Source organism: Aphelocoma coerulescens, chromosome 4A (genome assembly GCF_041296385.1).
Source record: "Aphelocoma coerulescens isolate FSJ_1873_10779 chromosome 4A, UR_Acoe_1.0, whole genome shotgun sequence".
NCBI lineage: Eukaryota > Metazoa > Chordata > Aves > Passeriformes > Corvidae > Aphelocoma > Aphelocoma coerulescens.
Genome location: NC_091018.1, coordinates 6,787,220 through 7,073,310, shown reverse-complemented (window position 1 = coordinate 7,073,310; position 286,091 = coordinate 6,787,220). Strand labels below are relative to the sequence as shown.

Genomic DNA, 286,091 nt, shown 5'->3' with positions numbered 1-286,091 from the left:
CTTTATCATTTAATGAGAAATGTTTGCAAGTTGGTTTTTGGTTTTAATTTACGTTTTTATTTTCCAAGGAAGAGCACAGAACAATTTCTGATTTCACACTAGTGTTAAAGGATTTATTCTGTAGTTATGGGAATGGCTAAAGGTGCAGTGAAACTGTTAACCCTGACATCTTTTTTCTCCTGGAAAGGGGGAATCATGGAAATTTACTGTATGTAATTTTATTATCTATTTTATCTACAGTTTTTCTATACAGACCTTTCAGGGTTACTGGTGCACTACAGGCCCATTCTGGAGCTAACCCTCTCCAGAGGGCTTAAACAGAGGTATTTAAAATGAAAATACATGAAAGAGAGCCAGGTGAGTCTGAGCACTCACAGCTCCCATTAGCTGTCTTTGGAACAAACTCTGCATGTCCCAGGATAACCCTGAGACCTCAGAGGAGCGTTCCCACAGCTGTTTTCCCCAGCATCACCTGAGAACTGTAGGAGACAGGAATCCTGACATTTCAAGTGTATATGTATAGTTGAGAAAATAAATCTACGCTTTTTTTTTTTTTTTTCATTTTCTCAGGTCTAAGTAACATTGCCTTAAATTTATGGATGTGAAACAATAATTATTTTGGCAGTTTATCCCCAAGAAAATGCTTTCTTTTTCCTTCGGAACAAAATGTGTAAGTGTTGCCATAGGACTTCCCTAGAAGCAGGGTAATGCTCTGTTTATATTTGGATAAATTTGGGGCATCTTCCTTGCACCTGTAAATGGCATCCCGCTGTTAACAAGCTGTTGGATTAGCGCTGGCCTTTGTTTCCTACTATGCAGGAATTCCATAAAGTGAGTGTGCATTTTATATGATGTCTGTAACTTATCTTTGTGTGTTTAAAAAAAAAAAAAAACAAAAAAAGGAGAAAAAAAAAGTAGGAACCTGTTGATTTTAGGTTTACTGCATCACTTCTACATCCTGTTTTTCGTTTGTTCTGCCTTTTCGAAGAGGTATGATAAATAACTGCCTCTTGTTTTTTCCTGTATAGCCTGACTATGAATTCAATTTACAGAGTTGGTGCAGCTGGAGGTGCAGGACAGTTCTGCTGCCCTGGGGCTCCCTCCCAGGCATTCCCAGCTGAGGTGCAAATTTGCTTCGAGGTGGCCTCAAGGTGATGTTTTCCCATGGCTGTGGTAGCATTCCTCTTTCTCTGACCCTTTGACTTCAGTAATTTGTTCACTCACTGTGAACTTGCCAACGCATTACCCATAAGTCTCAACTTTTCACACCAATAACAGTTCAGTTAGTACATCAAAGGAAAAAAAAGTTAACCAATGATGATTTTATGGGTTACCTTATGATCCATATATAATATAATCAGGATGTTTTGAATAGCCTTAATCAATGAATGAAATTCAAGAGTGATTTCATAAATGAATGGGATTCATCCTCAGCTGATTGTTTTCTTTGCTGGGCTGCAGCAGAGCACACAGGAATGCCTGGTGTGTGGAGACAGAGCCCTGATGCTTTGTGCTGCAGATGGAGCTAAGGGTACCTTGGAGAATCAGGCTGAGACGTTTTGCCAAATAGATAAGACAGCCCTGAGAAGGCAGTTTACAGCCCCCACAAAGATTTAGAGAAGGTGCCCTTCTTCTGCAAATTGAATTTTCATGGTTTTTGCACATGAAAAAGCATTGTAGGTAAAGTTATGATTTGTACTGGTACTGTCAATTTGTGTGGTAATGGCATTAACCCTGTAGCTATGATGTTTGTGCAGCTGATCTGTGATAGCTGATGATCACTATTGGACCTTCTGTTTACACTGACTAAATCCTTTACTGTTGCATTGTACTGTGAAAGAAGGATTATGGGCCTATAAAAGATTATTTTTTTTTTTTGGAATTGTGTGTACTGTTTCATTAATTCACACAGAAATAAATCTGTAGCAAAGTGACAACGTGCCACTTGACCTTCTGAGACCGGTTTGTTCATGGCCATGGCAGCAAGGACTGGCAGGCAGCTGGGCTGGGGCGCACACTCTGCCTTCACCCCAGCTCCTGGGACACACCTTCCTTGCAGGAACAGGTGCTGGGGAGCAGAGCCATGCTGGTTTCCAAAAGCTCCTCCAGGAGCAGCAAATCCAGCTGGGATAGCGCTGCTTACTCCCAGCCCTGGAGCAGTGAGTGGACCTGCATAGAGGCATCGCCATGGGGTGTTTGCAAAATCAGGGTTCCTGAGCTTTCCCAGGCTTTTATATCCCCTGTGTCTGTTGAATTTGCATTTGGGCTCCTGGCTGGTGATTCTGCCCACTGACTCCTGTACCATTTCTTTTGATGCCCTGTGCTGAAAAGGCAAGATATTCAAATGCTTTACAATCCTTCAGTATGGAGGGCACCTCAGAAACTTTTCAGGAATCTCTTTCTGAGGGCTTTGGTTTGCAAAGGACAACTTTAATCCCTTGAATGGTGTGAAACCACGTTTTTACAGCTCTGCCTCACTGCAGGAAGGTAGCCCTGACACCTATTTAAACACACTTATCTCCCACCCATAGCAGCAGGCAGCCAAGGGGCTGTCTGTGCTGTTTTCCAAAGGGACTGTGGTCTTTGTGTGGGGTGGTGAATCCTGAGCTGTCCTGCTGGACTGTCCTAAAATTGAGATCGCAGCTCACAAAGTGAGTGAGAGGGACTTGCCCAGCATCACACTGGTAGTGGGTGGCCTGTGCTACTGGAAGTTACAGCAGTGGGACAGGAGACAAAGGTGTTATATTATTTTCTTGCTATGAAATGATGCTAACATTGTACACTCACACCTCAAAATCCTGACAGTCGGAATAAACACCACTAATCCCACTGGATACGTGCCATCCAGCCCAGCTTGGGTTGGACTCGGGCATGTAACTAAAACAAACAAGGACATCATTTAGCAATTGAACAAATGCCTTTTGGCAGCTCTTCACCTTCCCAAACCCTCAGAAGTGTAGCAGACCCTTTCAAAAGGATTGTTTCCTTGAAACAAGGTATGATTCAGGCCCCACACCATTGGTGAGGGGTATCCCCAGCACCCAAAATATATCTGGAACCCTCTGGTGTGTATCCACCCTCCACGGCACAGGCAGCTGCAGGTGGGCACCCACTGGGATGGGCTCACTGTGCCAGAAGCTGGCATGTTGTATCAGCCATGCAAACATATTTTGGATAGGTGCTGTTCAGAGGCACAGCAAGCAGGGACAAGGCAGTTCCCTGCATGGTCTGGGGAAGGGGGGGCTTTCCCTGCAGGCAGGTGCACAGAGCTGCCATTTGCTGGTTAGTACCTGTTTTATTAGCTCTGTTCAGTTTGGGCTGATGAGGGGCAGTTTTCAGTCAGTACCATCTGTCTACCTTCATGTGGAGATCAGAAAAGCGCTGGGAAAGGGGCCAACACTGGGTATCTACAGCCTCAAAAAAATCACAGGGCTGCTCAGACCGTTCCGCACACTTGGCTCTGCATCTCCACATCATGCTGGGGTAGCATTTATATGAGGTAAAATTTTTAAAAAAGCAAGGCTTTGATTCTTCTTCCTTATCTCATCATGGCCTGCAAGGAGCTCTGGTCCTCGCTGGGTCCTCTAGATGGCAATATTGGAAAGGACAGTAATTGTCCACCACCACGGTGTCCCTTCAGGTGCAGGCCATGCAGAGCCCACTGGCCCACCCCAGCTCCAGAGACCCTCCCCATCCCCTGCCATGTTCACCATACCTCATGCACCATCCAGCTGAGTCTTTATAGCACAAAGGAAAGGAGACCCTGTTGCAATACCCACTGCTCTGACACCCTGAGCCCCTTCACAGGAGCCACCACCTTCCAAACACCTGGGAGTCTGGAGGTGCTCACAGACATCTCCCCTGCACCTTGTTTTCCCCTTTAAGCCCAGCTGCTTGTTGGCCAATTTTTTCCCTATTTAGCTTTCAGAATGAGAAGTTTAAGGTCAGTGGCCACAAGCTCATTGAAGGATGAGTTTTGGTCAGAGATGAGCTGCAGTCCTTGCTGAACTGCTGATGCATCTCAGAGCTGGTCCAACCGCGCCCCAGCACTGAGCCTGCAAGGGCACCTTCCCCCACGTGCTCCCATGCCTCACAGGTGCTTGTCTCACATCACCTGGGCACTGGGCCACTCCTAGGACTAGGCTTTGCTGACATCTGCAGTCAGTTTGTGGTCATCATGTCTGTTTGCACTGTTGCAAGAGGACTTTCTCTTGTCACAACTCCAAAACAGTGCTTCTCACCAGATGTGCTTCTCACACATCTGGTGTGACCAGGGGGATTTGCAGAGGAAACTTCTTGGTGAGGTGAAGAGAGGAGGTGGGGGTGGAAGTGCCTCTCAGATGCCAGATGGCCCAAATATAATCTCATGATAGTATATCGCAAAAAACTCTTTTGGCCACGTGTCTGTGATGGGAGAATAATTGGAAGACAAGGCAAGTAATATGGAAACAGAGAAATGGTGTCCTTGCTGACAACCCTAACAAAATCTGCCAGGCTGTTGAAGGAACCCAGGAACTGGGAATGTTTGTGTACTCTGTGTCCAGTGCAGGCGTAGCAACACTGCCAGGCACAAACACTGTGTATACCCCCTACTTTCCACCTCCCTCCTCAGCTGGGAGCCATGTGTGTGTCATTTATCCCAAAGGCATTTGCAACACACCTGGTGTCTTCAGCCACATTAACATCAGAGGCTGCTTTGCACCTTGCTGGCAGGGGCAGTGCTGGGGACAGTCTGGCTCCTGGTACCCTACTCCCTGCCATGGCTAAGTGGGGACTGGCACAGCAGCACAGTGGCTCTGATGTCCCTGAAAGCTCCTGAACCTCAGGTAAGAAGTAAAGCAAGGTCTCAGTGTGTTGGCTGCTGCAGAGGTGAGGTGCCAGGGTGAGGCTGTGACTGGAGAGATCAAAGCCAGGGAAAGCAGAATTCCAGCCGATCACCGCTCAGTGCTGCTGGAGGTCTGCTCTCAGAGCAGCGACTCTGGAGCGCGTTCCTTTGGGACCTGCAGTCCTTACACAGCCCCTCTTGGTGCTTTTCCTTTCTCCAGCCCTCATAGTCCCTGCACTTAGAACCTGGGTCAGAGGCTGCACTCTTAATGAGTGCAGGAGTCCTGTAAGGTTCAGGACTCTGGGGTAGAAAAGCCTTGAATCTGTTGTCCAATATTTAGACATGTGTATATACAAAAGGATTTGGTCTTTATTAATTGTCCTTTCATAGGAAATTCCACCAGCTCTCCTCCTCCCAGGGGTGCCAAGGATGCTCCAGCCCCAAGGAGCCCATATATGGTTGCAATCTCCTAACCCTGCATGTTCCACAATAGTGTGGTTGTGACTACTTTTAAGGATATGTGTGAACATTGCTCCCTTTCCTGTGTGCATAAGCTCCCAGGAATGTGGAAAAAGATTACAAATGTGCATAAATTAAGGCTGTCAGCTCTGTACAGTGTGTCAGCCCTTCTACCTGCAGCAGCAGGGTAGTTATGCCAACCTACCCACACAGGTGCTGTGCTGGGCAGGGCAGGCACTGCAGGGCAAAGGATGCTTTGAGAATAGGAAAACACCAACTGACTGAGTGTGGAAACACTTGGCAATGTAAACATGCCTGGGCTGAGACAGCAGCAAAGATTTTCTCTTGCCCTTCCTCCACCTAGTGCTGGTCTGAACCAAAATGCACCTTTTCTGGGTAGTAGCTCCAAGGGTATGACCTTAAAGACAGCTAAGGACAGCAGGTCTCCACATCCTCACAGCATCCTCATTCCCTGCAGTGCCTTGAAGTATCTCCTCTGCACCCTTTGATGATGGATGGCTCAATCTGGTCTTCTGTAATACAGCTCACTCTTAGAATTCACAGAGGTACAAGAGGAAGGAGAACAAGAGATGCAGCATTACTTACTCTTCCCTTTTCTCAGGTAGTTAATATTAATCAATGGTGCTTTGGATATGTTATGTGAATTCTCCCAGGTTCTGAAGCTTTTGAGATCTGCAAAAAGAGAGAAGTGGAAATGTCTGTGTATCTCCGTGACAGATGGGCCAGGTTTAATACAAATTTCTTCCCTTCTCCATGTACTCTGCCGTTATTTTTTAGCTTTGAAATATCCCTGAACATCCTACAGCTGTTTATCTAAATGATGTCTGAGTGGTCTGAGGTCACTATTTGCATTGGTGTACATTTCTCAAAGTGCAAAATCAAGGATTCTTCTGACAAGGCAGGTCAAGTGACACAGTTCTGCAGCTGTACCAGGTATGCCTGGATTATATTTTCCACCCAGACCAGTGTCTGCTGCTCACACAAAAATGTCCAAATTCTTACAAAAGGCAAACAAGTTTCCCTTGTGATTGGTTTCTGCTCTGCACGGGCTGTGGCTTTGTTGCTGAGATATTTGCTGTTGATAAAATACCTCAGCTCTGGTCAGATGCCTTAGAGGGCTCAGAGCTATTGTCCTGCTAGAGAGAAGCCAGGCCAGTGGCACTGTGACATTCCTAAGCTCAGCTCCATCAGAGACTTGTTGCTTCAGCTGCAACCTGTGCTCCGATGACAGAGCTGATAATAGACCTATGGTGCTCGTGACAAGGGTGAAGGGGTTGAGTGAAAAACCTCCCTGGAAAAAATGGATCATCCTGGCTTTACAGATATTTAGTTTGAGATTCCATAACTAGCATTTGGCCTCGGCAATGCTGGCAAGACTGAATTCCTTTGCTCTAGGGAGAAGAGCCCAGCTGGGGGCCAGGCAGTCCTGCCCAGATGGCACTGGAGCAGTTCTGTTTGCAGCAGCACGAGCTGGCTGGGCTGTCCTGGGAGCAGGGGCAAAACTTCTGCTGTGGATACACCACCATCAGAGAAGGATGCACTGGCTCCTCAGGCTGGGAAAAGGAGCATCCACTGGCCTCCCCAGGAGTGGATCTGACTCAGGACACTGAGTGGAGATTATGGTCCAGCTGAAAGTCCCGGAGCATGACAAGCAGGACAGTTAATACCTGGACTCTCTGGCCGGCCATGCCCCTAATGCAGTGGAACGAGTAAAGCTGAGGCACAGCATGTAAATATTTATAGCCAGTTACCAGGTTTCACATTTGGCCAATCCCCTGTCCCTCCTGGCTCCTACCACTTGATGTTTGTGGCTCTGAGTTGCCAAGGACACTGGCAGGGGCAGGATCCTCTCTGCAGGGAGCCAGGGGCAATGCTGTGGCACTTCTCCAAGGCAGCAGAGCTGTCCAGAAGCACCCAGGGCTCTGATTGACCCTTCCTGAAGCCAGAGCTGGTTCTGGCTGCACTGCCACACCACAGCAGCACCCACTGCACCCACCAGCACCTGAGTCCCAGCCAGCAGCTTTGGGAAGGGGGACACGAGGCACTGACCAGCCCCCCCCAGTTGATCTGGCAGCATTTTTCACTGACTGGCTCAGGTTTGCCTGAGGGAAGTGGGGAAGGGAATGTGCAGAGCCCTTTTTGTCTTGGGACATGCCTCTGTCACCCCTCATGGTAGGGAGCTGCTCTCCTGAGTGGCTGCTTCATCAAAATCTAAGCAGTCTGTGCAGAATCTGTGCTTCCTCATATCCAGAATATCTAATGCCAAATATTTTTCCCTGCTGTTGGTTCAGTTTCTTCTTCTATTCCCAACCCTCACTTGAGCTGTTGAGGGAAAAAAAATCCCAATCTGCTTTTACTGAAGAGATTTATTTCAGTTTGGAAGTGGCAGGAAGACAGCTTCTCTGTAGCTGTGCATATGTCTGAGATCTTTCTCTTGGGTCTCTCAGTTTGACTTAAATCATCTTTAAATCACTTTTCTTCAGAAGAACTCAGCAAAGAAGTGAGTTCTGTTATTTTTACTTAAGACATGATTCCCAGAAAATTTGGTTTAAACCAAAGGCAACACACCCATGCTCCCTTCGTGCCAGCTAAACTAAGCCAGCTGAAAATCCCATCTGACTGGAAGGAGAACAAAAGTCCAGAACAGACAAATCTCCTTCACAGATGGGTATCAAGTCTAAAATCTTTTGTTTGAGAAAGCTGCTTGACAGCTATTTACTGCAGCTCCTTCAGCGCACTGAGCTCAGGAAATTGCATTCATAATTTCCTTAGTGCCAAATGGTTTGTAATTTTCCCATGACTATTTCTTTTTTTGTTTGTGAAACAAAGCCTCTGGAAATCTTACACAAATTTACTTTTTGCCCAAGTATGAAGCTAACATGAAGTATACAATTTAATGGGATACCATTCACTTGATTTTTTTGGCATAGAGAATAAAAACCCCAACCTTGTTTGTGACTAAGTTTTCCATCAACAATCTTGTAATTTTAATGCAGTTTTTTTTAACGAAAAGAAAATTGATCTGATACAGAAATTCAAAATGCTCATCTAGCCAGTGCTGTTGGACACAAGGCGAAAGCAGAAATGGTGGAAAATGTGACTTGGCTTTTCCACATCACCATGAATGCAGGTCTAAGCAGTAAGTATGATTCCCCATGCCTTCATGTAAAAGCCTTTGATTTATGCAGAGACACTTGGGTGTGGTAAGCCGGGCTGGTGTTCAGTTCCAGCCCCTGGGACAGATCTCACCCATAGCCTTGGACAAGTGGCTGCTTTCTCCACTTTGCTGCTGGTATAACCCTGGGCACCATATGGGTTGTTGAGGTTGGTACCTTGGAGCACACCAAATTTAAGCCTCTGCACAGATACAGATGCCATTAACTATCTCACTAAATATGACTTTCACTGGCATTAATTGTGAGTCACACAAAATCACTATGTTGGAGCCAGCAGAGCACTTAAGACTCCCAAGCTCAAGACTTTGCATCCAGAGAAACAAGGATGTGCTGGTGGCAGGTGCTGGAGGGGACTGGGGTGCGACTCTGCATCCCATCCCATGGACTGGAAGATACTGTGGCAGCAGAGGTTTGTGTGAGTCTATTGCAGTGGTTCCAAGTCTCCAACTCTGCTCTGGAGCTGGAATCTTCTCCATGGTGTGCTTTTGAGTCTGAAAGCTTGTCCTCTTACTACCTGTCTGTTGTTTCTCCAACTCTGCTCTGGAGCTGGAATCTTCTCCATGGTGTGCTTTTGAGTCTGAAAGCTTGTCCTCTTACTACCTGTCTGTTGTTTCAAAGCCTGCATTTTAAACCTTCACGTATCTTTGCCTCCCTAGGATGGAAGCAAAAAATACTATTATGTCTTTGTGTGCATGCAGGAACCTGAGGCACGCTGAGCAAATCCCTCCATTGTGGTCATACTGACAGGTGAAAGTGGCCACAAACAAGGCACTGCAGGCACTGAGCACCACTGCTCCTTTCTGGAGTGTGCCCACATCGTTCCCAGCAGCCCTGGAGCCAGGCAGGTATCACCTGAGGGGTTGATGTTATGACTCAGCCCAAGTCAAGCAAGAAGTTTGTACCATGATGAGGAATTTAATTTTGGTCCCCTGAACTGTAGCGAACACTGTGAGCCCCAGCCCATTCTGTGCCTGTTGTTTCTCATGTTCATGGAATGATCTAATCCAGTTGTATGTGTTTCTTCCTCAGCTTTCTAATTGGTTTGGTTTTAGCTTCAGACTCAAGCAAAATGAAATTTGTCATGCTTTGAGAATCTCCTCTGCTATTAAAACATGTCTTTTACTTATGTTAGCCTGTGGGTACCTTAAATGAATTTTTTCCTAGACTAAAATCTAAGCTAAAATTAATAAAGAAGCTTAATTTTGGTCTGATGCCTGGAAGCCATCTTTTCAAATCTGGAACATGAAACTCCTGGTGAGCCTCGCACCAAGGAAAAAAACCAACTTTAGGATAATTACGTATAGTAAGATAAAGATATACATGTGTCTATAATATGTACCATCACAAATCCCTTTGCTCTGCTTGAAGGAAAACCTGATACTATACTGCTACTTCTTTACCTCATTGCTATTAGAAACCTTTGTTAAGCCTCTCTCAATAGGTATCCACCCAGGAATAGATAACTGATAAGGACCAAGAACCAAATCTTTTCTCAAATTTTATCTGTTTGGATTATGCAAATACTCAAATATTTGATGGATTCCTGTTATTGTTTAATGTCTGGCCAAGATGTTTGCTGGAAGGGCCAAAGTCTGGAAACACTTAAGCAAACTGTGCCCCAGCAGTTGTTGAAGTCAATGGAAATTTACTTGACTTCAGCAAAGGGTGGCTCAAAAGTTCTAGTGATAGCAGTAGTTGTGAAGGAGAAAAGCTGTTTTTTGCGCCATTCCCCACACTTCAGTTTGTGGGCTCTGCTCAGGGTTAGACAGGGTTTGCACAGACCATGAGGTCAGTGTGTGGGGATGCAGGGGCAGAGGTCTGCACTCACAGGGCTATGCTGTCCCAGGGATCTGGGCCCAGGTGAGTTGTTGCCTGTGGCCACAAGCTGCCTGCTACTCCCACATCCCTGGATTGTGATCCAGCAGGAAAAAAACACCAGGACCCAGTACATGAATGTGGATGGAAATGCTGAAGTTCAAATGACCATAAAGCAGAAAACCTCAAGCCCTACCCTTGGCAGAAAACCTGGTGTGGTTGAATAGCCCCTTGCAGGCCGCAGATAAATAGCTGTGACTGTTGCCAACATTCCTTGAAAACTTAAATTGTTGCTGGAAAGACTGCTGGAAACCTTAGTTTCTCTTGCCTTTTCCAAAGGTAGCCTTGCTATAGTCAACAGATGGGTCCATTCCTGCCAGGCTCTGGTGCATCATCTTTTATAAATGGGAGTCACCTTTGTAATTTTCCATGCACAGAAGGAGCAACTTGTACTGGGAGAAGCATTTTGGACTCTGCTAAAGGACACCAAGAGGGCTGACACGGCTGCTTCTCTTAATCTGATAGCTGAGCCATCCCTGCAGCTGCTTTTTAAAGGTGGGAACAATCTTTAGCTAGATCCCTTCTCCATGTGCAAATTCTGGTGTCACTCAGGAACATCTGAGTAGCAGTGATGTCACAAATAACACAGCCACTGTAATTACTCATGGGCTTATTCACTAGCAGGTTCTCAGCAGGTAATTGCCCAGCTTTTGGAAATTACCTTGATGCGCTGATCCAGGTTTGGTGATGGTATCTTAGGGCTATGCTACAGAAATACTTTGACACTAAATTGGGGGAAGCTGAGTAGTCTTGTGGATGTCACCTAATACAATCATAATCCATTTTCTGTGGCTTGCTGTTTTGCCCACTAAAGTGAAAGAATCATTGAACCATAAAGACTGGAAAAAGCTTCTAAGATTGAGTACCACCATTAACCCAGTACTGCCAATCCCAGCTCTAAACCATGTCTCTGAGCACCACCATGTTTTTTGAACTCTCCCAGGGACAGCGGTTCCACCACCTTCCTGGGCAGCCTGTTCCAATGTTTGACCACCCTTTGAGTGGAGAAATATTTCTTAATATCCAATCTAAACCCCCCGTGGTTCAACTTGAGGCCAGGACAACTTGGTCCTTTTCTGGTTTGCTCAACCTGTGATGAAGCGCAACCCACCAATGTCCCTCAGCAATTTCACCCTCGCTGCCTTGCATATGCATGATTTCCAAACCACACTGATAGGAAGAATTGCAGAAGAAGCACAGAGAGCTGAGAAATGTCTGGTTTTTGGCAGCCTGGCTGCTCCCGCTGAGGATCACAGCCCACAGTATGTGGCCGACAGGTTGCAATGCTCTTCTTTGCATCAACTTGAACAGCTGCAAGTTATGTATTTAAACTCCATGGAAAAGGCTTTGCATCACTGATGTTTTAACCACACCATTCCAAACCTTCCATAACCCCTCCCTTACTTACTCCCAGAGAGGAATGACTCTGAAGTTTTTCCATTACTTTGCCCGTCTGGAGACCATGTGCTGATGGCTGTGAGGTAATTAGCTGGTGACAGGTGAGTTCCAGCTGCCTGCAGGGCTGGGGCTCCATCTGGCCACCAGTATCCCCCAGGGTAGCAGAATGGTGAGATGGTTGAGGGTGTGGAGACTGTTGGATCTCTTTCCCTATTTCTTGTCCTCTTTCCTCTCTCTCTCTCTCCTTCTCCTCTTGAAAAGACTCACTGCAGGACAACCTGTCTTCTCCTGTGCCCCTTGGGCTGAAAACAGACTTTGGAAAAGTCAGAGGACAGATCGAGGACAGAGCCATCACTGGGGCCTCAAGGGATCAGCTTTCCAACATGATAGTTCTCCTTTCAGCTGGGAGGCCCTGTGTGGGCCATGCGTGCTTTATATTCCAGTGGGGAACCCATCCAAAACAGGGCACGACTGACTTCTACGCAGTTAGGGACATAGATGTCACAGGAGCATCCAGCCTGTGTGGCCACCTCTGCTGGGAAAGCTTCCTGCTCTCAGAGGCTGGTGAAAGCAGGTGGCTGTGTGGTGAAAGGAGGATGGAGCCTGTCAATTAGGGAATTAACAGGGCGGTGACCCTGAGGAGTCAGCGTGGATAGGGAGTCAAGAGGGTTTGTGATGGTACCTTAAGCCCAAAATAGCTGCATCCCTCAGACTGCAACTTGGAAGGGGGAAGGAACCCTTCCCAGCTGTTTTGGACAAAAGGGTGAGAGGGGATAACGAGTGGTAATTAATGAGGGGATTGGTAATTATTTTCACCTGCAGCTGAAGGAAGGGTTGAGGTGTTCATTGGGAGAGGAGGGCTCTGAAGGGTTTGTGTGTGGAAATTATCTCTGCTGCCGTGGCTCTGTGTGGCCATGGTGTCTCACAGAGAGCAGGTGAGTGGGGCAGCCCCATCTCACACAGGGTGATTGTCACCACTGTCAGCCCTGACTAGGGGACACCATGGATAGGATATGTCACACCCAGCCCCAGTTTGGCATGTGGGAACCAGGACAGCCAAACCAACCCATGGGGTATGTGAATGGCATTCTGCTTGGGTTCACCCCAAGATGCAGTGGCTTCCTTCCACTGGCAAAACCAGGCCTCGTGGTGTGAAAGACTTTCCCCCTCTGTGGCTAGAGGAGGATGTAATGGAATCAGAATGGAGACCCAAAAAGGATGAATCAAAGCACATCTTTCTCTACCAGTGCAGATGATTGCTGCTCTGGGGTGAGCCCTTGACTTTGGGGGTGTCCTGCCCTTGGGGTTTCTTGGAGAGCACTTGGCTGTAGATTAGCCTCCCCACACCCTCTGCAAGCTCTACCATTTCCAAATAAAGTTTCTTAGCAGATAGATTTGAGTGAGTAATTAAACCAACTCAGTTTTAAGTGCTTCTGCTTATAGTTCATTTTGTTTGGATAACTAGTCAAGGATATATTGGATCACTGGAGTCCTTCTTTTTTAGATTTACTTACTTTGTTTGCCAAAAATCAATTTGCAGGGTAACTGATTATCTTCCTCAAGCAAGCACTGGTGGTAGTAGGGGATTGACTCAGAGTTGACTCAGTCCTTTGCAATGAGTTGTGTCATTCTTGCACTTTATTCTTGTTTAATCCAATGCTTTGGCAGAGATTTTTATAGTGCTCTACCGTATCTGTAATATGGCAGCGCCCCAGTGCCTGTTCCTTGACTCTGGTTGTGTGCTGTCCTTGCTCTCTAAATCATCCACTGCTCTTTTCCAAACAGAATAAAACTGCTGCTGTGTTTAGTGCAAGTCCTGGAGTGCTTAAATTCTTCTCTGTCAGGTATACTGGTCATTTAGGTCTGATTTAAGGTCTGATCCTGCACACACTCACTTTCTGGCAGAAGTAGCAATACTGAAGATTGGGTAAAGCACTTGCTCTGTGCCATGTGCCTTCACAGACCTTTATTTTGCTTTTTTTTTCTGGATGTGGCATTGTGCACATGGGACTGGATGGTGAATCCAACAGGGATATAAAGGATGCAGCAACTGCAGGATGAGGCCTTGATCTGCAATCCAGTGAGAGCAATGAATTACTCAAATAGAAACCTGCTCTGCTGTAATCAGTGAGAGCCACGTTATATAGATGAATTAATTATTTAGCTGCTACTCTGTTAAGCTGACAGACATGCTGCCTGGGAGTTGCTTTGATGGTAGCTGAGGTTTAGGATTTGGCCATGAAACCCCTAGTTTGTGTTGTATGTGGAAGGCATCTAATACCTTAAATAAAAGGCAGAGGATCCTGATAGCAGCCTGATGACATTTGCTGCAGAAATGGGATGCTTGTTATGCTGCAAGATGTCAGGCACTTATTAGAGCACTTGTGCTTCTCCAGGATGCATCATCTGGTTGGGATCTTCCAAGATGCAACTGCAGAGGTGCAGGATTAGTCCCAGGTATTCCTATGGGGCAGGGGCAGTGACTGGTCTCCGGTAAAGGGACTCCATTGGTACAGATGCTCCTGGAGCAGTGCCCTTCCTATTCCTCTCTCCTCCTCTTTCTGTTTATGGCCAGAGGCAGGAAGGCTCCTTCCTTTGAAAGAAGAAATCCCACAGGAGCTGCCTGCAGGGTAACTTTTCCCTGGTGCCATTCTCCTACAACTGTGCAACACCTGGTTTGTCTTTGTATCCTCACATTCTACAACCCTGGTTTCTCCTGGAGACCTTGGCTTGATTTATCTACCTGGGAATGTTCTGTCTGAATGTCCCATCCTTGAAGGGTCTCATCTCTGCAATTTCTTATGAATCTTGGAGCTCTGCAGCTGCAAACATGTAACACACATCACACCTTAGGGGCAGGGGGGTTTTGCTAGTGGTCTTGTAGGTCTGATGGTTGGTTACAGCCATTAGAGAAAAGCTCTCACTAATGGTGACTAAGTTTTATGCTTGCTGGGAGAGCTGTTGAAAAAATGAGCTGGAAACGAGTATTTGGATTCCTTTGAAAATCAAATGTAAACTTCAGTCCATAATGATAAATGATGTTGGTGTTTCACATCTGTGTTTCACATATTCCTGGAGTTGTTCTTGGCAAGTTGTGGCCGTCTGAGCCTTGAATCTCAGGGCAGCCCAGTGTTCTTGTCCCTGCTAGAGATGTTAATGTGGATGATGCAGTGTTGGAGGAATCTATGGGACTTACCTGTTGAATGAACAGACGCACAGAACAACATGAATGTATCTGTAAAGAGAGAGTGTTTGCTCTTACACAATGTTTTTTGTTTTACTAACAAAGAAAAATTCCTTGCCCCAAGTATAGTGATCTGCTTTCCAGGGATACTGGTGCTGTGTCCAGCACACCTACCAGCATCTCCTGCCATTAGTCAAGAGCTCTGTGGTGGCTCTCCAAGGCATCACAAAAGCCTGTTTGTAGAGAAAGAGCTCCAACACAAGCACCTCTTGTTAAAAAACAAACTTAGCTACTTGCTGGACCATGTGTTCAATAGCAACAAGAATGGAAGAAAGTGGCATAAACTCAGAAGAATATAAAAAGTATAAGGGATGGAGAAAGGGAGAAAAGAAAACAATGTGAATGTTGCGAGATTTTTCTGGTGTGATGCAGCACAGGCAGGCAGATTTATTTAAAACAGGAATGAATTGCTACCTGACAGTACTTTTTTTCATGCCTGCTTTGAAGAAAAGGCTCCTCTTTTGGCATAATGTTTTCTGTGCTCTCTTCAGTTGGGTCCTCTCCCTCCCTGCAGACTTCTCACCTGAAATACATCCCTGCTGTTTGTTTTGTGTCCTGCAAACTCTGTCTATGAACCTGAATGTGATGTGTAACTGACCTTCCAGGAAAGGCTTTAGCATTGAGAGAGGGTTATTTGAACATGACAGGAACCTGGCAACGCATTCTCCTGCAAAGATTCTGTGCCTCATTTTCCTTGTCTGGGAGTGCAGCTGCTGGCATTTTGGGGGTAGCAGGGCTTTTCCCAGCCTGCTGCGTCCCAGGGTTCCCATGACAGCCTGGTGCTGTTGTGGGGAGGCACGGAACAGCTCTGCCGGCAAAGTGCCATCGTTGGTTGGGGTTCCCCCCCACCATGGATGGTGCAGTGACCCTGGGAGGAGCATGCCTCCCCGGGCAGGATCGCTGCTATGGGCTGGACATTTTTTTTTTTTTTTTTTGCCATTCACTTCCCTGCTATAAGTGTGGAAGCCGCGTCTCTCCAGCTGGACACCCCAGCCCAGCCCTGGACCAGAGCGCTCCCGTGTCCGTCCCGCAGCCGCTCGCAGTGTTCGGTCCATCCCTTCCCTCCTCCCGGCAGCAGCCGCCTCGCAGCATTCCCGGGCTCTCCGGCAGCCAGTAAGCACATGCCTCCCTCTCTCCCTCTCGAGCATCGTCTCGCTGAGCAGGGCAGGGAGCATTTCAGCATCCCACGCTTCGCAGGTCTTCGGATTTCGGGGCTGGTGCTGGTCTTTTCTCTGCATTGTGACTGCTCTGCCTGAGAAGGGTTTGTGAGAGTAGGGATGGGGAGTGGGAAGCCTGTGGGTGTGTAATGTACTTCTGAAACACTCTCTAGCAAGCAATTTCTCCGTGGTTCACTGAGTTAGCCTCAGAAACTGCCTGTTTTATGGGTTGTTTTGGAAATGGGATTTATCTACATTCTTGCTTCTGATTTCTCTTGCATCCTCTTTCTGATATACATATTCCCTCCTGGAAGGTGGTTGCTTTTAAAGTGCAGGCAGACCCTGGGGTATAAATACAACTTGTCCCTTTGCTTCCAAGCTGAGCTGCTGCTTAGGGAGAATTTGCTGTGGTACTGAGTTGTGTAAGAGCTGTCAGCTCTGTGTTTTCCTGGGCAGGTGATCAGATGTGCCTCTTTGAGGCTTTTATAATGAGAGCTGGGGAGGAAATAGCTAAAGCAGAGGCTGTTTTGTGGGGTCTCAGGTGATGTGAGGAGCAATCCTGGGAGCAGGCTGGCAGTAACAGAATTGGGGAATATGGAAATGCAAGCTTTTACCTAATAATTATCATACTTTCCTCTTTCCTTCTGTATTACGGAATATCAGGCAGTTGCAGAGTTCCTGCAGCTGTACTCATGTGAATGCAAACACCTTTAGTTTTGCACAAATGCTGCACCCCTGTATCAATATAGATTTGGGAAGTCACTTGCATGAGTGAAGTTGTATTCATCATGTGTTTGCAAGACGGGTGTTTCTGTCATTAATCTTTTTTTTTAGTAATTGGTCAAAAGATAAGTTAATGCATGTGACTCTGGTCCCGTTTGTGTTGTGTAAGCAGGAGCCAGTCTGTGGTTGAGAAAGGGATGTGACTATTTTTTAAACCACTGAAATCTAGCACATGGAATGGGGAAAATTAATAAAACAATCCACCTACCAATTAGTCTTTTACCCTGTTTTGAGAGGAAGAGTGTTCTTTTTAAAAATAACAAAAGAAAACTTCCGAAAGGAAACTGATTAAATTCTTAAGCCATGATGTACAAAGCAAATAGCTGATCAAGCAACCAAATATGGCTTTGAAACTTCAGCTTTCTTTTGTAATGATAAAAGCACCCACATACTTCAGTGACAACACCTTTTTTTTTTTTTTTCCAAATACAGCATTCTTGAATATAAACCAGTTCCTAATTTTTCCTTAAGGAGCTCAGTATATAAAAATTCCTTCTTGACTAATACCTGAGAGAAAAATGTGGATAGGTGTTTCAGAGCTGGAACCACAAGTGCAAAAAACCCCCAGCCCCTCCAGATCTCAGTGCAGCAGAAAGCCAGTTTCTCAGATTTTGGACTGTGGCTCTGAGGAACAAGTTCAGGGCTGGGACTTTACAGCTGGCTTCTGATATGCACTGCTCTTTGGGAATTTTGGCTGGGGAAGGTATTTAGGATTGGGCTCTTGAACTGTTTCTAACAGAAGTTATTCCCTGCTGTGAGTGATGGCTTGTCTCCCTGTATGCTGGTATAATTCTCTGCTTGAACATAAACAATGGCAGCTGTTCAAAAGGAGGCAACATTTAGGGTACTCAAACACTTGAGAATAAACACTCTCCAGCCTATCTTGGCTGGCCTTTATTTCAGAAGCAGCTTTTCCATCGAACTGTACCATGAATGGAAAATCCAGACATATGGTACTAAGCAGCTGGTGGGAGCCTGGTCAGGTCCCTGTTCATGTCCATGGATAGGGGAGTGATGCTGTAGGATGCACTTCTTCTGTAATCTAAATCCTTATCACATGAATATGACTTGCAGCCCACACCCATTGCACTAGGATGTAACAAAAAGTTTAAGGAACTGACCTCCTTGCCCCCAAGAAGTAACTTACTTCCTTAAGTATCACAGAATAGTTTGGTTGGAAGGGACCTTTAGAGGTCATTTAGTCCACAGGGACATCTTCAACTAGACCAGCTTGCTCAGAGCCCTGTCGAACCTGACTGTGAACACTTCCAGGGATGGGGCATCTACCACCTCTCTGGGCAACCTGTGCCAGTGTTTTACTGGTTTTGTCAGTGTAAAAATCTCCTTCCTTGTATATAGTCTAAATCTAATGTGTTTCAGTTTAAAACCTTTGCCCCTTGTCCTGTTGCAGCAGGCCCTGATAAAAAGTTTGTTCCCATCTTTCTTGTGAGCCCCCCTGAAGTATTGAAATACAATATTGGTGTAAGGTCTTCCTGGAGCCTTCTTTTCCTCAGGCTGAACAATTCCAGCCCTCTCAGCCTGTCTCCATAGGAGAGATACTCCATCCCTCAGAGCACATCATCATTGTCTCCTCTGGACTCGCTCCAACAGCTCCACCGTGTCCTTCCTGTGCTGGGACCCCAGGGCTGGATGCAGCTCTGCAGGTGAGGTCTCACAAAGTGGAGCAGAGAGGCAGATGTGAGCCAGGAATGATACTGTCCCCTCAGCAGTAGCCTGTGTGAATTATGTTTACTCAGCATCCAGTGGATGCATTGGGGGATTTAGGTGGAAAATTCCTCTGATCTTTGCTGGTGAGACAAGGATCACACAAGCCTGTGTTTACCACTTCCCTTTTTGTGGTTCGCTTGGCCCTGAAGTCCCAGGGGCATTAAATTCAAGAAGATAAGCCACACCAACAGTGATGTGCAAAGTTTGCTCATGCTTTTGACTGGTTTTGATTGTTCCTAAATCAGAACAGCTCCCTGTAGAGCTATGGGCAGGCTCTGGTGCCAGGCTTCCGCAAGGGTCACACAGAGATGCAGATGTGTGGAGGGCTGAGCCAAGCAGTCAATGCCTGCCTGTCACCCTCATGGTCCCCAGCCACTGTCACCTTGCGCCCTGCTGGTAGGAGAGCAAAGGTAGAAAAGCTGAGATTTCAGGTTCAATTCTATACCTTGAGCAGGGTGGACTCACTTTTGCTTGAAATGGTAGTGGAAATCATGTCTATGCAATAAACCTTTCCAGAACTGACCTGCGATTTCATAAAAATCAAAATGCATTGTAAGTCAAAATACTACAGCTTGATTCGTTGGGATCTCCTTTTATTTCATTTCTCTGTTATAGAAATGCAGACAGGGAAAGTAACAAGAAATGTCTGAGATCAGTCGTTTCATGTCTGATTTTGGCAGAGGGAGTGTGGGAGGAAGAAAGAAAACTCATATTTCATTTAGATACTCTGGAGAGGAGTTTTAAGCAGATGGCTCTTGAGACACTGGGACTAAAGAATTAAATGCCATTTAGATAAATCCATGCTTCCACTTCTGCAGTGTGGTTTTGGAAGGACTGTGCCATATATTCTTCAGTTCTTTTATTCTTCAGTCCAGTAAAAACCCTGTTTGCAGCCACTTGGCTGGGTGTAGGACCAAAGGACTGGGGCTTCCCTGGGGTTCAGAGACAGGATATAGCCCAGCATGTTCCTCTCCCTGATGGGCTTTAACTGGGACTTTCTGTAAATGAGCAGCCCAGAGCCAGCTCTGGGAATATCACCCCAGGTGGCTTCTGTAGGAATGAATTGGAGCCAAGAGGCCGAGGCTGGTGTGTGATGAGCTTTTCTCTCCCCAGGCCTGTAGGCAAAACTCTCCTACCAGAAATGGTTCATCTTGCTGCTCAGAGTATTTCCTGCAAAGGCTTTGCTCTGCTCCAAGATGCTGTTGGAAAGCCACAGAAAAACCCTTGACAGGCCAGTGCTCACCCCTCCCTGCAACACACCCTGAGGCAGGAGCTGGTCCTTGATACCTCCAGAGTGATTCAGGCACTTGTAGTGCCAAGAATGCTGCCAGAGCAGCTTCCTACTCTCACAGCAAGAGAGCATGGCATTTTCTGTGGAACAAAGGGATGGATGGATGGATGGATACTCTTCTGCTTCTCCAGCTTTTTCATCTCCATCAGAATAGATGGGAAATGGGGTTTGTGTCCTATGGCAAGACAGGGCTAAAATTACGTTTAAGGCTTTGGAGAAAATCAAAGTAGGGCAAGGATTGCATTATAGCTATGCTGTAATGGGATAGACAGGGTTGGAAGCACTTTTTTCAAAATAGGCTGGACTAGAGTTCCCTGGAAGAAGTTGGAGAGCTAGGGCAGGGTTCCCAGCAGTGATGGAGCTGCAGTCCAGGGTGGAAGGGCAGCTATTTTGCTGTGTGCCTGACTGGAAACTGTAGGAACCCAGAGTGCCAAGAATATTTCCCTGCCTGTTTTTAAGGGCTCTTACCCCCCTGAACAACACTGTTTTAACCTCCAACCTTGGAAAAAATTACCAACGATCAGACAAGAACTAGAAAATATAGTGGTGTGAATTAGGTGATAGACTACTATGTAAGATTGTCACAGGGTGAAAAATTTAGAGGTTTTGGACTTCTCTTTGTAGTAAATAGATAAGAGTAAAAAATATCAAAATGGAGGATGGTTGTTGTTCTCTAAACCTTCTTCTCCTTCTTCTACTACTCCATGTTCTGCAGTAAAAGTAATTTGGGATTATTGGATAGAGAATTCCGCAGTTCCTGCCCGTGTTACTGAATAATTGGTAGGAAAGTGAAAATAATGTACGTTGGTTAAATTATCTTTAAAAGGCTGTGTAAATCTTGATAATTAGAGACTTCACTCCTGCTTTCTGTGCTCTATGCTGTACCTGGGTCACGCTAGTGGCTCTGTTCCTCTGATAAGACTTAATAAACAACTATCCGGCAGCACTGAAACTCCAGGAAAAGTCTCGGTTTATCTTTGAAACTCCTTGCAAGGACTTTTAGAAAATTCTGTCCCATCAGGAGGGATTTGATTTATGGCATGGTTCAGTGTCAGAAACTTTCAGGCAGAGTTACAATTTTGGTTTGGATGCTGTTACAGAGTTGCATTATTTTTGTAAATAAGAAATTCAAAGCTTCTTGATTTTGGACTGATGTTTTCAGAAGACCCACTTGTTCCACACATGTACCTCATCTTTTTTCTGTTTCTTGAGGTGACCCCAGTGATTGGTGTCATTTGGGATGCATCCCTCCTCCTGCTGCTCAGCAGAGCTGTCTGTGGTGTGAGCTGGCAGCCAACAGTCATGGACTGTGAGGGATTGAAAGTGGTGGGATATGGCTGCATTTGTGATCTGCTTTGACATATGAGGGAGCTTCAAATCAAATATTGGCTGGCCCCCGTGGTGTCTGTCTGCTGAAATGACGTGTTTAAGAGACCCCTGTTCACAAGAAATCACGTGTGCTCCATATGCCAAGGGACTCCTGCAGGGAGGCACAGTTGGTACAGGGATCTATAATCCACCTATTTTGCTTCAAGATCCCTTTAGCACTGCAGCAGCTGTCCCAGAGTGTGAGGATTCTTGTGTTACACCAGCTCCCAGCTGCAGAGGAGTTCAGAGCTTCTGGCAGAGCAAGAATTGCTCTTGCTGTTTTGCTTGGACAGAGCAAAAAATCCCCTCAATCCTCCAAAACTCTCTCATATGAACCAGAGTGCTGGGCGTGCCTTTCTTGTGCTAAGAAAAATAGAAATGGTTCATCACACTAAAGCCATGGCTGGTCCAGCCCACACTGCTTGTTAGTTGACTTTCCTGCACGGAGTTGGCTCCCAGCTCTTCCTCAGAGCCTTCATTTGGGAATATTCAGTTTTCATGTGCTTCCAGTGGTCTCTGACCAAAGATCCCCTTAACTATGACACTACCCTAAATACAGCCCCCCCCCCCCCAACCCTGGGAGGATGTTGGGTGGGAGAAAATAGTACCCTTTCTTTTAAAGAAATGCCCCAAGATGTGAGAACCATCTGGACTTGGCAGGCTGCTCCCAAGGCATTTGCTGTTTGTTTACCTTGGGACTGACTGCCCCTGGCAGTTGTTACCATCAGCCTTTCTTATCTGTTCTTTTCTATAATAAACACTGGAGCAAAGGTTTGGAATTAGCCACTTCTGAGGCACTGCCTGCCTCCCTTTCCAGCTTCTGTCTTATGGTCTGGTTTTAGGACTCTTGAGCCTTTTCCACTTCATTCTGTGCTTCTTGGCACAGAATTGCCATTTTGTGCCTCTTCTCATTGCACTGAGACAGCAAAGAGCTCTTTAAAATTCCTGGTAGGTGTGTCATCCACAGGGCTGCAGCATCCCAGGAAACTGGTGCCTTGGGACAGCTGTGTGCACTCACAATGCTCTTGCTGTGTGCTAGAGAGATTTTTCTAGTTTGACTTACCTCATCCAGTGGATGTTTGATGAGTTTCTGACTGATACCTATTCAGTTGAAGAGCCCATGGAGGCAGTGTCAGGATCCTGAGAGCATTCCAGGTGCCTGGTGCAGCATTAACCACAGGGCAGTCAGTGGTTTGAGGGAATGCAGACACAGACAGCACCTCCAGAACACAGGTCCTCATCTGGATTGGGTAATTGGAGAGAGTAATCTGGAGATTGAGTGGCTTTGCTTCCACTTAGAAATTCCCTGGTGATCTCTAAGCATTGTCCTGATGTGATCTTGCTCCTGACAGTACTGTGGAGAGGCAGTAATAAACAGCCCAGGGTGCAAGGATTTGTCTCTCTCTCTCTCTGGTCTCATCTCACTTTAAAAATACACAGAGCTGTGTTTTTCACTCAACACATGCAAATACAGTTTCCTGTCTACCTTTGCTCTGCCCATTGAAAGCCAGTCATGCTTCCCCATGGGACAGCCTGCCAGGTGAATGCCACTTGATGTATAACATATTTCAGTGCTGCGTCTGGAAATGGCCAGGATGACAGTATAGTATCAGGGTTGGAGAGCAGCCCACGTTCACTTCACAGCAGCACAAGGGCACCCGGTGGGGATGCAAATCTGTTAAATTCTGTCTGGATTTGCTTTGGTGGATGCTAGAACACGTCATCCACCCCTTGCTATAATATTCCCCTCTCTCCTATGCCATTATCTCCATAATGATTGATAGTCAAAGGTGGAAACTTCAACTGTGGTTCTGTTCCTGTGGTGGGATGGGTTTCTTGCAGTGGGTGGGGGACACACCATTCCTGTTTGGGGAAAGATTTGCAGATTTTTGGCTGGAGAGGACTGCAAACAGCATTTCTGGGGTTACTCTGATGTGCTGGACAGGATGTAACACTTGTTTGGGGTGGCAGGGGGCTGCCATAAAGGATCACCTGTGGTGTGTGTGAGTGAAAGCCATGCCTCACACCTCCTTTCCTCAGTCCCATGTCGCTGGGGTGAGCCCTAAGGCAGCTTTCCCTTCGCCCTGCAGTGCTAACACTGCCCATCTCCGGAGCACTGCTGTGAGCACCTCCAGCTCTTCCTCCAGCCTGTGGTGGTGCTGTAATGCGGGGAAGTCTCTGTGTGCTCCACTAGACACTGAACCAAACAGCCAGTAAATCTCTTATAAACCAAGGAGTATCTTGTTTTGGTTACCAGGGAGATTGCCAAGTGCAAATTCAACCTGAAATAGCGATGAGCTCATCCTTGGAGCAGCATCGGTGCCTGAGCTGGAGCAGCCGGATGAAAAGCGAGCCAGCGCCAGGAATCCTGTCTGCTCCACCGACATTTGGATGCTGTGTGAGCTGTTTTGCCAAACAGCTTTTGCCTTGTAAATGAGATTGTGCAGGGGATGTTGGGTGAAGCTGGCTGCTGAGACAGGGCTTTTACAATTCCTGGAAGTGTGGCAATGACATTCCTCGTGAGACTGTGGGCTTGAGAGCCCAGGGGGTGGTTAAGATGCTGCAAAGGCGGCCTTCTCTGCCATCTCCCCTATCCTGGAAACTTCTCCCTGTGAAAGGATTGTAGGGAAAACTGAGATGCTTGACTTGTAAATAAGGGTTGGTTCTAAGCACCTGATTAGACAGGAGTACTGAGAGGCAGAGCCTCTCCCTGCTGCTGCTCCAGGTGCTGGAGCAGGAGCTTGGAAAAACCTCACCCTCCTCTGCAACATACCCGGCTGGAGCAGGAGCTTGAAAATTTGGACTCTGGCGTTATTTTACCCTGAAGTGTCCCCAGTTTAAGTAGGTCAAGACTGGACTTTTGGAGTCACCTCCTGCCAGGGCACAGTGGGCACTGTGGGAGCAGCTGCTGCAAGCTATCTTTTCTAGGTTGATGGAGTTGGGGTTGGAGTGGGCTCTTGTGGGGTGCCAGCTGTGCCTGAGAAAGGCAGGATAAGGAGGCTGTGATGCACTCAGTCTCTTGGCAGCCTAGGCAGGGCTCCTGTAGCACCCTGCACCTTTCTCTGCTAAGACATAGATGTTTCCAGATACACTTCATTCAATGAACTTGCATTTTCTGAATTACAACTTTTAGCTGAAAAGGTCTGTCTGTAGGAGGAAGTACTGCCTGAACCTCTGCACCACAGTACTGCAGGGGAGAGGCTGACAAAGTTGTGGCAGTGATGTCTACTTGGGTTTTGCTCCCCATTGCTGAATTACCAAATTCATGAAGTTATGTAGAAATACAAGAGAACATCACCTGGCAGCTGTCTCGATGAAGCAATGCATGAGCCCCTTACCAGAGGCCCACTGATGGATTTCAGCATATCTTTTAAGACATAGTTGCTAGTGAGTGAAAACAGGGAACAGTTATCAACAGCACAAATGCAAACAAAAGCTGAGCCCTGAAAAGTGATCTGTGAACCTACTCACGTGATGCAAACACACAATCCTTTTTTTGGATTAACTTCATAGCTTTTTGAAGCAAGGGATGAAGGTTGTGTCTATAAAAAGAGATTGGTTTCAGCAGGGGTATTTTGGAAGTCTTTTATTATAATTTTACAATCATGGAGAGATCTGTAAAATTGTGTGTTCTTGCAAGTCCCTTCCAGGACTGTGGGTGGATTTTTTCCAGCTCCTTTCTGGAGCCATGTGGGAAATGCTTTGGTGACATAACCACGTCCCTCAGAATCACGGGCAGCTCTCGGTGCCACCTGTGCATTCAGCCATCAGCTTCAGGAAAAGGCTTCAGGAAAGCCTTTCTGGTTCTTGGAGCAGTTGGCATTTGAAAGAAGGTGATTTTCATGTGAGGACATACAGCTGAGTGAGATCTGGGTGAGGCAGATGTGAGTTCACCTTTTATAGCGGCAAGGTGGGCAGTGCTCTGGTGCGCCTGGGCTGTTCCAGCGGCTGGGGTTGAGTCCATGTGATCCTGCTGCGTAGCACAGCCCTGTGCCCCAGCCACTGTGACCCCATACTGCCCGTAACTGAGCTGGGCAGGGTGCTAAAAAGCTTTAAAACCTACAAATGACATTAAAGCATTTTACCTTCTGTTTTCAGCAGCTCTTTGGAGATGAGACACTGCTGGTCTAATGTGAATTGTTTACACGTGGTGTCTGATGTTCCTTTGTGTCATCTCTTTCCTGTGGGGTGCAGCACTGGGTGTTAATGTTTGGGAGCAGGACAGGCATCCCTGCAGGTCTTTCCTGTGTCGTCCCCCAGTGTTTCACGTTCTTGGTATCAAGGTGTGTTTCCCTTAAAGCTGTCTCTGGGTGACTAAACCCACTGCTGTGCTTTGTAGATCCAGGACCAAGCCTAACCTTGCTCAGCACTGGCACAAAGCAGGCAAGGCTTCCTACCAGGGTTCTTTCTAGCACGGTTGAGAATTTGTCTCAAGGGGTATAACTTTAGCAAAGGGACAGCAGAGTCCTTGCAGGTGCAGGAAAAGCCCTCAATGACTACTTAGAAACCTCACCCTTTCCCCATTGTCCTGCAGTATTCCCAGAGGGACACGGTGCTTGTGGGCTCTCATGCAATGTGGTTGCACAACCTGGTTTTAAAAGAAAGAAAATTGCTGTTTCACATCTGGTTTAGCTTTTTGACAGCTTTCTCTAGCATTTGTGTGCAATTAGCACTGCTTTTCTGTCTCATGGAGCCCATCCTCTAATAGCTGGATGTGGGCAGTAGTTGCAGAGCTTGCAGTGATTGTATTGAGAAGATATTGTATTGCAAAGAGATTGTATCTCTTTGCAGACTGTGTTGCTCGTTGTCCCTGAATTTATTGTCTCTCTGCTGCTTGAAAAAGAAAACAAAATAATTTTCTGGGCCTGAATCCAGCCCCAGAGCAGGGGATGGCTTAATCAAACACTCAAGTGCTTCTACCAACTCCAGTTGGCTTATTTCTGTGTTTAAAATCAAACACTCTTCTAAGTATCTCACTTTTCTTATTCTCAAGTTTGTGTTTAATGAATGTATCCACACACAGAACTTGCCATTGCTCCAAGAGTCAGCACTGATAGAAATGCTGTAACATGCAGAGCTGCTCTGAGACCCTTGGAGGAGCATGGGAGAGATCTTCCTTTGGCTCAGAATGCCCTGGCCTTGTGGAGGAGGGGGATGAAATTTAGCAGTGTCAGTAACCTCACCTCCCCGCCCTCTTTTGGCCTGAACTGTCTCTTGCCAAATATTAGTCTACTGATCTTAACATTTCCAAGACACTAAGGGAACTCAAATTTTGCTAGGTTACCAAAAAACTAGAGCGGGAGTATGTTGGGGGTGAAGAATTCCCCGGCTTCCCTCTCCAAAACAGCCTCTGTCCTGTGGATGACACTCAGCTGGGATACCACAAACCAGGGCAGGGCTCTGAAAACCATTCTGGGCTGGGACTCTCTGGTTTTGGCTGAAATTGAAAACTAACCCTGATGAAAGATTTAAAGATATTTGTTCCTTTTTTTAACATTTGAAGCTGTTTTCTACCCAACCCCACTGGGAATGTTTTCCTGTGTAGTCCTTGCCCAGCTCTGATCTGACATATTTCCACAGAGACTCAGGATCCTTATCACTTTATGAAAAATGAGATTTACATTCCTGAATCACACAGGCACTTTGAAAATATTATCCCTGACTCCAGAGAAATGGCTCATACATTTTAATGCAGTTATTAGAAATTGAATTGACAACACTTATCCTCAGTGGAAATTGCTCTGCAGCTCGGGGGAAAATGTACAGAGAGCACTGTTGGAGACTTTGGAGAGCTCTTGTCATCTTGAGATGTGTGTGCTTCTGGTGCAGTGTGTCTGCTGAATGAGAAGAGCAAGGTTTGATATGCACCAGAGAAAGGAGAAAGAAAAATTCTGTAGGCCAACAGCATGGGCTGAGACAGCAGAGGGGCTTAAAGTGTATGAAAGAGCTTCTGGGATGAAAGGGAGAGCAAAGTGGTGGGGAAACATGGGCTGCTCTGGCTTGGGTGTCCCAGGGTGTTGTGGAGGTTTTGCACGTGGGTTCTTTATTTGCTGTCTTAGTAAGTGTAGAGAAAGTGAACTGGATGAGTGCTGGCTTAAACTGGCATGTGAGTGAAGTGTTGCTGAGGTGCTCATGTTGGTGAAAGATGTCCTTTGGAGGAGAAGAAGCAAGGAACTGCAACAAGAAAATCCACTCAAAACAGGTTGCTTTTAGAATAAAATTTTTTCAGTGGTAAATAAACTTGCAAGAACTGGCTGATCTCTGTTCCTCTCTAAGGATGTGGCCTTCAAGGAGCACTTCACACAGGGCTGCAGGACATCAAGGCTCTGGAGCCTCTGAGCTGGGAGCTCTTGCTCCCAAGAGTGGAGGGAGGAAGAGGGAGACAACTGGCAAAATACTCTATGTGGTGGCAAAGAAGCACTTGTGAATCTGAAGCCACTCCAAGGTGAAGAGTTTCCACTTCTCTTGCCCTTGTTGGTGCAATGCGGCCCAGCCTGGCCCAGCCTTCATGGTGAGTGTTGGGGTGCAAGGAAGTTGACCTCTTCTTCCATTTTTAAACTGCACTTATCTGAAGCTGGAAGTTAAATCAAACCTTCCTAAAGCAGAGGTTTATGAAAATAACTTTTGTGACTAATCCAACCCCTTAGGCCTCACTGGAGGAGACTTTGCATCTTTGTTTTTCCTTGTAAAGAATGCTCAGCATATGTCCTGACAATTAGTCAGAGTGCCCAAAAATACCCATTAGCCCTGCAAGCTGATACCCTTCAGCTCTTGGAGCTGAGACTGACACAGGGTTATGCACTGTGGGGCTCTGGGAAAAGTTATTTTTAAAATGGCCACATAACAAGGGTGATTTGGTCTTTTCAGCCACCAGCTCTGGCTGACAACTGAGGATGCAGACAGCCAAATGTTAATCTTGCTCGAGGCGACTCGTCCTGCCCAGGGTATTGGGCTGCTTCTCCTGCTAAAATCGTGTGCCAGGGCTGGCTCTGTGAGCTCTAAATCAGTTCTGAGGGCATGGCCTTGTGGCCTGTGCCAAGTTCGGGAAGTACTTTGATGGTGTACTGGATGCCAGGGAGTCTTCCCAACCGGCATGCCAATGCTTGGAAAGGCACGTCCTCATCAAAGAGGTGGCCTGTCTTCACCCTTAGCCAGGCAGCCCTTTCTGAGAGGTTTTGCTTTGCCCTTCTCTGACCACCTGAGCTGAAGTTTTCTATCCTCAGTGTCTCTCACATGCTGAATTTCTGGAGATATGTTGCCAGGATCACAGTCCATCCACAAACAGCCATTTCTTCTCCTCCCCTGAAAATCAAGATCTCTACGGGGAAACACCAATGCTCCTTGATGCCACAGAGCACTGCTGGTGTGAAGATTTGGCTTGCCTGCTGCCCTGTGTGGGAAGAGGATGGAAGTCTGCACAACCATCTGCCCAGCAGCTTCCTGGGAACATGGTATTTTGCTAGAAAACATCACATGGAAAGCATTCCCAGCCTCTGGAGGAAGAGCTTGGGCAGAGCGTGCAGCACCCACCTTGTGAGTCTTCCTTGTTGCCAGGTCCTGTTAATGAACACAGGAGGGTGTCAGGAGATGCTGGAGAGAGTGTGTGTTGTAGCTGATGTCTGGGTAATTGCTAATTTCTCACTCCTAGTGGGTAGATTTCCAAGGAATGACCCAGCTTTTGAGCAGTAGAGCAAACTAGTAGCTGAACTTCCTTCCCTGTGCTCCACAGTGAGCTGTTTAACGTCACTGGGGCAGAGCATTGCCCAGCCAGCTGCTGTGCCCACAAGAAGGAATTGGGAGCTATTAGAAGTGCAGAGAGCCTGATGGACACCGTGAAATATTATTTCAGTGGTGGCTCACTCACTGCTTGGTAAAGCCCTGACATGAGCATTTATTGTGTGGGTATGGCAGGATTAGATTGCTGTGCCTGTTCCTCACACCTCATCTGTGCTGGGAAAGACTGCCATGCTGCCTGGCTGGATGACTGTGGTATTTATTTGACATGGACTTGAGTTACTTTTCTCAGCTCTGAAGCCAGGGCTAAGCCATGAGGGGAAAGCTGTGACTGGCAAATATTTGCCTCTCATCTGGCTCCACTGGTCATTCCTCCTGCACATGAGTGCAACTAAACTTGAACAAAGAAAGATCTGAAGTTGACCAAGATGGCCCTAAGGAGCCCCACTGTCCTAAGTGTGAGGCTTTGGGGTAATAAACTAGGGAATAACTGAGTTGTGGTGCAGCTGGTTGGCCCCATGTCTCCTCCCAAGCTTCCCCATGGCTTCGACATCACCTGGTGGAAGTGACTGAGAGGCACCATAGCAATGCTAAGTGGTTCTGTGTGTTACCCAGTTATAGGGCTGCTGGGGAGGAAGAGGTAAATGCAGTAACTGAAGATTTTTAGCTGAGTTATGGGCTTGGTGCTCTTATGAGGCATCTGAATCAATCTTGGCAGCACAAGTGGATCTTTCCCCCAAGAGGAGCAGAGGAAGTCTTTGTCTCCTCTTAGGGTTATCTGATATTCATTAGTATGTTCAGACCTGTGGTTTTTATCTTGCAGTTCATGAAGGGAGCTGTGGGCAGCCTGCTGAGCCTCCCAGTCCACTGCCTGCACACTCACAGTGGAAGGACATGGGAGACAGAGGTGGGAAGAGAAACACGGCTCATATTTAAACAAGTGCATTTAAGGACTTTGCAAGAGATTTTTAAAAAATCTTCAGTCTTTTGGGGCTGTCCTTTTTTGAGATTGCATTGAAGGTCTCACTCTAACTGCTGGGACTACAGCAGGCACTCAACATCCTTGCTGCTGGGACATACAGTCTTGGCATCTTATTTGTAATGCATGAATGAGAAGCAGGGATAGGAGGAAATGGACTTTCTTGTGAAGTTGATTCAAAGCCAGCATCACCTAGCACCTGCTGCAGCCTCTCCTCTCCCCTGTCCTCTCTGGATCCTGGGGCTGCTGCCATGGGGCTGTTTGTTGCCTGCATCCCACCACACCACCATAGCCAGGACAGGGAACAGGAGCTGAAGAAAGCTTTGGGACTACAAAGCAGCTCCTGATTTATGTGCAGACGCTCCCCCCAGGCCTCAGTGTCATTTGGCTCTCAGCAGCAGCGAGAGGTCTGCCATGTCAGCAACAGGTGATGGGAAGAAGTGCCAGTAGGGAGCGTGTGTGGAGGGGAGCCACAGAGCAGATGGCAGCAGGGCAATAAATTTGGAGCTGCCATGGGAATAATCCTGGAAACAGTCCAGCCTGTGGATGGAGGCAGATGGGGAAAAACTTGGTTTATATCTCTTCCTGGTTTTGCTTTTTTTCAGGTGCCTTTATTTCCAGCTCTGTTATCTCTTGACCATTCCTTCCTGTCTATTACTACAGCCTTATCCCTTAATTTTGTCTCTTTTTATCCTGCCTTCTTTTCCGCCTTTTGTTTCTACTCACACTGTATCTGAGCTCCTGAAGGTTGCCTGCCCTGCATCTGCTTCCTCATAAATCTATTCCCAGTTCCTCTACCCTTACCTCCACAGCTGATCCAGAAAGCTTCCCTTGGCACTGAAAGGCTCAGCATACCACTCTGACCCAGCTGCGAGCTGGAGTTCAGCATGGAGGAATTGTGCCTTTGCCACGTCTTGCTGCTTTCCTTCTCTACTGTCCCCTCTGAGCTGGTTCCCTGAGAACAGCAGGGGCTCCCCTGGTGCCCAATGTGTTCATTCCCCTGTCACTGCAGTGATGTCCTTGCTGGTTTTGCTCTGGAGGTGGGTACATCCTGGCTGCCTCTGCCTTGTGTTCCTGTGAGTGTCTGTGGGATGCTTCAGGAGTGCAGAGGCACATCCTTGTACACGAAGCTGGATTTGAGACTTCTGGGGCATTTTTGGGATACTGCAAAGAGAAACTGTCCAGCTTTGAAAGGACTTAGGTGGAAAATCCCCGTTCTGGTTCAGGTGTGATCATGTTATGCAGGGTCTTTGGCTGGGGGGACTAGGGGCCATCATCCCCTGGCAGTCCTCTCAAGATAACCTGCAAGCACTGCTCTGCAGTGCCTTCTGCCAGTGCTGGGAGCAGGAAGCATGTTGGATAGTGAGTGCTTGGAGTGCTGGATTAGCCCCCAGTGTCAGTCCTGGTGCCAGACCTGCCAGCATTTCTGTGGCATTGGGGACTGCTGCCTCTTATGTCTCCCTGACAGATCTGCCACAGCTGCAAAGAGCTTTTCCTTCAAGAGAGCTGTATCTGTGTCCTCTCTCCTCTCAAACCCAAAGCTCTTATTGGTTGTCTTCCTGCAAACTTTGTCTTTATATTAAAACAAAGAAGCATTTAAAAAAAAATGTTTTGTTTCTGCCTAGGAAGAGCCAAGGAAGTTTGTAACTGAGATCTGTTGGGCAGGAGTGCTCTGCTGTGGGAGGACGCATGCAACCTGAGACATTTAAAATAATTTTTTTTTTTAAATGGATCTGCCCTCAGGAAGGGTAGGGAGAAATGTGGGATTGTCATTTTATGGGGAGCCTGGTGAATGGCAGTGTGCTCTTCTGTGCAGGTGCACTGTGCATTGCCAACAGCATGTATGGAAGCAGGAGGCACAGCATTACTTTAAGAGGTGCACAGGTGCTCTGCTGCTGGTATTTACTGCTGCTTTCTTTGATGATGGTGACTAATAGTTCATCAATGCCTGGGTTAGAACAGGTCTCTTTAGGAGTTTCTGCCTGTTGAGTGACAGCAGGATGTGCGAGCAAGCTGAGAGACCCGGACCTTTTCTGGCAGGATTCTTAGGGCAAGAAAATACTCTGGAAATCACAACGTGAATCATTTATTTATCCGAGTGGATGACACTATGCCCCAGCCATGCTGCTCTGCAGTCAGGCCTGTTGGGTGGGATCAGTGTGTCCAGGGCAGCTCCCTGGAAAACCTACAGGATAGGTTTAATGTTAAAAATATGACATCCCAAGCCTGCTATGCCCTGCTGTGCACTCACTGGTGTATTTGTAGCACTGTTCCCTCTGGGGCCTGTGGGTGCGTGGTGCACAGACAAGGGTTCAGGCAGGGCTGGCACAGCTCCATTCTGGGGCACCCTCTCTTTCCTGGAGGTGTCTGCTCCCTGACACATTTCACAGGGCGTTGATGTCCCTCCTTGTCACTTGTGCTACACCTGCACCACTGCTGTGTTTAATCATCTGGGCTTTTATGGATGAAGAGGGGCTTGGGAAGGAAATGGGAATTGGCCAAAGTCATCCGGCTAAAACCAGGCAAGAAACCAAGAGCAGCAGCAAGGCTGTTCCCCAGCCCATTTCTGCTGGGGACCAGGAGGCCACAAATTTTTTAAAAATGGCCTTTTTATTAAAGTCTACTGTGGGGGATCAGCAGGGGCTTTGCAGAGTGAGTTGTGCCAGGGAACTCCATAGGCATCTGCAGGTCTGGGTCTTCCTCCTGTTTCTTGGGCAAGGTTTCTCCCTCTCCTCTCTCCTCCAGCCTGAGTCTGTTGTGGTGCTGTGAACACACGTGTACTTGTGCACATGAAATGTTGTGACATCCAAGTGTCCATCCCTGCTCTCCACACCCCTCTGCAGCTGCCAAACCACTGCTGATTGCAGCCACCTCCGGTCGGGACGTGGCAGCCACTAGCACCGTGCAGAGACACCGCTCAGGATGGGAGCAAAGGCTTCTAATGGAAATACCAGGGCATTTTGGGGGAAGTAGGAAATGACTGCCAGGTGGGAGGGTGCCAGAGCTTTGTATAGGGAACTAGGAAGGAATGAAAATGGTTAATGGTGCAAACTCTATGTGCATTGCCAAAAATGAACTCATGTCTGTAAATATTACACTGCATGCAGCAAGATTAGCACAGGAAAATACCAGTTGTTAGGGTTTCTGTTGCCATCTGAATTATGCAAACAATTTGCTAGAGTTTATAGATGAGCTGGGGCAGAATAACATTGGGTTTTTCCTTGCCAAAGTGTTTCAGTGCATTAGTACTTCAGCACGTTTCCCAGCCTCAATCTGCTACACCAGTGGATCCATGCTGTGCTCTTTTGGAATGGCATGCTGTCAAGAGTGGCCTTTTCCAGGCCATGTTGGAAACCTGGAGATGTCGGGATGCTGGTGAGATGCTGAGCTTGTGCATGTGCTGCCTGGGGGACTAAGATGGGTGTGAAGGCTCAGGGGTTCACCAAGCCCAGTACAGAGGCTGGAGACTGTGCATGTGTTTGTGGCTGAGGAGCTCTTGGGACCTCTGCAAGCAGGAAGCAGATATGTTCCTGGCTGTAGCAGGGTTGCTCTTCATAGGCCAGACACCACCACAACGGGCTCCCAGGAAGGAATGATAAACATTGGCTCTTCCCAGTGGCTGTCAGGGAGGTTCAGTGACTTTCCCACGGCCGTGCAGTGCGTCAGTGGGGAGGCAGAATTAGCAGCTGGGCGTCCCTGGCCCCTGGCCCTGAGCGTTGCCGGCAGAGGTTGCATAACCCAGAGTGAGTATGGGGCTGCAGAGCTGCTGCAGCCTGGGGTCCCCACAGGAGTGAATCCTGAGCCAGAGCTCCCTCCCCTCCTGCTGTGGCTTGGGTGGAAACAGGTTGGCTGGAGCCATGGAGCTGGGATCTTCCTGAGAGCTTTGTGGACACCTGAATAAAGAGGACAGAGGCATGAGCCAGTACCCTCTAAAGCCACACTAGATGCTAGAGAAGCCCCATATCATGACACCCATCTTTCTAAGTGCTGCTCTTCAGGGACTAGGACCCTTTGAACAGTTAATGCTGTGAGCTCCCTTAGGGGAAAAAGCTGGGGAAGGACCAGGAATGGCAGTTTTACTGGAAGTAAAACTTCAGCATGATCTCCATGTTGAGAGCAAATCCAACCCACCCATGAATGTATGTGCTGGTACTTCTGTGGGCTGTCAACTGAGTCCCCAGGGGTACAGCCACATCCTTCCCAGGCCCTACAACCAGAAGACAGCCCCTTGCTGTCTCCTGGGACTGCAGCCCCTCCAGTTCCACAGGGCTGTGACCCACCTCTTCCCTTCAGCCATGGGGGAGCAGAATTAATGTTGGGTCTGTAGTTTAGCTCAGGACTGTTACGAGACACAATCTCACTCTAACGCCAAGGCCAAATAGTACCAGCATGGGGTCAAGTTCATGAGTTCATTCTGCCTTTGGGACTAATTTGGGTGCTGAGTAGCTGGGCAGGTATTTGACTGTTGCCTGCAGAGACCTAGAGGTCTCAGGATCCTATTCTTCTCCCTCAGATCACCTAAAATGGTAAGAATTTCCAAGGGGGATTAAGGTTGTGATCTCTAGGGAGGGGAGTGGACATCTGGTAGGAGTCCTGTCCATATTAATAGCCTCCGTTTAAATGTATGTTATCAAATGGGGCAGCTCCTTATCAGCCTAGAGACTGTGAACTCCATTACCTGAGGGGCAGCTGGTGACGTTGGGCTGCTGACCATGGCTTTCCACAGGCACACAGGTAAAGTGGATGTGCTGCCAGGTTTTGTGGGAGTACACCTGGTAAATGGGGAGGCAGGTTTTGCTAACAGGCTCCTGTGCCAGAGAAATAACTTAATGCAGTCTTAAACCTCAGCAATCTGCAGCTCAAACTCCTGATGGCAAATGGGCTGATAACCAGTGTGGGAGACTGGTGCTGGAGCAGAGTGGTGGTGGTGGTGTCGTTTATTTTGTAAAATGCATTGGATGGTAAATGTTTTTGTATCTGCTGCTGTGGGAAGGCTAGGGCTCAGCTGTTATTTGAGGAAGAATTGGTGAAAATGGGGAGCAATGCTCCTCCTTGCTGCAAGTTTATTGCAGTGAGCAGAGAAACCCACAGCAGAGGGGAGACCAGTGTGTAAACCCGGATGGTTTACAGATGGCTCTGCTCTGGTGGGAAGTTTGTGGTTACTCACTCTTCTCTGCTTGTCTTTTAGTTCAGATGGGCTGACCCTCACCAGTGACAGGAAAATGTTAATGTTTCCATTAACACTGACAGGAATCTTGAGATCATATTTTACATGTCTCCATGGCATGCAGCTCTGTTGTGTCTTCCTATCCTGCCTAATTCCTCTAGCCCTGCAGCTGAAGAAAATCAGAAAATCTTTGGGATTTTTGGAAGCCTATCTGACTCTTAGAAGCTGTTTTTGCCCAGGGTGTATTCACAGCCCTACACCACAGTACAGTGGCAGTGGCATTGCATCTCTTGGTGAGACACAGCCCTGAGGGTGGATGTGCCTGGGGAGAGGGTGTTGGTTTGGGTCACAGCTCCTATGGGCATCAAACTGAGCTGCTGCACACCAGGAGCCAGGGGTGCTCATGAGACTTGGGAACATAGACCCTCCTCAAAACTGGGGAGAAAAGGCACAGTTTGCTGCTCAGCTTCCTGCTCAGCTTCCCAGGATAAGGCACACACATAAGGCTGCTTGCACAGCACGTAACTGCTCAGGATTCTCTTGTACACGGGATGCACATAGATGTTATGCAGGGCACCGTTGTGAGTAAAATCTGACTTTTGTGGTATCATTTGATGTAAGAAGATGTTTAACTTCAGCCCACAAGACTGACTGATGCTGTAGCATCCTTCCATTATATTCCCAGCTATATCTTTTTTTTCTTTCTCTTCTTCAGGGGATGTCCCCTGGGGCAAGAACTCCCAGACTTGACGCTATGCTGTATTATAAAATGCTGCAGAGTGTTCTGAGCAGACGCTGAGGTTGGAGTGCTGCCACCAAAAAGTCACAGCACAGTGTCCAATCCGGCAGACCACTGGGAATCCCAGGGTAGCTGTGGGGGTACCATGGGGCTGAATCCTCCAGTGCAGGAGGAAATCTCATTTTGGCACCTGGGAGGACCTGGGTGTGAGAAGGGCATCCAGCTGCTGAGGCAGGGCAGACCATGGCATACCTGGGAACATAATAGGGGAGTGTCAAAGGACAAAACTTAATGCAGCCACAGAGTTAGTTACTGAACAGGATTTGTTTAGTTTTGAAAGGTTTGGGCTTTGTTGCTTAAACTCTGCCTAAAGTGTTCAGCCTTACTCGAGGCAGTGGTGCCTTGTTAGCCTTCACTGAGCTCTGCATTGAGTGCCAAAGTAATCCCTGGAGGAAGTATTTGCAGGGCTAGGCCAGTGTTTTTAATAAATAGCATGTCCCTACATCCCTGGGGAACTGTGAAGATTTAGTTAATGACTGAGATGTGCTTAGACATAGTGGCAAAAGGACCATAGGGAATGTTTTTGGCAACCGCCTGAGGAACTTGGAGCTGTTCTTGCTCTAAATAAAGAAGCTTTCATTTTATCAACAGACTAATTTTTGAATTATAGAGTACGAGACTCGCACGTGCCCCAGCCTGGCAATGGGGGAGCACAGCTCTGGTACTTTCAGCCCTCCCAGAAAAAACGACCTACAAGAGATTTCTCTTTTCTCTCTTCTCCTCTCTCCTCCCCTCCTCTCTCCTCCCCTCCCCTCCCCTCCCCTCTCTCCTCCCCTCCTCTCTCCTCCCCTCCCCTCCCCTCCCCTCCCCTCCCCTCTCCTCTCCTCTCCTCTCCTCTCCTCTCCTCTCCTCTCCTCTCCTCTTCTCTTCCCCTCCCCTCCCCTCCCCTCCCCTCCCCTCCCCTCCCCTCCCCTCCCCTCCCCTCCCCTCCCCTCCCCTCCCCTCCCCTCCCCTCCCCTCCCCTCCCTCCCTTCCTCCCTTCCTCCCTTCCTCCCTTCCTTCCTTCCTTCCTTCCTTCCTTCCGAATTCCTTCCTTCCTTCCTTCCTTCCTTCCTTCCTTCCTTCCTTCCTTCCGAATTCCTTCCTTCCTTCCTTCCTTCCTTCCTTCCTTCCTTCCTTCCTTCCTTCCTTCCTTCCTTCCTTCCTTCCTTCCTTCCTTCCTTCCTTCCTTCCTTCCTTCCTTCCTTCCTTCCTTCCTTCCTTCCTTCCTTCCTTCCTTCCTTCCTTCCTTCCTTCCTTCCTTCCTTCCTTCCTTCCTTCCTTCCTTCCTTCCTTCCTTCCTTCCTTCCTTCCTTCCTTCCTTCCTTCCTTCCTTCCTTCCTTCCTTCCTTCCTTCCTTCCTTCCTTCCTTCCTTCCTTCCTTCCTTCCTTCCTTCCTTCCTTCCTTCCTTCCTTCCTTCCTTCCTTCCTTCCCTCCCTCCCTCCCTCCCTCCCTCCCTCCCTCCCTCCCTCCCTTTCGTTCTTTCCTTGGGCTTTGCAAATGTTTGTTGCCCAGGGCACTGTGCCAGTGCAGTCCTGAGTGTCACCTTGCATTTGGGATTAACAGGACCCTTCTTTTAAGGGTTTCTCTGGTATTTATAGCAAACCATGCAACATTGCATAGAGGAATGCTGAGAACAGTAACTCAGGTGACAGACCAGGGCTGCCAGAACTGAGCTGAAACAGGCAGGTGTAGCCAGTGCCTGGCAGTGTGAGGCTGTGTGCTCAGTCTGCTGAGAAAAATAAAACTAATGGAGAGTCAAAAAGCAATTGCTCTTTTTCGTCCATATGCAACTGTGTGCAGGGCAGAGGGTTAACAAATCCAACCTCATCTTCTTTCTTAAATAGCAGAATAATCTGTAAAGTATAAGTACAGTTTCTCTGGTTGTGTTTAGAGACCACACTTCAAGTTCTTCCTTGGTGGTTTATCACATGTAAACATATTCCCCAGAGACATTAACACATATCCTGTGCTAAGTGCATTGCTTATCAGCTGTGCTTCAGCTCCCTTTGCTGAATGCTTTGGTTCCACTTGTTGTGCAAACCACCGTGATGCTGCTTTGGGTGTACGGCTGAACTGAGATGAACCAGCCGGGGGTGATGGCAGGAACCCAGGGGGAGGCAGGGGTTGTGTGGATGCAGTAGCTTTGGTGGGGCACTCTTCTTAGGTCTGTACCCTTCCTCTCCCAAAGCTGGCCATGCTGCAGGGTGCAGATGTGGCCCTGACCCTCAGTCAGCCCTGTGACTGCTTGGTGTTGGTACCACTTGAGGTGCATGGAGGCTCCTGGGCCCAGTGTCTGAGATTTCTGAAGGATGGAAGGTGTGGTTGTCCAAGGGCTGAGGTGCTGTTTCTGAAAAGTAGAAGATGCTTTCAGGGGACAAGTGGCGAACCAGCACCTCTGTGGTCAGGTAAATGTTAGGGTTGTATTCCAGTGGGTCTTTGTGCCAAATGCCCTGATACCCGAGAAGGCCACTGGCCTGGCCTTGCACCCTCCAGCTGTAGTCAGATCCTTCAGGGAGCTGCATTTAGAGAACACCCTGCCAGGGCTGGTGGGACAGGGACACCTTGCTTAGAGGGGGATTAGTTTCTGGATGTATAGCTGTATTTTTCTTCATCTCTTATTGAGGATCCTCTAGGCTATTTAAGGATGGGCACATTCTGCATTTACCCCTCACCCTAGCTGCCTGTGCTCTCTGTTTTCACCTGCTTCTCTCCAGCAGAACAATCCTCTGCACATGCCTGGGCAGGAGAATAGGTCCAGCCTGTCCATACTTTTCCTTTGCTTTCTAAATCCCATTCTGTGGCCTCAGTATCAAGCTGACACGGGGTTTGGATCCGTGCATGTCCTCAGGGCACGTGATTCTCCTGGGGCTAAACAAGAGACACTTGACCAGGCTGTCACCTCAGAGATGCCAGTCTGGTGTAAAGGTACAGCCACAGAAACTTGTGTTAAGCAACTTCCAAGCTAAAACATCTGCATGTACCACTCTCATTCTAAGCACAGCACTGTGAAAAGAAGACAGAGGTTCAGTGCTCTAGGTTTTAGTGGTATTTTGGTGAGTGCTTACCCTGGTTTTGGGTTGCTGTAGCACTGCTGTACCCCTGGTGTGAGTCCCTGTGCTCGGCAGCTGCTGCACCACACATTTGGGAAGTGATAAAGAGCGCAGTAAATAAAGACCCCGAGGAAGTAATGATTTTTCCATACACCCACTGTGCCTTTAGTTTCATAACTTGCCTACTTTTCAGAGAGTAAAGACAGGCCAGGGTTAATATACCTGGCAGCTCTAGAAAGTTAAGCTGTGGGGACCTGGTGCAGCTGGAGGGAGAACGGGAGATAAACAACTCCAAACCCACAACCTGGTGCCAAGCAGGCTTTATAAATACATTTATTTTTATACAGAGCACAAGAAATACCTGCTGTTTACCTTCCATGAGAGGGGACAGGACTGCTGAGGGGAGCAGCTGTAGGATACTAAATGAAGCTGAGCTCTGAAGTGCCCACAGATGTTTGCTCCATTTGATGAAAATAATCTGGTGGTCCCAACACAGCAGCTACTGGCCTGGGGCTCCACTATGCCACACACTGGTGGCTTTCAGGGCTCTTGTGCACCATACCCTGGGTGGGCTGTTCCTGTGGGAGGGTCGTGGGAGATGGTCTGGCTGATGTGGGCTCTTGACATGGCACAGGTGAGCAGCGCCCATGAGCAGCCAGCACATTTGCAGGGGCAATGCAACCACTGCACCTTCACTACAGGAAAGGGGACAGAGGTGCCTTTCCTGGCTCTAGATCAGGAATGATAGTACTGGGGGCAGAAAGCTTCTGGAAAAGCTGGAAGCAAATTCATGCCCCTACCTGTGTATGAGAGTGGCTTTCTGGTGTGTGAGATGGCACAAGGCAGGCAGAAGCTGCATGCACAGCCCAGTCTGGGGGCTGCCAGGGCCCAGTGTTAATTTGCCTGTGGAGCTCCAGAGCTGTTGTGATAAATGCGTCTCACATTAGCGCGTGATGTGCTACATGGGAACACGGGATTATGTTGCTCCCTGAGCCATACTTTCAAGATTATGTATTCAGGTTGAAAACAACTCTAAACCTGAGGTCAGGAAGGTTTCAATACCATTTGCCCTGGACTCTGCAATTGCATTTCTTCCAAATAAAACCCACCTGCTTGCTAGAGTTCAGCAGAGCTGGCGGTGGCTCACACAGTTTCCATGTTTCCCAGCTGTTTATCTGTTTCATTTGCTTGAACAGGTACCTCATAGCCGTTGGTGTAGTTGTCAGCAGGACGTGACCTCTCCTGGCCCTGCCAAGGGAGCATTTCCAGACCTTGGTTCCCCCATAGAGTACAATTCCTACCAGCTTGGCCTCCAGCCTGATTTTGTCAGTTTTAGGGGAAGGATTAGGGTGTGAACACAGCCACCAACTCTGTTGCAGCCTCCCCATGTGATACTTTTCTTTAGGACTCTCTGTCCTGCTTTCTGAAATATAAATCCTTCAACTTGTTCTGGCCCTATATTACTGAGAGGGTGACAAAGAGGAGACAGTGTGATGACTCTTGGATTTTAAAACCTGCAAGGTGAGTGAGGTAAGTGTGAGTCCCACTCTTCCTGGGCCCAGATGAGGCAGGTGCTCTGCTATGATGGCAAAATGTTCATGTACAGGCTCCTCTGGCTTTGTACCCAGCTATGCTGGTCTGTTCCTGGTGTGCTGCAATGGTCTGGTGAGGTTAGGCCCTGTAGCTGATGGTAAGTCTGGAATTACTGGGGTGGGCAACGGTTCATAAAAATCTGTGTGAATAGGCCATAACAATAGGGCAGACCAAGAGTATCCTGCAGCCAAGGGCTAGCCCAGCAGGGTCCCACTGACCCTCCTTTGTTGAGGGCACAGCCAGGAGTGACACACTGTCTCTGTGCCCCAAAACCCCTACTGGTTTGGTTTACAAAGGCACATTGTATTGGGCTTGGAGCAGCATGTCTGGAATGTACAACACTGTTGTACACTGAGCTCGGTGAGGAACAGGGTCCAAGGTAGCCCCCAGGGCTGGGTGGAGTGATGCAAGCTGAGGCCAGTGATGGAGGCAGCAGCAATTTGTATGGCCTGACGATGTCTTCTCCCTTCCTTGCTCTGTGCTGACGCTGCTGCTCTATCAGGAAGACAGGACATTTCCTCTTGGCAGTCCCTGTTGCCAGACCTCGGCCACGTCTCCCATCCGGTTGGTGATGATGCAGAAAGTTCAAGGCTGTGTCCTGGGGTGTCGGCTGTGCAGGCAAACAGAGCTCTGCAGCTCTGGGGCTGTGAGGCTCGAGCGGCAGGGGCAGGGATGGAGCCGCCTCTGTGGGACTCCACAGGCTTCTGTAACTCCTATGCCCCCTCCCTGGAAGTGTGCCAAGCTAGGCTGGATGGGACTTTGAGCAACCTGATCTAGTGGCTGGCACCCCTGTTCATAGCAGGGGGGTTGGAACAAGATGATCTTTAAAGTTCCTTCAAACCCAAACCATTCCAGGATTCTCTGAATCCTGACAGAGCCCTCACAGGCCCCTCGCAGGAGTGTTGGTGGCTTCTGCTGAGGAAGGGTGCATGGAATGGAGGGAGCCCTTATCAGGAGACTGGGAGTGCAGGAACAGATGGGTGTATAGGGAGAAAGTGTGAGCCAAAGTAGAAAACCCTCCAATCAAGATCCCCCACACCCACTGACAGCTCCCTGGCCATGGTGGAACATCAGACCTTGGCAGAGATTTGCTGGCATGAACTAAAGAAGTACCTCTCCATGGAGGCAGATTTTTTCTTGGTTTTGTTTTTGGTTTTGTTTTTTTTTCCCCTTATGATTTTATATGTGAAAGCCTGGTGAAAAGAGGCGGCTGGAAGCTGCACAACTATCCAGCATAAAAGGCCTTGGAGGGCTGCAGCTCGCTGCGAGTTCAGACTGGAAACATGGAAACAATTCCACTCTGCTCATGTTTGTTGATGATTTCTGCACACAGGACCTCACTGAGGCCTGCAGTAATGAACTAAGGGACTCTCAGGGAGTGATTAGGTGTCATTACCCTTGCTTGATTCTCAGTATGCAAATAAAGCAATCTAGCATCCTTCCACTTAACCAGGGGATGGGGAAAGGCTGGTTTAGGACTCTGCTGTCCTCAACTGGAGCTGCTTTCTCTACCAAGGAGCCCTCGAGGAGTGTGATAACACCACCACATGCTCATTCCTGAGCCATCTTCCTCCTACTGATCTGCACAGTCCCAAGAAGCTGAAGCCCTGGAGTTTTCAGGGCCTCAATGCTGTCTCCTCACCCACTGTGCTCTTGCAGGAGGGCCTGGCAGCTACACCGTGGGCACGATGTCGGAGCGCTTCGACTGCCACTACTGCCGTGACCCCCTGCAGGGCAAGAAGTACGTGCAGAAGGAGGGGCGGCACTGCTGCGTCAAGTGCTTCGAGAAGTTCTGCGCCAACACCTGCATGGAGTGCAAGAAACCCATCGGGGCCGACTCCAAGGTCAGTGCCGAGCACCTCAGTGGGTGATGAGGAGAGGCAGATGCTGATCGCCCTCCTCTGGTCTGGCACTGAGCTACTGTGAAAGAGCAAGTTCTTTGCGAGTCTTCTGGCTGCCAGCAGTGTGCTCCTTGGGCAAAGGGCGGTGCTGGGGTGTGCACAGAGAATGCTCATGGTCGGCTGCTTCGGCAGAGGGCCTCATTTCAAGGTCTAGATTCAGCCACATGAACTGCTGCAAATGCTGAATTGCCCTGGAGAGAGAACTGCAGGGAGCCAGCCTGCACAGGGCCTGCAAAACTCATCTTTGGGCAAATCACTGAGATCTGATTTTTGTCAGTTTGTCAGATAGCTTATTGCTTCATGATGGAAATCAAGAGTTCTTTCAATATATATATCTATTGAGAGCACTTGGACCGCAAGATGGTTCTGTTGGGTTTTTTTCCCTCAAAATAATTTATAATACTATCTCTGGTGTTCAGATGCCATAACACCAGGCAGGACATGAAGAAACACAAACTGCAGGACCTGAAAATATCTGCAAGTGTGCCGGTTGAAACCGTGTTGATCTCCATGAAAATTGGAAATTGGTTTGTTGCTTCAGTATAGAAATATGATATTACTGAAGTCATTAGCATGTACCTTCAGGGTCAGATAAATGTTTATAGCAATAATAACATACATCTGAACTAGATGAACCCAAGAATGGATTTGCAGAACTGCAAATCTCCAAGCTGTTGGTTTGATGCATCTTCTGCCCCACTCAAAATGTATGTGATTGTGTTCAATGAGTTTGGTTAAATGTCCTTCCCTTAACTAATTGCAGAGGAGCTGTAGCTCTATGCACTGAATCAGACACACTTAGGAACAACAGATCTATCCTTTACTGCCCAGGCTGATGAGACAGGAGCTTGGCTTTTGGGCTGCTCAGGGGGAGAGAAAAGCTTCTCACTCCCCCGCTCCCTTTCTGTTCATTCCAGGAGCTGCATTTCAAGAACCGTTACTGGCACGACAACTGCTTCCGCTGCTTCAAGTGCTACACATCCCTGGTCAATGAGCCCTTCATGCTGCGGGAGAACAACAAGGTTTGGTGCAGCAATTGCACTGCTGCTGAGGATGCACCCAGGTGTAAGGGCTGCTTCAAGCCCATTATTGCAGGTACTGGTACCAGTGACAGGTGTCCAAGGGCCACATTCTGCTCTAGGCCATAACCAGGGTGGTTTATCAGGCTGTAGAGGCTGCAGTTAGGGGTTTGGGCATCACAGTGGAAGGCTGGAGGACCTCAGAATAGTAACTTTTGACTGTTGCTGTCACCTGTCCATTTTATTCAAGTGTTGAAAGGCTGCTTTGCAGTTGACCCTCATGTGGATAATTAACCCTAATGTCAGTCTTAAACCCTTTCTCCCAAAAGCTTTGCTCTGTAAATCAAGGTCCTCAAAGGCTCAGGCATCTGGTCTGATAACTATTTTAAGAAAATCTAGCAGGCCCTGGCTAAAACCAGATACAGAAATTACCAGCTCATTCCTTGTCTGCATTCCAGTGGAATCTTGGGCATAGCAAAGGACAGGTCTTGCCCACAGATATTACACTGCACAGGAGGAGGGGTTTGCCACAGGCCTGAAATCCTATATGACAAGTTATTTTTGTCTGTCGTAGGAGACCAAAATGTTGAGTACAAGAAGATGGTCTGGCACAAGGACTGCTTCACCTGCAGCCAGTGCAAGCAAGTGATTGGATCTGGGAGCTTCTTCCCCAAGGGTGATGAATTCTACTGTGTCTCCTGCCATGAGCACAAGTTTGCCAAGACTTGTGCTAAGTGCAAGAATGTAAGTCCTTCCCCTCTGCAGAGGCAACTGCCAGAATCAGCCCTCGTGTGCCTTTTGGGAGCTGGGAGAGTGAACCAGCAGGCAGACCATGCTGAAGCTGTACCAATGCTGATGTTCCTTCCTTGAGATATTGGTGCCAGCAGCTGGTGCAATGATGGGAGACCTGACGGTCCCTGTGCTCTACAGGATCTGGGCAGGGGTTGTTGGGTTAGCTAATGGCAACACTGCAGAAACCAAGTGATACCAGTCTTGCACTTGCCTTGAGGACAGTTTAAGCTCTGTAGCGGTACTGAATATTCAAGCAGTGAAACAGTAGCTGTTTTACAACTTCTGCAACTGATTAGTGTGGAATTTCAGTTACTGCAGGTAAAAGAAAGTATTATGAAAGTGCCAGGTATGTGGGATTTCAGATTAGAGGGACTCAAATGCACTGCATAACTAAGTTTTCTTGTAAACTTTGGAAAGATCCTCTCCATGACAAAGCTTTCCCTACACTCCAAGCCTGTGTCACCTCTCTTCTCCCCTGCTGATTCTAAACCACACCTCTGCTCTTTCTCTTGCAGCCCATCACTTCTGGAGGCCTCACTTACCAGGAACAGCCTTGGCATTCCGAGTGTTTCATTTGCTCCAACTGCAAGAAGCAACTGGGTGGGAAGCGCTTCACAGCTGTGGAGGATCAGTTTTACTGTGTTGAATGCTACAAGGAATGTGTTGCCAAGAAGTGTGCTGGCTGCAAGAATCCTATTACAGGTATGTTGGGTTAAATGCAGCTTGAGGGCAGTGGGTGCTGAAGGTCAGGACAGTGATCCCCAAAGACAGGGAGCCCAGGGATGAGTAACATCAGAAGCAGGTCTGGTAACCCAAGCCCAATCCCAGCACTTTACATGTGATCTGACTCTCAGCCACGTGCTTGTGCTGGATGGAGGATGAGTTAGTAACTGAGCTCTTCAGCCTTTGCATGTCTCAAATTTACCTCCTTCAAAACTCCCCTAACCAGAACAGTTTCCACCCATATCTTAGTTTGGGACCCTTAAGTCTAAAACAAGCGGTGTTTTATTGTCCCAAAGGGACATTTGTACCCCTTCTGATGTAGTTTACTTAAAACTCACTGGATTACAGAGCTCAGCCCTGAAATGTGGGCACTGCCCTGCCAGTCCCATGAGGCTCACATTCCATCCTGCAGGGATCTGAGCCCAGAAGTGTTTAGCCCAACCTGTCCTTGCTCCATGTCCCTCCCTGACTGTTTGCTGGAGAAAGGAGCCAAGGGGAAAAGCTTATTGCAGAGACATGCAAGCCTTATGCTAAGATACTTCTTTCTCCAAGAAACATCAGAAGATGCAACAAAACCATGCCTCAGTTGTCACTTTGGTATTTCAGGCACCCCCTGTGGCCCACAAGCGTAGGGAAGCACTGGGGCAGCAGGAACCCTGCTTGGTGGGATAACCCAGCCAAGGCAAAGCTACTATCGCCGTCCTATAATTGTGTTCTCTCCTAGCAGGATTTGGAAGAGGAACCAGTGTGGTTAACTACGAAGATGAATCCTGGCATGATTACTGTTTCAAATGCACAAAGTGTGCCCGTGGTCTGGCCAACAAGCGCTTTGTTTGCCATAATGGAAAAATTTATTGTGCTGAGTGTCCCAAACGACTGTAATGAGCAGATGTAAGATGGATTTTAAAGCCCTGCTTTCCCAAACAGTCCTGGTAAAGGAGCAGGTTTTTGCATGTTGAGAATTTTAACTATTTCCATTTTAGTGTAAGAACTAAATTAACCTCAATATACTGGGTTTGACTTTTGAAGCTCCTGCAATACAAAAGCATCTAGCCTTGCAAAAATCTAACCTCATCTCCAAGTAACTCCTAGTATAAAGGCTTGAAATGCTGTTAGATTTAGAGATCCACACACCGCATCATCTGTGTGTGGCTTAAACAAAAACAAATCTAGTTTTAAACTTATCTGGTATATGATTAAGCCTGGCACTTAACTGAAGCGGGTTTGACAAGGCATGCACCTCGGACACAGAGATGCAAAGATTGCACCTGGATCAGAGGGATCCATTATTATGCTTTTACAAGTACATACACAACATACACCACACCATTAATAAGTAATAAAAACCTTAGCTTACTCTACCATACCACATTGCAGCACATGTACGGAATGGCTTCATCTTACAGATAACAATGTTTTGGCAGTGATACTTAGCTTAGTTAAGTTTCCATAAACTTGTTTTAGTCTTGATTTACGCATGGTTTGCCTGCAAGTTTTCCTTATCAGTTTTTTTTATATCATTGTTTAAACAAGGCTGTCTGTGTACAATTATTAATCTACTAACAAGTAGTAAATCATTCACCTATAACATGCACATGCATTTACAAGTGCCTTAAAAATAGCTCAGACAACACTAGCTCTCCTATCATGTCAGTGTATGTTCAGTGACTGAATAAAAGTGAGACTAGTGCCTGCTTGGAATCTACAGTCTGGAAATTTTTTATTTTTTCATTCTGCCATCTTACATGACTGATGTGTCTTAGGGCTGAGCTACTGAAACCAAGTCTACTACACTGATATTGGCAAAGTAGGAGTCAGCTGTGCTGTCATTGCACCCTTAAATATCTGAGGACTCAAGCAACCATTTCCATAAACTAATTAATTTTTAAAATATATAACTGACACTGGACCATCTGCCAGAAACGGCCTGTGTGAAAAAGCGCCTTGGAGAGCATATGTACAGCCACTGTTCATGCACAGATCTACCACCCTTCAGCAACCTGAATGCTGATTTAAGGAGGCTTTTTCTTCCACAGTAGTGAAATACTTTATCAACTGGATCTCCTACAGCCATTCCCTTTCAACTACTGACAAAGAACCCTAGCAAGAAAATGAAAAGGCAGCATCTTGCTGGTCACTGCTCCACTGCTGGACTCACCCTCACAACACAGAGATGCTGCTGCTGCAGGGGAAAGGTAAAGGCTGGCAGGGAAAAGCAGGTTAAAGAATTCCTCAGTTCAGAACACGCTATCAGCAAGAGCTGAAGGTGTTAGTGCAAATCCCCTCCCAATCACACAGATGCAACTGCCAGAGGCTGCTAGTTTGGGAATATGCAGCTGGAGCAGTTAGAACAGCACCAGAATGCATCCCAAGGCAGGTCAGCATGGCAAGGGGTGGAGAGGCCTAGGTAAGGTCATATTTAACATTACAGAAATAAAGCATTGTTCAACTGCAAAGTTTATTTAACAGTGCGCATGTATTTACACAGGGCTGGATCAGACCATCCAACAAATCTCAGCACAGAAAATATATCGGCAGCTTTGTTAGAATGATTGTCTCTGCCAGAACAAAACAGCTATCATACAAAAATACAGTTTTCCTTTTACCTAAGGCACTGCTCTAAAGTCTAAAACAGTTCTACAGTATTTCTGAACAGCAAGAGGGAGAAGGCTGAGGGCTCCTGTTGCAACTGAGGTGTCAAGGAAAGAACAGGTGTAGTTCCAACAAACCCACTGCAAACACAGCTGCTTCCTGGATGCATCACTGGAATTGAGGGATCAGCCAATGGGTTGTAGCAGGATTTGAGACAGCTACCCTTTAAAGTAATCACCTATCCAGTCTATCTGTTACAGGAGACATCAGAAGAAGGCTGCATTATTACTTTAAGTAGCAATTTTCAGAAGATGCTTCGTTAATCTCTTCATGCTGAAAAAAGCAGGCAAGTTCAGGTTAAATAGATTATTTAATGCAGGCTTTAGGAGAAGGGAAATATATATGCAGCTTGCAGCCACTGTTATAAAGCTGGAACTGAAACACTTAGAATAATTAACATGAACAAAACGACTTCAATGGTCTAATACTGTTATGTACACAATAAAATAATACTTCCATAAGTGTAGATAAATAAGCAATTCAAAAAGATAACATTTTTTAAAAGCATGACACCTTAAACTGCACTGACAGACAAATCTAGGGACTCAACATTTTTGTAATATATTAGAGCACATGCTGTAAAATGTTTTGATGTTTGCCAATAGATTAAAACATATCAGTGATGGTACAGCACAGCATTTTGAAACTGCCAATATTTTCACATTAGATAATAAGGAATTTTTCTTCTCCATTCAAAATTGAAGATACTCAATTTTGCATTTTTAAATAGCACATGAACCAACAAGCAACAACATTTTTCTAGACATAAAAAGGGAGTTCAGCTTTAACATACACTGAGTGAGTCTTTTATTTCACCAAGGTCATTTTAGAAATATGCAAAGTCTGCAGCTAAGTGGGGAGCCTCCAGTGACATGTTGTTCTACATGATACTGATATGAAAAAAAAAAAAAGACTCAACCAGGTTACTGCAAAGTCTGTAAAGGGAAAACAAGGAATAATTGAACTAGGAAACCTTATCTAACAATTAGCTAAATGAATGGAAAAAAAACATTAGCACAACAGTTTCCCTGAAATGTTTCAAGGTGCAAATTAGAAGTTTGTCATCCCTCCCCTGGTGTTTTTGCAAACTTGAAGATGGATAAAGGTAAACAAGCAGCTTTTCAAAACAAGGCCTTCGGTACTTGAGAAAACACTGGATTACTGAAGTGCAATCAGATTATTTCCAGGTCTCTAGTGTTCACAGTTCTGTCCAAAGAGCAAAGAGAAGAAAAAATTTAACCATCGTAACTGTGTGTATGCCACATGCACCCATCATCACTGTCAGTCTACATCCAGGAGTGAGCACAGAACCACTTGGTCACTTACAGTCCAAAAGCAGCACAGTACGTTTTCTTTTACAGGAATATTGGTTTTCAAAGTTATGTACAGAATTCTTAAACTGTACTATGTCTAAACATTTTCAAGTCCAAAATTAAAAGACCACACTTCCTTCACTAAAAAGTTAGTGATTCTGATCACAACAGAATGTGATCAGCAGAACCACAATAAATCTGTCTATTCCCGTGGCCCAGTTCGTCATGGCCTCAAGGGAAGCCTCCATCAGGGTGTGCCCATGGGACTAAAATTCACAAGACGCGGAGTGACAGAGGAGACTCGGGGAACAGTTCAGTCTGGAAAAGTGCTACACTTTAATCAAAGAAAGTGCTACACATCACTGGAAGGAAATGTGGATAGCAAGGCTTGTTTTTCCACTAGCATTCACTTCAACTGATCACACAGTCATTTATCCCATGAAAAGAGATCTCCTGTGAAAACAGCCCTTTGGGGTTTGGCTCCAACACCAGAGAAGTCCAGTCTTACATAAACTGGCTTCCTGAAGCTTCTCTGACACACTATGCTGTACTGCATCAGGGCTTGGCTTCTCAAGTACATGTGGCTTGAGATACAGCCCTGACTCTTTCAGAAAATTCAGAATATTTTGTGTGTGTACAGCTTTATTACTCCTCCCAAAATGTAACACAACCATCTGTGGAACCTCAGGTCAGTGTTACCTGCCTCAGTGAAGTGAAAGACTATTCTACACTAAGTAGAGAGGACTGCTCTAGTACTCTGAGAGTCTAGAGACTCTTAGCAGCTCTAATACACTGCTAAGAGTCTGAAGAGACCTTGTAAGACCACACAGGTCTGCATCAAAAAGTTACAGAACATGCCTAGGAGTGGAAAGCTCTGGTGTGTAGAGTTACATCAGACACCTACTAAACTGTTAGTATCTTCAAAAGTAACGTGCCATTTAACATATCTTAGAAAAACTTTAAAGTACAACAGATGAGCTTCAATGCTACTTGGAACTTCACAAGGGCTCAGCTGTGTCTTTGGAAGAGCCTTAATGCTGGGCCTCAGCAAGTCCCTAAAAAGGCATCAGTTGGTGACTCCTTTTGACAGAATTCAAGTTAAAAACACTAAAGAGCCTTCCCTCCAGTCTACACATGGGAAAAAGTGCCTTGAAGATAAGAAGCTGTAGTTAAGGCAAGGAGAGCAAAACGCAAGGAGGTGAATTGCCTAGCCAGGGGAAGAGACAGACAGGGAAGTCAGCTTGGATTACCTGATGAAGCATCTATTGGTTTGGTCAATGAATTCACTGCACCATCTTCCTCAAAAGCCAATTTGGGACTAGAAGGTATTGTAGCAGCATCATTCAAGTTTTGATTACAGTTACCAGCAGAGATGCTGTCTGAGCTCAGTTTGGTTGACTTGGAATGTACTCCAATGTCAATGAACTCCTCAAAAGTCCACGAACCAGATTTTCCATTAAGATTCTGAATAAGTCCAATTGTATGATCAGTTTCATGAACACCCAACTTCCCCGAGTCATCGATAACCATTTCTTTTGCAGGACAGCTAGAAAAAAAAGAGAATGGGTACTTGTATTGCAGTTTCCACATGTTTAACCTTTACATTGATTCCAGGCCACACAATTAACAGTCTGCATACTCTGCAAAGTGCTGAATATCCCAAAGGGCATTCCCAGATATGCTCCACACAGGATCTCCCCTCCAAGAGCCAACGGGGAAGAACAACTCAGCAATATATATCCACTTTTTACTATACTAACAGCTCTCAGGTAAGGTCTGGCTCTAGAAATTTGATATAAGAATGCAACAAGTTTTAAGCCTTGATCATTAAGTCTTGATTTTTGTAGTGTGCATTTTTCCTTTTTTTTCTCCAGCTAAGACCTTTTGAACACAAAACTAAGTCTCAGAAGACCAACAATATTTAAAACAGATTCAAAATCTAAACCCAAATTACTGATCAATTTTCATTCATTCTTAGGACAACCAGGAAAACATCTTTATATTCCATCATTGGAGGAATGACATTCATTTATCATCACTTTAAGAAAGTGTTCACAATGTCATTTCTAAATCATTAGCATTTAGATGAGCAAATGGAACAGGCATCAGAGGACAGATTTTCCAGTAGCGGATGAAAATGCTTTACGCTCAAAAAATAAAATCTGAAATACTAAAAACACCAAATTCCTCACTAAGGGAGGCTTCTGCATTGTATCTGCTGTTTCAGCACAACTGAAAGTGTTCTAGAGCTTTCTGTAGGTTATTCTTCCTTTTCAGTGTCATGCTCCTCCCTCTTGTTTAATGTTTTGTTAATGAGAAGAACTGCAAGGCATTTCAATGGAAAAGCCAAAGTCAGTTTTTATAATCAACACTGCCATGTTTTTGGCTGTGTGTCTCACTTCTCAACAAAGGCAGCTCTGTTAACATGGTGCCATCTAAACAAACAATTATCCTGAGCTAACTGCTCTGTGTGAGGCTGTGAGCTGACAGCACACACCACATGCCTGGAGAAAGGCACACAGACACCACAAAGCCAGCAAGGTGCTGCAGACAGCACTGCATTTCATTTAAACATAGAGAGAGATTTCTTGTGTGAGAGCTAAGTGCTCCCACAGTACAGGAGACTCACCTGGAATCCTTCAGTTCAATAACAGACAGAGACTCCTCGTCACTTTTCAAGTCACTTCCATTCATGAGCACTTCACTGGCCTTCAACTCTGACTCATCTTGTTCCTCAGATTCTGCAGAGATCATGCTTTGTGCAGTCTCTAAACAATCCTCTGCCTCCTCCTTGACTTTCTGGAGCAAGTCAACACCATTTAGCTTTCCTGAACGTTGGGGGGGTAGAAAAAATGAAATACAAGGGAAAAAAGAACTTGAGTGGCAGAATTGCTATTCTAAATGAATAAAACACAAGTGCCAAAATAACCTTTCCTAGCCAAAACCTGAGGCACTTGGCTTCAACAGATTCATTCATCTATAGACAAGCTGCCTATACCAACAGGAAATTTGTTTTTCATTTTTAAAAATCCACTTGTAAAATGAAAGCATGCTGCCTGCATTTCACTCTCAAATAATTTTGTCTGATTCTCCATTCAAGAAGGGAGTCCCTCTGGCATCTCTGGGACTGGTGTCTCAGACCATCCCAGTGCTGTTAGGAGTGACCTTTTCAACAGAACTCAAACATCACGGAGACACTCACTGCCACCCAGGCCTGACTCATCCAGCTTCCTTACCTGGTTGATCTGTCTTCTCAAGACCCAACTCTTCCTCCTCTTCAATATCCTCTCCCTCCATCACCTCCGAGGCAGACTTCCCTTCATTCTGCAACTGAATTGCCAGAGTGTTACTTGGAACTCCCTATCCTCTAAGGTTTCACAAATGCAGTCACAGCTCCCACACAAGACCATTCTGTGCCCAGAAGTGAGGCCACATGAGTTGAAAAGCTCACAGACAACCAGATCACCCAGCAACACATGCTCTGCTGAGCCAGAGCCTGTGGGATCCACTTCCACCTCCTGGCTATTATTCCTGAGTTCCTTTTCCCCTCATTTCTCCAAGGTGTGTGCTAAATTTTTATTGATTTTCAGCTATTTGAAGACTTGAATGTTTGAGAACATTTATTTGAATGTTCAAAGAAGAACAATTATTCCTCAATATGCACAATTTTCCACAAAACTTAGGTCACTGCATTAACAAAAATACACCCAGTTACTGTAGCACTAGCAATCCAAAGAGAATCCAAGACTTGCTTTAAGCAAACAGATGATGCCAGGAATCTAAGTTTTTTGGGGAAAAACAGTCCTGGAGGAATACACACAGTTAAAAAAAAAATCAATTACTAACCAGTGTTTGTTTAAAACCAATCTGGAAGTGATAACACCAGATAACATTGTGTCTACAGGCCTTGAACAAAAATATAACAAAGACTCCTCACCAGAGCAAGCAAAGCAGAAGAATGTGTGCAATGGGAAGCTACTGGGAATTATTCTGGTGCACCAGAACTTTGCACTTCCCGTGGAAGTCATTTTGTGTAAGGATAACAGAGGAAGACAGGATACAAGGCAAAAAGTCCTATTCTGTCATTATACAAATTGTCATTATACAGATCCAAAAAAAAAGTACCTTGAATTCGTTTTGATCTGATTTTCGTGTTCTTTTCATTATTTCTTCGATTCTCTGTTGAAACATGGAAAACATTTGCAATGATACAGAGTTTTATATTTCAGCATTCTGGTTAAATGCTCATCAGTCATAACATATTTTTGTATTTCATGAGTTTGTATTTCACTGTTTTAAAGTTCACAAACAGAGTTGGCAGTCTTTAAAAAACACACTTCTATTTAATTGCATCTGAGACCATTTGCCTGTTCATTTTAGGCTGAGAATTCAAAACAGGCTACCTTTTTTCTTTCAAGCCTTTCCTGCATATTTTGCTGTATAATTCGCTCCCTTTCTAGTCGCTGTCTTTCAGCCTCTTCTTGAGCTTTTGCTTCAGCTTCTTCTCTCTGAAAATAAAACAAAAAGAAGAAAGCACCCAGTGCATAACTCATTCCCAACAGTCAAAAGCAAAGCAGTTACAGATTCTGGTTCAACACAGACAGGAACATCAGACAATCACTATTTAATATGACCACACATTACAACTAAATGTCAATTGCCCTGCTATTGACATGAAATATATATTACTGTGACATTCAGAAACTGAAACTCAACTATACTGAGATAATGCAAATGTTCTGAATGTTGCTGAGCTACTGAATGCTGTTGTTCAAACTATGCTTCGGGATGAACATTTGGCTAAGGAGGACAATCTATATAAAGTAACAAGACAGCAATTAAATTCTGAATGTGTCCAGGTTAACTTAAAAATCTTGGCAGTCAGGTATTGCTACAAAGACACTTGGTACTGAACATCTTCTGTTCCTTCTATACTGGAAAATCTTTTCCAGCATGACTGGAAAGAAGATAGAAACATAGTTAACACTCCGATTAATTGTTGTAAACAAACGTTTAAAGAAATATCCAGACACATGGCAAAGCCATTCATAAAATACAGGTCTTTGAACACCAATAATTTCAATGTAAAATTGCTTTAGTTTTCAGAATTAATCTAATTTAAGAAAAGTCCACTTTCTGCAGAACAGCTCCCTTCAGTTCAAAGGATGCCTTTGTAAAGGTACATGGATACTTGCTGTGGAAGACTACTCAGCAACAGGAAAAGCAGACTTGGAAACACTACCAATCTTTCTTTGCGAGGAATCAAGAGTAAACGAGATTACTTTCCAGACAGACCATCTCCTTGTAAATCATAGCAGTCCACTGGTAAAGTGGGCTCAGTACAAGTATTTTACATATGCAAAGAGCATCCCTGATGGCTAAAAAACATATTCCAAAATAGCTGCTTCCATCCACACTTGAATTTATTAAATGATAGAAAAAAATATATAAATCACAGAGACCAGGGCAAGGAAAGGACCTACGGACATTCTCAAATCCATCTCAGACAGGATGAACTCAGCTTTGCATCATGCCTGACAGAGATTTGTCAAAACCATTCTGTAAAAGAAAAATCAAAGACAACCCTCTTGAAACCACAGCAGCAACTTCTTCCAGGAACGCAGCTGGAGCCACAGACCTGCTGTTGAAGCTCTGCGAGTTTTTCCTGCTCCTCCTGTTCCCGGCGGATCCTCTCCTCCTCAGCTTGTCTTTGCTGTTCTTCATAAGTCAGTCTCTTCTCCTCCTCCTGCTTCCGGAGCTCCTCCTCCCGTCTTGCTTTTTCCTCAGTTGCTCTCCTGGTCATTTCTTCTTCTCTGATTCTAAAGTTTCCAAGGTACAGATTACTGGGTATTTATTTCTTTAAAAGTGTGCATGCACAAGAGACAGAGTGGGAAAGCAAGAAAGTTCTATGCATTCCAGTCAAAAAATAACTGCATAAAGACACTTTCTGGTATGGATTTACAAATGCCACCATCCAGACTTGTCAAAGGTAAAATGAGAATAACTTGGAAGAAATTATCTGTGAGTACATGCTCTTTGCTGATTAAGTCAAGGCAGGTTGTTCCAATAATGGAATGTTTGACTGAGAGCTGGATTAAGCAACGACCATTTAATAAAAACCATCTGCAACCATGACATGAATGAAGCTTTTAATCACCGTCAAACATAAATTTAGTGGGATTTCCTAAAAGACTGTTTCTTCTACAGCCTGAATTCAGAGGTACACTAAAGTTGTATACTGCCAGCTCTTGCAGACATACAGAGCAGATCTGATGACGTATTTCTGATAAAACACCTAGAGCAGATTATATGCAAGTTTCTGACGGCTTCATATCCACAGCTGGGTAACAGACAAAATCTGATGTTCCACCATGTTCCCAGAAGCAGAGAGGTGACCCCTGATCTGGACTAAAGTTAGTCAGCACTAACTTAGCAATTTATTTCTAACAACTTCTATGCAGTGAACCAAATGCACACTGATTTAACACATTGAATTACTTGCCTGCAACATTCCTGACTGCTATTTCATATCACTAAAGTGAGATTTAAGGTACCATCAAACCACAGCCTAAGCTGATCAAAGGAAAGTTTAATACAGAGAGGTCAACTCTTTCAAACCAAATACAAACAAACCAAACACAAGTGGTGCAAAAAGCACATTCTAGTTTTGAAACAAAAGCCCCACTGGTGACTGGAAGGAAAAAGAAGCAGTGATTTCACAGGGACTGTGCATTACATATATACTGATATACAAACTGATGTTACACACAGCAACCTGTCCCAGATTGTTGCCAGTGCCTCTCAGCTTCAGTAACTGGATTAATATTTGCAGGGACTTAAATTAAAACTTAGAAAACATACATGGCTGGAGTGCCCCTTCCAATAACACCCCACCACTGAAAGCATCCCTTCCTTCCCCACAATTGTTACCTTTCTTCTTCCTGTCTCTGAATTCTTTCTTGGTCTTCACGTTCTCTTTGCTCCCGTGCCAGACGTCGCTTCTCTGTCAAGATTTTAGCAGCTTCTTCAGCTGTGGTGGTCCCTGCTACTGTTTTGCTACCTGATTCTGCAGAAGTTAAAATAATCTGCTGTTAGAAAGCTCTGGTAACTTAAAATTAAGGAAGATGTTTATCGCTGTGAGATTAGATCTTATGGCCAACTGATTCAGTATCTTTTCAATCACTGCTCATCACACAGCGAGTGCACTGTTATCTAAAGGCCTGCAAGAGCCAAAGGGGAGCCCTGAAGATGCAGAGCCATGATATTGCACTGACACTGATATAGTAACAGCTGACTTCAACAATGTTCCAGCCATATTCCATATGATGCACTTAAAGATATTCTCCAATTATCACAGCACTTAAAAACATGTCTCTGACAAGACACCCTTATTTCTGTAACACTTGAACACTGAAAAGAAAACTGAAAAAATACTGCTTTAGGAAATATCTTTAACTTCCTTCTAATAAAACTGAATGCACATGACCCTAAAGAAGAAATTCTCATTCTTTTATTTTTCTTGTTTCATAACACTAACATTCATGCCTTTATATTTATAGAGTATCTTAGGGTGTAAATAATCATCATTTTATCTGGCCCCGAAGGCACATACTAATGACTTCAGTAATACCGTATTTCTATACATTAGCAACAAATCAATTTCCCATTTACATGGAGATCAAAACAGCTTCAACCACCTGGCGAGTAGATCTTTGCAGGTCCTGCTGTTTATGTTTCTTCATTACCTGATTGGTGTTATGGTGTCTGAACATCAGAGACACTATTATAAATTAACATTAGGAAAAAAGACCGAACCATCTTGCCATCCAGCTGCTCTCTATATATATATTGAAAGAACTCTGATTTGTATCAGTTATTCCCATTCACTAGAAATATTTCTGTTTGAATGTGATTTAAGAACTCATCATCTGAATATTCAGAAAATTAGCTCTTGATGTCAGTAGAGCAGCAGCATCGTAATGCTGGTGAGGACCTGCCATTCTCCTGAACATTTCAAAAATCAGCACATACATGGTTGCTTAACATTCATAAAGCCTTCAAGTCAAGGTAATTTTAATGAACTATGACATCAGGGTTTGACCTCTTGTTTCGCTTCTGACCTGAAGACAAATCATTCAAAACACAATGTCATCAATAGGAACTTTAACACCTGAAAAGCTGCTTAGGCCCCCATGGACACGTAATCACTACCTGCAGCTGCAGGGTATAATTACATAGAGCAAACTCTCAGCAGCTGAATCATGGCTGTCTTTTGTGCATAAAAATTGCTCTTGCAGTCCTAGGAAAAGCATTTCAGCACTGACGGAGTGCAGGCACAGAGAGTGTTCTAACATTTAGATTTATCCAAAGCTGAGAAAACACCACCTCCCCAGACAACACATTGCTTCTGATTTGGGAAAAAGTTGCAGTCATGTTCATACTAACAAAAACCAGCCACGACTGTTCCAAATTTGAACTCAGTCAAAAGGGGTCCTCCTCCTCCTCCTGAGCAAGCAAGACCATTTTTCATTTGTAAAAACCATTAGCAGATCTGCCTATTCAAGAAAGGCAGATGCTTTTCTTCCTATATTCTGTTTCATTTACTGTTGTCAGTGTACAGCCATGAAGAAGTCAAAATGTCTCTCTCTTCCTCTGCCATATGAGTGTACTTTCTGTTCAGATTACTCAATTTTTACAGCAGAGGCCATTTTTTGTTGCACATTTGCAATCTCTCCCAGTTGTATCAAATCTGGTTAACATTTAATGTCAGGTTTAACCTATTTCTCCTCCTCAAAACTGAACCTAAATAAGACAACCTAATGCTCAGCAAGAAGCCTAAAGGTTGTAGACTTTTAAGTTGTAGGTTTACAACGTGATAATGACAGCTTAAATACGATTATCTGGTATTGACAGAAGAAAATTAGTCACAACAGTTCAGAACACTGCAGATATGGAAAGAACAGAGGGGGAAAAAAAAACAAAAGAAAAGGTTGGGGTTCCCGCTGCATTTTCACTTCTGCTGTTTTATTGATGCTTTCCATATGGATACTTCAATATTGTTTTCATCTCCATGTACCCCTGTAGAGCCTGTTTCCATAGGGCAGGACATGAGACTTCCCAATATGATTGCTTGCACACCCTAAGAAAATTCTGACAGTCTTTTACACTCAGCTTCCTTTTCCTTGTACTCCTAGTCATTACTGGTAAGAACAGCCTTTTTATCAAAGGACCTTTTTGGAAGGGAAGGGGAAAGAGAGAAACAGGCAAGAGAAACAATCTCTGAACACTTGCAAAATGTAGTACTAGCTGGATGGAGGGAAGATTCCAACAGATTTCAAGGTAAATAATTAACTCACAATTAATTTGGGAATCATATTTCAAAGTCTTCAATACTCAGATACAAAATGTGAGGCTCCATGATAGTTTATTACCTATCATCATGCATAAGGTGAGAGCTCATGAAGGAGCACTTCCTATGCCTTAAGTTGAACAAGCCTTTTAATTCTCAGAGAAGCTGCGAGAGACTGCTGCCAGAAATGACAACTGCTCCAAGTCACTGAAAAATAAAAAGTGTTTTACTGCAGAACAGTATATTGCAGTAGGAAGACACAAAAAACAGGACAAAAACTTGATTGCTGTCAGCAACAGGCAAACAAGTTCAGTTTGAAGGAGAAGAGATGGGATGAAGATACAAGTGCACAAAGCTCAAATTAGGCTAAACCTACAAGACTTAGAGACTGATTTGCCACATGCCATTCACTGGTGCGCTCTGACTTCAGAAGCTGTCTGGGATAGGGAATTGCACCAACCTACAGGGTGAACTGCTGACACAGATGTGTAAAATAAAAATTGCCTTGAAAACTGAAAGAAACTTTTTAAGAAAAAAAAATTTGCCTCACATAGCAATATTGCAGTGTACCAAAAATTCAAAGAGAGACATTAAATAATCTCTTATGTTGAAGAACATGCCCACTATTTCCTTCTGTTCTGTGTCAAAGAAAAAGAGCTTTGCCCAGCCTCAGTAGGAATCACTACAAAGATGAGTATCTTGAGATTAGAAATAAATGAAAAGGGAAACAGATAAACTGGGTTAATACAGTTTCAGAAGTCAGTGTAGAGAGGAGACAGATCAGGCATCCAAGGAACAAGGACAGACATTCTTGTCCCAAAGTAACTGGAAGATACAGGACTAGGACACATTGTTATGGAGAATTACTGATGACAACCAACTGATGACACTGATCAGAAGTAATGATGCTCTGAGGCACACAAGACATTTATCAACAGTATGGCAGCACATCAAGGGATGGACGTTCTGACCGCGAAGACAAAGGACGTGACACCAAAGACGGATGTGTGACTTTGTACAAACATCCACCTCTGACAGCCAGGCTTCCTTCCACAGGAACACATGCCCAGAGAGCTGTACCATGAGTTCTTCAGCTGAATGACACTTCTTCACATCCAACATGAGCAGTGTCAGGAGGAGCCTCAGAAGTGGCAGCAGAGAACAGCAGCAGCCGAGGAATGCACACAGGAACTGCACATGCATTAACGTGCAGCAAGCACATAATCCCACTTACCTCGTGTCTGGGGGATTCACTCCCAGTATTGCCCACTGGCTGTAACTTACATTCTAAAGATCCCTCCTTTTCCTGCCAAGGGTTCCCATAGTCCTTCTCCACAGTGAACTGCCTGCCAGATCTCACCAGAAGGCTCTCCCAGATTCTGTTGGAGATGGCAGCTGGTATTTTTCCCAGCGAGGGACAGAGGCTGGGCTCATGTGACACAATGAAGAGGACTAGGACACTAATTGCTTATGTGGTATATGGCTCTCCTTAATCTACCAGGGTAACTTCTCCGTGTGACTTGTGAACTGATCACTCTTCTTAAGGCAGTAGTGATTACACATTCACTGGAACTTAGGCCGAGGCAGCCTTCGAGCATTGTGAAAACTCTCTCTCAGCCTGTGATGAACAGGAGCTGATTTTGTCCTCCAAGCAGGTCTCTACAGGAGCATTTTAAGAACTACCAACTGAACTGAAAGACCTTTGTGTAGTTTAACTACTGACTTTATAAACCTAAGCTAGTAGATCCCTCAGCTAGAGCAGCTAAAGCCCAAAAGGCAAAGAGGATTTCTCCTTTTCTTAAAATTACAGTACAAGTAGTAATATTGAAAGCCCCTGACTTACATCTCCAAGTAAAATAAACCAGCTACTGCATTAAAATTCACATCCCAAAGTCATACCATGTAGAATTATTATATAATCAGCAATGAACAGCTTCTGCCTTAAAGCATCCTACCCTCCAGTGCTGTGCTTCACAAGCCAGTTGTTTCCCCTGTCCTAGCACACACTGGAGAGGCCTTGAGCAGGAGTGAGTCAGACACTGAGAAAACACCCACCTTCTTTGGTCTTTGTGCTAGCTGCTCCTGCATCTCTCTCCAAGCCTGGGGAAGCACCTTGTTCTTGTCCTGTTCCTTCTGTGCTCTTATCCTTTGGTTTGCTCTCTGCTTCAGTTTTCTTTTTGGTAATGTTTGTAACACCTGGTGTGAGAGATGGACGCTGGATGGGTGCTGATTTAGAGACTGGAGTAGGAGATGGTGGTCTTTGTTTCGACATGCCAGGTGAAGGTGGGCGAGTCTTCTGTCTGTTGAAATAAAGATTATTTTTCAGAGCTAACAATGAAAACCTCAACCACGCATCTGAGGACAGCAGTCTCCTTTGTTTAGTTTAGATTACATACCTCACTTTTAAAAATAAATCCACCCCCAAACTATTGGTGCCTTCCCCATAAAATTGAAGCCAGGATTCCGAAACACCCAAGTTACCGAGACTTGCTACTAGTGGGCTAACATCAAAACAGGACTGCTAGCCCAGATAGCCATTTACTCCACATCTAGGATAAACCTCATGATTCCAATCCAAGAAACTTCCTACACTAATACAGGTGGATCAGTTTATTCAAAAGCTTGCAGGCTTCCTGTTGGTTTTAGAGCACAGACTGCACAGAAAATCAGGGTGTGTTTTGTCTGCACAACAAAGATTGAAGTAAAAGCTGCATCCTTACTGTGGGAAAGGAAAATTGGACCCCAAATGAAGTCTTTTCTGTACAAACAAGGTATAGCACAGGTCATCCAAACTAACAGCTCAGTTGTCTTGAGACAGGGAGCAGCCTTCATTTTGTGCTGAATAAAAGGTGTTTGCACATACCTGACTGCAGAAGGGGTTTAATTGGGACACATACCTGACTGCAGAAGGGGACGGAGGACGCTTCACCAAATTAGCAGGAGAGGGGGATCTTCTACGGGCAGACACAGATGGTGAGGGAGGGCGCCTCAAACCAGAACCTGGGGATGGTTTTTCTGTCTCTGATTTCTAGAAGATACACAAAACCAAAATACTGCTGACTCTCTAGAATACATTGCAGACAGAGGAGCTGTGATTCCAACAAACAAACAAGTTCTCAACAAGATGCACTTTGAATTTCCTTTGTGTTCCAAAATACAAACCTGGTCAGTGTTTAATTTTTACATAAATTAAACTTTGGGAACCACAAGCAGCAAACAGTATGCCTTCAAGATACAAGAGAGATCAAGTACCATAAAATTCCAATTTGATTTTAATACTGTATATTTTTTAGGCAAATGATATTGTACATTTCATTAATGCTTATTGAAAGCAGCAGCAAAGAGGTAAAACAGGATCCCATCCTGAGCTGTCCCAACCCCCCAGATTAATAGAAACTTAATTCCTGTGGGTTTTCAACAAACCTGGGTTGAATCAGGTGAACTTGCATCAGATGAAGATACAGAGGACTTCAACCTGTCGATGCTACGGCTGCGCACCGGCACTTTAGGAGCTGGGACTGGGGAATTGATGGAATTGGCTGAAGCTGAACGAGGACAGAGGTGAGATTCTATAAAAGTTAGGAATTTGACAAGACAAAACGAGAACCAAGCGCACAGCATAAGAACAGGAGAGAAGGAAGAGGGAGAAAAAGAGAAAGAGAGATTGTGTGTGTTAGAAACCATACAGGGAAACACCGCAGGCAGTGCACAGTGCAGTGGGTCACAGACAGACACCACCACCACACAATTAGTACTTGGGAAGCAACAGCACCAAGAATAAAATCACTCTGAAAGCAGCAGTCCGGAGTAGATAAAAATAAAATGCTTTTCCAAAAATGGACCAAATTTGCAGTACACCAGCATTACTTTTATTTTAGTCAAGTTGCATTTGATCACAAATGCTTCAGTTTTAATGGCTTAGCATATTTCCTGACAATTTCTTCATGACAGGTTCAGATTTTAAGCATGTTTCCTCTATACTCAAGGAGGAAACCTTCCTTCTTCTCAAAGATGGTGTAAAAGAAATCTATCAAGAGGAAAAGGTCAACTATTTAACTACGATACCTTTCCTACCTGAAGTGTCAATCTCTTCACATATAAGATATTGAAATTAATTTTATCTTATTACTTTTTTCACTAACATGATCATAGACAGATAAGCACACATAATGCAAAAATATTCTAAAACTAGATATTGGATTCTTCTATTATTCAAATAAATTGTGACAAATGCCAGCACTTAGTTTTGTAACTTTATGGAAAATACATTTTATTTTTGTATTTGCAGCATTTGTGCAAGGAGACCTGCATTATGTTTGTGCACAGGTTGTGCTAAAGCACAGGTACTTTTCTACTGAAATGAAAAAAGTACCTCTAAATAAACTTATAAAAATGTATCTTTAATTCAGCAATAGTGAGTGCCACATGCTAACAATAACAGAACAAAAGATGGTATTTCCCCAAATGACATGAACTGAAGTATTCATGGTAAAATAAAAGCAGCACATACAGAGGTGTGTAAAAGTATGACTATTGACTACAAACCAAAAAATAAAAACTGATTATTAGACAAGGGGAACAGTGTGGAAATGTCACCATCACCGACAAGGACCAAGTGAAGTGGTATAAGATAAAAAATAAAGATGGGGTAACATACTTAAGAGGAAACAAGCAAAACTGGGAGCTCAAGTTGTAAGGTAAAAGAGGAGAAAGGACTCCACATTGGTTCCAGAGATGCATTTACTGGGACATTATTAATTAACCAGTAGCAATTCCGGGACATGTGGGATGCAACTAGGGGGGCTTGCCCACAAGGCAAATGCCTGCTCTAGTACCAAACTGAGTCCCAGTGTGGACGCATCAGCTCAGTCTGGACCAATACAAAACTGCTTGAGTAAGCCAGGATATCTCTCTTCTCCTATTATACCTTGAATTCTACTATCAATTGAACAAAGCCAGCTCAGGGTTTCCTGTACTTAAGATATTTGTCATTGACTATTGTCACGTTCCTGCAAGAGTTTCTTCCCCTATAGAAATTTAGGTTTTGCACTTTGAAATTATAGGTTTGGGGCTTTTTTTCCTTCTATTACCTAGTACTGCTCTAACCAGAATGTCTCATATTGATTTGAGGGTACAAACGCAGATCTCTGTCAGTTAAAAAATCCACACAAAAATGCCCCAGAACGAATACCAGCATCTGGTTCTCTGCAGAGCAAGTAAACCAGCATTGGAGTTTAAAAGCCATTATTATTCTATGTTTTTGTAAAGTAAACATGCAGCACAGCATATGAATTGGTATTAATGACCACAGAAAATACTAGGTAAGTAATATTACACAGAACCATCTATTAACTGTCTGATTCAGACCAAAGTGCAGCATAGTTAGCAGCTATCATCTAAGTTCTTGCTTGAGGAGCAACTGCATAAGACTTTGAGGCTTTGCTGCCCTCCTGTTACCTGAGGGGTCCTGTCCATCAGCCGACAAGGTAGCAGCACTTTTACTCCTAGCTAGGAAGGCCTGTGTGGGGGCGAGGAGGCGGCTGATTACGCTACTGTCCAGGGGACTGAGCTGGGAGCGACGAGCTGGATGACAGGAACAAATGAAAAAGGATCCAACATGAAATCATATCATGGAAAAGACAAGCAGTACAAAGCAAAGGAAGACTGAGCATTGTTGCAAATCATTACAGTTTTGGAAGAACAATACTGAAGTCAGGGAGAGGGAAATCCAAACTAAAAGCACAGAAGGATTAAACACTGCAATCTCTTATGTTGCACTTCATGTTCTTGCCTTGCTTAGTACAAGTCATTTTAATGTGCAGAGACTGGCACGTGTACAACAGAGGTGAATGCTGAATCCAGTCAAAGTATGAGATTTTTTGACTGAGCTCTTCAGAGCTACATTCTCTAGATTGCAGGAAAGGCTGTTATGACAAAATAAACGCAAGACTTTCCAGTCAAAGTGAGCAGTTATGGTCAAGCATTGCCTGCACACTCAGATTCACATGGACAGCACCCATCATTCTCTCATACAGGAAAGATTCTGAAGCAGAAATAATTTCAACTGTTGGCAACAGCTGCTAAAAAGGAAAGTTTCAGAACTGTTAACTCAGAGGGATAAAACATGTTAGAGAAGGTACTATTCTTCAGGTTTAGGAGGAGTTCCTAGGAAAGAGGTTATTTGTAACCTAGGGGGGAATACAGAGACCAAAAGAGACTGAAATAAGAACAGGTTTCTTCCTTCTGCATGCACATGGTTTACACCAGCAGCAGGAACAGAGAAGTTGCTTTTAAACTGAATAATGAAAGGGAACTTAAAAAAGCAAAGGTAAGATTTAACTTTACGAAGCGAGCAACGCAGTGACATTTTTACCATTTCTGACACGTAAACCTACCAGCTCTCACATACATTGCTCTCTTACACAGAGAGACATGCTGCTATCTGCTTGCAGTGTAATTTAACAAAGGCCTTCTTAAAGGATTTCTTTTTTTGTCCAAAAGTAAAAAAATTAACTTTTACCATTTTATCTTTTACACTGGGTAACTAAAAAGCCATTAAAAAGTCCTAGAAATTTAAGAACCTAGGAAACTAGTGAAATTAAGCCTATTCAAACTTTAAAGGCTTTTAAAAAAATCAGTTTTATGAAGCAACCACCTGGTTTTTCTTCCTTTTTCACTTTTTCTAGCTCTGGAGAGGATTGGAGTTTACTACTCATTCTACTCAAAGATGTGCTCCTCTTCTTTTCTGTTCCTCCTAGAGACCAAGCGTAAGGAAGATTATTTTTAACAAGTTATTCTTATGTATGATTTTCTAAATTGCCATCCCATGCTTTGCTTTTCCTAATCAGCTAAAACCATCAATGCATCATTATGAAGCACTGTTTTCTCATGAGTTAAATGGTTTGGCTACTATTTGTCTGCTTTCCCCCCACCCTTCCACTTTTCAGAGGAATAAGGCTGGTTTAGAGACAGTTACCCAATATCTGGCACTGTAATGTGCATAATGGTATTTATGCCACAGTGCACAGACTGCATGAATGCCTGAGTGAAAACATTTATAATGTAACTGGGACATGGTTTCAAGTCATCTTCAAATATCCCATTTACTGCCTCCCAATTCTCAAAACAAACAGGTTTCTAGCACCTTTCTGTTCCACCTGCGAACCTTTGGGTGCTGACTGCTGGGAATGTGGAGGAACTGTGTTATTCAGTCTGTTTAATGAGGCACTTCTCTTTGTGGTACCTGGAAGTCAAAGTGCACGGATTAATTATGCTGAAAAGCCCAGAGGTCCCCTCCAACACCTGCCCCACTTCCCTAAGAGAGAGAAGAATGATTAAGTCACTTTATAATATTGAATTCTTCAGAAGCAGAAAAACTGGATCAGGGAAGAATTGCTTTATATAAAGCATTATTTCTTATACTTCTGCATGTTTCTGATCACAGCAGCAGGATGTCAGTCACAAGAGATTCTTGTTTGACCTACTGAGGCCATATTTGTACACCTTTTAAAATACACGAGAATTTTAAAAGGCTATTGCTCACAATCTCTATGAGTATGAGTGAGCCTAGAATTAACACAGAACACAGTGTTAAGTGGAGATACTCCACTGATCCAGGGTAAGCATCATCTTCTCATTTCCACATTCTGCTCCTCCACCCTCCCAGGCAAACATGCATGACAGAAACAATCTGGTTCATTCTGTGACTGTATTTAGTGTCCTCTGAATTTACCCATCTTTTTACCAGACATTTCTCCCCGAGTGTCAGATGGAGAGCACAGGATCACTCTAAGTCAACCGTGACATCCTGACCACGTAGATCACTTGGAGTCCCGTCCAAATTTGTTTTATTTCAGGCCACCTAAGAGTATTTTCTCCAAAGCAACTACAGATTCACAAAGGATTTCAAGGTATGACAGTAAGTTTGAAAGCAATCCCAATTAGTTCATAATTAGTGACTTCCTTTGTAAGCTGTTTAATTTGTACTTTACAGCCCTGCTTCTGACTCACCCAGAGCTGAACCCTGCAGACACATAATATATAAATATAATTTAAAATCACAAGCAGCCTCCAGTGACTCAGAGCCCCTGCCAGTACAGATACAGTCACTGATTTCCCCACCAAGCATACAGTGTATGAGCACAAATTTTTCTGCTGCATCACCTTCCGAAAAAAACCAGCAAAACCACCTTTAGCTGTGTCTGTGTCAGGGATTCCTCTAGCAGAGTTTGCTTGATCAGAGGCTGCGGACTGGCAGAACACTGCAGCACAGACCTAGCTGAATCTGCTTTGTATTAAACAGCTTTTAGCTTATTCATCATTTTAGAAAAAACAAAAAGAACCACTGAGAGCAAAAACCTCCCTAGCTGCCATACAGGCAGGTTCCTATGAAACTCTGGGAAGATTCTGCATAACAAAATCTCACGCTAAAACAAGCCAAAATATGTGCACTGACAAATAGCTCTTATTTATCTTAACAAGTAGATTAGGACAACTCCTTGTCAAAATTAAGGTTATTTTTTCCCTTCCCACTGGCAATCAAATGACTGAGGCTGTCTAACAGAACAAGGCAAACTTTATTTTTGTACTATTTCTATTTTGCTGAAATTTTAGGGTGTGAATTAAGGCATGCAAATCCATAGAGATGATGGGAAATTATCTGTGGATCATTCACCAAGATTTGACTTTAGTAACAGAATTACAGAAATAAAAAACAAAAAACCAGCATTTTTACCGTTGCTCTTCTCCTCTAACAGAGATCACATCAACTGGGTCAAAACCCTGAACAGTCAAGCTGGATTAACAAATTACATGAAATGCATCTGAGATCAAAATATGAAGTGAGTCACACAGCAGGGGAGGAGGGAGGAGTTTCATTCCACCTCCTGTCTCCTCCCCAGCCCCAGTTCAGCAGTGCCCTGCTCCCAGCAGCCACAAACCCACACTTACTTCGATCTGAGGCGTTTAAAAGTGCTGCAGATGATGAGAGGCGTTTGCTCACGGCAGCCTCTGCCTGTTTGAGGTTGGCTGTGGAGGGCGAGCGTTTGCTGGCTGTGGAGAGAAGTGATAACTTTAGAACTCGCCTTCATACTGAGCCTTTCACATCTTGCTGAGAGCTCACTCTCCAAGCATTATTACATCCTGAAAGCTATTTCCACTTTTGTTCAATGAGAAACACAAATGATTTTGTTTTCCTTCGAACAGGCTTGATACCATTAGCACCAGCTGGGACAGGCACAGAAAAGGTAGAGTTTAGTGGAGTCATGTTAGGATTTATGCATATGTGTGCAAACAAGGGATTTTTAAACCCTGTGCCCCTAACATGTAAAGACAAAAGCTACCGAGGTTGTGTGTTGCTATCAGACTGGCAAGACAGAGAAAATAACAACAAAATCTGGAAAATTTCTTTCTTCATTCCTGTCACATAGGTATATCAAAACAGTTTTTTAATCACTAGTTAATAAATTCAAACCAAAACAAATTCTCTTGGAGAGATAAAACCAAGTCCTGAGGAAAGACAAGAAAGCATTCCTATTTCTGATTGCTTTGCAAAGGTTGCTGTACTTCAGAAATTGCCTATTTTTCTCTAAAAGCTACTCTTAAGTTAATGTTTCCTATGAAATCTGCAATTCTTCCAGGAAAAAAAAAACTGCCACAAGAGGCATTAATTTTTTTTTTTTGGTATGTGTATACAGACATATATACACACATAAAAATCACATCTCGTGTGGCAGAATTGCAAGTTTCTTAAAAGGCCCATAAATACCTGCATTTTAATTTCAAATAATGTACTTTCAGGATGAACACTACTCCAGAGTGTGAAAGCCTTGGAAAAGCATGTACCTGTTGCTATAGAAACTCAGTAGGCAGAAAACACTAATGTACACAGAGTGGTGCGGACCAGCATAACAAACACACGAAATTCTATACATCTAACACAAGTAATCGATTTTACTGACATACTGGACAGCAAAGATGATTAATCTGAACTCATTAGTGAATAAGTACCAAAGGACACAGCAGCACTACTCACCACAGAGGCAGCATGCTACAACAACCCCTTAAAGCCAGAGCCAGGGCATCAGGATTCCTATGGACAGCCCCATGGGAAGCTCTTGTGACACTGAACAACAGCAAAGTCACCATGGGGTAAGAGGGAGATCTACTGAATCTAGTTAAGAAATGAAGAACTGAGCTTAGCGGATGCTTTCCCAACATCAAAAAGAAGGGAAAAAAAAGGGGGCATTTTATGAATGGAGCCTGAGAACTGGGATAACTAAACAGCCTTAAGAGGTTTTATATACAAAAATCAGGAAACTCATAATTCATGTATTTGGATGCTTTTGGAAGGGGAAGGCTACCCTCTAGTGTCTGCTCTTAAAAGGAAATCCTGGCTCCTGCTTGAACTCAACTGAGTCCAAGGCCTCCAAACATCACAGAGACAATTCACACAAATTTCTCTTGGTTCAATTTAGCACTTCAGCACCTGCATGAAACCTGAGATCTGGTCTATCACCTACTGGGACCCTGGTAAAGGGGTCAATGCTTTTTTGATCAATACATTTGCATGATCAGATGGCCTCAACTTTTTTCCCTACCTCATTTACAGTACAGTTTCTGCAAATTTTAAAGCTCTTTCCACTAGAAAAAAATGCTTTAGAAGAGAGACAGGATATTCCTGAGCCAGTCAGTCTTGTTATGTAGCTATTTTCAAAACATCATTTGAAAAAGTACCTCAAATATCTTTTTTGGGGGAAAGCTAGAAAACCTTCATCGAGGGGGTTTGAAATGGAAGAAGCACACAGCCCATGTGACACCAACTTCTCTATTTTTCTAACGGAAGGGGGAAAGGAAACTGCAGCAGCAGAGCTAAAGAAAGCATGTCTGCCATGCAGCAGGGCTTGGAACTGGGCAAGGAGCTGGGAAACATGGGATCTTAAGAAAATCACTCAGAATGAGAAGCTTTCAATCCTCACAGGGTTTCACTGCGAGAGGGTGCTGCAGCACTGCCTGAGGCTGGATAACATTAGGCTACATAAAATAAGATTAGCTATCTTTCACTTTCTTCCAAATTTCTACTAGGACACGGAAGCTCTTTATTTAGCAAGGAGAGACTCTGGCAGCCCCATTTCTATTCTAATAGCACATCTCCAGTCCTGTTGCACCTGAATCTCTAGTTCTACTCAGCAGGCACCACTAAAACACCCCCTTTACCAGGGCTGTCATCAAGGATGCTTTATTGCACAGCCTGGCCATTTCTCTTGGGAGACCCACACCCTGCCTGTTTCATCTTAGCACTGACAGCAATGCCATTAATGTAACACTTGACTCTGAGGCTTTCATCAATTTTTACATTTCACCATCAGCGGGATCCCTGGTGTGGTTTCATGAATCACACTCAACATCCCACAGAACTGCTGATGGTCAGGGAAATGTTCCATTACATGGGCTTCACTTTCCAGAGCACACCAGCACCCAAAACTGCTCTGTCGCTCAATGCTCCTAAATATTACTGTTAACAGACCCAGTTCATGGGAGCCATACCTGATTCTGCATTTTGCACAGCCATACAATAGACAAGAATGCCTTCTGTCATAAAATAATTAAAGAATATTTGAAATCAGTTCCCCAAATAGTTCTCATTTTAAGAAATGGGGCTTTAATCCCAAATCTGCCACAGAATTTGATGGTGGAAATATAATATTGCATTGAAATTTGCTCTAGATGTGCAGGTAGAAAAGGTGCACTATTCAGCCACAATGATGTAATGGAGCAGAGCTCATCTGGTGTCATTTTTAAGTGGAAAAAGAAAAAAAGGTAGTTGCTGTCTTTCCAGAAATTATGCAAATATAGGACAAAATGGACCATATAAGTATTTTTTAGAAAGCCAGCTGGACTTAAGTATCCCACATGGCTTGGGTAGATTTTTAATAATAATTAAGTAATGAGCTCTCAAAGTTAAAAAGAATTACCCTGAAATAGGAATAAATACAAGAAATGTAAAACCAGTCATGGTTCCACATGATCCACCTCACACATCATAGCTTCCTGTTTGAAACATTAGCATAAAATCAAACACAATTTTAAAACAATGTGGGTGCACAAGGGTTTAACTAGGACATTGCATTATCTGTTTATCACCATAGCAATTTTCTTCCAGATTGCTGCCAAGTTATCCAAATTGATCTACTGTTGTTGAACTATCTGCATAGCTGCTTTATGATGCATAAGTCACAGTTTAAGCACCTATTATTATATCAGGAGCATTGGTGTTGGAAAATACTTTATCTTAAATAGGCTTCAGCAGCACTGAAGATCTTCCTCCACAACAAAAAGGACAGACAACGCTCATTTCCTCATATAAATCAGAAGAGTGCAAAGAACATTACTTTGTGTTTGTCAGTAGAATAAAACCCAGCACTTCCTTAAACACGTAAGTCAAACGTGATTTTCCACTTTCAAGGTTAAACGATATTTGGTAGTGTGAGATACAGTAAATGGATTTATATATGTATCCAAGGAACACATGTAAAGCAAGTAAACCAACCCAGCCAAACTGGCTGATTTTGGAGAAAATTAGGGGCTCATGATGTCCAGGGGAAGGGAAGAGAAAAGTTAACTAAAATACATATGCTTCTGCTGTGTTGCCAGAGTAGTCATAGTCAGACCTTCACTGCATTTTCAAGTCTCACTTGTCTGTGTCACAGACAGCTGCACTGCATTAGTAATGCTGTGGGCATGCACAGACTGTCAGGATTCAGATTCAGCTGGGTCTCAGCTGAGAGTTTTCATCTCAAACTAGCTGCAAGAAATAATTTCGCTTATTAAACAGATGTATCAGTGATCCAAAGCATTTCTATGAATGGCTCAGTCTGTGCACTGGAAAGTGCCAGAAATCTAATGAAAACACACTTAATCTTTGGAATTATCTTTAGATAATTGGGACAGCCCTGATTTTGCAAAACCCTTCATGGAAAAAGTAACAAACTGCACAAGAGACCCATTCCCTTTCACAAAGTTTCAGCAATATATAATTTGATTTTGCAAATGTTACTTCAACTGCTGGTAAAACAAAGCAAGAAGGAAACAAACCAAGCCCTACCATATACTTTTAGCAAATTAGGAAGCAATGAAAGGGTCTGAAATTACCCTTAAAACCCCCAAATCTTAGACTACTGAACTAATTTATATTCAAATACTTGCCACTAAGAATTTCTCTTCTCCCTGTGCTGTATCCAGACATCTTTAAAAACCCAAATGCACATAGCCTTTCCCTGAAAATTCCCTCAGGATGCCATGACTTATGCTGTAGTTGAATTAGCTGGGAGGGATAGCCAAAATGAGGGGAGCTGCTTTCTACTTAGGGATCACATTTGTTGCACAGCTGTCCAAGATCCAGGAAAAGACCTATAAGAAGATGGTTTTCCTTAGTTTGAAGAACTCAAGTTTAAAAGGTTAGTAGTGAGTGCAAAACAACAGAAAAATAAAATTTTAGAAATCAATACCACCAGTTCCACCTTCATCTGTGTTCCGTTGCTCTGTAGAAGAAGAAGGTTTGTAAGCTAAGTCACGAGGTCAAATAGCAAAAAATGCAAGTTAACCAAAAAATGGGAATGCTGCGTATCATGACAACTTAAATCCCAGCACTTTCAAACATGTTACAAACACACACTCAATCTGACAGAAAATGACAGTACTAAAACACACTTAATACAATTCCACCAATACAGAAGACAGGCTGAATTGAAGCATTTTTGAATAATTTTATTCCTGGCCAATAACTTATGTTATTTCTTGGTAGTTAGGCAGTGCATGAAAAGATCCCTTCCACTGCAATCCTTATTTGTTGGTCTGATTTCAGAATGTTTACAAACAGAAACAGGTCACTGTTAAACATGAAATGATCTCAGCTCAAATTAAAGAATGTTAAAATGCATCACCTAATCCAGAATGGAACCCATGCTCCAAGAAGCTTGGACTGTCCACTGCATCTCCTTACCCCTTACTGGGCATTCAAATAATCAGTCAGCATTCCATAACTCCAAGGGTGTGTTTAAAACATTTTAGATGTGATATCAGAGTACAACTGGGTATTTTTGTTTTTATCACCAGTCTTAGCACTCCATTACATGAACTGCATTTGGAGGACTCTGAATTATCTTAACATTACACATTGCAGTTCTCCCTATCTGATGTTTGTGGGCTGGCAGCGCTGTCACGTGTTGTCCCGTGTCCCATGGAGCTTCTCTCCAGCTCTTCCCAAGGTTGAAAATAGCTCTAACTCTGAGCAGCATTTCACGGCAATACAGATATGACACTTTCCCCATGAGCTACCCACAGATCCTGCTTTAAGATCTAAGATAGGAAAGGATGCCCAGGTCTCTATGAGTGGGGCTGCATCTGCCAGTGTTCACACATAGCATTCTGTGATTTTAGTCCTGCTACAAAACGGTTCTGCTTACCTGTTTTGCCTTCTGAGTCTGGAGTTATGGATCCCCCCCATGACCATCTCTTCTGTCGTGTTTCCAGCCGCTGATTCCGCTCCAAGGTACGATGTAGAACTGCTTCATAGCGCTCCTACCAAACAACATCTCCATGAAGCTTGTAACTGTTAAACACAGCCACACCAGAAAACAAAATACAGACCTCCAGTATGATTTATAATCTGTTTTACCAGGCTTTTGTTACAAAAATTATCATGCAAAGGTTGTTGAAGGCAATTAATGGCTTCAAAACACTGCAAACATGATTAGATTGAGCTAAAGCACAGATAATCTATTCTACTCTTTACTTAAAATAGCCACCAAACAGATTCCCTATTCAGTAGACAGCACTACTAATTTTCTAAATAGGGATGAACTCCAAACTGAGCAAAAGTAATCGATTACCCATGAAACTATTTGTATGATGAAGTTATTTCTAGAAGGTGACAAAAATTCTCCATTATAAAATACTAAGTATAAGGTTACTTCTATTTTCAAAGAGCTATAAAAACAATGACGCAGGTCTTAGCAGACACTGACATTAAGACAGATGTGATGAAACCAGAAACAACAAGACATAAAGGCAAAACTGCAAAAGAACACCAATCAACTCCAGGCCTCAGCAACCACTGCTGACAGGACAAAGGGGGCTGAAAGAAGCTTTTGCTGCTGTCTCCAGAACTAGTAACTGCTAACAGGGGAGCTTTAGCTCTTGTGCATAAAGATGAACTGTAACCATGCTACACTCTTTCTTTCCAGCCAGGTTTCCACACGTGTCAACAACACATTTCTCTCCTGGAATAGTTATATCCCAAGTGATCTTTTGAAGCAGTATTTGCTCCTGATACACTGCAGTTAAGATGTCAAGGGAACTCATTATACAGCCATTTCTCCCACTTGAGGACACAAAACTTTCACCTTCTTTCAACACCATTTCACAACACAAACTAAAAAAAGTTGCCGTGAAAAATACACAATGTAAATTTGGAAATGAGGATTCTGCTCATTGACAAAAGATAAAACTAAAAGTTTTTGTTTGAAATATAAACCTTACCTTCCCCTCTGTTAGAGAAACCTGAACTAGAGTTTACCTAAGGTGCCAAAGTACCCAGACATTATGTAATCTGTAGATTCTATTTCCATGGGGGTATCTGCAGTGCAGTAACTCTTCAGTCAGAGTTAAAGACACAGGCTTCACTTTACAAATGGCAGACATGAGCTCAAGGCCTCAATACAGTGAGCTGCAGATGCACAGAATAACTGAGGAGCTGTGGAGAGACAGGTATCTGAATCCTCACCATGGACAGTGGTCTTCAAGGTTCTTAAAATCACTTCCTTTTCCACAGTATTTGCTATTGTGCTTCTTTTACCTTATTAGATGATTAACTAAATGAGACTTAGCTGAATAAGTTAATAACGTTGGGATCTATGTGTTTTGATGCACTTCTATCTACCAAATTTACAACTATAGATAGTATCTTGCTGGTATCTTTTTCTCCTGTCAGAGTACCAAAGTCAAGATCTGTTTCAACTTTCTAATTGAAGGCAAGGTTTTACAGGTAAAATTCATACTGTCTTCCCATCTTCCAGATTCTGCATGTATAACTCTCTATGTAGAAGGTCATGCCCAGGGACTGAGTAAAAGACAAGATTAACACCTCATTGTTAGTCCTTGTCTTCCTTGATTATTCACTCTGGAGGTCACTTAAAACATATCTACCATCCTCAAAACTACATGAATAAATGTAATAAATGTAAATGTAACACCTTTTTGAAGCATAAGGGATGCTTTTCGCATAAAGTAGTTGCTTAAAGAAATGACACTGCACTGGACTGCAGTCAGAGCCCACCTAAATATTTCTGTTCTCCAACAATGTTAACTATTCCATGAAGTTCAAATGAAATATCAATCCGATCACACCCAGGAGCTGATTGAAGAAAACCAAATACCAGTGTAGAATACTGCCAGTCAAAAATGGTAGAAAAGATGAATTGCTAAAACAGTGTAGCAGTGCTGGACTCCAAAGGAGCAGCCAGCCAGGCTTACAGGCTCTTCACCAATGACCCACAACAAGTTCTTACAACCAGCACAGATGTGTGATGCTTCCACTGCTGACACCCTGGAAATGAACTCTTTCAGAACTTGCACATTTAATATGCACTAACAGAGCCACTTGTCAAAAGGATGGAATAACTTCATGTATTTATTTCTGCTATCAGCTTCTATTCATTTGCAGTGAATCCCAAACTCAAACACTGCTCTGCCTGCCCATGTGCAGTCAGAGCAAAGGCCAGTGGGAAGTCACTACACAGTTCAAAGCAGCAAATGACAAATACGCAGGTAACATCACCACCTTTCATCATACGGGAATGAATTCTGATTTAGAAGATCTAAGAGAATGTGAGTCTCAGGCCACAGCAGGGCTAAAAGGAAGCAAGACACAGAAATAAGAGAAGTAAGTCTAAGACCTGTCATCCATGCTGATTTACAGACAGACTCTACAAAGTGCTCTGAAGGCATCTGGAAATCTAGGAATATGGAGTGGGGTTTTTGCTCATGTGAAAAATAGCCAGCACTCAAACAGCCACAGCTCCTGAAGTCCCGAGTGCCTCAGCTATAGCTAAAGCTCTGGGGGGAAGGTGGACATGTGTCTACACAGCCCATTGTAGATGTGGAAAATACTTTTATGCTCTAATACATTCATCATTTCCGTAAGTTTCTCATTCACACCACTTTCAGAGCATGGTAATGTAGGAAAACAATGTAGTTCTTTTAAACCATTGAACTTTGATGTGTGTTACCTTTTCCTCCTCTATTTTTTGTTTCCTCTTTTCTTCTACTGCTGCCCTCCGTTGCTCCTCTTTCTGCTTCATTTCTTTTAGCTTTCTCTGCCTTTCTTCTAACTGCTTTTCATACTGGAGTTTTGCTTTTCTCTCCTTTTCAAGAATTTGTGTCTCTTTGGCAGCTGTGAGAATATTTTTAAGAAAAAATTAAAATCAAACTTAGCCATTCATTGATATTGGAACGCAACTTACAAGTAAGAGACTATCCAAGCAGAATTAGTACAACTTGAAGTGAAAATGTACAGGAAGATGAGCTTGCAGAGGTGGATGACATCACACATGACAACAGGTTCATCTTTAATTCTATCCCCAGGTTGGAAGTGGAATAAGAACCTTGCCTGCCACTAGGCTTTACTGTCTAGACAGGAATATCAGGATATGTATATTCGCTATGTTAAGCATACATTTTTCTTATAATAGTGATGTCTCTTTAAGGAAGCAAAGTAAAGTAAATTAAGTAAATTAAGAATCAAAAAGCAGAATTTTCTATGTCATGTTTTTCTTTTTATTTTTAAGACCAAAATATAATAAAAATATTTAAGGCACTGAGTGACAAGATGAGAAGACCCTACAGTTCCTGCACTGGAGTTCAAAACAGTTATATCACTGTTCTCTGCAGCCTCCACCAAGGAACAGCTCTGTGCAGTTCAACAGGAAACCTCAGGTCCTGTGGCACAAAGCTAGTGGGTAAATGCACAGGGTATGTTCCATGGCCAGACAGATGAAATGAACCAAGAGACCAGACAATTACACCAACAGTGCACAGGCAGCATCTACACCTAGGGCCCCAAAATATTTGTGAATTTTATATGCATTATAATACTACCCTGTTCCCATATTAGGGTAACACAATTCCTGTTGTTGTGGGTCTTTGCTTTTATGTTAAGAAACAAACATACAGCTCAGAGAGACAACTCTCCTCACAAACTGGCAGCCCAAGACCCAGGACTGCAGGGCACACTGTGACCCTTTCATCTCCTGCTACACACACATGCACTGATTCACATCACAAACAGCATAAAGCTGGGCAAGAGTTTTCTGCTGTTCTCTAGTCTCAGATTCCAGGCTAAGATAAAGTGTCTACTGCTGACACTTCAATGCAGGAGTCATTTCAGTATGCTGGGAAACAAGGGAAGCAGTGTTCAAGGCAAACAAGCCATTCAAGTAGCTAAATCTTTTTTGGTTTCCTCTGAATCAGCATTCTCCAAACCTCAGTCTTCAGAGCTATAGGAAGCAGTTCTAAGCTGTAAGTTTTATTTTCCAAAGTGTTTTTGTTAAGGCTTTCAGTAAGGAATTGGCTAAATTCGCTGGGTGGTCACTAAGAAATGGAAGGTCAGAAGTGACACAGCTTCAACAAGCTAAAACTCTCTACAGTTGTTTTCCTCTGAAACCAAAAACTTCTTCATTCAGGTTGACAGATGGACACTGATGCAAGACCAAGAACAGACCTTGTCTCTTGTCCCCAGCACGGTGACAAAAAGTGACAAAAAGAACATGGGTAGGGGGGATCGTAATTCCTTTAACACAAACATTTTAGAATATTGTATTTCAAGTGAAACATGAAAATACCATGCTGCTTTTCCCGCTCTTCTCTACGCTCCCTGGCCAGTCTTTGCCTTTCTTCTGTTCTTAGCATGGAACCATCTATCACTGTCAAAACAAAAATTTAAGACACATAACTGTCAATGATTTTCAACATTCAAATTTAAATAAAAAGTCAAGTCTTTACTATCAAAAGGAGAATGAAACTTCGTGAGAGATGCACACACCACCAAATCACTGCACACTCTATACAGAGATTAAAGATACCATCTGAAAAATTCATAGAAAGCTGAACATCCTCCTTTTCCCCCCTTTCCATTCCCTCACAACACTATTTTTAATAGGTGCAAGAGAAAGCAGACACCATATTAAAGGCTCAATAGGTACAGTCAAAAGAAAGCCTAAGAAGTCAGACATGTGAGAACATACCCTATTCCAAATTCAGCTCTGATCCTCAGTTTTGTACATATTAAGTCCCATGAACAAGAATGACAGGAATTTAGGAAAATGTCATCTGGGAACAGATAGTTCACCTGTCATGCAAATTCAGAGCACTGCAGGACAGCTCATTTGCAGACTAAGCAGAACCAAGACTTAAGCAGTCTTTGCAGGTATAAAAACTTAAATTTCAGCAAGAAGTGAGCTGGTAACTTGCCCAGCGCACAAATCATTTATCTTTGCTATCATGCCTTGCTTACAAGACAGGCAACTTCAACTGAATTCTGAGCCAGTCAAAAGCAGAAATCTGTCATCAAAATCAGACCTACAAACCATCTACCAGGTGGCTCTGTGCTCTGATGCCCCCTGAAGAAAGAGCACCAAACTTCTCTTTAGATATGTTCTTTTCAATCCCTACTAACTCTCCCTTGTGAATCCAGCACTTCATTAAGAGCAATGACCTCTAATTATACCTGGTTTAGTTGCTGTCTTTATTGAGGTCTGGACTGCAAGAGGGCTAATGCCACTTTGGCTTCTTCTTTCTTCTGCTATGGCTTGGGCTGCAGCAACTGTGAGAAAGAATCATTCCACATTAAGAAAATCTCTGTAGAGCTGAATTCAAGAAATAAAGATCTGAAATAAATACATAAAATTCTATTTGAGGCTGCTGACGCTTTTATTAAATAAGTAGCTGGGGGCTGCTCAACTTGTAGGGAAAAATTTGTCAAATAAGAGTTGAGACCTAGCATAGCTTTTTGTTGTAAAAACAACATTTACCAAACCTTATGTTTTAAGACTATTGAGTTTCCAGGATCAAACTTATTTAATAACTCTTCTAAGACAAACCCCATTATTTTGCAAAGTTATTTGTCTGACTTACCCCTAATAATAAAAACTCCTTGCTACCACATGAGCATTTGTGGGCTGGACACATGTATGTAATAGTCCATTAGCACTGGTAGAATCATATTTTGATGAGACCCAAGCAGGGAGAGGTTTATGAGGTTCATTACTTCATGAAATGAAACAGAAAAGGGATTAGCTGCATAAAGTAAACCATTAAGGGATGCTTACAACATACTTCTGAAACTGGATCTTCAAAAATAAATTTTAATTATAAATTAGACTCCAAACCAGTAATTTGAGCATTTGTGCAGAGACCCATTCACCTTATCTGAGCTTCACCAAGGTGACTTCAGCAAAATGCAGGGTTATGACTCACAGATAATCACACAGAAAATAAATGCCTACCAATAGTAATTTCAGTAAATAACAAAACCCATTAACAAGTCAGGGAGACTAATTTACTGTATTATTTTCCCCAGATTTTCTTTGTTTTGGTATCAACTTTCTCTAATCACCTTGCAGGGCATGAAGGTAAAGTGTTACAGGGAAAGCAGGCAGGGCAACCTTTAAGACAGCATTACCCCAGTGCCCTGCACAGCTCAAACAGAAGCATCCTCACACGCTGCCATCTTGTTCTCTCCTTGGCTGGCAGACTCTGGGAGCTCAACTGGGTTCCTTGGAAAAGCCCAGCTTCAGGGGAAGCAAGGGAACACACCACACAACCACCCAAACATGAGAAAGCTGAGGACAGTTTTACACAGAAAAGGCAAATCCACAAAAGGAACATGTAACGTGCTGTGATCTCAACCAGAACATGAAAGACCAATAGTACAATTTGCTGTTATATTTTAAAAAAGAAGACTGCAACTTTGCCAACGTTCTGACTTCCCTTTAAAAAGAGTAGTGCAGAATGCAAAAGGGGAAGGAAGAGTCTCCTCTTCTCCATGCATTGCCATGACAACTAGCTGTGTCATGGTAATAACCCTCCCTAAGGCTGTGCCCAAGAAGAATCACCTCAAAGTGTTTAATCCCATGTGATGTCAGTGATAAATGCTGATTACAATACTTATTCAGCAACTCTAAATTGTCACCCGCAGCTGCTGACAAGTCTTGAATTAATTTTTCACTGCAGCAGCAAACAAAAGTCTTCCTCAACCCCATCCCATACATCTCTGAGACTCTTCAAACAAGTCAGAGACCAGATACCAGACATGATGAGATTATCAACTGGCAAAAAAAACAGCTTAAAAAGGGTTCACTGTAATTTCACTACCTAGATCAAAAGTCAGACAAAAATCTGATTTTTGTACACTGTTCCATGTCACATGGATGGGAATCCAGCCCAAAAAAACACCAAGTGGAGAACAACAGAATTATCTATTCTAACACAAGTAGAAGTGGAAATAGCCAGAGGAAAAGCAGCCCACAGCAGGTGTTCTGAGAGCAGAAATGTACAGCCAGGGCATTCATATCCAATGACACCTTCATACATCACAAAGGCTGAAGGAACATAAGCTTCTTCAAATACCACTTACATTTCAGACAAATACAGAAATCCAGGTACATCTTTTCTCAAGGGAGGAGACAGAGGTGCCCAGGCAGCCTGAGCCAACTCAATCCAGGCAGGAAATAATCCCACCAGAACAAATTCACTCTGCACCTATACCAGCTTCAGTTAAGACCAACACTGGAATTTTGCCTCAACTCTCAAAGTTTAAATATCCAAATTTCTGTATCTAAGTTATAGTAAGAAACAACCTGCAACTAAACAGGTAGAACATTAATTTTATTTTACTTGCATTAGTATTTTACTATTAAAAATCTTGCTGAACAAACCAGCCATAATGGATTTGGAGGACTATGTATTTATTTACTCAATCAAAAATAAACATACAGTTGGAATAATATTCATGATTAGAAGGCACTGATTTAAAAATGTGTCACATCTGCAAAGCAATTAGTCAGTTTATCTTAATTAATTAAGGTTGAAAAAGATTACTTGAGGTTCTTTAAGACAGGAAAGTGGGTTACAGAAACAGTCCAGCTTGCAGAGGACACAGAGGTGAAAAAAGTCTAGAAATACCCAGTCAGAGGACTTTGCACATCAAGGTTTTTTGTATGTCAGATAAAATACTTTATATTCACTCCTTCAATGCTTCATTATTTGCATAGAAACAATGTGCTTACAAATTTGAAAGTTGCAGATTTGAAGCACAAGGCATGCGTCTTTGTGTCACATGGATGTGATCCATTTAACCAACAGAAAGCCAGAATTAAAGGTGAACTGGGGATCTTAAGAGAAGATTAATAAAAGGGGAACAGATATCACATTAGATACACCTCTGAGATACATGAGCTCAATTTCACCAAGTCCCTGGTCAACAGACAGGTTTTATAGCCCTTGGACAATTTCATGGTAAATTTACAATACAAAACTGTGATTTTCAAAGTCCACACTTTACTACAGTAAAAGAAAATGCATTGCATATTGTTGCACTATGCAATCTTTAAAAAATATGTATCTTATTTTGCTTTAATATGATAAAAAAAACTTAATACATTTAAATGGTTTTTTTGGCACATATACCTACAATTTCTTTGCCTAGTTTTCCATAATGAATGTAGCAGTCTGCTATGCAGCGAAGCTTCATTGAAAAGAATTTTCCACAAAATACAACTCTGTAGAATAAGCCTAATACCTCTGCAATGAATCAGGATACCCCAGAACACGAAACCAGTTAACAACCATTTCACTAGAACCCGTGTCACAAGTTGCATTACTGGGGACGTGCCTTCATGGACATATTCAGCAAACTCCCTGGAGAAGAAAAGTTCTCTTAGAGTCAAATTAAATCTCATTTCTATTCTGAGCTGGCCCTCCCACAGTAGTCTTTCACAACAATACTTTGTGATCAGCATAAAGTGTGTGTTTATTTTACAGTAGTCTACCTTTAAATGCTCTGGGTAAAATTAATAGAAGCATAAGCCATGCATGAGGCAAATAATAATATCTGCATACATGCATAATAAAATAGAGCTATTTAAAACATAACATGATCAGGTAATTTGGGAAGCAGTTTCCCTTCTGTGCCCTCATCACCGTTTAGCACCACAGGTCTGGCCAAGCAAATCAGAGAGAAACCAAACCCACAGAAACACCAAGAGGTGACGTTCCAGAAAAATCCAACTCTCCCAATTTCATCTCCAGCTCACGATCCACTAACAGTGCAGGTGCTGAAGTGCCTCCCTCACACTGAGCATGACGGTACTTCCCTTCCCTGATCAGATTTCCAATATGCCCTGAAGAGACCAGTGCTAAAAATAAACCTTGATTTCTATTTCAACCCCTGCACACAGCTAATACCCTTGGCCCCTGCCAAGACTGGCAAAGGACCTGCTGCTGTTCTTAGTAAACCTCATTAGGGACTGAAGTGGCTCCATCCCTTTACCCAGCGAGGTTCAGGGCTCCATCCCACCCCCTCTCCCAGTGTCCATGTGATGACTGGACACTGCCCCATTTGTTCTTCTCTTCCCTTACAGAACTACAAAGGAGAGCAGAATGTGCAATCCTTCTGCTTCTTATGATTTAATGACTCGCTATGCAAAGCAAACAAAAAAATCCCAGACTAAGCCTCTGAAATAGGGGGTGTTAGAAGGTCTCCTGAATGTTAAGCATATTTATGAATCTAAGTGTTTCCATAAAAGTTTAAAGCAGGTAACAAGAAGCCAATAAGCAATCCATGAACCAGAAGTGAGCTTTCCAGCAAAGTATCTCTGATTTTATAGCAAACTGTGCCAAATCTGCAAGACTGCCTTTTTCTCTTGCTCCACTACAGGGAGCTACTGTTTGTCAGTAAGTGTTCAGATCCTTTTCATAATTTTTGAACATCCTCTCAGGAAAGATGAGGAAAGTCAGCATTCAAGTTTGAGATTTCCGTACACTGCCTTTTAAGCTGATTTCCACTTGTTAATTAACACAGTTTAAGACAAATCAATGCAAGATCATATGTTTGAAGCTTTAAGAAAAATTAGGTATTGGTTTTTACACCATGACTCCTTGTTCAGATGACACCAGAGGAAGGATGCACCTTCACATAAAAAAGTGGACAACACAGAAAATTTCTAACAATGAAGAGAAAGCCCTCTCTGTGTGCCTTTCTCTTCTTCCTGTTCTCCCCTTTTCTGTCTGTCCCTGTTGATCCTCACATTGTGCCTTTCTCTTCTTCCTGTTCTCCCCTTTTCTGTCTGTCCCTGTTGATCCTCACATTGTGCCTTTCTCTTCTTCCTGTTCTCCCCTTTTCTGTCTGTCCCTGTTGATCCTCACATCCCATCTCTGGGCTGCAAGGACTGACAGGGTCCACAAACAAACACGTGAGCTTCCCAGTAGGCTCCTCCCTGATGGACCAGCTGGAAGGCAGATGGTTCTCCTGTTTTGTCTGGGCAGCCACCAGATGGGAAGCACACAGGTATCCAGAAAGCAGTGCACGCTCTTGGCTTCAGCAGGCTAGAAGAGCTTCCTGTTGTCTTATCCCTATCCCAGACTCTAATTTGCAAACTTTGTCCTATATCTATTCCCTACATGGTCTACCTATTTTACTCCCTTTAAGTGCTTTCCTCCCTTTAAGACCATTTCTGCAGCTAATTCTGTACAACAATCTGGTTTTGCTCCCAAAGTTCACGGCAGTTCAGGGTGATTTCTTCAGCTCATCACAAGTTTTGATCCCACTGGAAAACCCAACACAAACATTCCTCTGCAGTACATGAATTAGCAGCTCCACAAGTAGTTGAGACATATTTGCAAGAATTTGTATTTTTACTCATCTTTAAACATCCACATTCAGATTAAGAGCTAGAAATATATTTTTTTAAAAATCACGTAATTAACAAAATTACTTATTTCTTACAAGGAAACCTGCAAAGATATATCTGAAGCAATCTCAAAGACACATTATGATACTCATTCAGCCTAGGGCATGAGGAGAAAGGCACTAGGAAGACTGCTAGTTAATTTTTGCATTGATCCCTATATACTTTGCCCCAGCAGAAGCACATAATCTAAACCAAACTTGAATGTCGTACAAGCACAGACCAAGGCATTGAAATCTGTCCTTAACAGAATCGGCAGCCATCTCCAGAAACTTTCTACAGTCAGAGATGCTACACCACTGCCCAACAGCCACATCAGACGAGTACCATTCTTACTACCTTCAGTAGTCCAAACAGTACTGAAACGTATCTGTGGAGTCTCACTGACTCCCACTGACACTGTATTCTCTTATTTTAACCCCGCTTACATTGATCAGCCACGAGTTATGCTTCTTGCTACTTAATGGGAAAAGCAACTGCCAGCACAATGCCCAGAAAGAACAAAGACGTCACCAACGCTTGCAGAAGCCATCATAAGGTAAGAAGCACAGTCCACACAGGGTTCACAAGCTAAATCTACCCCCTTCTCTGGAAAAGACACCTGGCTTCCACAATTTGGGGTTCTTTATTAGGCATATTATTATTCATCTCTTGAAAGAAATTAAACGGAATGACAGCAGAAACTCTACTCTCACAAAGACCCTTGTGAACCTTCTCAAGTTCAGCAGAAATATTTACCTGTTTCTGCATACTGGAAGTTCCAAAGTATCCTAATACACAGGACTAAAATGAAAGCAGTCTATGCAATGAATATGCATTTGCATAATTTCAAGTGGATTCATTGTGAAATTTACTAGTTATGTGACATAAATGCTTATGTATAGGTGTATACAGATTTAACACTCCCAACCGGACAAAATCAGACACAGGTTTAACAGCTACAGAAGGAACCCACAAGGTAAAATGGTGGAGTTTTAAACACAGAGTGGAAGATTATCAGTAACCAGTCTGCTGTACAGATAATCTTCTCTCTTTAATATGACTGTCCAGTGCCTCAGGAGTACATATGTTGTCCTTCAGTGCTGGACTGCCTTCACAGATGCCAGAGCAGTTCCACTTTAACCTCCTCTGAGCAGTTCAGTTCCCACTGTAATTCTAGCTCGAGCATTGGCAAAAGCTACAGACAGAAATCAGCTCTCTGCTTTACTCCTCCAACTCTGGAGGCTGCCTAACACTGACTCCTCTTCACACTCCTGCACAGCCATGGAAAAAGTAACTTCAAAACAAACTCTTGTTCTCTTCTCTTATTTCACATCTGTTTTTTTCATTGTATTGTTTCTTTCTCTTACACTGCACTACCTATAACACTGGCAATAGCTAACTTCTCTCCATTTCCCTCTTTCCTGAACTGTTTTCACTTGCTAGAAGCGTGGCCTTGAAAACGCCTTTGTTCTCTTGTTTGCAGGCTGTGGCTATTGTTTAATTCAGCAGCCCAAACAATGCCAACCCAGAACACAGCCTAGTACTTTGAGTCACAATGGACTTAAGACAAAACCCTGTGAAAACACTATTTTGAGCTTCTTTAGATGGAAGGATAGCAGCTCCTTTGCAAGACAGCAGTGAAAACTACAGCTTTTGCCTTTTACACTTAATGAATTTCTTATGGAAAATTTGAACCTCGTTCAAACGCTGTCTGTGATTCAGAAGAAGAGAGACTGGTGTTGGCATTTACCCCCAACAGACCAGTCTCAAATCGAATCACTCCATAGAGGAAAGTGCTGCAGGACACTGACTGGTCCACAGTGTGTTTAATGTAGCAAACTCTCTGCCTAAAGCAGAACAGGGGGGTGCAAAATGTAAAAGGAAATAAATTGCAATTTTTCTTAAAGCTGTACAGTTCACCCAGCTAATTAAAAAACGAAGGCTCTGAGACATTCCACTACATGCAATCTAAGACCCCAGCAAACTAACCATGAATCAGCCCCTGCCCCAAAGAGCTTGAAGGATAAGTGAAAAGTGGCAAATGGGTGTAAAAAAAGCAAGTAGGAAAACAGAGCTAAAGAGACCAATAAAGAGACTATATTTTTTTCTTAATTCATTACCCAGCGGCAGAAAGTCTGTTAAAGAAATCTGAAAGTGAGTAAGGTGACACTCACTGATCTGGTCATTGGAGACGACTGTCCTTGGTTTTAACATCCAGAACACAACTTACGTATTACTGATCAACACTGTGCTGCAAAAATGTTCCTCTAAGAAATTCTCTTGGCAAAATTAAGCAGAGGATAAGCTTTGAAATTAAAAAATGTGTTCTATTAAATGATGTTTTTTAAGTACAAAGATCCCTACAGTATTTCTATATTCTTGTAGCCAAGCCTTCTTGGACTTGGGTGAGGAATTTTAACACTTGGAAGCTTTGAAACACTTGCCCAGAGAACGAGCCACTACAATATCTATGCTCACTCCCAAGATTCAGGTCAGTGCATTTAAACAACAGAGAGTGTCTGTAAATTAAGTCAGTTAAGCACTCATAAAAGAGTATTTTAGAAGTTCCCTGTGAATTATGAAGGCAAAAAATACCATGAGAAAAGAGAGAGGTATTCTGAGCATGGCCAGTGGTAATTGTTTTCTTCAAAGGCAACATTAGCTGCGGATCCTTCACCTAGAAAGCAGAAGTTCTAAACTCACTGGAACATAAAAATAATTTAGATGAAAACACATGTCAAGCAACTAGGTCAGCCTTCCTTAAAAGCAAACACTTGTGTCCCTTTATGCACAGGCATAATGCAGCACAGCAGTGGTTTCTGTCTCTTTTGAACAAAACCAATTCTGAGCAACATTTTTTTCTTCCATGAACCCCACACTCCAAAACCTTAATCACCAGCATCTAGAAAGGTTTTAATTATTGGACAGGCATATGCAAACACACTGAAAGCATATCATCAGTTGAGATTAACCTGGTTGTAAGCTGCATAATTGGAAGCTAAATGGCACTAATTTATTTGTGGCAGACAAGAAATTTGCAGTCCCAGTTTGATTTTAGAATATCACAAGTAATCTGATTAAGTCACATTCTCAGAAGTCAATAAAATTGCATGCTCAGAATTTTATTTTTCAGGGTGTCCTCCCACAAGAGGACTGCAAGCATCTCCAATTACTTAATCAAATTTAAAGACAATCAGCAGCTTTTGATACCCCTATTATTATGACTAACCTAGATTATTTCTTCCATTTATCTTATAGTAAACCATACTAACCCTTCTTTACTCTCTTATCACCTTTAAAAACTGACAATAACAGTGTATCAGTACGTTAAATATTCCTCTGTTTCCTTTTTGAAAAACCCAAGTGTATGAAGAAGCAGCAGTCTTTAAGAGTATGCACAGTTAGGGACAGTGTAAGCCACAGCATTTCTGGGCTCTCACCATTGGAGTTATGACCCTTGCAAGTCATTATTTGCTAAATAGTTTCATCTGAATTGAAGCATGGAAGCCAAATTTATATTTTGCAATTTTAATGCATGAAGAAATATGTAGACAACGGGATGCTCTACATAAGAAACTGAAAAAAATATGCTGTATATGCACATGGTTTGGGTGGGTTTTTTGTTTGTTTGCTTTTTTCTCCTTAGAGCAAGGAAGATATCTCTCCTGAATGCATTTGGAGAAATCTTAAGAATTTAAGGTTTTAAATTTGAATAAAACCTTCTACAAACCACTTACAACTGGAAGTAATCTTCAGAATGCTAAGCACCTAAATACATACCATTCATCTTTATGAATCAGCATGAAATTATCCCTACCCTGTATGATTCTATTTCCATGAACAAGAAGAAAATTAAATTAAGGCTCATAGCCATCACAATTACATTAAGTTCTCAGCCTGATTTGGGAATGTTCTCTCACCACTGAGATCTACATGAAATCCAATTTCTGTGCAGTTCTTTGCATTTATCGTCTTGGCACTCTGCAAAGCAGTGTTACCACTTTCATGCAGGGAAAAAAGATGAAGCACAGAAAACCCTTAAAACTTTCTCCAAGGTTCTGAGGAATTTGACAAAACAAGAAATTGAAGCCAGCCGCAGCGATCATCAGCTGAATGCTCCAGTCATGGGCTGCCTTTGCTCCACAGATAGAGTTTGTGCCAAGCCACTCATTCAAACGTCCCCTGAATGCTCAAGATGCTTTTAATGTAGCACTCCCACGTTGTGAGAGACCTGGCAAGGAACGGTTTCCTTGTCTTGCAGCTTCCCAGGCAAGATCTGAAGCTCACCTCTAGTGACACCCACACTGCAAATCCCAAAGGCTTTCAAGGATCCAAATTCAGCAGTAAAATCTTTCTCTCTTCCAGCAAGCAGCTCTGATGCACAGGTCAATTCATCGTCTGACCGACAGATGCATCTGGATTCCAAATAATTTCCTCTAGACAGCACTCACTATCTTCTGTTGTGGGACCAAGACTATACCCAAGAGTTCTCTATACTCCTACAGGTGTTGGTACAGGCTTGTGTTCTTAAGTTATAAAACGTGTTACCTAGAGACCAGACAAATCTGTGCACAATCCTGACTACTTGCTCGAGCAATGAAGTTGCACTATTAGTTATCCATCCATCCTTCTTTTCATGACATTCTATGTACGTGCACTTGTTAAAGCTGTTGCTAAGAACTGTGGTCTGGGCAAGATGGACAAAGCCAGACAGTGTCACTTACACAGGGAGAAAAAACTGATTACATGAAATGAAGCTATTGTTTTATTAGAAAACTTCCAACCAAACTGGAACCTGCAGGTCATGAAATTTATGCCTGCAGTTCGATTTGTTGAAAAAGGCACTTTATTTTTTTCTGAAACCTGAGACAGGTTTCTCAAAAGATCATGCAGATCTTGGAAAGGAAAATATATGAAAAGCATTTAAATATACTGTTCTGAACAACCTTCACAACAGAAATTCAATACATGAGTGGAAATCCTGGCACAGGATTACCAAGCTCTGGTAAAAAAAAATCCAACATTCTCTATCACCCATACTACAAAAGACAGGGATTTTCAGTATTCCAGTGAAAATGAAGACAACAAATGTAGACTACAGCAGCTTAAATTATAGGTATTTTTCCTCTGATTACCCATGCCACTCAAGGAAAACCTCATTTACTGGATAAACCACAAGTACCTGACTATTCCCCTCTTCTCACATCTTAACAAGCTCAGCAGTACTTATGGTATTAGAATAGGATCAAAAATTCCTCTTCATCCCTGAGGGATGACTGCAGCAAGCATGGATAACAAAAATGGGGTAAGCAACTGCCATCTACGCACTGCTGGTTCAGTGTACACCTACAATTTATCCCTAATGTTAAGTGATGTTTAGAAACCTTAACTGTCTTCTAGTTGTACCTTAACTGCCTTCTAGTCGTAGTAGCAAATTCCACTTTTTGTCATCCACATAAAGGAAATAAGATAGGACAAGTGTGTCAGGGCAGAAAATGATTACAAAGGAACTGTAGAACTGGCACTGCAGGCATGAGTTGGTCTGCAGAATTTTAATCATAGTTGATACTCAAAGAAGGAGAAACACCTTTTCCTTACCTCAATACTAGATGAATTTAAGAGAATATTTTTCTTGCCAAATGTAACAAATTGGTATGGGAGTTAGTTACAAGTGGCACCATGGGATTCTACACTTGCAAGGCCTAAAATAATTAACAAGAACCAATCACCCACAAATAAAACCAGTATCAAGAGGCTGGTCAGAGACAGCAGAAGTGAACAGAACAAGAACCCAGAAGCATCTTTTAATAAGGATCCACAAAGGAACCTATGCAGAAGGTGACTATACAAACAGTATGTATACACACTTCTTAGCCAGGCTGCCAGAAAGAGCTGTGGTTTCTCAGCAAGATGCTCTTTCTTTTTATTTATTGTCTTTAAATGTGAGATTCCCAGACAGAAGTTCACTGAAAAATTACTGAAGGCACACAACACTATTTATTTTACAAAGATATTTGTTCCCCAGCTTGATTAAGACAGCAAAGTACACAACTGCCCACAGAGCAGCAGAAACTGGGTCCAAGCACTCTAGTTAGCAGGTATTTTGGAACTGAGGAGTCCCCCCACGCAGCCAACTGAGCTTAGAAAAGCAGGAAGTTATATTCCTCCCCAAACATGCCAAAGGCAGCGTGGGACTGAATGTCAAGGTTCCTTTGGGTGTCTTTTTTTTTCTACATCTTCTCCAAACAGCTGCAATATCAGACTTGGTTGCAGCTCACAACTTCTCTAAAGAGCAGCAAATACTGTGGCAAATTATCTTGCAAATTCCACTGTCAACCACAGGACTGCAAGGATGATTTCTAAACATCATTTGCTCTCTCCAGGGAGTGCTACTGACAAGAAGTCAGGAGCAGAGCTGCAGCGGCCTGTGAGCTCACAGACAGCATTGATTCACTGCACATTAGCACTGAGTTTATCTTTGAGCACATAACTGCTACAAATGCATTCTATGTACACTGAAGTTTAGATTCTGGTTCAGTGACTTCTACCCCCTCAGGGAAAAAAATTCAAGGTGTAGCCTTTACAGGATCTAGTGAGGGGAGTTGTTTTTTTAACATGATGTGTGTAATACAGCATGTGCATATCTGAAGATAGAGCTACCTGGTCCAAGGAGCATTTCCTCTCTGATCTTGGGACTAATTCTAGGTCATGACAGCTGTCAGTAAATATGGGTGCCCATGTTTATAAAAACTTAGGAGCCACCATGTAAGTGCATCCAATATGCAAAATAAAATTCAGCTGTTCTAGCAGGAAGACTAAGGTCCAAAGAGACACAGCCTGTGTAGGTGAGATCTGTTGGCAGATCTTTATCCTTCTGCAGCACTAAACTGTCTTAATTTTGAAAAAGAAACAAAAAGTAATTAAATAATATTTCTGACACCCAGCACACTGAAGAAGAATGCCAGATGGGAGTTGTGCATTCAGGACCCTTTGCCAGCACTCTTCTTTGTGTAATTACACAGATACATGAAAAACAATCAGGCAAGAGGCTTTCAGAGTAGTTTCTGTACCTAGTCCTCGTTAGTTAGCTTAGATCAAACCACAACTCTATTTTTTTTTTGGTGACTGGGATAAGAAAATGTTTATCTTTTCTAATGGCTCATCCACAAAGCTTTTGCGTGGAGATGTACTACGAAATTATGCTGGAAACACACACTGTGCACGCACAATACTCCTTCCAGAGTATACTATTAAGGACCTTAAGTATAAATAGGCACATAAACACAGCCAAAGACAAAACCAAAGCAGAGCTTCTTTAGCCCTCTTATAACACCAGTAAAAAAAAAAAAAAGTAAAAAATAAAGTCTTTGATTAGAAATCAATGCTAGGGGCTGCCTCTGCCTTCGGCACTCGGGATCGGACACATCGCTGGGCAAACCCTCTGAAGGCAAGAGCAACCGCAGACACCGACAAGTTCGAGAACCGGTGAAGAACGAGCGGTAACGCAGCCTCCCCGCAGCCGCCTCTCCTGCTGCCCACGAGCTGCGGTAGGTCCCGAGCCAGCAATCACCGCCCGGAGCTACGGGAAAGGACAGACCGCGCGGCCGGGGAGCGGGGCTGGGGCCGGGCAGCCCCGGCGGCCTCCACTCGCCGTGCCCCCTCCCCGCCCCGGGACGGGGCCGGACGTCCAGCGGGGCGGCCGGGGGGGGGGGGGAGGACAGCCGGCGCCAGCCGCGCCCTTGGGCCGCTGGACCCCCCCAAACACACCCCTCGTGCTACCCCTCCCTTCCCGCTCTCACCCATCTGCTCCCGCAGCCCCTTCAAGGAGGAGGAGGAGGAGGAAGCGCAAGACGGGGGCGCCGCACCGCCCTCCGCCATCTTCAGCGCCGGACCGCGGGAGTGCCGGGCGGGCCGCGGGGCGCGGGGCGCAGTGCGCAGGCTCCGCCCGCTCCCGCCCTGCCCGGCACCGGGAGCGCTCCCGCGTCCATCCGGGGCGGCCGCGGGGAGCGCCGGGCGCTGCCCTGGGTCTGCGCTTCCACAGGGATGGGGGATGCTGGAGCGTGTCCGCCCGAGGGCGGCGAGCCTACTGCAAGGGCTGGGGAACGAGTCTGATGAGCAGCGGCTGAGGGAGCCGGGGGGTCTCCGGGAGACTCAGGGGGTCCTCATCACTCCCTGGCAGAAGGGTGTAGTGAGGTGGGGCCGGTCTCTTCTGCCGTGTCTGTAGGGAGAGGACCAGAGGAAACGTCCTTAAACGGCGACAGCAAGAGATTCAGATTAGGTATTAGATAGAAGAAATTCACTGTTCAGGTGATCAGGTATTGGAACAGGTTGCCCAGGGAGGTGGTGGAGTCACCGTCCCTGGAGGTGTTTAAGAGGTGTTTGGATCTGGTGCTGAGTGGTGTGGTTTAGAATCATGGAATTGTCAAGGTTGGAAGAGACCTTTAAGATCATCAAGTCCAGCCTTCCACTCAGCACTGCCACTGGAACCACTAACCTATATCAGCCAGTGCTAGATCCATAAACCTCTTAAATATGCCTTTGGTTTAGTGGTTATGGGGTTGAATATTTTGAATATTCTATGAACATCTGCCAAAGGGGCCGACAGAATTGGCCGCCCCACGGGAGCCATGATGGCTCCCCGTGGGCCAGTGCTCAGGGGAGCTCAGCACCACTGGCCAGCTCCAAGCCGGATGGGCATGGGACAGCTCCCCAGATACCTCACAGGCCAGAGGTAAGTTGTGTCCCCACAACAACTGCAAATGTCATCCCGTCACTGCATGGGGGTTGGAACTGAATGGTCTTTAAGGTCCTTTCCAACCTAAAGCAATGTGTTATTAACAATGATGAGTTGCCTTCTGATAGAGAGCTCGCAAGAAGAGATGCTGCTCTAGTTGGTTATCCATAAATTCAGGAATAATCTCATTTTGCCTCTGAGTTTACGCTCTGAGAACAGCGAGGGTAAAGCAGCGTCCATGGCCATACTAAAGGGCAGGCTCTTTGGGCCTTGCGCAGGAAACTCCTTTTGCAATCATGAACAGAAAGTTTGCCTGCCAGTGGGCCAAAAAATTATCCCATAAATGTGATGAATGCAGAAAAAGAAGCAGTAAGATGAGGTAGTATTTCAAGAGAACAAAAAAGGAACCTTCTAAATATTCCAAGCAGGGCTCCATTTTAACTTGACTCTTCAGACCACAGACTTGCCCTGTTCTTTGTTTCTTTTTTTCTTTTGTTACATTGGCTATATGTGTGTGTAGGGAATCCTTTGTCTGTTGTTTCCTCTCAGTGTTAATAGAACGTCAATTATTAGTAGTACTATTTAAAACAAAAGGGCAGCTAAAGGGGAAAAAACCCCTACACATTTAATGCCAAATTTCCTAGGTTTATGTTTATAATGTATGGTAATAGCACCTTGCCACTTAGCAAGCTCCATGTCCTTTATACACATGCTGAAATTAAATTTCAGCATTCCACTGAGAGACATTCAGATGTTATCCTCATTTTACAGATGAGAAAACTGAGTCATTGAAATCAAAGTCTCTGGTTATGTCATGAACAAAGCAGCACGGCAAAAAAGCCCAGCCCACGTTTCTTGATTCCTTGTTCTGTATCCATGTATTTTTCCATCTTCCTTTAATCACCAACTATCAGAAAATGTCACCAAAATGGTTTGTATTGATTCTCAACAGCATGAAGTATAATAGATGTGGTGTGAAAAAATGGTCAAACTACCTGAAAGAATGTAATTTTCATGTTTTGCAAGCCCCAAAAGTAATGTGTAGTTATGGGGCTGTACTTTCCATATCTGTAATAATAAAATATTCATTAACGTTTTGAGGTGCCTCTGAATTTTTATTAGGTTACAGTTATTTTCCTTAACTTTCCCATTTCTTTAACACACTGTGCAATAAAAGAGGTCAGAGTCTATTTTTACATTTTTGTTCCTCTGAGAAAGATGAGACAACTGGCATGGGAGCAATCACACTGGAGGGGATGCTTGCAAAGAGAATGGGCAACTAAAATTCATTTTCAGATGAGATGGCATTTTCTTTTCTTTCCATCTCAACAGACACATATGTGAGTAGTCTCACTGCTTGCAATTTGACATGCCTGATATTCTGCATGTGCAAAGCTTCAGAGTAGAAGGTATGAATTGCAGGAAGGGAAAGAAACCAAGTGTTGCACACTCAGGATGTTTGTGGTGGTGCAGTGGAGGCTGTAAAGTTAAAATAAAAAGGCCAAGCCCATAAAAATACATGAGAGATAAAAGGACTCTTGAGGTAGAAGTGGGGCATTGTCTCTCCCTGCTTTCCATGTATCTACATACTGCTTGATAAGCATATCTTTTATCTTTAGGCACACAGGAACTGAGCTAAGAAAATCTGCCCCAATGTGGAAAATGTGTTATCTTTTTCTCTGATGAGCAGTTTGGGAATGTTTGAGGTAATGTTGCAGCATTTGCAAATGTAACATCCATCTTATTTCCTTTTAAACCTCATTTCTCAGATTTTCAGTTCAGTCATGTAATTACTGCTTATGCATTTTTGGTGGAACTTCATTAAAATTTTGACCTCGCATGGCTTCTGCAGCACTTGCAATAGCCTTTCAATTTTTTGGCATTTGCAGATTTGATTGCAGTAGCTGATTTATCCTAATCCTTTAGCGACTGTCCTTTATTCCATGTCCCTGTGGAAAAATGAATAATTTAATTTTACAGTCATTTCTTCTGTCCTTTTAGTTTTCATGTGATAGTTTCTGACAAATCTTTCAAAGCTGTTTCAGGCCGAATCACTGATGGGTGCACATTAGCATTGTGAGATCAGAATCGATAGAGCCCTGGCACTGCACGTAGTGTGAGATTCCAGGGGATTATACTATCCATTTCAGTTTAAGGAATAGTGAAAGTAGTTGGAATAATAGCTGAAATAGTAGCTGAAATTAGTCAGGTAGAAGCTTGCACTTGTGATGACCCAGATACAAAAAGAAATGCTCAGAAAATACCTAAGCCACTGATAGATCTGGGGAGGGTGTCAGAGGAAGAAGCACCCACCTATTAATTTATTCCTTACTCTGTTTCCCAAAGTATTCCATGTTACTCAGTATTAGATGTTGTGCTTGTCTGGACTCAGTCTGAAATCTGGTGTAATGGTTTTTATATTCTAGTTCAAGAAAACTGCCCCCAGATTTTCTGTGAGATTACAGGTCCTAATTCTTTTGGTCACTGAAGTATCTAACAGTAAAATGTTTGTGTGTATTCAACTTTATTTATGTCAGAGTCTTGCTGAGTAAGAGCTAAAACAAGAAACCAGGGAAATTAAATGTATTTGTATATTTATATCCCTGTGTAGGATTTTGAAAAATTATGAACAAGTATTTCCAAATGTTTTAAGTCCAAAAGTCTGTATTGTGACAGATTATAGTGGGTTTCCTGTGGTGAATGTAACTTCTGTGGCTGATGGAAAGAAAAACAGTGGCATGAAAATTACTGTAGCTGCCCAGTCTTCTTTCCAAAGGGGCTTTAACTGCACATTCTTGTTTATTACTCTCTTGATGGGAGAAATACCTGCAAACCTTGGTGTTACTAATACACCCTAAGGACTTCATTTCTCAACTTTGGCTCAAGTTCACTTGTATTTATCTGGGTGAATAACTCCTTAGATATGAAGTTATTAGACAATATTGCCTAATAGAAAAGATACAGAATCCATCCTTTAGTTTGTCCTTGGCCCAGGATGTTTATTAGTTACCTGGATGACGGAATGGGAAGCATTCCTTTATCATTTGTATGCACTGCTGATATGGTAGAGTACAAGCATAGAATTCAAAATGATCCTGAAAGTTAGAGATATAATCCAGGAGAAGATGAGGGTAAATAGGGACTGATGCAAGATAAAACATTTAGACAAGAACAATTCAGTGCAGAAAGGCATGACAGAGGACAGCTTGCTAAATAGCAGCTAGAGCAGAAAATAATCTGGGATGTCACAAGCTGGGCATGAGTCAACAGTTGCTTGGTGGTGTGAAAAGGGAAGTGCTCAAGAGCAGGGACAAAGGGTGGGCTCTGGCACACACAGCCCCCCTCTGCTCATCAGCAGTGCTGGAGATCAGCAGGATAACTCTCGTGGTGCTGCCTGAGAAGATACAAGCCAGATGGGGAACATCTAGAGGAAGTCAGAAGAAATAATGAGAGGATGAAGGAAGAAAGTTAAGGAATTGGAATTATTTTTTTCAGTCTAAAGAAGAGGTAACTGAAGGGTGATAATCTGTTTGAAGCAGAGAGAATTAAAGATGATTGACATGATTTTAATTAGGGAAGATTATTTGATTTTAAGGAAAACATTATCAGGTAGGGGTAGGGAAGTAATAGTGGGATAGATTGTTGGGGAAGCAGTAAAGCTCCAGCATTGGGGATCTGTGTCTGGGTGAGCGTCAGCCCAGAAAGACAGGTCTGATCAGAGGGACCCCATGACCTCATGTCTCAGCTGTCCGTGTTTCTGTGATTCTGGCACTCCTACTTGTGCATTTTGGGACTATTGGCCAGAACAAGTGTTATTCACTGCAAGGGTTGCAGAACTGCCTTCTAAAATTAGACAAAGTGTTCTAAGCAGTGACAAAAGATAAATGAGTTCAAGGGAAGACATGGTGGTCATGTGGCTGCTTGGTTGGCTGGCAGAAAGGGTTTGGTGCTTCAGTGCGTGACCCCAATTCTGTATCCAAGATCATCCTTTCTGTATAATAGTTTAGTAAGGGCAGGAGACCAACTTATACAGAAAGGAATTAAGTGAGAAAGAACATGCACATGTAACGTATGGAAACAGATCCACTCCTTTCCTATCTGTCATTCTGTGCCTGCCCACCAGTTCTCACTTCATAAAATTACACCTATGTGTTGTCTTAGAAAACATATTCCCATACAAATTTTAGTTCTTGCAGGGGTCAAAATAGGGTTAAGTAAGTCTGTTCTCACCATCTCTTGTCTTTTCAGTGTTTATGTATCTACTTATTTATTCTATTATTAAAGCTGATGGCTTTCCATCAAGCATAATCTCTCTCTGAGGTTGGCAGTTGCTGTACAGTGTATGTGTATGGGTGTGTCTGGTAAGTTGAGCACACTGAAGACAGTAAACAATAGTAAATTATAAAAGTTAAGCTCTTACGCCAATTCTTGTGAAAGTGGCTGCCTAACAGTGTGTGTCAAAGCTGCATCTGTTCAACCAAACTGAGATGCTCTGTGCTCAAGTTGTCACTGCATGTGTCATCACTGGCTATTTATTTGTGTTGCCACATGGCCTATGAGCCTGCAGGAATAATGGCTAAATACAGACCACAGTAGGCTGCACCCTACCCCAAAGAGCCCAAACCTGGTCCTGGATTTGCTACAGGAGCTGTAGAGCAGCTGAATAATTTTAAAAATAATTTCCATACTTGTTTGCCTTCTGTCCTGATCCGATTTGGAGCAGTACATTCCCCAAAGGAAAGATTAAGGGGAGTCAGCTCAGTCAATTTTCTTAAGGTACAAATCCCATCACACTGAGTCATTGTACAAATTCGGCACTGGCTGTGCAGATTCCAGCATCTCCCTTTGCCTACAGCACAGTCTGGTAATTATTACTGAATCATTTGAAATTATCCAGAATTTTGATGTGATTACTGTCAATGGCACTAGGTAGTATGATTTCAACGAGCTAAATATTGATATGGTAATCCTTATCCTTACTTCTAACACCAAACAATTTAAGGTTATCACCATGTGCTGATGAGATAATATATTCCAGTAGTGGCTTTTTATGAATATTTTATTGTTCCAAGTGGTGTTCAGATAAAACACCAATGTGAGTTACAGTATTTCGTTAGCAGTGCTGTGCATCTGACTGAGAGGACATTTTTTGAAGACTCTTAAATCACTTCTCAAATCTATGTAATGATCTAAAAATCCATCTGATTGATCCCTGCCTAGAAGTGAGCACTTATGGGAAATATGAGAATACAGAATAATTTTTCAGTTGTTTGAGTGTGAAAATATTTCTAAGTAACTTAGTGCTGCTTAGATGTTTTTCTTTGTAACAGCTCGAAGGTCACTGCTTTTGAAAGATCAGTTGTCCAGGAAGTCTCCTTGGACAAAAAAGAAGAACAGTCAGTCATGCAAATTTTATTTTGTGCAGAGCTCCTTGGCAGAGAACAAGAGAGTCCCTGGTAACTGCCTCACTGCCTTTGGAAAAAGCAAGAATAAAGAGCAGGTTGTAGTGATGATAGGGAAGGTTCTTAGCAAGGACAGAAACTTGGTCTGAAGTGTTTGCTTCCCATAGTTATTCCAAGATGTTTCCTTGGGGTTTGAAGAGTGGCTCTGCCTGCAGTAAGAATGAGATTTGTCAGGAATAGTTCCCATTTCCCAAACTCTGTGTAGATCTTTTGCTTCAGACTGCAACCTGCTCTCCCTACATTTCCTGGCAGGCCTGGATTTAATAGCCTTGTTACATTGTCTAGATTCCCTGCAGAGGTTTGATACAGGCAATGTGCTGCCTTTGGCCAGCCATTCCCATTCCAAAGGAAAGTGAACTCGAGCCAAAGAGAACCCTGGAAGTGATGGTTACACTGTCCCGTGCACAAAAGAGGAGAGGAAAAAGAAATGGCTTTGCAGCAGTGGCAGCAAAATCCACAAAAAATCTAAAATTGATTTTATGAACACACTTGATAGCTGGAGCTAATTTAATCCAAATTTTAACTTTCTGCAGTATTTTGGTATTTACTGACCTGAAAATCCCTCCTTTATCCCAAGGAGAGTGGGCCCTAACAAGTTGTGTTTTAGGATGACTTCCTCCAGTTTGCTTTCTCCTCTCCTCTCCTCTCCTCTCCTCTCCTCTCCTCTCCTCTCCTCTCCTCTCCTCTCCTCTCCTCTCCTCTCCTCTCCTCTCCTCTCCTCTCCTCTCCTCTCCTCTCCTCTCCTCTCCTCTCCTCTCCTCTCCTCTCCTCTCCTCTCCTCTCCTCTCCTCTCCTCTCCTCTCCTCTCCTCTCCTCTCCTCTCCTCTCCTCTCCTCTCCTCTCCTCTCCTCTCCTCTCCTCTCCTCTCCTCTCCTCTCCTCTCCTCTCCTCTCCTCTCCTCTCCTCTCCTCTCCTCTCCTCTCCTCTCCTCTCCTCTCCTCTCCTCTCCTCTCCTCTCCTCTCCTCTCCTCTCCTCTCCTCTCCTCTCCGTCAAAGATGCTCGTGGTGTGGGATGGATGCTGTTGGAGCTGCGCCATAAAGGCCCATATGTGAGCCTGGCACAGGAAAGTGCTGGCTGCACTCACTGTGCTGAGAAGCTGTGAGTAACCTGGGACTAACAATTTGTTAATTCTGCTGCTGAATTTGCCTCTCTCCCATTCAATTATTCAAATCTTACCTAGTTCATTATGGGGTAAAGTCTATGGGTCCTATTCAGCAGCATCAAGAAAAATTTTCAGCTGTTGGATTACTTAATCAGTTTTAAAACCCCAATTTCATACTGAAATAATGTTTAGGCAAACAGCGAAGTTTCTATCTGTAAAAAAATTTATTTGGAGAAGAGCTTTAGCAGTGTGGTTGTTACTGAACTCTACGGTGTTCCTTCCTTTTTTGGCTTGGAGATTGCTGCCTTGGCAATTCCCACTGGCTCCTTACATGGCTTGGAAAGACCCTGGTCTCACAGGCTGCTTTACCATAGACCCTACCTTGTCCTCCCATGAAATGGGCCCTCTGCTCCTGACCAGCTGAATGAGCTGAAGTGGGATTCTGCAGGGACAAGCAGGAGGCCCCTGCCACGGTTTGGGACTGTAACACTGTGAAGCTCCTGTATTCCAGCACAGAAAGAGGGCAAGGAGATAAATGACTCCAGTGTTTGTTTGTTTTGCCTAAAGAAGGTTCTTTGTAAGCGTATTCCACATGAGGATTCTTCTATCCACGTAAATAGATCCCTTGTGTCTGAATTTAAGTCTCTGTATATTGTTCCTTGTGCAATGGCTTAGAAATACTTTGGAGGCATTATCTGAGAGCTTCTGTGGCTTCTCTCACATATTTCCTCTGCCTCCCTGCTCCTACACATCTATGCACACACAGTGAGAGATGCAGGGTCAGATTCTGATCAGACTTCTGCTCATTTTACACTTACAAAACTCTCTTTTTGCGCTTTTTTATTTTCTGAGTTTCACCCATAAATCACTTTTGGACCCACTAGGTAGTTCTTTGTAAACACTAGCCCAACAAGAGCTGTGCTACTGAGAACCTCAGACTCCAGAAGGAGTGATAACTGGCCAAATTTGGAGCTGAGAGCCTTAAAACACAAGCACCAGCCCATCTGTGGCCAGTTTCCCTGCCTGGTGGGGTTGTTTTGTGAAGTTGTTACAACAGAATCAAAGCAGTGCCATTTACTCTTGACACTGTGGATTGCATTGCAGGGACTGCCTCACAAATCACTTGCATCTGTCATAAGCAGGTTTCCCATTTGGGTTACTTTCCATTTAAAGCTTTGACTGGTGGCATGGAGCAGGAAGAGAGAAGCCAGATGTTTCTCCTTGACCATTTTCTGATTGTCTCTCCCTCAAAAGTTAACTATTCCATGGTTCCTTTGGCTTCAGATTTTTATCTAATGTTAGTGTTGGGAAGTCTTCAAGACTAAAATCTAAGAAAGCATTTTCTAGCTTTCCTAGCAGAACACATTTCAAAATGTGGCTGTGAGCTGCAACAGAATTAGGCTTTACACCAGAGAAAAAGGACACATGCTCCACTTATGAAAAAGAAAATTAATTAATCAAAATTACTATTATAAAATGATCCATTTTTTTTAACAGGCAGGTAACAAGAGGTCCCTGCATGGACTGTGTGAAGGTGATTGATGTGAGGCAGTCTATCTGTGTGAGTCCTTTCTGTGGTATCTGGGGTTTTCAGTCAGAGACACAAATCATGCAGATGTTAAAAGTCTGGCAGTGCCACTCTGCCTGCAGAGCCAATCAGTTATCCAGCCCCTCCAAAGCAATCAGGGATGTGCTCTGCAATTAGGCCCCTGGTATAGCTGTCAGTAATGAGCACTGGCTTGGTTCTTGAAGAACTGTGAGTGTAAAATAATAGGTCAATTCCTCATGATGAGTAAATTGATGCTGTGGGCAGCAACATGAAGGATTGTTGCCCCTCATGAAATCCACTCCATCCAGTCTGTTGCCTTCTAGATCTACATTTATTTGCATCTTTGTCAAGGACACAGATTTCTTCCTTCTAGAAATTTAAGGGCCAAACTAGGAAGACATTTAAATATTTCTGAAATAAATGAAATGTAGTATATCATGTAGGAATCCTTTAGATACATTTTGTAGCAATGCTGGGTGATAAATTATATTATGTCCAGAAGAACCCTCCAGAGGGTAATTCTCTTCCGTACCCCTGCACAGTGAACCAGGCACAGCAACCACCAACCACCTGAACATCCAGCAAAACAGCTTCAGTCAAGCACTGAGCACATGCTCTATGATCTTTTCAAGGCAAACCCTTCAGTTTTGGTACTCTCCAAACCACGTTCAGCTAACAGAAACCTCTAGGGCTCTTGTTTTCTGGGAGTTAATGGCTTTCAGTATGACTGCTATTAGCACAGGTCACAGCATTGCTAATAGAGTTTCCACTTGTTTCCTTGCCACGACTTCAGCTTCCACATGTGAAGGTTTCTGTCTCAAGTCAGCAGTGGTGAGCCCTGAGTGGTTTGAAATCCTGTGGTGAGTGGTCTGGTATGAATGGCTGTGAGCACAGTGTGATAATACCCATGTGTGCATAAACTGGGCTGCAAACGTGTTATTGGTGTTGAATGGTTTGTTCAGTGAAGAAGAAAAAAGGGGAGAAGTTTGAAGAGCCCTGGAGAGTCTCCCTTGCCTTACTGTGGTGATGCAGCACCTGCTTTGTTATCTGAGATTCCCACCTCCAAGGTGTTTTAGCCCTGGATCAAAGCCAGCGGCTGTCGCAGGAGCCCTTTGAAGCTTGTCCTGCTACAGGAAATGAAAAAAGAAAGGAGCTGCCAGTGCCTCAGCAGGGCTGAGCATGAGGTGCTGGCTTTCCACCAGCAACACTGGTTATTCTTCTTAGTATGACAACAGCCTGCTTGGCCTACCAGGGCTGGAGACTTACCTTTTCTCAGGTGATTCCCAGGGGCAGAATTTTCAGCCAACCTGCACCCCACTGCTCCAAGGGCGTATAGAGGCTGTGTAACTTGTGTGAAAAGAAGTTGTGACAAGTCCTGTCATGGCAGAACTTCAGCTGTACAAATTCGGCTGGTGAGTGGGTGGGGGAGTGGATGGGGGTGGGGGGGTTTCCATTTGAAGTTTCATTTAAATACTGACATTTGCCAGTTATTACTGTACAGTGGCATCTGAGCAAATTCGAATACTTTGCCATTCCACACCTGAAAAAATAACTACAGTAGTTCAGACCTCAGTGTTGGCTGCTACCTACTTTTCAGTGGTAGTTCCTTATCTGCTTAAAGGCAGTACCATGAACCTCAATTAGTTAGTGCTTATACAGTGCTTTGAAAGTATAAAACACTATCTACCTTTTAAGTATTATAATGTTTCTTTAACATATTCTAACAAGTACATGCTTCAGTACACAGCTGCACACTCAGCGGTAGGCCAGAAATGCTTCCTAAGGGAAATAATCTGGGAGTTTCTGCCCCCATGGCACAAGGAAATAAAGAAAAATCTTCATCAGTTTTAAGTTTATAGCATGTGTACCTTCAGAGCATGGATAGCCCAGCTAAGAAAAACAGAGTACAAATAGCTGCCAAATAAAACAATATTTGGTGTAGTGCAAAACCTCTGCACAATCTGATCACAGTGTGAGCAGGGCTGGAGGCGCATGGAGAAGGCATAGCATCATTGATTTCCAATTATTTCCTCCAATGTCCAGCCCAGGAGCTCCTAGTTGCTGAGAGCGTGCTGTGCAGTGCTATAGATGTCCTTTTATTTTGATGCATTGGAGACAAGGATGAATCTGACTTCCTCATTTTGCTCTTCAGCCAATGCTGCCAGCGGTGAATTAAATGCCTTGCTAAATTAACAAGTCATAACGTTTTTGCACTCGGGCCAGGGAGCTGTCGCTCTGTGCTTTGCATGCAAGCATGGCAGATATGTTATCCTGAGGATAGAGTGACAGCTCCAAAGGCTGCAGTGAAACACAATCTGGATCGGACACAGGGCAGCCAGCTGGGCCATCTGCGGGAAGGAGCACCCAAAAAGGTAACTGGCTCAGGTGGGTAATCCCCAGCAGCCTCAAAAACTCAAAGCACCCAGCCTGGTTGGATATGGGAGCTTACATCTGGCAAATCTGAGAGTTGTGACTGTGGCCCTGACGTTTTACAGTGATGGCAAGTGGTTAGGAATATGGATATTTAGTTTCTGTGGTTTGTCCACTTTAGTCCTGGCTCTTTCCCTGGCTCATCAGATCAGCGTGGGGTGTGGATTAGCCAGAGCTATCATGGAACAGGGCTCTCTGGCGTGCTTCTTGCACGTGGCTCTGCAGACCTCACTGCTCAAAGGGTGCCCTGGCTGTGCAGAACCACCCCTTTGGTGTCTCTCTGTCTTTGAAATCAGCAGAAAAATGACCCTGTGAGAGGGATCTGAGGGCACAGCAGCAGCTCAGACAAGTCGGGAGGATAGGACATGGGTAGGACTGCAGGGCTGGGATAGGGGTCTAGTTAGTGACACCCCTGCCAAGCTCTTGGCTTGCTTCAGCTGTAATCCCACACTCACTCGTGCCACTGGCTCCTGCCCAGTCTTCACCCTGTCTAGGGTTATCCATGCCTCACACCTCGGCTCCCACTGCCATCCCAGAGACAACAAGGATTGATGGGTGAACCACTTACCAGCTGGCCCTGGGGGATGGATGGGTGAACCACTGACCAGCTGGCCCCAGAACATGGGCTCACAGAGCTGCAGAGAGGCCATGTGCAGCCACAGAAGGTCTGCAGAGCAGCAGACCATCTTTTAGGAGTTTATAATAGCTTTAAAAGAACAAATAAGTCTCAGAACTAAATGCTTGGTGCCACCTGCAGAAATAAAAGGAGAACTACTTATGTCTGTTTGCTGTTTTTCTGACAAACAGCTCAGTTCCAGAGAGAAGTGGTACAAGCACAAAGCTGTCCTCTACATTCAGATTTCATCCTGCTTTCATGGGACTATTCTCCTTAAATCCTCTGATGCAGTCCAGCCCTTCAGAAATCATCCACTTGAACACACTGCAGAGTTGAACACGGGAAATGAAATAAGATGCAAGCCTGTGTGTAGTGACAAAATGTAGGATACAGCACAGAAGGATGCTATGTAATATCTGATCTGGAATTTGGCTCCAGTGGGCTGTGGCAGATGGAATAAATCAGGAATTATGAATACTTCATGTGAGGTGGAGTGTGTGCCGACTGCAGACTTGGTTAAAGCTGGTGGTTTACTTACCACTGGGATCTTGGAAACTGAATAAATAGACCAATTACCACCTATTTCTGTAATGAGAGGTGAGGGTGGATGTTTCTCCTTGGTTTCCCAGCCAAAACAATGGGCTGCGTGTCAAAGCTTGTACTTGCAAAGGCAGAGGGTAGAGGATTTGGGTGGTTTGTGTGTCAGTGAGAAAAGGAGTCATCTAAGGGACTCCTGAAATAACAGGAGGAGAGACTTGGGTTTAATGACACTGGTTTGGAAATAGTGAATAGGGCTTGGTGCTCTTCTGTGTTCAAGGAAACTAGGTTCTGTATCGTTGACTTTTTTCCAGCCTCTCTTCCCAATGGGAACAATCTAGTGAGGCCCTGGTTAATACCTGCTGTAAATCAGCTGAACATACACATTTCTGACTTGAGCAGTGTCCCCTCCCCTTCAATTATCACTCCTTCTCATGTGCAAACATTAAAGCAAAACTCAATTAGAAGTGAGCTAGAAGAGTACAATTAAAAGCTTGCTTCAGGTCCCAAATGCCCTGAGCAGAGCAGACAGGACATTCTGAGGGGCTGCAAAGGTACATCCTTTCAGCAGGAGCCAGATCCAGGTTTGGATTTAAGCATCTCCTGGGCCCCAAGAATTCCAGACACACTTTTGGTCAAGGCTTGTTCCTGCCCAGAGCAGTGACAGGCTGGATGGGGTGCTCCTGGCAGAGAGGCTTCCTTGACCATTCCTGGGGATGAGTTAGACCCAGGACTCACACAAGGGGGGATTCTGGCAGTGTGGATGGTGATGGCATAAATGCCACTGGCTGTCAGGCGTGGCTTGTCTTCTTTCAGAAAGGACATTTTATGGGATGTGTTGGGAAGTCTCATATTGAAGCCTTATTCTCCATAGTCTGAGCAAAGTCCTTGCCCTGAAATGGGACAGGGACACTTTGTCCTCAAAGCAATGCTACTGCAGCTGGTAAATCCCAAACTCTTCCTTTACCTAAAACCACGGCGCTTTTTTTTTCCTTTCCTGAAGTGATCTTGGTTGGCACAGCACATCTTGTTCCACTGAGTTACAAGGTTTGGGCTTTCACATACTGGAATTTTGGTATCTCTTTACAGCAAAAAATAAACTCATATTAGGACAGTTCTAGGTGATAGTTAATGTAAACTAGTGTGGAAGAATGTATTGAAAACCAGTATATACTATATCTATATATATGTGTATAGATTTTGGATTGGATATTAGGAAAATTTTTTTCACTGAAAGGGTGGTCAGACACCGGAATGGGCTGCCCAGGGCAGTGGTGGAATCACCATCCCTGGAGTTCTTTAAAAAATGTGTGAATGTGGCACTTGGAGACATGGATTAGTGATGAACTTGGCAGTGCAGGGCTAACAGTTGGACTCATCTTAGAGGTCTTTTAACAATTCGAACCTCTATGATTCTCTGATACCCTCCAGGCATCTGGTGAGAATGAAAAGGTAGCAAAAAGCTTTCATCCCTTAAGCCTGCTTTTCCTATTCTGACAAGATTGTCTATGTCAATATTATTTCAAATAATATTTGAATATTTTTGAATAATATTTCAAAACAGAAATCTGAATTATATTGAAGAAGTTTATATCTTCATTAAGATTTTTTTTTTTCCTTAGGACCACTAAAATGCAACCTTTCTCTTGCCTCAAAATTTAACAGTAATTATATAACTGAAAATGGAAATTATTCTGAGAAAGGGCATAAAGAGATCTCTGTGGTGGTAGTATTAATTTTACAAATACACAGTGAAATCCTCTTGCTATTTTTAACAGCCTGCCTCAGCTAAAAAAGGAAAAATATCAGAAGATGTAGAAAATGTGAAGAGGAAGTACTGCAGAGTGAACCCAGAGGATTGCTCAGAGAGGAAATGACTCAGGCAGTTGCTAAGTAAAGGCAGCTGCCTATTTACAGAGGAATTAAAAGAGTTAAAGGAGAAATTCCCAAACAAAATATCCTCAGCAGAGTGTGGATGGCATGAGGATGCACTTAGAATAAATGTGTCTGAATGGAACCACAGAATTGCCTGAGGTTTGCCCTGTGCTGGCAGGGATAGAACAGCCACAGCCATGGGCAGGAATCAGAAGCCATAGGAAAAACCCTTCCAGCCTCAGCAGACACTGGCCATGTGGGCACTGCTGTGCCATGGTCTGGGTGAAGGAATCCCTCTGGCAGCCAGGATATGAGCCCTGCCCATGACCACCCCGGGGCCCTTTTACCCCAGCATGAAGGTGAGGGTGGGTTGAGACATAGTTGAAGAACATCCAACCACTCTGGCCTTCATCCTTCCACCCTTCAATAGGATGTCATCTTCCTTTTTCTCCCTTTGAAGGCCACTTGCAAGCCCAGTATGGAGGAATTTCTGGTGGGAAGGCATGGCTCCTTTTTTCAGCTTGTGAAATGGGGAGTCACTGGGATCTGCTGGCAGAGTTTGTGTGTGTGCTGCACACTGTCTGCATGAGAGGTGCACCATCATCCCCAGCCATCTTCAAGGCAGGCCACAAGGCAGCGTTTCAATCTCCCGGGATCTACCTCTGCATGACTGTTTTTCCTTCTCACCAGATATGTGTGGTTAACTAGCTGGAACAGAGAGAAAACAAAAGCCCTTCCTCCCATTCACATCTAGTACCTGTAATTAATGAGCAAAATGCACTTCCCTCTTAGCAAGACATCAAGTAAAAGGAGTCCCGGCATTGCTTGTTAATAAAATAAAACCTTGTAATAAATCATAGCCCATAAGACATGTTACAGAGGGAGTATCTTAGCAGCTGTTTGGGGGAAGCAAAGCTGGTGTGACAGTTCACTGTCCTGTTGGTGGTGACAGTCCCCGTGGTTTGGGTCCCTGACTGCACAACCAGGTCTAGTGAGAGGAAGCAATATACATCCACTTACGGGAGCTAGGAGTCTTACCCTATCACGTGTAACTGCAAAGCTTGTACCCGGTTTTCGTTCATATCTAGTGAAAATATTATCACTTTAAGAAGTTCTCCAGCCACAGGGAATTAGAAAAGCAGTGATGATGTGACACACTGAATTCAGTATGTGGAAAAAATCTCTGCTATGGCACTTCTTTGTTCGAGTTTCTGTGTGTTGGGGGTTAGCTTTTTTCAGGGAATTTCTTCGCATTTGTTGTCAGGGAGATAGAAAATAGACAGCTATCAAGAGACAAAAAGAGGAAGCCGAGTGCCTCGACATATCCTTGAAATGGTTCTGGGGATGGGGAACGGGGCTGTTTTGGCAGTTTCTTAACTGGGGGTGGTCAGTCTTTGCCCGGCTTCGGAGGGGAGACAGTTGTGGGTTTTGGGTGCTGGATTTCTGCTGCTCAGGAAGAAAGCGGTGCTGCCGCGCTGCTCCCGGGCCCCGCGCAGGGGTGCGGCGGGGCAGGCGGGCGGCAGCGGCAGCCACAGACAGCGCCAACGCAGCGCTCCGAGCCGCTGTACCGGGTGTTTCCCTCCGGGCGGCAGCACTGGGGCTAAAAAGAGCAAAAAGTGCAAAGAGTGCAGAAACTGCAGAAAACCCCGGCCCGCGCACGGGCCCGCTCAGCTCGCTGCGACCGCCACACCCACAGCCCTCGGCCGCAGCGCCGCTTGGGCCCGCACGCGGCACCCGCGGGCGCTCGAGTCACCACGCACGCGCACTCCGCGGGCGCAGCGCCGCCGCTGCCCGCACCCCCGAGTCGCCAAAGAGCGCCCCTCCTCCCGGCGGCGGCTGCAGTACCGCCCGCTGTCACCAGGTGGCAGCAGCGACTCGGGGCCCAGCCGAGAGCTCGGACCGTCCCCGTGACACAAAACCTCTGAGCACACGGAGCGGTTTCTGTTGCCTTCATAGCGATCATATTTCTCCCCTTTTCAAGCCCTTTCTTGTTTCATTTATATAATTTATATGTACAAAATTTATATTTGTATTTCCAAGCCCCTATATATCTGTATTTGTACAAGCAAAACACACAATGGGACCCAGAGACATAAAAAATCTAAGAACTATGAGTACAGGACCAGAGATGCCATCAGGCCCCACAGCTGGGGCCCATCATGCGATTGTCTTTGCGCATCACCTCCTGCCCAGTGCAAAGGGAGGGCAAGGGTGGCCGATAAGGGTTTATTCTGCCGTGCGTGTGACAAGTTCCTTCAGTAAGTCTGCTCTGTCACCTGGGGGCCCTGACGCTGCCCCTGCCCACGGGACACCTCAGTGGCTGTTTCCGGAGCAGTCTGGAGGGGAACTGACAGTTGGTCAGCTCCTGGAGCCATGGGCTGCCGGACAGAGGCGAAGTTCACCAAAAACGAGCATCAGGGCCCATGATGAGGGAAGAGGAAGGAGGAAGGAGGAAGGAGGAAGGAGGAAGGAGGAAGGAGGAAGGAGGAAGGAGGAAGGAGGAAGGAGGAAGGAGGAAGGAGGAAGGAGGAAGGAGGAAGGAGAAGCCAGCTTGGTGGTGGGGGTGTTCAGGGAAAGCACAAGGCTGGGAATGGGACAGAGAAAAACAGAAAAGACAGGGACAAGAAAAAGGAGAGGAACAGCAAGAGAGGGGGGGAAAAAGGGAGCAGGACAGAGATAAAAAACCATAGAATCATTTAGGTTGGAAAAGGGTTTTGAGATCATCAAAGTCCAGCCATTAACCCAGCACTACTAAGTCCACCACTAAACCACTTCACTTGAATAGAGTGAAGAGGGGAAGTTAAGAGTGAAGTAAAGAGTAGTGAAGTAAAGCCTGAAGAGCACAATAGAAATTTTTAAGTAGTGGTTTTAAGGGTGGAACAAGCTTTGGTGCTTTGTGTTTTTTTCCTTGAAATATATTAGATGATTTTCAATGCTAGACTTTAATATTAGATTTAGGAAGATCCAAGGTTTGAGGCTCATTTTACTGCAGGACCCTGCTAAACCCAGGAAAATATGATGGAAGCTGATGTTAGTTATAGGGAATATTTCAGGGTTAGTTCTTAGGAAGATATGAATGTGAATTACCTTTTTCACTACTCTTACAAGTAATGTTACAGCTGAGATTAGGATTAAGGAACTGAAAAAAGCAGCAGGATGAACAGAAATTAGGGCAGGTTATTTCAAAGTCTGAACAATTCATATTGCTAAACAAAATGAACAGATATCAAAATTATTTCTTTTGTCTTGGATTAGTTATGGTACAATGGAAGATTGCGGTACTTCTTTGATTTTGTGGTTTATGTGTGTTTGAAGAGAGTATCTACGTAAAAAAAAAAGCCTCTTATATTTAATCACTCACAGGTTCCAGGCTCTGTGAGGTCTGGGTAGACATTCTTCTCTGAATCCAGCTATGCCAATGGATTATGCTGTTTCTCAGAACTGTTCTCATTACTATGCAGTTGGTTACCTCCTTTGCTATACAGCATCTGTGAGCTTTCCTGACAGACTTGGATTACGGGGTGCTCCCATAAGATCCTCAGTCTTCAGTTTGATGAGAGAAGCAACTTCTAGCAAGCACTGGTAGATATAATGTCCCAACGGTAAAGCAGGACTCCTGAGAAAGCAGCTATCCTGTACCTTAATTTGGAGAAGGAATTGTGTTTCTTGCCGCTTTCAAATTTAACTTTAGAAGACAAAACTGAGAAGTTTGGCTAGGCTAAAATCTGTCATGCTATCTCCTTTTCTGTTCTATTTTCTAAAGCTTATTAAAAGAGATCTTTCTTTCTCCATATTTATTTCCATCAAGTTTCTACAAAGGTACAATAGAATTGTGGCTAAGTGTATCCTGTAAAATCAGCTGAGTTTTACCATCTGGGCTACGGCTGCTTCTTAGTAGCATAAGCAAGTAACAGATGTGAAAATACTCTGCAAGAAGAAAGCATGACATGAAACAAGCATTTATTAAAAAGGACTGTACAGACAAATTAAACAGATCTCACACTGTTACTCCTACAAGGCACAGGAGTAAAATACTTAAAACACAGAAGCCAGTGAAAACACCAGATATTGCTAGAATATCTAAATACTAAAATGAAAACATATGCTGGAGGCATTAGAAAACTGTACAATAAAGGAATAAAGCACTTTTATTTATTTAAAGTGCTAGTGAAGTCTTAATTTCTTGAATAGTATGCTATTTAAAGTAACACTGTCTATTGTAACACTGACTAAAGTAACAATGTCTATTCTTTCAAATTTAGATTATGTAAATTGAAGCCACTGTCGGGTTCAGTCAGGGTCCTGTTTAGAAAGCTACAGTCGAATTCAGGAAGTGCAAGTATTTAAATTTGCCTTACATTTTCTCTGTAATTAATGGTGTCCTTGGCACTAAAGTTTGGACAACTGATCCACCCCAGCTTGGGTATGAAAATTTCTATAGCAAAGCATTTAGATACAGTACAGTGTTTGCATCCTTTTATGGTGAGCTTAAGGTCAGTGGCAGGGTGAAAGGCTTGGGATTTTATTTGGGTTTTTTTTCTGTTTGGTTGCAGAACAACAGGACTATTCTTCAAGGCAAATGATGAATCAGGAAAAGACCCTGGAAGCCATCCATACCAAGAGAATCCAGTTATTTTGTTGTCACTTGGATACCCTTTTAAAAATCAAATGACAAAGACAGGGTTAAACCAGACTTCAGTAATATAAAAGTCTTCTAAGCTTTGAGGAGGGTCTCATTGTGGCTATAAGAATAAGAATAAATTTAGAAAGAAGAATAAATTTAAACTAAGTGAAGAAGTATCCCCAAAGACTTTAATACAAAGGAAGAAGCCATTGTTGCTCCATGAAACAAAAATGCAGTAGACTTGTGGTAAGAACTGTACTTCAGACAGCTTCCTCTTCTGTCTGAAAACCAAGAAATCAGTATTTTGTAATTATTCCTCCAGTCTCTTGAGAAAGTTGCCTGGGAGAAAAGAGCCTGGGGCTGTCACAAGAAGAGTTCTTCAGTTAAACTTCTGTCATTATTCCGTGAGAGAAAAGAATACTCTTTCCCTATGAAAGATACTGCTTCCCTCCCTGCCCCCACCCCATGGTCCCCTAATACATCATACATATTTTATCTCCTTGAAAGAGCTAGAATCATAGAATATCTCAAGTATGAAGGGACCCATAAGGATCATCAAGTTCAACTCCCTGCTCCTCACAGGGCTACCTAGCATCAAACTGTATGATGAAGAGTGTCACTCACGTGCTCCTCAAACCCTGACAGGCTTGGTGCCTTGGCCACTTCCCTGGGTCACTGCACCAGTGACTGACCACTCTCTCAAAGAATAACCTTTTCCTGGTGTCCAATCTGAACTTCCCTCAATGCAGCTCTGTTCTATTTCCTCGTATCCTGTTGCTGGTCATCAGAGGGTGATCAGCACCTCCTCCTCTGCTTCCCCCCTGAGAAAGTTGTAGGCTGTGATGAGGACATTCCTCAGCCCTCTCTTCTCCAGACTGAACATGCCAAGTGTCCTCAGGCACTCCTCAGAGGTCTTGTCCTTGAGACCTTTTGTAATCTTGGTCACACACCTGTAGAACACTGTAACAGTGTGGTGTCCTTCTTGCATTGAGGCATCCCAAACTGTACCCAGTACTCAAAGCCTCACCAGTGCAATGTAGAGTGAGACAATCAGCTGGCAATGCTGTGTTTAATGCACCCCAGGTCATGGTTGGCCCTTTTGGCAGCCATGGCACCCTGCTGACTTATCTTCAGTTACACTCACTCTCAGCACTGCATGCTTTTCATATGGCAGAACTTCATAAAGGATGTGAAAATTTGCAAATACTAGTACAATTGATGCAAATACAGTATTTAATATTCACTTAAAAAAAAAAAAAACCCTCACCTTGTAAAACGACAAGAGCACATGAGACTAGTTTAAAAAAGTAAAAATACAAAACTGTTGTACTAAATTAGTAAATGGTGCATCCTTAAGTATACTTCAGTTCAGAGATCTCCCAAGAAAGAAAGAACCTGGCAAAGTAACAGTGAAGTGAGAACAACTATGACTAACCCTACCTATTTCAGAACTGTAAGCTGAAGTTTCTACAAATTAATCCTTCTATTCACACTACTTCATTGCAGACCATTCACCCACTCCATTGTCACTACTTCTTAAATTTATGTACAACTACCATCAAAGTATGCTCCTCTCATGTATGCACCTTGGGAAACCCACATACTGTCTTTTAACTCTGTGCATTTTACCTTCAACTCCATAGGAATTGCTCTGAACAGGGCACACAGCATGTGGACACTCTGACATTTAAAATAGTAGAATCCAGTATTTGTGCTACAAAACATGAATAACACACTATTGCCATCTGGAGCATGGAGTCAGACTATCTTCCATTATTGCTATCTGAGACCAAATCCCTGTAATTCAGCTAGCAGAATCTGCTCTTCAGCTAATTTCAGGGGCAGGTGGTCCACATTCTGTCTGCTGTTGACAGATGTTTATTTGACTATGTAACATTAAAATGGGGGAGTATCTCCTGAACCTGGCTTAAGTTTTAGGACTATATTCAGTAAATCACTCGTGTACTTTGTGGCAGACTTAGGAAATTAATGGTGACGTATGTGATTTGGCCAGCAAAAATTGCATCATGTGGATTTTTTACAGTTGTCAGTGTTTGGCAAAGTTCTGAGCAGAGACTTGGGGCTTCCCTGTTTTTCCTATCTAACAAGCCAAATTCTCAATATAACCACTCTAACATAATAGTAGAGAGAAACCTGGGCTAAAGAGAGAAGAATGTGAACAAGCAGTTCCTGCATTCCAAAGTTAGTGAAAAGAATATTTAATACTTTAGATCAATTTAGGCAACAAAGGTGGTCACAAAACTTGGATTAGAGATGAGTAAATTTTAAGTGCCAGTTCTGTAAGTGGGGCACTGCCATCCTCCCCATTGGAAGAACTGTTGTTACACTGCATGAGACAAAGGGAAGACAGACAGGGAGTGATCTACTCCAGATGCTTTAGTCAGGGCTCTTTTGGCTCACAGGGAACAAGAAAACAAACTGGCCTGAAGTAAAGCTTATTTGAAAATGACCTATTAAAAGACAAAAAAATAGAAAGTTTTGTTTGAGGGAGGACAGTGACACCAAAGCTTGTTGTCTCTGGTGAAATACACAATTTTTAGCTGACACTGTTCCTCATGCATGTTCCCGAACTTTCCTATGTGCCAGTGGAGGATATGTCTGCCAGATTTTGGCTGTAGAAACCAGGAACACAAGACCTGCAGAGTAGCTGATGTGCAGTCTGTGCACATAGAGATCTGAGATATGTCATGCCTGTTTCCTAGAGAACCACAGTGTGCTGGTTGGCCATAGAGCCAGGGAGGACCACTGATACAGTTCATTTCAGCCTTGTTCTTAAGTCAATCAGTCTTTTGACTGCTGAAAATAATAACCTGTTAAGATGTTAAAGCATTACAAATTACATCATTTTTAGAAATTTATACACAGCCAGCACCTTTCCAAGTTTTAAGTCAAGTTTGAGGGAACGGTACAATCGAACTTCAGTAAATCAAAACCCATGCGTGTTATTAATGCATTGATTTTCTGTATAACAAATCTCGTTTTCCCTGAACATTTCCTGTTTAAAAAGAGTTCCATTGCATACCCAAACCTACCCAGTCTTATGAGATTGGAAAACAAATTGTTCTTCAGTGAAACAAACAGACAGTCTGCTATTTCAGCACTTCAAATAGTCTCCTGTTGTCAGGAGAAAACAGAATAATCTTTTACTAACATCTGTTTTTTAAGAAGAGAACAAAAAAGCATTTGTAGTAATCACACTTGGTCAATAGAAATAGCCTGACATTTAGGATACTTGCACAAAGAATTCCAGTTTGTTTAGGAGTACAAAAGATGGAACTATTGAAATGTTAAACTGTAGCACCAGTAATATTTACTCTCCTAAAACCAAATCCTAAAGACTGGAAGGAACTTAGAGCAGGAACATTGTGCTTACATTGCATTTAAATAGAAAACAATGAGATGGTCATACTTGAGCCTGCAATTCAGTAAAGTTTGGGCAAATTTGCAGTTCTACTGGAAGAGTACTGGGACAGGTCACACAGCTTTTCAATCTTCTGGATTTCATTCATCCTGTTTCCTCTTGGGCTTTTTGGGATTCCGAGATCGGCTCTTTGCTTTGCAGAGTGGACATATGGGCGCATTCCGATGGATTTGTTGATGACATGATAAACACGCCTGAAATGCAATTGCAGCCTCTTGTTACAAACATCAAAGTAGTGTTGTTACACAGATTATTGAGTATCATACTCTAAGTTACAGTACAGAAAAAAATAAGGCTTTTTGCCTTCAAAGGCAAACTGGTGCTACATTCTATACAATCTAGGTATGTGGATTGTACAGTAATTTCAGGCCAACTGAAAAACAGGAGTATCTCATTGAATTTAAACTACATTTCCACAGACACGTGGTTCATACATGTACGAATAACTCTGAATTCTATTTTGTGTTAAATGTTACAGTGATGTTTTAAAGGTGTTTACCTGCCTAATAGCTCACTGAGTCAGAGAAGTTACAGTTATGGCCAACAGCAATGTCACAGAACTTAAGGCAGGAGCAGGTGATTAGATGAATTCCACATATTTAACACAAGGTATAGAACTCTGCCCTTTTGCTCCATACTAAGTCCTTTAATTCACATTCGACTGAAGCCTATTACTTGCAGAAAGGCTTTTCAACTGCCTAACTACAAATAGTAAGTATATTACTTTGGAGTGTACCTACATCAGTTTGCCTTCTTAGTGACTCTTTGGAACATGGGTGGGATGAATGCCCCTGTGTAACTACTTCGCTCTTCTCACTACAGAAGGAGCTGAGTAGAACTGTCACTTAAGTGCCCGTGGTTATGTTACATTAACCTACATGTTACTCTTGAGGATCCCAAGTGCAGAATCAATCACCTTTCCTGGTAATTTATACCACTGGTAATTTCCCTCATAAAATACGCACATTGCTTTTAATATGACTCCATATGGCATTAACTAAGAGCTACTACTTTTCCTTTTGCCAAGGTTTTTTTCTTTCTTATGTGCCTTGCTCCCATGTGGAACACAAGAGGAAGAGAACTGCCTACACCTCTGCTGAGGGTGACTCTTAAGTCCTAAAAGATTCTTGTCCTAAAAGATTCTTATCCTTAACCCTTGATGACTGGTGCTACTACTTTAAGTCTACCGCTTGTTTTGAACCACTGCAAGGAAAATCGGAATCAGGACACATAATTTTTCCTTTTTGCAAATACTGGTCACTTTACAAACATAATGCATTCCAATGACAAAAGAGAAAACCCAGCACGTTCCATCTCCTGACCTTCATTGGAGGTGGCTGCTGTCTGAAAGTTGCTGTCTGTCTGGTATCTTGCTTCCTAGCTACTTGCAGCTGTTGGGCAGCTGCTGCAGCTGCAGCCAGAGACTCTGGGATGGGAGGCTCCTGCGGTTCTGTCTGCCATTCTGCTTTCTGCTTTTCAAAGTAGCTAGACAAAAGAATAACAAACAAAAAATGTAACCACCTTCTGGAGTATTTCATTAGTCTGTAAAGAATATTTTGTGTTAAAATACAGTGGATCACATTTCCCTATCATGTTCCTACACTAGAGTCAACTGCCAAATTGCCTACACATAGACTAGTTCATAAATAGAATATAGTGGTATTTTCTTCTGCATTTTTACACTTCAGCCAGATTCCAGACCATAAGCTTCTAAGGCATCTTGATGTACAACTGGATATAAATCTAGTAAGATGAAAAATAGACAACATGTATAGAAGAAAAATAGACAACAGCTTCAGATGCACCTCCGTCAAACAGTTTTTCTATCTTACTCTGTTAAAATTAATAACTTTTGTACACAATACATTATTACATTCTTTGTAGTGTCAAGGTGTTTGGAATATAAAACAACATTTCTACAGAAATACAAAGGAAATCTTGAAAACTCTGTGCCTGTGAGAACTATGTTAATTGTGCTGGGCATTAAGAGAAATATATGCCTATCAAAACATCCCTTGTGTTTAAAACTGATCTGTTAAACAAAGGACACTGTCTCTCTGAATAGTAGCTAATTCTGTCACTCTCCCCTGCCTAGGTTATACGTAAAAATGAGACTGTGATTTATTATCCAAATCTATTCCACCTGTCACGGAAACTTACTTGTTGACAGTCACAGGTACTTGGCTAAATGCCACTGCCATGTGCAGGCAGCAAAAAGTAAAATTCTGACTAGCAGCAGCACAAACCGACTGAAGAATACTTGGTTTGTATCCCTCTCTTGTATTGCCTCCTACTATTGCTTGCTAGACAAGTAATTTTCAGGGAAAAGGAAAAGGACAGATAAAGCAACATATAGAATAAAACCTAGAAGGCCGACCACTCTTGAATGTTTGCATGTGGTATGTAGAGTTTGCAGTTTGGAGTAATTTAAATTTAACTTGGAACAAATTCAGATTGAATGTTATCAAATACATGCCCTCCACATCCCTTTCCTGCTAACTTTTGTTTTTCAAGCTTACCTCTTGGGTTCTTTTTTTTCCACCTACCAACGAAAGTAAAATGAGAAAATGACCAGTAGAATTGAGAGAAAGCATAAAGCCAGATAATGTTTGCTTTGGAGACTTACTCAAGGGACAGTTTCTCCTCCTCTTCACATAGGTCTGGCAGCCTCTGCAATCCCAGAGTCATTCGCAAGGCATCTACGTGCTCCTTTAGGGGCTTGTACTCCTCATGCAGCCGGCGAGTAGATTCCAAGAGCTTGTTAAGATCGTTCTCAGACTGCTTGATAGTGTTCTCCATCTGAAACAGGAGGTTGGGCATGTTTTTAAAGAACTGTTCCTCTCTGACTGAGCCAGAGACTGCATCAGAAAGATTTTTCTCACTCAAATTGGAAGAGATTTGAGACAATGCAATAGTAAAGCAAAGACTTAAAGTATTGGGAGGATGAAAAATGGGCAAAGGAGAAGCAACAGAAAGTGACATATGAGATGCATTTTCATTTTAAAAAGCTGCACTCAACCTATACGACCTTCTGAGCAACAGAAAAAGCAGAGACAGGCTACAAATAAAGTCAGCAAGTGAGGAGCTACTGAAAAATCTTAAGAGATATTAAAAAAGAGCTTAAAGTAGTATAAACTAATTTTCTGTGTTTCTAAGACACCTGAACACTGACTTGTAGAAGTTACCAAACAAGCTAAGGAAAGGTTTCTGCTTCTCTTACTGCAGTAAGTGGGAAAAGCATCAGAGAAAAAGACAATCTGACTGGAAAAAGAGGGGAGGATGAAACAGGGGCTGAGATTATGCAGCTGGACAGGGGAACAGACATTTGAAGTCATAAATAAATGCAGTCTGCACATCCAGTTCATAGCTTGTACTTTTTTACTTGTTGGAGCTTTTTTCTTCTGGTGCAACACAGAGATACCTTCAGGCTAAAAACCCCATATAGGAGCCCTAACATGACATTAAAAAAATGTACTTAAAAATATATTCCCCATTTAGCCCCTCTAATTGCTAATCTTCCCTGTTTATAAATTGCTTTTTCTCTTATTTGAATTAATTCCCTTCAGGCTGGTGCTTCTTGATGTTTGGTGATTCCACTTAGTGATGAAGGTCAGCTCGTACCACGAACTTAACAAATACTTTGTATTTTCTCAAAATCTCTTAGTCCCACCTACCTGCCAAAGTTTCTGTTTCTGGGTGCTAAATGAGAAAAGACCAACAGGAAGAACTGTTTTCTACAGGACAGTTGGAGTGATATTATTGTGGTTACTGGTAAAGTCACAGCCATAGTAGGCTTGGTTATCTATGCTCTCAGCTTATTATGCTAACATTATAAAATATCCTGCCCTACAAAGGAAAAAACAATTATCCTGAGGTAACTGTACTTTGCACTTTTTGTAGGATCCTAGGATGGTGTTGTAAAGTCCTTATGATTGAACCAGTGACAGTTCACTTGTGCAATTTGTGGAATGATTCATATCCAGCTGTGTCTTAGACTGTCTGCAGCTGGGCTGTTGCATACCACATTAATGTCAGCATGGATCAGTCGCAGCTCCTCCACGTGGGCCATCTTCTCTTGCAGCAGCAGGTCCATTTCCTGTTTATATTCTTTCAGGTGCCTCTCCTCAGACTCCAGGGCTTCAAATTCTGCTTTCAGTCGTGCCTTGATTTTTTCCATCTGCAAAGTCTTATTCCTGAATCCCAGTGACAGTTAAAAAGATAGAGAGGCAACAGTAAGTCACTGAAACATATTTTTGTGAAGTGTCATTTTATATGGGATTAGATAGATGAAAGAAGGCAATAGCAGCAATAGACAAGAGTGAGACAAAATGTGTCTGAGAGAAGGTGAGGTACAAGGAGAATACTGAATTCTAATCCCAGCTCTTTTGCTGAGCTTTTCAGTGGTAGGAGAATTCTTGTACTGAATTATGAAATTAATAGAGTGTTGTCAGGTTTTAACAGATCATTGCAGAAAGAAGAGTCTGTCACTTGGACAATTAATTATGGCTACATATTCCAAGCGTCATAGCTAGTAATATGACCTGGGTTCCTCCCTCTCTCACTTCAGGAGTTTATCCCTGCAAGGGAAAAAACAGTATCATAAATAACTTCTACAATATGTATTCAGAAGCAGGCAGTCTGGGCAGGGATAATATGAATGAAGGAAATTAAAAACAAAACAATTTTAAAAGTCCTGTTTCCTCTCTTGTATTTATGACGTGTCTGCATCTCTCATCAGTAAATTAACCTTCATCCTCTTTTATCTCCTCTCAGTCAAAACACTGAGTCTTTAGGTATTTACTTAGTTTTATGACTGGGTTATTTCTGTGGAAGTATTTAATGCATATAAATAAGCATGTGCATATATGTTTGGATTGTGGACATACAATTATTTACTGAAAACAGTATTCCCTTGACTACAGATTTTATGTATCTATCTATAGATACAGACATGGATATAGATATCAGATTCCAGATTCAAAATCAGATTCCTACATCCCTTCAAAACCCAGCTGCCTTTAATACTAGATAGAGATCAACTACACAAATGGGCAAGTACTTTGTTTTTGATCATGAAGATTTCTTTCCCCTCTGTCTATAGAATACATGGAATGCAGATTAAAATAAAGTTGCTAAATCTATCAAAGATAAATCTGTAAACATAAGAAATTCTCATGTTTATTTTGAAGGAAACTCTTCACAGAATGCAAGCTCCTTTAAAAAGGTTTGGGAGTCAATAAATAGGTTTAATTGATCAGATTTTGTTAAAGGTGACTCAAAATAGACATCAATGTTGCAAGTAGGACTGGTTTCTTGACATTGAAATTTAAAATACATTCAAGCAACTTTTTTGATACTTCATCATAAAGCTAGTAACATCACCTTTGCACTACCTTATGCTAAAAAATAATAGGAAAAATCTGTTAAGTGCAGTTTATATGCGACCTTTGAATATGTGATCAGAAAACTGAATGCACTGTAAATTTCCAAATACCACTCTCACTGAAAAAAATAATTTAAATAAGTGTTACAATAATTGCACCACAAATTGTAGTAGGCTATACTTAGATCTGTATTTTAAAACAGAGCCTGTCTACCAGTTGAGTAGAAAATCATTGTTCTTACACTGTCACACCTCTTTCTACAAGTAGTTTGGGGACATTAGACAGACAAATATTTTTGCTTGATCTTTGTTCACCTTTGTGGTATTGTGTGAAGAAGGCTGAGGCCATACTCTGCTGCCCAATTCACTTCTTCCATGGATAAAGTGTGCTTCTTAGAGATGCTGTAACCAGTCAGAAGTCCCTGCGGTCACCTGCACACACTGCTGAAGGGAACGCTTTCACTGCCAGCCCCCTCTCCTCTCTCTCTGATAGCCCCTCTCTGGCTGTCATGTCCCAAAACACTTCTCATCACTCCAGGGTTACCCAGTCAGCATGCCTTCCACCTCCCAGCTACATTCAAAATCACTGTCCTCTCTAATGTATTTTGGCTTTTGGATGCACCACTTCCTACTAAATAGACAGCTCAGGCCCAATCCTGAAAATCGGTGCCCTAAGCCAAAGAGTGCAAATGGCCTAAAGTTAGGAAGAATTTCCCCGATGCGGGCACGTGCCGTACCGTGCCTGGCTTTTTTATGAGCCACCTCTTCCACAGCATCCTGCAACTCACCCTATGAAGGACGCTATATACAAATTCCTGGTGTTTTGCCTTGCATGAACTGCAGCCCGAGGCAGCTCCGGCCTTGTGGCAGGAGGGAACGGCAGAAAAAGCCCCGGTCCGGTGTGTCCCCATGCCCAGGCGCCCCGGGCGGCGGCCAGAAGCAGCAGGTAGGGAGGTCTCCACGGGGTGCTCTCGGTCGCCTCCCCGCCTTCGGCCGAAGGGAAGGGCAGGGCAGAGAAGCCGCTAAGGCTCTGCTGCTCACCCGCACGGAGATCCACCGCTCCCCGGCGGGCCCTAATGCCGCCCTCCGCGGGGGATGGATGGATGGATGGACGGACGGATGGATGGATGGATGGATGGATGGATGGATGGATGGATGGATGGATGGATGGATGGATGGATGGCTGTCCTGCACTCCGGTGGGGCTCCGCCGGTGCCAGCAGCGCTGCATCCCTGTCCTGCCCGAGGACACGTCCGCCCTCGGCTTTGGGTGTCAGACTCTGCTTTCCTTGCCATCCCCCTTTTTTCTCAGCCCGGGAGTGGGGCAAAATAACAGATTCAAGACACAGAGCCTCATGAATATGAAATACTAATTCAAACGACTCGCAAGCAAGCAAGCAAGCAAACAAACAAACCCCCACGACACCCGCGGCCCGACACCACTCCCCCCAGCTGCGCTGGGGCTGCTCAGTCCTTCCCACCCGCGCACTCCGCCTTCTCGTGTTATCACTCAGGGCTAGTGCTCTGGAAATACACGACCATTACCGCCCTTCACTACGCATTCCAGCGGCGATTCCCAGCAGCGGATGCTCCCTCCCTGCTTAGAAAAATGCATTTTCTGCTCTCATCGTAAACTCGGCGGTAGTTTTCTTTCCCTCAGTAGCACAATAGCTACTTTCAGATCGATGTAACTCCTCCGCTCCCCCGAGGAAAAAGCTGCTTCATGTAACCGATAGGGCACAAAGCAAACATACCTGATCTCCTTGATGCTCTCGAGTTTGCACATTATTTCTTGCTCATCTGCCATGCTTTTTACTCCCGCTTTACACCTCCCGTGATATATGCAAAATGCCAGAGGAAAAAAAAAACCGAAACCAAACCAAACCAAAAAAACATACAATAGACACAATGTAGTCACCCCCGCCTCGCATATGGGCTCTGAGCCTGTGCGGTAGACTCTAGTGGGAGCTATGGGACTTAGAGTCCAGGTTCCTATTGCTGCCCAGGCAGAGAGGCTGCAGAAAGACTACAACACCCACAAGGCAGAGCAAAGCTTGCCTGCCCTTCTTCCTGCAACTACATTTTAAATCAATTTGTCACACCTCATTATGTCAAAGGTTGTTAGGAGTGCAAAAAGGGCAGACGGCTTCCTTCTGAGATCTGTGCAACGTGTAGCATTTCGTTAAAATATGCCCTAAAAGACTGTTGATGGGTTCATGATTTTGATTAAAAGCTTTGATAAAAAGGCATGCTGTAGTCATTACTACTACAATGCTGTTTTCTCCTGGATGCTCTGAGTTTTCTACTCAATGCTCTGACTGTTCACGAAATCCAAATTTTGCAATTTTCTAGAACAGATAATGAATAAGCAGCAGTTGTGAATAGCAGATGTTTTGTGAATAGAAGATGTTTTAGTTATTTTCTCTATTATTTAAGGACTTTTCCCTATATTGCTGTGTTCTTCAAATAAAGAAAAAGGTAATGAAGGAAAACAGAAATGAAAAGGTAATGAAGGAAACAGAAAAAAAATCAGCACCTTCTTCATCACGCTACAGCTTTTATAAAGAAATTAGAATATAAAAGGTCTGATCCTCATGTAATTTGAGCCAATTGCAAACTCTTGCTGCCTTAAAAATTGAAGATTGTAGGATTGAGCCCTAAGTGAGCTGTGTGCTCAAAGGGGGCAGGCTTCTTTGATGCATGATTTAAATAGATGAACTAATTGGTTTGAGGGGGTAGAAGACAAGTTAGCTACAGTCAGCCAGTGAATCTTGTTGCTAAGACAGTGAGGGAGTGAGAGCAGGCAGGGTGAGGATAAGAGGGAGAGAAGGAAAATGCTCTCGAACAGAAGTGATGAGAATCCCAGCCTACTTTTGCACTGTTTATCCAATTTTTTAATTTCTGGTTTTACAGGCTAAGCTAAAAGGTTGAGGGTAGAAAAGGAAAATGCAAGTTCAACTTGTTACTTTACTCTGCTTTGAATGACATTAAGAAAACCACTTCACAAAGTGTTATAAATTAGTTGGAAGTTCTAAGGAAGTAAACCTACTCGCAAGCATTAGCAATTATTTTTCTCTCCATGTTTAAAAAAAGGAGAGAAAACATTACATCTCCACATTTCAAAGCACTTCAAAGTGGTCACAAAGTTTGATACTTGCAGTCCCAGCACATATAAATTGGTAGCATTCGACTTGTGCATCATGGCTTTGGTCAAGTGTTTAAATGTCTGTGTTTCAATTTTTCTCCTAGACAAAGTGGGTTAGACAGTTTTTATATGATCTGAAATCATCGCACTGATACGTATTATCTATTCTGGTGCTGTTTACAAACTTTGATATGTGGGATCCAAATAACAATCAGTTTTTCCCAGCATGCAGATTAGATTTCCCAAAGACAGCTAAGGGACTTAAGCACTAAACTGACACTGAAAAAATATTTCAGCTGATCTTGAAAAATTCAACCTTGTTTCTATTTGATCCTTTTTAAACCAAAAACTAACAGGCAGATAGATTTCAAAGCAAGTTGCAGTATTATGCAGAATGAAACCAAGGCTAAAATACTCCCCTACTTCAATGAGACAGAATTGAATTTTTGTGCAAAAAAAAAGCTGCTTCCATTTAACAGTCTAACATCAGTCCACACACATTAGCATTATGACAACAAATCTAGTTCAGAACAATTCCAACTGGAAGAATGGTTTTTTTTTCTCCCTACATAATCATCCCAGCTACAGCAATTAATTCTACAAGTCCAGATGTAGTGATGCAATGTAGGGCCCTTATAACTGGACTATTAAATATTAATATTCTAACTGCATTTTTTAAAAAGTGCAACATGTTTTATGAAATACATAGCATTTCAAGAAATATTAGAGATTAAAGACTAGTGGAGAAGAGCCCCCAGTAAAACACAACAGAACTGAACTTGGGTTAATACACTGCTGGATTAGGCACCACCATAAGCAGAATGTGTAGCAGTGTTGTAAAACCTAAATATCAGAAAATAGATGATTCAAAGTGGTGCATCCCAAGTACTGAAATTTGCTTTAAATTACTGAGTTTCTTAAATGGAAATATATTCTTTCTGTATCCCATTGGGGTATTGAGCTTTCAAAATATATTCTTTCCATTTGCAAGATTTTTTCCTATGAGTGGGTCACCCCAGAATCACTGGTATTTATTATTTTAAGGGAAAGCTGGTATTGGTTTCAGAATGCTTTGGAAAGCTGAAGACAGTCATCAGCAACACTGAAACTGATAGGAAGCAACAATATGCTAGCCCTCAGATCTTCTAGTCTTTAAATATCAGTGTTTTAAGCAAAACCTGAAGTATTTGCAAATTTTTCTTTATCCTGCGCCAGAGCATCCTACCTAGCTAAAGGTTTAAGTACCTGCCTATATTAATCTTGGCCCATCCCAAAGGTATGACTAAATATACCTGCATTTGGTCATGTCCTTTATTTCATCCTCCAACCCCGTGACCTGCAAAACTGGGAAAACACAGTATTTTTATAAACTCCTTGGCACCCATCTGCCCTCCCTAAGCCTCCTCCTCCTGTTTCAGCAAGGGGATCGGATGCCCCTAGGGGACAATGCCAAGGGAAATTGTCTCCCTTTTCCCATTCTCTTCCGGAGCCCGACCACACAGCCACCTCGCGGCTTGCTCCCGTGATTCGGTCCTCCCCAGCGGTGAGCCGGTGGTGGCCGCGCCCCGCGCTCGTGCCCGTGCCCCGTCCCCGCCTGCAGCGCCCCCTGGCGTCGGGAGGGGGAGGGAAGGCCGGGGCGCGCCGCCGCGTGCCGGCTGCGCGTGCGCTGCCCTCGGGAGCACGCGGGGCGCCGCGCGGAGCTGCGCGCCTGCGGCAGCGGGGGCGCGCGCGTTGCCGGGCGACGGCGGCCGGGCGGCGGCGCGGGCCCGGTGCGGCGCGGGCGGCGATGAGGCGGCGGCAGCGGCCCCCGCGCTCCCGTCGGCGCTGAACTCCGCGCCCGCACTTCCCCCATCCCTCCCCATCCCGTCTCGTCCTGGCTCTGCTCCTCCACGCCCCCTCGTCTCCCCTTGCTCCGGCCAGCCCTTCCCCCTCCATGCGGCGGGAGCGGCCGGAGTGGGGCCCGTGCCGCGGCCGCGCCGAGCCCCGCCGTCCCTCACCTCTTCGCCGCCAGATCCCGCAGGGAGCCGCGGAGGGTGTCTGTAGCGACAACAGCGGGTGAGGCCCCAGCCGGGGGCGGGGGTGCCGAGGGCGGCTCGGAGCGGGGGAGCGGCGGAGCCCGGCGGAGCACTCCCCTCCCCCGGGGTCCGCGCGGCGGGGGGAGCGGGGCTGTGGGGCGCCCCCTGCTGTTCGTCGGGCGCGGTCCGGGCCCGGCGGCAGCCGCGGCGCGGCCTTGGGCCGCCGTCCGACTGCGCTCCGCTACGGGGAACAGCGCGGGGCGCGCCGCTGGCACGGGGATGCTCCCGCTCCCGCCCCTACCCGGGGGTGCCCCTGCCGCCCTTCGCGCACCGGGAGCGGCGGTGCTTGGTCTGGCGCGTCCCTCCCCGCTACGGGGCTGGTGCCTTTGGTTGCTGCCGCCTGCCCCGCAGTAGCCGCATGCTGGGCGAGGGGACACGAGGCCTTCGCGGGGACCCATTGCCAGCTCCTCGCACAGCCTGCGGGAGCTTGCTCAGAGCCCGCGGGCTGTTGTGGCAGGGCAGGTGAAACGGCCTGGACAGTTGGGTAGGGAGACGGGAAATTCTCCTGGTGTCATTTAGTAATTTAAAGCGACAAGGAGAGATTGCAAAGGCTGCGTTAGCACGCTGTTTAAGAAGGTGTTCAATGTCTGAACAAAAGAACAATGCAAGAAACTTGCATTAACGAACAAAGGTAGAGAAATAAGGAAATTACTTTTGTAGAGGATACCTGATGATTGCAACTTGCATCCTTCCATTTTGCTTTATAATGCAACTGTGAATAAGGAACTGCTCAATCATGCAGTATTCTTGAGATTTCAGATACTTTTAAAATCAGTTCATTTGAAAATGTTATTTTTTATTGCTGTCTGCTTTTCTAATTGTGATTAAATAATTTGAAAATTATATTTTACGAGAGGCATGTACTTCACAAGCTAGTGAAACAGTAAAATTGAAGAAAGAGCTATATTGTGTCTTCTGATAGATGTGAATCTGAATTAATTTGAGTTTACTGAGATACGTCTGGTATTGTTTTGCTTTATTTTTTAATCTTGCAATGTGTTGCAGTGTTTAGCATGTGTTGCCATAAATGGGAAGTAAGAATAGGAGGCATATTAAAATGCTGGTCATTTATGAATTTCCATTATGCATATCAATAGTTCTGAGTGCTTGGGAATATGCAGCATTCCAGGTCCGATTTCTTATGCTTGCTATGTTTGTTTATTGAAATGGAAGAGCCTGTCAAGTAGGGTTTTTTTTGTATACGAGGTATCCTTTGTTGATGAGATATATCTTGCTTGACAGATGTTATAACTGAACTGTGGTATGTAGGACTGGAAGGTATATTTCACAAGTTTGGCTGGTGCCACTGATGAAATTATTTTTGCTTCTTAATGGAAAAATGGGTTAGTGGGAATTTCAAGGTCATCTTCAAATATAGAGTAATTTAACTGCCTTTGGAATATGTCTTTTCTTCTTCAATGTCACACCTTTTCCATATATCAATCCTGTCACTGTTGACATTTTCTGGATCTGTTTGCCTTCTAAAATAATCTAATGTTTAGCAAGTTTTTATAGAAGCAATCTGTAAAGCTTCCTAAGTCAATTTCATTTGAATGATCACAATGAGAAGTATTAAAAAAAAAGAAAATCTAGCTAAATCTAAACCAAACCCAAATTCACTGTTTGGAAAGAATGACTAGAAACAGGGTTAAGATGGATGAATGAATACCAATTACACTTTATATGCTGATGAACTAGTAAGAAAGTAAATTCTTACTGTAAATTCAACAGCTGTGACTTAGGTAAGTTCTGGCTTTCTGCTCTTTGATCTTTCTGGAAGCCTTTTCCAATTCATTTTTCCATTGTTGACATCTGCTGGTTTTGACTTTTCTAGCCACTTTACTGTTTGCAACTGAAATGTCATTTTGGACACTTATAATTCTACTATAAATCTGTGAATAATAGAAGTAAAACAACTTGCTTCTATCACTTACCGTTTTTTTACTGTTTGACTCAAGAGCAGAAGCACTGGGGCTTTTGGGAATAAGGCAGGCAGTATCTAAGTTCAGTTATGAAAGTAGGGCTTGGAAACATGAAGAAAAGCAATTTATAAACTTGGAAGAATGTTACAGTGGGGAGACCCCAACAGAAGAAGTTCCCAGGTGTTGCCACACTGAAAATTAGTTTGATATATTGATTTGTCCATCTCACAATGCGAAAAATAAATTTAAAAAACCCAAGTGGCTGTAATGCTACATATCCCTGAGAATGCTGTCCTCATTTGCATAATGGAATCTGCTAGACATAAAGGGCTTTGAAGAGCCATATTTTCATGGCTGGACAAATATATACTTTTAAATATATAAACTTTTTTTTGATAATTTTATTGTAAAAGGCTATTTTTTCCTAGACATTATAAATTAAAAGCTTGTTTGAGCAATAATACTGGTAGTTTTAAAATGCTTTGCCATCTGTTAATGTGGGGTGTTTTAGTTTCCTGTGAACTGTCCCTTTTTGTTGATAAGCTATATTTTATATGATATTTTCATGGTATCACAGATAATTCATCTGGAAATAAGAATACTATGACCACCTTTACAGATCTAGGCTGTCTGTTGCCATGATATGTAGTATTGTGTTAGATATATTTCCGAGTTAGGAAACGTATTTGGAAGTGCAGAGCTAAGCAGTATAACATCTCCTAAGATGTAGTTTCATTCTTCTGAGGTGACCAATTTATTCATGAGACTGGCCATAATAAGCAAAACTCTTCATTAGCTGGCAATTTTGATTCAAATATATATTGTATATTTATATTGTATATATATATAGTATATTTAAATAAGTACTTCAGCTAAGTGTCTTTGAGTTGTAAAGGTAGCTATTGTATTTAATTTTCTTACATGGGGTATTTTTGACATGGCTGGCTAGAAAGCAGATTGATTTACGATGTCAAAATAAAACCTAGGCTTTACATCATTTGTTATAGGCCTCTTCTAGAATTCCATTAGGATGTCATTGTACACTACAAATAAAGTGCTTTACAAATCCCAGCATAGGTCAAGTTGCTTGTTTGTTACATAGTCGGAATTTAAGAACCCCTTTCTGCATTCATTCCATCTGGAGAGAGACCCCGCATCAAGATTAATATCTGTTCTTATTAGCTGAGTCAATTTCTATTTTAATTGAATGCTGTAACAGGGGCAGAGTATTGACCTTAGGTTAAAGCCAAAGGTTTAGACTCTTATGTTTAGTGAGGACATCTACAAGAAGTATGCACTCCTTTAATGAGCCCGCAGACACCTCAGCCAAATCACATGAAGTCAAAACTAAGTCTGACAATTGCAAGCTAAAACCGCATGCTATTGCCCCCTCTGATGCTATACTTTTTCTTTTGTTTTAAGATCAAATACTAGTTTCCATCTCTTTGCCAAGTCTCTCCCTTTTCAGATTTCTAGGTTGTCCTGATTTAAAAAACAAACAAAAACCCCCACCCCTAAAACAAAATAATCCATCACACCAAAAAACCTTCCTCCCTCAGGTCTTGCCCATAGGTAGATTTCCCTTTAGAAAGGAAGTGATGAAGTTGCTGGAGCATAGGGATTTTCCGTTTTCATTTTCAAAAGCAAAGTGGTGGGCTTTTTCTCTTGTCTTCTTGATGATGACTTTCCAGCTTCTTCACCTTGGAAATGAGCAGTGTTGCCATTATATGAATAAAGGAATCTTAGCATAAAAGATTTAGTTTGCATTGGACCTCCTTCAGGAGATCACGTAGTCCAACACCATGCTTAAGGCAGACTTAATTCGCCATGGACTGACTTAGTTTTTGCAAAAGCAAGGTAACTGGAGTGAAAATACAGTCACAAGATGCCTGAAAGCTCCTCTTGCAGCTTTCCACAAAGGTACAGTTTGATGCTTACTGAGTGAGGTGTCTTTCTCTGCTTCAGACTTTTTTTTTAATAGTTTCTAAAGCGGTGGTTTCAGTTTATCAGAAAGCTTCTGTCCTAACAGGTGAGTACATCCTGCCTGTTGTTGGATGGCATAGCATGTGACGGTCCATCCAGTATATTGAAGCCTTTAGAAACAGAATACCCTTTGTTTTTCAGGTCTCTCAAAGATTGCTTCTGGAGGAGAATTTTGGTTAAAGGAACATTTGGTTTGGTCTGTCAAAGTAGTGTTCTAAATATTCAATTACAAATAGAATTAGTGTAAGTTAAGATGGTAAGATGCATCACACCCTTGATGTGTCTTTTACTTAGCTGCAATCACAACTTTTTTTTCTCTTTGCAGAGCATTAATGAGTCATTTATATCTGCAGAGTAGGTAGTACCAAATGGCCTCCTATCAGAATGTGATTAGGAGAACTAGTGTATTCCTTTGGTCACAGATCCAAATAAATCATCTCAGTTTATAAGGAACTGCCCACAAATAAGCTTTAAGGAGTTATGTGTCTGCTCTTACTTTATGTAATGTTGTCAACTGAAGTGTAAATGTTGCCTTAGTAGGGACAACAGACCTTTCGAGTAGCAATAGCTGTAGCTTCTTATGATTATTAAAAAGAGAAGATTGGGGAAAAAGGGTACTATATATTATTGTTAGAACACCTGTTTTAAATGTGTGTTTACTGTATAATTCTTTCCTTTTTTTTTTCTGTTTTAGGAAATATGATTAAATACCTAATGCAATAGAAATATTCCGTTTCCTTCCCTTCAGACTTTATACTTGTCTTGTGCTCCGCAGTACCTGTTCTTTCTAGGTTGGGTTAACTCCAAACAGGAATCATGTATCTTAAGAAAGAGCTAAAATGCTGCTTCCTCTATTTATAATTCCAACTATGTCCATCCTATTCCTTTGAATTCATATTTAGGAGTGTGACAAAATTAGTGAAGTTTGAGGCAAGGTGCATAAATTTTGTACTACTTTTGCATTTCTCTTCAGTTCACACTTGGTTTGTAGTTCATAGAATTATAGAATATCCTGAGTTGGAAGGGATCTACAAGGGTCATCAAAATTCAGCTCTTGTCCCTTCACCCCAAGAATCCCACCATGTGCCTGAGAGTGCTGCCCAAAGGCTCCTTAAGCTCTGAGGCTTGGTACCATGACCACTGCACTGGGAAGTCTGTTCCAGTGCCTGACCACCCTTGGGGAAGAACCTTTTCCTAATATCCAACCTAAACTTCCCCTGTTGACTCCTTCACAAGCTACTTCAAGTTCTCTATGTGACATGCTTGACACAACTTGCTTTTATGTATAATCAAATACACATATCAGTGATCACTTAAAATATTTGCTGAAGTAAATTTGAAGTACCTCAAACATTGAGGTGTTACTGTAGTTTTTTAGAACAATTTTTCAGCTTAACAAAGCTCCACAATATGCTAAGAGTGCCGTAAAAATGGATACTTTCCTACCAAGTTTTCTATTCTACGGTATTGTTTCTGTCATATGGTTTGAGTTAAATCCTGTAGTCATCATCAAAGCAAAATGACTTCTTGGCAAGTTTAGATTTGGTAAAAGCTGTAGATCTGGGCCAAGGGATTAATCTCATATTTGCGCAGCAAAGGAAACATTGTTTTATTTAATGTTCCAAATCTACTGTGACCCTAGTATTTCATAGGTTTTATTTTGGGTTTTCAGAAACAGCCATGATTTCTCCGACTTACAGGTAATTAAAATGCTGGTTCTTATTTCCCTGGTGTCTGTTGATAGGTTCATGTTTTTCTGTTCCTGGCCTTTTCTAAAATGGTCTCTAGGTTAATTTCTGAATCCTTTATAAAAGGTTAACCACAGAAAAGTGCCACAGATGTTCAGTCATACTCTTGTCAATCCTGCAGGGCAAGCACCTAGTATTTGTGATGTACAAATGTACAGTTTGAGCAGAGTTAGGAAAATGAAATTCTGAGCACCTTCTTTGAAGTCTTATTTCTGATGCAGCAAAGTATTCTGCTTTTCTATTTAGTTTCTCTTGCTTGTTATCGGGAGGTTGTGCGTAGTAACACAGTAACTCAGTACAATTTCTGCTAAGATGAATGGGGAAGTTTTCATCGAGGTCAGTCCAAAAAAAAAAAAAAAATCTAAATTTGAAACCTGTGGCAATTCAGTTGCAAATATGGGATATTCTTCTTAAGGTTGTTGAGTTGGGTTTTTTTTAGGTCGTGATCACTAGAAATTTAGTATTTAATCTAATTTTCCTGAAATAAAAAGACCATTAAAAGGCAGAGTTGTGCTCATTACTTTTCACAGCCTGGGAAGTGAGGAGTGGCTCTTGAATTTAATTCAGCTGAATGTCTTGTCATTGCTGAAGGATACTGTCACTCTCTTATGTCCTGTTCAGTCATCCAGCCAAACACCAATAACTTGCATTCAGCAATGTTGAAAAGGAAAGTGAGAAACTTAGGTCCTTAGGGTGGTAGTTGCACAATTATTTTCTTGCATGACAATGCTTATATATTTTTGTCTACCATGATGGTTCTTTCTTGCCTTTGTGTTGCAGGAGCAATTATTTTTTTGAGGTGCACTGTAAACTTGACCTATGTTTAAGAAACAAACTAATTCCTCCCTCAAAAACATCCCACCCAATCTCCTTTTCAGCTGTCATGATGAGCCCATCAGCTTCTTCACATTCTAGGGAGTCATGAACAAGTGTAGGTTCCTAGTTAATTAGGTGTTTTGGTGAAGAGTCTATGGCATGATTTCATGAATTTTGTCTTTCATACCCACTCAGTGATATTCTCTTGATGTTTGAAAATTACTTGATCTGCTTACTCATTGGCAGTTCCCTGCATTTCCATAGTTCTCAAACAGCATTCATAACTTTCTTAAACTGAGCCAACTGTGGTAAAGGGATTTCAGGAACAGTGGGCTAGAGCTTGGTGAGGAAGGAGAACAACCAAACTTCTAAGTGTTTGCAGCATTTGGGAAAGAAGAGCTCTATTTCACTTTTCTGAACTGATCTGTGAAATGTATCAAGTCATACACTGACAGATCAGAACTTACATGTGTCTGTATATATGGGCATATCTGTCTATCTGTATTTATTTGTGTCTGCATATGATTGTTTTTTTCCATCACTGTTCAGTGTAGACAAGACACATGTAGGCCAAATAAGATCAGAAAGGTAAAGCCTAGTGGTATTTCTAAAGTAATTTCTAATTCTATATATTCTGGTGTATGAATTTGTTAAATTCAGCCCTCTCTGCACAACAGAACTTTTCCTGCTGTTACAAGTGTTCCATCAGCATTTGTCAAGAAAGAACATCCCCTTCAGGGTTGGGTGGTGGTAACAATTACATTTATCTTAACTGGTGAGTCAACACTGAAAATCTTCCTTTGTCCTTTGCCTCTGTAATAGAAGAGTGCTAAGTCACATTCCTTATTGTTCTTTTCCAAGGATGGTTAAGGGAGGGAGAGAGACAGATGGAGAAGCAGAAATGGCAAATTGTTTTTCTTTTAAAATACTTTATCTGAATTGACTCAGAAAAGAGGAAGCTTCTAAATAAAATTTATTACTAACCATAGCTAGCAGGCTATTTTTCAATTGCTGTTTCAATATTAATTTTAAGGACAAGGTGTTCACTGCTGGTGTAAACTGCTGGTACTTTAGATTTATTATATATCAGTGTTTTATTTCAGAAAAGTCATAATGAGTAAAAAAAGTGAAATATTTTTCTTGATATTGTACTGAGTTCCACTTGATAAAAGACTGTACAATATTAGGCTTTTGTGTAAATTTAAGGTTTCTCTGTTCATCAGAATGACAGTGTTGGGACTCCCCAGGAATGTGTTGAGACTGACATTGCATAGTAAGATAGGGAAAAAAATCCATTAAACTGAATCAAAATGCTGTCATTTATATGGCTCTAATTATCAAGAGATTGAAAAGTCTGATCTGCCATTTTAACAGGTCTGTTAAAAATGCTATTTGACTTAGTGCATATTCTGTGAACACTGTTATACATGTCTCTAAATGTATAAGTGAGCTGCAGATCTGTCCTCAGATCTTACTTTAAACCATATCTAATTTTTTAGATTAAAAAGTACAAGAACTCTTTGAGCATGTGTTCATTTTAAGCATCTTAAAATTGAAGTATTCATTTTAATTAGGATTCCTCACTGCTCAGCAAGCAAAATATTGTAAGCACTGTTAATGCCAAATATTTCCATCAAAAAGCAGCTGCTTTTAAAGCCTGATATATTTGTTTTCCTTTACTTATATGTATTTTGGACTTTTTAAGGAAGCTATATCCGAATATATATGCAATACATCTGTCACTGATTTGATGCTTATATGAGTGTTGTTTGCTAAGTATGAAAGCTCTTAGGACAGTCTTAATAAAGCTGTGTAAAATACAGTTTTAAACTGTGACTGCAAGTGGTGAATATTGTAGTTTTCTAAAAGCATCAGATTTTAGAGTCACTTTAATTTCCAAATGGCCAACTTAAATAGGAACATTTTCTAAAAAGCCTGTATGTCCTATTTTCCTACAGTCATGCAACATTTGACACAGTAAATGAAAATTAAATATGCTAAGCTACCACATTTGTTAGGTAGTGAAAATAATTCATTCTGAGGTTCAAAAAATAAGTTTGTGACAGTGATTAATTCCTGTTGAACTGCAACATATTTATTATTATGATATGCATTATTATCATATGCATATGTAAACTGTAATGTATTCCTGTTACTTCTGCTTTAAATAATGATAAGTATGAAAATCTAGTAGTTCAAGGTGTACATACACACTGGCAAAATGCTATTAATCTCCAGCTCTTTGCCTTTTTATTAAGGACAAGAGATAATTGCCTATAATGTCATGCAGCACAACTCTTTCCAGTTTTTTAATCCATTCTGAAATACCCAAATGTTAATTTTAGAATATTTCTCTGCTTTTCTTCAGTTGTGAATCTGTCCCAGCAGATGCGTACCACCTAAGTGTGTAATTAAAATGAGAAAAAGCTACCGGTTTTATTTGTGACTCATATACTTTGTCAGATTTGAGCACTTTCTTAGTAGATAAAATAGTCCACTACCTTAGAAAATATTCAAAGCAGCAGGCAGCAATGTGTAATATCTGTGCTGCTCCTCAGATAAGAATACAAGATGGTTGTGTCTTCAGTGCCATGAAAACACTGTGTTGAGCTGTGTTACTTTCTTCATAAGCACTGTAGAAATGTGATTTTCAAAATCGAGGGCTAGTCCAAAATCCAGGGCCATCTATGCATCTTGAGCTGCTTCTGGTCTATGTCCTCTGACAATAACTGCTGACTAACAGATGCTGTTCTGTCACATTCCTGAAGACGTGTGCCATGCATTTTGGTACTGGTTGGTTTGTTGGGATTCTGTGTGTGCGTGCACTACAGGCTTGAAAAATGGCAATTAGTCATGTTGGGGAAGTTCTGAAAGCTCAGAAAAAGGTACTTGGGAAGTGCTTTAGAGTTATTGAGAATAACCGCTGGTCTGTGATGTAGCACAGTACAATGCTGGAGGTCTTGTTGATTGTAGTGTCCCTGAACACTACTTAAAATAATATTTTAAAAGACTTCTCTTTCTCTTTGTACATATATTGTTTCCATGGGTTTAGACTCTTTAGACAATAGTTGGTATGTGTGTAACCAGGAAGTTGTCAGCTTTTCTGTTAGTAGGCTTATACACTGGGTACACTGTAATCATGAGGCATAGCTGTAGATACATAGTGTTCCAGCCCGATCCATTTTTTAGCTGTGGAGGTGATAGATTGGGTTTCATTCATTCATGTGTTGTAGAACAAGTAACCTGGGATCATGATAAGTTCACCCAATTGCTGTTGAGGTCTGTATTGCTCTTAGCTACTGTCAGAACTAGCTACATGAAAATTAGTTTGGATAGATGTCTTTGTATACTTTGGTCAGCTTCTGATCATGTAGAAACAGCCACAGTAATCAAAGGTTTGGCTGTTGTTTAGAACAGCATTCTTCCAGAAAGATACCTCTTCCTTCTACACATAGGTGCTTGCTAATGATAAGTTAGTGAAATGAAGAGTACAGAGAGACACTAAGACATTAAAATTCATGCTGAAGCCATGGAGGGAATAACTTAATTTTCTTAATAAAAGCCAGGCCCTTTAAAAAAATTATCAAGTTGTTTCTTTGGTTTAGTTTGGTTTATACAGATAGTTTAAGAAATACAAAAGGACATGCTGTGTACGTGGAACTCCCCTAGATGTTACCATTTCACATGTCATTTTTCAGTTAGATTTTTAAAGGGGGGTAGTTATTTAAAAAGAAAAATCACTGATTAGCTACATGTATTTTAAAAGTACATAAGGGAAAACAAACAAACCTATCCCTCCTTAAAATAAATACTATAGAATCATTATTAAGTATTTCTTATCCTAGTGAGAGATTTGAAAAAATACATGAGTTGGGTTTCTTTGTTTTGTTTTGCATTTTAGTATCTGCAATGACAGAAAAGAAGTAAAAATGCTTAAAAGTTGGTGAAAGGAGTTAATAAAATGTTTCATTTAAAGGTTGTTCTTCAAAGTAGATGTGTGTATCATATAATTGTGCCTTTGGAGGGCATGGCTCAGAGCACACTGAGATGATGGAAAAGTAGTGCCATAAGGGACCAAAAGAAGCTGTTCAATCCATTCTTTTACCTTCGTTTCTGTTGGTCCTGCTGAAATGAACAGGCTTTGAATAGAGTATTTCTAGTACCAGCTCTTTAATTCTCATTGTCATTTGAATAGTAATTGTTGAATAACTTGCAAGTGATTTCATTTATACTACAGTACTTCATTACTGTGCAGATACTTTCTTTCTGTTTTAATACCATCAAAGTTGAAGAGATGCTTTCAGTTTGGCCCCTTATGAACAAAATATACATGATTTTGTCTGACTCTTTTTTCTGAATCACATTATCAGTTCTACTAGTTGCTCGTGACTGTGCTGAAAGAGGTGTTTAGGAAGAAAACTTGGGTGGTTGCTTAGCAGCGAGCATCACGAGAATTAAAATTTTAAAGCTGCAGTGTCTGTATTTCTGAGTTGTAATAGCTTTAAATTAGAAATTCATAATAGCTTTCTTTTGTTTCCTTAAGTGTGTGTTCATATTTGGCTGTCTTTGGGGGGAATGTAACTCATAATAAACAAATGCTGAAATTTCAGTGGTAAAATGTTGCTGTTCATGATCTGCAAGATGAGGATTGATTCTATCTTTGAAAAAATTTTCTGACTTGTTTCTCAATTTTGTACTTATCAGCAAAATCAAGCATTACTCAAATTATTTATGGTTTTTAATTTTTGTTCTGAGTTTGATTGTAAGAGAATTAAAAAAAAAATAACCCACTGTGATAACTCCTTAGTGCATCTATACTAACCTTAAAAAGTATTGAGTATAAGCAGTAAGAAAACAAAAAAGTGGAAAATTATTCACAATGATAGTTCTATTAACTGATAATTAGTGGGTTTTCCCCCCATAAACTCCCTTAGTGTGCCCACAAAGTACTACATTCTAAAGGTGTCTGGACAAGCAATACCAAACTGTTCCATGTGGTTTTTCTGATATTCCAGCCTGTCATCATAATTCTAGATTGTATATTTATTGTGCAAGGGACTTTGTGGTTAGAATAGGCTAGGAACTGATAGAGATCCCTAGGTACAGCTGTACTACCACTACTAAATAATATAGATCAGAAAGGAAAGAACTTCTCTGTTATTGTCAGTACTCTGCAAGATGACATTTGAATTTCTGAGAAGTACAGTGTGGAAAAACACATAAACAAACAAACGATACTGTTGTTGTTTGTGGGATTTTTTTTTTAGTCTAAATGCCAGTGAGTTAATTGCATAAATATGTTCCTGCTGACTGGAAGTACTCTTGAAGCTGTGGCTATAATTGTGGTAGTTGTTTTTACATGTATCAAAGAAATTATGGAATTTGTCACTTAAAGTGGGAAACAGGAGGAATACTAATAGCCAGGAGTTGTTTTCGTTTGGATGTGAGAAATACAAACTACCAAATAGTCTTTTATTAAAAAAATAAACATTTTATATTTTTCTTTCAGACTGTATGTATACAAATTATATATATCGTATGCAGACTATCACTTCTCTTTTTTGGTAGTAAAATATAGTGGTGATTTGGCGAATTTAAAAAGTCAAGCCATTGAGTCATTGTTAGAAAAGAAATTGAATACATATAGCTTTAGCCGAAGTTGGAAGATTTAAAGGCACTTCGTGAAATGTGTGCTCTGTACAGTTACTAGTAACAAAGATAGGCTTTAAACTCAGTAACAAGGGTGCATTATTTCAGATGTTGAGTTCTTTACATTGAAGTTTTGCATTTTGCACTTTATTAAATATTTTTTCAAATAAAGCTAAAATTACAGTGTTTGGGCACAATATGATATTTTAGAAATATGTGTAATGTTCAATTAATATTTATATTTAAGAACTGCAATATAATTTTTTGTGTGCATCAAGCTTTTGCTGTTTGAACCTTTTCTAATATTTCATTTATTATAATACTAGGATATAATTTGATTGTCTTCTCAGTCACAGTTCATTCAGCTGTATGGAAAACACTATAAAGAAATACTTGTAACAAATTACCTTAAGAAGTTCAATTAGTGAAAACGTAGGTATTTGTCTACACATAGTAGGTATTTATCTTCACATAGTAATAAAAATGCATCTTGCCTGAAATGTTTGTAATAAACTGTTACAGAGTGTGATAAAAACTCATCTTCAAAACCACAAAGGAGCTTGGGATTACAATGGTCAGCACGAGAACTGCAGTAACACAGAAGTGGTGGCCCAGCACAGCCTTCTCTGGGGGCTGTCACAGGAGAGCCGCCAGCGCTCTGCTGTGGGAGTGACACCCATGGCCATGAGTCTGGGGTCGAGGCTGGCTAGGCCATCTCACAGATGGAGGGAGGATGGGATGCACTTGGGGCATGCAAGGAAAAAGTGTTTTGTGATTGCATATGACTTGGACAGTCTGGGGAGGCATCAAAGGCATTGTAAGGGTCAGGGAAGAGAATGGAGGTTTCAAGATGATAAATTTAACAAAAGCCAAAAACATGCTTGTGAGATTGTACTTAGAGAGATGACAACTGGGAAAGAATAATAGAGTTCTTTAAATCTGGATGAATAGAATCATGCTGTTCTTTGTCCAGTGCCAAAGCAGTACAGTCTCAATAATTTGAAAAAAATTAGTTTCCCCACATGTATTGTAAAGCATTTCTTCATTGCAATATTTTGTAAGCTATCAGTGCAGTGTGCTGTTAACCTGTTTTTTTAACCTTCTTTTATAATCATTTTTATATATACTTTTTTTTTTTTGGTTTTGGCAAGGTACAAGGTTATACATGAGACCTAATTAAAATCCATTCCAGGTTAAGCTATTAATACATCTATGTTGGCAAGTACATGGATTGTAAATATACTGCTATTAGTGCTATGTGAGAGAAAAATCACTTGGAATAAAAATAGAGAGTACTGTAGAAATAATACCTAAGTATTTAGAGGGATACTCTTTGAATAAATAACGTGAAAGAACAGCAGTTTTTAAAGTCTAATTTAAACCTTACTAGTGAAGATTGGAATTTCCATTCACAAGCAGGGAAACTGTGTTTTTATTTCATATGGTATAAAGGACTTAGACTATCACAGAATCATTTAGGTTGGAGAAGACCTCCAGGATCATTGAGTCCAACCTTTGACCAGTCCCCACCTTGTCAAATAGACCAGAGTACTGAGTGCTTCATCTGGTTGTTTCTTGAACATCTCCATGCATGGTGACTCCACTGCCTCCCTGGACAGTCAAATCCAATGTTTGACAACCCTTTCTGTGAAGAAATTCTTCCTGGTGTCCAACCTAAACCTCCTGCAGTGCAGCTTGAGGCCATTTCCTCTTGTCCTGTTGCTGGTTGCCTAGGAGAAAAGGCTGACCTCCACCTGGCTACAACCTCCTTTCAGGCAGTTGTAGAGTCTCCCCTGACCCTCCTTTTCTTCAGGCTGACAAAATATAAATATGATACAAATATATGAAAATATGAAAAAGTATGGTTCTTCTTTATTAAAAAATAGTGTTGATTGGCTCAAAACGTGACCTTTTAGGGGCTTTTTTTAGGTAGGAGTGATTAGCATTTTCCTAGGGAAATTAGGCTTTTGAGCAGCTGTCTCTCCATGTGTGTACATTTTTGTTTGCATAAATTGGAGTGCAGTCTGGTAGAATGTTACTGTTTTGCCTGTTTATGGTAATTATACATTACTGTGTAAAGGTTTTGCAGGTTAATAACCTTTGTTTCACTTTGAGACAATTTTAGGGAGTTTGGTTGTTGTTAGGCCAATATGGATCTGTCTCAGAGATCCTTTGACATTTTTATGGTTTTGCTTATCAAATTTTATCACTCTTCTAGACCTGTTGTTCTCTGAAATACTCGTGCAGGCAACAGAAACCCATCATTTAATGTAGAGAAATAGTCAAGAAAGAAACCTTCTAAGACTTATTAGCAGAGCTTTGAACTAGATTCATCAGGGGAAGGGATGTGCTTCTGAGTGTCAGAGAGGAACCAGGAAACATTAGCACTCTAGGAAGCAGCAGGGAAACACCTGTAAATTGTCCCAAAGGGATTCGGGATGGCCTTTCGCAAATGTTGAAGAGGCCATTCTATCATTCTGTGAGTGGTATATTAGGTGCTGTGATTTTCAGCATCTTATTACCTAAAACCAAAAGGATATGAAAATTTAGAATTAATAAGCTTTGACTTATATGCACACTGGTGATGCTTTTAATTTTCTTTTGTGGCTTTTAATATTTTGTTAAATGTCTGTATTGTTTTCCAGAAGATACTTTTGATAAGGTAAACTTGTTGGTCCTGATAGTAAATCCTTACTGAAAGAGGCTGAAATGGTTTGTATTAAATTTTATGCATACTGGAACACTGCACAGTTGTTCCTAATGTAGACAGGCTGTTCTTGCAGTAGAAGACAGGTTTCTAGTGGAAATGGTGGCTGACCCTTTTCTGTTTTATTATCCTTAAGTGTTACTCAGATAATCCATTCGTTCCAGCTCTACATTTATTTTGTTGGAATTGTCCTTTTTTTTGTAGGTAGAGTAACTGGGGGAGGGAAGGAGAGTTTTATTTGTGATTACAGAGAAAATGTAATTATATGCTTTATTATAATCAGCTTACAAAGAAATGTGGATGACTGGGGACATCTACTGACTTGTAAACAAAATCACTGTAGTTGATTATTTTGCAGAATTGATCAAAACCTAATTTTTTTTTTCTTTTTTTTAAGGAACTTCATGTTGGTGCTGCTTATGCCAGGATATAGTAAGCAAGGCAAATTAGCTCCAGCCTTGTGTAAACTTTTAATTGGCTAACATGATGCAATTGAGCATGAATTCCAGGTGGCTTTGGAAATGAAAGAGAACTGAGTGCTCTGGCTGGAAGTTGAACGTGATGACGGCCTGGTCTATGGTAGGGAAGCTGAAAATGGAGAAGAGGCACTCCAGAGAAGACAGAAATGTGGAACAAGACGTGGGGGAATGCAGTGCTGAATCTGAGGAATGGACGAGCTCAGAAAGTGAGCCTGAGCAACCATACTTCAGAAGCAGTACTCAGTGGAGAGAAAAGGAGGTTTCCACCAAACCACATCGGCCACTCTGCCGATCCCCGTGTTTGGATCGCCCAAGTTTTTCACAGAGCAGTATCACACAAGACTTGAAGCTAGATGAATGCAAAACAAATTTGGACAAGGAATACCAAGCTAAAATGGATTTTGCTTTAAAGCTTGGGTATGCAGGAGATCAGATCCAGGCTGTACTGAATAAGTTGGGAGCAGATGCGCTCATCAATGATGTTCTAGCAGAGCTTGTGAGACTTGGCAACAAAAGTGAATCAGAGGGACAAAGCACTGCCAGCAGTACCAGTAGTACTCTGGTGCCAAGAGGCCCTTGCCCAAAGGAAATAGCAAGCCCTGAATTGTCCCTGGAAGATGAAGTTGTGGATAACAGTGATAACTTAAGGCCAATTGTCATTGATGGAAGCAATGTCGCTATGAGGTGGGTTTCCCTGTCATAATATTTGAAAATAATAGATCACTAAAATATTTAAGAGAAAAATCAATATTGATGGTAAAGTCATTTTAAGTCATGCAGACTATTACATTGATAATACATATATTTTATGGACTCTTTAGTCTAGGCTTTTTAATTATGCTGTTATTCCTTTATACCTAATCCATATTCCGGTTCCCCTGCCCTCCTTTTAAACCCAAGTTCTCACCTCAAAACTTTAGTTCAAGAAATATGCTTGTAGTGTGCTTTTGTGTGGATGGGTTTAATATTCTGAAGTCCTTCATCAATACTGAAAATTGCTTCTGGACATTAAAGGAAAGTAACCAAGTAGGGTAGGAAAACTTGGTTATTTCTAAAGTGACATGCAGTGTGTGCTAATGAAATGCAGTGAGTTCATGGTATTTGAGTTCCTGATGATTGAGCCTACTCAGGATTCAAAGCAATTTAGCTGTGTCAGAACAGGGGTAATGCATGAGCTAAACCTGCTGACCTGCACGGCTATGCTGCTTGCCCCACCTTGAGTACTGTGTGCAAGTACTTTTGGGCATCCAAAGGAGGGCCATGAGGATGGGGAGAGGTCTGGAGGAGCACTGAGATCACTTGATTTGTTCAGCCTGGAGAAGAGGAGACTGAGGTCAGACTTCATTGTGCTCTTCAACATCTTCATGAGGGGAAGTGGAGGGGCAGGTACCAATCTCTTCACTCTCATGACCAGTGACTCAAGGAAATGGCATGAAGCTGAGTCAGGGGAGGTTTAGGTTGGATATTAAAAAAAGCTTTTTCACCCAGAGGGTGGTTGAGCACAGGAACAGGCTCAATAGGGCAGTGGTCACAGCACTAAGCCTGTCTGAGTTCAAGAAACATTTGCACAACGCTCTCAGGCACGTGGTGGGATTCTTGGGGTATCCTGCGTGGGGCCAGGAGTTGGATTTCGATGGTCCTTGTGGGTCCCTTCTGACTCAGGATATTCCATGTACACTTGGCTGCTTAGGTCAACACTAACCCAAAGAGATACCTGTCCCATGCCACTTTTGAACATGTCTGTAGAGTACAGAGTTCAGCTAGCCAGTGATTTGTTTATCGAGTAAGTATGATTTTTTTATGAGGGAGCTATTAAAAGTCTGTTTAGTGATCAGTGATACCAAGATTTATTCAGGTAGTGTTCACACAATAGACTTCTTTTAGTATCAGTCTTCTGCTCTAGAAGAACTTGGGATATTAATTATTATTTTTTCAATGTATTAAGAAAATTCAGATTTTTATAGGTGTATTGAGTATGCTGACTTTTCAAATACATAAACCCTTCAAATCCTGTAACAGTATTTTATATACAGGATTTTCCAGTGTCAAGTTGTGGTTACATCAACCCATAAGATGTTTCTGTAAACCAACATTGCCAAAACTGGATTTAACTTTTTTTTCCTTTTTTTTTCTGTGCCTGTTGAATTTGTAATCTCTACTGCTTGAGTTACTTCTGAGAATAATGTGGCGGGCAGCAACTGGAGAAAAAAGGGTGTGTACTCCGACTATTTCATAGCTCATATCTGATGCTTTATTTGTAAGACCATAAGACTATCTCAAGTTATAAGGGACCCATAAGGATCATCAAGTCCAACTCATAACAAAATGCATGTGCATCTGAATGTTTTAAAGGATATTAAATTCTGTAAAATCTGAAATGTATAAAAATTTAAGGAAAATGCTTTTAGCAACATTGTGGCTTCTGTATTCATTATTTAAGTTGTGAGGATTTAGACTATGCTGGTTATCCATAATCAAACAGAAGATATTAGATCTATCTGCATTGGGTCTTTTTTGGTGTTACTTCCTGGAATGTTTTGAGCCCATGAAAACATAGTCCAGTAATCTGTGATGTCATTCTACAATAGTAACAATAACAACAGCAACTTTGAGGTGAAATTTTGAATGATAATCTGTAGAATTTCACGGATTTTAAAGACAATTTTAGTATGATGGAAGACTTCTAATTATGCAAATTCTGTTCTGCAGACTGAGAATATCTGAAAAGCATAAGGCTTATGCACCTCTCCTGCTTAAAAATATTTCAATTATAGATGATGCAGATAGAGATTGAATAAGATTAAAAATTAAGATTCTCCTTGGTTTCTATCAAACCTCTTAAAAATTTCTCCTTTCCCTTGCAGAAACTTAGGCCTTTTTAAAATTAAACTCTTTCATTTGAACTGTGTGCTGTTTTAGAGACTCCTGTGTGTTTCAGAAAACAAATTTTTGATGGGCATAGTACTTAAACAACTTTGACACAATTATTTCTTTCCTATAAAAAATTCTAATGAAAAACACAGAACATTTAGTATCAGAGGAAAAGATTTTATTAATATAGATGTTTAAGAGCAGTTGTCACCCATGACAATCAGCACTGTTCATTCCTCTTTTTGTGATAGCATTTTATGGTGCTACTTAAGGTAAGCTCAATTTGTTGGGAAAAGTGATACTTTTCATTAGGTCAGCTAATAAAATGAAAAAAACTGAAAAACTTCATGTTTACTTGCTTTTGCTCTGGGGATAGTGAAATTTCACTGTTTATAGACTTTTTAAGTAACAAGGTTGCTGTAATCTGATGGCTGAATAGCTCTGTACAGTTGTCCTTTTCCAATTATGTAAGAAGGCCTAATAAAACTTTACAGACTTTGTTTCCTTATGTCCTTTGGCCATGGCAGCTTTAGAGGGAAAAAACCAACCAAACCACCGCAACAAAAACCAAAACCAAATGTAACTTTTGTCCTTGCTGTTTCTAAAACTTGCATGTTCTTCAGCCATGGGAACAAAGAAGGATTTTCCTGCCGGGGAATTCAACTAGCTGTTGATTGGTTTCTGGAAAAAGGACATAAAGATATCACTGTGTTTGTACCTGCATGGAGAAAAGAACAGTCTCGACCTGATGCACCAATTACAGGTAACATCAAGATTTTTCTTCGACCCCTTGGTTAAAAAGAAAAAAAATTATTGTCATGTTTCTGATGGGTCCCAGTACTGGACTGTGGATGTGGTGATGATAATGTTGCCCTCAACTGTTCGTTTGAAAACACAACGGTTTCATTGGTGAGGAAACAAGCATTTAAGTATCTGCATGTGTAAACAATGATGTGGGTTTTGTAACGTCATTGGATGGTTTCAACACTTTTGAGAAGCAGTAGTTGAAATTTTCCCATTAGCAAACGTTGTTGAGCATACAGGAACTGAGTCTTATTTGCTGGGTGAACATAAAGTAAGTAGTAATAGGCCAGGGACTCAGTTAATAGAGTTGTCTTGAACACTGAAGAGGCAGCATGTGTTTTGACCCATAGAAAGTCCTTACATTTTACTCTAGGCTAACAAGAAAGCTATTGTAATACAGTAACACCTGAGTTCCTGCTGTACCTAAAGGTACATGGCTACAGAGGGATTATGAAGTTCAAATATTGAATATTTACTCAGTGCTGTGAAACCTCAGAAATAAAATCCACATCTAGGTGTTTTTTACTGATGATGAGGACTGTGTATGAATATAATTGCAAGATACTTTGTCAGAAAAGAGGGGAAGAATTTTCATAATACAATGGTTGCATTTCTTTCTTTTAAAACTTTTTTAAAAGCTGCTCAACTAAAATTATTTTACAGATCAAGAAATCTTACGTAAATTGGAGAAAGAAAAAATTCTTGTTTTCACCCCATCTCGAAGAGTTCAGGGAAGAAGAGTAGTTTGCTATGATGATCGATTCATAGTAAAACTTGCTTTCGACTCAGATGGCATCATTGTGTCAAATGATAACTATCGGGATCTTCAAAATGAAAAACCAGAATGGAAGAAGTTCATAGAGGAGCGGCTACTAATGTATTCTTTTGTGAATGACAAGTATGGGTTTTTTCTTCAAAAGTAAGTAAATTTGCTAATTCAGCATTCTCAGGAAAAACTGATCATGTTTCATTTCTTTTCCCTTAGATTTATGCCTCCAGATGATCCTTTAGGACGCCATGGTCCAAGCCTTGAAAATTTCTTAAGAAAAAGGCCAGTTATTCCTGAACATAAGAAACAACCGTGTCCTTATGGTAAGTGCCCAAGTCAGATCGATTTGTTGCATTTAAAGGTAGGTGAAGCAAGCAATTAATTAACATCTTGTCATTACTGGAACAAGAAAATGTACCATTTTCATGTTGCCATCCAAGCACAATGTCCGCTTTTATACTCTTCATATGTATATTTATAAAAACAGTGTAGCAGAAAATTGAGGATTACCAGATATACCTTGTGGATAATACAGATTTTTGCTATTTTATTCTGGTTTGTATTAAAGGAAGGAGATTTGTAATTAATAAAACTGTGTTAAAGCCAATTTGTTTTATATAGCACTGTGTGTATGTTGTCATTATTGAAATCATGAGCCAGTAGGAAGAAAAATGGTATGTCTTGCCTTTGATGCAGATATACATGAATACAGGCAGCAGAGTCTGTGGCTGTCTGTATATATCAAATACATGATTATTCCTTAGGGGTTTAAAATAGAAATACTACTATTGAAAAGTGGTGAAACATATAAAGAAAAAAATATAGCAACTGGTGGTATTAATAAGTTTTTGAATTATTTAACGTAAAACCCCTTTTCTTCCAGGTAAAAAGTGCACATATGGGCACAAATGTAAATATTACCACCCAGAACGTGCAAACCAGCCTCAAAGGTCAGTAGCGGATGAGCTTCGAATAAGTGCCAAATTATCTGCTGTGAAAACTATGAGTGAGGGAGCCTTGGCCAAATGTGGCACAGGGCCATCCAGCTCCAAAGGAGAAATCAGTTCTGAAGTGAAACGCATTGCCCCAAAACGTCAGTCAGATCCAAGCATTAGGTCAGTAGCTGTGGAGCCTGAGGAAAAGTTATCAGCAGCCCGGAAGTCCGAGGCCAGCTCTGTCCCGTCTCTGGTTTCTGCATTAAGTGTACCAACGCTCCCTCCACCAAAAAGCCATGCAGCTGGTGCATTAAATACTCGTTCTGCAAGCAGTCCGGTGCCAGGTTCCTCACAGTTCGTACATCAGAAATCCTCACTGGAACATATGTCCAGTGTGCAATATCCTCCTATACTAGTCACCAATAGCCATGGCACCTCAGTTAGCTATATTGACCAGTATCCCAAATATGAATCACTGGGGGACCATGGCTATTACTCCTTACTCAGTGATTTCTCCAACTTAAGCATAAATAGTATCCGTAACTCAGATTATTACGGGGCTGATATGGACCAGGGGATGTATTCTAGAAACTCAAGCCCCTGTCCTGACAATTGCTTAAGCCATACAAGTAATGATTCTTATTCCTCTTACAATGACTTGTATCTGGGTGTAGCAGATGCCAGTCCAGAAGACAATGTGAAGAGCCACAGACTGCCATCGAAAAATCGTCTTCAGCCTTTCCCTCATGGTTACCATGAAGCCTTAAATAGAGGTCAGAGTTACGGATCTGAAGAGCCTAAGCAATCCCTTCGCAAACAGTCAGTTTCCCACTTAGGCCTACATGCCCAGCATCCAGTTGTTGGAGCACGGTCCAGTTGTCCAGGAGAATACCCTGTGCCTCAAAATGTTCATCCATCAACTGCACAACCAAGCCGTGCCTTGGTGATGACAAGAATGGACAGTATTTCTGACTCACGGCTTTATGAAAGTAACCCGACAAGGCAGAGGCGACCACCTCTCTGTCGAGAGCAGCATGCCAGCTGGGATCCATTACCATGTGCATCAGACTCTTACACTTACCACTCATATCCACTGAGTAACAACCTCATGCAGCCATGTTATGAACCTGTAATGGTAAGAAGCATGCCTGAGAAGATGGAGCAACTCTGGAGAAATCCCTGGATTGGGATATGTGGTGAGCCACGGGAACCTCATATCATCCCAGAACATCAGTATCAAACATACAAGAACCTCTGCAATATTTTCCCTCCAAGCATTGTCCTTTCTGTGATGGAAAAGAATCCCCATATGACAGATGCACAACAGCTGGCAGCTATGATTGTTGCCAAATTAAGAACAGGGCGTTAGAGGAGTACAGCCTCTTTTGGATAAATGAAACTGTACAGCACATAGGAGCCAGAGGAAAACTTACATGAAAGAAGAGGCCAATCTATTGTAAATATTTTCTACTAAGATAGTATAAAATTCTGTACACAGTAGCAATCATATATATGCTGAGGCACTATATAAAAGTTGATTGTATTGCAAATTTTAAGATTTTAAATATAGGGATTTTTAATAGTATTTTATAGGAAATGCATACCTTGGTGCATGGATAGCTCACTAAGAACTGTAAGGTCACAATCAGTGTCTCAAAGCTGTAACTACAAAATTAGTGTTAGCAATTATATTGCATGTATTAGTGTACACTTAAAATTTGCATATAAATACCTAATCGGCCTCTAAAAGTATGCTCTGTACACACCCAGATGACTTTTAGGGTTTCAGCTTTGTCATTTGACACAGCCTACTGGCATCTTAAGTATTGAAGAAAAAGTAAATTTGATAAAAATTAAAATTGTTTATAAAAGGAAAAACTGATCTCAGTTTTTCAATGTCAACATGGTTGTTGGTACTTAAATTTCAGAACTGTTCCTCAAGAGTTTGAACAACTATTACATTGTTCAATATGTTGGCTCAACCCAACAGAAGCCAAATACTTTATTAAATTAGGACCAAAACATTAAGGAATGTAAAGGCATGAGTACCATTCAGTAAACTGAAAAGTTTAACTGTAGCTTCTCTCCAGAATCTCCTCTCAAACGTGCAGTAAGCAGCTGCTGGCCCAAATGACTAGACAAGCTGAAAATAAATTGTCAGTATTATGTAAACTGGATTACTCAGCTTGAAGCAGCAAAAACTGGATGTTAACATGGAAGTTCATCACTAACTACAGCCCTTCCTCTGGGAGCAAGGATGGTGTTTGAGTGAGCCTGACATTCAAGATGGCTGTACAAGATCAACTTCAGAAATGGTGGAGGGGGAAGGCTGCTTCTTGAAAAGAGATGCTCCAGTTTGGGTTTGTGGCAAAGCTGTCCTGGTTTTTGCTCTACAGATCCACGCAAAGGTGTGCATTTGCCTCGTGAAGGCTTTTAGAGTTCCTGTTTCAACAGGTGAGATAATTTTGTGTGGCATTGTTTGCGCAACTGGTATCTTGCTCAGGGTGGGAACCTTTGTAGCTAAATGTCTCCAAAAGAGGCGTTTATTGGTTTTTTTAAGCTGCACTGACTGTACGCCCTTTTTTGAATCCACTGTATATTTCAACATTTTGAACCATGACTAACTCGACATGTCTCGAGCTAGGACTTGTTGACTTCTACTGTAGTTTTTTTCATGAAAGTTGAGAAGGCCTGGTTTATGGCCTTTTGTTTCTTCATGAGAAGGTGTGACACTGCCTAAATGTTTCTTACTGTGAAACACACAGAACGTGAGGCTGCAGTCAGGGTTGTTTCTGGTGTTTTGATAATGGCTTGCATGCTGCTTTCTAGTTATCTGTTTGTCTGAGAAACAAAGTTTATCATTTCCTCCACTTGTGTTACTGTAGTGGTTGGTTTGATTCAAAATATCTTGTGGGCTCTTTATCATGTGCAAAATAGGTTCCTGTTATATTAAAAAACCCACCAAATGAACCAACAAGAAACCACAATTATGGGTGCAACTACAGTTAATTTACTGACATTTGATAACTGTATCATTTCACACAGGATAAATATTCTTGTGTTGGTACAGGTGACATATATAATGACTGTGTCATTATGTATTTGAAATGAAGTAACTTGAAGGTGATTCTGTACTTACACTTGGTGTTTAAAAATAACTTAAGTTTTAATTAGTTGGTTATTCTCTCTGTTAGTGGGGAAAAAAAATCCAGACACTTATAACAGTTGGGGGAAAACAGATTTAACTCTTGACCAGTTTTCAAAAACATTTCATATTTTTAATTTGCAATTAATTATTATTCTCTTCTCTTGCATGGTATAAGCAGCTGAGAGCAATGCCTCAAATAACCAGAAATGACCTTTTGTTTGTTGATACAAATTGTATCTCTTTTTCTTGATTGTATAAAAACTGTGTATAAAAAAAAAATAATCTCTAGATTAACTTCAGTATTACATTTTCACCACAATGTTTGTGACACCATGTGTCACAGGGAAGTAGCCCATGAGTAATTATGGATCTTTTTTTATTTAAAATGGGCACTTGTAGTTTATAGACAAACAGGGACAACTTTTCAGAACCAGGTTATTATGTGCACAAATACTGTGTGTACACCTCAAAGCATTACATAGGTATCTTCAGTCTATTTATTAAGCAGATACATTATTGCACTAAACTTTATGTAAAAATGTTGCTGTTAACTCATCTGCATGTGTTTAAAATGTAACAGTAATTGCTATAGACCCTATTTTATTCTAACCAATTAATTTATAAATTATTTAGGTATGAGATGAAGTTTATTGTGCACTCATGTTTTCCATCCTGCACGGAATTAAATATTTGTATGCAGAAGAATGTTTGTTCTGTTTTTCTCCATTTATAAAGATAAGCTATTTTAAGAGAGGTTTAGTAGGTGATTTTGATGTTTTCTAATGTGGGAAACTCGAACAGAGATTTCTGTATGAAGTGCTGGGTGGCGTACAGAGATATCCATTTTTGTTGGATTTGTCCAGTCATTTTAATTTCCACTAACCTTTGTTTTACTGATGGAAGAATTCCTTTTTAAACAGTGGGAGTGCTGTGCAAATACAAACCCAGCATACTATTTCCCTAAGGCACTTCAAAGGCAAATTGTCTTATTCTAAGAAGCTATTGGCATCTATCATGCAGTTACAGAATTGGATGTGTAGCCTTTTGGAAATAACCTGCAAATTTTGTGCTTGTTAGTCCTCCTTACAGGTAATGAAACTTTTCTATGTGATTTAGTCTTTCCTGATCAACTACTTTAAGTGATAATTTGGTCATCCACACCTGTTTTCAGATATGTTTACAAGAAGTTCAAAACACTGACACATTCATTAATCTTTAGCGCATAAGTTTAGATTTCTTCTTACATGGAAGAGTTGATCTTATTAACACCTGATCATTACTGTCTATATTGTAAATATAAGACTTTGTATAAATGCTCTTTTTTAGAGCATGATATTTAAATGTTTTTAAAACTGTAAAAGAACAGTTCTAGAAACTATATTTTAATAAAATCCATGAAAAAACAATTCTAGATGAGGGGGGAAAAAAGTGTGAAGGTAAAATCACAGACTACTGCAGTTGACAAGATTTAAGCAGTAGATTTTAGTGCTTTACTGGAGCCAGAGCATTCTCTGGGAGTTCTGATTTACTTATCTTTCATCTTCAGCTGTATTACTTTCACATAATGTGTCACTTAAAAGTGTGTAACTTTAAATTCATAAATCAAAAACCAAATGCTTTATGGGATGTCAGTCTAAATTATTTAATGTTTTTTGTAAGAATTACTTGTTAGTAATAGAGTAAGTTGTACATGATTTCACTGCTGTTAGTCCTGTTGTCATATTGAGCTGCAGTAGTTGGCTTTATTCATTTGTAGAATTAAACATTACTGTTTAATTGTTGTAAAATTTTATAAATCTCTTTGGGTTTTTTTGGTTGACCCAAATATAATGTAAGTCTTAATGACAAAATGAGTGAAAATGGATGTTAAACCAGTATGTGGTATTCTTAAATCTCTGTGGTGGTAAGTGGGCACTGCTCTAGTTGCTGCAGCATGTAATTTATTTACTAGCATGAGTCTGTTTAGCTTTTGTAAAAATGCTTTAGCTGTAAACTTAAAAATAGGTGTGGAGTGTGGTTGCTTAGAACAAATAGAAGGAGATTCATTGAAAAAATCAAAACCAAAACTATCTAAGTAGGTGAGTTTCCCCCTATAGACTCCTAATGCCAGTTTGTCTGAAATTGTCCATTTTGGCATTTTGTTCAAATAATAAAGTTAAAAATATTTGGTGACATGTATGCATACTTGATCTGTATCAAGTATGCATACATACTTGATGCAGGAACATTTGATTATTGTAATTTTTAAAACTCCACACTAAGGGGGACGAACATGGCTCATTTCTGTGAAACTTTGTTCCGCAGTTGAAATATTACTTGACCTCGACTTGCCAAAAATTTACCTGAAGCATTAGTACTCCAGGACTTGTAACAGTCAGATCTTTAGATCTGTCACAGTTATTGCAATGGTGAGGGTTCAGGTTTCATACTCCTCTTATGTACCTATCACTTGTTTGTGTGACAGAGCCCTCACCAAGTGTATTTCCTGCAATATTTCAACTGGAAAAATAGAATTGCACCACCACGTAAATTATTCTTATGCCAGTGTTTGGTTAGCCTTTGAAGAGTCATTATACAATCTTGCTGATTTTGGTCTGTATTTAAAGTTTGTAAATGTATTAAAAGAATTGCAAGAATCTAAAAGAAGTATAGGCTATCACCTATTCCCCTCTGCTCTATGTAAATGTTTTGCACAATTATTTAATAATATGAAATGTTATAGTTTATATATATAAAAAATTTTGCTTATTTAATAAAACTGAAAGCCATTGGATTATTTGTTTCTAGCTTTTTATTTTTCAACCCTCTTTAGACAAGACCCCCAAAAAAGCTTTTTTGCCCGAAACAACTGTTGCAGTATGTCCAAGTCATTTATTGGTAATTTTTTTAGCTGATTGCCTGAAAAAATCCCAGATTCTGTATGTGGGGTAATGGCAGATACACAGGGCAGTAACTACAGCTGATCAAGGTCCTGTAGTAGTAGTAGCAGCACCTGATCTTACCAAGTGCACTTCTTCCAAGGGGGAAAAAAAGCTACAGATGGTACAGTATTTGCCAGGACCACACATTCCTATTCGAACTGTTATGCTTGTTTGCAATACAAAATACAGTAACTGAAGTAATTTCATACTCAGCTAAATAAAAGTAATAAAAGAACAAATCCCTTTCACTCAGAATTTTCTAAATAAGCTTAATTAACTTCTGGGTAAAAGAAGTATTTCTAAAAATACTTGGAAGGGGAAGGGCTTCCATGAAAAATCCCTCATAACAGAAAGTTTATTTCCTTTTGCATTGGCACTGCTTGCTTTTAGAGAAGGAAATGTACAATGCATCTTCCATTTTTGGATGTGTGGTAACAAGCAATTGCAGTGTAGAGCAGGATAACAAAAAATCTAGAGAAGAAGGAATAAAGAAATAATACATTCTGGACATCTAACTAAGCCTTTACTTGGGAACCTGTCCAAAGCATCCACGAAGCTGCTGTTCTAAACATTTCAACCCTATGCAATGTACTGCTAAAGTTGTATGTCCCTTTTTGTATCCCTTCCTACTGCCACATTATTCTTTCTGTTTAGTTTGTAAAACCTGCAAATTATTAGACAGACTCAGAGAAAGCCTCTGTTTTACCCTCTAGCAGATGCACTCTTAACAAATTCTTACTGAGGAGTCCTGCAATAAATGTACACTTAAACTCCTGAGTTTTTTTGACAGGTTACTGCAGAAGCCTCTTAAGTTCCAAGAACCTGTAATACAGGTAAAGAAAACTGAATAGGAAAAGCTATCTGGAAGCCATTTTTCTCAACAACTTTCCACAAGGTACTTTTTCAGTCCATTTTTGCAGTCATCATACCAGCTCTCAGCAAACACCATAGTATTGGTTATGAATATCAGCAAAATCATGAACAAAAGTAACATGAAGCAAAACACTTCAATCAAAAAAGAGACAGTAGTAGCTTCAAGACTATCACTTGAAAAAACATTGTGACAAAAACATTTCAAAGGTATTTATGTACCACAGTGCATTCAGCCATGCTCTAGCTAGGATTGATCCCTGAAGCTTCATTGAAATCCTAGAAAGATGAAAACTGGCAAAATCACTCCTCCAGGACAGCATCACTGAAATAAGAAAGGCTCAATAGTCTTGCTATCGAGGGCCAGAGGACACTTTCCAGAGTGAAAACTGAGAAACGGCATCCAGGAGCAAGGTTTGCCTTCAGTTAGTTGTATTTATTAACTGTATTTGGCAAACTTCAACTGGTTAAGCAAGACAACGGTTACTGTACATGCAACTTAAAACACAACACCTTTATAAAACAATGATTTTACATGGTAAAAATCAATAAATCACAGCAACAACTTCTCCTGACTATTTCCCCACCACCATTACTAGATCTCCCACACCACTTGTGCAGTACTAAAAGTCACAGAGCGCTCTGCTGCTGTCTCAGAAAAGTTGAAGGCCACTTTTTATTTTATGGAAGTCATTCTGGGTCCACAACAATCCTCCTGTCATGGGAATATTCAATTCTGCAGAGCTGTGAGGAAAAGAATAAAGCACATAATCACTAGGCTGATTTAGAAGCTTACATCACTAAAGTAATTTTGATAGCACTTTATTTCCAAAACATTCTCATTTTTAGCTCTGAAACATTTATCTGCTGAAATGTCCTTAGTTTTTTAATCAGTTTATTCAAGAGAGGCAATAGTCCTGAAACATGAAAGGTACAAGGCACAAACCAAAAGAAAGGTGACCAGATACCAGCAATTGTGAGGGAGAAATGACTGCAGAAATAACCAGAGAACAATTTTCATCTGAACCTTCATCTGTCCTTTGCAGCTAGGAATACAAGCTCATCAGGTGAAATGCTAACACAGCAAGCAATTGACACGAGAACAGTCTGTCACAAATCTTAAAATGCTTATCCTGTACACTGATACTACCCATTTCTATGGCTTTAGAAAAAAGTCATGGGACTTAGACATGCAACCCCTAAAGCAACAGCAAGTCAGCAACTCCACCCTCAGAAAACTCTCCAAGTGGTCATTATTGCCAAATTTGTTCCAGCTGTCAGGTAAAACTGATGCTGGGAGCTAATAAAAAGTACATATGCTTATCACAAAACCCAAAACATCTGCCTGAGGGGTGATAGCAGCTATTCAAAGCTTCAGATTGCCTCAGCAACACTAAACGTGAACATTGACAATACACATGCACAGCATACACCAGAAAATCCAACAATGAACACAATCTTTTGGGAGGAAGGAATTGCAGAAGGACAAAGAAGGGCATTGCTTTTAGAAAGGGTGTGTCCCATTGCCAATGCTGCAGATGCTATTCCAAGCACCTTATGGATCTTTTCAAAGTAAAATGCCAAGTTTTCACAATCTCTCATACCATCTTTCAGTACCTGCCTTCAAGAGCCTGGCAGAACAGCTCTCTGCAGACAGAGAACTTGGAGGGCAGTACCAAAATTAAATAGCAAACACCCGTTTTGGAACAGGCCATACAAAAACCTTTGATGGGGAAGAAAATACCCGCACAGCTACAAGCCAGAGGACAAGGTTTCTGCACAGAAGAAAATGTAAGCAGTCAAGAAAATCTGCTTCTTTCTGCCTTGGGGAAGTCAGACCACCTTTCCAAAACCACATGTCCTTTGGCAAATGGAGAAGCTGCTATGCAAGGGAAGTAAGAATAATGAACAAGCTGCCATTGTAGCACTCCTGATGAAACCTGGATTATTTCCAGGCTCTGCTTCAGGAATAAATCAGCTTCTGCTCCTTTCTATTTGTGGTAACAACAGGTTTTCCTCATGTTTCTTTCTAAGATTTTTTTCTTGGAATCCTGCCAGGCTGTAATCTGAGTGGAACAAACTGTCTGCCCCTTTCCCCACACAAAGAGATGCAGAAACACATGTTACTTTTGGCCTGCTATATGCTTTCTTATTTTCTGCATGAGTATTTTCTAGTAATACGAGCTGCATGACACATTACACTGTTCAGAAAACAGCCTGAAATGTACGTATCTGGCCTGTAGCTTTTTAGCCTGCAATTAATATACTATCAGTCCTCACTATGACTAAATCATATTTCAAAATGCAGTCTAGGCATCTTCCTCCAAAGGAACATAATGTGACTGATAAGGGAAGGTCAATTAATTTGATCCCATGGAGGATGGCCAACAGGATGGAGAAGAATGCAAGCCTTACTTTTTGGAAGATTTGAAACTGGAAGTTTGGAACCTGAACACAACTCTGAATATGTGAAAATATGAACACCTGCAAGATTTCTTCTCAGTGAAATACCCCAGGCTGCATGATTCTCAGTTCTTCACACTGCTACTAGATTGGGCCCACCAACCACAGAAAAGAATCATGGATTAGAAAGTTGTCCAATCAAGTGTTAAGGAAAATAACTGCAATTTGTTTCTATTCTGAAGCATTCCTTGGATTCAAATAATAGGAGACAGGTTTATATGTATGTGATGAAATTGATTTGACAGCTTACACCATTCAAGTTCCTATGACTTAAAAGTGTGAAATACTGACCCTATTAAAACATCTACAATGGGATGGATAACTGGATAAGCTTCACTTAGTAACAAAAGTGATCTGACCAAAGCTTTATAGAATGCTCCCGTTATTTCCAGGACAAGCTGTGTTTCTTTACTGAGGTCAGATCTGCAGCTCTAAATTACTAGCTACAGCTCTAAAAGGTCACTGGGCACTGCCAGCCTACTGAGGATCAGAGCCCCAGCTAATAAAAACACAAGTTGTCAAGCCTGCTGGGGCTGTGCTGATACCTGCTAAACAGCAGTATTTCATAATCCTTGCAATGTTTTTTTTTTTTAAATGAGCAGGAGGAGTGAAGATAGAAATATTGTAAGATGGCGTCCTCAAAGGATACCATTAGGGTTAGGTTAATAAGTATTAGAGACAATAGCAGATATTCGGGTCAAACCATTTAAATAGAAGTAAAAAGGAAATCTCAGCCTTAATTTTTCACATGGTATAGTAAAAGACACAGGGAGAGAAATGCATTTCATGGTTCAGGGGCAAAGTACCGCCCACACCATTACTTACTTTGTATTGAGAGACTTCCACTCATCCCTCACTGGCTGATCAAGCAGGGACATCATAGAATAATTATCCAACATGAGACCATCAGGGTCATCTGTCTGACCTGGGAGTTTCCCAAGAGGAAAGTCTTTCCATCGTACTTCATCTAGATAAAAACAGTACAAAACCAGGAAGTCTGAGTTTCCCAAAGAGATTGTCAAAACACAAGATGACCCTCCCCAAGTCCACAAATACTGCCTCATGCAACTCAGCCATTCAGCAAATGATCTGAACCAATGTCACAAAAGCAGAGGACAGTTTTACTTCTGTCCTCAAAACATCCAGTTCTAACAAGCTGTTCACATCAGCATAACTAAGATCTCTTCTCCTTTTTTTTTTTACTTCAGAAAATTTCCCAGTGGATGGAGTACAAGAGTTCAGTCTTCTAGTGGCTGTTTTTCCTTTAAATGCCATTTTGACTTCAACTCTTCTCCGCCAACTTCCTCCTCCTGTGTTTGAGTCCCTCCATGACTCATCCAAAATTCTTAGCTACAGAGACCTCCAACCCCCATGAGAAAGTATAGCTACTGTAACAAAGCTAACAAAACACTTGATATACTGTTTATTCCTTCTAAAAACTTGTCTTGCTCCTTTCTGTTGTTTGCCACCATGTCATAACAACCACTTTCCCAGAGCATAGAACTTAGGTTCATAGACAAACTGTGCTTTCAAATACCCCCAAGTCTGACAAAGAGAAATCCAAGAAACATCCATATTTTCTTCACCATTCACAGCTGGCATATATGCTGCCCCATCAGTTGAATACACTGAAATTTCAAAGTTTGGAAAAGCCTAATAAAATAATGAGACAGTAATAGCACGCTCCTGGAAAACACACTCGCACTATTTTAAGAGCTTAAGAGAAATGATTCCTGCATGTAAACAAAAGACTGGAAACTTCACATTTTTCAGTAATCTGGCATTTAGATTACTTTGAAGCACAATTTAATTATGGCCAGACCCAAAGGGCTGAGATGTCTTTGCATTTCAATTAACCTTTGTCAGTGATAGAGTCACTTTTTACCTGTGGTGATCTGCCAGGCAGACCCTTGCAGTGCTGCCCTTTTCTCAGCAATAGCCACCATGTCACCAGAATGAGCAAGTCCTTCCAAAGGATTTGTTTCAGTTACCATCTCCTCTTCCTCCTCTTCCACTTCTTCTACACCATCATCTCTCTCTAGCACATCTTCTTGTTTCTCTACAGTCTGCCCTTGATTTTTAACCTGATTTTCTTGCCTGGCTCTCCACTGCAAGCTCTCTATAGTATAAATTGGCTGTTCACTGCCATCTGAAGAGAGGCCTGGACTGGACAAAGGGGCACCTCCTTCTGTGTAAATGGAAGCAAGATAGAGAAGGTTCTTCCGAGAAGAACGTGGCAAGCGAGGTCTCATGATTGTGAGGATCCTAGAAAGGAAAAAGGGCAATGGAAAAGTCTTAAAAGGGTTGATAAATCTTCATCTAGAGTCTTTTTTGCTTGTAAGTGTTTGTTTTCTCCAGGACAGCTAGCTCACATAGTTCATCTAACAGGCAAAATTTGATTATCCCCTGGTCAGTGGATGCTGAAATACTCCATCTTTGTGATTAAAATTAAAGACTTGGGATACTTCTAACTGAATTACTGCTTTGCTGTTTTCATGTATAAAAGTTAGGAGCTGTGGTAAATTCCTATCACCTGAATAAGCAGTCACATCTCTACCAAGTCACTTTGTTTCTGAACAGGTTGCTTTAAAAGCCTCCCCAGATAACCTCTGCTTTCATTTTGAAGGTGCAATCGTTTAGAATTCTTTTCCTTCTTCTTTTTGTGCACAATCAATGGGGAGATGAATAGCAGCAAGCATGGCTTTATATGCACCTGCTACAATTTCTGCCAGATCCAAAGAGAGGCAAGGGAATGCAGCTATAGCTCAGCGTATCACTAGGAAACCAAAGCTGTTAACAGAGCACTGTTTGCAGTTCCCTTTCCAGGTCACAGGATCAAACTTACAGCTGAAGAAGATGTGGGGTTGCCCAGCAGGGAGCTTCCAAGCAACTGTCAGTCAATCTTATCCACTGCAAAGGGACTTTATGCAGGAACAGCTCCTTCACAGACACCTGTTTGTTACAGTGTTGCCTTTTCTTCCCTTCAGAGAAGATAATGAAAACAACAGGGTGCTCAAAACTCATCAAAAACATACCCTTCATCCCTCTGCATTTTTACTGGAACACATCCTCAAATAAGCTGGCATTTTAACTCAAGTCCATGACCGGATGTATCGACCAAATACATCAAGGTTGTTACAAAGGACTTGGCAATGCATGGGCAGCTCAGATAGCTCCACAAGACCTGACCACAGTGCAGTGCAGACATTCCCAAGCTGGCCCTGAGCACGTCACTCCAGACAGGAAAGCCACAAGATGTGTTTGAACAGTTTTATCCCAAATAAATGCAGTATACTGTATCTGGGACCCAGTATCATTCCAGATAGCTCTGCAAAGAGTAGATTGAACAGCTGGGAACTAGCACCACTCAGGGATCTTGGTATATCATAGATATGTTCAGCACTGAGTGAAAGCACCAAATAATAACCTGTGACTGCCTGAGATACTGGCAAAATCTTTGTGCAGCCTGAGCCAGACCAGGAGAGGACAGAAGAGACACCAAAATTAAGGGATGGAAGCCTATGCAAGGATGCACTGTGTCACAGTATTAAAACCCTGTTAGCAGAATACCTGTGACACTGTGTAATTAAGGCCCTTCAGTGCTCATCTCTGTAATGAAACATACAGTTTGCCAATTTTAAAAGTTCTAAGTCAGGAACTGAAAACAAAATATTACTTATTACTTTTGTTTAAGTTTAGAAGGCATAAAAATCCTGTGATAGGATCAATAAAGGACAGCAACACTATTTAGTATCCTATAAAGTCAGGCTTCTGCTAAGGGAGGAAAGAATTGGGAACAGGGATCTCAGACTGCATATAACAGTGGCAGATAGCATATAAGGATGTTATTTCCTACAAGTATTGATATCTGGAAAAATTAGCACTTAAGGGCCTGATCCTTCCTGCGAGAGACTGGCTTTTCCTATCCTGAGGAGGCTGCAGCAAACTTACCAATAACAATTTCAATTTTTTGCTAAGAAATACATAACATGCACAAGCTGCACGTTGAAAAGTCTAAGAAATGCAACAATAAAAGCTTATGTTCACGTGACAAAATATACTAATTAGGCAACTGCACTTTATGTATAAAGGTCCCACCACTTTATTAGTGTAGGTTTACACTAGTACAGAAGAAACTCTTACACTTTTTTAAACTCAGAAATTCCAGACACACTCACCAGCGTTTACTTTGGCAATGCCAGTCAGCAACTCAGAAATCCAGCTGATCAAGAACTGAGGCCGGAGTTCTGAAGAGTCAGAACATTCCTTCAACTCTATAAACATTTTCTCTATTAGGATCTGTGTAAAACTTCGTGAAAGGAGGCCTGACAGCAAAGGCTGCCAAAAGCAGTAAAATGTCGGGGGAATTTTGAATTGCCATACCTCTTTATTTGCTGCAATAAGAAGAAAAAACAAAACAGAGAAGCCAGAAATTGGTGCTTTGTAATTTTTTTATGAAATATAGGTGTGACACTCGCTCCAAACTAAAGAGGTTTGTTCTAAGATGATTGATTCCAGCATATTTCCTGAGGCCCTCACTGAACCTGAAAATATTATTTTTCTTATACTAGGCAAGTAAAATAAGTAGCAATTTGATAATTAGCACAAGGAAATTATGAACACAGGAAGATCTACCTGTTTTGCTAATCCCTTTCCAGTTTCATCTTATTTCACACATCATTAAGAACTATTCTGTCTAAAAATGTATTGCAAAGAGAAGGTTCATTGAGCAAAGCAACATAAAATCAAAAAGCTTTTAAATTTTTCTACTGTTATATAGTCATGGAAATTTGAGAATCTTTCTTGGAAAGTTCTTTGGTGGTGAAATAGGGGATTTATTTATTTTCATTCCCTCTAGGTGCCTAATTCTCTTGCAAACAATAAATGCAACTCCACACATATGGGCAGCAGCTTGGAACTATGATTCAACTGGTCAATGAGGCTCAAAAAACCCCATCCATTTTGATTTGCTTCAAATCTTCAGTGTAGAAAAGAAACTAGTGGGAGTTCCTGAAATCAGCAACTACTGCAGAAAAAGGTAGAGATGCAAGCTTTGAAAGATGTTTTGGCTAGATATTCAGTGCTGAAGAACTATCCTTCCATCCTAAGAGACTTAGGCAAAAGCAATAGCTAAGCATGGCCATAAGGGGTTCTGCAGAACAGGACAAAAGATGTTTAAGGACCCAGATATACAAAAAATATGCAGACAATCACAGATTTCAATATAATGAGAAAAAATGAAAAGACTTGGTCATAACATTAGCTATGCATTTTCTACTTGCATGGTGCATAGAACACTAACCTTCATACTTGATATTTAGCATCTTCAGACAATCCATCTTTGGGATGAGAAAGCCATCACTGAGAAGAGCTTCAGCCACTGTCTCCCTAGAGCAGAGAGACTTATTACTGCCACTTACTCCTTTACCTATCAAAACACCACTTGCACCAGTTCTGAAACAAGTTTGACAGCGAAATACCTGGAACTGTGAGGACGGAATGGAGAATTTTTTGTTTGAACAAAAGATCTGGTAATGCTGTTCTTGTACATGAGGAGTTACAGCTCTTACCTGTAACATTATACTCTCTCCCCTCTACAGTTACAATGATCAGATTTCTCAAAGTGGGTCAAGATCTCCATGAAAATTTATATGGTAATAAGAAAGTCTCAACACACTAGGTCCTAGAGGCTCTGTAGTAATAGAAAGATAGAAAATACAGAAAATGCCAAGTATTGCCCTGCAATTTTTAAGAATTCTAAAGGTTACTGTGAAATCAAAATCTCTACAGGGTTGTTGGGAGTTTTTGAAGACACTGAAGATGCTGCATGCCTTGGGGCCAGCATCGCTAAGTCTGGGAAAACACCTTGGAGACCATCTGGCACAAGGAACACTGCTCGTTAACACAGATCAACAACTCAGTCCTCAAAGATGTTGAGGAAACAGACTAACTGCTTTCTCCATAATCAGGTATAGGACATTATGAAAAGGCAATTTAATAGGTCTACAGCCCAGTTCAGCACTGTACCTTTCAGTACCTCTGAAGAGGTACTTCACTGTACCTCTCTTTATCAGAGACATACCTGTTTTCCTGCATCAGGTCTTTGATCTGAGCCAAAATCCAGTCCACTTCTGAAGAGGAATCAGACCACAATTCTCGAGACTTTGAAACAGACTGCATAGTCTGCATAACCTGAGTGAAGGAAAAATTCAAGCATTAAAAGAAAATATACTCCCATGGCAAACACAAAAACATTATTGCTATGACAAGAAGATGCACATGCCACATGTACTTCATCAACAGCACTTGAAAAAATTCACAGAAGTTCCCCTTCCTTGGGATCTCAAGTAAGTACAGATCTCCTTTATAAACAAAGTGTCCACATTAGGAACTGTCACAGCTCAAATTGTTTGTTCTCTGTAGTGAAGATTTTCTTTGGCAAGCCATGTATGACAACATTAGCAGACAGACCTGCACAAGGAACTAAGACAACAAGGAAGAGAAGACAAATTGCCCAAGAAAGAAAAGAGAATTAACTAAAGTGGTGATCATCAGAGTGCACTTACACGAAACTGTTCATTCTTGTAAGATATCAGAACATCTCTGACTTTTTCTAGAAATAAACATAAATATATCATTTAAGCAGAAGATCAACTATGTAAGGGAATTTTGTATCTGAGGAAGCTGCTTAGTTTTGCTAAATTTACACTCAAGGAAGGCATCAAATGAAGCCAGCAATTCTGTTCAGACAACAGACGGAAGACTCCCAAAACTCTCAGACTTTTCCAGCAACATAAATTTTCTCAAGTGAGGTTGAACCACAATTTCCATATTTTATCACTAACAGTAGCCAAAGACAGGTAAGTTGGATAAACCCAGACAGCTCAAAAACAAATCCCTAAATAGATCAGTGTAGGAAGAAATTGTTCCCACATGCAGTTTATGTTCTGATGCATATTTGTATTCCTAATACTTGCATTTTGCATCAATTGCCACAGCGCTACAGCTATTCACAAACCAAAGTGCTACAAATTTGGAGAAATACTACCAAACCAGTCAGTCAACCCCAAGGGCAATCTACCAAGGCCCAAAGAGGAATCCCAAAATCTGAGCTGAAGGTATATCTTTATGCTGGAAGATGACATATTTAAACTGCTTTCTCTAGTTCATCTAATCCTTGTATCTGCTATTGGTCTAGGAACACCTACCATGGAATTCCTTGTGTTTCTGACGGGCCTCATGCTGCGGGGTTTGAATCTCCCATCCATCACTGTCCAACTCTGCATTTGCTTCCACCTCTTCCTGCTCTTCTTCCTCATCCTCATCCTCACTTTCTTCACACAAGTTATTGCCCAGCTGACGGCTCCAATACATCTTTCGTAGCCAATCCAGCACAACATCACAACCTAATGGAGAACAGAAAACATTATCTTCTCAGTGAGAATTTGTTACGGCAAAAAATAATATAGGCAGCATATTGCTAACTTGTATTATGAAAATAAATACTACTAACCAGTTATGAACACTGAAAACACAAAAAACTTCATTAATGAAAAGGTGAACAAGTTTAAAAAACCCAAACAAACAAACAAACAAAAAAAAAATCCAAACCCCAAAATCCAGTATCACATGCATGGTAAGTACCCCTCATTATTAGTAACTAGGTCCCTGCAGTGGCATTCTGATGAGAAAATGAGTCAGTACTTTAGCATCACCATGGTCAACATAGCATCTACAACAATAACATACTTTTTTTTGTGCAGGGACTACACTAGGCATACATCAGATAGCACAGAAAGAAAATGCCTTTACTTCCAACAGCATTTTCCCAATTCAATCGAAGGACCCTGCTGAAGATTATTTAACTGGCTTCTCCATCCTTAACCCAAAATTCCCAGGAATCTCTTCAAATGCTATCACCTGGTCATTCATTCAGGTTTGCAGTATCTACATTTCTCCCTAAATGGGATTCTTTAAGAGTCTTAGGTATTGCTAAACCATCAAGAAAAGCTTTTACCTATTTCCCCAAGATGAACTTCCTGTGCTGTAAAAAAGCAAAACCACCAAACTCTTGTTTCCAGTAATTTTTTCAGGGATAGAAGAAAGCCTCTGAACATCTCTCCTGTAAGGAACCACAACCTGGAGCCAGTGGACACAGCTCAGCTACCCCCACAGGGCAGTGGCAAATCCTCCCAGTATCCGATACCACAACTCTCCCTGCCAGGACAAGCGCACTGCCTGTCCTGCAGCACCCCAAAATGAAGGTGGGGTGCTCCCCTCAGGGCCTGCAGCACTGGCAATGCCACCCCAAGCATGCCTCAGGCCACCCCTCCCAATGCCAGGCACTGGTGGCACTCACCCTTGCGGCACAGAGCCAGCCGCGGCAGCTTCCCATGAGTCAGCTCATGACGGAGGTCCACAACCCAGATGGGGATGTCCACCTGCAATAACAGCCAACACATGTTACCCCTCTGTTTCCACTGCATCAGGCCACACCTGCATGCAGCCCTGCAAAGCTGCAGAGAGCCTCTAAGTGGGAACAGCGCCTTCCCGGCCACTCCTGCACCGTAGTTCCCCTGCTTCCCACTTCAATAATGGGCCAAGATCCCCCAGTTCTCTGATGCCACTCCTCCTGTGGTCTAGGACCCACACAAACTCGCATTTTACAGTTTAAGTTTTTCAGTGTTACATGCAACAACAGATTTCTTTTTAGAGAGAGGTGTTACATGTAATTTAATGATCCTGAGAAGCAGTTCAATTATATTTAAATGGATGAGACATGCTGGATAACTATATATCAAAGACACAAATAATATAATATATATACTCAAATTTACACAATAATTTGCACGCAATTTTTTGCAACTTCCCTGAGGACAACTACCTTAAACCTTTAAAAGTTTCCTACCCTAACTACCTTTATGCAAGACCTTTGCTTTTAAGCTTGTTCAGTTTTAAAAAGTGAGAAGCAGAACTTTTCTCAAAAACCCAGGAAAAAAATAAAAATCAATTCATCATTCTCACACAGGGGCCCAAATATATACAGAAGAGTCTCAAATACTGTCTGTCCTTCACTGCCAAAACTTGTTCAGTCCCAGGTATGGTGCTCAGTGCAGCTGGCAGTAAAAGGACTCAAGTTAGTCCTGCTACTACAATTACAGCTTGAACCTTCCCTCCTCCATACCACGTGGAAAAGCTCACCTGAAGAAAGAGACACGAGATTTAAATACCTGCAAATGTGGTTTTTATGTATAACCTTGCTTGTCAAAGACTAGAATTTATAAACCACCGATTTAGCTCTTTTTCCTATCTCAGTAGCTAAGAAAAATGTGTGACAGTATGTCAAGTGGGACTACACAGATGTAAATCAAGACTTTTGATCACATGTGATTCAAAAATCTTTAATGATCATCAGCCTTTGTTACTCTTATTGTGACTTCAAAGAACAAACTTTTAGATCCAGTTGCAATAAGGCTGTTTACAGCTTTGCACCTGGAATAAACTAGCATCTATATCTATTATTTTGGCTACAAAAGAATGACCGACCCCCTAAAATTTCCTCCACTCAGTGTTGTTGTTAATAACCAAAACGTATCTTTCTGTATAGATGTAAATTATCAAGCAACTCTTATTTAATATTTACCTCTCTGGCTAACTGTCTCAGAGGAATGCTGACCATCTTCTGTTTCCTTTCCGTGATCAAGTTGACAAACCTACATGTGGGTTACAGAAAAAATGAATTACTATCAGGAGCTGCAGAGAAGCTTGGAACTCCAGAGACAAACTCCCCACGTGCTGTACAACCCTGTGGTCCCAGAGACACAAAGTGAACTTAGACAGTTTAATAATGACATCTGTCCAGGTCTTTCTCTCTCTCTCAAAGCACACAGGCCTTCAGAGCCCTTACCTTACAAGAGCCAGCCCATAAGAGAGGATGAGCTCATGCGACTTCAATCTGCCAGATGAATCGAGGACCTTACAACGGATCAGTTCTGCCGTGCAGTCCACTGCAAGAGGCATTTTTGGACCATATCTGGAGGCAAAGGAAAACCAGGTGAGCAGTCTCACATAAATACACTCACCCTGTAAAAATGGCAACTTTCCAACTACGTTTTGTGTTCTGTGGTACATAACAGCCTGAGAAATGGTAGGCTGAGACAGAATCAAAGGCTCTTTCCAGAAGGCTTCTATTGGAACAGAGTGATTACACGGTTACTCCTAAGCTCACGTTAAATGAGTACTTACTGGTAGAAAGCACATACACAAGATGCATTACATGGGCGGGTTCTGTGTAAGGATACAGCAGGGGCAATTTGGGGGCCTTGAATATGCTCACCGCCTCGAGAAATCAGCCCGTGAAGTTACAGGCATGCGGGGCTTCTACCTCGCCTGCTCCCACGGGGCCACCGTGCTCTTGGCATAAGCTACGTGCCCGGAGCTTCCCGCAATGGAGAAGGTGCCCTGAAAGACGGGGCCGCCTGCCTGGCTGCACCGGCGGCCTGCACACACAGCCCCGGCCGCGGAGCTGCTCCGGTGGGGAGCTGCGCCGGGTCCTCGGCGGCCGCCTTGGCCCAGGACCGCGAGCGCCGGGCACAGCCTGGGCGAAGGGCACAGAGGGGCCGCTCCAGGGACAAAAGGGCAGCCCCGAGAGCCGCATCCCGCTCCCCGCCCGCGGCCCGTACCGGCTCTTCCATGCCGAGACGCGGTCCAGCGCATCCTGCTGCAGCCGGCTGTCCCCGCAGTACAGCCCCACCATCACCTGGTCCCACTCCGCTCGGCCCCTCCACGCCACCACCGTTCGCAGCGGCTTCAGCCGCCTGCGGGCCGGGGACGAGCTCGGCCGCCCGCGGCGCCAGCCCGGGCCCGCACGGCCCGACATGCCGCCACCACTAGCGCCGCTCCTCCCCCCGCCTCCCTGCGGCCGCCTCCGCCCCGCGCGCTCTGCGCCGCTTCCGCTTCCCGTTCCCGCCGCGCTCGGGGCGGGTGTGGCCGCCTGAGGGCTGGCTGGCCGGCTCCGGGCCTGCAGGACGGCGGTGGGGCTGCTGTGGGGCTGCTGCGGGGATCCGCTGCGGGGATCCGCTGCGGGGATCCGCTGCGGCCGGAGGGGCTCGGGGCCAGTGCAGAACGGGCGCATTCTCCCCTTGTGCAGCTGCGGGGAGCTGAGGGACGGTGAAATGTGTCCTGAATCAGGGCGAGGGGAGCCTTGCGATAAAGCATAGGACCATCCACAACGGCCACACCATATGCCCGAGAATGTTGTCCAAACGCTTCTTGAGCTCTGTCAGCCTTGGTGCTGTGACCATTTCCTTGGGGAGCCTGTTCCAGGGCCCAGCCACCTTCTGGGTGAAAAGTCTCTTCCTAATAGCCAACCTAAACCTCCCCTGACTCAGCTTCATGCCATTTCCTTAAGTCACTGGTCATGAGAGTGAAGAGATCATTACCTGCCCCTCCACTTCCCCTCGTGAAGATGTTGAAGAGCACAATGAGGTCTGACCTCGGTCTCCTCCAAGCTGAACAAACCAAGTGATCTCAGTGCTCCTCATAAGACTTCCCCTCCAGACCTCTCCCCTTCCTCATGGCCCTCCTTTGGATGTCCAAAACTGCACAGAGTACTCAAGGTGGGGCAAGCACACTTTTTGGTCAAGAACTTTTTTCTAATATCCAACCTAAATCTCCCCTAACACAATGTCAGGGCATCCCCTCGGGTCCTGTCACTGGTCACCAAAGGGAAGAGATCGGTGCCTGCTCCTCCTCATGAGGAAGTTGTAAACTGATGAGGTCTCCCCTCAGTCTCCTCCAGGGAGAACAGACCAAGTGACCTCAGCTCTCCTTATACAGGTTCCCCTCAGGGCCCTTCACCAGTTCTTGATTTTTATGTAACAAAGTCACTGGGCTACTAGCCAAAATATCGATGTGTTTTTGTTTTTCAAAAAGAAGTACATAATCTACACTACTCAATACCATTTTAATGTAATTTACTTTCTTGAGGCACAGATATAGATTAGGAATAATTCTCTTTTAACTGAATAGTCTCATTACGTATGTTTAATTTTAAAATAACTAAAGTTTTTGAGGGATAAAAAAACCTACATCACATTGTTTGTACAGCAGGATGATGTTCTAAGATTATTTTGTTTAGGAAGTAAAAAATTCAGTATAAAATAACATTTAAGTGTTTAAATTTCATTAAGGTTGTATTTTGATTTAGTTTTGATTAAGTTTTGTTAATATGTATGATTTTTCTGTTCACAATAGCATTCTAATGCTGCTTTATTTTTATTGAAGCATGAGGTAGCTTCCCTCTAATCCAGTGCAATTATAATGAATTAGTTTTTGTCTAAAGTGAAAGAAAAAACATTGCAAACACAAAGCCCATGAGAAGTTGGAGAGGCAATGACAGTTGGTAACATGCTTTTATTTTGAATCAGAATAAAAAATCAGAAACTGGATATATCTTAAGAATCAGATTGTCAGGATGCAGTGAGGGCCAGCAATACCTGGAAGGTCAGTCAGTGAGCCAGAATCCAAGCACCAAACCAAAACTGCTGGAGCAGGGTCCTCATCAGCCAGGGCCTAGCTACACAGTACCGGGTGAGATGTGCTGAACAGGGCATACCCAGAGATGGCCACCAGATTCAGCCAAGATTCCTCTCATCATGAGGCAGATCTGTGCTGATGAGGAGTGAATCTGCAAGCCCCTATTAGGATCACATCCAGTGACCGTTTACTGGGGTCACACAGACCAGTGATCACCTGTTACATCCAGAGTGAAGCAATCACTTTGATAAGACCACAATGAGACATTTTGATTGAGTAAAACCATTTGGTTCTAATAAAGACAAAAGAAGAGAAAACATCTACATGTTTAACATGAAGATACGTGTTGATACAGATATAACGTCCAAAATAAGAAAGATGTAATGAGGCATTTTTAGCCCATGAAAATCTTTCCATCTTTATCAGTTAGAAAGTGAAAAAATGCCCACTTTTCATAGAACCATAGAACATCTCAAGTTTAGAAGGGATCCATAAAGATCATCAAGTCCAACTCCCTGGTCCTTGCAGGACTATCATATGACACTAAACCTTATGACAAAGAGCACTTTTGCCTCCTATAATGAAAGTATCAGTAAAAAGAACACATTCTTGCAAAATGGCTTCGGATTTTTCAGTAAAAAATTACTTCGCACATGCTAACTTGAACTGACCTGTGAATCAGCATGTAATAAATACAGCTCCCCCTCCTTTTTCATTTTCCCAGCACTCTCCAGTGTGATAGCATGAGGAGTTGCTTGTCTCTGGAAAACATCAACACGGCTTCATACAGTGCAGAAGTGATGGGGAAATGGGGCCTATGCTTGGCAATACATCTTTGCCAAGGAGGTGAGAGTCCTTCCCATCTCTAGACCACACTTCTGTCTCATGGAGTCTCTTAGTTACATGTTTCCTAAGCAAGAGGAGCACTATGAGACGTTTTGGTTTAATGAATGATAAGGGAAAAACACTGCTGCCTGCTGGTATTACCCATTATGAGAGCAGTTTGTGGTACGGTTCCCTGATGACTCCAGTGCAGCCCAGGAAAGGAAGGGACTTAGGCTTATCTGTGCTTATGACTGGCTCCTTTGGCCCTGATGGGGAGCTGGTAATTATAGAATTATAGAATATGCTGAGTTGGAAGGGACCCACAAAGACCACTGAATCCAACTCTTAGACCTGCACAGGACACCCCAAGAATCCCATCATGTGCCTGAGATCATTATCCAAATGCATCTTGAACTCAGACGGGCTTGGTGCTGTGACCACCGCCCTGGAGAGCCTGTTCCAGTGCTCAACCACCCTCTGGGTGAAAAGCTTTTTCTTGATATCCAACCTAGGAGTAGGTGAGAGCAATGGCATAAAAATGGATTGCATTGGGTCCCCAGATGTGATTTTTAGCTGTGTGGTTTCCTTAACCAACCACATCATGCACTTTGTGCTTAGAAGTCACCATCTTCCTAGTTTGCTACATTCACCCCCAATGCTTTTATTCTTACTATATTCTAAAACTCTGTCCTCTTTCAGTTAAAAATAACGTATTTAACACAAATTGTCTCACAGTGGGTTAAGGACTAAGCTGCTTCTGATGCCCAGCATGCTAAATAAATTCATGGTCATGAGGTGTCTGCTAGACCCTTAGACCCTTTGGCACTTCCTTGTGAGCTTGATTTCCTAACTAGGTTTCTAAAGAAGTGAGTTTTGTGCCTTCCCATGCCAGCCAAGCACTTCCAGACTAGCATTGTCTGCTCATCAGGAGCAGCAGAGAGGACGAATCAAGCCTTCTGCAGCAAGACAAAATGAGCTATACTGGCTATCAGCTTTCTTGTTCAAATGAGATTTTGGGGCATAACTGCACAAAGTGAGGTACTTTACTACTACTGCAAGTGGAAGCCTGACCCAGGTAGCCAACTGTTCTGTGTCCTGTATCCTTTTCTTACATTAATTTGCAGCTCCATCTCCCTACCCCTTTTGCCACAGAGTGGTGTGGATGCTAAAAGGCAGGAGCAGAGGAATTTTCCATCTGCTGAAGCATTTGTGAAGTTTTTCCTTTCTCATGCTTTAGCTGAGAAACAGAGAAAGACGGTTTGGTAAACTATCCACAGGTGCAGGCTGTTGTGAGAACAGTGGAATTGTTTTCAGTCTTGTGAGAATAATATTTTGAAATGGGTGGTTATACTGCTCAGCCACTCACTGTGGTGGGTGGCTAGCCAAGGGGCCAATCATGTAATTTCTCTTTTGCTATCCATACTATAAAAGATGGGCTTTTGGCATTAAAGGAGTCTTAGCTCTTGCTTTGGCCATATCATCTGACCTGGACTTATGTCATGATTTTCGCCATCTCTCTGGGGATAACAGCGACAGAGTGGCAGCAAATTAGCTGATGCAATTTGGTCTTGTGACTTCCAGCACAGTTGCAGAACTTGTGAGGTGAGCAGGGTTTGAACTGAGGTAGAGGACTGCTCACTGTGGCCATTCATCACTGTTAGATAATATTACCTCCTACTTGCTTCCCAGCCAGTGACATCCTGAATTAGAAGTTCAGCACTCCTGTCCCTCTCTTCTGTTTTCTTAATATTGTGTACATTCAGTGGGCTGAATTTCCAGTGATTTTAGCCATGTTAACTCCATAGCATCCTTCTGTGCTCCTGTGCTTTGAACATAGTGCAGTTATTATTCTAACCTGTCCCAATCTGGAACAAAGCCTTAAGTCCCTTCAAGAAATCTCTTGGTCAAATATTTCATTATGGGAATGTTGGGGTTTTAGTTTAGTCCTAGTTTTTTTTTCTGTTAAAGGAATTTTTTCCCATATGCATGTTGCTAGGGGACAAATGGATGTACTTACGAAAGACAAAAACATCGGCCCGTTTGGGGGTGGGGTGGGCCTGGCTACTCCTTGTTTCACCTGGGCGTGTTGGGAGTTCGCTCTCAGTGTCTGGAGAGAGAGGCTGCAGAGAAAGGAGCTGCTGGTTCCCGTTTTCAGCGTCTTTCTTTCTGCTGGAAACAACGCTGGGATCCCAAAGCTGCTTTCCCTGCCCTGCTGGAGGCCGGGCCGTGGCCGCCCTGCCCCGCTGCTGCTCCGAGCCTTCGCTGCGTTGTAGCCGTGCTCGCCCTGCCTGCCTGGAGCCCCGGGGGGTTCCCCTTTTGGATACATCTCGTCTGCCACCCGGGATTTGTGTTTGTGCCTGCCGCTCCAGCCTGCCGTTCCAGCCTGCTGTTCCCGAGAACCCGGGATCGGCTGCCCAGGGGTTTGTGAAGTTTTTTTGTTCCACCCTTCCCTGGGATCCCAGGGCACCAGAGCAGCCGCGTGCTCCCCGAGCTCGCTCCGGAGCGCCCCCTGCAGCCGCGGGGGAACCATCGCACCTGCCCTGCTCACCGGGAGCCGCCAGCGCCCCTGTCGGCTGCGAGCGGAACTGCACCCGAGGGGAAAGGGCCGGACAGCCGAGAAGGCTGGGACTGGGTTTGTGTTTGCTGTTACTGCCATAGTTGTTGTTGTTTTGTTCGACTGGTTATCTATCTATCTATCTATCTAGTAAAGAACTGTTATTCCTATTTCCCACATCTTTGCCTAAAGACCCTTGATTTCAAAATTATAATAACTCAGAGGGAAAGGGGTTATAGCTGCCACTTCAAGGGAGGCTTCTGCCTTCCTTAGCAGACACCTGTCTTTCAAAACCGAGACAGGGAAGAGCCAAACCTGATCCACTGCTTCTCTTTTCCCCTACAAAGGCTATAGCAGAGGCAGATACTGCTCACAGAAGGGAAAGTATGTCAGAGTTACTGTAGCCATTAAATGGATGAGAGGGGTCTCTGACTGTGGGGTATGCCCAGCCCGTGCCCTGGAGGGATCTCTGCTGAGATAAGAGATTTCGCAATCACCCAGCAGGACTCCCTGGAAAGGCAACCACTTCTTTGGTCACAGCGAGAAAAGACAGACCCACAATCCTTTAGGAGACCCTATGCAGATCCTTTGTAACCTACTGGCCTTCACCCATCCCCTGTATCCCTATAAAAGCTAAGGCCTCTGCCCCTGTAGGGGGGAGCTCTCATCCCTAGCTTTCCCCTTCACCGGGGTACGGACCAACAATAAAGCTACCTTCGTGCGGAGCCAGCCACACGAGCCTCTCGTCTCTCTCTGGTCTGGCTTGGCCTGGAGGATGCCCTGCAGAGCTGAGCTGGAATCACGAGCTGATAATCACTCAAGAGCTGACAGTCTCTGCGAGGGCCCCTCTGCCAGCAGCTGAGGGAAGACACTGGGCCTCAGGAAGGCGATTCCTTTCGGGACCATCTCCCCGGACCAGTCACCTCTTCCTGGGTCAGAGCCACTGACCCCATCACCAGCTGTAATATCTGACAGTCAGGGCACTTTCAGAGAAATAATCCATATTCTTACCCACCCTGAATACTGCCAGCACCATGACTGATGAAAACTTGTTGTGCCGGTGCAGGCAGTGACTTTCTTGGACCCTCAGGGTATGGAAAATTTAGAGTTTGGTGCAGCACACTCACACAATCTTCCAGCCTGCATCCACAGAGCCAATCTGCACAGCCTGTCAATTGCCAATGTGACTCAGCAGCATAGGGAAATTCAGTTTTGCATGGTGAAGTCAGAGCCTGGTGAAGGCCCAGGCTCTGACTCACAGAAAGCAAATACATTTGACATAAGCGGGATGTGAATGAAAGTTCCCAAATATGAATGTTCCTCAGGACTCAAGAACAAGTACCCTCAAGACATATGCTGTCTCTCAAATGGTCATGCTTTAAAGTTTTTGCTCACTGAGGTGCCTCTTCCAGATACTTCTGCCTTTTCCTGTTTCTGTGCAATTGTTGCATTGCTCTTCTGGATACAGTTAGATTTGATGTCATTGAGGTTGTCCAAAAAGGTTTTCATTATGATCCCACAATGTTTGCAAAGAAGTGATGGAAAATCATTGGTGATTGAATGATGGAGAGTGTGTGTGTACAGGAGGGCCTGTCCACTTGCTGTGGCCAGGCAGCTTGTAACTGCTGTGATGCTACCACATGTTGAACAAACCTGTTTTCAGCCTGCAGAATGTGCCCGAAAAACAGCTGCTTGCAGTAAGGCTAAATCTTTCCTACTTAAGATTCTGAATATCCTTCTTTCAGCCTACTGCTGCCTGCAGAGGAGCACTGATGGAAACTGGTGAGGAGTGAGACTTTCTCATAATCCTCACCAAGGCTTTAATTGTAGCCACCCTCCATCCTGGCTGCCAAACTGCAGAAGTCATTCTCAGTGACGCCACCTTTGTCACTATCTAAGAAGGAGACAGGGATGATGTACTGAGGTTGATTTTAATCTACTGTTTCCTTCGCTTCCTTTGAAATAAATCTCCATCCCACCATTTATATGGGAGTAAAATATGAAGCGGATATCCTTCCCCCACCCCAGCCTTGCACAAAGTTGACCATTTGTGCCTTCTGTGTTAGCAGTATTAATAATCATATCCATATCTATTCATGTAGTTCTTGGTAGCCAGTATATAAACCAGGCTTCATAGCATAGATCAGGTTGTAGATTTAGGCTATTGCTTTTTGTCTGTTAAAAAGCTTGTGACAGAGTGAACAATTTTCTCCTTTCACGTTGGAGGTATATTTAATATATGTCATGGAGGTATATTTAATAATAATAATTGGTGTGCACAGGACTTCATCTTTATACTGGTTCCCAAAGATGAGCTAATTGGTCTGCACAACTTACCGGTGGGTGAGCCCTTACAATTTATCTTTGGGATTATTAAAGAGAGGAAAGCCTCAACCCCTCATTCAGCAAAGCATTTGAGATTGTGCTTCATTTTAAGTGTGTCTGGGAGTGAAGTACCTATTTAAGTGGGCTTAAGATCCCAGATACCTGTTTGGGGCAACAGCTTCCTATTTATCCTAAGACTCATGATGGAAGATAATAAATGTGTGAGCATTGCTGCAATGGTCTTTCTCTCACAGCCCTGATTGGATGCCTCAGGTAATAACATCATTAGTAATAATGCTGAAGCCAAAGCACCAGAGGTTTTAATGCAGTTTGTATCAGCTTGTCACTGACCATGGATAACTGAATAACTTAGAGTGGTGAAATAATATCTTCATGGTTCCTGTTCCTTCTGCTAACTGCTATAAATTGCACTTTACAGTTGCATCATAGATACAAGGCGTAAGTGCCTCTGACTGTATTTTTTTTCTAAAATATTTCCTGTTAGTCTGTTCTTGAGCTTTATGAACTGGAGACCTCCAATTTCTAAATGTGCTGAACAGGGCCATGGCACTCTGAGAAGGACTTCCCATATCCTAGTAGTTTTACTTTAGTGAGTATCTCAGGCTTATCTCTATTTGGGAGATTTCTCAGCATGATTTAAACTGTCAGTGTTGCTGATGTTGCATAAATGGAGAGAAATAGACAAAAGAAATAAAATTATTTGCTACTGTCTCCCTTCCTACCTTATTCCTGTCTAGACTTATAGAATCATTGAATCATAGAATATGCTGAGTTGGAAGGGACCCTCATGGGTCAGCTTCATGCCATTTCCTTGTGTCGTGTCACTCGTCACGGGAGTGAAGAGATCAGTACCTGCCCCTCCACTTGCCCTCGTGAAGATATTGAAGACCACAATGAAGTGTCCCCCCAATCTCCTCTTCTCCAGGCTGAACAAACCAAATGACCTCAGCCACTTCTCATAAAGCTTCCCTTTCAGACCGTTCCCCATCCTCTGGTTCTTCTCTGAACCCTCTCTAATAAATTAATGTCTTTTTTATATTGTGGTGCCCAAAACTGCACACATTACTCAAGGTGGGGCTGTGCCAGTGCAGAGCAGAGCAGAACAATCCCTTACTTGACCAGCTGATGATGCTGTGCCTGATGGCCCAAGGACACAGTTGGGCCTCCTGGATGCCAGGGCACTGCTGACTCACATTCAACTTGCCATTGTCCAGGATCCCCAGGTCCCTTTCTGCAGCACTGCTCTCCAGCCTCTGGTTCCCCAGTCTATACATACAACCATGGTTGCCTTGTCCAAGTACAGAATCTGGTCCTTGTTAAACTTCATACAGTTGGTGATTGCCCACCTCTCTAATTTGTGGAGGACTCTCTACAGGGCCTCCCTGCCTTGGAGGGAGTCAACAGCTACACACAGTTTAGTATCATTGGCAAGGTTACTTAGTATTCCTTTGAGTCCTGTGTCCAACTTGCTAGTGAAGATGTTCTAGAGAACTGGGCCAAGGATGGAGCCCTGTGGAGCCCCATTAGTGACCGGTCACCAGCTTGATGCTACCCCATTCACTCTAACTCTTTGTGGCCATCCTGTGAGCCAGTTGCTCACTCATCCTGTAGCACAGTTATTCAGCTGTATGCTGGACATTTTGTCCAGAAGGATACTGTGAGAGAATCTATCAAAAGCTTTGCTGAAGCCCAGAAAGATTACATCAACTGGCTTCCTAGATCAACTAGGTGGGTTACTCTGTCACAGAATGAAACGTTTGGCAATCAAGACTTCCCCCTCATGAAGCCATGCGGGCTGTGACCGATGCCTGAATTGCTCTCCAGGTGTTTTTCAATACTTCCCAGAATAATGTTTTCTATTTTTTTAATGGGCACTGAAGTGAGACTGACAGGCCTGCAGTTTCCGGGGTCCTCCTTCTTGCCTTTCTTCAAAATCAGGACAATGTTCACCAGCTTCCAGTCAGCTGAGACCTCTCTGAGTTCCCAAGACACTCAAAAATCATCGAGAGAGGCTATGCAATGCTATCAGCAGCTCTTTGAGGATTCTTGGATGAATCCCATCAGGTCCCATAGGTTTGTGGAGATCCGTCTGGAGCAGCAGATCCTGCACAATTTCAGAGTCAACAGGTAGTTGATCATTCTTGCAGTCATGGTCTTCCAACTGAGGGCACTGAGACCCCTGAGGTGTGCTTCTTTTACACATTTTCATTTACAGAAAACTTCTTCAATATTCGCAGTCTTTCTCATCTCAGACTTCCTTCCACATTGCTGTGAATGGCACATCCTCCATAAGCTCCAGCCATGCTGATATCTGCTCTAGAGTTAGCCCCTTCCAGGTACGCCTTAATATTCCTCCAATTTGGAGCTGCTTGTGTGCACTCTGCTAGCCCCGTGCAATAGCAATGAACTGGAAGTATACCGCAGAATTACAGAATATTCTGAGTTGGAAGGTACCCACAAGGATCACTGGTTAATGGTCCATTGGGGATCAACCCCACAACCTTGATGTTATAAGCACCACACTCTAACGGACTGAGCTAATGCCAGTATAGTCGTGCTGTACCCTTCATGGAAAGGTGAACTGCCCTGGAGCCAATTAGTCTCTTTTACCTCATTGGAATCCATTGTCTTACAGATACCACCTTACATCTTCCTCCTTCTTGCCTTTGTATTAACTGGTTGGAAAGGACACAATATCTAACATTCATACTGTGCATCACTGGTGCAAACAGGACCTGAACCCTAGCACCCTCTCTTGCCTCTGAAACTGAAACTGAAAACTGATGTTTGCCACAGATTTTGGTACAGTCTCTGGATAAAGGTCACTTGCATCCTTGCTCTGACCCAAGTCCTGAAAATGTGGCCTTCACCTCCTTGGAATCCATCAACACATGCCATATATTTTCAGATGTGCCTGTGTGGCAGGAAAATTCAGAAGCAAAACTTTTCCAGGGAGATCTTTTCTGTGACTCATCTGTGCTAGGGAGGGGAGAGTTTCTTTTTCATGTCTCAGCTGGGAGCGGTCCATCCTCCAGTTCCCCAGCAGGCCAGTTTCTGACGTGTTTCTGAGCCGCTGCACTAACACAGTGTGTGCAGGGCCAGAGAGGGAGGACTGTGCTCTGTGTCAGTGATTTGAGGGGAATCATCCTTTTTTAAAATATGCCGTTCTGTCTCCCTCCCCCACTTTCCTTTTTCCTCCTTCAGTGTTGCCACCTTGTAGTATTTTAATCAGAGGAAGCAGATATATCAAGGAAGTCAATGGCAGGGGCGAGGTGGGTGGGGGGGCAGAGAGGAAGAGGAGGAAAATCACATCACAGCCCAGTCTGCCAGTGTAAACACTTGATGATTTCCTGTTATTGTAGCCTAAAATGTACCATGACATCATTTGCAGGCCTCCCAGAATCACCCAGAAGGAGGAAAAGCCAGCATTCCCAGCCCTCCCCCAGCGTGAATCCAGGGGATTCAGACCCTATAAGGCAGTGAAGCTCTGCGAGCAGCAAAGATAGTGTTTCGAAAGCTTTCTTGTTCTTGGCAATGTGGAAATTTCACAAACAGGAAAAACTGCTTCTACTTTTCCTAAAGGGGAACCGTTTATGCCTCATGAAATATTAATGCCTTGAACTATGATTACTTTAGAGGCAGAGCTGAAATACATGAAATGTTCTTATCTGAGCACAAACACAGGGAAGCCTCTCACCATAATCACATCAGTTCATCATTACCAGGCATCTACTTTTTATATTATACCCTTTTTCATTCCAAACCACTCTACCTACAAGGCAGTTAAGTCAAAAGCTGTGGATTATATAAAAGAGTACAATATGAAATTAATTTGAAATTTTGAAAGGTGAAGCTTCCTCTCAATATAGCAGATATTGCCAGTGAAATGTTCTTCCTTCATTTTTGAGCATTAAATCAATTCCTGGAAAGTGAGGAGCCAAGCTCTTTGGAGCCTAGATACACAAACTCCTGGAATTTGACCCAACAAGTCATATTTGTGTCTCAGTTACAGTTAATCCTGAATCACTGCACTCAGTCTGCACCACTGTAGGGAAGAACAGAATCAGGTTCAGAGAGATGGGCTCTCCTAACTTCTCAGAGAAGGACAATAGCTAGGCTGATTTCACCGCACACCCTTCTGCTGCAATCTCTTTGGGCAGACATTCACATGACCACAGTGGGATATCTGCAAAATCTGGGGTTTTTCCTAAACAAGGTAAAAAACTTCATAAATACAGTGCTGTACATGTAATCATTTGGACTCAGTACCTCCCTTGCACACCTGCCAACTGCCTGGCAAACATCAGTAATTACAGTGTAACTTTTTGTCATTGAAACATGAGAAATCGGCGTTTTCATGTTATATGTAAGGAAAAAGAGACACTGAGATTAAATGAACCTCTGTTCTACAGAATAAAATATATTGTCTTAATCTGGGTTTAAGACAATGCTATGCCTCTAGATAGTATCAGAATATTAGATTTGTTTTACCATAAAGGAAACTTGAAAAGTCTGAAGAGAGTCAACCTAGTGAAGAATACAAGCAAGTATAATAAATAAAGCACACTTGGGACTGACATTAAAAGGAAACAGAATGGTCTTGCAGTTTACTAGACAAAAAGTAAAATCATGTATAAATTTTGCTGTGTTTACTCTCACTTGGACTTACTGGAATACAAAACTGGGCTGTTCCCCACGAGCTATTTTTGGATAGGAGAACGAAACCATTCAATTCTTTAGCCTGCTGAGCTCTTTCCAAAGCTATATATGCAAGATGATTATTTCTCATTAAGTAGTTTGCTCTTCATTCCCAATGCTGCAGGGTGCAACAGTAGGAACTGAAATGAATTTATGCACAGCTGTGCCAGGACCCTGCATCCAGTGAAGTCAAGTGTTAGGTTCTGATGACAACATCAGGACCTTACACACGCCCAGCTGTGCTGTAAGCAAGGCACCAGGACAGAAAAGTTGCTCAGGCACTGTTGTGAGAGCTGTGGGGTGTCAAGGCCTTGAATTAACTTCTGTAATTCTGTGTGTCATTAGAGGGCTGAGGTAATCGAGTGGGCTTGGCAAGGCAGGAGAGGAGATCCTTCTTCTGAACACTGAACTTGCCAAATCTATTGTGCAGTTATCCTGTCTCTGGGATTTTTGCTGAGTCATATGAAAAATTGTGGCCTGCACACTGAGAGGGGAGATGGCAGCAAGGTGGGGGGTCACAGCTTTGGGGTGGGGGGATGGGTACCTGTGGAGCTTTGTGAGGTGTGAATGTTCATCTAAGATACTGGTTTGTGTGCTTCTAGGATACTGATCCCTGTTTGTGCAGCAGGAAGTTTGGGTCATCGGTTGAGTCCGATTTCATTTCCACAACACAAGGATGACTTTCTACACTAGACTGCTCTTCATTAGGTGCTTACACACTGCAGGCTGCTTCACTGCTCTGCATGGCAGGTGTTTTTCAGGTGATTTTTGATATGGTTAGTTTTTGCTGCTAAATGCTTCCCATTTTGGTTTCATGGCATGTTGTGATGCCATGTTTCCTGGGTCTGGGCGAGATAAAAATAACACAATACTGTGATGTAGTATGATTGGGATTTATGAGACTACTTAATTCCTTATGACAAATACAAAATTATGTAGACGGAAGATCAGTAAAGATGACAAAGTAGAACTGATGAAGTTTAGGTTATAATATATTTGAGAGAGGAGCAAAGTGTGTTTGATTCCCACTGGTCTGTACAGGATTATCTCTGCTTATAGCCAGGGTAAATCACCCTGGAAATTTTGACTCCATTTATTGGGAAAAACTAGGCAAAATCGAAGTGAAAGAGCATGTGGAAGAGCAGTCATTCACCAGGGCAGTAAAGCCAGATTTAGGACTCTAAGTATCAGACCAGAAACAATTTTGCCTGGTGATAAAAAGAGCCAGTCCAGAGGTGGCTCTTTTTTCCGGTTCAAATTTATTTAAAAACATTTCTGCATTTTTTTTTCCAGGAAGAGAGATCAGACATCACCTATAGACCCGCATACCTATAGATTCTCATCTCTGCTGAAGTGTTTTAGCATTAAAGCATGAAGTCAGCAAAACTCAAAATGCCCTAGCTAATCAGAGAGAAATGTCCTGTCTGCTTCAGATGAAAAGTTTACTGTCAGCAATTTCGGAACTGTAGGAATCCAGTATTAGTGTTCACAGAAACACATCTTGTATGAAAAAAATCTTCTAAAAGAAAATAAATACATTCTTGTTGGTCTACTTTCTCTAAATTCTTTCAAATGGAAATTGCCAGAAAATTCAACTGAAGGGAAACTGACACAGTTCACATCTGTGGTTTGGCATAGATTCAGGTAATTTGAACATGTATTCTGTCCTCACACTTGGTCTTTTATGTTCCCTGAAGTCAATAGACAAGATTCACATGGTAAGTGGACAGATATAAAATTAATGCCAGGCCCAAGAAATGGTCCATGTGAAGTAACTTGAGAGGAACTTAGGGAAGGTGTTGACTTTTTAAGCTTTGTCGTTTATTGGTGTATTTTTGTTTTGGTCTGCTGTGGACATGCAGAGGCCTGGGGCAGGAACTGAACAAGCATGGCAGGGTGTAGCTGTGGGACTTATGCAATAGGTTAATCCATTTAGGTTTTGAGGCAAGGGAAGGGGATGTCTGCTACATTTTAATGCTGACAAGCAGGGTATGTGATCTATCATATAGTACAGGAATTCCTCCAGCCTATATAATTTCAAGACCATCTGCATCTTCATGGAAAGGAGGAGAAGGCCTGAGGAAAACAGAGTTTTCTGTGACTGTGGTAGGTGAAACAGCTTCCTAATTTTACTCTGTTTGAAGTAAATGTCAGCAGTCTGCACGTCTTCAAGTCACTGGTTTTGTCTGCATCCACGGGAGAAGTGGACCAAGTCATGCAAAGCCAAGGAATACCTTGGGAGATCAACTGCTCAGCAACCCAGAAAAGTAGGTGGGCACTGGTTTTTTGACATGTTTTATATGTATCTATATGTACAGGTTCTTCTGTCTGGAATGGAAAAGACCAAAAAGTCAGGCTCAAGGCTTTTACACAAGGAATGGAGCTTGTACAGGGTGAACATTGCATTGTTCTGATATCTCCTTGTCCTGTTGTACAATATTGATACCAGCCATCAGACTTAGGTGGACTGGGCTCTAACTGTGCAGAAAGGTGAAGTTAAAGTAACACCACTTGTATTCTGAAATACAAGGAGCTACTCAGCACTTCTAAGCCAACCCTGCAAAAATCAGTATCAATTTTCTTCTTCTTGCCTTGTGTCTTTTATTTGTCCAGACAAATAGGCTTTATATTCCCTGTTTATTTACCAATAGCAGCAATGCTGGGGCAAAGGGAGTGGATCAGCTCCCTGCATCCAAGAGCTTAGGCAAAGATACGGCATATGAAATCTCTTCTTGTGATTCCTGCAAGTCCTTAGCAGAGTTTTTAACAGTATTTTTAACACTTTCCTATCGTAAGATCCCCACAGTTTCTCAGGGACCAGTGATTTATCTAATAAGATAAAAGGCAGATTCCCTGTCAATCCCTCAGATTACTCAAAATGAATTGTGGGAAGCCAGTGCTATAATCTTTTTTGCTTTTGGGCCTTGGAGTGCATTGCAATAGTTAATTAAGACTAACAGCATCCCAGTAATTAAGCATTGACTGAGAAATTGAGGCAAGACTGAACAACTTGCAGTAATTCCTCATGAGATAAATGAGCCATTCTTTCAAAGCAATCCATTTTCTCAGGGAGAAGGCATCAGCCCAGAGGTGGATTAATGAAATACAGTGTGGTCTGGTGATATACTTCACCATTTTTTTATGTTGTAGTGGGGCAACACAGGGTTTAAATTTTGTTCCAAGAAAGCTCAGGTTACCTTGGGCAGGCTGTGGAGGTGGTGCCTGACCATGTGTTGGTTAATATGGAAGTGGATCTTGTTGTCTGTGTTGCTGAAATGAAATAATTACTGAATTGATGTTGCCTGAAATCTTTATTATAAATTATATTTTTACTATGTCTTTACTATACTATACTATATTTTACTGTATGTTTACTATAAATAGTATCATTGTAAACATTGACTTGAGGACATGATGACCAATGATAAAAACAAGTTTGCCTCTGTGCTGTGCTATACCTTGCTCTTCTGTCCTACCTTACACCATCCTGTTCCTATACTTATGCTTCTGAAAGCGTTCAACTCCTACAAATGCATCAGGTAATAAGGTTAATAGAAAACAGGAATGGACTTTCAAGAAACCACCTAGTACATATTTCTGTCTTTAAAGCAAAGGTAGTTATCCAACTTCATATTTTCTGACAGTGCCAACCACACTGCAGGAAATTAAATACTAAGGTCAGCCAGTGGAAGCCCTTGGAGCTCTATGGTAAAGTGTGTTCAGTTTATAATTCTGTCCCCCACTGTCTTTGGTGGTAGTGACAGGGTCTGCATGCCAAGTCCAGGACAGGGCCTGTCCCAGTTTCTCTGTATGACTGAAAACCTCCCTGGAGCAGATTGGCTCCAAACCCAAGCAAAGTCATGGTGCTGAGGCCCTATCATCAGGAAAATGCAAGGAATAGGTATGTCGGGGAAGGGGGAAGATTCCTGAGCTTGGGGATCTTCTCAAAATATGTTTGGGCTTAAAAAACTAACTTTGACGTTGGAGGCTTTTATCCTTGTCATTTTAACTCAGGGTCTTTTCTTCTCTTAAGAATGAAGAAACAGAAATGGGTTAAGTGAGAGAAAAAAATTGTAAGACAAAGCAAAAAGTTATGGCTGTGTTTTAAAAGTGGAAGTCTGTGTTCCTTATGAAGACAGAAGAATTCTCTTGGAACAGAACAGGCATGATTGGGACTGTCTGCTTCTTTGTGTCTGTTGCTGAAGACAGAAAGTTCTGTGACAGAGAACAGCCAAGAAACCAGTATGTATCTATATGTCTATATCAGTCTGTGATCTATCATCTATCTATCTATCTATCTATCTATCTATCTATCTATCTATCTATCTATCTATCCACCTGTAATTCCTCTTACCCACTCGATCTGCTTGTACAACTATCCTAAATCCCTTAGTTCTCTGCATTTTTTGATCAGAGATGCCATGTGTTTAGTAAAAACCTAAGAAAAATAAATGATGTAATCTCTCATGCCTTCATCTGTCTGGGCTGGGTGGTGTGTAGTGCATCATCGTGTTTCACCGTAGGGAAAAAAAAAAGCTGGGTGCAGTGTGTGTGTGTGTGTGTGTGTGTAGAGTTAGGCTTGCCCAGGCGTGCACATCTCTCTCAGTCATGTAACCCTGACTGCATATCACACCCTGTGATGTTAACAGGGTGGGAGGGAATTCCCTTCACTTGTATCAGCTGAGTGGGAGAGGTAGCATCAGCATTCCCAAATTAGGCTCCTGCTCTAGGCAGCTTCTGCACAATGAAGTTCTGCGTTTGAGTCCACTTAAGGTTCTAGCACAGGAACAGATGCAATACTTACCTAGATGACATTGCTACAGATCAGGGCTTGGTGTTCACCTTGAAAAAACCTGCTATTTGAGCAAGAGCCAGCAGTAATGCCTTCTGTATAAAATGTTCCTGCATTGGAATAAAAACGGCTGGCAACTCCCTGTATATTTTTAAGGTTTCCAAAAATAGATCTAAGTCACAGGCAAAAATGAATGGAGCTGAGGCATAAATGGAAAGAACTGGTAAAGGGTCATTTATCTGAAAGGGTTAGTGCTGAGATCATCTTCCACATTACATGCCACTGCCTGGAAACATGGGCCAGTTTTCCCTTTTTATGACTTTCTGAGCCCTATTTTCCAATGCATTGATTCACTTGACCAAATTTCAGTACAGTGGGGAGAATTGACTTAATATTAGTGTTGAGACTGAGAACACCACACCCCTGCTCTGATTCTGCTCGGTAGGAGCTGGAATGCCTGAAGCACAGAATCAGTCTTGGAGCCTTGGAGAAGCAGAAGAAAGATCATAAGTGGTTGCTCTGTGTGTGAGGGAGAGAAGGTTTTTAAATCACAGTGTCAGGTGAGAAAGAAGGTCAGGAATAGTTGAGTGGGAGTAGGGGCTGACCGGATGGTGAAACCTCTGGGAGGTGCACTCCGCTTGTTCCACGAGGAATTTGTTGGTAATCAGTGAAGCCTTAATTAATGGGTGAACCTAGGGCATTTTGTAGAAGGAAGAAGAAGAATTTTGAAGTCAACACCAAAACTGCAGTTTGGTGTTAAACCTACCCATGTCTCCCAGGAATGGCCTGGGGCTGAAGGTGCTATTCTGGCTGCATTTGAGACTGTCTCCATTGGAGGTTACTGTCCCCACAGAGGTGCCAGTAAATATGCATGTCTCATTGGTTCCTAACTTACTTCTGTCACCCTGATTAAAATCTATCTTGCTAAAAAATGTTTGAACAGGTTCAATAGATACACAAGAAAGTCTGGATCATTTTGACAGGTAAACATGCCTACATTAACAAGTAGTGTGGTGTAATAAGAGCAGATATGGAAAATGAAAGAGCTGCTGCTGAATATTTAACATTAACACTAAATGCGCTTCACAGTGAGATTATTTTGGAGTTGCTCTTTTCTGGTCCAATTAACTGAATGCTTCCCAATATCTGGAACGTTATAGGTACACTTCTGGAGCACATCCAAAAGGAATTCAGTTCACCAGCTATGAGACTGCACCAGATGGGAAACAAAATGCACTGAATTAAGAAATTAACTTCAAAACCAAACTCCTGGTCTGAATTAAAAAGCTAATGTAAATGTGACTTGCTCATGCAGTTTGGTAGCTGGGAAGCTGGTAATCCCCAGGAGAGCTAGAGGCAGTGATGATGGGGATGTGTGAAAACTTTTTAACAACTATTTGTACACTGGTACAGGGTGTATTTCTACATGTGCAGAGTGAAAAGGTCAAATACATGACCCTGACTTTTCAGTTGGTCTCAACACCTATGCAACATGAGCACATGGACACTTTCCAAGTAGAGGGGCATATTTTAGACCATTACTGTGCCTGATGACACAAAGTACTAAGATATGGAGAATGAGACTCCATATTAATCTGCATCTGTTCTGCAGCTTTGCAATTGGTGGAATTTGGATCAGACTGTTGTGCAGTTTTTCCCTTTCTACGTATTGTAAAGAAAACAGCTGGACAAGAAAAACAGTTGTTGTTCTTGTCCTGCTATCTGCCTCTCTGGCTCTTGATGCTAGCAGAGCTCTGAAGTACTTGAACTGTAACACCACAAAAGACTTTAAAAATAAACTCTTTGCATTGACAGCTCAAAAAAAAAATTATCCAGGAAATAAGTCTCTTAAATTAAGAACTTAGATAATGTGTAGAGATATTTATTTATAAACTATTCACATAAAATACAGAATTTGCATTGTTGCCTTGTCAGCCCCCTCCAAGATAGCCAATCTTACTATATTACTTTCATATCTAGTCAAAAGGAATATAAAATCATCCAGTCACCCACTGGCACAGCTTGTAGGACCAAGGAGAGCTATCTGCTACTGTCTGTTTCTAATCTAGAGGACACTACTGCCTCCACTATCTCCTTGGATAACTGGATTTTGTTTGCAGCTGGAGGTTCCTGCTATTACAGCTCATTGCGAGTGTTGGTGACCCACATGCCTTTGGGAGTGGTTTAATTTTAAATAGTGAAACTGCATGGCCAGTCTGCATGACTCTCTCAGAAGTGGCTTCTCCCTGGTTCTTGCTCAGTAACACTGGGTTTGGTCCTTCTTTGTCTCTTTTCACCATCTAGGAATGATTCTATATACAATTATTCCTGATTTTTAAATGTTGATACCTTCAGAAAACCCCAGTGTAAATGGATGCCTTCCAGACAGACTCCTATGCAGTGGTCACCTGTATCAGAATCATCTGGAGCCTGGTACTCAGCCCTGGAGGTTGGACTGGCCACTCCCATTCTCTGGCAGGCATGGAAGGAAATGCCTGATGGCCTTTGTTACAGCCTCCAAGTTCCCAGTCTCTGAGTCAGAAAGGCAGTGGCCCTACATGGTCATGACACCAGTACCATCATCTTGGCTCCACACCAGCCAACTGAGAAGGAGGCAGAGCAGGAGAGAGGAGGAAGAGAGGAGAAAACTGTCAGAGAACCTCTTTCTTTGGGGCACTGAAACTGTGAAGATCTTGGCTGAAGACTACAAATCACCCTCCTTTCTGCAGCAAAGCCTATTAGTGCTGCATGTAAACTCTTGGTGGTCTGAGCCCTATTGAATTAAAAAAATTGCTGGATTTTATGTTTACAAACTTTATATTGTCCTGTTAAGAAAGGAAGGTGGATGAAGAGCAGAGTATCAGGTTTTGTTAGGTTTTGGAGATTTAAGGTTTTTTTCATTATGGTTTGTTACAGTGAGGCTTTGCTGGTCAAGAGAGGTCTGGTGGATATCCCACAGGTTTTGTGGACTGCCTGTTGAGGAACCCATTTAGTGCAGACAGCCCAATGTGCAGACTCCAGTGCAGGCTGAGGATTGAGCTCTGGGACAGGAGGCCATGGACTGGCAACTGCCCTTTGCACAATGGCATGAGGACCTGTGGTGCCAGCCAGATGACCGGACACTCAGAGACACAGCAGGAGACGATGACTCAGAAGATCCCAGGCTACCATCAACACAGACTGTGAGGATGTAAGAGTGCAGGGAGTCCTTTGTTCAGGGTCCTCCCTGGAGGCACCATGTCAAACTGTGATTTTGTTGCTGCACCATGATAAAATTACTTAAAAGAACCAGAGGCCTCGGACTCTGCTATGGGAAACCTGGGGTCAAGCTGGTACGGAAAACTTGCCTGACTGTCTGAGAGTGGGGTGTGTAGGGAGTCAAGTGGGGCCCCTACCAGGTCACTAGAACTGACTGTTGAGAAGGGGCTTTGGTCCCAGCATTAAAGTCTCTGGTGGTGAGTGTAACTGCCAGAGTGGCTCCTGAATGGTCAGGTAGGAAAGTTTAACATGCCTAAAGGGGATAAAATGCAATGGGTAAAGTAGGTTTTTTACCTTTTGCTTCCAGTATATTTTTAGCTGATCATGATTATTGTAAATGGCCTCTGAAAGATACATATGAGTAAGCATGTTTCCTTTTGGATACACATCACACTATCAAACCTATCAGAATAAAGACCAGTGGAGATACTTTTTAGATTAGATACATTTTTCTAAAACTGAAAACCCTACTTTTATTCTTCCCATCACCCACATGAATAACTTTTCTTCACTAGTTTGAGGTGGAACAGAGCAGTGGGATTTACTCCACCTCCTTGGTCTAAGGAGAAGGTGCCAGGATCAGTCTCCAAACCTCACATTGTTCCAATTCTACACAGATTTAAGAGCATTTCTATATCTACCTTTCACACAAACTGGCAAAATATATTCCCATTAATCATTTTGTCCTTCCTAGTGATGCTATCTGTTATTTGGGTTGTAAATATTTGGAGTAAAGTCCCAGAATATCCATTGGATTTCCCTTTGTTCCCCACATTGCTACAAGCAGTACAAGACGTAGAAAGCATGAGTGTTTGTTCCCATATGGTACAAACAAAGAAAAAATGAAGATGAGATGGGTTGTTCTTACATTTTTTTCATATGATCATTGCATTCATTGCACACCTTTTGTCTGGTTTGAAACCCTTCTCTTTAGTCTGCCCCTGCACAAACAGCATATTCCCTGCACATCCCCAGACATACAGGAAGAGATGAGTGGTGTGGGCCATACAGTGAGTCATTGTTCCTAGTAAAGCCTTCTCCGTGTTCCATGCAGGGGTGTCACTGCCAGTGGGGGATTTATATGCCAGAGGGAATGAGGAACTAGGGCTTTACAAAGCATCTGGCAGACACAAATCCCTGGGATTTCCAGCCAGTTTCAGTTATTTCTGCCCTGGTGAATGGACAAGCCAGGAACTGGGAGTTTCTTTTCTTGAGGTGGAAAGGGGATCAGGTAAATGGGTTCACACATCCAGTGGCCCCATCAGCTTCTGCCCTGTCACTGCAGCTGCATGGGAATGGAGTTGTTTCTGGCCTTTTCAAATCCTGCCTTCCTGAATGTGGTAGGCTCTCCCCTTTACCCCTCTCATACTTCCCCCTTGAAAATCACTGCAAAAGATTACCCCACTTCTCAAGACATAAAGGTGTGAAAGGAGTGACAGTATTTGTTTGGGAGGAAAGATGCTTTTACCCCTAAATAGAATTAAACACTAAAAAGATCCAAAATCATCACTGAGAGCAACTCGTTGTGAACCTGTAGGCATTAATGTCTGAGCAGAAGGAAGCAGTAAGAGCAGGAGAAAGAAGTTTAGCTGCTATTCAAAGAAGAGCTCAGAACCAGACTAGTTAATTTTAAATAGAGTCAGTTGAGGACTACAGTGTGACGAAGGTGTAGTTCTCATACTATGGTAACAATTTCATTTTGTGCCTTTGTTTACTTATGTGAATCAAACTAAATTTCAGCCCTCTGAAATACACCTCTAGTATGAAACACCTTTGGCTTCTATCCTCTGTCAAAGCCATGCAAAGGAGAGCTCAAGTTACCCCTCATTAGTCAAAAAAACCATATGTTGATGAAATAGCCCCTTGTTTAAATGCTCATGCTAAATAACTCTGGTGTGTCAGACAAAATAATTTAGGTGCTCCTTCTGCTTAAAAGAAGCTACTACAAAAGCTTGATGAAAATAAAACCAAGACAATAAATCCCCAGTGAAATACCAGACCTCTTCCCAGGAGAATGCTTAGTGTCATCCTGGTCTAATCTAATTCTGAAGCACTTTAATATTATTTGGGATCTGAACACTCTGGAAGTAACAGCATTTTTGAGACCCTGGGTAATGTTACTCATTTCTTCAGCCTCCTGCAAGGAGAACTTTTAATTGGCTGATACTTTTACCCCTTGGAATTTCATCCTGAAGTCAGAGGGACATGTAACCCCTGCCTGCAATTCTCAAGGAATCCACTGATGTGGTTGTTCTCACACGTGGCCAGGCAGGGAGGACTCAGGAAAAGGCTGCTGGATGACACCATCCCTCCTCAGCATCTGGCAAGGGAGAGGTCCGTGGGGAAGGTCAGGTCTTTGTGCAGCACTTCTGCCACAGGAATTCATCATGGAACTTTGGCTGGAGCACCATGTGGTTCAAATTTCAGATGCCTTGTTGTCCACCTCAGCAGTGAAGGGGAAGGGGAAAAGAAGAAGCAGGAGGGAAAGCGAAGTGTAGAGACTTGTGTCTGTCACAGGATACTCTTGTCTTTCGAAGTGACATGAATGGTATTTTGTTTGGCTATTGATATGAATAATAGGGAAGAAGGACAAGAGAAGTGGCTGGGGTCAGAAACAAGTGTATATTATGCTGAAGCTTTGTCTTGGCCCTTCAGATGGTTTGGGGCTGTTTGACACGGGGTTTATGACTTTCTGTGGACATGGCCAATGCCTGGCATACTGTAATTGGGAATACCGTTGCTTTGGATCTGATTGTTTCACTGTCATGGGGCTTCATTTGCATCATTAGCACTCCAGTCATTAGCACTGTGAGGAATATCTTAGGTCCCTGGATGTTAAACTATGGTCCCTTAAATTTGGCAAGGAAATAGCTAGACTTTTATCGTCTAAAGTTTTATCACCTTTGCAAAAAAATATTAACGGAATTCTCCAAACAGTTAACTAAGTCTTATGAAGGAATGTTGGTATAGAAGTTCCAATAGAAGCAGAATTGGGCTCTCCCCATCATATATTGCTAGCATGAAAGAAGTCTCCACAGAGTCACTTGAATTCAGGAAGAAAGCTCACACCAAACATTGCTGGATCCAAACCTGTCAAAAAATCACAAGCAAGTGACTTTTTATTCTGTATGTCTTCTGTTAGTATCTATTTTGGTAGGAAATAAGTGGAACTCTTTCATGGACTAGTCTTGCTTGACCTAGTCTAAGGAAGTCTCAATAGAAAAAGGAATCAGAAAAGGAAGAAAACTTTGTGAAACAGCCTCTTAGGCACCCTGTGACTTTCTGTGCAGAAAAGTTACACCAGTTTGCATCAATCCAATTATGTTTTTTCCTATGTAGGCACAGCATAGAGATTCTAGCTTAAGTGAAACCTGCATATTCAGAGGAAGCAAACAAAGCACCTGGACCCTGTTTCCATCTCATGCCGGACAAAAATATTTAATTGATTTGACAAGAAGACACAAAATCAAGAAAAAAACCCTATATGTACCTACTTCTTTTTAAAATTAAGACATTAAGTTTATTTAATTTCCTTCTTCTTGACACTGTTCACTTTAAAAAGAATGACTTCTTATTTCCTGGGAGAAAATAGGACTTAGTCCACTGTTTGAAAGTTGTTCAAAGTCCCAAATGAGATGAGACAGCTTCTTTAAATCCGCTTGAAAATGCTGAACCTTGATTATCTCCATCAGTCGTTGCAAAACAGAGACGGCAGGAGAAGCTTTGGTGGATGGCCTGCCGCTGGTCCACCACTATTTTCATCTACGAATTTGATTGCTCATTTATATCGTGTGATTATGGTTGTGGCCTCAGAGAAGCCTTGAAGACCAGACGTGGCTTGCCAAGCTTCAGGGAGCCGCAGTCCCTTGGGCGTTTGAAGCACCGGAACTTAAGAGGAAAGATATGTGCTAATGTCTTTAGAAACAATTCCATGGGTGAAGGAATGGGTGTTAACGTCTTTGAAATGGGTCTTAATGTCTCTACTGACTTCGGGCAGCAGGTTTGTTACAGAGCCCAGACAGCCTGGCTCTTGAAACAGACAAATGGGTCTCCACCAGCTTGAGTTTCTGAACTTCGGGGCAAAACGACAGGTTCAAGGGGGCATATGTGGTAGGCGGTTCGGGAAGGCTGTACCTTCCTAGTACCTCAGGCAAGGGGGAAACGAAGAGGGCAACATGCGGCCGGGAGTCTAGGACTGAAGGAGGCTGCGCCGTCCAAAACCTCGAGAGAGAAAGCCTTGTGGGTGTGTCCCCCAGTGGACTCTCTCCCTTCATTCGAATAAAATTACAGGACTCCTCTGTCTCTGTTATGGACATTGGCTTTTCATAGCGTGATTTTCCGTACAAGCTGGAAGTGTGCTTTTTAGTCAAACAGATGGCTGTGAAAACCTTGTACAAAACAGCACACTGACCGGCCACACCACGGGCCGAGGAGCCTGGGCTGAGCAGCACGCTGAGCTGCACCTGTGCGCACAGGGCTCTGGCTGCACGAGGGACAGCATTGGTCACAGGTCTTACTTTGAACAGTGCAATCGCCGACAAAATAGCATCATTTTCTTAAATAATGCTTTTATCAAGGACCAGAAGTCCCAGTGACACTAATCCGCGCATAAGCTTCTGTGATCGGGGCTGTCTAGGCACTACTTTATGGACTCTGGAAGCCCTTGGCTTTTGCACCGGTGGGAGTGTACCGGAGTGTACCGCAGCCCCCGCAGCCCTCGCGGCCGCGCCCCTCCCGGGGCGCTCGGCAGAGCCCGCCCGGCTCGGCCTTCCCGGGGCGGGGGCGCCGCGGTTCCATCCCAGCCGGAGGCGGCCGGCCGGGCGGGGCCGGGCGGGGCCTGGCCGGGCGGAGAGGCGCGGCGCGGAGTCCCGTTAGAAGCAGCGCGGAGCCCGTGCGGATCCCCACCGGCGCAGGAAGAGCGACGGCCGTGCCCAGCCCGCCGGGAAGATGCCGAAAACGGTGGGTGCCGCCGGCGCGGGGCAGAACGGAGGCCCCGCCGCGGGGTCCGGGCGGGTGCGCGGGACCAGGCAGGCGCGGCCTGGGTGCTCCTCCCGCCTGGGCTCGGCTGCGCCCCGGCCGGTGGCGGCCGCCGCAGAGGGAGCGGCGAGGGGGCACGAGGGAGCCCCGGGGAGCGGAGCCTCCCCCCCGCCCCTCCATCTTGCGCTCCCCTCCCCGGCCACTCCCCGCCGGCCGCGGCTTCCCCGCGCGAGGGGCCGGGGCGGGGCCCCGCCTGGACCGCGGGTCTCGGCGCGGCGGGGCCGCCTCTCCGCCCTAAAATGTCCGGCGGAGCGCGGCGGCGGCGCCGCCCGCCCGCGTGTGCGCCCGAACCCGGGCGGGGAGCGGGGCGAGGCTTTCGAGAGCCTGGTGGGAGCGGGTGATTGCTATGGCCGCCTCATGCGCTCCCTGAAGAGGAGAAGTTGGGATTTTCACAACTTGCAGTTAGTCAGTTTGGGTTGCCAGGGAGCCTTGTCCCAGCTTGACTCGAGGTATTTCTTGGCTGAAGAGATTTTAGTACTTCAGAAAGTCAAGTCAAGTCTGTACTTGACTCTCCTCGCAGCAGGAGTTCGTTAACGAGGAGCATGGGGTTTTTCCATTTAATTTCTCCTGGTTGGAGTAAAAGAATCGGTCCCAGCCCTTCATTGATAAAACAGGAAGGAGCAGGGTGGAAGTCTCTGGATGTTTCCGTACTGGAGTGATCCGAAATGGCCTAAGAAAATCTAATGTTTAAACTAAGAGTCTGTGGTTTACTTAAAGGAGAGGAAAAAACCAATCCCAAACAAAAACTCACTCGCGTGCAAAAAGAAATTGAAATGAAATCGACCGTGATTTTCTTTTAATAGTTTCTTTTTTTACTTTAAAGCAGATATTGAATGCTTATTTGACTGACAGCTACTTTTCTTGGTGTCTTAAATGCCTTCTCTCTGATAGCATGGATAGCTAGATGATGATGATTATTTAAACATCAACATCTTAAAGGATATCAAACTTAAGCCACTTCAAGGTTAAGACAGTATTTTCTTAAGCTTTAGAAAGGCCTTCCATCAAACATTAGTGATGATTAGTTAAGATTTAATTACTAAAAAAGCTAAGATACAGGCAACAAGTTCAGTGAGATTAATAGAAATAGCCCAAGTTAGGGGACTTTAGTGTAAAATGCAGTTGAGACCTTTTAGCCAGAGAGTTTAGGATCGTGATGAGTGCCTTTTTTTCAGTGTGGATCGGCCAAGAAATCCTGAACAAGTAGCAGAGAGGCTTGCGGGGCGGGGTTCCCAGCACCAGGCTGAATGTGAACGCTGGCTGCGAGGTGCTCATTGCAGCCTCTGCAGACACACCCTAGGATGGATTCACCTTCTCAGTCTGTTGCTTTCTGGTTTTGACAGAGCTGTTCTGGTTTTGACAGAGCAGTTCTGCTTTCAGAGCTTTTAAAAGCAGATAGAGAAATGCAAGTGTTTTGCTGTAATGCTTTGTTCTGTACATTGCAGATTCTGCAGAAAGCCGTTCCACTGTCTGTGCCTGTTGCAGTACAGAGCTGCAGGCCTGCTGCTGTATCAGCCTTTGGTTTCCTGCCCGATCCGCTCTAGTTACAGACCCAACTGAAATAATATTTTAAACATTATTTCTTGATCTTTGGTTTTCAGGAACAGGATATGCTGGCATAACTGTGTAATCAGTTCTTCATGTGACATAAACATGACTACTAGTGTGCTAGCTTAAGATTTGTTAATGGCTACTTAATTAACAAAACAGTAAAATGCAAGAGACTTTCTTCAATCAAGGAAAAAAATCAAGGTCAAATGTGGGTGAAACCTGGGCAGTTAGATGTAGGTTTATGTGGGCTTCATCACAAAAATAAATCCATTGTGAAGAAGACAGATGGAGGAAATGTTCCAGGGAACAGTTCTGGCTGGGCAGGAAAAGCATTTGTGTCAAAACTACTTGGTTGGTAGCTCTTATCATTCATCTCACCAGGCTTACAGAAACATGCTGCTGCGTGGCTTAAGCAGCAAAACCTGTTGAGTTCTGAGCCTCTACACCTCCTCAAGCTAGGCTAAATGTTAGCACATGTAGCTGGAGATTTCCATTTTGTTATGTGAGGTTTGCTATGAGTGACACTAGGCTGTGTAGCACTATTAATAAGAATCCAAGATTAACTCTGGTAACCTTTGAACTAGTGCACATGATTTGCTGTTGTGACATGTAATGGGGGGGTTTGGTTGCTGGAGGCCTTGTAGGCTGTGTAGAAAGTCCATCATGCATCAGCATGCTGATCCTGCCATGCTCACAACAGGAAACCTTCACTGTTCTATTTAGTGATACAACTCTGATTTAAATTTTTTGTGTTCTGGAAAGTTTGTGAGGTGTGAACACTTAAAGCAGACACAAAAAAGGGCACATAATTCTCCCCATGCTTTGTATTGTAGAGGGTGGAAGTAGTTGAGTGCTAAAAATGAGGCGTTGTCAAGCTCTGAAAAGTCTCTCCTCCAGTTGTGAGCAGTCTGTTTATTTGCTGTGAGTGGGCTCTGATCACTCCCTGACTGATGGGTGCTCTGGTTTCTCACTCAGTCACTTCAGGCTGGGCAGTGCTGCAAGTCATGCTGTTCCAAATCCTGATAGAAGTGAATCAGCTGTCACACTGGTGGCTTGTCTAAGCCCCATAGTTAATCACTTGAATTTTAGTATTAAAAGAAACATATTAGTTGGAGGAGTGAAGGGGAAAGTGATTTTTTTTTTAATTTATTTTTTTTTTAAACAGCCATGCCTGTTTAATGGGATGATACTTTATTTTTTAGCTGTTAGAAAAAGCAAGGCTCCTGTATTGGAATTCATTGACTATTTTGCCTATGCATGTACTTACTTTGTGGCTTTGTGAATGGATAGGCCACTGAACTTGAGACGTGAGCATTCATCACATGTGAGGTGTGCATTCAACAGTCCTGTCACTAGGACTTGGGCAGTTCTGTTTTAGGTAACATAGTCTTTACTCTTTGTAGAGAAGGGTTTTTAATCAAAGCTAATCTTGTGAACACAGAAGGTTTTAGGAAGTAATAAGGGAAAAGGTACCAGTCCAAACTTTATTATACCTTAGTTTGAAGCTAAATGTAGTAATAGTTACCAGGATCCTTAGGTACCCTGTCTGTAGTTTGAATTGATAGTCCTAATTCCCAGCAGGACTTGAAAGGTCCTAGAAGCTTTTTTCCCTTTGTTCTTCGGAGCTTCAAGGTTCTGGTTAGAAGAAAAGTAAGAGATTGAGGTAGATAGCAGGAGAACAGTCTGGTTAATCAGTTTCTTGTGTGTGTAGCTACATGCTACCAAATGCTGCAACAAGGTGGCAACTCTGAGTAGAATGCTACACTTGTTTGGGTGATAATTTTCTTGCTTTTTTTTTTTTTTTTTTTTTTTTTCTCCCCGCTTGTGGAATTTGCTAGATGTCTTGAAGGGGGAAGGGTGGATAGTGATGAAAACTGACTAAAATGGATGGGCACTTCTCTCTTGGTCCTATTGTACTATGAAGGAACACTGGAAGCATTCTAGATGCCTTCTGTCTTATTTCATGACTGACCCTTTGGTGTTATCTCTTCCTTTCCTCACTCAGCATAACTTGGGAAGCTTGGTGACACTGGTCCAAGTTTGACATGCGTGCTAACTTGTTAGGCAAACTCAATCCATTATATGTTTCTTCTAACGCCATCAGATATATGAGTTGCTGTAAAGAGGTGTGTTTGAATGCTCCCAAAGACCTTTCTTCATACAGAAGTGTTTCCCCTGTTGGTGAATTTCAGATGACTTTGTACTTCAGAAGCAGCAATAGCTAAAACGTGCTGAGTTTACAGTGGAACGAGGTAAACTACTGAAACTGGTAAAGCAGTGAATTATCTGTAGCTTTATACCTACCATGGGATTTTGCAAAACAGGAAAGCCTTTACACCCTAGCTTGTATTCTGTTCAACAGCTTGATTTCTAGGTTCTGCAAGAATAGCAAGGTTTTACTTCATGTCAGATGAAGCAATTAAGCCTGAAAGTGAGCAAAAGCTTCTGTTTTGTACTTTTAGGCCTTCTATATTAAAGTTAAACAGAGATTTTAAAGTATACCATTGATGATAAACTAGCATTCACTTTGTTTTAACATACTGGTAAAATCTTCCTTTCTCTTCTTATGGTAAGCCCTGCACCTGACTGGGCAAAGCCCATCAGTTATGGTGGCTTTACACTGTTGTGAGCAAGAACTGTTCCAAGTGCCTGATCTGAACTGGCAGTCGTGATCCAGTTCATAAAACTTCGAGGTGACAGTGTTACATCTAAGAGTGCTTATCATACCCGTGGTTTTAGAAGATTAAATGTGTTAGTTGAGTCCTTTATTTAATTTTTGCCCTCTTGATTTGTTGCCTGAGGCAGTTGAGCAAGAGGCAGGTTGGTGAGGTGCACCCAATAAAAGGGGCCCAAAGGGAGCTTCCTTACTGCTGCTGCTGCCATAAGAGTCCTGTGGGGAACAGGGTGCCTGCTATCACGGGCTCATCATCACTTGCTTCTTGCAAATATCCTGTCACCATAACGTTTACAGGCAGCATCTTTTTTGAACCTTCAGGGGATTGCAGCCCTTTCCTTGGGGTGATTCTACCTTCTCTGATTAGTCACCTCTGAAGTTTAATGACAATTCTTGCTTTTCTCATGAGGATGGTTCATAAGATGTCTTAATATGGACTCTTTTATTTTGACAGGAAATGGCATCTCTGCCTCTAGAGGAAGCTTGTTTGAGTTTTTTTATGTATGTCTAGTCTGAAGCAAAAATCTCCTACAAAGAGCTCACTAAGTCCCTAGTAGCTGCTTGAAATACAGCTGATGAACTGAAACTGAAGGATTCAAACACCTTCTGCTTGTGACCCTGGCTGTGCAGGGGGACGGCACCCTCCTGGGGCTGCAGCCTGGCCATGTCCTTGCTGATCAATGGCTACTCCACAGAGAAGCCCCTCTTCCTCCACAGAGGTGGCTCTGGCTCTGCTCCAGGGTATGAAGGAAACTGACTAAAAGCTTCCTCTGGCTGCGTCATCTCCTGGACTCTTTCCTGGCTCGGTGTGGCTTAAGCAACCTTATTTGGCTGACTTAATTTTTCTCCCCCCCCCTTCTGTGCAGCAAGAGGGCCTCCCTTAATTTGCACAATAAAGCTGTTATCTGTGCTTAATCACTGTTCTGAGGACTACAATGGGGTTTGTTTGAAAAGAGCTCCAAGATTTCAACTCCTTGGATCCCTATCATTCCAGAGTCCTGTTTCCTTTTTGTCTGTTTGCTAAGTGGTTATACCAGAATCCAATTCCAGTGAGGAGTCTCTGCTGCTGTAGTCACACTATTGGAAAAGAGGAAATCTCTCTCTACCCAGGAATAATCCAGGGCAATTAACTGATGTAAATTAAAAGCAATAGTAAGCAGCCAGTTAATTGCTTGCTTTTCCCTAGGGGTATTTGGGAACAGCAGGTATTTGCATAGTGCAGCCAATAATACTGAATTAAGAGTTTGTTTTTATCTGAAACTTCCAAACTAGGCTGAAGTCTCTAGGTTGATGGAAGGCTACTCTTTAAAGCACATCTCTTTGTAACATTCCTATGGTTGTTTTTAGGAGGAGCATTCAAGTGTTTTGGAAGTTTTGGGCATAAAACTCACCGTTCTGACTCCAGTAGCTAATGCTGGCTCTTAAGGTAATGTTTAAAGCAAATACTTGGTGCGGAGGTAGGAAGAGACAGTCAGTGGCAGGCTTGGTGGTTATAAGACCACAAGATCGTCTACAGCTGCTCAGGGGTTTAGAACCTGAAATTGCAGAGGTTTGGACCTTAACATGGACAAGAGACAATTATGGCTGCAGCAACTGTGGCTATCAATAGGTAGTTGATCTGGTGCTGCTTCCTTCCTGTGCAGCTGTGAAAGGATATATTCACTTCTATCAGTGTGTGATCCTCCAGTGGAATAGTGGGGCAGTCAGAAACTCCTCTCCTTTGTATAGCAACTTGTTGAACTTAAATGGGAAAAAACACTCTTTGAAGATGTTTTTAAAGGCATGACTCCTGCAGAATGCTTTTTCCTAGTTGTTCTAACATCTCTGAAGCTCCAGTAGTTGTTCTGAGGAACCTCTTGAAAAATACGAACTGTGGATGAAAGAATGATCAGTTCTTGTCTTATTGCCAGGCTAAGGAATAGGAGTACTTGGCCATGCTAGGCCTCTGTCCTTCTGGCTGTTGCTGGTTGATGAATAGCTGTGGACAAGGGCACAGGAGTGCCTGTAAAGGAGGAATGAATGAAAAAGCTCTGAATCTGATCAGCTCTGTAGAGAAACAAGCAATTAGGCAAGAATGAGATGATGGACTAGAAGGGGGAAGAGACACTCCTTTCTCTGCCAGCTGTAATTCTGTGTAGAGTAAAATGAAGTCTCAGAAGAGTTCAGAAAGAGTACCTGAAGCAGTGAATCAAGTGCCATGGTATTCATGGTCCAGACTGATCTGTATTCTTGCAAATTTCTAGTTCTTAGTCAACTTGTTTGTTTCCTAGAGGAAGGCTTTCAGGAGACTGAACTTTACTGTTCTGGAGTGTGAATACTGTAAAAACTTTCTTGCTGTATTTTTCGTTGTCTTTTCTTGGGGGGGGGGGAGTGGGGGTGTTAAATTGATATTGGAGAATTTTGCATGCAAAATATCAGAGAACTGTTATTCTGCCATTGTATGAGACAGAATCTTGAGATAGAATCAGTTTGGTTGGAAAAGACCGTTGAGTCCAGCTGTAAACTGATGACTTTCTGCAGCCATGAACCATTCTTATCTGTCTGTATGTCACTGATTTGTACTATTCTCCTTTGTAGGCCCTTGTCAGAGCATTTTTTCTCTCTCAATTGGGAATCTAGTTATGGTGGTGAAGTGACTTAGTACAGGAAAAGCCTGCCATTGCAGTCTGATCAATCAATTAGTCACAGCACTTAATAAATATATTTGGTTTTATATGACATAGGCTAATAAAGCATAGAATTCTAGGCTAACTAATGGAATTCTGGGCTAAATCTTTCTTTGCCATAGCTTTTCAACTGTACTTAGCCCAGAATTCCATTGTGCTTGGTTACACTGCAAAAACTGAGCTGCCAGAAAAATTATTAGGATGAAGTGTCAGGATGCTTGATAGCTTCCATCCCCCAGAAGTGTGGCTTTTCATTCATAATATCTCTAAGAATATAAATATGGCATCAATTTTATTTTTTAAATTCACTTTTCCAGAATAGTGTACTTAGAGGGCAAAAAAAAATTTAATTCATCAATATGCTGAATGTCTTTTCTGGCAGCTTTCTGGATGGAAAAGAGGGTTTTGGTTGTGTATATTTTTTTTGATGGAAAAGAGGGTTTTGGTTGTGTATATTTTTTTTCTCTGTTAAAATCCAGAACTCAACATCTTCCTGACAATTTGTCGTCTACAGGACTTGCAGAATGTCAGCAAATGGTTCTAAAGGCACACTGTAAGAAGTAAGGCAGTTCCAGTGCTGAGAAATTCAAGCAATATCAGGTTGCTCAGTAAAAGAGTGGTAATGCAAAACCCACCCAATACTTGGTGGTCCAATATGTCTTCTTATATGAAAACAGCCCTATTAGTTAGAAATGATAGAGAAGAAGGGATTTGTACATACGTATTAAAAGTAAGGATTTGCTTACAGATCATTAAGTAGACACTTTAATGAAGATAACGTCTTTTGACTGGCTGTTTTTGCTGTGTTTGATGCCCTCAAGGGTGTGTTTTGCCCTCTTGTGTACAAGGGCACAGTGCTGGCTCCTCTTGAGCTTGCTGCTGACCAGCACTCCCAGATCCCTTTTTGCAGGGCTCCTCTCCAGCAACTCCTCTCCCAATTTGGACTTGTGCCTGGTATTACTCTGCTCCAGGTGCACAATCTGGCATTTGTTCCCTTCAAATTTTATGCCACTGATCAATCATGCTCTGATTTATCTAGACGTCTTTGCAAGACCTTGTATCCCTTGAGAGAATCAACAGCACACACAGTGCTGGTATTGTCAGTACATTTGCTAATGGTGCATTCAACTCCTGCAATCCAGATCATCAATAAAAATACTGAACTGCACTGGCCTTATTAAGGGAGACCTGAGGAACACCACTGGTTCTTCATCCAGCACCTGTTGAACATCCTTGTCTTGCAGTTGAACAACTTGTCCAGAAGGATGCTGTGAGAGACAGTATCAATAGCTTTACTAAAACACTGAAAAACTATATTCATCACCTTTCCTTCATCCATTTGGTGGGTGACCTTATTGTAGGAGGATACCAAATTAGTTAGGACTTTCCCTTCATGAGCCCATGTTGGCTGTGCCTGATGAATGCACTGTCTTTTAAATACTTTAGTGTCCTTTAAATGCCTTTCAATAGCACCCACTAACTTGGTTAATCTAATTACTCTCTGACCGCTAAAACAGATCTTCAAGAAAGCAAAATTGCCTGGAAAGCTGGAAGGATTGAAAGAAACTTGCTTATATTGTAGCTTATAGCCCAGCTGAGACAATAGAATACTTGGTGTCTAAGCAATAAAAACATGCAAAATTGTGACATGTTTGGTTTGGTGTATGGTTTGTGTGTGTTTTGTTTTTAAAATCAGCAAAGTTATCCTTCAGGGATGTCACTAGATTATATTACTCCTTGTATTCATATGATCCTCTAAGTTTTGATAGGAGGCATGAATGGAGACACTGCACAGCAGGCATAAGAAGGGTGTTGCTTCTCTAGGGTGTTTGTTACTACTGTATGTTGCATCCAAATGTTAAGAACTGTCTGGGGTCTGTGAGATGAGATTGAAAGCTTAAGCATCATAACTGTTTTGCCAACATCTGTTTATTTCATTTGTTCCTACCTGTATCTCAATATTAAGGAAATGTAAAACTGCTTTTGAAAAAGTGTCTGACTAACTTCATTTGTTTCTTTGGATAAATAATGAAAGCTTTAGCTGAGATGTATTGAATGCAGTGCCTGTCTGTATTCAGTGTTCTCTGGCTACAGTTACCCTCCTACGGTTGAAAATCAGAATCTGAGTTTGCCTAAAGTTGAGAAACCTGGCTTCTTCTATTACTGAAATGTGCTGTTTGAGCAACTGAATTTTTGTTGCAGTATCTGTAATTTTCACTAAGACACACTCAACATGTGGATTTGTTTGCATTGATGAAATACTGGAAGCAGAGAGCAGTAAAATGATTATGTTCTATCACTTCACTATTCCCAATCCCCTAGACAACCAGAAGCTGCTGTATGAAGTGTTAGACATGCTCCTCATTTTGTGAGGTGCCTCAAAAATTCTAAGGTTACTAGTAACTTGAACAATGGGGTCAGAAAAGACTCGTATTCCTTAAAATGTCAGAAAGCTTCAAGTCTGTGGTTGGGACTGCGGAAGGCTTAGAGAGTGTTCTTGTTCAACACCATAAAATGCTTTATCACTAAGCCAAGAAAACATTTGGTAAGTGATGTCTTAGTCCTCCAGCCTGCAGCTCCATTGTGCTGATTTTGTTACAGAAGCTGGACTGCAGCTTTTTCTTTGCTATAATATTGAGGTGACATACTTTCTTTGTTGCTGTGTTAGTCCTTCACTTCAAAAAACGGTTGGGGAACCTCTCTTACCTGAAGTTGGTATTGAAAAAAACCAAGTATTGACTTAGTATTTTTTGGTTTGCTTAAAACACTAGACTGCACCTGAAACTGGATAGTATTCTGACCCAGCCATGACAAACTGGGAAGCAGCAAGTTCCTGAAAATTAATTTTCTTACTCTACTTGTAATGACTTGCTGCAGCATGTATTTTGGGCTTTATGAAATCTATAGACACCATTGTCCTCTGCACTGTATACCTGAGGTTCTGTGTTGACATACATGCGGAAGTGAATTAAATCTCAAAACCCCCCAGCTTAGGGTTTTTCTTCCGTTTATCTTATTCTGTGGTTTGTTACTAATATCTCAAATTGAAGGGTGATGGCAAGATGCAATGCAGTGTATTATGCTCAGTTTGAATACAGTTTTGCACACCCAGCAGTTTAGGGTAGAGATCTTTTTTTTAAAGGGGGTTCATGTCAGCATCTTCACCTGTAAGAATGTATCAGCATAGTGTTGTCTTGAATCTACCAAAAGACAGAGCAAATAGAAGGACTAACTAACTTCCAAATCACTAAAAGATCAGACCAATCTGAACAGTACTTGCTTTAGCATCATGCACAGGAAATACAATACTATCTTAGTGTTTGTTCTGACAAATGCTAAATAATCAAGTAAAAATCTGACAGAAGGCTGTCCTGCTCCTTTGCTGCTTCTAGTTCTGACAGATTTAATACATAGGCTTTGTTGCTTGCTCTGGACTTGATTCACCTCTGTGCAAAGTCTCTTCTGTCCTTAAGCACCAAATGTATCTTAGTCAGAGGTGACCAGCCACTTCTCCCATGGCTAAGCTTTGAATGTGTCTTTCATATTGCAAAAAAGTGTTTGGTGTCTCTTTTTTTTCCCTCTGTAGAACCGCTTGGACCATCTGTTGCATTGCTCTGTCTTTTCAAGTTTTTCCTTGTCTTTTTACAAATTGCTATGTGCAGATGCTCTGGACTCAGAAAAGTTTGGCATAGAGGACTTGCCCATTAAATGCTTTTACCATATTCTACTGACAGCTTTGATTTGGCAGTGTTGGGAAGGATTTGAAAATAATTGGGATCTGAGAGGATTCAGTCAGTCTTATAAACCAAGTGATTTTGTTGGTCTGCCATTCCCTTAGAGAAAGATGGGTGAGTAGATGCATTAATGTGGATCGATCCATTTCCACAACAAGCCTGAGAAAGAGTAGTTAGCTGCTCTTACTGCTCCCAGTGTTCTGGAAATTTGCAGTTAGGGGTAAGGCATCTGCATGCAGGAACATGGAAGGAGCCCCTGACTTTGATCAACGTTGAATTCATGTCTGCAAACCCTATGCTGCTGTACCTTAGCATATGAAAAACCTGAAAACATAAAGCAACCCTACACAGTAGGTCTGGGTAAGAGCTTAACTCTGAAGTTGACTTCTGAGTGTTCTTTGCAGAAGGTTGGTTTTCAGGCTCCCTGCCTCGCCTTAGTCTAGTGAGTTTTATTGTTTGCTTTTTTAGGTTATATCCACATGTATGTTGAACTATTCAGGAGGTGTACTCAGCATCTGGCTATTTCTCTTCCTACTACCCAGTTGTGTTTCTCAGTTTTGACCTGCAGCTTTAGGAAGACCACTAAGAGTTTGGCTTATCTGCATGTTTGGCTACATAAAGGTAGTCCATAACATATCTGTTTGTAGAGGAGAATAAAGGATCTAGATATTGAAACTGCAAATCATGTAAGGAAATTACTCTTGTGCACTTGATGCAAGAAGTCCATTTATGTTAGTGTTACTTGACCACTAACATTCCTGGACATTCAGCAATGTCTTCATCAATGCATCTAGGTCTCAGGTGTTAGCTGAAGTTTTTCAGGCTTTCTTTCTAAAATAGCCCAACTTCCAACAGTGTATGAATGTGAACTCGAGAGTGTGGATTTAATTGCAGCCTTGAATGAACTGAATCAACTTGGTTGCTTGCTTGAGAGCTTTGATGGTTTGCTGCCACTGTAAAGTTTTGCGTCAGTTCTGTTCCGTAGTGCAACAGAAAACAGGGTTATTGGCATGTGTATATGTGGCTTGATGAGGGGTAAATCGCACTGAGGGGTTGTGTATCAGAGCTGCTGCAAAGGATACAGCAGGTATGCCTGGGAGTGAGGAATAAGGGTGGTTCAATAGCTTGGTCCATCTTGTCCCCGAAAAGCCATCTTGCCCTTTCTCTTCTATGGCCTGTAGCAGTGCCCCTGTGTAAATGTAGTGAACAGGACCAATGAAATGATTCTGCTCGAGAAAATAACAGAAGAGTTATTCCCGCCCTGATTCATCCTTTTGAATTCCTACTTGTGGTGTAGTTGTGGAGTACAAATATGAATCCTGAGAACTGATTGGGAAGGTGCAGGTTGTTCAGGGTGGCTTCCCATGGTGGTGGATACGGACACTGAAGGTGCTGGCACTGCTCTCCTCAGCTCCTGTGCAGTCTGTGCCCCTTCAGGAGCCTTTTAGAACATGGGGTTGGTTCTGTGTCATGGTGGTATAGCTACTCTCCTCTATATTAGGAAAGCTCAAATGCTTGAACTAGAAGGAGCTTGAAATAACAAAGTATACTTCAGCAATCACAAGCTGGTCTTTTATAAACTGTGGACAGTCCCAACAGAACTATTTAAAATCTAAAATAGATTGGTGGTGAGGGAAGCAAATATGGGTGGGGAAACTGAATATTAAAAAGAGGTGTAGAACTGAGCCATTTAGGGGAAATCCTGTGTTTTACGGAACTATGACTTAAATGCAGCCAGCTTAAATGAGACTCTGTACTGAAAGGAAGTTGCAGGATTTGTCTAGCATGCTGGAAATGATAAAACTGAAAATCACAGGATGATGAAACAGCTCTAGCTCATACTTGACTGTGTGTGTAGTTAAATTTGGAGGGATGGCTCATAGTCTGGGCAGTCAGATCCCACAGTAAGACTGTGTTCTAGCTCCTAGAAGTCTGGCCATTGTTCAGAGGTTCAGTGAGGTCTGTGAGCTGGCCAAGAACTTGATGTGCCACACCCAGGCCATGCTCTGGGTGCCTAGAACAGGCAGCCCTGTGTTCAGCTCCCCTCTCTGTAACAGAGTTAAACTGCTAGGAGTTTCTTGGTTGAAGGACAGAGAGAAGCATGTGAAACAGATAAGCTTGCTCTGACTTTTTATCTAAACACGAGTCCTTTAGAAGGAAGAGCTTGGTCACAGCAGTTATCTTCATGCTTTCTTCCCTGTGGAAAGTTTCTTTAATGATTAGCACAGTGTTGGAGTGTAGTGATTTTATTTACCCTCAATTCCAAGTTTCCTCTGAAACAATTCTTAACTGCAGGCAAATTTAGAGACCTTTACATAGGAACTGAGTATTTAGTCTGTTAGCTTGTGAACTTCAAGTACTTACTGTACATGTGATGCCTCAATGCAGGTCACACTTGTCTTGTTAGCATCCTGTCTTGATTTTGCTTTGAGCTCCTTCCAGCGAAGTACATGCTTGTGATTTTGGCAGACATTCACTGGATGCTATGTTTGGAAAGCTGATTGACTTTTTGGGATCATGTCTTGGCTACTCGTCTTGATTGATCAGCCCCTCGAACTGGGTCTTTGCAACTGTTAAATGGTTCTGGGAAATTCCCCGCCCTTGGCTTGAGGATGGAAAGGGAAGAACTGGACTAAGGGGAGGTTGGGGGGGGGAGAGGGGGAAGTTGCCATCTAAGAGCCTTCTCAGAAAATCTGAAGTGCTTCTGATGGTGGGAGAGAGTGCAGGGACTGTTTTGATGGTTGAGTGACTGCATTCACAGCCAGGATTGTAACACCTTTGCTCGGTCTACAACAACATAAGTCGGGTGGCACAAAATACTTGTTTGTAACCTGTGAGTAGGATTGCCTGGGAGGAGCACACAATAGCTGTGAGGAATGTCACCCATACTACTGCTGGCATTCAAACATGCCCACTGCCTGCTAACTGCCCTTAGGTTGAAGAGCTTTAGCAAGGGATATGGTTAAGCTCTGACATGTGAAGTACAACTGCAAACCCTACTATTAGTGTGTAGAGGCTGTAATAGGCGTGTATATTTCTCCAGAGAAAAACCCTTCTAACAGGCACAAAAAAACCCCTGTTTACAAAACAAGCAACCTCTGCCCGAAACAAAACCCAAAGCTGCACAGATTGTAAAAGTTGAATGATGGCAACTACACATTGCTATGTTTTGCTTCAAGTTTTACCTCCTGATCCAGATGTTGTGGAAAACAGGTTGGGGGTTTTCCCCATGATATTTTAATTTCCTTCTGGGTTTTGACTAGTAAAGGATGTTCTCTCTAAGCAGCTCAAACAACAGGTACAAAAATAGTTATTCCAAGGGCTTCTTCAAACTGTCTCTAAAGAAACAGAAAATGGTAATGTTAATTACTTGGAACAGCTACAGGAAAGCCAAAGGGAGGTGCATGAAGAATCTATTTATGGAAAAGGAAATGGCAAGAATACAGTAGTTGATCCATTGCACAAGGTTGGGAGTAAGTAGTGTAATAAGTGGCATACAAATATCTGGACTTGACTGTAAACGTGGGGATCCACCTCTGGCTGCTTTTACTGGCTTAGTACTCTCATCTTGCAACTCCTTTCCTCTAACTTAAACTTGTTTGCCCTCTGGAGAGGATGGCAAGCTGCTAGTAGCCATGGTGTTCAAACACCACTGGTGGGATGTGACTGGTTGAAAAATGAAGAATTACATTTAAGTAGTTTTAACTTGGAAACATTAGTGATTTTGGAAGCCATGCTGTGTAGGTGATAGAGGAATTTTAATAGTTGTTTTGAATTAATAACTCAGTAGTAGTCTTTTCATAAAGTAGAACTTCTATTCCTGAAAAGGTTGCCTGCCCAAATCAGATCACTGATTAAATTGGGTAAATGATACCTCCAGAGTTCTAAAATGTGGAGTTCTCCAGCCCTATGGAGCCAGCATTGGCACAGCCCTGGATTTGCATGCTTGTGCAGTGCTCTTATGAGTGTGTGCTCGCTGGTACTGATGCAGGAAGGTGTCTCCAGAGCGGTGAAACATTGATTGTGAGAAAGCTGCAAAGCTGAGGCCATGTTAGCGAGTGAAGGCATCTAAAGTAAGGCAACTGCAAACAACAGACCCTTTGCATGAGGAATAGGCTTTTTTGCAGTTTTCTTGTGAACTCTGTGAATGTGATCTGAAGACCTTATTTTTTTAAAGAAACTGTCCTTGAGGGTAATAAATCTGATTTTCCACCACTTGAGAGAAAAATGCAATCTAGTTTATATAGGTTGTCTGAAGTAGACTCCCTGACTAGATATGAATAACTGATCTCTGGACTGCTAAACATGTCCTGCAAGGACAATCCCCTCTAACTCCACTTAGTGATCCTCTGCTCAGGGCTCTCTGAATACCAGGTATCAATCACATGCAAAGGAGGACTTAAACAGGAAGGTAGCTGTGGCTTCTCACACTTGGTCTTGAGAACCAGATAAGCAACAAAATACTGCTGCGTTGCTGTGCTATGTAGGCATTGCCTTTTCAACAACAGCAAGTTGCCATCAAGGAAACTGATTTTTTTTTTCTTTTTTAAATGGGAGCATTCCTGATTACCACTTGCTGTATGGAAGAATTTTATTTTCCCTCTCATCACTGTGAGATGAGCAGTACAAATTAACACAGGAGAATATTTTGAGATTAACAGTCAAACAAATACACTGGGGCTCTGACTCTACAGTATGACAGGGATTATATTAGAATAAATAACTTGGTTTCCTTTTTTGAAACTGCTTTAGCATTATATTTTGTACCAGATTTTTAGTTACAGACACACACACACACAGAATGTTCTGTGTTTGAAGGGACCCACAAAGATCATCAAGTCCAACCCTCAAGTGAATGGTGTATATGGGGATTGAAATTGCAACCTTGTATGTTATTAGCACCATGCTCTAACCAAGTGAGCTAATCTCATTAATCAACTCAGCCAGTTTCTTCTCTTTACCATTTTCGAGAATAGGGCTAGGATTTCAACCACTGCATATAAAACTGCTGTAAACCCTGTCAGAAACCTGTTATAGAAATGCAGTTGGCATGGCACAGAATGGGTTTATTTTGAACTGCTTTGTTAGGTAAAGCAGAAATTCTCTGCCCTACCAAGCTCCACATAGGAAAGTGTATCTTTTTAATGGCTGATGTGCTGTAACCAGGTTTCCCCCCTACCCCATGTTTATAAATTGGTGCTATGAAGGTGAGTTTTGCTGGAAGCTATGGGCAAGCACTGGCAGCATCCCTTGGTGTCTCTGGTGCAGTGAGGTATTGAATGCCACAGTTGTCACAGGGCATGTCTGCCCAGACACTGGTGCTTCCACCCTTTCTTAGGTGCTGGTGCCTCCACCCTTTCTCCATCCAGTTTCTGCAAGCAGATTTCTCAAAGCTGTGAACTTTCTTGGTCTTGCAGGCCGGTGCTCTGGCTTGCTTCCTCTTCCTGTCCTCAGCAGCATGGCTGCTGAAGCTGTGTGGGTGCTGTGGTTTGTTGCCCACATGAGCCATCTGGTTTGTCTGGAGACTAAGAGCAATTGCTGGTGGTGGGGATACAGCTCTAGTGTGACTGTGCTCAGGTGTGGCTCCACAGCAGCTTCTGAATCCAAGCTGGCTTGGTGCCCTGCTCCCTCACAAGGAAGGAATAAGACCATGGGAGCAAAAATTTAGTTAGATTTAGCCTGAATTCTTCCTTGACCAGGCTTGCTGGTGCTCACAGGAGAGCAGCTTTATGAAGCTGGGTAGTAGCAGCTGCCCCTTCACTGTCTTCAGGCTCCATGCTAAAATCATTAGGGATGCTTTAAAAGGTGCATTCCTGCTACAGGCTATACTTAGGTACCAAAAGAAAGCCACATACTCTATAGGATGTGGCTACTACTTCTGGCTCACTGGTACCAGAAGTACCATGGCAAGTGTTCTCCTCGGGTGGTAGCTTTATTCAAATAGTGGGGTGGGATGGGATGCCGTCTGTGGACTTACTGCCTGCCCAGTGCTCCAGTCAAATGAGAAGTGCTGTGTCCCCAGCAGAGCAGGATGGGGGTGGTAGAGAGAGCTGGAAAGCTCCCAGGAGCTGCTGGGAGGGTTAACCTCTCTCTGGTACCTACAATGTGGTTCCTGGGATGTCCCTGCTACTGTTCTGTTCCCTGATGAGCTTAGAGGTATGAAAAGGCCCTTTAAGACTGCTGGAAGGGGGCTTGGTTAATTAAGTGTAATCCTTTGAGAAATTGCAAGCGCTTTCACATGACCCAATCCCAGCCTCACCCTGACACAGAGGACCCAGGGCTGTTTCAGTGGGGTGCTGGCGCTCAGGAAGGAGCCAGATGTCTGTGAGTATGGCTGGTGCTGGAGGTGTGGGGCATCACCTCTGATTCCCCCTGAGGCAATGCAGAGCTCTGCTGTCCTCGCAGTAGGCCCATGTTGGCTGACCAGTGTGCGGGGAAGGAAAGTGAAGCACTGCAGAGCACTCATACTCCAGAATTCACCTGCCCGTTCTGAGGAACAGGGGGACACTTTTGGTTAAACTTACCATATTGCTGCTAATCTTGCTAAAAGCCAAAATGGAGCAGGTTTTTAGGTTATTAAGGTGCTTTATGAGATCTTAGTTCATGCAACTCTGGCTGGATTTGATGTGCTTCCCTGGTCAGACCTGTTGGAACTCTGGTGCATGGTATTGGTCTAGTATCTTTACATGTAGTAACTGCTGGGTAAACTGGTTCCTTTTAGTGCAGAGGTTGTAAAGATTGGTCTGGAATGTCTTTTTCATTGAGCTTGCTTCTGTTCCGTAACAGTCAAATTTGCAATAAAGTATAAGTTTTCCCTATGTTACTTTCTCCAGAAATAGTCCACTTGTTGCCTTTAACCTGGGAAGCAGGGAATATCTGAAGCTTGAAGCCTACAGCCCAGCAGGGTATAACAGCTTTCTCACATACAGGAAATGCAGGGAGGAAAGAAGCTTTAGCTCAGGGTCAGGGTTTTGTAGGTTGATACTCTGTTGTGCTGACTCTACTTATTATTCTGACATGAATTTCCTAATACTCTATTCCTGTCTCAACTTAGGACAAACAGAATTGTCTTTTCTACCTCTCATGCTGTTCAATGCACCGGGGCATTAGCACAAGCAATACATCCGTTACTGAGCGTGACAGTATCAGTCCTTCCTGTTTGTCCTGCCATATGCAGCTACACGTTTTCATCTCAGGAAGTTGTTATAGCACACTATTAGAAGGGCTTATTCAGAGACCTTGAAGATACAATTACTGCTGCTAGTAAAATTGTTTGGAATCTCAATGGGGTAGAAAGTGAGACTTGAAGGTATACAGGCAACACTAAAATACCTGAAAAGATGCTACAGATAGGTGCCTGGTACCACTGTCTTATGTTAAATGTGCCTCTTGTAGACTGCTGAACAGCATGGGAGGAGGGGGGTAGGGGTGGCTTGTACCTTTGGAAAGCTTTTGCTACTCAAAGGGAGCTTTCTTTGGCTGCAGCTGCTTTGGGGCTGGAAGAGTATCTCTTTCCATGCAAGAGGTTCTGTCTGTGCAGGAGGTATCACACTTGACAATACTGTCCTTGGCAGCAGGAAGCTCTTTAATATGCTCTGGCAGTGGCAAGCTTTAGCACTACTTAGACTGGTGGAACTATGGTAACTCCCCAAATAGAGAAGAGGAAGGGTTACTAGTTTTCTATCTCTTTCCTGTAGCTGTTATGAAAGGAATCAGTTAAATATGAGCACTTTTTTTTCTGAATGCTTTTTAAATTTGGTGAGTATAAATTTGAAATGTGATAGTTAAGTGTTCTTGTAATGTGCAAAATGGCATCTGGAAGCATTTCATATAGTGTTACTAGGTGTTTGTATGAGAGGATATTAAATGATGATGGAAAGACAAAAGACTAGAGGCCACCTACTAGAATAAACTTCTGTTAGTTTAAGATCCAAGTAGAATTAGAGGCTTGCAAATATTTGCGTGCTGCAGCGGATATATTATAAATGCTATGATGAAAAAATGCAATTAATTGCTTTAAACAGAGTTTGAGTACAAATTACTGCCTTAGGATAGTATTTTTGATAAATCTGTTGATGAAATCCAGTAAGCATTCTAAGAACACCTCCTGAGAGTTGAAAGTTTGATAGATGTTTAGTAACAGAATATTTGGAATAGGCGTGTAGTATACTTGGGGATGAGTGCTGCCATTGTAGACCTTGTGATTGAATCACTGGTGTGCCATGTCTTTCTCTTGCACACCTCTCAGCAGTGCGCACCTTACCTGTCTGGACTGAAAGAGCTAAATTTGTATATGCTCAGCAGTCCAAAGTTGGATACCTTACTGACATTTTTTTCTGTTTGCGACCCAAATTATAAGCATGCCAAGGCGTATGCCAGCCCTCAAATCTAGGAAAACCTTTTGAGATGGTTTAGAAATACAAAATCTAAAAGCTTAATGCTGATGAATCTTGAGGCTTGTCTTAGAATAAGCACTGGTAGTAAACTAGATTGATAAATGGTTTAAAAGTGCTTTGGCAGAGTAACTCTGAAGGAACAAAGCAAATGAGTCTAAATTACGATCTAAAGTTTAAATTATGAGTCTAAATTATGTTGGCTTTGTTTTGCTGTAGCATTTTTATTCCTATATGTAACATTTGTATTGGTCAGTACTCAGCTATGAATACTTTAGTAAGGTGGTTTTACTTAAAGTGAGACTTTTAAAGAATGAGGAGGAAGAAGGTAAACATGCAGTGCCTGGCATGTACTTGTCTGGTACAGATTATAGCAGTCTGTAGATCTCTTCCTGTAGTTTGAGCTGCAGACAGAGCATATTAAGATCAGTGCCTCCCACCATCTGAAATGGTGGAAACCTCACTTTGAGCCAGCTGTTGTAAACTGGAAAAACAAAACCACCCTGGCTTGGTAGCATATGGGGAAAAAAATTCTTTGTGTGTTGTTTTCACACCAATGAGCCTTAACAAAGCTCAATTTTATAGCAAACTAGCTTCTCAGCCAAGTATTAAATTACCACTGATGGTTCAAACTAACTAATGGTTAAAATGTCACAGGCACAGCCCAGGATGTGCTCTCCTCAGCTCGTTCTGCTGACAGTTCACAGCAGTGTGCTGTTGAATGTGTTAAAACCATGTTCCGCTTGGGGAAACAACACTACTGGGGTGTGGTTCTCCAAAGCACAAGCCTATTTCCTGTGATATCTTAGCTTCTGCTGTCTTAGGTCAGGCTGAACTTGCAAGTGCAAACCCATTCAAGACCTTGCTGCTCCTAAACCTTAGGTTGTTACTCATTTTGAGCACAGGGGGCTTCTGGGGGCAGGAGGGGAAATGTGTAAATCTTCCTATTGAATGTATTAATTGAAGGATGATATCGGATCAGATAGCTTAAGGGCATTAAGTGACTGACAGTGAAGGAATTTTGCTGGTTCCAGCATGGGGCCTTATTTTATTGTGCTAACAAAGATGTGAGTCTTGATAAATATTCTGCATGAATTATTAATTATTATGTTCAGTTTTCTGGTGCTCAGATATTTGGCCCTCAATCACCTGTGGAGATGATATCTGGTAAGAGTAGCAACTATGCTTTGTCCATAAAGAGTGGAGCAAAAAGACTATTTTTCTTTCATGGTAGCTGATACATTAATGCTTTAGGTGAACAGGAAATACTCCAAAGCTAACAAAATGTAACGTGTAACTTAATGGCTCATTTAATGTAACCCTTCTTATACCTGAGTGTAGCTTATGGACAGCTTTGCTCTCACCGGTGGGTGTGCAGGGCAAATCAGGCTTACAAGCCAGCACTCTTTCTGCTAGAAGAGTTTGCTTCCAAGTGTAAGTAGCAAAGCTGTTTTGAGGAGCATTCAGCCCTTCTAGGAAGTGACCAGATTCTTGTTTCACCAATGCACTGTGAAATTAGCCCATTGTCAAGGTTTAGGATTTGAAGTGAATAATTTTTGGGAAGGTATGTACTAAGAGAACTTAAGGCATCTGCATGCTATTGAAAGCTGCTAATTTTAAAAAAGAGCTTCGTTTTTACAAGCTTAGGTCATTTGTTCTTTCCTTGCTACTTCTGTGGGATGGTTTTGCCCTAGTTTGGCATCATTGTGTCAGGAGGTTTAGAGGGCTTCAAAACCAACTTATTCCTGATACACTTGTTCATGATATCTTTGTTCTTGTAATGTCTAAATAGCATTCCTTTTGCATGAAACAACTAGAACTTCAACTTATGTGTACTTCAGCTTAGCTGTGCTAAGCCTACCTTTAACCTTACCAAATTTTTAGCCGAACTTAAAACAAGAAAGCCTTTAGGTTTATCTCAAGAGGATGTCAAGTACAAAATAGTGGTGTGCCTAGTCTGAAGCAGGCTTTTTGGGAAACCTCAAAAAGTATTTGGATGTAGTTAGTGGTCTCTCTTTTTGGCACTTACCTATATTTAACTAGCAGAACACTTCTTGCTTATAGGGAAAAAACCCCTGGTTCTAGCTCTCTTGAAGTCTGGTTTCTTAGTAAACAAGATGTGAAATCTATACATATTCTTGGTAGAAATACAGGAATCAGAACCGTCTGTGATTATATCAGTATTAAGTGGTTCATTGAATATTTCTTTGCTTACTCTTGCTTTTTTGGTCTCCTGTGTCATGCAGTTAGCTTATAGTATAAATGTGACTTTGAGTTGTTCTTAAAGCTGTTCACGGTGTAATTCCCTCCACCCCTCACCACTGGAAGCCTGGTGGAGTGTACTAATAGGATTGATTGCACTGAAGAACAAAAAATTAGGATTTGTTGATCTGAGATGAATGACTGTTGGCAAGAGAGAGAAGTGTTAATGCAAGGACTGTGTGCTGGGGTTTGGTGCACTGTGAGTATCTTGTCTGTACAACTTCAAACCTTGAACTTTTGCTTTGATGGAAAAATATCTTAAATAAAGCTGTTTTAATATGTACCTCTTGTGTTCAAAAGTTGTGAAATATCTTTACCTTTTTCAATTGATAGGCATGCGAATAGAATTGGATTCTCGGGCAGCTTGGTATACTCACAGACCTCACTTTCCCTGGCCTAAAGTTAAGGCATCTGCTTTCAGGCCAGGACTGTTTCTGTCTAGCCCCAGGCATCTAAATCATGTTTCCCAGTAATTATCAGGAGTTTTGAATGGGATCAGCAATGTTTTACATTAGCATTTGAGGTGAAATGCCTCTGCTGTTTACCGTGCTTCATGAGAAATGAAATGTGTGTGTATGTCTTCCTGCTTCTGTGGGATGAAGCTGCAAACTCCCTTGCTGCAGTCCCTTGGCCACTTTCATGTCACAAGTAAAATTGTGATGGTGAGATATTCCTGTCAAAATAATGCATCATATAACATTTCTTCTGGAAGACTATTCATGGTCTTGCATCTAAGGCTAGTATAGTCATGAAATCTTGATTGCAATTTTAAATAACACCTAAACAATTTCTGCAGTCTTTAGAGGTCTTTCATCTCCCTGGAAGAATTGGAAATCAGTATTGGCAGCTCTTCTGCCATGGGAAGTGTTCTCATGTTCAGCATGCAGCCTTTTTGTGTTAGCTTGTGAGAGCATCCTTACATCCTGTCTGCTTCATACCCACACCCTTGGAGCATGTCAGGGATTGTGCCTTATAACTTCTCCAAATACTCAAAAAGACTGGAAGCATATTGTTATTATTGACCAGCCTTCTGTAGTGGCCTGAGTTGCTAATACTTCTGGGAACTTCCTTGATGTTCGCCCTTCAAACAAAAGGGTTGGATGGCTTCTTGTGTGCACCAAGTTTTGGAACATCTCTACTTTTGTGAAAGACAACAGAATGCTCTACTTTGGAAATTAAACTTCATAAGATATAAATGGCTCTCATGTGTGTCAGTACATGTGAATATTTGTAGGACCAGAGAGGATAAACACACTGCAAAACAGGAAAGTTATATTCTACAGGAAAACTCTGAGTACCATGATGGCAGAGCAGATGACTTTGTGACTGCTAGCAGTGAAGTTCCTGGAGGCTTGAGACCTGCTTCCTGGTCCTGGGCAGATGTTAGTTCTTGTTATTGGGTAGCATCACTTAGAGCATGTGTTGTAATGATGCATTTTTCTGTCTTCCAGATCAGTGTGCGTGTTACCACCATGGATGCTGAGCTGGAGTTTGCCATCCAGCCCAACACCACAGGGAAGCAACTCTTTGATCAGGTAAGTGATGGAGCTGCAGAAGATATAAAGTTTTGATAAAGACATTGTAATTCTATTGACACAACAGCAAATAATTTCTAAAGGACTTCAAAGGTTGAGTGTCACTGTGTGTAATAGCTTCAAGAGAACACAGCACAGTAAGAAATTGTACTTTTTTTCCCCCAAACTACTGCATTTTTTAATCTCCAAGAACATTTTAGGAGCTATTCTTCTAGTGGACAGAATTGGTGCTATGGCTCGTAATAATGGTAATTGGAAAGCAGTAGATATCTACTGTCTTAGTTTGTAAGAAAAGTCTTATGGGGGACCTAGTAAGCCAGGTTGACTTACCTGCAAGCAGTGTGTAAGTGATTCCAAAGGGCTGTTGGTCTCTAAATCAGACGAGGCTTAGCTGGGTTTCAAATGCAGCTGCAACTTTTAAGTGCAGGTGATGTGATTCTGTACTCCCATCAGGCCCTGAGGGAAACCTTAAGAGCAGTGATGTACCATACATACTGTGTTGGGCTGTCTGCATGGGGTACTTCAGCCTTCCCTGCATTCACTGGCTAGGCAAACTTCCTCCTGCTTTGGCCCAAACAGAAGCAGGGAGGCATGTGCAGCCCAAAGCTCCAGCAGCAGATGACAGACATTATCAGCTGCAGCAGTTGAAACTTTGACAGGCTCCACTGTGTTTCTCTGCTGTAATTGGCCATGGATTTGCTCCTTGGAGAAAACTGGGAACAGTAAGTTCATAGCTCAAAGAAATGCAAATTGAATCTTGGACTAATGACAAGATGAGGGAACTGCCAGACCAGATATGTCAGAGATTTGGGTGTGGTTCAGTAGAGCTAAGCATTCTGGGGTTAGCTCTACATAGTACCTATCATAAGGAAGAGAGAAAATTAAGGGCTGATTCACCCATTGAAGTCAGCTATTTCATTTGGGGCCAGCAAATATAATTTAGATTTTAATTTTTTTTAGATCTTTAACCACGAACTACTGTTTTCTCTTGTACTCAGCTGGATGATTCAACACTAGATGATATATTGCTCTTTACAGCCCAGCCCTGAAATGGAGGGAATGGAGTGAGATTCGAAGGTTTAGTAAAAGAGCAACCTTTCATAATCAGAAAAGTAGAAAGGCTTTCAAAAAAGTTCTGAATTGCAGTGTAGTTCTCAGCCATCTATGTCTTACTGTGTAGTAGCTCCTGCATATTTTTGGTTGTTTTTTTTTTGAAGGAGGTATTCTTCATGTGGATGCTTCCCATGATTATTTTTCAATATCTGGCTTCTGCTATTATCCAAGCAAAGCACCAAGTGCTAAGAAATGGTACTGCTCACATCAGTAACATTTTTAATCTGCACATGATCTTTTCAGTCAGCTCTAGGTCATCTGCGCCTTCTGCTGCAAACTGACATTGGTGGCAGACTTGGGCTTCATCAGTTTGTCTCTGAGAAGCATCCAGTCATGTTTCCAGTATAGCAGCTCTTCATCTCTAATAATTGATTTCACTCCTTTGTCATGCTCTTGGACAGCTGCACGTTTTCCTCCCTTCAGTGTGTTTCACACAGCACCTGTCTAAACAGAAGTTTTGTTTTGCTTTTTCCACAGTAAACACTTTGCCAAGGGAGAAAACAAATGCTGTTACAGAACTGAGTTTCTAAGTTGAGGCCGTGTTTACTTCACCTAAATTGGATTTGTAGTTGAAGTTGGAAATGGGGGAAAAAATGTGTCTGAAGCTAGTTTTAAGCATTTGCTATTTTTAAAAGGTCTAGTTGACATTAAACTTGCTCCCTTTAGGAAAGGGATGGACCTTTAAATATATTGTCAGCTGTTACATATCCAGTATGTTTCATGTGACTGAGCTGTTTGTGTGTATTGGTTCCTGTAAAGGGATAGTCCAGTGCTGTTGTCCCTGCTGACACTGTGACTGTTCTCTGGCTGGTCATTGTTCACTCTGCCTCAGTTTCCATCCTTAGGTTTCTGGGGTCCCATGATGGGGTGCACAAGAACAAAGTTACTTCTGTTTATTTTCTAGCTCCCTTAAGCCATGTTGTGCCCCTGGACTTGATGATAATCTAGTATTTTCTGCATGATGCTGGTTCTAAAAAAAGAGCTGCTTTCATCAGTGCTTTTTTGAGGGAAGGGAGAACTTCTCTACAAAGCAGACATGGTTTTGCTGTTGCAGGACATTGACCTCCTGGTGTGAAACCTGATTTTTGACTCTTGTACAGAAAAATTTTAAGATATCCAGCATATTTTTGCCCTGGGGTGCCCTTTCACTTTGAACTGTCAGTTCTGAGTTAAGCAAGAAAGAAGCTGCTAAGCATTACCAAGCTTTCTAGCTGCATAGCTGCCTCGGTACAATTTTCTGGCTTTACTCAGTAACATTTAGGCACCACCTAGTGTGTATAAAGGTAGATAAATGTATTCATTATGCCACACAATTCCAACCCACTCTGAACAGGATTCCGAAGACTTTTGGAAAGCTTGTAGCTAGGCTTTAGCTGAATGAGGAGAAAAACACTTGAATCTAAAGTTCCATAGTAATAATAGATGAATGGGCATGAGGTAGAAATGTTCCTGTCTTCCTCCTTCCTGCTTGGTTAAATTTCAAAGTGAATTTTTGTAGTGACAGAACAATAGAGATGCTTCACTGCTTTGTAGGAAGTAGTTTCTGCCCCAAGGTGCTGGCTGTAGAAATACCCCTGAACTGATATATATGTGTAGTAACATCATGATTTGTACTAGAGCTCTTCCTATTCCCTAGTCTTGTAACTGTGCAGCTTTAGCTTAAATATCTTAGGCTTGTGTGCATGGGCAAAACGTGGATTAAATGAGACAGGACGGTACTCTCTGTCTTCTGTAGCTCTGCTGATGTACCTTGTAACATCAGCTGCTGAACTCCAGTGCTTATTGGCTCGCTAGCAAGAACGGTAACTTTGCTCCCATTCCTCAGCTGCCAGTGATGGACTAAAAGAAGAGCTCAAGGAAGGGCTATTCATGTCAGGGATGCTGCTTATCCCGCAGGCCTGATTGCTTCACAGGTACCTTGAAATATTGCTTTCCTGGGGATGCAGAGCACAGGCACTGCAATAGTAATAGTCACTTGTTTTCCTCCTTTGACCCTTTTCTGTATTGGACTGAAGTGCACTGGTCTGTAGAGTAGCAAGTAAACCTAAGCAGTGCTTTGCATTGTACGTCTTCTGCACATAAAAGATTAATCTGTTGTCTGGTGAAACTTCTTAGTTACTTGTTGCTGTGGATGGCTTTCAAATTGTGTCCCTACAGTCTTTTGCCTCTCAAACTTCCTTTTTTTGGGTAAATTGATTCTAGCTTGAATCATTGAGCATCCAATCTCCTTAAAGAGGTGATTTCTGTCCAGTTAAGAGCCATGAAGACAAGTCATGGGTTAAAGAAAATGTGACATAAGAAACTTCAATAGCTATCACTTCAAACTTTAAAAACATGTGTTTAACCTTCCTAAGATGCTTTTGCTCATTTTTGTGAGCTTTTGGGGTCAAGACTAAGCTTGTAAGAGAAAAGTGCACTTATCTATGCATTAAAATTACAACAATAAGCATGTCTCTGCACACTTTAAACCTAGTCACTGATGCTGTATTTTATGTTCAGCATTAAGTTTTATAGATAGTGGAATGTGTTTTGAGAGGGTTATTTTTGTTTCATTTTCTTTTTAATTCTTAAGGTTCTTTCAGATTTCATGAAGAGCCAGATCTCCTAAGATTCTGAGTTTGTGTGCCCTGGCTTGTCTTGCCTTGTTTTTCTAGCTGCATGGCCTCCAAGGTAGCTGTGCAGCTAAGAAACCTTGGTAATGCTTAGCAGCTTCCTTCTTGCTTATCTGCTGCAGTGAATTTTGTGGTTTTGTAGAGTACCAGTTTGTCAGACTTCTTTCATGTTTGCTTAAGCTTACAGCATGAGCTGACCAAGCCCCTCTTGAATTTTGACTAACTCCATCTGAGTTGAGCCGTGTTTGGAATAAAGGTGGTTGGTGTCTCATGGCCTGCAAACTAAGCTTTGTGAGGAGGGTCAGTGTAAGAGAAACCTTTAGCCTTGGTAGGGTCCTACCAAACAGCATTTAAACATATAGGAAATGGCTCTGGAACACTTGTTCCACTGGGTGAAAGCACTGAAATGAAAACTCACTAAGGTAGTTTAATGGTAGAAAGCAGCAAGTCTCAGGACAGTGGCTGGTTCCCCCAGCAAGCCCCAGAACTCTTGTTCCTGTAATGAAGGCTTGTGGTTGAGTGGTATGAAAATGTGTTTCAAATTTCACAGGAATATGTGGAAACTTTCTGACTTTTAGAAAAGCAGTAGTTCCAACCAAAAATGGACTGCTTGTTGCTAAAGAGGTCACTGGCAAACTGCAAGAAGTTCAAAAACTTAAAGATCCTGTTGTTTCGCACTCTGGCATTTTAGCACTTTGGAAGGGAAAATTAGAAGTATATCCATCAGTTAAATGGAGGGAGAACAGTTGAATATTTGTGGCTGTAGGTGGAGCCTATCTTGGGTACTAAGTTACCTGGAAGACCACATTCTAAGTAGTTTTTGACTGGCATATGAAACTGCATGTGTGGCACCAGTTCAGAGCTCCTCCAGCAATAAGGTTAGCTGGCAGTTTTCTCTCAGATGTACTCGACATGCCTGTCATAGAAGGGGAGAGAGACCTACCTCATCTTTAACTAGGGCAACACTCAAGGCACTTGTACCATGTTATAGCCTGAGATGGTTTGACCTTTGGTGTAGGAACTTGATCCAAGTGGAATGCCTTTTTCTCTGCTTGCATGCTTTGGTCTTGCCCACGTGTAAATAGTGCTTTCATCAGGATCTGTACATGTTTGCCAGTGTGGTCGTGTGTTCCCTGGGCTGAGAATAACAGCCATTTTCAATCATCATCTTGATGCTAAAATCTGCATTTAAGAGGCTGCTTCTGGCTTGCTCTTCTGCTGTGGAGCAGCACCCAATGGCAAGAACATAGTTCAGAGGGAGATGGGTGAGTGCTGAGGGGAAGGACAGGAATTATCATGCAGACCTAAAACACGTGGAGTAAGAAGGAGTGAGAGAAAAGGTTACCTGAAAGATCTTCTGTTTCTTCTCTGAACCTAAGTAAAAAACCCGTACTAATGTGTGCTTAGACTTTCTGCAGAGGATGAAGTGAGTCACCAGAAAGGCACCTTTTTCCCTGTGTCAGTATGGCTTACTGAGTAGAATTTTAAGCTAAAGGTAGTACTTAATTAAGAGCTTTGTAATAGCTAGTCAAGGTACCATGGGACAGCTGGATTTTAAGGCTGCGTCCAATCTGTTGCCCACTGTAAACTGAGCCTTAATCCAGCATTCTAAACAAGACCTAGGGACTGACTTAATGCTCTCCCTGGCATGAATGAAAGATGTTGCTCTCCAGATGAGTGTAGATTTTAGACATTTAAGTACTGTGGTCTGTGTTAAACCATACTTTTAATTCTCCCATTCTTTGTGCCAGCCCTTCTCCAGCCTTAGCCACTACCAGTAGCTGTCTGCTTTTTGGAACATCTCACAGTTCATTAGGGCTCTGAATGCTGTACACCCCCAGACATAATTATGCTGCTGCCAGCCAGATTCCTTCCAGCTGTAGAAAGCTGTTTCTTCTCCATGCTTTTTCCCTTGCTAAATGGAAATAAATAGCCTGCTAAAGCTGTGGAGGGAGGAGGACTATCCTCCCTGCCTCAGTTCAGTGGCAGCTTGGGAGTGTGATGGTGAGTGCTGTGCTGTCTCCGCTCTTCTCTGTCCAGCTTGTTGTTGTCTCTGCTATTGCTGTGCAGGCTTCTGCTGTGGAATAAAAGTCCTTTTGTGTGGGACCACAGTGTGGAGCCTTTCAGCTGCTTGCTGGCAGTCCAGCCTGTTGAATTCCCAGGCATAAGCTGCTGTCGAGTGGAAGATAGGAAAGCAGACCCACACAGTCAGAGTGAGGAGCTTCCATCCCATTCATATGTTAATGCTTCCAGAGAACAGAGCTGTCCTTGGGCTCTAGGACAGCCTTCTTCCCCTCCTTGAACCATCTGCTTCTAATCACAGACTCACAGAATATGCTGTTGGAAGGCACCCACAAGGACCGAGTCCAACTCCTAGCCCTGCACAGGACCATCCTCAAGAATCACCCCTGAGAGCGTTGTCCAAATGTTTCTTGAATTCTGTCAAGCTTGGTGCTGTGACCACTTCCCTGGGGAACCAGTTCCAGTGCCCAACCACCTTCTGAGTGAAGACTCTTTTTCCTGGTATCCAGCCTAAACCTTCCTTGACAACTTCAGGCCATTCCTTTGGGTTTGGTCATTGGTCACCACAGGGAAGTGATCAGTGTCTACCCTTCCTCTTTCCCTCATGAGGAAGTTGTAGACTGTGATGAGGTCCCCCCTCAGTCTCCTCTTCTCCAGGCTGAATGGACCAAGTGCCCTCAGCTGCTTCTCATAGGGCTTCCCCTCAAGGCCCTTCATCTTCATTTACCTCCTTTGGACCCTCTCTAATATCTTAATATTAGAGATTAATATCTTTCCTATATTGCAGTGACCAAAACTGCCTGTACATGGCAAACTCTGCTTCTTCTCCAGAAGCCTCATTAGCTGTGTGCATCCTGCTGCGTGATGCACAGGTGACCTACATTCCCCTGAATCTGCAGGGGCTCTAGTCCAGCTCTCTAGCTCATGTTCAAGCAAGGACAGGTTGAATAACTTCAGGAACCCCAGTGAGATGATGTATGTAGACCTAGGGTAGGTTTTGTCTTTGTGCGTGCCACCAATTGCATGCCTCTGCTGAAAACTGCATTTGGTTTTTCTGCCTGAAAGGAACAAAGGCCCTAATGCTGCTTTTGAAAGGCCAGAAGAAATGTCTGATCCAAGCCCTAAACAATTTAATTAGGGATGTGGTTGTGGGGAATCTATGTCTTTGGTGATGTATCTTGCCAAAGTAGAGACCACATCAGAAGGGAACAGAGTGTACCTTCGGGCACTACAAAATTATATCAATTGACCTGGACAATCAGGCAGCTGGTTTTCACAGGGCAAGTCTCAGTCTTTGCATCTAGTTGTTAGCCCCTTTCTAAGGGGGAAGCTCTCAGCAAGCCCGAGTTGAATGGTATGTGAAAACAGCTGACAGTGTTGTACTTTAGGAACCACGTCAACCTTAAGACAGATGTCTTCTTCCTTCCCCTTTCTTGTTCAGTAATGGAGGTGACCAGTAGGTGCCTTGTTTGCTGGTATGAGACCAACTCCTGCATCTTCAGGAGAGATGTGGGGGAACTTCACTGTGTAGACTTGCTGCACCCTGTGGCATGTCCCAGGCTTTTTAGGGCACAAAGGGTGATGTCTTGATAGCAAACAGGCTTTGGAGAAAACTTCCCCCTCCTTTTAACCAGCAGTGCCACTGTACTGCAGTAGTCTTGCTGCTCCACCATGAGGCTCTTGTCTTGTCACAACATGTCTTTAAAGCCTTCTTATTTACATAGCATGCCTGGTATGCTAGGGAACTACAGAGAGAGCGTACATAGTGGTGTAGCTAATGTCTGTGGTGGCTCTTTGTCCTGGCACAAGGGATAGCATATGGATTTACCCACTGCACTTCCTCTTAATGGTGCTACTCAGTAAAGAGCTGTATGAAAGGCCTGTCCATAGCTATCAGTGGAGTAGGAGCAAATCTTAAAGTAGCACAACCTAGCAGGGTGATTCATGACTTGCCCAGGAATAGTACATTTGCATAATAAGTGAGGGGTGTACCTGAAAATGGAGCTGTCTTCCTGATTCCTGGCAGTTACAAACCTGTCAGAGTTGTTGCATTGTATTTTGGCTATACATGTTGGCTTACAAGTAGCTGAAAAAAATCTGTTGTTTATAAATAGCAACAAGCCTTAAAGAGCTGAAGGAGAAGGAAGAATATTACACACATCCACTTAAGACCTCTTAGATGCCCAATCATCTTTCTGTGCACTGCAGCAGGAGAGGCTGGTGGCCAGGGCACTCACTGTCTTTGTCTGAACTTACCTCTAACGTGTTCCCAGCCACTGGTAAATTGTCACGGGTTAGCAAGCATAGCCCCGGAGGTGATGTTCTGCAAAGGGGTGCTTACAGCTTCCTCTGTGACCTGACAGAACCTACCAGCTGGCCAGTTTGAATATGGACAATTCTTTAAGCCACTTAAAGTTGTGACCACCTCTGTGATGCACACTTAAGAAGAGAAACCCTGAGGCAGAGGCTCTCTCTTGTTTCCGGCGCTGGGACAGGTGGCTGCAGGCCCCGTGGGGGGGCCAGTGGGCCCAGCCAAGCCCTGCTTGGGCCAGGCTGGGCCAGGCCACGGCCAGCCTGGAGCTGATGGGCCCTGTTCCACCCCCAGAACCCCCCCCCAGCACTGCTGTGGGCAGCCCCCCCCCCCTCCACTTCGATAAGCCACATTCCAGCTGCAAGGCCGAGGTGAGATTAACCCTTTTAGTGCTGTGAAGAGCTGAAAACCTGAGGGAAGAGAAAGAGGAGATGCTTAATGCTGAAATTCTGTTGTGAAGCTATGATATATCAGAGTATCCCGTTGTAATTTCATGAAGATATGGGGGATGGAGTGTTCAACTCGTGCTTGTTAACAAAAGCACCTGCACTGAGATAGGCAGATGCTGATACAGCTGTAATTTCATGAGAAGTTTGGACAGGGAGAGATGGAAGCAATGAGGACTTTTGCTCCAAGTGGGAAAGGAGAAAACCTCAGTTCCTAGAGATGCTCCCAGAGATAGTCCTAAAGATGAAGATGAGGAAGACCCTTTGCTCCCAGGGAAGGAGAAGGGCCTCTGTTCTTAGAGATGAAATGCTCCCAGAGATGGGTGAAGAGAACTTCTGTTTCTGAACGTCTCAACCTTAAAATTGTACCCCAAAATTGTATCCCTTCAAGAGTGGACCCTCGAAAGCAGTTGTGGGAAAAGCTGCAAGTTGGGGGAAGGGACTCACATGTGAGCAGAGAGACTCCTCTTCCTAAATGGACTGAACAAGGTTGTTATGGAAGTGATAAACAGACTGAACATCTCAAGGGTTGTCTTTTTACATTGTCAGTGGGAGAAGGGAGGGAGGTGGGGGGAGGAGGAGAGTTCTGAAGGTGTGGTATTTTTTTTTTTTCCTCTTTTAGGTCTGTTAATAAACTTCTTTATATTCTTTCAAGTTTGGTGCCTGGTTTGCATTTCTCCTAATTCTTATCTCACAGAAGATAAACAGTAATGAGTATCTTGGACCAAACCACTACATAAATTCAGTCCATCTGAGGATCTTGCTAATCATCTCTCTTTCAGGTTGTCAAGACAATTGGTTTGCGAGAGGTCTGGTTTTTTGGACTTCAGTATCAGGACACCAAGGGTTTCTCAACATGGCTAAAATTGAACAAAAAGGTATGTTTGCTCCAATATTTTTCTTGTCCTTGTTCTCTTCTCTGGGAGTGCAGGGGCAAATTCAGTCTCCATACTTCTGTCAGGGATCTGTTCTTGCCTATCCATGCACCTCAAGTACTGCAAGATCAGTGAATTGGTATTGTGGTGTCCACACACTCCCTCCCCAGGGTATGAGGAGTTATGGTATCTGACCTGGTCCTGCATCAAGCTCTGTTTGTTACCTGGCCAGATCTGTTGCCCTTCCTGGTAAAATGCTGATGTGGTGCTCATGTGAGCATCTTGGCTGGGGAGAAACCTGGAAAGTAACTTAGCTACCACTGGTCTTAACTACTGCCTTGTGTAAGTCCAGTGGGGAGAAGTGATGAGGTATTTTAGCAGTAAGTAATTGAAAATCCTTGGGTTTTTACCCACCCCCTTCTGCATTGGAAAGGAGAAATTTTTTTTTCCAGTGCATGCTTGTCTTCCTGTTTGTAAACTGCTCCCCTTCACTTGGTATATAGGCTATAAAATCTGCTAACTCTGTTCCAGGTAACAGCACAGGATGTACGTAAAGAAAGCCCCCTGCTTTTCAAATTCCGGGCCAAGTTCTACCCAGAAGATGTGGCAGAAGAGCTGATCCAGGACATCACACAGCGCCTTTTCTTTCTCCAAGTGAAGGAGGCAATTCTGAATGATGACATTTATTGTCCTCCAGAAACAGCTGTCCTTCTCGCTTCTTACGCTGTCCAGTCCAAGTATGGAGACTTCAACAAAGATGTGCACAAGTCTGGCTACCTTGCTAGTGATAAACTGCTCCCACAAAGGCAAGTGAACCTGGATAGTCTTAGACATTCTCTGTCTTAAAGGATTTGTGATTTTTTAAATTTTTTTTTTTAAGTGTAGAGGGTGTTTTGATTGCAATGCTCAGAATAAAATATAGCCTTGTGCCACTCTGAGCATTTAGATTAGTATTCAATTAATTAAGAGCTTTAACCTTAAGCTTCGTATTGCTACTCTGAAACCCTAATCAGAAGTAGTGAAAGAAGCTCCAAAACAAAATACTCTACAATGAGAAGAAAAACTGAAAAAAAATTGTCATTTGTTATAAATCTGAATACTGACCATTGTGTGTCTGTCTAGCCTTTTAATAAAACTGTGTCTCTTGGAATATTTTTGTGGGGAACTCTCATGCTAATGGAGTATTTTATGAAGCATTATTATAGAGTGATGTGATTGTGTGTGTGCCTATATGTAGCGCTTGGTTTTAAACATCCCACATATGCTCTTTCTAGGGTTTTGGAGCAGCACAAGCTTAACAAGGACCAGTGGGAGGAGAGGATCCAGGTGTGGCATGAGGAACATCGAGGAATGATTAGGTAACTGATGCAGTGTGAAACTGCTGTATTTAAAGTAGTGTTAGTGTGTAATGTATGAATGCATACAAAAATCTGTGACTTGCTTCAGGATAAGTTAACATTCTTCAGGTTATTTTGCTCTGAGTAACGAGGTTCACATGCCTCTGTGCTTGCTGGTCCACATCAGCTGGCTGTTCTTAGTAAAACAAGACTGAGTTTGCAGAGTTTGTAATTATCTACTAGGGTGATGCTTAGAACCTTTGCCAGCTTGTTGCTGTTCTGTCCATGTGGGAAGATAGCACCTTCTTGCTCTAATGGCTTAAAGACTCAAAGAAGAGCATCTGCTTTCTTTTTACATGCTGCAGAGAAGATGCTGTCTTGGAGTACCTGAAAATTGCACAGGATCTGGAAATGTATGGCGTGAACTACTTCAGCATTAAGAACAAGAAAGGCTCTGAGCTCTGGCTAGGTGTAGATGCTCTTGGACTCAACATTTATGAGCAGAATGATAGGTAAAAAACCCCTCTCTCTTCATCATTGCCTTCACCTCCTTTACAATATAAAGTAATTCAAAATCAATCTCTCCTGGAATTCAAATCTTTGACTAAACTCCACAATTTCTGTATAATTCCTGGCTGTGTTTTTGACATTGCTAGAATAATCCATAAAATGTGCTTCTTTCAACCAACAAATACAAGAAATTGGCAAATCTTTCCAAGATAGTTTCACTCGTATCCCTAGTCTTCCTGCCATAGATGCATTCTCCAGTTCTGTTTTTCATTTAAAAAAACAAAAAAAGTGGGATTGAAAAACTGCTTCTTATGTTTATATTTCATCTTCATGACTAATTTTGTCTGCTGATTTCAACTATCATAAGAGCACTGAAATATGAGGGTGGATTTGGTATAATTTTGAGCTTTATATTCTGTCAAGAATTTGGAATGACTTTGCACTCTCTTCTTTTTGCTTCCCATTTCTGCAGGCTAACACCAAAAATTGGATTCCCTTGGAGTGAGATCAGAAATATCTCATTCAATGACAAGAAATTTGTTATTAAGCCTATTGACAAGAAAGCACCAGTAAGAAGCAACATTCATATTAAGCTATTAAACATTCAGCTTCTTAGCTGAACAATTTCTGTGGGTTTTTGGGGGGCTTTTTGGATTTTTTTGCACAGTATTTTTTTATCAATAGCCTTAACACTGTTGTGAGCAGGGAGACCTGTTCAGGGCAGTAAAGTGATAGTTATGATTTTTTTCTGGCTAAGAGGGTAGAAATTTAGTATAAGCTTAAGCTTTTAAGGTCAGTGGCAGGGAGTAGCTCCTTGCTTAGGGTTTCTGATTCACTCAAGACTGTTCAGATTCTCTGATAACACAGCTAGGGATCTGGGGTAGTTCTCTTAGCTGTGGATGCTTCTTTTGCAATGTGTTGGCTTTAATAGTGTGTGGGATGATCTTTTGCAGGTTTTTATCCAACTTAAAGCAGAAGCTTTAGGTCATTTTGTAGGGTAGGCTAGACGTCGTTTTCCTTGCAAATTTATATTGAATGTAATTGCTTTCATCTTTAAGGCCTAATAATTCCCTGTGCTAGCCAATGCCTTCTGTTCTTTTGGTCATTCCTGTTGCATTGCTGCTTGGAAGCATTTCCCTGCTGCTGTTGCTCCTTTTTTAACAGAACAAAGCTATTCATCCATTGGTCGTAACATTTAACACCCTTTCTGGCATAAGCCAAGACATTACATTCGATGTGGCTGGCCAGGCTATTGTATAGATTATTGAAGTGGGAAGGAAGGTGGGAGAAGCCAGGGACTTGGTGTGCTTGAAAAACCAGCCCTGCTGCTGTTTGTAATGAAATGGTGATGGTAAGATGCTGTGTGCTTGCTGCTAGGGATGTGTTACAGTGAAACCCAGCACACTGCAATGATGCATTGGGTGCTCCTGCCCTGGGTGTGTTTGTCAGGTTGAAATCCATTCCAAAAAGAAGTGTCTAACTGCCACCACCAATTAATTAGACATTATTAAGAAAAGCTGGCTGGCAACTGTAAAAAGCTCAGGGTCTTGGGAGCATAGTGCATACACAAGGGGCTTCTTATGCTGAAAGAACAGGTCTAATGCTGCCTTTTTCTTGTCCCAAGGACTTTGTGTTCTATGCCCCTCGGTTACGGATTAACAAACGAATCTTGGCACTTTGCATGGGGAACCACGAGCTCTACATGCGCAGACGTAAACCAGACACCATTGAGGTGCAGCAGATGAAGGCACAGGCTCGGGAAGAGAAACATCAGAAACAGATGGAAAGGTTGGTAGGGTTCTCAGTAACCTGGGTGTGACTAATCACTGCAGAAGTAGCATCATATGCTAGATAAATGGCTGGCAGCACCTTAATCTGCTTGAGCCAAAAATAGAGCAGGTTGTTTTCTGCTTCAATAGGTCTAATGAGTTGATAGTAATGGTACTCATCACAAATGTGACTCACCATTACTTTCTTGGACTTAAAGGTTTGTCTGTCCATTTCATGGGACTAATACAGACCTTGAAATGTGGAGATTTCCCTTATAACACTGCTATTATGAGATTGTCATTGAGATGAATGCCAGCAGAGCTTTTTAATTTGCACTTCTATAAAGGGTTACATCTGGAGTAAAGCTCATTATCTGGGTGCTGTAGGGCATATCTTGTGTGTGCTCTTTTTGTGTGTTTGCTACTAAGTGCTCCAATCTGGGTGATGGTTGATTTCAAATTACATTGTGACTTCCTTCCATCAGAGCCCTGCTGGAGAATGAAAAGAAGAAGAGGGAGTTGGCAGAAAAGGAGAAGGAGAAGATTGAGCGTGAGAAGGAGGAGCTGATGGAGAGACTCAAACAAATTGAGGAGCAAACCAAGAAAGCTCAGCAAGGTAACAGGAAATCTTTCAGTGTTTCCTTAGATGATGAATAGTCTGAGTGAAAACAGTTCAAATAGTAAAGCTATGAGCATCTCTAAGTAATTTGTCTCTCCAGTATTGTGTGCTAACTGGTGTTAGGGCCCTGGTTTAGCCTCCTTAAGCTGAATGTAAGCCCTCCATATGCAGCTGCTGAAAAAAGATCTGCATTAAAGAAATGGGTAACAGCCAAGATGTCTCTCTTGGCAGCAGAAGTACTTTGCCATTGTTCCTGTGCTGGCTGGAAGCTTTATCCCAGCATGTCTGTAGAGGAAGGAGTCAAATAATGTAGCAGGGATCACACAGCCACTGCTGTGGTGATGTACTATCTAATTGCTTGGCTAGAGTTAGTGTGGTGTTGCCCAAGCAAAATACTGGATTCTTCTCTGCCCTTAGGTATGTAATTTTGGGATGGGTGCTTCCCCACAAATCCATTGGGGGTGGGCCTGACTTTTAGTCTTCAGCTCCAGGTAAAACGTGAAGGAGAGGAAAGGAGACAGTTGCTTGTGTCCCTCATTTACCTGTCCCTCTGAAGGAAAACCTTTATCCAGACTGACTTTCCTCTTCTACTGCCATTCTTTACTTGATCTGTCTTGAAATGTGCTCCCCTATTTTTCAGAATTGGAAGAACAGACCCGCAGAGCTCTGGAGCTGGAACAGGAGAGAAAACGAGCTCAGGAGGAAGCAGAGAAACTGGCTAAGGAACGTAGAGAAGCAGAAGAGGCAAAGGAGGCCCTATTGAGAGCATCTCATGATCAACAAAAGACCCAAGAACAGTTGGTAAGTTCGTGAACTAAAAATCAAGTAGGGAAAATAGTGAAAGGGGAAACATCTAAGCTTTTGAAGCAAATCAGGCTATGAATATAGTGAGGCACTATATTCATAGGTTCTTCAACTTTTAGCCTCAAGTAGATGAACAGATATGTAAATACAAGTGTATTTGTACAGTAGATTTGTATTTCTTTTTGCCCTTTTTTGTATGTGATAATGAGAAAAGTGTTGCTTTCTGTGGTTTGGATTCAAAGAACTGAATTTTGTAGCTCTGTTTTGGGGAGAAGGAAAAAGAACCAACCCAACAACCAAACAAAGCCCTAACCACAACTAATTGCAAAACTTTTTTGGCTTCCTTTCCTCTTTCATCATGGAGGTATTGGTGGAACTGAAGTTAACAGGAAGGCTTGCTTCTTGCTGAAAAGATGTGTTTTCACTCAGGACTAGGACAAAATGCTTCACTTAGCAAGTACCCTGGGTTTTGTTTCCACTAAAAGCCTTTCTTCTGCAGGCTGCTGAGATGGCAGAACTCACAGCTAGGATCACACAGCTGGAGCTGGCCAGGCAGAAGAAAGAGAGCGAGGCACAGGAGTGGCAGCACAAGGTAAAGCAGTCTGAGCAAATGGCATATTTTTTGTGGAATTGCTCTTTGTTCTGGGTTGTAACCCAAACTCCTGCACTAGATTCCACATGAGACTCAAATCCTGCAAGCTTGAGGCTGTTGTAAATATGCAGCTTTGGTTTTTTCCATGGAATGGGTGACTTATTCTAACTCCATGTAGCAATTTTTGACTAATTAGGCCTGTAGCCCATTTTCCATTAACTGTAACCATTCTTCAAATCTCTGAAGTGTTACGCAGCAGAGAATTTTTCAAATGGTGGTGGCTGAGTAGCTTTGGAATATACCCCTTCAGAGGTGCAAGATTTTCTGTAACAAGCACCAAATGGTGCTTCTGTGAGAAGTCTCAGGCACTCAGGATTATACTGACTGACTCACTGTGGCATATCCTACTGCAGGCACAGAGGGTGCAGGAGGACCTAGAAAAGACCAAAGAGGAGTTGAAGACTGCCATGAGCACCCCTCATGTCACTGAACCCATGCACTCTGAGAATGAGCATGATGATGAGCAGGATGAGAATGCGGCAGAAGCCAGTGCTGAGCTACGATCAGAGGCCACCATCAAGGACCGCAGTGAGGAGGAGCGCACCACTGAAGCAGAGAAGAATGAGCGGGTCCAGAAACACTTGAAGGTAAGAAGATGGCAGCAGAGTGTGTGTGTGTGTGTGTGTGTGTGTGTGTGTGTGTGTGTGTGTGTCTGGGTGCTGCTTCTACTTTTCTCAATATTTATTGCAGCTGGAAGGTATTACTGTTATTTTAAAAATGAGGGGAGAAGCAGGAAAGAGAGATGATAATGATCTTGCCAGATAGCTGCTTAACCATTGAGTAGAGAGGCAGATCTTGTCTCCTGGCACTTGACTTCCATTTCACTGAAAGTAGTGAAGTGTTTTGAAGCAGTGCCAACAAGTAGCATCTGTCAGATGTAGTATGCTTTGTGTGAGTATTGCCAACCATCTGACAGCTGTTCATAGCCCTGGCTGCAATGAATTGAAGAGCTTGGTCTGATTTCTATCAAGAAGCTGTCTCTAACTGTTGAGTCTGGGTTGCATTGCAAAACCCTGGGAGTAGCCCACTAGAGACAGCAGAACTGCACCATCTTCTTGTAAGGAACTCCAGTGTTCTGGTGTTCAGTTGCAAGCATTTAGTTGTGCTGCCTGACTTGCACCAGGCTTTGCTCATTCTGCATTGTACTGTGGTGGCTACATACAGACAGAGGGGTAGAGGTGCATTTTATCTTCTACAGCAAGTTTCTTTTCTGGTGGAAAGCTAGTAATTCCTCAAATTCTGCAAGATGCTCCTCTTATCTTCAGGGATCCCTCCAAATGGCCATTCTTTTAAAGTACAGACATTGGAGACACTCCTTCTTAACTGTGCTAGGTAAAGATAAATAGGGTGACAGATTGCCTGATGTTTTCTACCTTCAAATGTTAGGGAGAAGTATTAACAACTTCCACAAAATCATAGATCTGTTTAGGTTGGAGTGGCCTCCATAAGATCATCTAATCCCACTTCCTTGCTCAAGCAAGGTCTGCTAAAGTAGGTTGCCCAGAAGAATACACTGGAGCTTGTCTGTTTCCTGTCTCTATTGATACTGAATCTTTAGGAGGATCAGCAGGAAATCTCCATCTCCAGCTTTGAGTCTCTGGCATGTACTAACTTGTGGCTGTCTGTTTCCCCTCCTCCAAAGGCTCTTTCCTCAGAGCTGGCAAATGCTCGGGATGAAACCAAGAAGACGGCAAATGATATGATCCACGCTGAGAACATGCGTCTAGGCCGAGACAAGTACAAGACCCTCCGTCAGATTCGGCAGGGTAACACCAAGCAGCGCATTGACGAGTTCGAGTCCATGTAAACTCTCCCCTGCACCTGCTGCCCTGCACTCTCTTCTCCCCTCTTCCCCATCCTCTCCCATCATTCACTCATAATCATGCTATGCTGGAACCACTACAGAAGAGTGACCATGGTCCTATTTATCAAGTTTTGGGCAAATGCTGGAGTTAAGTGACAGAAGAAAAATAGTAATTACGTCTGCCTAGGGTGGCTTGGGAAAACAAACATGCATTGGGGCAAATCTGAAGTTGTTTGGCTTGGGGTAAAGTCTCACTGTGTTGGGTTTGGTATTGCCCACTGAGATGGCTGTGTCTTCTCCTGTTGTGTGGGGAGACCAGCAGATACTTGTACTGCATTATATACAGTCAAGAGTTGACAGTCTGACACTGTGCCTTCCTATTAACCTGTGCAAGCTTCAAGATTAAGCTTAGTAGCCAGGGTCTGAAATTTTGACTTAACACAGAGTCTGAATCATGTAATTAAAAAGGGGAGACTGGAGCTTAGGAAGAAGGATTGAAAGTAAAATATGGACTTTCTCTCTAAAAGACCAAAGCTTTTGTCCTACAAAAATAAGCAGACCAAACAGATTCTGTGGTGTTCCTGCTGGTGTTACCTTTTGTTGTTTAATGATGGAGCTTTGAATTTCCTAATAATGAGGAGGCCTTTGGAGTATTTCCACTGATACCGTGTGGTTTGAAGCCTCAAATTCCCTGCTTTCCAGAGGTTTTGTCTCTGGTCAATGGCTTTGTTCACTATCATTTGTCTGACTTGAATGTAACCAGTGAGGCAGAGATAGCTAAAGTACACAGCCTTCCTTTTTGGTTTTGCTAATGAAAACCTAAAGTGGGAGGCAGAAATGTAAAAGACTAAAAACTCCTGTAGCTGTATTTTCCCTTGCTGAACAGATACTTTTCTAGTTATGTGAACAAGATTTCAGGTTTTTCCATAAGAGGCCTTTTTAGCACATAGTCGTTGGTGCCTTATGACTGTGTATAGATCTACTGTAGCTCAGATACCTTTAGTTTAAACTAGATGCAATCATAAAAAGTGATCAGCAGCTGGGGACCAAAAACTACTCTCTTATTTGGGTTATGTACAAGACTGCATCTGTCTTCCTGGCTTCAAGCAGCATTTGAGGGGAGAGGATCCTGAGGCACTTGTCCAATTGCTTTCTTAATCCTCTCTAGCAGTCAGCCACATCCCTGGCTCAAGTGCTTTTCCTTCCCCAGAAGGATGCTTTGGCCTTTTGTAGCTTTGAGAACAGAAGGAGTTCTCTTAGAAATGGGATACAAATGGTTGTGAGACTGGTCCTGAGAGCTGCTTGTGCCAGTTATTCTAATAACCATCACCTCCTGTCATCCAAGCTGTCCATGCTGTAGCTACCCAGAATCCTCCCTGCCATTTCTGTGGAGGAAATAGCCATGTATGCTCAGGGTTGAATTGGATGTTGCCTTGATCCCTCATAAAAGGAACTGCTGACCTTCAGAAGTGTCATCTTAAAAATGGGTTCCACCTAAAGTGAAGTCCTCCTTTGTTTTGCCCTCCTTGGATTAGCCTGTCCCTATGGGAAGTCATTAGGCTAGCCTGGGATTTATTTTCTTGCCTAGCATAATCCCAAATTTTATCACTTGCTCAGTTTTGTTGATTCTCCTTTTGTATGATGTTACTGGTAATGATGATAGAAGGAAAACATCTGAAAACTGGAGCATTTTCAGCTCCCTAGTGTATGAAAAAGGGCAAAGGGGGACTGTGCCAAAAAAGAAATGTTCATGATAGTGTTAACAAACTGCAGTATTTCCTCAAGAATTCCTCGATGGCTGGAAACAACCTCACCAGTGCTGTGTTACTTTATTTTTTGAAAGCAATACAAGTCTGTGTGGTGATTCATACAAATACCAGCCAACCTCTCTTAGGAGCAACATGCTAAGCTATGCTCTTAAACATCCAGGTGTGTCATGTGGGAGCCTCCTTCTCGCCCCTGGATACAGAGTGCTTTTGGGGGGGCACATGACATGGCAAGCTTTTTATTGGCCAAGAAAAATATGCCTCAGTACTACGAAAGTCACAAATGGAAGATTGCAGTTAAATTTGTCAGAACGTATTTGCGTATTTCTGTACTGAAGGTGATTGGCATTGCCTCTGCATGAGTCTCGTTACTGGGGAACAGACAACTTTTAAACTTCTGTTTTGGTGCTTTAAAGCTGGTTCTCAGCACTTTGCTCTGTCCATGGCAACTATTGATGCATTTGAGGGGAGAAAAGCCTATATAACATTTTAATAATTTCCTAACAAGCTGACGTATGGTTCCTGGAATATGTGTTCAAATATAAACCAGTAAACCTTTTCTGCTTTGATGGGTCACACAACACTGCTGAGCTCTCATGTATTATGATGTTGGCATGACTTCTGTTCATACTGTTTTTTAAACGTTCTAGTTCCACGTGGTCCAATATAGGAATAGAACGGCTTGTGCCAGTGAGTCCACCTAACTCTTTGTAGTTGTTTCAGCCCTGCCTTCTTTTTAACCAGTATTATATTCCAGTGGTATCTAATGATATTTGATTTCAATATTTCTAGCTATGCACAATTAGAAAATATTAGTCAAGGGATGGAGGGTATGTTTATGGTCCTCCTTCCCTTGGAAATGTATACTGTATAATAAAGATGATATTTTGCAAGAAAACTAATGTAAGAAGCTTTCAGTATTATGGTGAGATTTGTAGACACATTTTTTTTATTTGTTAGAATACAGTGAATTGTTCTTCCTCTTCATGTTCCAGTTTAATTGGATAACTACTCCTCTTGGGGGGGGAGGGACATACTTTATCAAATGTTTGCCTGGCTTATTTTTTCTTGTTTTATTTTTTGTTGCTGTAAATTATGTTGAAGGTTTTTGACCAGTTGTTGTACTGGATTATAATAAAACATCAATTCCTTAAGGTTGTGGAGTAATTCACGGGTCCATGTGCTTATCTGCAGAGAGAACCTTGATTAAGACATGCTTTTCCTGTTCAGAGGAGTTGTTAAAATTCGTACCTTGTTCTTCCTAAAGTGCCAATAAAGTTCAGAGAAATTCAGCAGATTGTGTCTGACTGGTTACTTAAGGTTTGCTTTAAGTCCAGTGCTGTGTCTCGTAGCTGAGCAGATCTGCCTTGCGGTGCCCAGAGGTCAGCCTGGTAGCTCTCTCGCACATAAGGAGATCTTACTTGCACCTGAAAAGGAACTGCTTCAGTAATAACTCCTTCCTCCTCCGCAGCCCCGCCGGCTGCCCAGCTGGAGCCACTACTGGATTTGACATTTCTCCATGGAGGCACTGAGTGTAAATGTTCACCTTGCAAATGGGCTGGCCAGATGGAGGGGGAAGAGGTGCTGGGGGTGGGCGCCTGCTGTGCCGTGCCCAGGCCCGTGTGCATCCAGGTTAGCGTGGAGAGGGTGGCTGGGCCTTGGTGCTGCTGCTTGCACTGACACCCTGACAAATCTGTCCTGCTCTCAGCCTCTGCTGGGGATTTCTGCAGTTTGCTTCACAGCTGCCTTGCTGTGGCTGTCTCTACCTGTTTCCCAGTGTCTCGGGATGGGTTCCAGCAGTGGAAGAGTGGCTGCTGCCACCTTTCTGCTAATGAACTGTGTGATCTCTATTTGCAGCTGCTCTCTGATTGTGAAGAGGGGCCTCACAGAATCTCTGCCTAATGGTTGCTGCACTGCAGAATAAGGTGGAGATTTCATTGGAACATGTTAATACTCAGAGATCTGGTGCTGGGGAAGAGACCTGAACTTTTCTATAAACAAAACATGAAGTGTGGAGCAACAGAGGCTTCTGCAATCCTCACCAGGCATGGCTTGGATCCAGTTTCTACGGGTGAGTCTTTGTTCCTTCCTGCCAGGAAGGAGCACTGGAGGAATTGCATGTCTCCTTTAATCCTACAGCAGCCTTCAGTCAAAGGCTGCACTGGTCCGGAAAGGCTGATTTTGTTCCTGCTGTTTCCCCTTGCTTCTGGTTGGGGTTTTGGGAGTTCCCCTTCTGTTTTCCTTTTTCGGTTAAAGAATTTTGCCATATATGTTGCCAGGGCGACAAATTGTTGGGTGCTTGGGAGAAACAAAAGACCTGGCCACAAATCCAACGGGCTACTCTATTTCACCTGGGCTTGTGGGCTGCTGCTCTCAGAGAGAAACTGCCATCGTTGTGTAGGGAGTTTGACAGTGCTGCAGGCTTCTGCTTTTTCGGCTGCCTTCCTTCTACCTTGAGTGGAGCCTGCTCACTGGAGCGGCTGTTACACTGGGACCCTAACACCCCACCTCACTAAAAGAGGGACCTTTTCACCATCTGCTCAGGTGCCTCAGGGAGAGACCCCGGGATTCCCAAGCCCGCCTTTCCCTGCCCCGCTGGGAGCCAGGCTGCGGCCGCCGTGCCCCTGCCGTTGCTGTGAGCCTTTGCTACTCTGTAGCCCCGCGCACCCTGCCTGCCCAGACCTCCGGGGGTTCCCACCACAGCTCCCGAGTTCCATACATCTCCTCTGCCACCCGGGATTCGTGCTCGTCCCTGCCGTTCCAGCCTGCTGTTCTCGAGGGTCCGGCCGGACACCGGGATCGGCTGCCCAGGGGTTTGTGAAGCTTTTGTTCCATCCCTTCCTGGGATCCCAGGGCACCAGAGCAGCCGCGTGCTCCCCGAGCTCGCTCCGGAGCGCCCCCTGCAGCCGCGGGGGAACCATCGCACCTGCCCTGCTCACCGGGAGCCGCCAGCGCCCCTGCCGGCTGCGAGCGGAACTGCATCCGAGGGGAAAGGGCCGGACAGCCGAGAAGGCTGGGACTGCGTTCTGGCTCTGTTTGTTGTTGCTGGCACAGTTATTGTTGTTTGTTTGCCTTGTCATATATATATATATATAAAGGTAAAGAATTGTTATTCCTATTCCTCATATCTTTGCCTGAAAGCCCCTTAATTTAAAAATTATAATAATTCGGAGGGAAGGGGGTTGCGTTTTTCATTTCAAGGGAGACTCCTGCCTTCCTTGGCAGACACCTGTCTTTCAAACCAAGACACTTCTCAATGGACAGTACCTTAGAGGCTTGAGGCTTAGTAATTCTCCATTTGGGTATATCTATATTCAGTTTGTCTTTGAAGAAATGAAGTGCAAAGCATTGAAGGCTGAAGGCTGCTTCTGTACAGGACCATGTTGTTAAAAAAAATCCACACTACCCTATTCTTCTAGTTTGTTGTAAGGCATTCTGTAGTTTAGAATCAGAAATTTGCATTTAACCTCTACTTTTTGTAAACAGCTTCTGTTGGATTTGCTAGTCTGCCTGGGATGTTTAAGATCCAGTTTAGGCTGTATCTACATATGTTTGGGGCCCAGCTGCTTTTGTGTGTGGGACAGGGTCAGACTAGAGCATAAAAGGGTCTCAGAAGGCTGGGGGACTAGAAACACTGTCTTTTTGCAGATTCTGCAATGTTGCTTTATTAAGCAGTGCAATTTTTTAAGAACTCTAAAGAAACAACAAAGTAACTGTAGAGTAAAATTTTCATTGAGCTCAATCTGTTTGGTAGACTAATTCATTTGGCCTGAGATGCACTGACTCCAAGTAGGACAAAGTAACTGCAGAAATGAGACTCAGTTTTCTTCTTCCTTCTCTTGTTTGCTCTTTCTAAAGCAGGGAATTGCAAGGGCGTGATCTCCAAATTCTGATTTGTTTTGATGCAAGAAAGTCCTGTAGGGATTTCTCTAGGTAGATGAACAGCTGTTAGTTGCTTGCTCAGGATAATATGTTTGCAGGGAAGCACAAGCATTTTTCCAGCATCCTAAGCTTGGTAATGCAATATACAGGGTAAGGTATGATAATTGTAGGCAGTTGTATGGCAGCTGCTTGAGCACCTACAAAGGCATTCTTCAATGAGAAAGCAGAGAGCACCGGAGGCATGGCTTGTTTGCCCTGTACCATCAGTGTGACTGTTCTGTTCCCTGCCAGCTTTGCAGCTATGCATAACTCAATCTTGGCTGTATAGTTTGAATGTCTTATACCAGGGCATGTAGTCTCAGAGCATGTGAAAATGGGCAGAGAACAGAATTCCACTGTGACTGATGACAACCCATAACTGTTGCATACCCATATGCAAATTGATGCCACACGTGATGTTAAAGTCTCCCTTCCAGAAAAATAACTTCTGTAAGCAAAATGCTACATCCCTTGAAATGTTCAAGGCCAGGTTGGATGAGGCCCTGAGCAACCTGGTCTGGTGGGTGGCATCCTTGCCCTTGGTCAGGGGATTGGAACTAGATGATCTTTATGCCTTCCAACCCAAGGCATTCTGTAAAAAAAGGTCTGGGCCTCATTGTATGAAATGCTAGGCTGAGGCTGGCTTTTGTCTTTCAGGGTTTGCAGTTCTAAGCACTTGTCTAAGTTTGTAGACAAAGGAGCAGGTCCTTCTGTCCAATGCCTAAATAAATATCTAGCTCCAGGTGATGGGTCTCTAAAAATTACTAGCAATTTCAAGATGGAGCTTTTCAGGACGGATGTCAGGATGAGGAGGGTATAGCAAAAAGTGGAGGAAAGAATAAGGAGATACTAGAGAAAGAGTAGTGCTGAAACTGCAAAAAGTAATACTGGATGCTTGTAGAAGGGACTGTATCTTCAGCTTCTGGTCAGAATACACTTGCTCTACTCACCAGAGCAGCTGTTAATACACAGCTTTCTGGTGAGTAGAGCTAATTGAAAAATTACAAGCCCCCATGATTGCTATAGCCTGTGGTTGTGCATTATCCTTTAACAAAATGCAGGCCAGGCAACAAGCCTGACTGAAGGGGGTGTGAAAAAAACTGCTCTTGAGCTGGGAGGTTATGGTGAAGGCTGTTTATACCCCACATGCAGCAGTATTGCACTCCCATCCATCTTTGAAGCATCCTTGACTGGATGCGTGAAGGAGAAGCATGTGCAAGTGAAGGTCTTGGCTGGGGCACTGTAACTTCTTAGTGGCCTTCGCCCAGCCAGGCAGCAGCTGCATTGTCAGAAGTGGCTGCTGTCCAGAAGCCCTGTTGTGAATTCACTGTGCTTTCTTGTTGCAGTGTCAGCCCATCTCTGATTGCATTTCTGCCCTCCTGCTTCCAGTGGTGAGAATATGGTTTTTGCTCCTTTTGGTTGTGTCATTCTCAGAAGGTTGCTGGACATCTAGGGAAGATTAGAATGAGGCAAACAGTTTTGTTTGAGAGATGTAGAAACTGAGGCACGTTTACAGTCTTCTCCCCACGCCCCCAGCCTTGGAGGCAGTATCTGCGACTCGAGCTCACTTGTGTGAACACTTTGCCCTGGGTCTGTGCTCAGTGCATCTCTTTTGAGGCAGCAGAAGCAATCTGGGCTTGTGGGCTTCCAAAAAGTCAAACCATTACAAGTTGTTCTGTTTGCTTTTATTAGCAACTTGCTCTGGAACAGGAGAGGTGTTTGATGGGTTTTTAAAGTGACAGTGGGAAAGGGGAATTTTAGTTTTGTTCAGTGCTTTAGTTCTGTGTCAGCAAGCAGCCCGTATCTGCTTCTCTGCAGGAGGATTTGTGAGGCAGTGGGCTTGGTAGGAGGGGAGGGGTAAGCAATTCTTGCTTTTCCAATTTATGAAGGCTGCCTTCTGGAAATCTTCATTATTCCCAGGTCTGTGTGCCTGCTGTTCTGACTACAGTCCCTGAGACTTCCCCCATGGGAACAGCATGAGCTTGCCTCTGTCTACACCTAATACCATGGGCAGTAACTGAGCCAGGGCAGGTCTGTTTGCTGGCAAGAAACTCTTAACAGTGGTCAGAAGAGCTGGGTTTGGTATATCAAAAATCCAAGTATGCTTCTCACTGTGGAGGGCTGCAAAGGTGTTGTGTAACTTTTGGTTGGATTAGGACAATGCTTACTGTGTTTACTTCTTTGTGCAGAAATCGGGGCTGAGGTGGAGTTAATGGCAGCTCCTAGGTGTTTTGGATATTTGCATGAGAGTCCCTAGACTAGGGGGAGGGAGGGCCAAACTCTTTGGTGTGTAGTACAGAAGATATTGGACAATGTATTTCAAGCTAGAAACCCACTTCCTTACCAGCATGTGCCAACACGTGACTGGATGTGCAGGCATAGCCACTGCACTGATAGTGTGGCCTGCTGGCAAGAAACCAGGGAGGTGGGGGGCAACGTGCCTGTGTGCACTGCTGGGAACTTGGTTTCTGCCAAACCATTTTTGAAACAGAGCTAAGGGTTCTCTTCAGCTGTGTCTGGCCTGCTCATAAAATATATGCTGACCTGTGAAGCAACATTTTGAGGTTTCTTTTTCAAAGCAGTGGTATTTTTGCTTAGTTGGTTGTTTGGTTTGGGCTTTTAGTTGGTTTGTTTGGTTTTTTGTGGGAGGGGTGGTTATTTGCAAAGCTTTCTATTTTTGTGGCCTTGGCTAAATGAACGATGATTTGCTCTGGAAAGGAGATCTTGCTTCTACCCTTTCTCAGTATTTCAAAGACCTTAAAACAGACTATCCAAAATCTGTAAGGGCCTGATTCTCTCCTGCCCCAGCAGAGTTGTTTTGCTTTCACCAGGGAGCAGTTGTCCCCTTTGCTGCACCTCATCTCCCTGACTTCCCTCTTTGCATTGGCCTCTCTTCCATCAGGTGGCATTGACCTGTCACTTGCTGTGCTCTGAGTTCCTGGCAAGGAGAGAAGTCAGTGCCAGACAAACACACAAATGTCCTTGCTGTGGAAACTGCTGTGCACATATCTAATGTATCTCTCTCAACTCAAGGTTTTCTGGAGAGATAAGATGCTTTGTGGTTTTATGTGCTGTGGCCCTTCTCCTGTGTCTCTCACAGCAAGCTTTGCTTTCTTTCCGTGGAAATGACTGAGAGAGAACTGGGCTATCTGCTGCATCTCTGTAGTGCCTGAAAAGCAAAGGTGGAACTGGTCGGAGTATCTTAGCTGCAGAGGCTGCACAGAGTGGTTTTAAGTTTGGGTGTGAGATGGAGCTCAAAAATTTGACTTTGCAGTCTGAGGTGTTTGGGGCAGCTTGTAGGAGAGAGCAAACCACCTGGAAAAGTTGACCTGAGAGTGAGGGGCCACAGAGTAGGGACACTGGCCAGAGCTGTGTTCAGCTAAAACAGACTGCTGGCCTCACTGACAGCTCTCCTCTGTGATACAAACAAGGATGGGGAGGGAAGCTTTTGAAGGATATTCTGCAAATGATTTGAAATGAGGAATTTTTACATAAACTGGTTTTGAGGAGTAGGATTGCAGAGAAGTCCCAGTGATCCTGGGCATGGCTGGGCCATCTGATGTGCACCCATGCCTGCTGGATGGCATCCCTGCTTTGGCATTTTGCCAGTGCCCTGCTGCTCTCAGGGACACCCATGGTCACCTCTCAGGTGAATTGAGGATAGCACTCAATTTGGATTAAAATCCTAGAGATAGTCAGTGTTCATCCCACCTCCCCTGTGCCCAAAGCTGTTGGCCTGAACGAAACCTCAGGGGCGAATCCTACATCAGAAAAAATTAACCAACCCAAACATTTGTAGGACAAGCAGGGACTGGCATGAGGGTTCTGTGAGGCTGTGATTGCTGGTGGTCAGGTTTATCGCATATTGAGCTGGGAAGTGTCACCCATGTTCAGCAAAAGGAGCAAGACTTTGGTCAGTGATGCCCTGTAAATAGGACTCTGCACTACTTCAGCTCATGTCCCTCCATAGTCAAGCCCTGTATGTTCCTCCTATGTGTCCCACCTATGTGTGGGAGCAGTACTGTCCACTCGGGAAACAGCGGGAGGCAGAAAGAAGTGATTCTGTGTGCTGCTCTACCGTACGCAAAGTGAACAGAGGGAAGCAGACAGGTGATTTTAGGAATGTGTTTTCCTCTGAAGAGATTTTTTTTTTGTTTTTGTTTTTTAATCCTTTATGCATTGCCCATGAATTTGTCTCCACTGGAGCTGCCTGAGGGGTGTGTTTGAATGCTTGGACACTTGCCTTTGAACTGAAGAATACATTTTCCTCCCGGCTTATGGAAAATACTTGCATTCCTTGACGTCTTTGATGCTTTTTTCAGAAAGCTTAAGCACCCCTTTCCTACCCTTTCAACCTGAAAGCTTTGGGTGGAAAATTTTCATTTTGGAGTGAAAAGCCAAAACATTCTGGTTATCTTCAGAACTATGAATCCACTGTCTGTGTGTGTCTGTTGAGGCAGACATTTTCTTATGCTGTAGTTTTTCCCCTGTACAGATTGATTAGAGAGTCCAGTATCAACTTTTTTTTTGCTTATACTAGCTACTAATATGGTACTGCATTAAAAAAACTTGATTAAAACACACATCCTACCAAATGGTGAGCTGTTAATTTGGTGGAAGGAGCCATTCAGGCTCTTGAGGTGGGAGCTGTTCCCTAACTCCACAGAAACCAAGAACTGAAACTGTCTTTGCTGTTGTATTTTTGCCCCTCGGGTTCATATTGATTTACTCTGTAGAGGAGGGTGGACTAAACCAGTGACCGTGTTTCTGGGAATAAATTTAGAGTTTTCTTCTGCAAGGCTTCAAAACTTACTAGCATGGATTATCACTTAGCATGAAATGAATGATACTTACCTGCACCTTTATGGTACTTTTCAGCAGAGAGTTTAGTAAATGAGCTAAGTGTGGCTGCTTCTTACCACCATCATGTGACGTAAGTGAATATTCACATTTTAGAGGTGGGAGCCTGCTCTATTGGGTAAGGCAGTGATATGGTAGGATGGCATCTTGTCAAGAACAGAATTCTTGTGTCCTGCTTTCACCCTATTGTGTAGGAACTGGTGTGCCCCTCTCTCCTGAAGGCAGCAGTCATCAGCACTCCTGCCTGTCTGTTCTTCCAGCCTTCAACTTGCAACTCCTTGTATGATTAGACATTACAATGAATATTTTTTCTGAAATTGGATTTAGTTCTGGCTCCTAAGGGAAGTCTGTAAGAACAAAGTGAGCATTGCTTTGAAACTGGCATGTGGAGGTGATGCTTCTTCGCATGTGACTGTGCTTCAACCAGTTCAACCCTGATTGGCTGGACTGCAGCAAGACCCAAGCACAATCCCTTTGTCCATCTTTCCTTCCGGCTTTCCCTCCCTCCCTCCCTCCGCCCTCCCTCCGCCCTCCCTCCGCCCCCAGGGAGGCTGTCCTACTCTTTTCTTTTTTTTTCCTTTACTTCCCCCTCCATCCTCCCCAGCTGTACTTTTAAGTCCCTAATCAAGCTGTCCTTGCACCAAAGGACAGCTCAGGAGACACGGAGTGGGGCCCACAGCAGTAGGATGGCTCACAGCATCTTGGGGCTCATGCGGCCCTTGTGGAGTGGACTGAACATGAGCAAAATTCGCCTCATTTACCTCTGTGGTGTCACTGAGCAGCACCACAGCCCAGCAAAGTGGTGGTCAGAAAGAGGCTTCAGCTCCACGAATGGGTTCCAGGATGCCCCTGGGGAATCAAGGTGAGTCACACGCTACCTTGCTGCATCCGAAGGGACGGGCCTGCACCTCTGCCTTGCCCCGTGACAGGGAGAGGAAAGATGCCAGTGTAGCCATGGCCTGTGGGAGGTGAGCAGATGCTGCTGGGAGGAATGTGGTGCCAGGACCCAGCCTGAGAGGTGCTGCTTCCTGTCCCTGGAGCTGTGGGGACCTCTCAGAGGTGCTAGTCCCTGCCTCCAGAGCTGTGGGGGCCACAGCTAGTGGCTGGGAACCAGCTTGCGAAGGTGACAAAGAGTCCCAGGTGTCCTTTGGCCCATTTCCACTGCAGGAACTACTGCAGGCTCTCTGCCAGCCTTTCCTCTCTCTACTTTAAGGATAGTTCAGGAAAAGATGGTAAAATAAATGCAATTTGTAGATCTCCTAGATTGGTATGATCTGGGCCAGACTGTAATCTGCTAGGCATTGAGAGAGAGATCCAACCAACATCACATAAAATACAATAAACCATTTTGCCATCTGATCCTAGAGAAAAGTCATAGTGATAATCCTGCTTGGTGGGATTTATGAAGACTCATTGTCAATGGGATTTCTTCCTAATTGGTTTGTTGCTTGTGAAGTTATCTCTGGCCGTACTTGTAGGCATCTTGCTGGTTTGTATGGCCTTGGAAAGTATCTTTTAGGGAAAACATTGACAGGGGGAAGAACTACTTTCTTGAAACCTCCTTCACTAGTTTCCTGTATCACGAAAGGTTTGAGATTTTATTTTTTAAAAGGGAATAATCTGTTGGTATACACTGAATTTGCAGTGTTGAGTTTATCACATCCTGGTAAGATCTTTCCAAAGCTTTAACCACATATCCTGTGACGGTAATGCCATTGTAAAATAGTTCAGCCTAAATGAAGCAAAATTTAGTCCAACCAATTTTGGTGGTGTTTTTTTTAATCCTGTTTAAAATTACTTAAAAAAGGTGAAAGGAATTTTTTCATCATTTTGAAAATACCAACAAAAAAATTCAAAAGTAAATAAAATAAAAAGCTGAAGACTTTGTTTCTAGCTTTGGGTACCCACAAGCAGGTGTCTTTCAGAAGAGACTTAAGCCTGGGACTGATTTGAGGGATATAAAGACAAAGAGACCAGTATGCAAGTCAGTCTGTTACTGGACTGAACAGTGAAAACAGGGAGTCATCAGACTGAGTTTATGCACCCAACAGAGGTACCAATACTGACAACACAGCCAAATACCTTAAATATTCCCTTCAGCCAGCAAAGAGGGAAGCTCCTTGAAGGTGCTCTCTGCATTGTGGTCACAAGTGCTTGGCATCATCCCTGCTCTTGAGAAGAGTGAACTCTGCACCCAGGCTTATCCAGAGTCATGCAAGGTGTCTCACAATAGCATCTGTCCTTCCTTTTACCTAACTGGATACCCTGTGTGCTGTCCCTGGCTGCAACTTGGCTGCCTTGGGGCCCATGTAACTGGCAGCAACAGCCAAAGCAAGGTTGGAACTCAGAGGAACTGCAGGGAACTAGATTTGTGGGAGGTTGGTGCAGAGATTCTCCTGCAACTATGTTGGCTGAAGCTCTAGGTGCCTTGAGGATAACAGGAATTAAGTTTTCTGTCAATAAATATGCAGATGTCTTTGGGGATTTTTGGATCCAGCAGTCTCTGCAGGCAGTCAGCTCTCATTATTTGAGAGCTATGTGACAGTCTCAGAATATACTGTCTTGGTGAGAAATCCTGAACACTGCTGTCAGGGTAGCAGCCTTCTCCAGACTGGTGTGAGAGCCTGGTCAGGAGGAGATGAAATGGATGCTGTTTCCCTTTCATTTGTAGATTCCCTTTCTGCAAGTTATCATTAAGAGAAGCTGATGGCCATGTTCCTAACTCTTGGCCAGATTAAATGTTGCAGGCTGTCAAAGTAACTAGCAATTTTTCCTGAGCAGGGATCACGTCAACTCAGGGGATGTTACTCAGCCCTGTAGCTCTGTAAGCTGGGGCTGAGCATGTCTTGCCACAAGAAGGCTCCCTGTGATGGAGGTAAGGAAAGGAGTGGGCACTTCATGGAAGAAAAAGCAGCAGAAAAGGAATAATCGTCAAGTAATCTCTGTGGGAAGGGAGGGGGAAACAAAACATGAATGACAACAGCCTTTCTAGCAGGATTAGCATCTGATCCTGAGCACTTTGCTTGTTACTGCATCACTCTACCCAGGATTAACATCCCAGCCCTGGGACTTGAAAATGCTCTGCCTGCCTACATGTGCTCCCTCTGCCAGCCAGCCCAAGCAGAGGCAGCACGTGCAGAGCACCTGCACTTGTTTGTGCACAGATAGACATTTATTCTGAGGGTGTTTGATGAAGTGGGAAATATTTTGGGGCAACTGAGATTTGTCTGCCACTGAGAATTGATAATTTGAATTTTTTCTGATGCGCATGGTGTAATCCTTTGAGAAAGTGTTTGAATGCACATTTCCTCTAAATACCATGTCTCTAGCACTCAGCCAAAAGACTTCAATCGTGGATGTGCAGAAAAGGGCGGACTCCTCTGATTTTTGCAAATTTGTCTTGCAGCTCTGAGGATCAGGTGACCGTGCATTTTATAAATCGGGATGGAGAGCGACTTACAACCACAGCCAAAGAAGGGGAGAGTTTGCTGGAAGTGGTAGTCAATCAAAACTTGGCCATTGATGGGTTTGGTAGGTGTTGCAGAAGGATATGTACATGTGCTGTTAGGACCAATGGGTTCTTAGGAATAGTGCAACAGTACATATGCCACTGTGTTCTGCCAAGACCATAAACAAGGTTCTTTTCCCCACCGGCTGTCTGCTGGGTGGCTCACCATGCTGAGATGGCAGTGTAACCTCACACAGTCACCACTGGCATTCCAGCAGCCTCTGTCAATGCGTTTGGCTGGGTAGAGCTGATGTAAAAATTTTAAAACTGACTGTAATTCTCCCAGAGAAGAGGCAGGCTGGAAATTGTATCCATCTGTTGTGTTTCCTAGCATCTCTTTTGATGTGCTGCAGATCTGTTAAAGGGCGTTTCCTCACACTGTTCCTAAAGATGGTCCCTCTCGCCCCCTTATTTTTCCTGATTTGCTGTCATTCCCTTGTTTCTCCACCAGGTGCGTGTGAAGGGACATTAGCCTGCTCTACCTGTCACCTCATCTTCGACAGGGACACCTTCCAAAAGCTTGATGCCATCTCAGATGAAGAGCTAGACATGCTGGACTTGGCATACGGGCTCACTGACACGTAAGCCTCCCTGCTGATGGATCCTGCTAGATCCTCAAGCCTCTGAGGCAGATTCTCACTATGTGGCACCTATTTCCAAGGGAATGGAGCTTGTTCTGTGTTATAGTTGTGCCTTGAGAGCTGCTTTCCTTTGAGGCACAGGAGATATTTAACAGGAGCTTTAGTGAAAACCCATCCTGGACCAGACATCCCAGTGTGGGTGGGGAATTTCTCCCTTTACTTTGGGAACAGAGGAGCCTCACTTCATGTTTTCTTCTCAGATCACGCCTTGGCTGCCAGGTGTGCATTAAGAAGTCGATGGATGGTCTGACAGTGCGGGTCCCCATGGATGTGTCGGACATGAGGAGGCAGCTGGAGGTTGGAAAGCAAAGCAAACAGTAACTGGAAACGGTTACTGCACAGCTTACACCCACATTTAGCGTGGCAGGGTATTCAGCTTTTGGTTGACACTATTGCTTTTTGTGGCTGGCTTGCAGTAGACCAATAGAGGTCTGATTCAGTATAAAAGGCGTGTTTGGCAAATCTCTTATTTAAACAAGGCACAATGCTTAATAGGGTCTTTGGTATGTATTTTAAGTGCTTAAATGCTCTGCTGAATGCAACTGGATTAAAGTGTGTGGCTTTATATTTCCCTGGGTGGGTGTCAGTAAACATCTCTGCTGTATGTGACTCTCTCCTTTGAAATTTAAGAATTCTGCATTCTGAGTAACTGCTGAGAATTTTGCAAGGCTTGGCTCTTTAAAAGTGGAGCAGACTTTTCCCAATTTGGGAAGCTTAAGAAGAGATTGCTGTTTGCAAGTCAGTGTACTGATGGGGTTGATGATGTAGGTGACTTGAGTTTGGTCACCAAGAGCATACTGAGGACATTTGTGTGCTGACAGTTCCTGTAAGCAGGAGCCACTTCAATGAACTTGAGATGTTATGGGTTCCTGAATTGTTCTGTGCCAGGAGCAGCCACTATCTCCAAATGTTAAATTTTCTTATTGCTGTACTATCACACATGCCAAATAAAATTCTAATAATGAGGCTTTTAGACCTACAAGATGCACTATTCTGGTACCATGAGCCTGGCTGGAATAGAATGAGTTGGATGGAAATCTGGTTGGCTGCATTAGGCGCAGCACTGCCAGCTGATCAAAGGAGGTGATTGTCCTGCTGTACTCAGCACTGGTGGGGCCTCACCTGGAATACTGCATGTAGTTTTGGGCACTGAATATAAAAAAGACATTATTTTGTTAGAGTTTGTTTGTCCAGAGCAGGATCATGAGGACGATGAAAGGTCTGGAGAGGAAGTGTTACAAGGAGCACGGAGGTCACTTGGTTTGTTGAGCCTGGAGGAGGCTGAGGTCAGACCTCACTGTGCTCTTCAACATCTTCACGAGGGGAAGCAGAGGGGCAGGTACCAATCTCTTCACTCTCATGACTGGTGATGGGACTCAAGAAAACGGCATGAAGCTGAGTCCGGGGAGGTTTGAGTCAGATGTCAGGAAACGGCTCTTCACCCAGAGGGTGGTTGGGCACTGGAACAGGCTCCCATGGGCAGTGGTCACAGCACCCACCCTGACTGAGTTCAGAAGTGGTTTGGACAATACTCCCGGACACATTATGGCATTTTTGGCATGTCCTGCAGAGGGCCAGGAGCTGGATTCGATGATCCTGATGGGTCCCTTCCAATCCAGCGTATTGTATGACTCTACGATTCTGTGATTTACGAAATGTCGGAGTAACCTTGGGGCCTGGGCCGCGGGGCTGCTGTGGCGGCGCTGTGGCGCCAGGGGGCACTGGCGGGGCGGGGGCGGCTGCGAGGAGGAGGAAGGGCAGCAGGAGGAGGGCGCGGTGGCGGCGGGGCTGCTGCGCTGTGCCCGTCCCTCCTCCTTCCTCTCGCACTGGCCGGTGCCTGGGCCTGTCTCGGGAAGCCACGACTGCCGTCTGTGTCTGATGGTCTCTGGGCACTTCCATGCCTTCCTACTGCTGGCACCACCCCTGCCCCGCCCGGCATGGCCTGGTGTCCCTGTGGGCTCAGGCACAGGTGATGAGTGACACTCTGAATCCCCGCAGTAGGCCTTGTCTTCCTCTCTGATCCTTCATGCAAAAATCGATACAAATGTTTATCCATGTCAGAATTTTTTTCGTAGCAGAGGGGTACCTGCAGGAAGGGTTTCCTGGCACGGGCCAGAACCACATGCTGTAAGAGAGGATGGCAGCAGGGTGGATTTTTTTCAGGGCCCCAGCCTTGTTTGGGGACCACAGATGTGGTGATGTACTAGGGCTTCAGGCTTGTGACTGGCATGTCACAGGGTAGCCCTTTGCTTTGTGTCATACATCAGAAAAGTCTTCCAGGCTGTGCCTGTTTCTCCCAAATCCCTTCTCCTACGACTTGTCCCAGGTTTACTGTGAAAAAGCAAAGAGAATAAATATGGATTAAATGAAAGCAGTTAAGCCACCACCTTCAGTAGCACTTCAAGTCTCTCCCCTTCCTGATGCTGCCACTTGCAAAGGTGATCTGGAGCTTTGCAGTCCCACTCCTCGGTCCCCACCTTGTTGTGAGCTTGAAGCTGGACCCCAGGCTGCTGCTGGAAGATGTCAGCTCTCTGCACACATCCTGGCAGGATGGCAAGGGAGGGAGCAGCTTCTGGCTCGGAAGGGTTGAATGACTGCTGTTTTCCTCTTCAGAGTGTAGGTGACCTCTGAAGAAAGAGTTTCTAGGACAAGCTGTTGTTATTGAAATGCAGAGTCAAAGTAGCCCGTGCTACTCTTTGGTGGGGCTGTCTGTCCCATTGAAGGTGCCATGGGATAATGGAGAGCCCTCTGCACAAGGGAGCTACCTGCAAAGGATGAGGGAGAATATGTCTTGGAAGATTGCCTTTCCTGACTGTTGAAACATCAGAAGTAGAATTGAAAAGGTTAAAGTAAACTACAGCTGCCTCGGGCACTTCTGTTATGTTTCTGTCACCCTGCAGGATAAGGAAAGAAATCATATATCCTGAGCAGAAATAAGATGAGGCTGAACTGCATGAGTAATTTCTCTTCAAGGCAAGTGACCTGGACTTGTTTGGCCTTGGTCTATACTGGGAGCAGGCCCTGAAGGCGCCTCACTTCCTGTATGGTGACGGTGTAACACAACTTCCCGAGAGCCTGCACCCGATGGGGCAGTGAGTGGGGCTTTCAGTATATGACAGGCCAACGTGGTCTGAATGGTCTGCAAAAGGGCAGAGAAGGAAGGGAAACCTATTTGTGTCTCAGAGCTGTACATTAAGGGAAAATGTGGCCTTTCTGGGGCAGAAAGCCAACCAAGTGTCTTTTTATTTGTTATTTCTTGTTATGAGCAAGCTGGGGGCTGTGGAACATTTTCAAGACTGGTCTCTGAGTTGCATTATTGCCTAACTCATGGAAAAGGAGTGCTGTAAATTTCCAAGCCCAGAACTCTGGTTTGTACTACGTTTTGCAGGGTTTTGTTTTGTTTTAAATAAAGGAAAATGCTTAATACAGAGCTGGGTTAGAGCAGCTACCCAGGGAACTGTGCTCATATTAGGCAGCCTAAGATGAGGCAAGGAAAACTGTGTGTTATTTCCTGACTCTCCCAGTGTTTCTATAAACTAATCTCTAAGTTTCTTGTGTTCCTTTTAGGTGATGCATACTGTGAGCTCTTACTCTGCATTTGGTTCAGGTCCCCTTTGTTTGACCTGAGCCCAGCCACTGAGTTTACAATCTGTTAGCATGTTTAGAGTACAGAATAATCTCTCTTCCAAGAACAGGCAGACTTTTCTTATAATATTTAGTGCTGTTTCACCTTGAAAAGACAGGAGTAAAGCCTAGACTGATGTGCTGGCAGAAGGCTTCTTGGCAGTATGGCCAACCTGGCAGACCTGGGCTGGGAGGTGAGTGTGTTTTACAGCAGTTCAGTGCAAATGCTACCATCCTGACACAGGGGAGAGGGGAGCAAGAGCAAGGAAAGAAAAGGTGACAACACCACAATGACCACTTGTCTGTCTTTTATTAAAACAGTTACAACTGGAAAAAAAGACTGTGGATGCCTTGTTGCTGTTCTTGTGTGAGGAAAATTATAGTGGTGGTGGAGTTGTGTTAAGATTATATACACCTTTCATTATACAAGGGCCACAAAGGTGACCTGGGACAGAGAGTGCCACATCTGAGAGTTAAACACCCTTCATCTAACAAAACAAACTGTATACACCTTGGAAAGTGGGCTCTGGGCTTCCCCCCATTTCCCTTGCCCTAGTATTTGATAATGTGAATTTGGAGTGCTGGGCCAGGTTTCTGTCACTGACTCTCAGAGGCACCTGGCAGATGAGTGGAGGGATCTGACACTAGATAACTTCACACAGGTGGCTTTCCCCTCTGTGCAAGGACTGAACCATGGCAGCTGTCATGCATCTCCAGCTCTGGCTATTTGCAGACACTCAGCAGCTTGCAGGGGTACTTACTCCACAAGCACTACCTTTCAGTCATTAGGATTCATGTATTTCTCTTCTCCTTCACCAATTCACTGTTCACTGAGTAAAAGGATTGTCTCTCTGACAGATACCACCATAGAAAACTCTCATGTAACTTTCAAATGAACCATCCCAAACCTTTTAACCTTTTGAGACTTTTCCCACTCTTTTCTTAAAACAACCTGTTAAACTAATGTGGTGCTCTCAGCATCTTTTTAGAGCTCAGCCGGCAGTGTTACAACCCTCTAACAAGTCCCACTAAGTCTGTGGCACTTCTGAGCATGGTTTTGAATGGAATCATAGGGATGCTCCAGGAGTCCACTAGCTACATCTCTTTGGTCCTTACCAGCAGCCTGCTTAGTGCATCCCTGCCTGGAATTTCCCCAAACTCAATTCTGCTGGAGCGCATTGGGCCACATTCTCTGCTCAGTGGGAACCCAATGTTTCTCTGAGCCAGCATCTGTGATGAAGCCTGGACAGTTTCACTGTATGGACTGACAGCTTTCTGGCCAGATGTGACTTTGCTTCAGCATCTACTGAACATCATTCCTGACAACTTCCACAACTCCTTGACCTCATGCTAAAACCAAGCCCTGCTCAAGTCCCTCTCAGCATGACTAGGAATTTGATTAGTTGCCTCATCCACACTGCCTCTAGGAAGGGGCATCAGCATTGACAGAATATTGTCAACTTTCACTAGGACTGAAACTCCTAGCTACTGAGCTACTCCCAGAGGACACTGAAGAACATTCATAGCCCTGTCACAGTGACAGTACTAAAATCCTTTATAGTAACTGTGTCTCTGTCAAATGCTAACTTTGGGGAAGGTATGAGAAAGAAACAATCACTGCAAAATTAATTCCAGAAAAAAGCAATCTTGGGTTTAAAATGTTACATATGCTGTCTGTCAGTGAATGCTGGACTTTGGACTCTGGGCTCCAGCTGCTGATTTTGGAGCCCAGCCTCAACAAGTAACAGATGTGGGCTGTGAGCTAGATCACAACAGACAACAGATGAGCAGAGTGAAGCAGCAGTGATTTCTGGAATGGAGGTGAAGGATTTTCCTTTGGATGAATGGTGGTGATGAACAGTGAATAATGGTGGGTTTTGTGCAAGTGTAAAGATTTTTAACTAATTCTTATGGAGCATTAGCTGCCCCAGTTGTCCAGTCATCCACACACATCAGCAGCTGACTGAAGAAAATAAAGCAACATTTCTCTTTTCCTGCTATTAAAAAAAAAAATTGAGTCAGGCCCTATACAGGTCAGCTAATTCATGGACAGGGAGAGTCTGGTGGTATTCAGTCCACTACACACCCAGCCAGTGAAGTCTCTGCCATCAGAAAAGGGCAAAAAGAAAACACAGCCCCTTCCCCCCCCCGCCTCAAAATGAGTATTGAACCCCATCATTACATACACATCCTGATCATATATTACAGAATATTTTCGGTTGCACATACACAAATATTTAGTTCCTCCATCTCCATCACCTTAAACAAATGTCTCTTCTGCAAACACAGCTGTGTCATGCTCCTCTGCAGTCACCTCTGCCAGAGGCTGGCTCCTGAGCCACTCCACCCTGCTCTGGAGGAGTTCCTTCTCCACTGCTTCCACCTCTGCTGTGGGACAGGGCTCGGTTTCATCGTTCTTGAAGTACTCCTTGATGGTGTTTCGGATGGAGTCAGGGAGGATGATGCGGATGGTGTGGCTGAATGTGTCAAAGCCCTTGCTCTGGGGTGGCGCCTGCGCCATTTCCACTGGTTGTCTCTCCAGCTCCGTGGGAGCAGAGGCATTTTGGGGGCTCTCTCTGTGCTCAGCCTGCAGGGATGGGACTGTTGGTTTATGGTGGTAGCTCCTGGAGATGGACTGCAGGACAAGGGGGGTGTTCTGCCCATAGAAAACTGTCTGGGGGATGTGGACTCTCACAGTCTGCAAGCTCTTGGACAGGCTCTGCTCACTGCTGCTGCTGGGTGAGTCTCTGCTGCTGGTGTTTGTCACAGATCTCTCCTCTTCTCCCACTTGAGACCCCCAAGAGCTTTCTTTATTTGGGGCCACATAAAAAGTTATCTTGGTGCGCTTCAGGCTTTCCTGGCTCAGAGGGCAGTCATCAATGCCTTTGATTTCTATGTTCTTCACTGTCTTCTCCCTGTGCTGCTGGTGGCTGACCTGTGGGGATGTCTTGCTGGATGGGCTGGCAGCTAGGAACTCAGGGTGTTGTTCAAACTCTTTGGTACAATCCTGGCTCCTGAGCCCTGGGCCAGGGCACCCTGAACAGCTCAGCTGTCTCTCCTCTTCTTCCCAATCAATGTCAGTGAATGGGCTTCCCATGGCAGATGTGCTCACACATGGAAAACTTTTCTGCTCTCCAGAGCAATGACTGTTCTCTCCAGCCTTGGGTTCATCCTCCTGAAAACTGTCCAGATTGCACAGATGTAAAGGCACGGGAGATGTGAAGGATTTGTGCCACTCTTTTTGGGACCTTTTGGTAGCCGTGGGAGACACAGCATGAAGCCTGGCAGAAGTGCCAAACATGAATGGCAGGGATGAGACATCTGTGGGACTAATTGCTGATGACTCTGAGCAGTAGGAGAAAGCACTGTCTAAGGAGCTGAGTGAGGAGGCAGAAGGGGAGGTGGTGGTAGAGGACAGGCTGGAGAAGCTGGACCTGTTGGACAGGCTGGACTTCTGAAGGCTGAGCTGCTTCACCCTGGAGGTGGTCTGAGGTGATTGCCACAAGTTCTGCCTGGCCATATTAACCCCAGGGCTTAGGCCTTCATCAATCAGCTTCTGGCTCTCCATCTGCAGCTGCCTGAGCCTGTGGATGTAGTCTATGTGGCTGCTCATGATGGTGGCATCGCAGCTGGACTGGCGGGCCACTGGCTCATGGCTCTGTGCAGGCAGCTGGGAGCTGAGGCAGACGCTGGGCTCTGAGGAGCACCGGTCCCTGGCTGGGCTGAGCGAGCATATGGAACCGAGGGAACAGAAGGAGCCATCCTCCTCCAGGAGCTCATAGCTGTCTGCACTGGCATTGGTCCGGGCTTTGCTTTGGTAGCAGGCTGTGATCTCACTGAACAAGTCCCAGTCTTCCTGATCCTCATCAAGTAACAAGCTGCTGGGTGGTTCAAACATGGCATCTGTTTCAGATTCCAGGTGGTGCTTTGGCCCTTCTGGATCACAAATGGAAAACTCCAGCTCATCAGAGGAATCATCATGCTGAGCCAAGCCTATGTCTGGGGCAGAGGACACAAATTCATTTGTTGCCATATAAAAAGTACCTCACAACTAAAACAGGGAAATTATATCAAGCCCATGGAAAAACAAAGATGATCCATTATTCTCACAGGCAATAATAAAAAAATTCTGGCTGGCTTGATGACCTAAGTGTTCACCACTGGCCTGTATTCACAGGATAGATAACAGAGACAACTCTCCATACAAACCACGTGGTTTAGCTTTACAGAACTAACCTGGAAAATAAAAAGACTGCTGGGACATGGCAGTGCTATGGCTACACTAAATTCTTGCAATGGCTAGGGTAGGTTTAACAGCAGCCACAGAGAAAAACAGCAATCCCTGGGGACACACTGGCGGTTCTGTACCTCAGCCTTCTGCTTTGCTATCTCTTCCTGCCTATGCTTGAAAACACAACTGGTTTTCAGTGCTTTTCCTTAGAAGAAACATGAAGGTAAAGCAAACTCTTTTGTCTGAGGACTTTACCTATTAGAAGATTTTAAATATTTCTGGAAGATTTGCTACCACCAACTTACCCAGAGATTCTGCTGAGTTTTTGGACTTCTTTTTGTCAGGTCTTTGGAACAAGGAAGCAATATCACCCCCAAAAATCTCTCCCGAGTTTTCAATCAGAAACTGCACTAACAAGGCCACCTGGCAAAGACAGGAATTCACAGATTCAGTTTCATGAAAGTAGAGCCAGCCATTTACAGCAAGTAAAATCATACCCAGATTGTTCTCATTTTTTTTCAAAGGTGTAATTTCCTCAAGAAGCTGTTAATAATGTGGCAGTGCATCTGTATGAACACCTGAGGCAAGAATATGAACTATGTGAACTGGTACTGTGAGCCAGGTATAGCACATTCTGCAATTTTCCTCACTATTGCTTACACCTCAGAAGCTACAAGCAAGCATTCCTCCTTTCTGGTGCACTGTCATGCTCATTGCTTACTTTGTCCCAGCTGAGGTGGTAGTGTCCAACTTCAGCTGCTCCAATTTTCTTGTGCTTGCTTGACCGTATAGGCAGTTCATCTGGTAAAGCAACCACCACTTCCCTGTTCACCCTGGACAGTCTGAGGAGCTAAACCTCTCCTGGCACGGGCACAACTGCACAGGGGAAAGGATGGGGCCTGGATGCCACTCAGCCAGCACTGTCACTGGCCCTATGCCTTCCTTAGACAACAAAAGGCAGTGCCCATAAAAAGCAGTGAAAGGGGAACACAGAGGTGAGGCCAAACCTACGGAAGATTACCTTCTTTGTGGACCGGCTCTCCTCTTCAGGCCCAGTGGGACTTGGTAGCCACAGCATATTGGGTGCTATGCAAAGAGCCAGGTTAAAGGCATTCATCTGATTCACTCTGGAATTCTGCTCAATATGATGGAGGACTCCAAAGAGGTGTCTGAGTAAGATGAGGTTGGCCTCTGGAAGCTGGTTGACTAGACTGTTCAGGGGGTGGCAACACAGGAAAACAGTGCTGTTCACAAACATCTGCTCTTTGAATACCAGAAGTTACATCCTAAAGCTTTGCTCCCTTCTGCCCCTTTGTACCCAGCCTGAGACATCCCCATTTGATAATAAGGTGAGTCTGTGTCACTCCCCTCTACCAACTCGTGTGAGAGCCACAACTCTGCATCCATATTGCCCACCTGCTCTGGTCACAGAGCTAGAGGGACAAAGGACTTGGGTTCAGAGCACATGGGAGGGAACCCACAATGCCTTGAAAAAACAGGGACTGCCCAGAGGAGACAGGAGACAGCTCCAGGCCAGCAGTGCGCCAGACCACGCCACTGCCGTGTCCTGTGCTATGGAGACCATGGAGAAAGAAGGCCCAGGCTAAACAGTAAGGTTCAAAAACTGAGCTGAGCTGTGGTTGAATATACTGGATATCCAACAGGAGGCTGATAAACTGTTCTTGCTCGCGGCAGCAGTTTCAAGGCAGTAAAGCTGTTTTCAAGGTCCTGGTCACCACCTTGACAGGGCTGTTTATTCTAACTGCCAATATGATGATCAGCCTCATTTTGTGTACATAAGAATAAAGTTACTGTCATTGAAGATCTAATTCTGCTACCATTGATGCACTCCTGGTGCCTGAATTATTGTGCTTTTTCAGTTTACTTGTTCTGGTAATTTGAACTAATCATCAAAAAAGAATTTTTTAATGACTTTTCTGGGGTCAGAAATGTTAATGATGTTCAAAACAGACCCTTGAAAAGAAAATTTTCTGATCAGTGACAATGGCAATCAGCAATAGCTCCTCCACTGTGGCCTGGAGCATTTCCAGTAGTATCCCAGAAAATGAAGGCTATTCTTAGGGTCATATGCTCCCCCTTTTCCCACCAAAAGAAACTTTTACAAAGGCTTTTACAAACCTTTTTATAGCTTCAATCTTATGTGCCCGATTTTCTTTGTCCACAGCTTCCATCCACAGTCCGTGCATGTCTGAGGATAGAACACTGTCAGGTATATTTCGGAGAAAATCCTGAATTAAATATATATATGTAGAGCAGTCTGGTCAGTTTTGAATTCCTGGTTTCAGTTTCACAATGCATATAGTCACTGTTATTCATATAAAGCACAAGATAAAACAAGACATGACACAAACATGTTTATTCTCCCCTCCCACGCCCACCAAGCTGTCCTCCTCAGACTGTTCCATGGCAGCACTGCAGGATGAACAGGCAGTCCTCCTGTTTTGCCCCTTCTCCAGAGTAGGACTGACCTCCACTCCAGCAGAGGACTCAGCCCTGAGGCTCCGCACAGATCTCTCTGAAACATTTCCCAGCTAGGAGGACTGCTGGTTTTTCTCAGGGGACCATTCAACAACTCAGTGTATGTCTTGTGTTGGAAAGTGCCTGAATTTCAGGCCAGCAAGAACAAGGGGATGTTTTTTGGATACTTTGGTGCTTAAATTATTCTGACCAGATTTAATTGCCAGTGCAAAATATAGGCTTTTCCTTACTGAAACATGGGGCTTATCACAGGCTTCACCCCCCACCCACAACCCCTCTTGCTTGGATTTAGCAGCTGCTTTCCTTTGTGCCTGCTGGTTGATCAGAGGGTGAAGGCTTGGGGTCCAGAGAGCACAGGTCAGCTCCTTTGACCTGTTTTTGGGGGTTGCAGAGCATCTGCCCTCAAATGGTACGAGTCCTCCCAAACCTTCTGCAGCCTCTTCTCTGCATTCAGAAATGACAGAGAACATCTGTGCTGCTGCCACCAAAGGGTTTTATGTATATGTCAGTGCAGCATCTCTCAGGTTATTTGGCACTGTACAGACATCATGGCTATCTTGCAGGTGGACATCACTGTATTTCCTGCTGGAGGTGGTTTGGTACAGGGAGGTGCCAAATGAAGCCCCATCCTGAGGGGCTGCACATGTCTGCATGTAAAAACCAGCATCACTGTGTTGGGCAGATACCTCTGTGTACACAGACACCCCAAGCCATCAGGTGAAAACGTTCCTTGCTGGAAAATGCTTTCTGTTCCCCTGAAATCCTCCCTACCCATAAAGACTCATTGCTTCTTTAAAGAAGGAAGGTACCACTAGCCCAGACAGCTGAGTTACTTGGCCAAACATACCGTGATGACTGCTGCAGCCACAAAGACTGACTCTCCATCTACCCGAACATCATCTCCAGAGTTCAGCTTCTCTTTCAATTCCTTGCAAGTCTTGGCATTGGCAGAACGTCTGAAAATGCCCCTAGTAGAGGGACCTTCATGGTACAAGAGGAGCAGCATATCCTAGGAGAAAACCCAGTTGTACTTAAGAGCCTAACACTTTACCCTCTTGTTTGTGTATATTACACATCATGTCTCTAATGTAATTAGCATAAGACCAAGTCAGTAACGGGAAGAAAACAATACAAGAGATTTATCCTGATCTAATCAGGGACAAGAACCTGACAGCCAAGTTGCAGATACAGTTCATGTGGGCATGCTTATCCTGTGACAAGTGTGAGCCCAGGGGACTCTTGCAGGGAGTGAGGTCTAGGCTATGTAGCATGGCAGGATCCACTGACATTGCCCTTGTCAGCTGGAGATGACCTGGTTGGAGACACCCATTGAAACAGGACAGACATCTGTGAATGAAGTGATAGGGATTACCCAGGAGAGGGTTGTTCCCAACCTTGTTACTGAGCTGAATCTGAATCACAAGTAAACAGTGGTCCTCTTCCTCATTCAGTCCTCATAAATATGGCAAGTGGCTTTAAATTTTGGGCTAAACACATCAAGTTTATGTCAAGACAAGCAGTCCAGGATGCTGCTTACCATGATTGGCTTGGGAAGGATTCCGTCAGGACAGACAGAAGACAGGGACAGGCCGAAGAGCTTCCTTGGTGTGGTAGGGGACTGTGAAGGAGGGCTGCCTGTGGGGGTGCTGGTGCTGCGGCGCAGGGCCCAGTCAATCAAGGACTTCTTCCTCTTGGTGTGTTTCTGCAGTGACTCTGAAAGAAAACACAGACTTTCATTACAGGCCTGTCTGTCTTCCTGCTGGCCAGTGAGTGATCTAGAGTGGAGGCAGAGTTCCCAGCAAAACAAGGACTTTCTACCCTCACCTGTTTATTAACTGCACTCTTAATGGGGATAGTTAGACAACATATGGCAGTGAAACCACTTGTTCACCTCTCAACCATCAGCAAAACTCTCAATCATCATTCTTCAGGGAATCTTGCTTTCTCTGCAGTGTAAGAATTTCTTCACTCTTGTGACCAGTGACAGGACTTGAAAAAATGGCATGAAGCTGAGTCAGGGAGGTTTAGGTTAGATCTCAGGGAAAGGTTCTTCACCCAGAGGGTGGTTGAATACTGGAACAGGCTCTCCAGGGAAGTGGTCACAGCATCAAGGCTGTCTGGCTTCACTAAGCGCTCAGGCAGAGGGTTTTTGGGGTGTCCTGTCCAGGGCCAGGACTTGATGATACTGATGGTTCTCTTCCAACTCAGCATTTTTCTATGATTCTATTACAATGACTTGCAGTTGAAGACTAATGAAAGACTGAAAGCTAAGTCTGAACATTTGCTCAGAGAAATTTCATCTCTCTGCAATCTCCTCCTCTTTACATTACATTCAGGTAAGAGAGCAACTCTGGGATACGTGTGTGATGCCAGGAAGAGTTCAGCACTGCACTGGAGAGCAATAAAGTCTCTCTCTGCCTATATCACACTCCTGCAGCCCCTACCTCTCCTCAGCTGCATCGGAGCTTGGAGTCTGGGTTTCAGGACAAACTGACACTGTTTTTCCTTTGGGAGCTGAGTAAGGAAGGAAGCCTCTGTCCCATCAGCCAGGAGAGTGTTATTGTTGGTTCTTTGTTGCTGGTCAGCAGAGTCCCGGAGACAGCTCAAGGCGATGCTGAAGGGATGCTCGTGCCCTGTTGAGCAGAGTTGTGTAAAGAGCAAGCAAAGATGCAGAGCTATGCTAAAAACTCCTACTGTTGGAAAATTCCAGCACTGATGATCACCATGATGAACGCTTAGCATTTAACAGACAAAATTCAGTGGTTTATTTTAAACTGTTTCTTCTATTTCTGAAATAATTGCCTACAGATCTGTAGCACTCTTCTCCATTGTTATTGTCCTCAAGTCCCCCATATACACACCTACTCTCCCTCAAGCCTGAGGAGTTTCTAAAACCTAAACACAAATTGTTAAAAAATAAAGTTTACAAATAAACAGCCTGCAAAGGCATTGACGCTAGTGGCCCACATGTGAGGTCAGTTTAGTACTGGATTAAGGTAGCAGTTCAGAAGATAACAACCCATTTGCAACGAACTGGGTTTTCAATATGATGCAACATTTTGTGTGGAAAGCAGTCTCATTATTTGTGAACTGAAATGCAATGAAAAATAAGTAAGTACCAAAAAAGTAGGATAAACATGTTAGCTTCCTAACTAGAGGCTTGTAAGTCACCAATAGGCCATCTAAAAATTCTGCTTCTTTCAGTTGCTGAAGTGCTTTCCTCTAGATCTAACACACTCTTGCTGAATGACTGCAGCAATTTGTTTGGTTCTGAGAGAGCCCAAAGGCAAAGGGCTTGGGAAGTGCCAGGAGATGCTCTGACAGACATCAGTGGGCACCTCTATCACAGACAGAAAAGGTGGGATGAGGCTGCCCCTGACTGTGAGGAGATAACTGCCTGCTCTGCCTGTGAGGAGATAACTGCAAAGCTGAGCAGGACAGTATGACCAGCCTTCCAAGCCTGTAGCCCTGCAAGCTCATACCAGCAGCCAGAGGGATTGAATCAGGCTTTGAGGCATGTCCTACCCCTGCTTCCTATCTGCTGCAAAGAAGGTACTTCTTAGGCCAGCCTAAAGATCTCCTATTTACTTGGAGCATCTGCTGAAAAGTGTGATGGGCTCCCACCCAGAAATGCCCAGATTTGCATGGAAAATGGAGGTAAGTGTGAAGTCTTTCAAAGATGTCACCATGCTTTGATTAAATGTGGATGCTGAGACCATAAAAGCCAAGTGACATCTCAGAGCAGCTTGATGTCACACCTCCCATCAGCAACAATGTCCCTACCATTGCTTTTTAAGTGAAGAGTGCAATGTTTGTGATGTTTCTCTGCCACACACCCTAGTATCATTTATCACTTGTCCCTCTGGTGCCAGAATTAAGTACCAAAATGATGCTCAATATGGGAGGGCTCTTACCAATGAGAGGGTAAGCAGGCTCATCTTTTCCTGAGACCACCCAGAGGTGGTGTTCACTGGTCCTGCCCTGTTGGATAAGGAACAGAGAAGAGAAAAATGTTAGTTGAGAGGGGCCAGAGTGAGGGTCCATGAGGTTGCCCTCCACTCAGAAAGCAAAAGACAGCAAATCTAGGCTTGTCCACACCCACACTGTCCTGTAAACCAGATGTTGCCAGCCAGCATCTTTAGCTAAGATCTGGCAACTGCCACTTACAGGGAGCCCAAGCTGTAGAAGGGTCTTCTTCATCACACTCTCTGCAGTTTCCACATTGGACACATTGACTGCAGTAGTCTAGAAAGGCAAACAGAGAAAATACAGGAAGCTAATACAAAGGTGAGAAGTTTGGTTGTTGTTTCTTGTAGCTTGAAAATCTGGGGAAAATGTCACATCTCTGTCTAATGACTGCCTTTACTAAATGTTGATGGTTGGATGAGCTGTATGAATTTGAACTACACCAGAAAGGATGATGGCTATACAACATGAAAGCTATTCTCCACTACTTCTTCTGTCATGGGTCTATTATACCATCCAAAGATTTAATCCAGCCGAAATCACAGGAGGTGGATGGTGCTCAAATGCTGTATTTGATCCCATCAGTGTTTGACTGATTACAGTGCCACTGTCACTCAAAAAAGTGAATATTGAACATGGTAATGCTCATCAACCATGAGTGTCCAGGGTCACTCTTTGAGGGAAGAATACCCAGGAGGCAAATGTGGCCCACCAAGCTCGGCACAAAGCCAAGAAATGTATGCTAGGCTGGGACATATTCCAGTAAATTAGTTCAGGACAACACACCAGTGACTCCGTGATCAATATTCTCAACTCATAGCACTGGAAATAGGAATTGACTGGGCACTCAGCCACAAACTGTCATGAATTTTGAAGTGAAGCAAAAAGAAAAGAGAAAAGAAGTCAGAGGGGAAGAATAATCTTAAGAATTCAGTGCTCTTTGGTAAGGGTGTGGCTACCTCCTCATTTTTCAAACCCTCCAAATGGGCTTCCAGTGGGAAGGATGCAGATACCCAGATGCACACCCTCTAAATCTTTTTAGGTGGGACTTGAATTTAAAACTGGAATACCAGCACAGCCCTGCCTTCCCTCCCCTACTCCACAGACCCCTGTGTACTCCTGATCTGATGAGCAGGTTCTTTGCCTTACTTACGGAAGAACAGTTGTCATCATCCAGCACAAAGATCTGAAGGGTCAGATTCTTCAGATACTCATTTTGTTTTACCTCATTGATATGCCTGAAAATCAAAGAAAAGGGGAAGGCATATAATTTCCCAACCAAATTTGAGAAGGACCCTAAAATTTGGATGGGACATCCTCCTTGGCACTGTAATAAATACAGATTAATGATGACATATATGAATGTAATGTTCATAGTGCAGTCACACACTCTTACTGACTTCTTTATCCACCTGGAGCCCAAAGACTAACACACCCCCCACATGCAGTACTTCAGTGCAGATAGATGTGTCCTGCATAGTACCTTCCAGTGTTCCCTCAGGATCACTACTGTTCTCCATAAATCATAAGATTTCTTCCCCTCTTTGTTCCTATATAAGCACTTTTGTCTGGGTGTTAGTGGAAGCAACATACAAAACATAAAAGGAAAAAGAAAGAACTGTAGCCTCTAGATCCAATGTAATAAAAATTTTAGTTCAAATCAAAAAACATCTGAAGAATCAGTAACACTTTGGACAGTTCCACAGTGATTAGCAAAGTCAACCTCCAACTCCAAAGGAAAAAGGATGCTCCAACAATATTATCTTCTGATGGACCCCTTTTTTCCCAACAACACCAATTTTGCACTCTCCCAGGGGCATCTAGATTCAGATTTCAAAGGTGGATTTTTCAAACAGTACTTAGATACTTAACATGCTGAAAATCAGAGCACAATTTGACATGCAAATTTCTCTAAGGCCTGTAGAGGAACCACCCAGGAGGATGAAAGGAGGATCACTTACCACAGTAACGCTGACAGCCATCGTTCCTTCACATCAGCTGAGCTGAAGACAAAAAGGGAGGCAGATCATCAAATAAGTGCTGAATGGGTAACAGCCTTCTGAAACTCTACCCAATTTCATTTATACGGCTGTAAGTCAAAGTTGTTTCCTGCAAAGCCCTGGAACAAAAGCACAGTCCTTCCCTTCTTCTGTTCTATTTTAACAAATAATAAAAATAATAGTAACAAAAAAATCCCAGCAACAAACTGGACCACGTTTCCTGTCATACTGGTGAGTGTTCAGATAAGGGACAAATCCCTTTCTGTGAAGTTGGAGTTATTTCACCTCGTTATTTTTGCAGTGACCTCTAATTGCTATTTTCTTTCTCCTAGTATTTCCTTCCCAATGTCTGCCATTCCTAGAAACTTTTGCTGCCAGCACAGGTTACCCAGGTTTCAAGGTAAGCAAATGGAAAAGGAAATGGGTCCTTTAGCCTCAGTCATTGTTTCACTTGACACATGGGAGACCTGAGTAGCTACTGGGATGCAGAAGGAGGTCTGATGTCTGATAAGATACCTGAAGGTGACAACATAGTTGGTGATAGGCCAGCCGATGACAAATGAGTTCTCGGGACTCATCTTTTTCTCTGTCACTTCGCTGAGACAGGTGCCAGTCCACACTTCACTCAGATGCACTTGCTTTTTCAGCTTCAGGCTGGAGGAGGATCTACAATGGAAATTATTAATTCCTTAGGCCAGAGACCAACATCTAGACCTCCAGAGTCTGATCATGCACCCTTCCAGTCTTGCAGTGACAGCTCTTAATCTATACGCGGCAGAAGGAGTCAGACGGACAATCAGTTTTGTCCTTCTACCTCTTGCCCTCATGATGTATCTTCAAGCAACTTAATAAGGGAAAGGGCAAAACTGATTACACAACCTTTCCCTTCAGACAAATGGAGTGAAACACTAATACCAAGAAGAATTTGTAAAAGTGGAAGGGGGAAATGCCACATTTTAGATTCACATTTCTAAAGAAGCATTGTTTTGGAGGCTGCTAGGTGCTCCACAAATAGATCAGAGTCTCATAGAATCACAGAATCTCAGGTACCCACATGATCATTGAGTCCAACACCTGGCTCTGCACAGGACAGCCCCAGAAATCCCACCATGTGCTGAGCCTAGCTTCAACAGCACCTACTTGGGAAAAGGAATGAGTGGGAATTCCTCTTACTTGGACTTGGCAATGACCAGCATATCACTGAACAAAATCATATGTCTTTCCTGGGTCTGCAGGCCCACGGTTAGCTGTACTCGCTCATCCAGGATGAAGGTGGAGCCTGGGCTGCTGAACACGCCACTTGGCAGCCCATTGTCTGAATGGGAGGAGGAAAGAATAGTTTCCCTGGAGGAATAAGAAAAATCACAAGACTTGTCAGAAGCTTTTCATAGAAGGGTTTGTGATTGGACACAGGCATCTGTTTTGGAGGAGCCTGATAGCCCCGTGCTTCTCCCAGCCCCTACTGCTCTCTATTATGACCCACATTCGCCTAACTCTGCACAATTAACTTTACCAGCCTCCGACAGATGGACAATTGCCTAAATGCCCACACCAAATCTTGTGATGTTAAGCTGCTGAAATAGTAGTTTGTGAGTAATTTCTCACTCAGGTAAAAGACTTACTTCCTGCACATGTGTGTGAGCTACGACTTGAACATGGAAAGCTCCTGGCGTGGCTCAGCTGGGCGTGGGGGGCACTGCCCTTACTGCGCATGTTTTCCATCCAAACGGAACAATTTGTCAGCACAAGAGTTACAGCATAAAGAAAATGAACTGCATGTACTCCTCTAATTCCAGACATCTGATTCTGGCTTGCCTGGCTGCCATCCAGCTTGTTGTTTCCACTGGGATTCATGCAGGTGCTCACCATTTCCAAAAAACCCTGAGGGTTTTTGCATGTTGACTGCAGTCAACAATGGGGACTGAACCAGACCCTCTCCCTATACTGTCCTCAGCTGGAAGAGCTCTGCCAAGCACAATCTCCTCGCTTGTACCTCAGCACCCCCACTGACAACCTCCTGAGCACTGCTCCGGGCTCAGGTCAGCTGGCACACAACAGCTCCCACAGCCATTTCTGGGTCTCAGCCTGTGGGATGTGCTGCGTGAACATGGAAGAGTTCGTGTTCGTGTTCACACAGTGTATTCATGTACCTCACCCTGATTTAATTAGATTTAATTAGTGAACCTAGCCTTAGATTGACACAGAAAAAAACTCACAGAGATCCTCCTGTCTCTACACACAGACAAAAATGTGTATCTTGCTTGCAGGCAAGAATACTTGCCTTCCCTTCACCCCTCAGCAATTCTGCTCTACCCTCTACTGCTCTACTCTCTACTGCTCTACTCTCTAGTCTGAGGGCACTCTACACAAACAAAAAACCATACGAGCTGTAAGTGTAGTATTTTTGACATTGTTGGTCTTAACTCAGTTTCCACTGGCCTCATAACTGAACTCATTTGATTTCCACAGGAGTGAGGTTAAAATGAGCCAGTAGTTGCTTTACTAAAATCATCCCCCAGTCACAGGATCACCTGCACTCTGGCAAACAGAAATTACCTCTTTCCTCCTCACCTCTCCACAGCCACCAAGTGAATCCTTGGCTTATGCAGCTGTGGGGTAACAAGTGAGAAGCTAAATAACCTTCAGATATGGTATTAAAAGGTCTCCTTGTCCATCAGCTGAGCAATGGGAGCCACGGGATCTTATAATCCCAGCAGTGGATTTCCTAAAGATGGAAGATTACCCAGCTTTATAAACACAATGGCAGGATAGCAAAAAAATCTCACTGATGCTCTGGTGGCCTAAGCAAAGATGGCATTGGACCAGCTCCCTCCATAGCAATACATCACAAGAAACATTTAAAGCTTTCCTCCCTCACAAGGATGTTCTCCAGCCAAATAAAGTCAAGAATTTGTTTCTCTTCCTCACTTTTTTTTCCCCTAGTGCAATTTAGAGTGGGTGGGAGGAAGGACAAAGAAGTCACATAACTTTGTCAAATGACAACCAAATGAAAATCAGTCCTGCCCTTTATATTAAATGATCCAGTCTCCACTGACCCCCCCCCCCAACTTGTTCCAGAGAAGCAGGATGTACTGTGCATCGATCACCAATGGTATGATACAAAAGGGATATTCTTCGGGAGGGCTGGTCCAGATCAAAATGTCAATCAATTCAGCTTTATCATCTCTTTCTTACAAAGAAAAAAAAAATCAAACTAAAAAAATCCCTCAGGAAATGTTATTTACAAGACTGCTATCAGAGCAAGGCAGAAAGGACCATGGTATCCCCTTATTTGTCTCTAGCAGCGACACAGTGCTGCAGGAGGAAGAGGGGATGAGGTCAAGGAGGACTCAGCTCCCACTGTTGGAACTGAGGTGCTCAGCACAGGGCTAAGTAAGCACACTTAGAGTTTCAGCAGAAGATGTATATCTGGCATGTGGCTCCCTGACTGCTGACATTCCCAGTGCTTCACACTGCAGGAGCAAAGCATCAGCAGAGACTTGATGGAGATGCAGGCAAGGAAGGCAGCTTTCCACTACCCCAGCTGGTTGTAAGGGAAAGCTGCTGTCCTCTGACAGGGACATGGCTGTCCTGGAGCATGTCTGGGTCTGGCGGTTCTTCCAACAAACATCCTGAGCTGATGCCATCCTGCACAGGGCTATCAGGGCCTGGGCATGCCTCCCACCACTCCCTCCACCTCCAGAAGCAGCTCCAGCCCCCTAACCTGCCCAGGTATACCTGTAGCTGAGCCAGAGGCAATTCTCAGGGCCGTCCCTCCCCCTGACAGTCCAGCAGATGGAGCAAGGGCTGCAGAGGGCTCTGGCAGTGAGTAAGCTGGGGGTGGCTGCACAGGGAAATGATGAGGTGGAACGCCAGGATGCTTCTCAGGGGTGCTAAGTGCAGCTCATGTCCTGCAACCCACCACGTCTGTCTGGTGCCTTGTCCCTCTCCACCTGCCCCTGCCTGCCCCTGCTGCAGGACCAAATTGCCCTCAACATTGTTAAATGAATTTGAAAACCAGTTTGATTTCAGTCTGTATAGGCAGAAAGATGGAAACAGGAGTCAGAAAGGTATTTCCTCTACCTGGAATGGGACTTTGATTTGCCAAGGGCTTTGGTAATGGCAGATGAGGTAGATCGTCTTCTTTGGACGATGGGCTTCATCTTCTGCAAGACAAAAAGATATTCAAGTTAGCCTGGCCACCTTGGAAACAGACCCGCTGCTCATTGCACTCCACAAATTTTCTTTTTGTCTAGCTAATAGTCATGAAACCTCAGCACTGAAAGTCATGATCTGTGCTGTCAGACACCTCCCTCCCCTTCCTGATCATTAAAACACTGCTCAACTCTCACATTTATGTTTTCACAGCCAAATCTCAAAGTAATTATATGAATAAACAGAGGAAAAAACCCAAAGTATGAAGTTCAAGAAAAGCTTCCAAACATTCATACCATGGAATAGTTTGTTAGGGAAAGGTATAGAAATACAATTTAAAACTGGACCAGAAAAAGATATGAAGAGCATGTAATACTCTAGGGAGTTGTACTTTATCAGCTGGAGGAATGGATGAGGCTCCTTAGTAGATTTTTCTCTCATTTCATTTTCCATGACTCACAGGTTCAGCAAACAGGCTGTTACTAGGCCCCTCTCCAGGCAGCCTAACCTCAAGACATTTGTGTCCTTTTTAACAGCCACAGCATCTTATATAACACAGAAGTGGGGTGACTGTAATGGTGAGACCTGAGAGTTAGAAATGATAACTATCCAAGTCAACATATACAGAGGTCACAGGTCTCCTTTTATTTGCTAAATAAATTTTGTGCTGGAGAAAGATGACAGATTTTAGCCTGGGAGAGAAATCCTTACATCAGTGACTCTTGATTAGTAAGCATGGGAAAATCTGTCCCATGGCTCATTTCTAATTTCAGCATTTGCCTATGTTAGAGCTTTAAGTGCCAGGGAGTTCAGAGCATATTGAGACTTACTGATCTTTTGACTTCTGAATGTTACAAAATAAGAAAAATTCTAAGAATAAAAGAAATCATGATTGCTGGTTGATGAGGGAGAGGCCCTATGGGGAAAATTTTTTCCTTTTGTTAACTGTATACTTTTCAAGGTCTGTGCTGAACACAGAAGACATTCATTGCATGTGAGCTCACTGGTTCCATCTTTGAGGACACAAGGCTATTACAGCTTGGCACCTTATGACAATATTAACATTCTTGTGATGTCAGAGGAAGGTATTATCCTCATATCAGTGATAGAAATGCAAAGGACAGAGCCATTTCAGTCAATTTGCATGACTGGTGTTCACCACATTGTGTCTGGTTTTTCAGAGCAAACTGGAAGGCTGGCTGGGGCTGGTTTGAAGTACTTGCTTCTGTTTACCCTCCCTGGAGCTACAGAAGCTAAGCATGGCTGCAGGTCTGTCTCCAGGGGTTTGTGTGAGAAAATAAAAGTTGGTTACATGATTTAACACAGTTCAGAAAGGAAATCCATGGCAGAGGCTGGTGTGGAGTCCAGCTGTCAGGGAAGGGACATCCTCCTCATCTCCCATTTAGTTTATACCTTTTGACTTCTGCAACAAAAGACGTGGGAATCCTACAGGCTAGAGCTTTCTACAACACAGACTCCTGACTCCATGCCTGATCAGGTCCAACAGAAGCCTCCAAAGCACAGATGACCTTGTGCAAAAGCATGTGTGATTATGTAACTCGAGCTGGAGTGGGCCTGCAAGTGTGATTTAGTAAAGCAATTTCCTAATATATGAATATTCACTTTGCAGTATCAGTAGTGCTCCCTGATGGGGTTCCCTGGGTACATATACATATGTAGACAGAGACGGATGGCTATTTCTCCCTCATACCCTGCTATGACATTGCCAAGCGAAAATCTGTCTTTGGAAGTTTCACAGGGAGAACTGAATAAAAATAACATCAGCTCAGAAATGCTTGTTTTTAAAAAAGGAAGTTCCTACTAAAACAGAACATCTGGCTTCTGGAGGTGCCTTAATAGAATAAAATGTTCCTACAAGCATAATGCAGCAAAGCATCCGTCATGCACTATCTTAAGGTGGGAAGCGAGGATGGGTGTGGATGCCTGGGGGCAAATGCCAGCAGCTGCCAGCTGCAGCGGTCACGGATGAAGACAGGGTGAGCTGGTGCACCTCTGTGCCAGGGACATTGCAGATTGCAGCAGCATCTTCAATGGCATTGTAATAAACCCTTGCTTGTGATAGTATCTTCTGTGCCAACGAATCCCACGGCACACAGTACCTTGTTGTAGGTAGGGCAATCATTTTGGCCACTCCGAAACCACTCTCTTCTGGGGTACAAGTGGTACTAAAGACATACATGGTGGAATTTTAGTGTAGGAGGGCATTTATCCCGGAATAAATTTCAGGGAGTCAGTACTGGTGGATCTCTTCTTCTGACCACTGGCAAGGGTTTCAGACTGTATCTGAATGGTGGCAGCAGTGCCTTCCAAGCAGCCTTGTCTTTGCCCACACACCTCACCTCTCCTGAGAGGTCTGAGGACCTGTCCCAGAGCATCACTTCCAGCAGGCACTGGGCTACCCCTGGACATCTAACAAAGACAGAACTGTGAGTTTCCAGTGAAATGCTGTGACTACAGGACACAAGGTACTCCCCATACTTGATCTCTCCAAAAAAAATGCTGAGATCATCAGCTGTCCAGAGGTCCAGCTGCCTGACCCCAAAGAGACTCTAGGCAAACCAAAAAACTGCCTTCCAAGACCTCAGCCAAAGTCTCTGATCCTAGCCAGTCACGTCCCTTTGGCAGGACATCACTGAGATGACGGAGTCCCCTTACTGTAGGTAAGGCAATCATTTTGGCCGCTCTGAAACTAGCATTGGACTGAGGGAATTGGACACAACTAATTGGCACAATTTCAGGGGTAACATACTTAATTTGCATATTTAATAAAGGAATAATAAATTTTTCTGCCTTTGGTTTCAGTAGGCATACAAAGTAGAACAGTTGCTTGTGTGCTCCCTCTCCACATGGGAGAACCTAGGTGTGTACCCCATTTTAAACAGTTTGTGTATGGGCCAGCCCATGTAAGTGATATTTTCTTAAGAGGCAGCTGGAGAAGGACAGAGTCTCCTAACACCTTGAGTGTTCTCCCAGTGCCATGTAAATACGCTCTGAATCCTGCATGTTCTAAGCTCTACAGTTTTATGGTTTTCTTGCAAAAAACCCCCTCCCATCTCACTACACAGAAGCAGCATTACAAGTCCTCTGTCTGATGTCGGAGCCCCTTCATCCTCCTGCCCAAAGGCTGGGCTCAAGCAGAGCTGGCTGGGCTCCAAGGAGGGGGCTGGTGGCTCCCAGCCAGGCTCACCTGGCTGCCAGCAGCGTTGGGCAGCTCTTGCCCACGAGCATTGTTTCTAGATGAAGAGGGCACCTCGTTGTGCTCCTCCATGCAGGAGCCAGGGAGTGTTTTCCTGGAGGTCAGCTTCGCTCTCATTCACTGGGCACGGAATCAGAACCGCTGAAGGACATGGCGTGATCGCTGTGCTGTTTTGGTGCCATGGAAACAGATACTCATTTACCCAACATACTCTGGAAGTGCTTGAACACTTCTAACACTCTGGACCATGTTTGTGCATTACTCATCTCTGAGCTGCTGATTTTAGCTGTGTATTTCTTGGCACCAGGGAGGTTGTGAGTCTAATGCCCTTCATTCCAAATCCATGTATGGTCTATGCTATCGGCTCAGCTGGCCAGCAGCAGTGGGGTTTTTTTCCCCCACTGACCTCTGCACTTGAATGTTATTCTCCAGATAGTTAAGGTGGGATGGAGCTGAAAAATAATGACACCTGCTTAGCACAGGGTGGGTTTTCCTTCTGTCAATAGCTGGTCAAAGCTTGCAATGCCTGTAGCACTGGAATGACACTGTTTGGTTTAGTTGCCATTCAGAAAAAAAAATTGTTTAACAGGATTTTTTCTGCAAAACATAAATTGAAATATTTGTTTCAGAAATATTGATACACTGTTTCTTTGAAACTACCCCGTGCTTTCTTCAACCCCAGCGTTTCAAGGTGGGGTTGCAGCACCCAGCTCACACTTCCAAGGGAAATTTGCTGCTCCCAATGCTCTCAGTTGCCAGGCTCTGTTACTCTTTTATGTGGAACATTAAGCTGTCAGTGTCACTCTCCCCTCATTAGACAAATAGTCCACTTCTTTGCTGCAAAGGTGATGAAAGGGTATCATATACTCTTCAAAAAAACCACCCCAATTTTTATAACCATGTACTCAGAGTCCATTTCATGCTGACATTCTTATCTGTTAGGGAGACTTATGTTGCTAAAGACACAGTGAGAGAGAGTAAAACATGGGTCACTATGTCGTTGATTATTTGAAGCATCACAGATTGTTCAGAGCCTGCAACATCAACATTATTCTTATTCTTGGATGGATGTTGTGAAACACTTTGTTCCTACAAATACTCCCCTCACAGTATCAGCATGTGCTGTCAGAGCAGATAGCAGATCACTGCTAGTAATCAGCTGAGCACAGTTGTCAGTGGTCTACTGGAACAGGGCAAAAGTTACTGTATAAATGTAGCACATGGCCACTTAGTTCTCAGGCAGCATTCAAAAAATATTTAAGAACCCAGTTAAGAGTACAGAAACAATTCATCACTTGGACTTGGATCCATCCATGTGAAAGCAACTGCTGCTGTTCTAGCCGATAATGAGTTTACATTAGCAGAGGCATGCCTATGAAAGTCTCTTAATGAGATAATGTGGGACACTGCCGCCTCCTGCTCTGTTCATGTGAGCGCTGGATGCTCTACCATGTACCCATGTCAGACTGCTGTTGCATTTCTAGTTAGAAAATGCCATTAGACAAAGATAATGAGACAGAAGAGAAAATTGTTCAGTGCATAAAACGGAATCAGGCATTAGGTTACATGAACTGAAAAAAACCTTGGCTTGCCATTGTATGTGGACTTACACTTAAAGTGAGTTTAGGGAAAAGTGCACCCGCACGACTGCTGTCTCCTTCACTCCTGCTCCCAGACTTCATCTGCCACTCAGCAAACTGTACAGTTTGAACATGACCCCTCAAGCTGGAACAGTTTTAGCAGGGGCTCCAGCAGCTGTTGTCTTGCAGCCATTCCCCATTGCCTCAAATGGGAAATCCATCACATGGCACCCACTGGGAGGCAGGCATGATGTGGTTGCCTGCCTTGAGTCTCATCAGGGTGCTGTGCCACTCTGCCAGCCTGGTCTTGGCTGATACTGGCTTGAAAAACTACACTCCTTCCTACATCATGCTGTCACCTCCTTGGAGGAGATGTGTTTTCTTCTCAGCCTTGGTTTCCTGCCCAGCTCAGAATAAGATAAAAACACTCCACTTCTCCAAGTGTCTCTTAAAGGTGAATATTTGGAGTTCTAGGACCAAGATAAAACCCTGGGCTGTGATTTGTTTCCTACACTGGCTTCCCCCTCTTTGCACAGTTCTCAGCCAGGGGAAGAAGAGTGGATCATCTCATTTACAAGGACTGGCTGAGGGACCCGGGCTTGTTCAGCCTTGAGAAGAGACAACTGAGAGGTGACCTCATCAATGTCTGTCAGTATCTGAAGGTAGGGTGTCAGAAGCTGGACCCAGGCTCTGCTCGGTGGTGCTGAGCAGTGGACAAGAGGCAACGGGCAGAAACTGGAAGACAGGAAGCTCCATCTGAACATGAGGAAGAACTTTACTGTGCAGGTTCTGTGCGCACTGGAACAGATTGCCCGGAGAGGGTGTGGAGTCTCCCTCTCTGGAGATATTCCAGAACTGTCTGCACAAAGTCCTGTGCATTGTGCTCTGGAATGACCTGCTTGAGCAGGGAGGATGGACCAGATGACCCAATGTGGTCCCTTCCAGCCTTACCCATTCGGTGATTCTATGAAGATGCCATGTATAGCAGAGATATACTCCCATGATAGTGGTCATGACTAGGCATTGCTAACCAGCTTCCTTCCAGCTCACCGCCAGGCAGGCAGGCCAGCATGACCCGACAGGAAAAAGGCTCCAAAATGGAGAAGGCCCTCCAAAATACATGCTCTGTATGAACCATGGTTTGATGTGAACTCAGAGCTAAGAAACTTGGATGTAAATATTTATCTGAGCCATTTTACAAAACTTCATCTTCCTGTCATGTTTCACTAACTGCTTCCCTCTCTCTTACTGCTAATACACAGCTCCAAACAAACTAAAACATTTCTTAAAATATGCAGAGCCTGGTGGCAGTAAACCAGTTTGCAAGGACACACTTTGAAACATTTCCTTTTCCTTCCAAGAAATGGAACCCTGCTGGTTTATTTTAAAATGTCCCATATAAGCGGGACTGAGAGAAACAATTCTTGCCTGCCAAAGGCCAGGTGGGTTTTCCACTTGGAGGTGGAAAGGGAGGTGGCTGGGGATTAGCTTAATTCACACTAATCTGTTCCATGCCACATTTTTTCCCTGCTGCCATGGATTACTTGTGCCTTCCTCGGAGTCTGGAGCAATGCCAGCAGTGGATGGCAATGAGGGAGGATATCCTGCAAAGTGTGGAAGGGACTGTCACCACACAGAGCACCAGTCTTCCTGACTGAAGCAGGTCTTTCCGAGCAACTGATGTAATGGGGATTTTCTTAAGTGGCACTGGGCTGGAACCCAAATAAGGACACTTGGAACTTGTCATGGCTTGGGGCTGTTTTTCTGGCTACTGAACACAGCCTTGCCAGCAATGCCCATGCCTGGAGAACAGCACAAATGTTCAGTCCCATGACACAGCACTGCTCGGGGTCCCAAAGAAGAGCAAAACTCTCAACTGTCACTCAAAGACAGGCAAGGTGGGGCCCAAAAGCTTTAAGCAGGAAGACAAACCACAGGTGTCATCCATCAACTGTGCCTCTGTAAAAAAACATGGTGCCCACCTGCAGCTCTGTGTTCCCTGAGGTCCCAGAACCGGACAGAGAGGTGAAAACTGATGAATACAAAAATAAAAATATATCCTGCTATTTCCAAGCCTCTCAACCCTGATACAATGTTGGTGGACAGAATCTCTGAAAATTAGAGGCAGCCTCTGCTGAGAACATCGACAGGCAGTCTTTTCTCTGCAAATCTTAAGGTTCAGCAGGAGAGGGGTGTTTATATATTCTGGAACAACAGAAAAAAAGCACTGCAAGAACAATGTTTACTGCTGGTGAGGGTCATTCTTAGATATCACCTGCAGCAGGAATAGGCCCCGAACATCCAAAGGATACACTTGGACAAAGTATTTTTTGCATCAATATCAATTTGAAAAACTTTGAACAACACAAATACAAGTCTCTTTCTGTCACTAGCACAGCACAGCAAATCACTAATTGATGGAAATTGAAGAGATCAATAAATATTGATGTTGATTCAGAAATACTTCTGAATTTTGAGCATTTAGCCTGGCAAGACATGAACAGATGCTAGATGAAGTGCTTCCTCCCCCTTCTAGTACTGGCAAGGGAGATTGAAAGCAGTGGGAAAAGTAAAACCTTGTTTTGTAAAATTTCTTCCCTTTTCTTGGAAGTCCAGACAGTTTTGTCACGATTCTTATGTCCGGGGCCAAGTAAATTTGAAATATGTGTTGATATTGGATTAGACCAAACATCTGGCATCTGTTGGGATTTTCCTGAAATTCTTCTTCATATGCTGAAAACCCATCACAACAGATTGCCCCTACATGTTTTGATATCATTTTATAGTAGGACTCTTTTCTCATTCCTTTCCTTCCTTTGAACCAATGCTGAAAGCTACCCCAGGAACATCTCACAAGGAATTCCAAAGAAAATCTCTACACAGCTCTATGTGCATTTATGGTCTCTGGCCTTAAGCTGAGGCATGCTCTGACAATGAGCATGACATCAGTGAATAGAAGGTGACTACAGATACTACTCACATGGGAAATCGGTGGGGGTATGCTTTTATAAAGCCCTTTGGACCATTTAATTTATGTTGGTACTTTGGGGTAGAAGTTTGTGTTGTGAAGTTGTATATATAACATTGGAAGGGAACTTGCTGGGTTTCACAGGATAAAAATTCATCAATGAGGCCAAAGTAAATTAAGAATCATGCTCTTTCTTTAAAAATGCAAATAAACAGTTCACTGAATTGAGCTTTGGCAAAATGAAAAACTTGCAGAGCAGCCAAATCTGAGGAACAGAAAAATGTAACACATTCCTTAGTGTCTTTAAAATAACTCCTTTTCTCCCTGCCTCTTGGTTCAAAACCCCTCCTCCTGCCACATTAAAAATTAAAAACTCATAGACAGCTGGGTCTGCTCAGCTGCAGAATTACTTCAGCCTTTCCATGCAGGGCTTCTGAGCATGAGTATGGTGGTCCAGACCCTGCCAGGGCTGAGATTACCTCCCATTGCTTGAAGTGCAGACTACCCAAGTCTGTGCGTGATAAAGGAAAATACAAACTGTGCAAGGAAGAGAAAGTGCAAACCACAAACAGTTTACAAGGCAGAAATGCTTCAGGTCTCCTGAGCAGACAGTACAGCTCCACTTGACACTGGTACAAATCCTCACCTCTCCCAGGCACACACCCAGGGCAAGGTGCCAAGGTGCCAGTGGCCCACAGCACCGCTGGGAGGCTGACCAGTGACTCACCACCTTTAGAACTGCCCTGGATTTTGCTCAGGGATAGAATGAGGCTGGTTTCCAAGCCAGCTTCCCCCAGCCCTAATGCAAACTTGCAGGAATTGTGCTCCCCAAGGAAGGTCCCACGTTCCCCCCACATGACTGATGCTGCTGCAGGCAGAGGGTCAGTGGGCCCCTCCACCAGGCCACTGCCAGCAGCCTTTGGAGCCTGTGAGCTTAAGTACTGAGTGAATGTTGCTTCATGTTGAGTGATGGTGCTTCTCATCTATTTACAATGATTAAATCATTTTATTTGCAGCTTGGCCAGAGAAAGGGCTTTGAGAAGAGGCAGCTCTGTGCATCTGGATTTCATTAGAGCTGAACATTAATCCCTTTATGCCTTATAAGCATCCCGTTAGCATTATACAGACTCGGTGGTTGTTAAATGGCATTCACAGAGCTGACTGGCTGAAAAATGGGTTAATCAACAGCATCTCTGCTAGCACACACCATGAAAGGCATTTTCCTCCTTCTGCTGCTTGCTCTTCTGCCTGTCAGCATCACTGTGGGTACACTCATAGTAGCATTTACTGTCAAACTTCTTATCAGACCCCAGGATAGGTTTGTGCTGAATTGCAGGATTTAATTCCACAGAATTCTGCATTTGATTGAAATGAAAAATAGACATCCTACCCTCAAATGAGGATCCCAAGATCATGAATTTCAGTGGAGCTGTGAGTCTAATGTTACATGAGCTGGGCAAATAAAAGTAGATTTTGGCTTGAACAATCACACTTTTTTGCCAGTTTTTGGAGTTGCAGGAAGGCATTAAGGGTTGAGCAGTGATAGAGGCCAAGAGGGAGACACTGCTCAGCTGCTGAGAAAAGGTCAAGAAAGGGAAGGCAGGAGGGAGCAGCATTATGTGAACTGAGCCCATGTGAAACAGAAGATGCAAAGGAGAGGTTTGAAAACACAGCCTGAAGAGCTGCCAGTGGACTGGGAAAGGGAAGGAGAGAAGCTGATCAGAGCTGATGAGAAGCTTGAAGATCAAATAACCTGGAGGCCAGGGGAGAGTTTGCCAAGGCTAGCAAAGAAATATGCACATTCTTTTACTACTTAGCTCTTGCTATGAACCAATGCAAGTCAGGCTGTGTGGCCTTAAAGAACATGTCCCATTCTCTGATGGCATGAGAGGTAGGAAAATACAAACAGTGGAATCACTTCTATGCACATAAAGTTCCTTGCACAAGGCTGTTATAATTATTCCACAGGAGCAACTGCTGCAAGCCACTGCAGAAACTCCGAGATGATCCAAGGAAAAGAAACAACAAAGGCAGAAAATCTTGTTCCCCTGAAGGCAGTAATAAAATGCCAGTGTTCTGCAGAGGATGGGGGTGGTGAGAGTGGGTATATCATCCCCTGGCAGCCAGTAAGGCTAAAGCAGCATAATGACCCCTCATGCCCTGTGCAAGGGCACAGGGTGGGGTTGTGGGGGTTGGATCTGTGTGACAGAGGGGCAGCACAGAGGCACAGAAGCACGGAGGTTCACCTGCCCCCAGGAGCACCTGGAGAGTGGCCATGGGGCTTTTTGGAGATGTTGTTCTCTGTGTCTCCATTTCCAGTACAGCCTGAAGGGGCAGGCAGTAGAAAACTCCAAGAAACATTCAATTTAAAGACAATTATTCTATTCATATATTATTCCCTGCTTTAATTTCTCACAGCATTTCTTTTTCACTTTTGCCTTAGCATCTATAGTGTGAAAACTGCATCAGCTGAAACTAGGCTAAATACAGGACATACTATGGAGTACAGACGATCCCAAAGGCTTCCTAATCTGTCTATTGTGCCCCATTTCCCATTACTTGATCTTTACATGTTTATGAGTAAACTAATATATCCAGTCATGAGTATTTTCATGGGTCTTTGGTAAACACTTTATAATTTGACCTAATCTTTCCAATTTTGAGGTGTTCAGAGCAAAAAACAATTATCCAGCAAGATTTACAGACGAGCTACATAGATATAATTTATATTTGCCATTACTTAGCTGTTAGTATCTAGTAGTTTTACTAATTTTCAAGAGGAAAATTTTCCTGAGGTTGAATAGCAGCCTCTTCATGTGCAATCCCTACACAAGGACATGTGCACATACACATCTGCATACACACATACACATGCACAAAGCTCTTTTGGTTATAAATTTCCCAATAAATGTAGCAGACAACTTCAAAACCAAACCAAACCAAGCCTTTAAATAGGAATTATGAAAAATAAGTTTTAAATCACAAAAGCATCCTGTTTTGCTTCAGTTTCTCTCTCACGTACCACAAACTGGGCGCCACCCTAGCTGTTTTCCGAGGGGCTAACTATGGGTGCCTGGTTTTGGAAACTTTCATGTCCTTATCTGTCCTGCCATTTGGTCTGTGGGAACATGAGGAGGGCAACACTGTGCACAAGCAAAGAAGGGCTTACCCCTAGTACAGGGGCGCTGAGCACCTATCCCTGTGCCAGTTCCTCTTCCCACAGCTCTAAGATACCTCAGGAGGAAATGCAGAGAAGTGGAAGATGAGAAGAAGTGGGGTTTATTGGTTTTTAGCTTGCTTTAAACCACAGTGACTGTCACACTCCCAGCCTCTGGCTGAAGTGGAGAAGGTACTGTTAAGCAGACTGGCTGTTTGCTCTGTTAGATGTCAGCAGCCACAGTGCTGACACTGCCTTGAGGAGATGTCAGTCCCACACTAGCAGCACACAGAGGGGTGGGGAGCTGCCACGGCAGATTTCCTGACTTAGCTGAGAAGCCATCCATGTAGCTCAGTGTGCACCACAGCACCACACTTCAGTACGGCCCCTGGGTGACTTGTGTGTGCCAGCTGCCAGTCAGACACACCGTGGGGTGTCCCCTGAGCAGTGCTGCCAACAGCCAATGCGCTGCTGGTGCTCCGGAGGCTGCTGAGGGTGTTCATTTGAGACAGGTGTGTGTGACACGGATGTGACTGCACACAGGTGACGCAGGACACAGGTGAGCAACAGCCTGAGTGGCTGAGTGCTGCTGGGGGCATTCTCAGAGGTGTTTGTATTCAGATCTGCTGGGAGCTCTTGCTCCAGCAAGAGCTGAATGGTGTCAACTGGCAAGAGTGGAGGAGTGTGTAGTATATTGATGAAGGTGAACAGAACAAATACAGGAATCTGGGGGTGTTTTGGAGGGTGCTGGTGTGACAGAAGGGTGGTGAACCTGGGGCAGGCAGGAAGATGGAGTACACTGTGCTGCTGATGTAATGCTGTCCACAAGGGACCAGGAAAGGATCCACAAGGATCTCTGCATCAGAGCTGCAAACCAGAACCTTATGCATTACAAGCAGGTGAGGATCTGAGAACCCTCATGGCTGGTCATGAAGAACAAGCACCCGCTACATCTTCAGGCTAATTAAGAGAAACCATATTCATGGTACATTTCTCATCATCTCCCATACCTGTGAAGTAAAACCAGTCTGACTACAGAGGTGATTGAATCACATCCCCTGGTTACAACCTAAAAGAGTTTCAACCCTGGAGCTAGCTCCTCTGCAAAGAAAAGACCACTTCCCAAGTCTGGGGCTAGCCCAGTTGAATTATAATTAAGAAAGGTGGAGCACCAAGAAGCATAAGCAATCACCTAGACCAGAGTCATGTCAAGTGATCTACATTTGGGTTCAGCCAAAATCTAAAGTGCAACAGCACTTAAAGACAGGTAAAAAGAAAGGAACTGTATCCAGTGCTGTTGATACAAAGACCTTTGCTGAGAACCCAGCGACTGCAGGGGAGACACACACACTATCATTACATCTCCATGCCTATCCAAAATTAGGCTATGCACCCATCCAAAGTGTGGTATCATGTTTGAGAGGGATTCCGTGAAACCACTGACTCTCAAAAAATCCAAATCTACTTAAACCTATAAACTCTAATATTTATTTTCCTCATGGAAGGAATCTATGTTAATTTTTAAAACCTCACTAGAGGGCGATAAATAGATGGGCTACAACAAAGCTATTGCCTGTGCAGGCAGTGAGATCTTGGAGAAAACTGGTCAGCTGCAGTCTCGGGGGGTAGGTTTAACAGACCAAAACAGCCTCCTGAACACCTCTCTCTGGCTCACAGACTAAATACTTCTCTTTAGCTGTGCACAGGAAAGCATCAGTCCAGGGGCCCAAGAAGTTTACCCAAGAACTTCCCTGCAGTTGGGCATGAGCCAGCTCTCGGCGAGGCACTGGCAGCTGATGATCAGGAACATTCCCATTTGTACATAACCCATCAAGTACCCGTGGCTTAATGAGCTGAAAGTCATGCTCGACAAACTGATGACCAGGTCCTTAATGGCATCAGTGGAAGGCTGAGGTTCAGTGCCTGGTCCTCCTTTGTGCATCTGGGGAATACAATCTAAATAGAGCTTCCTGCTCCTGCAGAAGAAGTGTTCATGGCCCTACTGGTCAGGCTGTGCAAGTGAGACACTGGCTGTGATGCTGAGGCAAAGAGCACCTTGTTAAATGCCCTCATTTTCCATCGTCTGCAGATAATGCGGAGTTGCCACATCACAGCAACACTCTGGGTTACACAAAGGGATCAATAGGCAGGGGTCTGCTTAGCAAAAAGAATGTTAAGGAATATTGTAAATATGGAATAACGTCAGAAGGTAAACGGAAACCCAGCCACCACTGTCTTAGGTAGGGCTCATAGGTAAAAACTGCAAGTGGCTCTAAAGAACTGGCAGCAACAGCTGCAATGAACCATCACTCTGGATCACAAGGATTTACCTGGCTGTGGACACACTCCAGCCCCTGGAAAGCATTACAAGTATTACAACTAGCTGCAAATTTTTTTTTTTTATGTTTTTTTTCAAACAGAACTTGCTATTTGTTCCAGTGGAAACTCCCTGCAAAGAAAATTGTTCCACTCAGACACTGTTTGTGTTGGATGAATCATTTGAGAACTTCAAACTGGCACTTTAGAAAATGCTTACAGCTTTCCCTCTCGTTTTCCATTATTTCAGGCTAACCTTAGAGCTAATATGATATTTTGTTGTTTGTTCTGTTGAGCTGAAAAATCACCAAGGACAGTTGCTGTTCTGTAAAGGCCGGGCACTCCCGTCCGGCCGCAGCCGGTGCCGCCAGCTGCCCCCAGGGGCGGCTGCAGCTGCTGCCGGGGGGGCGGAGGGACGAGGCAGCGATGGCAGGGTACCGCGCCTGTCCTTCTGTCCCGACACGAGCACACATAACGCACCCCCGACAGCTCCCTTGGATCAGCGGCGGGATGCAGCAGGGATTCTGCGAACGCGCTTCACCGCACCGGCGCTCCCAAAGTCCCGCGTGAGTCCCGTCCCGACCGCGGGCACGACCCCGGCTCCGCACACACCGGACCCCACCTCCGCCGCCCCCGGCCCATCCAGCGCCTCCCGATCCGCCTCCGCGGAGCCTCCCGCGGCCCCGGCGTCGACAGCTGAACGTCTCCGCCACCGACCCGCAGCGCAGCCACCCCGGCGGTGGCACACCCGCCCCCGTCCCGTCCCGTCCCGTCCCGTCCCGTCCCGTCCCGTCCCGTCCGCGGCGCAGCCCCCGCGGGACGGAGCGCGGCACGGCCGCGGTACTTGCCTGGCTCCGCGCGGAGCCCGCGGCGCAGCTCGGGGCGCGGCCGCGCTATCATGCCCGCGGCAGGGGCCCGGCGCGGCCCATGGCCAGTGGCCGGTGGCTGCTGGCCGGTGGCTGCCGGCGGCGGCGGCCCCACGCTCGGTCCCGGAGCAGCGGCCGCGAGTGAGCGCGGGGAGGGGCGGAGCGGGGCCGGGCGGGGCAGGGCCGGGCGGGGCCGCGGCGCCCCCGCCCCGAGCGCGGCTCCGGCGGCCGGACGGCCGAGCCTCGGAGCCCCGGGGGACCCCCTTCGGGCACATGAAGGGGTTCTGAGGCCGCCCCGGAGCTGCCTCTGCCCCAGCTCGCAATGGCCGCGGTGACCACGGTGGGCGCTACCTGGGAGCCCGGAGCTAGTACGGAAAAAGAGCGACCCAGAAAGTGACGCTACGAGATCGATTTTCTGGACAAACGCGGTGGGAGAGCCAAGAAGTGACAGGAGCCGGGACAGCCGGGCACGTGTGTTCTGGAAGGCCGCTCTTCCTGCACACCAGGGCACCTGAGCGCTCTGTTTCCCACTCCAAGACTTTTAAGGCTCCTCTCACGCGGATTTTTGCCATACCAGAGAGAGCAGAGTGGTGTGTAACAGCCCTCAGATACTGGCCCGAGCTCCTGCTGCGCTCCGTTAATGGTGCTGCCTAGAGTGGGGTCTACCCAGGGAGTGGGCTGGGATGGTGGGGCTTCTAAGGACCAGTTATCATAGAGAAGGCAGGAAAAGCAACAGGGGCCCAAATGCATTCTCTTTCTACCCCCATTTGTAGGTTTTAGTTGTTGTTGTGTAGGAAGTTTTCTTTAGAAAGTTTTCTATCTGCACAGTAGAGAAGTTTTGTGTCTATGGAGAAGTCTGTTTGTGTTGAGAAAGAATCCTCTTGAGAGACTATTCCAAGGTATTCCAATGTACCAAGGGCAGACACTTTCACAGTTCTGTCACTTTGAGAAATATCTGTCCTATAAAACCCTCTCTGGAGATGTGCTGAAGGGGATATATTACATGAGGAAAATGTACTCTAAACCAGGTTAAGCTATTTTAATCTCTTTCACGTCACAGGTTCAGTCCTGAAAACAACTACTCAAAGTGTTAAATAAATGTAAGTGTTTAGAAGACGAGAGTGCACCACATCTCAGTCATACAGACTGTCTTGGAAGGTCAAAAGATTTTTAAAAACTCTGAAGAAATATGAGGAATACTTTGCCATCTGGTACTCTGTGGTCTGATCTTTATTTTCTCTCTGCATACAAGATTTGACAAGTTATGAAATTTTGGGGATGACATCTCCTCTGTCTCTAAACAACCCTTACAAGTACTTTTGAATGCAAGAAATAAAAGAGACATTTTCGGAAAATGAAAGAGTAGTGATTTGCCTTTAAAAATACAAAATAAAGCAGCCAGTCCCCTCCTTCCCTTCCTCCTTCCCGCCTCCCCACTCCCCCCTCGCCTCCCCGCACACATTCATGGAGTATTACAAACTATGCAGTCCCTCCCCATCAGCTCTCATTCTCCTGGGAAATACCTCAGGAGGCATTTCCTGTAAGCGAAAAGGTACCACTGGGACAGACTAATTTAAGACTGCAGTCAAGACTAGTGCTTGTTAGTGCTTTTCATCCATATTTTTCCATGTCTAGTGCCCAGAGTCTCAATATGGTTCTGCTTACTGTTGTAGCAACAATACAATTAAAATGGCACAGCCTTTTCCAAAGGATTCCCATGGATAAAATTTCTTGATCTTTTCTTTCCAAAGTACCTATTTCCTAATCTATGAGCAGAAAATGTTTCCCCTGCAGTTTTAAGTTCATCTGAATTCTGAGTTTAACAACACTCATTATACTAAATAAAAATGCTTTAGAGCCTCTAAGCTTATTACATGCCCACTGGTAGTTGGGAGGACTTTAGCTGTGTTCCTTTATCTCCACTGCATGGGCAAGGGGATTCAGGATTCTGTGTGCTATAGATCAGAAAAATGTGTCAGTAACAATGGGAACATTTCTCCTAAATTTTTGAGCAAACTTAACCAGAGAATCATCTTCCCTCCTCTTTGCCTCCTGCCCAAGAAACATCCATGAATGATCAGTTTCTGAAGAACAGTGAGTTGTCATAAAAAAAAGAATCATAAATAGCCCACTGTGTTTTCAAACTAGTTTTTTTATGGTATCACAGCAGCCATGTAGGGAATCAGATATGGAGAAAGGAAATAGTTGTATCAGGCTGGGGTACAAATGTTCAGGCACTCTTTCCAAGGAGCAGAATTAGTGCTGTGGAATTTAGAAAGGTCATCTCTGCTTGTGTTGGCTTTGCCTGTGACTTTGTTGCTCCACTCCATCATCTGTGTATCTTTCTGAATCACTGCAATGCTGGGTTTGTTTGGTTTTTTTTTTCCTTTTTGAAATCTGAATACACATCAAGCATGTTTTAAAGCTACAACTGTTCCAAGCCAGCTAAATTGGCTGCAAGCCTGGATATTATAGGGAGGAATTCAGTCTTGGAAATCTGACAGCATCAATGGTCTTTAGGTCCCTAGTGTCTTTCAAAGGGGCCCTGAATGTCAGTGCTCCACTGAAACAGCCTTTTCTAGCAGGTAAGCCCATTTGTAAACAGATCAAAACCAACTTGTTACAACTGTGGCCCTTAGAGTTAAAAAATCTTATTAAAAAAAGAACTCAGCAGCCTCCAAAAAATAAAACCCCAACAGTTTGGAATTTGTTTTCAAAAGGGCATTAAAAATAAATTCCTTGACAACTGTTATTCCAAATCGTTGTGCTTTGGAGAAATGCAAACTGTGCATTATCCCATGGAAGGCATCATAGAGGGACCCAATTCCACACCTCTGGCTCCATTTACATCAGAAAATGAAGTATAAACCAAGGGATTCCACTCCAATGCAATTGCTTCCTTTGCAGGTTATGGATTTGTTTCAGAACATAGTGCAAGCAGGGAAGGGCTTGGAAAACTCCACTTGTTTATGGGACAGGGCTGGAAACTTTGCTGCTGTCAGATATCCATGACGGTGCTGTGGGAGCAGCAGTGATGAGGTCTCTGTCTGACAGAGCCACTCAGACAGACCAGGGTGGAACAGAAGGAAAAAAAATTATCAACCAATAGGAATACCTTGTTTTATTTTTTGGAGTTATTACTTGATAGTAGTGAAGAGAAACTATTTGAAAGAGTCTACCAACACACAGGATCAACAAATAATTCCACCATGCTCCTGGGTTTGTTTTCCATACTACAGTGCTGCAAACACATTGCGTGACTCATGGTTCGCCATGCAGCTACCTGTGCATGTAATGCTCTGATGTCCAGTGGCCCTAATTAGATGAACAAATGTGGGAACTAGCTAAGACACTTCATCAAGTCTGGCACTGCACTGTCAGTGAGCTGAAACCAGGGGGGGCCCTCCTTTTCTAATCCTAATCCTAACCCTAACACTAACCCTAATCCTAACCTTAATGCTTCAAGCACTAAATCATGGGCTACATCTGAGAGCAGGGGATTGGGTTAACTGGGGCATGGGTCAGATCCGTAAAAAAATCTGTGTTCCTGTGCTGTGACTTGGATGGTAACCTTTGATGTGTGAAGGCTAGCCCACGACATCCTCCCTACACAATGTCATTTAACACAGCTGCTTAGACTTAATCTTGCTCTCAAGCCAAAGGTTGAACTGGCCCCTGCTATGGAAGTAATACATCCTATAGTCATTGTGACCTCCTCTCCCTGATTTACATGGTGTTTCCTTTAGCAAGGCTTGCTGGCATCCTGTTTGCCTGGTTCCTTTGTTGTAGCTTCATTCTGGGCTGAAAATACCATCAGGATTTCCACACAATGATTGGGCATGTCTGAAGAGCATGAAGGCTACTAAAATGAATATGCTTCTAAATGGCAGATACTCTTTTTTCTTCCTTTAGGACAAAAAGTCAGTTTTATAATAGGATGTCTTGTCACAGTGCTCTGAACCCCCACATCAGGTATGCATTTCCCATGCCACTGTTGCCAGTCATTGCCCTTTCCTACCCTCAGCCTGAGGACCCTTACCTCTCATGGCTGACTTGCTGCTTTGTGAAAGGTTTTTTTTCACAATTAGCAATATGTTTCTTCACTGCTTGCCTAGTATTCATTAGAGTGGGGTGACACATAGTTTTGCTGCTAGGTCAGGAAATAAATGTATTTACAACACACACAGGCTCTCCCACAGGTACACACTTCCTCTACCCCCAGCTTGGGGCTGTGCTCCTGTTTGCCATACACACAGCATGTCTTGCTGCACTGCTCATCCATCCATCCTGCTTTGGCCCAAGTTATTTGGCCAAGGTGTTGCTGCTTTTGTAATCTCATCTTCTGCATTTCCATGCACATAAGACCAGCCAGTTCCAGTGGGGTTAAACCATAGTTTAGTTGTAAATACCCATGCAAAAATCCACAACACACTGAAATTGGTGGGATAACTCCTTGGTTGACCCCTGTTATCCTATTTCAATGAAATTTTAATCACATGAGTAAACACAGTGAGACTACACCATGATTTTAATCAATGTGATAATTGGGTTTTGCCTTGCTTCTGTTTCATACTTAGAGTCCTGCAGACTCAGAGGAGAAAGCCACTGGATTAGCAAAGCTATATTTTCTATACAATTTTGCAGAGATGTGGGAGGGACTGGAAAGGAAAAGAGCTGGAGAACAGGTCTTCAGATCTTTAATGGTAATGGCATGAGGAAGGCTCTCCTCCCGTGCCTGTTCTTGTCATTGCCTGCCTGGGAATAGCTTGACACAAAGTTGGTTTGAAAGAGCAGGAATGTCTATTTGCATTGGGAGTGCTTAATCATAGGTAGAATAGAAGATTAGAACTCAGGGCTTGATTCCCACCTGAAAAGAGCACCTTCCCAGCTCTCTGCTCTCATACACTGGGTCTCGTTGAGGCAGCTGAAAGAGAGGAGTTCCCTGGATGCTGAGAGACCTGTGACTTCTTTTTTTTCCTGAACAAAGGCCAGGTCTTATGAGGGTTCTTCTTTGTGAAGCTGATGTTGAAGTCTTCCTCATGCAGACTACCCCAGCAGAAACACTGAAGCAGCAATGACTTGTCCCATGCAATGATGGAGAATAAGCCTAGGTAAGATCCATTACAAAACTCTAACAGAGGCCCCAAAACACACTCGGGGGAAACTTTCAAGCACTGGTAATAATTTCCCTCCAGGTTCCACCCTCCTGTCTCACTGAAATGTAACATCATTGCAGCCAGAGATTTAGTGGTGTTGGATTAAGTCCAGGTTTCAGACCTGGTCCTGAACTCTGCCTTTCATCTCTCCTTTATGGAGGCCTGTTGGAAAAAAACACAGCCTCTATCGGTACAGAGGGCAGGATTGCACAGTGGGGGCTTGGATTTGTTTCTTTTCACTTTCCTTGAACTTGAAAGTCCCTATTGGGATTCTATACCAACAAAACAACCTTTCTTAAGAGGGACCAAACATGGGAAATATGAGGTCAAATACTCAATGGAAGCAAACTCAGGATGACAGCAAATATTGCAGTGTGACCAGACCTTGGTGGTGTCTGGTATCTGCTGTAACAGTACACTGAAACAGGGTCATTTCAAGAGAAAATACTCTAAATTTTGGCATGGTCAGAGAGTCTTTTCTATGACCCTGTGTGCCAAAGCTTTTGAAATATAGTTTAAACAGGTGATTAAAGCTGTGCATTTTCTAAAATAGTTCAAAAAGGAGTTGCTGTGGTTGATAGAGTACATTCTATCTCCTTAAAGGTGGTTTGTTTAGTTCAGGGGATCCCATCAGACGCTGTCAGTGCCCAAGAGAGTCTGGAGTCAGAGGTGTGTGCTGCTTGGTCTGGATGTTCATGAGCTGCTGAAAACCTACATATGCTAAAACGGGTCTTTTATTGCTCTGTGTCCTCCAAGGGCTGTGGGGCAGGTGAAAGTCCCAAGCCCCATGTGCTAGCTGAGGGCCCCAAGTACCATTGGTGTGCATTGCACTGGCTGTGAAGTCACCCACAATTTTATCCTTCAGTTCAGTCACGTCACAGAGCTGCTCCCTCATCATTAATGGACATTAGAGCTCCTCCCTATGCCTGCATCAGCTCGTGGTTGCTGGTTCTTTTGTGGCTGGCCATTTATGGGAAAATATGTGCTTTTGAGAGTATGAGTTTTTGCCATGGAAGCACTCTGCCTATGCAGACAGGGTTGTTCTTCTTGCCAGCTTCCATCCTTAGTCCTGTGTACATGATTTAGCCTTTGGAAAAGGAGGTAATCAGTGCATCCCATGTGCGTTTGGAGAGAAATGCACAGCAGATTGTGAAAATGATCTAGTGCATGTGCTGAGCACCAAGAATGTCAGCAGGCAGAGCACTGAGGGCTCTGCAGGGGCAACCCACAGCTCCTTGCAGTCATTGCTGAGAGTACTTCTGAGCAACAGCCATCAAACAGCCATGGCTGTGAGGAGCACAGTGTTCATCCTGGCAAACTGGACCCCCAGAAGCACTTTCCTTCCTGTTTTAAATGGATTAGTTATGAGGAGCACAGCAAAGTTCAATGGCTTACCCAAAAATTATTTTAACTTGAAATAAGAGAAATAAGACCTGGTAGTAGTCCCCCAGTCTGGGATCCAGGATCAGGAACTCCACAGGAGAC

At 43.4% G+C, this 286,091-nt stretch overlaps 9 protein-coding genes across 19 annotated transcripts in view; 5 read left to right on the top strand and 4 right to left on the bottom strand.

Annotated features, from left to right (window-relative positions):
- SLC9A6 (solute carrier family 9 member A6) overlaps positions 1-1,941 on the top strand; it is a 22,702-nt gene extending 20,761 nt beyond the window's left edge. The window contains exon 16 of the mRNA XM_069015150.1: positions 1-1,941. This exon is cut by the window's left edge and continues 1,371 nt beyond it. The gene's annotated coding sequence lies outside the window, so the exon portion shown is untranslated.
- A 10,726-nt stretch (positions 1,942-12,667) lies between these two features.
- Positions 12,668-46,766, top strand: FHL1 (four and a half LIM domains 1). 7 transcript variants are annotated; one of them, XM_069015149.1, is made up of 6 exons: positions 12,668-12,689; positions 42,290-42,474; positions 43,449-43,626; positions 44,125-44,294; positions 44,858-45,044; positions 45,790-46,766. In XM_069015149.1, exons 2-6 carry the CDS (start codon positions 42,319-42,321, stop codon positions 45,945-45,947), a joined length of 849 nt encoding a protein of 282 aa, XP_068871250.1. In that variant the 5' UTR covers positions 12,668-12,689; positions 42,290-42,318; the 3' UTR covers positions 45,948-46,766. The 7 variants fall into 7 exon arrangements, with proteins under 7 accessions (XP_068871250.1, XP_068871244.1, XP_068871245.1 ...); XM_069015143.1 differs by lacking the exon at positions 12,668-12,689 and adding an exon at positions 15,792-16,111; XM_069015144.1 differs by lacking the exon at positions 12,668-12,689 and adding an exon at positions 15,800-16,111 and having other exon boundaries at positions 45,793-46,766.
- A 740-nt stretch (positions 46,767-47,506) lies between these two features.
- Positions 47,507-91,305, bottom strand: MAP7D3 (MAP7 domain containing 3). Its single transcript, XM_069015142.1, has 20 exons — positions 91,180-91,305; positions 78,160-78,255; positions 77,276-77,356; positions 75,665-75,828; positions 72,842-72,956; positions 71,885-71,917; positions 67,329-67,430; positions 65,524-65,622; positions 65,035-65,133; positions 63,837-63,962; positions 61,803-61,948; positions 61,277-61,407; positions 60,435-60,679; positions 55,961-56,096; positions 54,669-54,849; positions 53,434-53,538; positions 53,156-53,209; positions 52,267-52,360; positions 51,660-51,858; positions 47,507-50,576 (listed from the first exon to the last, which is right to left on the bottom strand). The coding sequence occupies exons 1-20, from the start codon at positions 91,256-91,258 to the stop codon at positions 50,267-50,269; spliced, it is 2,595 nt and encodes an 864-aa protein (XP_068871243.1). The 5' UTR covers positions 91,259-91,305; the 3' UTR covers positions 47,507-50,266.
- An 18,327-nt stretch (positions 91,306-109,632) lies between these two features.
- Positions 109,633-124,388, bottom strand: ZC4H2 (zinc finger C4H2-type containing). Of its 4 annotated transcripts, XM_069015138.1 has the most exons (6): positions 124,277-124,358; positions 123,572-123,623; positions 117,774-117,945; positions 116,379-116,551; positions 115,075-115,237; positions 109,633-113,946 (listed from the first exon to the last, which is right to left on the bottom strand). In XM_069015138.1, exons 2-6 carry the CDS (start codon positions 123,583-123,585, stop codon positions 113,833-113,835), a joined length of 636 nt encoding a protein of 211 aa, XP_068871239.1. In that variant the 5' UTR covers positions 123,586-123,623; positions 124,277-124,358; the 3' UTR covers positions 109,633-113,832. The 4 variants fall into 4 exon arrangements, with proteins under 4 accessions (XP_068871239.1, XP_068871242.1, XP_068871241.1 ...); XM_069015141.1 differs by lacking the exon at positions 123,572-123,623 and having other exon boundaries at positions 124,277-124,388; XM_069015140.1 differs by lacking the exons at positions 123,572-123,623; positions 124,277-124,358 and adding an exon at positions 120,889-121,125.
- Positions 124,248-150,958, top strand: ZC3H12B (zinc finger CCCH-type containing 12B). 2 transcript variants are annotated; one of them, XM_069015134.1, is made up of 6 exons: positions 124,248-124,334; positions 139,577-140,342; positions 143,153-143,292; positions 143,997-144,231; positions 144,319-144,425; positions 144,986-150,958. In XM_069015134.1, the coding sequence occupies exons 2-6, from the start codon at positions 139,741-139,743 to the stop codon at positions 146,404-146,406; spliced, it is 2,505 nt and encodes an 834-aa protein (XP_068871235.1). In that variant the 5' UTR covers positions 124,248-124,334; positions 139,577-139,740; the 3' UTR covers positions 146,407-150,958. The 2 variants fall into 2 exon arrangements, with proteins under 2 accessions (XP_068871235.1, XP_068871236.1); XM_069015135.1 differs by lacking the exon at positions 124,248-124,334 and adding an exon at positions 124,731-124,985.
- Positions 150,959-152,475: 1,517 nt separating this feature from the next.
- LAS1L (LAS1 like ribosome biogenesis factor) lies at positions 152,476-165,358 on the bottom strand. The gene is made up of 13 exons (XM_069015136.1): positions 165,122-165,358; positions 164,347-164,472; positions 164,083-164,152; positions 162,799-162,880; positions 161,648-161,845; positions 161,006-161,052; positions 160,522-160,631; positions 159,742-159,827; positions 158,618-158,833; positions 157,285-157,420; positions 156,325-156,704; positions 155,265-155,406; positions 152,476-152,720 (listed from the first exon to the last, which is right to left on the bottom strand). Exons 1-13 carry the CDS (start codon positions 165,316-165,318, stop codon positions 152,630-152,632), a joined length of 1,881 nt encoding a protein of 626 aa, XP_068871237.1. The 5' UTR covers positions 165,319-165,358; the 3' UTR covers positions 152,476-152,629.
- Positions 165,359-190,274: 24,916 nt separating this feature from the next.
- Positions 190,275-233,233, top strand: MSN (moesin). The gene is made up of 13 exons (XM_069015133.1): positions 190,275-190,408; positions 213,218-213,301; positions 222,588-222,683; positions 223,212-223,486; positions 223,955-224,038; positions 224,383-224,529; positions 225,000-225,096; positions 226,152-226,315; positions 226,782-226,912; positions 227,556-227,716; positions 228,219-228,311; positions 228,725-228,958; positions 230,014-233,233. The coding sequence occupies exons 1-13, from the start codon at positions 190,397-190,399 to the stop codon at positions 230,176-230,178; spliced, it is 1,743 nt and encodes a 580-aa protein (XP_068871234.1). The 5' UTR covers positions 190,275-190,396; the 3' UTR covers positions 230,179-233,233.
- An 8,082-nt stretch (positions 233,234-241,315) lies between these two features.
- On the top strand, positions 241,316-245,438 carry LOC138110364 (adrenodoxin-like). Its single transcript, XM_069015132.1, has 4 exons — positions 241,316-241,584; positions 244,129-244,253; positions 244,682-244,811; positions 245,072-245,438. The coding sequence occupies exons 1-4, from the start codon at positions 241,409-241,411 to the stop codon at positions 245,190-245,192; spliced, it is 552 nt and encodes a 183-aa protein (XP_068871233.1). The 5' UTR covers positions 241,316-241,408; the 3' UTR covers positions 245,193-245,438.
- A 1,178-nt stretch (positions 245,439-246,616) lies between these two features.
- Positions 246,617-279,576, bottom strand: LOC138110363 (rho GTPase-activating protein 20-like). The gene is made up of 15 exons (XM_069015130.1): positions 279,433-279,576; positions 265,275-265,357; positions 262,365-262,535; positions 261,708-261,857; positions 261,153-261,194; positions 260,345-260,429; positions 259,393-259,470; positions 259,140-259,206; positions 257,670-257,858; positions 256,763-256,938; positions 256,073-256,234; positions 254,866-254,975; positions 253,748-253,937; positions 253,032-253,149; positions 246,617-252,494 (listed from the first exon to the last, which is right to left on the bottom strand). Exons 2-15 carry the CDS (start codon positions 265,352-265,354, stop codon positions 250,756-250,758), a joined length of 3,357 nt encoding a protein of 1,118 aa, XP_068871231.1. The 5' UTR covers positions 265,355-265,357; positions 279,433-279,576; the 3' UTR covers positions 246,617-250,755.
- Between the last annotated feature and the right edge of the window lie 6,515 nt (positions 279,577-286,091).

Bases quoted from the DNA above. Each gene is read 5' to 3' on its own strand.
- LOC138110363 (XM_069015130.1), bottom strand. From the start codon at position 265,354: ATGAAGCCCATCGTCCAAAGAAGACGATCTACCTCATCTGCCATTACC. The intron at 256,939-257,669 runs GTAGGGGCTGCA...GTTTTCTTTCAG, and splicing joins TCCGATGCAGCTGAGGAGAG to AGTCACTGCAGAAACACACC. The intron at 254,976-256,072 runs GTATGTTTGGCC...TATTTAATTCAG, and splicing joins TGGCTGCAGCAGTCATCACG to GATTTTCTCCGAAATATACC.
- MSN (XM_069015133.1), top strand. The intron at 224,039-224,382 runs GTAACTGATGCA...TACATGCTGCAG, and splicing joins GAACATCGAGGAATGATTAG to AGAAGATGCTGTCTTGGAGT. The intron at 226,913-227,555 runs GTAACAGGAAAT...CCTATTTTTCAG, and splicing joins AACCAAGAAAGCTCAGCAAG to AATTGGAAGAACAGACCCGC.
- MAP7D3 (XM_069015142.1), bottom strand. From the start codon at position 91,258: ATGGCGGAGGGCGGTGCGGCGCCCCCGTCTTGCGCTTCCTCCTCCTCC. The intron at 78,256-91,179 runs GTGAGAGCGGGA...TCTTTCTCACAG, and splicing joins GGGGCTGCGGGAGCAGATGG to TTGCTGCAGCCCAAGCCATA. The intron at 61,408-61,802 runs GTTTGTTGAAAA...TGTATCTTCTAG, and splicing joins GTTCACCTGATTCAACCCAG to AAATCAGAGACAGAAAAACC.
- LOC138110364 (XM_069015132.1), top strand. From the start codon at position 241,409: ATGGCTCACAGCATCTTGGGGCTCATGCGGCCCTTGTGGAGTGGACTG. The intron at 241,585-244,128 runs GTGAGTCACACG...TTTGTCTTGCAG, and splicing joins GATGCCCCTGGGGAATCAAG to CTCTGAGGATCAGGTGACCG. The intron at 244,254-244,681 runs GTAGGTGTTGCA...TTTCTCCACCAG, and splicing joins CTTGGCCATTGATGGGTTTG to GTGCGTGTGAAGGGACATTA.
- LAS1L (XM_069015136.1), bottom strand. From the start codon at position 165,318: ATGTCGGGCCGTGCGGGCCCGGGCTGGCGCCGCGGGCGGCCGAGCTCG. The intron at 164,153-164,346 runs GTAAGGGCTCTG...ACCCACATGTAG, and splicing joins TATGGGCTGGCTCTTGTAAG to GTTTGTCAACTTGATCACGG. The intron at 158,834-159,741 runs GTTAGTGTTCTA...TTCTTATTGCAG, and splicing joins GCTAAATATCAAGTATGAAG to CAAATAAAGAGGTATGGCAA.
- FHL1 (XM_069015143.1), top strand. From the start codon at position 15,904: ATGGGCTGGACATTTTTTTTTTTTTTTTTTGCCATTCACTTCCCTGCT. The intron at 16,112-42,289 runs GTAAGCACATGC...GTGCTCTTGCAG, and splicing joins CCCGGGCTCTCCGGCAGCCA to GAGGGCCTGGCAGCTACACC. The intron at 45,045-45,789 runs GTATGTTGGGTT...GTTCTCTCCTAG, and splicing joins CTGCAAGAATCCTATTACAG to CAGGATTTGGAAGAGGAACC.
- ZC4H2 (XM_069015137.1), bottom strand. From the start codon at position 119,512: ATGGAAGAAGTGAATTGGGCAGCAGAGTATGGCCTCAGCCTTCTTCAC. The intron at 117,946-119,450 runs GTGAACAAAGAT...ACTGGGATTCAG, and splicing joins CTTCACACAATACCACAAAG to GAATAAGACTTTGCAGATGG. The intron at 115,238-116,378 runs GTAAGTCTCCAA...TCTTTTGTCTAG, and splicing joins GAGGAGAAACTGTCCCTTGA to CTACTTTGAAAAGCAGAAAG.
- ZC3H12B (XM_069015134.1), top strand. From the start codon at position 139,741: ATGACGGCCTGGTCTATGGTAGGGAAGCTGAAAATGGAGAAGAGGCAC. The intron at 144,232-144,318 runs GTATGGGTTTTT...CTTTTCCCTTAG, and splicing joins TATTCTTTTGTGAATGACAA to ATTTATGCCTCCAGATGATC. The intron at 144,426-144,985 runs GTAAGTGCCCAA...CTTTTCTTCCAG, and splicing joins GAAACAACCGTGTCCTTATG to GTAAAAAGTGCACATATGGG.